The sequence below is a fragment of the Acartia tonsa genome, chromosome 4 (genome assembly GCF_053477335.1).
Source record: "Acartia tonsa isolate MP-2025a chromosome 4, ASM5347733v1, whole genome shotgun sequence".
Taxonomy (NCBI): domain Eukaryota; kingdom Metazoa; phylum Arthropoda; class Copepoda; order Calanoida; family Acartiidae; genus Acartia; species Acartia tonsa.
In genome coordinates, this window is record NC_137263.1 from 9,404,346 (window position 1) to 9,643,083 (window position 238,738).

The 238,738-nt window shown below is 32.7% G+C and overlaps 23 protein-coding genes across 35 annotated transcripts; 4 read left to right on the forward strand and 19 right to left on the reverse strand.

The window, feature by feature from the left end:
• Positions 1 to 21,657: 21,657 nt before the first annotated feature.
• Positions 21,658 to 29,282, forward strand: Ak1 (Adenylate kinase 1). Its single transcript, XM_080156199.1, has 6 exons — positions 21,658 to 21,794; positions 22,025 to 22,310; positions 23,834 to 24,061; positions 26,632 to 26,781; positions 28,132 to 28,284; positions 28,843 to 29,282. The coding sequence occupies exons 2-6, from the start codon at positions 22,308 to 22,310 to the stop codon at positions 28,906 to 28,908; spliced, it is 600 nt and encodes a 199-aa protein (XP_080012325.1). The 5' UTR covers positions 21,658 to 21,794; positions 22,025 to 22,307; the 3' UTR covers positions 28,909 to 29,282.
• A 960-nt stretch (positions 29,283 to 30,242) lies between these two features.
• Positions 30,243 to 37,323, reverse strand: cpb (F-actin-capping protein subunit beta). 4 transcript variants are annotated; one of them, XR_013878209.1, is made up of 10 exons: positions 37,100 to 37,323; positions 35,940 to 35,983; positions 35,454 to 35,626; positions 34,891 to 34,940; positions 34,274 to 34,381; positions 33,500 to 33,596; positions 32,630 to 32,766; positions 31,736 to 32,298; positions 31,445 to 31,499; positions 30,243 to 30,626 (listed from the first exon to the last, which is right to left on the reverse strand). XR_013878209.1 is itself a non-coding variant. In XM_080156219.1 (8 exons), the coding sequence occupies exons 1-8, from the start codon at positions 37,268 to 37,270 to the stop codon at positions 32,254 to 32,256; spliced, it is 825 nt and encodes a 274-aa protein (XP_080012345.1). In that variant the 5' UTR covers positions 37,271 to 37,323; the 3' UTR covers positions 30,243 to 32,253. The 4 variants fall into 4 exon arrangements, 1 of the variants encoding a protein (XP_080012345.1); XR_013878208.1 differs by having other exon boundaries at positions 31,441 to 31,499; XR_013878207.1 differs by having other exon boundaries at positions 30,243 to 30,695; positions 31,441 to 31,499.
• A 1,131-nt stretch (positions 37,324 to 38,454) lies between these two features.
• On the forward strand, positions 38,455 to 48,975 carry LOC145315978 (uncharacterized). Its single transcript, XM_080156223.1, has 4 exons — positions 38,455 to 39,715; positions 43,819 to 43,920; positions 46,642 to 46,714; positions 46,972 to 48,975. The coding sequence occupies exons 1-4, from the start codon at positions 38,669 to 38,671 to the stop codon at positions 48,507 to 48,509; spliced, it is 2,760 nt and encodes a 919-aa protein (XP_080012349.1). The 5' UTR covers positions 38,455 to 38,668; the 3' UTR covers positions 48,510 to 48,975.
• An 894-nt stretch (positions 48,976 to 49,869) lies between these two features.
• ida (anaphase promoting complex subunit 5 ida) lies at positions 49,870 to 58,920 on the reverse strand. The gene is made up of 15 exons (XM_080156224.1): positions 58,669 to 58,920; positions 57,920 to 58,174; positions 57,651 to 57,727; positions 57,444 to 57,520; positions 56,702 to 57,185; positions 55,921 to 56,065; positions 55,429 to 55,596; positions 54,485 to 54,605; positions 53,749 to 53,879; positions 53,208 to 53,414; positions 52,722 to 52,809; positions 51,770 to 51,890; positions 51,375 to 51,446; positions 50,481 to 50,646; positions 49,870 to 50,080 (listed from the first exon to the last, which is right to left on the reverse strand). The coding sequence occupies exons 1-15, from the start codon at positions 58,918 to 58,920 to the stop codon at positions 49,961 to 49,963; spliced, it is 2,484 nt and encodes an 827-aa protein (XP_080012350.1). The 3' UTR covers positions 49,870 to 49,960.
• Positions 58,921 to 58,950: 30 nt separating this feature from the next.
• Positions 58,951 to 64,136, reverse strand: LOC145315980 (mitochondrial inner membrane protease ATP23 homolog). The gene is made up of 8 exons (XM_080156225.1): positions 64,002 to 64,136; positions 63,046 to 63,111; positions 62,344 to 62,380; positions 61,913 to 62,003; positions 61,119 to 61,226; positions 60,027 to 60,091; positions 59,486 to 59,599; positions 58,951 to 59,080 (listed from the first exon to the last, which is right to left on the reverse strand). Exons 1-8 carry the CDS (start codon positions 64,015 to 64,017, stop codon positions 58,984 to 58,986), a joined length of 594 nt encoding a protein of 197 aa, XP_080012351.1. The 5' UTR covers positions 64,018 to 64,136; the 3' UTR covers positions 58,951 to 58,983.
• A 477-nt stretch (positions 64,137 to 64,613) lies between these two features.
• Positions 64,614 to 76,785, reverse strand: Msh6 (DNA mismatch repair protein Msh6). The gene is made up of 22 exons (XM_080156222.1): positions 76,610 to 76,785; positions 75,811 to 75,983; positions 75,152 to 75,208; positions 74,648 to 74,893; positions 74,224 to 74,298; positions 73,839 to 73,962; positions 73,300 to 73,496; positions 72,932 to 73,153; positions 72,027 to 72,526; positions 70,975 to 71,195; positions 70,482 to 70,567; positions 69,947 to 69,986; positions 69,374 to 69,542; positions 68,898 to 69,066; positions 68,512 to 68,601; positions 68,016 to 68,140; positions 67,458 to 67,829; positions 66,666 to 66,789; positions 66,200 to 66,478; positions 65,763 to 65,844; positions 65,192 to 65,358; positions 64,614 to 64,918 (listed from the first exon to the last, which is right to left on the reverse strand). The coding sequence occupies exons 1-22, from the start codon at positions 76,767 to 76,769 to the stop codon at positions 64,754 to 64,756; spliced, it is 3,843 nt and encodes a 1,280-aa protein (XP_080012348.1). The 5' UTR covers positions 76,770 to 76,785; the 3' UTR covers positions 64,614 to 64,753.
• Positions 76,786 to 77,547: 762 nt separating this feature from the next.
• On the reverse strand, positions 77,548 to 80,265 carry LOC145315981 (isobutyryl-CoA dehydrogenase, mitochondrial-like). Its single transcript, XM_080156226.1, has 5 exons — positions 80,028 to 80,265; positions 78,751 to 79,360; positions 78,442 to 78,554; positions 77,921 to 78,160; positions 77,548 to 77,753 (listed from the first exon to the last, which is right to left on the reverse strand). Exons 1-5 carry the CDS (start codon positions 80,235 to 80,237, stop codon positions 77,646 to 77,648), a joined length of 1,281 nt encoding a protein of 426 aa, XP_080012352.1. The 5' UTR covers positions 80,238 to 80,265; the 3' UTR covers positions 77,548 to 77,645.
• On the reverse strand, positions 80,265 to 84,410 carry LOC145315982 (DNA polymerase nu-like). Its single transcript, XM_080156227.1, has 6 exons — positions 84,135 to 84,410; positions 83,571 to 83,718; positions 82,970 to 83,126; positions 82,612 to 82,724; positions 81,182 to 81,262; positions 80,265 to 80,780 (listed from the first exon to the last, which is right to left on the reverse strand). The coding sequence occupies exons 2-6, from the start codon at positions 83,667 to 83,669 to the stop codon at positions 80,706 to 80,708; spliced, it is 525 nt and encodes a 174-aa protein (XP_080012353.1). The 5' UTR covers positions 83,670 to 83,718; positions 84,135 to 84,410; the 3' UTR covers positions 80,265 to 80,705.
• On the reverse strand, positions 84,113 to 97,872 carry LOC145318323 (uncharacterized). Its single transcript, XM_080159626.1, has 19 exons — positions 97,757 to 97,872; positions 96,724 to 96,961; positions 95,532 to 95,778; positions 94,211 to 95,019; positions 93,851 to 93,965; positions 93,373 to 93,475; positions 92,827 to 92,869; positions 92,330 to 92,533; positions 92,054 to 92,108; positions 91,780 to 91,947; positions 91,129 to 91,310; positions 89,462 to 89,532; positions 88,302 to 88,370; positions 87,267 to 87,401; positions 86,713 to 86,829; positions 85,695 to 85,827; positions 85,340 to 85,494; positions 84,900 to 85,021; positions 84,113 to 84,203 (listed from the first exon to the last, which is right to left on the reverse strand). The coding sequence occupies exons 2-19, from the start codon at positions 96,842 to 96,844 to the stop codon at positions 84,113 to 84,115; spliced, it is 2,940 nt and encodes a 979-aa protein (XP_080015752.1). The 5' UTR covers positions 96,845 to 96,961; positions 97,757 to 97,872.
• A 1,941-nt stretch (positions 97,873 to 99,813) lies between these two features.
• Positions 99,814 to 103,583, forward strand: LOC145315986 (transmembrane reductase CYB561D2). Its single transcript, XM_080156231.1, has 5 exons — positions 99,814 to 100,302; positions 100,565 to 100,638; positions 101,301 to 101,539; positions 101,871 to 102,001; positions 102,780 to 103,583. The coding sequence occupies exons 1-5, from the start codon at positions 100,177 to 100,179 to the stop codon at positions 102,909 to 102,911; spliced, it is 702 nt and encodes a 233-aa protein (XP_080012357.1). The 5' UTR covers positions 99,814 to 100,176; the 3' UTR covers positions 102,912 to 103,583.
• Positions 103,584 to 104,024: 441 nt separating this feature from the next.
• On the reverse strand, positions 104,025 to 116,192 carry Rim2 (replication in mitochondria 2). Of its 3 annotated transcripts, none has more exons than XR_013878211.1 (8): positions 115,535 to 116,192; positions 114,501 to 115,022; positions 113,902 to 114,089; positions 113,005 to 113,117; positions 109,581 to 109,794; positions 108,927 to 109,125; positions 105,649 to 106,059; positions 104,025 to 105,130 (listed from the first exon to the last, which is right to left on the reverse strand). XR_013878211.1 is itself a non-coding variant. In XM_080156230.1 (7 exons), exons 1-7 carry the CDS (start codon positions 115,573 to 115,575, stop codon positions 105,999 to 106,001), a joined length of 1,338 nt encoding a protein of 445 aa, XP_080012356.1. In that variant the 5' UTR covers positions 115,576 to 116,186; the 3' UTR covers positions 105,613 to 105,998. The 3 variants fall into 3 exon arrangements, 1 of the variants encoding a protein (XP_080012356.1); XR_013878210.1 differs by having other exon boundaries at positions 105,618 to 106,059; positions 115,535 to 116,186; XM_080156230.1 differs by lacking the exon at positions 104,025 to 105,130 and having other exon boundaries at positions 105,613 to 106,059; positions 115,535 to 116,186.
• Positions 116,193 to 116,849: 657 nt separating this feature from the next.
• Positions 116,850 to 126,910, reverse strand: LOC145315983 (transitional endoplasmic reticulum ATPase). Of its 2 annotated transcripts, XM_080156228.1 has the most exons (13): positions 126,771 to 126,910; positions 125,518 to 125,601; positions 125,251 to 125,320; positions 124,710 to 125,134; positions 124,449 to 124,536; positions 124,002 to 124,321; positions 123,524 to 123,868; positions 123,008 to 123,344; positions 122,571 to 122,779; positions 121,973 to 122,216; positions 121,645 to 121,680; positions 120,930 to 121,015; positions 116,850 to 117,201 (listed from the first exon to the last, which is right to left on the reverse strand). In XM_080156228.1, exons 1-13 carry the CDS (start codon positions 126,785 to 126,787, stop codon positions 117,030 to 117,032), a joined length of 2,433 nt encoding a protein of 810 aa, XP_080012354.1. In that variant the 5' UTR covers positions 126,788 to 126,910; the 3' UTR covers positions 116,850 to 117,029. The 2 variants fall into 2 exon arrangements, with proteins under 2 accessions (XP_080012354.1, XP_080012355.1); XM_080156229.1 differs by lacking the exon at positions 121,645 to 121,680 and having other exon boundaries at positions 126,771 to 126,909.
• Positions 126,911 to 127,622: 712 nt separating this feature from the next.
• LOC145315987 (leptin receptor gene-related protein) lies at positions 127,623 to 132,306 on the forward strand. Of its 6 annotated transcripts, none has more exons than XM_080156233.1 (6): positions 127,623 to 127,840; positions 128,373 to 128,448; positions 128,798 to 128,928; positions 129,290 to 129,399; positions 130,086 to 130,468; positions 131,858 to 132,306. In XM_080156233.1, exons 1-5 carry the CDS (start codon positions 127,825 to 127,827, stop codon positions 130,197 to 130,199), a joined length of 447 nt encoding a protein of 148 aa, XP_080012359.1. In that variant the 5' UTR covers positions 127,623 to 127,824; the 3' UTR covers positions 130,200 to 130,468; positions 131,858 to 132,306. The 6 variants fall into 6 exon arrangements, with proteins under 6 accessions (XP_080012359.1, XP_080012360.1, XP_080012361.1 ...); XM_080156234.1 differs by having other exon boundaries at positions 131,878 to 132,306; XM_080156235.1 differs by having other exon boundaries at positions 131,922 to 132,306.
• Positions 132,307 to 139,510: 7,204 nt separating this feature from the next.
• Positions 139,511 to 185,476, reverse strand: LOC145315990 (8-oxo-dGDP phosphatase NUDT18). Its single transcript, XM_080156242.1, has 9 exons — positions 185,361 to 185,476; positions 149,839 to 150,196; positions 145,721 to 145,907; positions 144,603 to 144,797; positions 142,015 to 142,168; positions 141,572 to 141,770; positions 141,090 to 141,327; positions 140,633 to 140,719; positions 139,511 to 139,678 (listed from the first exon to the last, which is right to left on the reverse strand). The coding sequence occupies exons 3-9, from the start codon at positions 145,733 to 145,735 to the stop codon at positions 139,553 to 139,555; spliced, it is 1,014 nt and encodes a 337-aa protein (XP_080012368.1). The 5' UTR covers positions 145,736 to 145,907; positions 149,839 to 150,196; positions 185,361 to 185,476; the 3' UTR covers positions 139,511 to 139,552.
• Positions 185,477 to 185,743: 267 nt separating this feature from the next.
• LOC145315988 (uncharacterized) lies at positions 185,744 to 194,816 on the reverse strand. Its single transcript, XM_080156239.1, has 12 exons — positions 194,667 to 194,816; positions 194,076 to 194,188; positions 193,703 to 193,818; positions 191,880 to 193,560; positions 191,127 to 191,195; positions 190,721 to 190,908; positions 190,122 to 190,270; positions 188,345 to 188,448; positions 187,866 to 187,980; positions 187,231 to 187,590; positions 186,732 to 186,853; positions 185,744 to 186,006 (listed from the first exon to the last, which is right to left on the reverse strand). Exons 1-12 carry the CDS (start codon positions 194,739 to 194,741, stop codon positions 185,748 to 185,750), a joined length of 3,351 nt encoding a protein of 1,116 aa, XP_080012365.1. The 5' UTR covers positions 194,742 to 194,816; the 3' UTR covers positions 185,744 to 185,747.
• A 28-nt stretch (positions 194,817 to 194,844) lies between these two features.
• LOC145315989 (kelch-like protein 28) lies at positions 194,845 to 198,988 on the reverse strand. 2 transcript variants are annotated; one of them, XM_080156240.1, is made up of 8 exons: positions 198,900 to 198,988; positions 198,613 to 198,700; positions 198,231 to 198,290; positions 197,715 to 197,859; positions 197,297 to 197,518; positions 196,527 to 196,961; positions 195,649 to 196,233; positions 194,845 to 195,490 (listed from the first exon to the last, which is right to left on the reverse strand). In XM_080156240.1, exons 1-8 carry the CDS (start codon positions 198,952 to 198,954, stop codon positions 195,248 to 195,250), a joined length of 1,833 nt encoding a protein of 610 aa, XP_080012366.1. In that variant the 5' UTR covers positions 198,955 to 198,988; the 3' UTR covers positions 194,845 to 195,247. The 2 variants fall into 2 exon arrangements, with proteins under 2 accessions (XP_080012366.1, XP_080012367.1); XM_080156241.1 differs by having other exon boundaries at positions 198,231 to 198,277; positions 198,900 to 198,969.
• On the reverse strand, positions 198,965 to 200,201 carry WDR79 (Telomerase Cajal body protein 1 homolog). The gene is made up of 2 exons (XM_080156243.1): positions 199,654 to 200,201; positions 198,965 to 199,485 (listed from the first exon to the last, which is right to left on the reverse strand). The coding sequence occupies exons 1-2, from the start codon at positions 200,095 to 200,097 to the stop codon at positions 199,075 to 199,077; spliced, it is 855 nt and encodes a 284-aa protein (XP_080012369.1). The 5' UTR covers positions 200,098 to 200,201; the 3' UTR covers positions 198,965 to 199,074.
• Positions 200,202 to 201,063: 862 nt separating this feature from the next.
• Positions 201,064 to 202,408, reverse strand: LOC145315994 (uncharacterized). Its single transcript, XM_080156247.1, has 2 exons — positions 202,307 to 202,408; positions 201,064 to 201,652 (listed from the first exon to the last, which is right to left on the reverse strand). The coding sequence occupies exons 1-2, from the start codon at positions 202,342 to 202,344 to the stop codon at positions 201,097 to 201,099; spliced, it is 594 nt and encodes a 197-aa protein (XP_080012373.1). The 5' UTR covers positions 202,345 to 202,408; the 3' UTR covers positions 201,064 to 201,096.
• mRpS28 (mitochondrial ribosomal protein S28) lies at positions 202,383 to 203,318 on the reverse strand. The gene is made up of 2 exons (XM_080156248.1): positions 202,952 to 203,318; positions 202,383 to 202,632 (listed from the first exon to the last, which is right to left on the reverse strand). The coding sequence occupies exons 1-2, from the start codon at positions 203,290 to 203,292 to the stop codon at positions 202,488 to 202,490; spliced, it is 486 nt and encodes a 161-aa protein (XP_080012374.1). The 5' UTR covers positions 203,293 to 203,318; the 3' UTR covers positions 202,383 to 202,487.
• A 585-nt stretch (positions 203,319 to 203,903) lies between these two features.
• Positions 203,904 to 206,200, reverse strand: LOC145315996 (mitochondrial fission 1 protein-like). The gene is made up of 5 exons (XM_080156249.1): positions 206,004 to 206,200; positions 205,488 to 205,563; positions 205,076 to 205,172; positions 204,545 to 204,605; positions 203,904 to 204,143 (listed from the first exon to the last, which is right to left on the reverse strand). The coding sequence occupies exons 1-5, from the start codon at positions 206,108 to 206,110 to the stop codon at positions 204,002 to 204,004; spliced, it is 483 nt and encodes a 160-aa protein (XP_080012375.1). The 5' UTR covers positions 206,111 to 206,200; the 3' UTR covers positions 203,904 to 204,001.
• Positions 206,201 to 206,746: 546 nt separating this feature from the next.
• EMC7 (ER membrane protein complex subunit 7) lies at positions 206,747 to 209,455 on the reverse strand. Its single transcript, XM_080156246.1, has 4 exons — positions 209,178 to 209,455; positions 208,250 to 208,378; positions 207,819 to 207,980; positions 206,747 to 207,377 (listed from the first exon to the last, which is right to left on the reverse strand). The coding sequence occupies exons 1-4, from the start codon at positions 209,415 to 209,417 to the stop codon at positions 207,219 to 207,221; spliced, it is 690 nt and encodes a 229-aa protein (XP_080012372.1). The 5' UTR covers positions 209,418 to 209,455; the 3' UTR covers positions 206,747 to 207,218.
• Positions 209,436 to 213,764, reverse strand: BHD (folliculin). Its single transcript, XM_080156244.1, has 6 exons — positions 213,630 to 213,764; positions 211,923 to 212,329; positions 211,519 to 211,691; positions 211,040 to 211,109; positions 210,715 to 210,775; positions 209,436 to 210,603 (listed from the first exon to the last, which is right to left on the reverse strand). The coding sequence occupies exons 2-6, from the start codon at positions 212,265 to 212,267 to the stop codon at positions 209,729 to 209,731; spliced, it is 1,524 nt and encodes a 507-aa protein (XP_080012370.1). The 5' UTR covers positions 212,268 to 212,329; positions 213,630 to 213,764; the 3' UTR covers positions 209,436 to 209,728.
• Positions 213,765 to 224,393: 10,629 nt separating this feature from the next.
• Positions 224,394 to 226,736, reverse strand: LOC145318216 (uncharacterized). The gene is made up of 4 exons (XM_080159553.1): positions 226,452 to 226,736; positions 225,696 to 226,238; positions 225,307 to 225,435; positions 224,394 to 225,102 (listed from the first exon to the last, which is right to left on the reverse strand). The coding sequence occupies exons 2-4, from the start codon at positions 225,875 to 225,877 to the stop codon at positions 224,697 to 224,699; spliced, it is 717 nt and encodes a 238-aa protein (XP_080015679.1). The 5' UTR covers positions 225,878 to 226,238; positions 226,452 to 226,736; the 3' UTR covers positions 224,394 to 224,696.
• Positions 226,737 to 238,738: the final 12,002 nt, after the last annotated feature.

The window sequence follows — 238,738 nt, forward strand, 5'->3', positions numbered from 1 at the left end:
CAGTGCTCCGCCTCCAGGTCATTTTTGGTTGTCCCCGTTTACGTTTACCAGTGGTGGGGTTCCATTTTAAGCACTTTTTTGGAAACCTATTTTGTTCCATTCTAAGCACATGTCCTAGCCACCTTAGTCTTTTAAATTTCACTTCTGCTTCAATACTATTGCACTTGGTCTTAGCATACAGCTCAATGTTTGATATTTTGTTTGGCCAGAATATTTTGCAAATTCTTCTTAGGCAGCTATTGTGAAATGCATTAAGTTGATTTGTTTCAGTTTTCACAGTTCTCCAGCATTCAGCTCCATAAAGAAGAACTGATTTCACATTACTGTTGTAAAGTCTGATTTTTGTTTTCAGAGCAAGTTTCTTTGAATTCCAAAAGTTGTGTAGACTGTTGAAAGCAACCCTAGCCTTATCAATCCTGGTTTTAATATCAGCTTTTGAGCCATTTTCACTGCTGATAACACTCCCCAAATAGGTGAATTTGTTGCTTTGTTTCAATTGTTCACCATTTATTGTTATAGTTTGATCAGGGTTTGTAGGTATATTCATAATTTCAGTCTTCTTGACATTAACAAAAAGCCCGACTTGTCCTGCGTATTTGACTAGTCTATCTGTCTTAGCTTGTAGATGTTTAATTGTTTCTGAAATCAGTGCCAGGTCATCAGCAAAGTCCAGATCTTCTAGGTGTCCTAGTATGCCCAGCTGGAGACCACGTTTTTTGTCCTCTGTGGTTTTCTTCATCACCCAGTCAATGACCAATATAAATAGAATAGGTGATAAAATGCATCCCTGTCTAACTCCAGTGCTTATTTTAAAGAAATCAGATGTCTTATTGTTTCCAACTGAAACACAGGCTTGGAAGTTGTCATAAAATTTAGTTATCATGATTATCATCTTTTCAGGTATACCATAACTTCTTAGTATTTTCCAGAGTGTTTGTCTGTGTATGGAGTCAAAGGCCTTAGAGAAATCAACAAAATTTACATGGAGTGGCTTGTTAAATTCAACACATTGTTCAATAACTGTCCTAAGGGTGAAAATTTGGTCAACACAGCCTCTTCCAGCACGGAATCCAGCTTGTTCTTCTCTTAGTTTATTGTCAATTTTCTCATCAATTCTGTTTAAAATAACTTTACATAGGACCTTGCTTGGGATAGAAAGCAGCATAATTCCTCTCCAATTATCACAGTTGTTCAAATCTCCCTTCTTAGGTAGTTTTATGATTATACCTTTAGACCAGTCAGTTGGTATCTTTTCTTGTCTCCAAATTTTATCAAAGAGATCAGTCAGAGTCCTAGCAGAAAGATCTATGTCTGCCTTAAGCATTTCGGCAGTTATCAAGTCAGGTCCAGGTGCTTTGTCATTCTTTAGACTATGTATAGCAGCTTTAACTTCTTGAATAGTTGGTGGTCTTGTGTCTATGTCTATGTCTATTTCATGTCCTGGTTCTGGTTCAGCAGTAATTTCAGGTTCAGGTCTGTTCAACACTTCTTCAAAATGCGATTTCCACCTTTCAGCAACTTCTTTTTCTGTAGTGAGTAATTTACCATCTTTAGCCTTGATAGTTTCACCACTCTTTTTGTTATATTTGCCACTTAATTGTTTGGTTATGTTGTATACTGTTTTCATGTTACCGAAGTCAGCTGCTCTCTGGGCCTTTTCAGCCATATTGTCAATGTAATCTCTCTTGTCTTTCCTTGTGCGCTTTTTGACTTCTTTGTCTTTAGCAGTATATTCAGCTCTTAAATTGCCCATGTCAGCCAAATGTTGAGCATTATGAATTTTGTTTTTAAGCTTCTTTCTCTCTTCTATTTTGTTCCATGTTTCTTCAGAGATCCAATCCTTTTTCTCTGGTTTCTTGTGTCCTAGGATTTCCTTAGCAGTAGATTGAAAGTTTTCTTTAATTGAAGTCCATGTGATCTCAGTCTTGTCATTTAGGTCCTCTAAGACTTGAAATATATTTCTGAGTTTTAAGACAAATTCATTCTTTATCACTGGGTCCTTTAATCTTGAAGAATCATATTGTCTACCAATCTCACTCTTTTTATCATGGCCAGTACGCTTCAGCTTTAATTTAATCTTACTGACAACTAGTTCATGGTCACTGAATATGTCGGCTCCTCTATAGCTCCTACAGTCTTGCATTGACTTGACCCATTTTCTATTGATCATAATATGGTCAATCATGTTTCTTGTTTGTCCATCAGGTGTTGTCCAGGTAAATTTGTGAATGTTTTTGTGTTGGAATAATGTACCTCCTACGACCATATCATTATTTAAACAGAATTCAAGTAAAAGTTCTCCATTTTCATTTCTTGTACCTATGCCAAAGTGTCCCATTGCATTTTCCACTCCAGTCCTGTCAGTTCCTACTTTAGCATTCATATCTCCAAGAACTAGACACATGTCATGTTTGGGTACTGAGTTTCTGATTGATTGCAGTTGATCATAAAACTCTTGTTTTACTTCTTCATCTTTGTCATTTGTTGGGGCATAGCATTGGATAATGGTCAACTTGCAGTGCCTTGATTGGAATCTAGCCTTAATTATTCTGTCTGATATAGGTTTCCAGTCTATTAGTGAATTGACATGTCGTTTTTGAACAATTATAGCAACACTATACATGTGTTGGCTTTCATGACCAGAATAAAGTATTAGGTGGCCATCTTTGGTTGTGGTTTGTCCTTGTCCTGTCCATCTACATTCTGCAATTCCAAGTATTCCGATATTGTAACTTAATATAATATAGTTTACTTTTAATTCGGATTTCTGATATAGCTGTTATACTATTTAATGTATTTGTCAATATAATGTATTGTACGGACAATCCTATCTGTGTAGAGAAGGTGCACTTCTTACAACAGAAAAGGAAGTTAAGAAATGAAATTGAGTTTGAGAAAAGTGTAACCCAAATTCTCATGGGATAGGAATTCAGTTTCCGTTCTTATCATAACAAATCCGCTGGATATACCACCTCAGCAAATCCTACTCTATAATCTAGAATATCCATACGTCTTTCTCATTTAACCTTACTTTAGTATAGAAGAAGTGCTGTAGAGACGTACACATTTTTGGCTGCTATTTTTAAAAGCGAAGCTTTTCTATAATTAGGGTAGGTCCGTCCGTCCGTACGTCCGTACGTCCGTCCGAGATAGATAGCTTTTATTCGTTAATTTAGGCATGTTAGAATTGTCCTATCGATTTCAAACTTTGCATGATGATTCCTGTAGTAGTTGGGTACGATTTAGAAAGCGTAGCAACTCTATAATCATTACCAGAATGTCCGTACGTCCATTTTAAACATGTTGATTTTTCTACTTTTTTAACAACAAATTTTCAAGTGTTCTAATTATCCGTTTGATCTGATTTTTGGTATATTGATTCCTGGGACAACAAAGAACAATATTATAAGCGAAGCAACTCTATAATCAAGTCCAAAAATTTAAGTATGTCCATAAACATTATCCTGCTTCAAGCAGTTTTTCAACAAATTTTCTTACAATTTTGCTTCGGCTCTTATACTTTTAAATTCTGATTATTCAGTTCAGATACTATACAAGTGTTAATGTCCGTTTGTCCTACCGTTACAGTGCTTCGCTTTTATGGATGTTGTCATCCTTGTTTTTTTAAAGATTATTTTAAACAAATATTATATATTAGTTGAACTAAGGATATGAGGGGACATTGGGCTGTTTAAAACACTAGTCCCCAAAGTTTTATAATAATCTGTTATTTTTCATTGGCTCAGCAACTTTGGGGACTATAATTGAATTTAATTGGTTAGTTCATTAAGTTGAGTGTCAAAACGTTTCAACCCCTAATTGTAATCTGCAGAAGGGATAAGTTTGTGTATTATAATTGGGGATTTATCAAATTATCGGCCATTGTCTTATCCCTTTAGATCCCTGAGTTGAACTAATTCTTGGCAAATTTTCATATTTCCAATTTCTAAATAATAATTTAATTTTTTTTTCGATTCACAGCTCCGCTACATTATGAAGATCTTGTCCTTGTTATTTTTTTTTCACATCAGGGTTAGAGGTGGTTTAATTGACTAAGAAACTTCACAAACAAAACCCGATATTTTTATAATAATTTAAAAATAAATAAAGAATAGGTATATTAAATGAGTTTTATTTAATTATATTTATTAAAAAAATTTAGTTTAGGCAATCCTTTGATAAAACATTGTAGATATGCCCCTATAGGGTATGAATAATACTAAAAGGCATTTTTATTCCTAGTTTTACACATAATTATAGTAACTGGCATTTTTACATTAACAGTTTCAAAAATATATTTTGTCGTTGGAATGATTTAGAAATTGTTAAACATTTGTGAGTTTGCTCAAAAACTATTTTTCCCAACAAGCTTTTAAAATTAGACAAATCTCGGAATTCTCACAGTCATTTCAACTATTCTACACACACACACACATACACACAAAAACACACACACACACATTTATACACAAAAACGCACAAAAACATTGATTTAGGAACCATTTTGCTAGATTTATCTAATTGATATTCTGTTTATGTGTGTGTGTGGTTGTGTGCTAAGTAAAATTTACAAACCTTTTTCAACTTTTTTGCTGGGTTAAACATTTTTACTCAATGAAAAAGATTTCTGGGTAAAAACAATTTTTTCTGGAAAAAAATTGATCATGAATTCTATTTGTATTCTGGATATTTAATATATTCCCTTTTTAGCTTTTTTTCTTTCCCCCCATTTATGTTTTTTTTTGGTTTACCTTCTCCATAGTGAGGCATTTTTGGGGTCTCATATTTCTCCAAAAATATTTGTTTCCCCCCTCCCCCACCCCCTTGATGTGTATATGAAAAGTAAACCCTAGGGTGAGAACGGCCGTTATAAGTCGTTCTTTTATAAACATTCTCCTTCTCTCTCTCTCTCTCCCTCTCTCACGGGTATGTTTTAACGGAACGAGACATACATCCTTTTAAAAATTGGTATAGGTCCCATATATAAACGCCAAATATTTTTTAAAGTAAATTATAGAGTTATTTCGCTACTCACTACAAAAAATGAAATTAAATTAAGGTAAAAAATCGCAACTTTAGGCTAATTTTCAGAAAGGATTTTTCATCAAAAGAAAAGCTATTTTACCTCAACTATTCCACCAGTCATAATTATCTTTAGAAACAAAATAATTTGCTGCCTATTAAAGTGCAGAAATTGTCATTAACATTATTTTAAAAGACATTAGAGGAAATCTCCGTCTCTGAATTGAAAGACTTGAAATAATATTTTAGTTTCCATGTCCCTATCCCTCTCGGGTGTTGTGCTGTGAACATATCAAGAAGGTTAGGTTAGGTTAAGGATCACATACATATCTATATCCTAATTTTCAAATTTCTGGGCTCATTGATTTGTTTATTATAAACTATGTACCTAATAATTTAATCAAAAAAATATTTTTTTTCTGGCTGTATATTTAGCAGAGTTTCGGATCCGGATCCGCAAGGATCCGCATATTTTTGAGTTCAAGGATCCGGATCCGGATCCTTGGACTCAAAAGAATGCGGGAAAAATGGAAAAATCTACCTAAATTTATATAAAATCTCAAACATTCTCTTGATGAGAGCCAATCTTTAAGGTTTAGGTTCAGACTTGAAAATTAAAAGTATTTATGACTTTGAATTAAAGAATAAATTTTTTTTGAAAAATTTGGTGATTTTATTTTTATTGTCAAGGATCCGGATCCGCACTGACCAAATTTTGAGGATCCGGATCCGCATACAATCAATGCGGATCCGAAACTCTGATATTTAGACACATTAGAATAGTCCTATCGATTTCAAACAAGGTAACAATTGCTGACATTTTGTAAAGCATAGAAAATTTGCGTACTGCCGGGCGTAAGGCAGGGCGATATCTGTCACTGAATAAATGTTTTTTTTCTGTGTTTTATGTTAGAAACTCGAACTAAAAGAAAATGTTGAACTTTGCATTTATGGATGTTGTCAACCTTGTTTTATCTAATATCTAGTTTAGTTTAAAATATCTCAAGACTGTCATGTTAAAAAATACCAAGAAATAAAACTAATGTTTCCCAAGCAAAGATAATCCTATTTGAAAGACAAACTGTTAGTTAAAAAGATTTTTAAACAATAACCTCTACCCAAACTAAATATTAAAACAAGAAAACTTTCAACAGCTAATCTCTTTTCTTTTGTGTTAAGCTGCAAGGACTATTTTTAAATCCTGAGGGGGTCTCCTCTCACAAATGAGATGAAAATATATGGTCTTTACCTTTCTTAAATATATAAGACGCTACACTTAAAAGCCCCCCCCCCACACCCCCCATGACCCCCATGTCCAATTATACCCTCAACCCCTGGCCTGTCCCTATCCACCCATTTTTAAAGGATTTTGTTATATGTAACCTATAACCATTATCTAAACCATGCAAAAAGAAAGCATTTTTTTTCTCAAACTATTTCAAGGCTAGTTTATTAGTATGAAAAAAATCTACTTTATAATTAGTTTTTAATTTTGTACCTTTTTTAGTAACTGTGGGATGGTTTTGAAGCAAAGATTTTTACATCCACTTTTTGTCCACTTCTTAGTCTTAGATTGAAGAGGCAAATTTTAAAAAGAAAAAAAATTGGGGGGGGGGAAGGAGGTTGAATGTTCCATCCCCCAAAAATAGTTATAAACCTTCTCTGGACCTATGAGAAGCTTCGCTTTAAAGGAGAGCCAGTGGTTACACCCCCAGAAGCCACTAGGGGCACTTGAGGTTTCAAATGGCGATATCTCTTGGTAGGCGGTTGGAACTCTCCCTAAAAATAGACATAAAACTTTTCAGATCAGTGGTTAGCTAGATCTTTTGGTACAAACAGAGAGACAGACATCCAGTTACTTTCATATAAGGATCTCTGCCATTTAGATTTTTATTACATCTTTTTTATCAATTTCAATTTTATGTTTTTAAGTTAGTTAAAGTATACTATAAGAAAATCGTTTAAATATAATCTAATGAACTCTGCCAACTATTCGTGTATTCCATTATTCTTAAGTTTGATGCTATAACCAGGGATATGGAGGCAGATTCTAATAAACATTTTAAACAGCGAATCTTTCAGAACTTTAAAATTCCTCTGCTAAACCTCGAATGATTAAGTTTACATACAATTTAAAAAAAACGTTATAAAAATGGTTGTCTATCTGTCTTTTTTTTACTTTTTTAAATTTAATTCGGTGGGGGTCAATCTAATCCCCCTCCTCCCTTTCTTAAAGTGCCCCTAGTGGCATCTAAGGACTCAAGATGATATAGACAAGATGAACTAAAAGTAAATATTCTGATATTTACGTTAATATTATGATTTACATTAGCATTACCTCTAAAGAAATTATGCAACCAAACTACTGTTAGATTAGGCGGCTCATCAATGTCCTGGGATCGTTGAGTTACTTGCAGCTGCGGTTAGCACGACTGAACGCGGGTACCGTGTCTTTCTTGAACGAGCTGACGAATAATTATTTCAAAGGCATAGTAAAATTGTTTTAAGAATAATGATCTAAGCCCCCTGAGAGGAGTAAGCGTGGATTCCAAATGTTCAGTCATCTTCAAACTTTATAAATTTATGTACATTCAACATACATAAAACAAGGATTAGAACATACTGAAAGCGTAGCTTTAGTATTGTAATATTATTCCATAACATCATGCATTGTAGATACAAGTGGGGAGGGGGACCAAATTTGTAGTGCCGTTTTTGGAAACATTTTAGATTTTGCCATCTCCCATAAAAAGTTTACCCCATAGTTGGGGGTGCCAGGAAAACCCAACAAAAAAAAAGTTTTTGCAGCTTCACGACAGTTGGTTTAAAGTCCTTGGTTCTGGTTTCTCTATACATAACCTAAATCAAAATCATTGTCCAATTCATGGTAACATAAAATACTATCCGTCGCGTCATTGACGGAATACAACGATTGTATAAATGCTTCTTTTTAAAGAAAATAAAGTTCAACAATAAGCCTTTTCTAAAGAAGTATAGAAGCCTAATCTTAAGGAATTTTACATAATTCTATAAATGTCATATTTTTAAAAGCAAAGCTTTTCCATAAACAGATACCTCTATACTTTGATTAATGTATTTTAGAATTGCCCTATTGATTACAAACTTCTCTTAGGAGGGTTGTGGTATCCTCCCCCAAAATGGTTATATAAACCTTCCAGGAACTTATGAGAAGCTACCTTGAAAAGGAGAACCATATCGGTTTAGTGGTTAGCGAGATCCTTCGGCACACACACACATACACACAGAGATAGAGATCCTTTCACTTTATAATAAGAATATAAGAGAGAGAAATTGAGCTCCATTAAAAACGCAAATACGCAGTGAGCACCAACTGAAGATTCTATGCAGCTATAATAAAGGCAGAAACTCTCATTCCCTACATCCTTACATACAAGTTTCAGGATCTGTGTCTGTCTATATATGTCTACCAAAGAATCTTGTTAACTGTTGAACTATGGTTCTTCCTTATAGTTTAGCTTCTTACAGGCCCTGGATAGGTTTATAGCCATTTTAGTACTCCAACCCTCCCAAGAGATAAAGAAAAAAATATCCCCCTTTATTTTTTTCAAAAGGAAATTCAAAATGGGCAGACATCCACACTTCAATTGCTATTGCTGCGCTACAAATATACAGAAAAAGCGTCGTTTCTTTCAAAAAGCTTAGCTTGTGATAATATAAAACGCAGGATACATTATTATAATTAGAAATATGTTTTATTTTACGTGACCATGTGTCCAGGTGCAACAGAAACAAGAATCATAACATCCATAGGAGAGGAACTCAACAAATCAGACAAATGGACAAACGAATATTAATTGTGTACTACATAAATTTTGCTTTGTGATATTGGTTATTAAGTTAATAAGCTCTAATATTATACCTCATTGTTACTGGAATCTTACTATCGGTTGTACATAAACATCCCAAATATAGAAAAGCTTCGCTCTTTAAAGGAAAACTCTAAGCAGCTTGCTAACACCTGGCTTATAGGAATTTTAACAATTTTATTATTTTTTGAAACAAAACCCTTTTCTACAAATTATTCCTATGTATATTATCAAACAATTAATGCGGGTGGAATTCAGGGATCTTAAGGGATAAGACAATGGCCGATAAACTGATGTACAGGCCCAATAACGATACACAAAATAACCACTTTGTAGATAACAATTAGTGGTTGAAACGTTTATACACTCAAATAAATGAACTAACCAATTAAAATTCATTAAGGGTCCCCTAGGTTGTTAAGCCAACGAATAACGAATAAGAAGACGTTATTATAAGACTTTGGGGATTAGTGTAATTAACAGCCCAATGTCCCCTCCCTCCTTGGGTAGAATTAATTGCTCTACTACAACAGAGATAAGACAATTGACAATAAACTATTTTGTATTCATAATACTGCCATTGATTATCCTCATATAAAAGTATCTATGTCTATCTGACTGTCTGTGTGCACCGAAGGATCTCGCTAACTGCTTAACCAACACGAATTTGCTTTACAATAAAGCTTCTCATAGTTTAGGGAAGGCTTATAACTACTTTGGAGGAGGGTACCACCACTTTCCAAGAAATATCATACCCACTGTAATGCCTACTATTAGTAGGAAACACAGTTTTTTTTTTAATTCAGTATTCCATACATTATCGTTTAGTACTAATTTCCTCTCAAGATTTTTTTAAAAATAATGTGAAAGGTTTGGTGATTTTATATATAGTTGAATAATATGTTTCAATTTGTTCTATTAACTGCGCTCACCAAAGAAATATTTTAAAATCCATTAAATTGCTGCATAGTTATAAGGTGCTGAACAACCACAAAATTAAAACTGATCATTGAAAACTTTACTAAGAGAAGGCTGTAAAGACTCAGTATAAAACTATATATAGTTTCACATCTTATAACTAGGTGCAAACCATTTCTTTTTCTGGGTGTCCTAATTGTGCAAGTCAATGATTTAAGCCTAGCTGTTATCGGCCAAGGTATTCCCATTACTCCTATCCTACTAACAAAGACGCGCATTCGACATAACAGCAGTTGGTACAAATTATGTTTTGATTCGGTTTTGGTCAAGTTACGCTACAATGGTGGCAAACAACACGAGAAAAATAAATACCTCATTTTTTTCTCTATTATTATTCCAAAATGAGTTATAGAGCAGCTACTCTGTGATAAAACAATACTCCGATATAACGCCCGGTACCAACTCTAGTTTCAACATTAAGATATATCAATACACTCTGGGATAGGAAACAAAATAAGTTCAGGGCACAAAAAGAAAAGCGCTGTCAATTCAAATATTTACTTCTAAAGAAAAATGAATTAATAGTTATTTCTCGTATCGTATTATAAACGGCTTTCCGCGGATATAGAATGTACAATTATAAGATTAAAACTAGTTTTTTTAGCCCCGAGGTGCCGGAGGCACCGGCTAAAAAGACTGGTTTTAATCTTATGGTTGTACATTTCTATATTCGTAGAAAACTGGATATAATACGATGCTAGACATAGTTTTTTCGTATGGATGAGAACCGGTTCCTATCCACCGGATTCGAATGAATACGAGAAAATAAATTAAACTTTTTAATTTGCTCTCTGTTTTTTTTTTTTTAAGTTATATGTTTTTTTAATAAATAACTCATTTTGTTTCGTGGTGATTTCTGTAACAAATAAGTACAATCAAGAAAGCATAACACGAAATACTGTATAATTATTACTAGAGTAATATTATAGTTTATTTTTAACTTTTTTATCACAATTTTTATACTATATATTAGTTCTTTAATTACAAAACGAATGATATAATAACAAGGATGACAACATCCATAAGTAGCGAAGCATAAACAATTAAATAAGAATTTAGATATTAGTTGACAAAAGCATGCATATTAAGAAAAAATCACGAAACCTTTTCAACATTTGTTAATTTCTTAATATTTATTTATATTTCAGTACTATGACTAACAGACTGACGGTCAAAGTAAATTACATACTGGATGCTCAAAACAACGGGAAATTTAATTTTGATATTTATAACTACAAAAATTTAAAAAAAAAGGACCATGAACACCAAAGATATGAAGAAAAATGTGAAAAATATAAAAATAGCCAAAAACCTTCAAAAAGGCAGTCTGACCGCCATTGATGTGTTCTTGAAACGAAAGGAAATTTAATCTTGATATCTATAACTGAAAAACTTTGGAAATTGGGCCATAAACACCAAAGGTATGGAGAAAAATGTGAAAAATAAAAAATAGCCTAAAACCTGCTTAAAGGCAGTCTGACCGTCATAGTTGTTTTCTTGAAACGACAGGAAATTTAATTTTGATTCTATAACTGAAAAAATTTTGGAAATCGGACCATAAACACCAAAGATATGGAGAAAAATGTGAAAAATACAAAAATAGCCTAAAACCTGCTAAAAAGCGGTCCTATCGACATTGATGTTTTATAGTTAATTGTGCTCCTTGATAATGGGAATGTTGTCAAAAAATTTCAGCCTTTTATCTTTTATAGGAGCCGAGAAAATCACGTTTCCCCCAAATTAAGACGGACATACGGACATACGGACAGACGGACATACGGACAGACGGACAGACGGACATTTCAAATTATAGAGTAGCTTCGCTACTAATAATATGTATACATTTTAAAAACCATAAGTTTTTTATAATTAGATTTATTCAATAAAGAAACACTTTAGGTTTTATTATCAGATAATTAATGATCTACATTAAAAAAATCTGTCTGGGCAGCATATACTTTTCAACTGGTATTTAAATCTCAACTTATTTTGATTCCTAGCACGCAGTGAATATCTGAGCAGAAAACTCTTGCTAAACTATTGTTGCCCAGTCTCTGGGAGCTCAACAAACTTTGTGGAGGATCCTCCGATGTAAGATGTGATTATGAAATTCATCCTTTCATAGTAGATCACAGGACAGGACCCGTGCCAGGTCTGCTGGAGAGTTGAGTTTCAGCTGTAACAAACAGGAGTTAATTCGAAATAGTTATTTATCGCATCATATTATAGACAGCTTTCCGTGGATATCAAAATGAAAAAATATAAGATTAAAACTGGTTTTCATTTTCGTGGGAAATTGTATATTATTTCGATACTATACATAACTTTTCAGTATAACTTAGAACCGGTTTTTATCCACCTGGTATCAATCGGTTTCGAAGCCATATTGGAAAAATATTTTGTTATATCAGCTGATTTTGGGGGACAGTCTAAGTAAATACATAAGTTACCTAGCCCCTATAAAACCAGCTGAAATCACGCAACATATTTTTCTCGAATTAATTCAGTTGTTGGATATTCCTGTACCTGCTTTAATTCAAACTCTATATTATTGTTGTCCTTGTCGTGAATTATTTTTATAGTATGAAATATATAATATATATTTATCTCGAACAAACGGCTGAATCGATCGGTCCACAACTTTCATGAAAGTTTTGAATTTGGCCAGGTTCGGTTTTACGCTATTTCACCACCCTGAGGAGTTATGGTCCCCAGGAAAAATGACATTTACTTTTTTTAATTAAAAAATAAAATAGGATTCCTCCACAAACTTCTTCTATAGGTGAAACAACTATAGTACAGTAAATATGAATATTGCACCACACTGCATTTATATAAAGACTAGTCACATATCATCTGGTGGCTCTGTATTCGAATGGATAGGGAAGGACAGAAAAATAGCCTTAACCATACTAAAACTTATACATAAAATGATTTGCCTAAAACCATCTAAAGACCAATGTATTGCTTCCCAAAAAGAGAGAACTATATCGGTTCTGTTAAAAACTAAAAGACACCGGAAACGATGATTATATATCAAATTAACTGATATAATAAATAGCAAACTAATTAAATTCAATTAGGGACGTGCGAGTGGTGGGGAGGTAGTGGCAGGGTTGACACCCCCTGGCAAAACGAAGGTGGTATACACCTGAAACAAAATTTTAAATTCCCTTAATTTTAATTTAAGGGGATAAGAGTTGCAAAAAAATTAATGGATTGTAAAAAAAATTAGTACAACTCCAAAAAAAGAATTCTGTTGACGCATAAGAAAATATTTCATCATTCTTATCAGCTTTACAAATTATTAAGTACATTTATAATTAAACTACTTGTAGTTTTTTTTAACAATTATCTTTTACTAAACAAACAATTAATATAATGTGTTTAATCTTAATGAATTTGTATTTGTGAAAAAGTGAAAATAAATGTTAAAATTGTATAAATAGTATAATTATATTTATGCCAAAAGTTTGTTTGAACATTTAAACTTAACTGAAATTATATAAAAATGAACATACTGATTGGCAGTGATTATACATTACTTATTGGCAATAAGCAGCAATCTAGAGGCAAAGGCCGAAAAATTGATGTACATTGTACATCCCTAATAATACACAAAATTAGCCCTTCTGTAGATTGCAATTAGTGGTTGAAGCGTTTGGAGATAATCAAATTAATGAACCAACCAATGAAAATTCAACAACATTCCACAAGGTTGTCGAGCCAACGAGTGAGAAAACGTAATCATAAACTTTAGAGACTAGTGTAATAAACAGCCCAATGACCCTTCCCTCCTTGGGTAATAAGCATAGACGTCCAAGGGGGGGGGGGGTAAAGGGGTCCCCCTCCAAATGAATTTGGGGGTGCCGTAGGCACCCTTAAAATTTTGAATTTTGAATTTTTACCCCCCCCCCCAAATAAAAAAAATGCCTCTATGAAAAAAAGATTACCCCCCCCCCCCAAATAAAAAAGCTTGGACGCCCCTGGTAATAAGTCTGTGTCTTCTCAAAATATGGCTTTCATTTTGATATACATAATTATAATTTATTACCTATAATTGCTGTACAGTTTTTTGTACGTTTTGATACATTTTGCTTCTATTTTAGATTAGAGCTACTTTATATGGTCTTTTTAATTCTCTTATCTTAATTTCCTTTGTTATTATGAATGCTGTCGTAATATAGTTACAAATTACTAAATAACCTGATGATTAAAAGTTCATAATTTGTAACTAATTTTATTAGCTTTTAAGTAGGAAGATAGATTTAATCTAAATAGAATGCTCTTAAAAATCCCTTATCTTTAGAAATCTAAGAACACAGTAATAGTGTCTGACTGATTGTGACGTAACAAAAAAATTAGCCAATGAGAGGCCACTATAAATTTTACCATTGGTCAATAACGGCCTCTCATTGGCTATTTTTTTTTGTTACGTCATAATCAGTCAGACACTATTACTGTGTTCGAAATCTAATTTTTTTAATGCTGTCTTTTGGTATTATCAAACTTGCAAAAAAAAGTTTCATGTTACACGAATTTTGTCAGAAATGTTAAAAAAAACTACAATTAAAATCAGAGATAGGGGATGATGGGCTGTTTATTACACTAGTACCTAAAGTTTTATAATAGCGTTTTCTTATTTGTTGGCTTAACAACTTTGGGGACTTTAGTGAATTTTTATCGGTTGATTCATTAAGCTGAATGTCCAATCGTTTTAACTACTATTGTACATAATGGGTAATTATTTGTATCATTATTTGGGATGTACATCAATTTATCGTCTATTGTCTTATACCTTTAGATCCCTAAATTAAAATACTGACATGGCATACTGACGCACAACCAATAGTAATAAAAATTAAATTATATTATTTAGTGTCAAATGTATATTTGAAAAAAATAATCATCAATGCCAAGTTATTTACATGTAAAGTTATTTAAGAAATGTAACCTAATCAGTCAAATATTTTTGTGTAGTAATGAACTTATTTCAAAGTAACTTCTTCGCCTTATAATTTTTATGGGAAGCTTTCTGACTTTTTACGTTACTTTAGACATGTCAGAATTGTACAATCAAATTCAAATCTTGCAATCTAAACCAATATAAGGAAAAAAGCATTGATTTTTACAAAAATTACCATATTTTATCTTAAAATGTGCCATTCTGTACAATTGTCGTGTTCGTTTGTCCTAATGTCAGATTTTTCAAAACTTTTTTGGATGCCATCAAGATTATATTCTTAAAATTTGTTTATATATAACATTAATTATAAACTAAACGTGAATTTCATGTAAGTACAATTATAAATAAAGCTAAAGCCATTTATTACCAAAGAAACTCTTTTTAATGACAATTTAAAGTATATTTGACGTCATCTTACATGTTTTTTAAAAGCGTAGAGTGTCCTTTTCTTGAGTAAGGTAAATTTTTTGAAGGTGATTGAACCTGTAATATTTTACTTGTTTGCAGCTATAATATTTGCTAGAATAGTTATTCCTTGCATCGTATTATAGATAGCTTTCCGCGGATATTAAAGTGTAAAATTATATGATTAAAACCAGTTTTGTTAGTCCCGAGGGGCCAAAGTCCCAGGCTAACTGGTATTAATTTCATTATTTATTTTTTAATATTTGTTAAAAATTGCATGTAATACGATGCTATACATAATTTTGTAGTATGGCTGAGAAATGGTTCTAATCCAGCGGATATAATCGGTTTCGATGTCATACTGGAAATAGCATTACAATTTTCATTTGATTAAACTACCTCATTTTGATATCTTTTATTTTAGTTTTTATTAAAGCTCATAGACGTTCAAGGGGGGGGGGGTTAAAGTGGCGACCCCCCCCCCCCCAAACGAATTTGGGGGTGCAAAATTTTTTTCATTTTACCCCCCCTCCCCCCAATCAAAATTTACCCCTACCCCCAACCATTTAGGAGGGGGTAATAACCCCCCCCAAAACAATTTTGGGGGGGTAAATACCCCCCCCAAAATAAAAAATCTCTAACAAAAAAAATTTTTGCGCGCTTCGCGCGCTTTTTTAATACTAAATATTTAATAAAATTTAAATTACCCCCCCCCCCCCAAACAAATTTTACCCCGGGGGTAAATTTTGGGGGGGGATAAACAAAATATACCCCTGCCAACAGATTTCAGGGGGGGTAATTACCCCCCCCCCAAGCAAATTTTACCCCCGAGGTAAAAATTTTGGGGGGGGTAAAAAAAATTTGCGGCATTTCCCCCCCCCCCCATTAAAAAAATTCTACCCCCCCCAAAAAAAAAAGCTTGGACGCCACTGTTAAAGCTTCTTATCAATTAATTTTGTGTTTAGGGATATCCTTCATATTCTACACTTTATAGTTCCTAGTGACTGGGCCCAAAGCATCTAGACCTCTGTATTCGAATATTGAAAAAAATATCATAAAACCATACCAATAGATGTGAATCTAAACTATTTATGCTTTATTCGTACTTGTTTAATTTCTTACAAAATCTAAAAAGCTTGTAATTCAATTAAATAGATTGCATACTAAAATGAATGGGATACTTGTTTGATCAATATTTTGTAAATAATCAGCATAATTTGTCTGTCTGGGTGTTGCGTATAGGAATACCCACGGACCTAAAGGGATAAGACAATGACCGATAAATTGATGTACATTACCAATATTGATGATACATAAAATTACCCATTCTGTATATAATAATTGATGGTTGAAACGATTAAACACTTGATTTAATGATCCAACCTTCAGAATTCACAAAAATTCCCTAATGTTTTTAAGCTAACGAATAAGAAAACCATTGTCCCCTCTCTCTCTCGAGAAATTTCAGTTTGCAATTCAACCAAAGAAAGTTTTTACAATTATATTTTATTCAAGCTCTTAGGAATAACCCTTCTAGGAGCCTGGTCTAAGATCGTTAGACTAGCCTTGTCTGACTTTGGAAAATCTTTACCAACCTAGCTTGAACATTTTATTTGGCCAGGTTTATCAAAAGTAAGATTGAAATAAAGATGATTTTTTTTAAATTTTACCATTAATATCTAATGGTAATGAAATAATTATTTTCTTGATGGTAAACTACAAAATCTATTTCCTGAAACTATAAGAAAAAGAATACATTTAGATAAGTTTGTAATAAAATTTGTATTAAATTCCAGACTTTCTCAAAATCTTGAGAGAGAGAGAGAGAATTACACAGAGAGAAAGAGAGATAGATAGATAGATAGATCGAGAGAGATAGATAGATAGATTGATAGATAGATAGATAGATAGATAGATCGAGAGATAGATATATAGATAGATAGATAGATAGATAGATAGATAGATAGATAGATCGAGAGATAGATAGATAGATAGTTAGATAGATAGATAGATAGATAGATAGATAGATAGATAGATAGATAGATAGATAGATAGATAGATAGATAGATAGATAGATAGATAGATAGATAGATAGATAGATAGATAGATAGATAGATAGATAGATAGATAGATAGATAGATAGATAGATAGATAGATAGATAGATAGATAGATAGATAGATCGAGAGATAGATAGATAGATAGTTAGATAGATAGATAGATAGATAGATAGATAGATAGATAGATAGATAGATAGATAGATAGATAGATAGATAGATAGATAGATAGATAGATAGATAGAGAGAAAGATAGATAGATAGATAGATAGTTAGATAGATAGATAGATAGATAGATAGATAGATAGATAGATAGATAGATAGATAGATAGATAGATAGATAGATAGAGAGAGAGAGAGAGAGAGAGAGAGAGAGAGAGAGAGAGAGAGAGAGAGAGAGAAAGAGAGAGAGAAAGAGAGAGAGAAAGAGAGAGAAAGAGAAAGAGAGAGAGAAAGAGAGATAGAGAGAGAGAGAGAGAGAGAGAGAGAGAGAGAGAGAGAGAGAGAGAGAGAGAGAGAGAGAAAGAGAAAGAGAGAGAGAGAAAGAGAGATAGAGAAAGATTTGTATAAACAAGGACAATTAGTACATTATGTATGTTTAAGTATGTTTAAAAAATAAATTGTTTGTTTGTGCATATGTTAAGTAAGATCTCATAAACATCATTATTCAAGAAAGCTTAGAAGTTAGTATGTTTCCAAGAGAATCATTAACCCTCTCCCTGAAAAAAATAGGCTTGGATTGGAAAAGCACCTTCTTGTACAGAAAAAATTATTCCCCCCCTTAAAAAACATTTTTATAAAAGCAGAAAATATTTATAGAGATATAACTCAATTTAAAGTGTCCGTGGTAAATATTTATCGAGGATAATTTTCCCATCTGACACAGCTACATCAAATTCAATAACTTTAAAGCTTAATTCAAGTAAATTTTGACATGAAATCGTTATGCTAAAATGATAAGTCTGTCATTTTAACAGTTTCATGAGTGGGTCATGTTAGGAAAAGCAAAATAATTTTTAAAAATATATCCAATTATAGAAAATTGTAAGGTTTTTTGTTTGTCCTTTAAGATCTCGCTTACCACTAGACCGATTGAATTGGTCCTTTTAGACAAAGCTTCACAGAAGTCCTGTTATGGATTTTGCCTATTTTGTGTAAAATTTCTCTAAAGTGTCCCAACTTATTGAGTTTAACTTTTATGGTGATTTGGTGGTTTTAGGCTATTTTTATTTTTTACAACACAAAATAAATGAATTGGGAGTTTAATATGTATAAAAAGATTAAGACTAAATTAAATTTCCCGAATAAAAGAAAAATTTTCTTAAAGGCTGTGCTTCAAAGATTAACGAACTACAGATTATTTTTAATATCAAACGCTTCGCTTTAAAGAACATATGACATTAAAGAAACAATGTCCATATGTACGATGAAAATAGCAGAAAGGCATAGCTTTTAAACAAGGACAATCAAATGTTTGTTAATCGCGTAGCAATAAAAACTAACGCTCCATATAATGCGAAAAAAGATTTAATGCTCTCTAATTCCTGCGTTGAGCAAAAAAATGTCAAAAAGACAGACATTGTACATGACATACTCATAGAGTAGCTGCGCTTTTAAAAATGTATTGAGTAAGAATCTCGTGACCTCGGCCCAGCTATCAAAGCATTCACGGTGAAGGTTAGAACAGTCACACACACAAACACACAAACACACGCATACACACACACATACGGATATTTACTTTCCCGGTTCATTTTATTGTAACGAAGGTGTTTAATCCCGTCCTGGGAAGTGTTTAAGCTTCAAATAAATTTTTTCCGAGTCCGCAAGCTTCACATTATGTTACATATGCGAAAGGCAATTTGATCGAAGAAATATACATGTATAAATTTGATAATGCAAAACTTACAAATCATTTTGTATATTGACAATTTCCTACAATGATATTTGTAAATCAAAGTTGTATCTAAAAGTAATGGAGGTTGGAATATATGTACGTAAAATAAAGGTACTAAGAAAGAGAGGAAATGTCTGATTGAGCCAATAGGAGAATCGCATCGGTACATACATTTAATTTCATTGGTTGAAATTTTGTACACATCTTGATACGAATGCATGTTTTTTTCATTTCATACATAGATAAAAGTCAGCTGTAAACAGTAAATTTTCTTAGTAGAAAGCTTTGTGGAATCAGAATTAATTGCCCAAAAATTTAGTTTAAATCTAAAAGCTTCGAAACGAGGTTGATTCTTTAAAAAAAGGTTAGGCTGGCTACTCGCTGGTGAGGCAAAATTATTTTTGTGAAAAATCCTCCAAAATCGAATAAAAAAATTTATTAAAAATTAAATTAAATCTTAAAAGGGTTATTAACATATAATTTTGTTTGAGTTTTGTAGATTTTTAATGTGCTTTTGGATGATTTTTCACAAAAATAATTTTGCCTCCCTATCGAGTCTATAATTTTTTAAGAATCCACATCAGCTTGAGTCGAAAGTAAACAATACTTTTGTCTGCTAGAAATGTTCCTTCTTAGATTTGACGAAAAAAGGGTTCAGAATATGCTTCTATTCTTATATTTCTATTGTACGTAAATATTATGAAAAGGGAAAATTGTCGTCAATTTAGGTTGCTAACATGGACATTATTTATTGGTCTGTTTGTTAATCCAGTGGAGGGGGAGGGGCTGAGGTAAAGGGGATAAATGGGTTGTTGCTGTTATTTTAGCCAGCTACAAGTTTCACTTTATTATACCACATGATAATCTGGTGTAAGATTCAAGTAATGATAAATCCATTCTAATAGTTTATATAAAATCTGTAAAATGCCGTTCATCCTCTTTAAAAAGGAAATCAAACCAATTTTATGATTCACAAGAAGCTTCCCTGTAAATGAGAGTTAAATCAGTCCAGTGGTTACCTAGAACCTTAGATACGGACATGGACAATCGAAAAAACGACAGATAACAATCTGTAACTTTTTTAACTCAGTAAAAGTTTCTTCTCCCTTAACCTCTAGGAGCTTCGCCTTAGGATAGGGGGTGAAGGGTTACATCTCTGGGGAAAGGTTTCGTACTCCAGCCATTTAAGAGATTTTAGCTTAAATACAGATTCTTTGGCATTTAGTATTAACTCTTTGTTACAGTTTGTTACTATGAGAAAATAAAGAAATTGCCCTTTAAAGTACATTTTTTATTAAACAAGCATGACAGCATCCATTTCTAATTTAGACCTTTTGCAACAAATCAAAGAATTTGTTCTAACATCTAAAAATCTTGGAAATTGCAATAAATTTTGAAATTTAGAATTTGTTGCGTTTTATCTAAAAAAGGAATTATGTAAAATCTCAGCTAAAAAGGCGTTACTGGTGATAAAATTTCTAAAACATTTGAAACTTTTTTACTTTTTTGAACAGACACACATAAGTTACTTGTAGAAGAGTTCTGCTTCAAAGGAAAATGTAAACGTAAATGCAATTATCTTATTTTTATATCTTGGTTTTTCTGCATATGGGAAGTCTTCCGTCCGTCCGTAGTAACAGTTAGCTCTCATTGTTAATATATGCTTGTTAGAATTGTCCTATCGATTACAAACTAGGCATGATGATTCTTGTAACAGTTAGGTAAGATTCAAAACATGTATTTTTTTGATTTTTTTTACTATAATTTTCGAAAAGATATTATTATTCTAATATTTCTTTAACAATCCTTTGACAAGGTACAATATTTTAAGCAAAGCATTTCTACAATCAATTCTTAAACAGAATATTGTATTTATTACATACAATATTATTTACACTTAAAAACTTATATTTTGTTTATTTTGTTCTGACTTTTTACCTTTCAAGTGTTTGTTCGTTTGTTCCAGATCTTCGCTTATATGGATATAGTCATCCTTGTAAGTAATATATTAAAAACTAGCTGCTTTGCCCCTAACATCTAGAGGCTCTGTTTTCAAAGGTGCATAGATGGGGCAGAAAAATAGCCCAAAAATTTCGTAAGGCTTAATTTTTAAATGAAATAGCTATAAACAATCTCGGAACCTATGCGAAGTTTCCCTTAAGTGGAGAACTTAATCAGTTTAGTAGTTATTGAGATCTTAAGTTTTAGACAGAAAAAACCTTACTACTTTACATTATAGGATTACTTTATACTAACGTTAGCTTTGGATTTTTTTTTACTTATATCATAAGAAATACACTTTCAGTTTGATTTTCTTCTTCTAGACCTTTAAAATTATTCTTTACAGTCCCCTAAACATGTTTAGATAGGCAAAAACAACATTACACCTGTAGGATAGTTCACTGGCTGTTTCTGTGAAATATTTCTTATATTCCACTATACCCATGGAATCAATTGTACTTGTTACTATAAATTTGATATTTTGTTACAGATTAGAAAAATGCAATTATGTGTAAGAAAATGATGATTTCTGAAGGTAAAATGGCAATAACCTTTGCCTTGAAATCACGTGAATGTTAGGCGTTCCGTATCAGTATTCAGTATATGCCTATTAAGATTCCAGGTGGCGACACACATCTTTTACTTTTATGTAAGTTCTACTGGATAAAAACAATGAAAACTCCTTAATACTCTTTTATTTTACACAAAAAGCAGTCTTATTATTTATTATTATTTACGAAATTTTACAAAAATAATTTTATTCTGTCAGAAGTAAATGCTTAAGATTTACATGAAAAGACTTTTCTAGCTTTCTTATGTAAATGACAACATTTAAGTAAAAGATGCGTGTAGTCTCCAGGTTCAATCCTGTTTCCAGTTGCCCCACCCCCCTACTTTCCAACCTCACTACTTTACAATCAAGCATCGGCCAAGCACAAAAAATTTGCGCGCTTTTTCTTGTGTTAAATCATCGGCACTGCTTGCAGCCCAGCCTTTAGCAACGCCACGTTCTTTCCGAATCCCCCCACCCCCTGACACCAGCCTCTCTGAATGCGAAGTTTAGAAATCTATTCGGATGAGAGAATCAGTCAGAGGACGGTCTAGCGAGCAGAACAGTCCAGCACCTAGATAGAAAATGGTTAGTTATTATCTTATTAAAGTGACTTTTATCAAAATTTAGTATTTTATGAATACTTTCAGGTCGTTTTTTATTTTATTTATAAAAAAATTTATAGGTATGAATATATAACTAATCTATGTAATGACATGGATAAAGCTAACTACATACTAGATAGATTTACAGTGGGTTAACCTATAACCTAAATTTATTACAAATATTCATGTCATCAAACGCTTTGTTAATGTTCAAACTACATTTAATTTCAAAATGTCTCATTCAATAACTGAATGTATTCTAATGTTATTAGGTATTAGTTTTTTTAAAAAGCTTAATTTAAGACAAAAAATAATTTTTAACATTGAAATTCTAACTGTAATCTTAAACTAAAACGACTCCAATTACTAAGTTAATAAAAATAAAGAAATGAAGTAAATTTAATGAACAGAAATGTGTCCATGTAGATTGTAGAATGTTAATAATCCAGAATTTCTTTGGACCTTTCTTAGTTAGCAACCAGGGATAAAGGGAGCTGACAACTTGGATTCTTAAAATGCCATGCCGTACACTTGAAAGAAGCGTTTGGCTGCCAAAGTTAGCTGCCAAAATTATTTTCTTGGTAGCAGGCGGCTGACAATCCTTGATGTAAGATATAAAGATGCAAACCTAAAGTTAAAAAAATTAAAGTTTCATCCCCCTTATCCCTGCTAGTCCTAAAGTACGCATACTGACCACACAACGACAACTTTACTTGCTATGTACAAATTTAATGCATTGTTGAAAATATCCTAGACAGACGTTATTTAACATTTTAAAGCCTTTGAAAATAGTTCTAAGTAAATAAAATGGAATCTAAAAATGTCTTTAAGCAGTTTCCCCATTTCCTACAAATTATTTTATTTTAAGAGTATAGATATAATAAGAAAACTCTTCTGACACATAAAAAACTTAATGCTTCCATAGGAATAAAAAAAATATCTTTTAAAGTTTAAAAAATAATTAGTACATAAATAAATCTATAATCTTTTCATTTAAATTGTTTACTTACTTTATTTATTAAAATAAAAAAAAAGATATTACTTGTAAATTAACTTTGCTTGGTATATATCCTATATGAGATGGGCTATGGCACCTTTAGGAAAAACTATTTTTTGTTATCTTACCCATCAATATAGGATCATTGAGAATTAATTACTCATTAATGACTTTATACAAAGAAGTACATTGTCCTATAAACTTACTCTCAGGGGCGTCCAAGCTTTTTATTTTTGGGGGGGGTAAAAGCGCGCCGCAAATTTTTTTACCCCCCCCCCCAAAATTTTTACCCCGTGGGTAAAATTTGTTTGGGGGGTTGGTAATTACCCCCCCCAAAATTTACCCCCGGGGTAAAATTTTTTGGGGGGGTAATCGCCCCATTACCCCCCCCCCCTTGGACGTCTATGCTTACTCTCATTGTTCTTAAAGTTTTATTTAGTTTTAAACTAAATTCTATAACGCTATTGCCCATCTATGCATTAAAAATTAAATAAATTGCTGTTTTCCAGGAGAGAGCCAACATTGACAAGACCCCCCTGCGTGAGGCCAAGCTGCCCATTGTCTGGGTCCTGGGCGGACCTGGCTGCGGCAAGGGCACCCAGTGCGACAAGATTGTGGCCAAGTATGGGTACACCCATCTCTCCTCAGGTGATCTGCTCCGCGAGGAAGTTCAGTCTGGCTCCGACAGAGGCAAGCAGCTGACCGCCATCATGGAGAAGGGTGATCTCGTTCCCCTGGTAAGATATAACAAGGAGCCTTTATTTATTCTTCGTTTAAGGAGGGGGGGGAGGTGAAAGTAAGGAAATAACCTAAAGTTCAAACTTTAGGTATATTATTTTTGGTTTACAGAAAGCTAATTACTCTTATCTGAACAATGAAACGTTGAATCATAAAGTTGCTGCGGTATTAACTAGAGCCTAATCGTCTAGGAAATCCTCTTTCACAGGGGGTTCAAACACGGCTCAAAACAAATAGGTAGATTTCCTAAAAAAAGGATAAGTTTTAGTTTTAGACAATTGACTTTAAAGGATATATTCTTATTTAACACAAAACTAATACATTTGCTTAGACATCATTTTACTTTCATCTTTTTTAAAGGTCAAAATGTTTTTGAAAACAAATATTTTCTGCTATATAGTCGGTTCATAGGTAAATATATAATCGTTAATCCTGGCATGTTGTTAGAATCGACCTATCGATTTATAACTAATTATAAGGATACCTCTAACAATCAATGGCAAACTTAATTTTTGGAATGGAAATTCCTTGATCAATTTCTATGATCTAAGCATTATTTTAAAAACAAATAGTGTAAAAATATAGATATGTTAATATTAAGTATCCTACACATACAATTTTAAGGCTGATTTATGTTGAATTTTTGTACATATACAAATATGCTGATTAACTTTTTAGCTTAGCTTAAAAGAATATTGTCATCCTTGTTATTTAAAGCAGCTACGCACTAATAACAAACAAAGAGCAAAGAAAAATAAAAAACTTAATTTTACCACTGATTTATTAATGAGCCTAGAGTCACCTAGGGGTTTGCCCAATTTTCACCGTGAAAAAAAATATTTAATTGGAAAAAATATTGATAGATCTCTTCTCAAATTCATCCAATTAAACATCAAAGAAAACATATTTTTACATATTTTCAAAGAACTAACAGTCTTTGTACTTGATACATTTATTCGATATCATATTTTCAATTTTAATTTTCTTATGTCGTGTTTTGAATAGGTATGCATTAGTTTTACTTAAATAAAAAAACTTAGTGTATTTTCATATAAGTATTTTTTACAAAAACTTGTACGTATAATTAGCGCAGCTATGCTATGGGTACGTGACGGTTAATGTAAGAAAGTTAAGGAATATCTTAGGACAGTAATAAAGCATGAAAAATCGAGTAGTGATTCGAAAATGTTAGACAGAGAAAAAGATGGGGAAATTATAAGTGTATAGTACAGAAACCTATAGAAAATAAGGAATATGGGAAAACATTTGAGAAATACAGACCAACAAACAATCATTGGTGATTTGTTTTATATTTAGTTTCACTACAGAATAACTTTTTTTTATCGTATTATTGACAGCTTTCCGAAATTATACAGTGAAAAATGATAATGATAATTTCAGTTTTGTTGGCTCAAAGGGGCTGATGGCCCGGGCGAACAACTGGATTGTAAAAGAAATAATTGCCAATGTGATATCCCTTTACTATTCTAAACTGACGGACAACAGAAATACATTTTTATGTTTTTTTTCAAGGACATCTTTACTTTCCTATATATTACACTGTAATAAAGGTGAAATCACAATAAAAGAAAATGTAAAAACATATATTCCTAGACAAATACAGAACTGTAGGAGTTAGGTTATGAAATATATTATTTTACCTGATATTTTTTCCAACTACGAATTGTAGTTTGTTTATATTTTACTTGTGGGATGCTACACCCTTAGAATTTAAGTGCTTCACTGGCCAAAATATTTTTTATTGTGTCTTTATCACCAAAGTTGGTGTGACTGCCCCTAACCCTACCTCCTAAAATAACTTTCAGAATCAATACCTTTTTGAAAATAGTGGAGTAATCAGAATAAAGAGAAAGTCTTCGTGTGTTTTTTCTATTTTTATTGCTAACTTATTTAAATTTAATTTTGCAATACTTAAAAAGAATGCTTGTCTATTATTGTCCAGAAGAAAACTTACTTCCCGATGCTTAACATCTCTGTGCATTCCCTTCTAGTTTTTTTTCTGGTCACTTTACAATTTTAGCATATATGTGTGTGTGTGTTTGTTTGACATTGTGTGTGTGTGTATGTGATTGAACTTGTAAACATGCAAAAAAACACATAATCGGACAAAATTATATAAAAGACCCATTAAGTATTCTCTTTCTTTCCTTGGATTTTCTCGACTGCTATTTAGGATAGACAACTGATTTTTCATGCGAAGTTACCCAGATTTGAATAAACATCTAGTTTATAATTTATTGGTCCGTTGGTCTATCAGTGTCATGCTATTAAATTATATTTGTCATTTTATAGGGCATATGGGAAAAGTGTCGTAATTTTTTTTATAGATTCTTGAAAATGAAATCTGCTCTTTAAAGCACTTTTCCGTCAATCTACAAATTTTGTTCTTTTCTTCTTATTGATATTGCCATCCTTGTTTAAATAAAAAGTTAATGGGGGGCCGGGGGGCATTGGTATTCAAAACTACCCGCTTAGGATATCATCCCAGAGGCCAAGTTGCTTGTAAGTTAAAATATAAATATAAAACTGTCTAATATTATTTTGCTAGGCTGTTGTGCTGGACCTGCTGGCCGAGGCTATGCTGAAGAAGCTGGGAGGCTCCAAGGGGTTCCTGATTGACGGATACCCCAGGGAGGTTGCCCAGGGCCAGGAGTTCGAGAAGGAGATTGCCCCCTGCGCTTGGATCCTCTACTTTGAGGTATATTATTCCAACTAGATATTGCCAAATCAAGAAACTAAATCCAATAAAATTTCCTTTGGTTATTTTCTGAATATAGTGTTGACATACATTTTATATTCGAAGAAAACTGGATATAATACGATACGATACATAATTTTCATTGTGGCTGAGAATCGGTTCTTATCCATCGGATATTAATCGGATTCCAAGCAAAATCGTATTATTATAAAAAGCTTTCCGCGGATATAAAAATGTAAAATTATAAAATAAAACCATTTTTCCAAGGCAAGAGATGCCGAAGGCATGGGCTAAAAATAATCTGGACATTATCAAACGTATTTAGCAAATCCTTTAAAAAGTCTTATCCTAAGGAAACTATATAACCCTAGCCTAGGAAACTTTATAGCAGTGTTTCGGAGCCGGAGCCTGAGCCGGGAGCCGCCATATTTTGCTGGAGCCGGAGCCGTAATTTTCGTTAAATAACGGCTCCGGGTCCGGACTAGATAAATAAGAGATTTTTTATAAATTATAATTTGGTAACTCTGTTTTGTCATGTGCAAAGCCCTTTCTAAGTTTTTTAAGTCCATTTTTATCAAAAATTTAACTTTTAAAACCTTCAAAAGTCAAAAATAAAAAATATTTTTTATGGGGTAAAAAAATATGTCGAGTTTTTCTTGATTTTAGGTCGTAGCTGGAGCCGTATTTCCAGATACGGCTCCGCGAAGTCGGAGCCGCACCAAAATCAAACGGCTCCGAAACACTGCTTTATAGGATTTGGCTTATTGACATTTAAAATGTACCTAATATCGGTTAAAGAATATGAAATTTTAATTATTTAGCTATAACAAACATTTGAAAATAATTTTTGATTGCATATTATTTACGAAATTAAAATAGTCTTCACAAAAGTTTGATAATATTATATTGTATGTGATTTAAAAATAATTTGCTATATTTATCTTTTTTTTTGACCTAGAAACCTAATTGACAAAAATGTGTTTTTGCTGACACAATTAACATTGATTTGGGAAACTTGAAAATGCGACATCTAATTCGAATCTTTTTAGCACTTTAGAGTTGTAGTTATAAAAAGATGACAACATCTATTAAAGCGAAGCTTTGAAATTACAGTTGAACAAACGAACATGAACACTTAAGTGACAAAAATAATAAGCTTTTTTACATATTTTTTTAGGGGTGATTTCTCTTGGAAGGGTTGTGGTTTCCTCCCCAAAAATAATTATTAACCTTCCCTGAACCTGATAAAAGCTTCATTGTAAAGGATGTTAGCGAAATCCTTCATTACAAAAAGAACACACACAAAGCCATCAAGTTACTTTCATTTAACTATGAAATATTATTTGCTAGGTGAGTGACGAGACCATGACCCAGAGACTGTTGAAGAGAGCCGAGACCTCCGGCAGAGCCGACGACAACGCTGAGACCATCAAGAAGCGTCTCGTCACATTCCACAAGCACTCTGAGCCCGTCATTGAGGCATACTCAGCAAAGTGCTCTAAGGTAAAAAGTCCGCAAGTTGAATTTAATATTAATGTAGAATATACGTGGATATTATAACTGAAGGAAAATTGTCGTCAATTTAGTTGCTAATATGGAACTCATTTATTGGTCAGTTCGTTCATTCAGTAGGCGGGGAGGGTATAAGGTTAAGGGAATGGATATGGGGTATCGTTATTTTAGCCCATTGCGAGTTTCACTTTCATAGGGAACATGGTTATCTGGTGTAAGATCCACGTAATAATATATTCAAAATTAAAGTATATTCAATATAATACGATCAAAATATAAATTCAATTTTGTCTTGATCTTGCAGCCACTCTGGACCGATTGGATTTTGCCCTACAGGGATATAAAAACAAATAATACCAAGGATTTAGGCTTTTTGGAGCCATGACACCCCCCCCCCCCCCCCTAAAAAAATCAGGAAAAATAAATCACTCCCTGAAATATACCAAACATAATTGCTGGGGGGGGGGGGGGGGTGTGTGGAACGACCCCCATCACCTTCATAAAAAGAAACTCAATTATTATTAGAAATAACTGTTGAATTATTTTCAGATTCCCGCTGAGCGTGGTATTGATGATATCTTTGCTGATGTCTGCGCTGCCCTCGACAAATTGTAAATAATTTTCTGGGACACCTGCCGTACTCAAATCTCGTAATATTTTCCATTTTTTTTTTTTTTTAGTAACACTGCTTAATGAAAAAGGTAGTCAACTAAACAGCTTTAAAGGTCAAACCTAAACGTCCACATAAAGCATACGTGTTTAGGGTTTGTTAAAATATATATTTTTTATAAAAAGGTGTTTAAAAAGCACCTTAAAGCTGCCCTGCACAGATCAATGATATTCTTGTCTTTTCTTTTAATGAAAAAAAGATAATTTACGTGTAAAATGTATTGTTATTTGTATATACAGATTGATGAAATGTATATTTATTTTTATTATTTAATGTTGACTGTTAAAAAGTAAAATTAATAAATTGCTTATGAATCAAATTTTGTTTTTTGTAAATATATGAAACACGTTTGGGATAAACATATGCTTTAAAACTTTTGGTACCTTTATTAAGTCTTGATTGCAATAGCTGGTTCAAAACTAGAAGTGTTAAAACGTAAAAATCGTCTACTTTAATATTTATTCCGCAAAGTGGCAGTTTAAAAGTTAACAGACGGCCCCGTATACCTACTTTATACCCGCGATCGTGGTTCAACATGTAGCGCACCCGCTAAGCGCGTCATCGGGGAGATTATAGATTCAAATTTCAGACTGACAACGCGTCATAGCGAAAGACGTTAAAAATTGTCAAGTGCGCGACATACATAGTTAGAGTAGGGGGAAATGCATTTGGCCCAAAACAGGTGCAACTCATTACTATGCAAAGTTAGGACTTCTCAGACAAAGTTCCTGCAATCAAAAAGTTGGTTGTTGGGTAGGTGTTACTTCACCTAATACCCCGGGTATTGGCTCCCAGTTATCCTGGGTTGTTGGACCTGACGTTAGTGTCATGGACAGAAGCCTGGCCCGTATGAGGTAATTGATAAGGTACATACTAAAATAGGTAGAGCAAATGTCCAAAAATATTTAATTTGGGTTCCGATTAAAGGCAGTAATCAAATGTTTCAGTTATTTTTCATCCGATTATATTATGTAGTGAGCTTTTTTTTAGTCTGTAGCGAAGGATCCCGTTGAACCAAAATGGTTCTTTTTTCATAGAAACTTCTTAAAGCTCCAGTGATTGTCAATAACTTTTTAGGGGGTTTATCTCTACCCTTTTGAGAAAAATTGCCCCTAGATAAATTATTCCCCCCCCCCCCCCCCAAAAAAAACCCCAAAACTTTTATTCTTTTTCCTTTCAAAAACTAAAATTGAAAGTGAAGCGACACTCCTCCCCCATTCCTCCAAATGTCCCTAAAGGCCTTTAAGGACTTAGCCGCTAGTTCATAAATAATTCAAAGTTTTAGAGAAAATCATTTATTAAGAATTTATCATTAAAATATTAAATAAATTATCAAGGTTTTCATATAAAAGTGTACGCAATCAGTAGCAAAATTTGTTAGGATAACATTTCTTGTAAAACACCAGTGGAAAAATCATCCTGGAAGCAATTACATAAAATTACAAAAAAAAACTCTTACAAAAAATGATATCATCTCCAAAACGTTAATTACATAGCTATAAAGTATAAATCATGCCAAAAATATATATAGAAACACATAAAAGCATTTAAAACTGAGAAAATATGAATTATAGCTCCTCTTGTAATAATTATAAATTGTAGGTATAGATTAAATTATACATAAAGGTAATTTATAACTTAAATGTGTGGATTGTCTGCTCCTCTGAAAAGTATAATAATATCAATATTGTGTGCCAAAATCATCTGCCACATTTTAGTCACATCCAAAAGTCTGTTTTTTTTATCATCATCAATCCTCCTTTTTTTTTGGTTTATCTGGACCTTTGCCCTTCAAACCCACAAAAAAGAAAAATTGAACCCATTCATTCTAGTATGTTCGGACCATAGACGTCCAAGGCACCCCCAAAATTCTGGATTTTCAATTTTACCCCCCCAAATAAAAAAAAATGCCTCTATAAAATAAAGATTACCCCCCCCCCCCCAAAATTTATATTTTCAATATTTTACCCCCCCCCCCCAATAAAAAAGCTTGGACGCCCCTGGTTCGAACAAATATGATAATGGATATAGAATACGTGGATATTGTGTCAGTGAGATTTTTGACGCCAATTTAATTTGCTGATATAGTTCTCCGATATTAGTCAATGCGTTCCTCTATGGTTTGGGTACTGGATTGGGTAGTCATTAAAATTAGCCAGCTGAGAGAAACATTTCATCCGGGTATGCGAGAATCTCTCACAATATCCACGTATTATATATCCATTAATATGACACACTTATTGAGATATGAATGAACCCCCCTAATTTTGAAAACAATTAAAAGTAAAAAAAAACATATTTGTTATTTAATGCATAAATTTTTACATATTTGTAAGCATTAATTGAACAGGATGCAACAGTTAGGATAAGTTTAGACAAATCCTTTTTATATAAAGCATAAAAATGTGTTATTGAAGACTTAGAACTAAATAATAACCATAGCACTGAGTTAATATAGTAAAAAGTTTATTACCTACCTACCTAATTTTTGTAATTTTTATTTTACAATACACATGTGTAAAAGGATTTTTTTTGCCTATAACCCAGTTTTTCACTGTAATATACAATGTCATATTTTTTAAGTACTAAAAAATTTAATTAATAAATATATTTTAATAGGACAGGAAAATTATTAAAAATGTCTGAAATACTGGAAATTAATATGAATTTGATTAAATTAAAATAAATTTTAATGTATTTTCATTTTTGGTTTAAATTGGAATGCTTTTGCTGCATTTTGAGTTAATTTGAAGAAAAAAACTGTTTTATAACTTATTTTCATGATAATTGTGGTATTTTTCAAAACATTATTCTATTAATAAAATAAGAGCACATTAACAATTAATGATAGGTATAAATATTAAATCACCGAGTAAAATAAAATGTTAAATCACATTAACTTCATCCTAATAAAATGAACTATAGAACCTGCACTGGTACAAAAATCAAAATCACTTCTGTCCCGACCAAGTTTTTATTTTATTTTACTAACAATTAATAGAATGTGTAACGTGTAAAGTGAGTTGACGGCCCCCAGAAGGGCAAGGCGTACCGAGAGTTCTAGTCGGCATAATACAATTGATAACAAACCACTCTGCCTTAGTAAAATTTTAAGTGGAGGAAAATTGAATACGGGATAAACACGACAGGTGGAGCTTGAATCACAGTCTTGACGGTGGAGAGGGTGTATATATATGGGTGTATGTGTGTGCGGCTGCAGCTGCGGTTTAACCGCGGCAGCGAGTAAAGGCTGCATTGGGCAGCAGCGAAACTACTCTTCACAGTCTGTCTCATTCTTTGGCAGGTCTGTCTTGCAAAGTTTTCCTCAGCTCATCCTAAAAGAAAAAAAAATAATCAGAATAAAAAATAATCAACTTATTATGTCAAAATTTAAATACTAACAACATAATTAAATTATTGGAGTTTTATTTGGTAAGAATATTGAATAAGACTGTCAGACAGGGGTGTATATTTTTCATATCCCATCCCCACTCCGAAAAATAGAGAACTTTTAACTAGATTGGAAACTACACAACACCCGTACTGTCAGAAGGTTTAAGTCCCCGCTGGGTCTATGAATTTAGGTGAAGTCTAATGTTTGCTTAATTCTAAAGGTACACAGTTAAAAAATTTCTGCAGCATAGCCAACTGATAAATAACCCTGACCTGCAGATCTTTTGTTTTCTTTGCTTCCGCCAGAGGTTGGACAGATCTCAAGCCATTCACAATATCGCGGGTTTTACCAAAATAAATCTCATTCAGAGTGCTGCGAATTTTGTTCTCCATATCTTCAACTAATCGTCCTGCAAATATTTGAATGTCAGAATTCTTAAATTGTTTAAGATTCATTCTAATGCATTCTGAAAGGTTTAATTCAAAGCCGACAATTTGTGAAAGATATTGCATTGTTTAAAGTTTTCTTTATTTTTTTAATTCTATAAATTTGGAGGGTGTCGTATCCCACCACCCATTCCTACAAATAGCCTTTAACATGTCTTGAATCAAAACTAAAACTTAATGAAATTGTGGTTCGACAGGTCAAATCGTTAGAGATATCTTACTTTACAAACAGACAGACATCTTGTCACTCACGTTTTTTCGATTTAATCCTTATTTTTTTTTTCAAACAGCGTTGCGGAGCCGTTTGATTTTGGTGCGGCTCCGGCTCCGACCTAAAATCAAGAAAAACTCGACATATTTTTTTTCCCAGGTCTATTTTTGACTTTTGAAGGTTTTAAAAGTTTAATTTTTGATAAAAATGGACTTGAAAAACTTAAAAGGGGCATTTGCACATGACAAAACAGATTTACCAAATTATAATTTATAAGAAATCTCTTTGTTTATCTAGTCCGGAGCCGTTTTTTAACGAAAATTACGGCTCCGGCTCCAGCAAAATATGGCGGCTCCACGGCTCCCGCTCCGCAACACTGTTAACAAATATTGTAGCAGACGCATGTCTCATTAAAAAAGATTTTCTTTTGATCACTATCATCCACAACAAAAAACTGGACAGAAAAATAGTTGGTAAATCCTCACCAATATTAGCAATATGAGGACTGGCCTCGCTGACGGCCGCATCCTGTTCTATTTGTCTGGTCAAAGATCCACCCAGGTTCATTGTTCCACTCTTGGTCTAAATATAAATATTTTGTGTAAATCAAAGTTTTTGGAATTCTTAACTCAACCGCATAATAACTAAAGACGTACCTACCTACTGCTACTATTTAAGACAAGTGGATTTTATGGTAATAGTAGGGGGAATGCAATGGCCTATAAAAATTATAACATGCAGTTGGAACTTCAAGAAAAGGATCGGAAAATTTAAACATTTTTCGTCTGACAAATACAGATAATCTGAAAAAAATTATTAGGGTAATGAAATATTTTGCAGCAAGGGAAAAAATAAATCTTGTGCAGAATACCCCTGGATTGTTCCATAGGTATCATCGTCAAAATGTTGTTCTGCTAGTACTCCTCATTAATCAGCTGAGGGACATTAATATAAAAATAGAACGGTTTTTTTTGGTACTTTCAAACAAAGTGCCGGTTGAGAACTGAAAATCAGGGGAGTTAAGGGTTAGTTTTTTCTTCTTCTTATGCCTAACAAATAATCCCTAAACTTGCGAGGCTACCCAGTATCCAATATAACCTAACCTAAAGCAATAAACCAACAAAAACTACCCCTACCCACTTATTTTCAATTCATTAAAAAATATGATGTGTGTGTGTGTGGGCGGGGGGTGTCAGTGCTCACAAGTGTACTTTGTGAGAAATCACAGTTTTATTACTGGCAAAGGTATTGATTGCTACCTTGTTTGTTTGTAGCCAGAGCATGCAGGTTGATGTGAGCTTGTAGTGGGCTGTTCTGCCACTTGATTTCTCCTGAACCTCTACCACGTGAATAGAGTCCCAACATCCCTGCAATAAAAAAGGAATAAATAATCTTTATTGATACTCATTATCGGCGAGGTAATAATGAAGTGCTCTCATGATAAAGCGTGTCGAGTCATAATGTACTTAAACGTGGAGCTTGAGAGGGCCCTGGTAGCTATACAAAAGTGTCTCGTCATACTCCAGGAGTTTTAGGTCCAAACTTAAAAAAAAACTATGGCTAATAAAACAAACAATTATCTTTACAGATTCTCAAAATCAGTGGTTTCAGTGCTAAAGTTCTAAAGATCATCATGAATGAGTAATACGAATCTAACTAAATGCCAAACAGATTTTTTAAAAAGAAAAGACGATTCCTAAGGAAATTTCAGTACGTCTGTTTCTTTTAGTTTTGCTCTTTATTAAACTTTTTAATAACAAGACATACACATTTCTAATTGAGCCCAGATTCGTTTCAAACATAAAATTGTTTAAATTCTTTAATCAAAGTACATCAATATTAATCATAAATCATTGCAGATCTAAATTTCCATTACCTTGATTTTTCTAGAGTCTCCATCACCGGCTTTCTTTATCAATATCACACCTACAAAAAAAAATATTAGGATTAGGTACATAATACAAAATTATAATTTCATGACCTATAAAAGAATCATGAAGATTTTAATTAGTTTGCAGTTTTCGTAGATTAAATTATTGTTATTTTAATTCATGAACACTGAGATGCTAAATTTATTCCATAGTGTGAAATTAAAAAGGTCACCTGCCATATTTAAGTTTTTTAACAAATTGAATTAGCCAGAGGCGTGCAGAGTGTTTCCACCATTATCTATTCCTATTGATTATGGTCTACGCACTCCGGGCATGCCTAAGTAAAAAAGCCAACAGGGGTGTCAATTAAAAAAAGTCACAATTTAGGGCGAGTGTAAAAAAAATGCGTGCTTCGCGCGTCAATTTACCAATCAAGTCACGAAACTGGAATTAACTACCTATTTGATCTTAAATACTTACCTAAATAAATTGCTTGCTTTCAATTGGTTGTATCTGATCCCTGTATGTAAGAATACTAACGTTAACGCGGTGTATGAAAGAAATTAACCTGCAAATCCATGTTCCAGGTCCCACATGTAAACTGAAGACACACCGCCCTCGAAGTACATTTCTCTGTACTGGTCAAACGCATTGTTGGCATCAATTTCTAGTTTGCGGACACGTTCAGAGGGCATGGCTCCGTCTTCTAATGGAGGCTCGTAACTATTGGACCATGGAGATCTGATAAAAAATTAAATAAGTTTTTTTAAAGTCAAATTAAGATTTAGCATACATAAAATTGTTTGTTGGTAACTGATGAACAGTAAAGAACCTTTATTAACTGTTTTTATTTAGGCATATTACCAATTAGAGTTTTTTTCTAAATATTTTTTTTATGAATTTATACATGTACTAGATTTGGTTTCATGTAATGCACATGAACTAGAATATATCCATAAAATGAAAAGGAAATTTATATTCTTCAAATGCTATTTATTAACTCAAATTATTTTTTTTAATATTTGTGTATTTGTAATGATTTTGTGTATCTAACCTGTAAGAATCTCCATCTCTATTGTAGTCACAAAGCAAGTAATCCTAAACAATGAAAAAGTTAGTAAAATAACACTTAAGCAGTTTCCCAACAAAAAGTAAAAACTAAAAAAAAACTTTACAACCGACCGCATTGTCGATGCTTATTCAAGGTTAAGTTAGTAAATATACCACACCGAGTTAAAGCTCCTCGCAGGGTTAAAGCTTTATCTTTTTAAAGTTAAAATAAGATTAAAGAGTGTCTAACATAGTCCCCGGCCTTATCATTACGAGAGATGATGCTAAATAGTAAATAATAAATAAATTTAACACCTACATCAGCAAAAAACGAAAAATCAACTTTTATTTCTATTTACACTTTAAATGTCATTTAATGAACAAAGAACCTAGGAATTTTATTTTGTTTAAATATGTCAAGGGAGGTATTTTCAACATTTATTCAAACACAAAGAAATGTCAATTAGGTACCTAACCTTTTTTATATCTAGTTATTCTTTTTTAGTTTTAGATATTTCATGCTGGTAAATAACATAAATGGCTTGACATAACAAAGAACAAATTTCTTAAAAATGGGTAGGTATATATTATATAAAATACAAGTTAATCAATAATACAAAGTAGTACGATGTCTGTCTGTCTGTCCGTCCGTCCGTCCGTCTGAAGCTTAAGATCTCGGTAACCACTGAACCGATCGGATTCTACTCTTGAGGGTATATACCTATTAGTCCTGTGGTGGTTTTAAGCTATTTTCTTGGGGGGTGGGACACCCCCAACCCCCCCAAAAACAAAAAAAATCCCCACCATTTTTTTTTGTAAGAAATATCCTTGGTCCTTTGTAGAAGATTTCCTTTGTGGAATATTTCCTTTGTAGAAGATTTCCTTGGTCCTTCTTATTATTTTTTTTTTACAAATTTCACCTTACACTTTTTTTACCATCTCTTGGGGCAAAGCCCCTAGAGGCTAGGGGCGAAGCCGCTAGTTAGATTATAAATTAATACATACAACTCTTTCTTTTATAATAAGGAAGTGGGACAATCCGTGAGAGAAATAAAAGATAACCCGCAAAATTTTAGATTTCCTTACGGGCACATAGACATATCAGATTTTTGGTGTTTTTAGAGGTCATTAGGACTTTTCGACTGATCTTTTAAGTTTCCTTACCTTTCCAACTTGTTTGTCCCTGGCAATTTTAAGAGGTTGATCCACAGAGGAGAGAAGATCTTCACAGAGATCTGGAACAAGATCAATCAGATCAGAAAGATTCTTCTCAATCTCTTGTGGTGGGAGGCGACGCATAAGGTCAAGCGCACAGTCCAACTGTTGCTCCGTCATTTTGTATTTAGACTAGGGAGGTATCTAACTTTCTGAAACATATAATGATTTTAAAATAACTGCATTTGGAAACTCTGCCACAGCTGTGTCACAATAAAAGATGAAAGTTTCTTCGAGTCTAAACACACTTCCAGGCCAAATATATCTACCCTAGCCTTCAAAGTCATTCTTTCTCCCGAAGTTAATTCATACATTCTGGTGATATGTTATATGCGCAATACTTAGAATGTTAAAAATGCCTTCGCCCTAAACAGATGAACCTCAATACCGCTTACAATTCGGACTTATAGATTGTGCAATCATAGAGTTAGTTATCGGAAATAATTCAAATATTATATTCTAAGAACCTACACTCCTAAAAGTATTGTATAATTTATGAATTTACAAAGTACTATAAATCAAAATAAAAAATCAAAATAATCAAGCCTATATTGGCCTAACCCAACTACTCGCAGTAATTATAAGATGAAAACAGATAGAATAGACACGTATATATTTTGTGCAAAAATTATGACATATAGGAAAGTACTAAATAAACGTCAAAACATAGAGAAAATATTACCAATAAACATTTAGGTACAATTAATATTCATGATTTGAATTTTATATGATTTAATTTAGATTTACATACTTCAGTGCAATTCTTAGTAAGTGAATGTCAAATAAACAAATATTCTCTGTTTATTTCAAATTGGCACTGGTACAAGTCAGTTTATTATAATGAAAATTGTATATTTTTACATAAATTTTAACATTTCTCAAGTTTAATAATCAATAAGCACTAACAAATCATATTAATAACTGATGAATTTATTTTTATAGCACTTTACTTTTTATAAATTTAACAAAGAAATACTAAAAAGTCGAAAGAACTGCCCTAAAAACTGATACATAGAGCAGAAGTGTACTCAGCTTTATCAGTAAAAGAAATGACTCCCTTCAGGTCGTCTTTGTTCAAAACAATTTATTTTTCAGCGTCAAAAATATAGTTATTATCAATAAAAAGTAAAATATTATCAAAAAGAATATTAAGATTATAATTTGAGGCAGCAAGAAAAATATAAAGCCAAATATAAAACCCAAAAAGTTTATTTATGTGTCCAAAAATAGTTTTTAGCGCATAAAAAAATAAAATGCCGGGTTTAATTATACAAGGTATATCTAGAGTGGGGCGTCTTTGCGCATTTATTGAAAGTTTGTTTACAATTTGCATCACATAATTATGGTTACAGTTTTCTTATGCTAGGATCCTAAATCAAGTATTTCAGTCTAGGCTAAGTAAAAATTTTTAAAAAGTCATGATTAAACTGTAATTATATTTTTTTTGCTATAAAACAATAACCACAAATAAATTTACAGATATTTAAAGCATGGAGTAAGAAAATAATTGTTATAAAAATGGGGGACGACGTTATACTAAAAGATGATAATATACCTCCTATGCAGGAGGAAATGTATAAGCTATACACCCAGGGTTATATGACAGACATAACTCTCTCCTGCGAGGATGGAAAGATATTTGAAGCCCACAAAGTTATTCTAGCATCAAGATCTAGCTATTTCTATAATCTTATCCCTAGACTTAAAGGGGATCCAGTTATATTTTTGAAGGGCATAAAAGGAGCATACTTAGAGAAAGTGTTAAAATATGTGTATAGTGGCACTGCTTCTGTGCCTAAAGTGATTTTAAGAGCTGTATTTGATGTGGCTCGTTCCCTACAAATCCGTGGGCTTGTTGAACTATCCCAAACCGAGATAGGGAGAGGTCTGCCTGGTCCTAGCGGGTCTAGAAATGTAAATTTATCCCCTGGTGGTAGCTACAAATCCGACACAGACAGCTATAGCAGATACACTAGTCCAACAACTAGAGAAGCAAGAGAGAATGCCCTGAAACAGCAGCAACAGCTCTATGAAAAATTTAGTTCTAATTCACAAAAAAGCAAGGCCAATGCTAAAGGGACCCATTCTTTGTCTCCTAGAGGTTCAAAGAAAACAAATAGAATAGTGAAAGATGACGGAGAGGAGGACACAGAAACATTTTCATTTAAATATCAGCATATTTCTGATGATAGTGATGATCAAGACCAACAGGATAGACAAAAAGATGGAAGGAAAAGGTCCAAGAATAGCTCTAAATTGGAGAAGAGACTTACGAGGAAAGAATCAAAATCTAGCAGTGAATCTGACAGTTCTTTAGATTCTAATAAAAAAGATTATTACAACAGCAGTGACTCAGATTCAAGTGATAATAGTGACCTGGACTCGGATGATAGCTATAATAGTGTTAATAAAGATAAAAATTCTAAAAAAGATGGTTCCAGGAAAAGAGAGCCTAGTCCAAGTTTAGATGATTACCTGGATGATTCTCCATCAAAAAGAAACAACAGAAGGCCTGCCAAAGGTCCAACTATAAATGGACAAAGCATTATTGCTGTGCAATGCAAGGTATTAATCATTTTAATTTTATCCTAAAAACATTAATAAATACCTAATTCAAATTCAAGTAAACGGTAAACCAGATTCCCAAAGTTTAAAGCCACATTATCTTGTTGATTGACGAAAAACTTTGGGTACTTTCAATTGATTTTGATTGATTGGATCTAAACTAGAAGTGCCCAAACTTTAAAACCAATAATTTTAATCCAAAGAAGGGTAGGGTAAAGCGGGGCGATCTCGGTTTTGAGGTGAAGTCGGTATTTTTTTGACCACCTTCATTAAATGACATTTTTCTCCATGTTCTAATCGACAGACAGAAAAAAACATAAAATCAAATTTGTTCCTTATTAAATTGCCTACAAAAAAGTATAAAATGAAATTTTTGTGAGATGAATTTTTAGGGTACTTATTGGGTCTTAAAGTCGGACGACAAAAATTTTTTTTTTCGATTTTTTTGCTTCGGTCGGAAAAACGGTAAGTTGGGCAAAAACTGGTAAGAGCTAGAGCTTAGACGTCTTCAGGGGACTTATTAAGAATCTAATAGGCTATCCATTTCCGTTTAAAACTTTAAAAAAGCTTGTATAGTTTTTTCTTAAATCGACTAAAAGTGAAGCGGGGCGAATTCGGTTTTTTCACTTTTTATACTAACTTTTTCAATTTTATATAAAAAAGTGAAATTTTTGAGAAAAAAAGTCAAATTTCTCGTACTTAGAAATTTTTTTTTTTTTTGTAGAAAAAATTTATTTTTTTTGTAGAAAAAATTGTCCGATCTTCATAATTTTTTTTGTGAATGCTCTTTATTACATTTAGCAACTTTAACCTTTAGGGCATGCTGTAATTAAATCAATATGTCATAGGTTTTTGAAGCTGGAAAATCAACCACAGATTTTGCCAAACTTTTCTCTTTTTTTCAATTTGATTTTTTTAGGAAATTTTGCTAATAGAACTAATTTTTTTTGGCCAAATCTATTCAAAATTGCCTGAATTTTAAGGATCAGGCCTTTAAAGTCATAAAAAGTTATTTTTTCTAGTAGTACTTTTATGTTTTTTATCAAAAAAATTTTCGGAAAAAAAAGTCAAATTTCGCGTACTTCGGAAAAATTATTGTTTTTGTAGAAAAAATTGACCTATCTTAATAAAATTTTTTGTGCATACTCTTTATTACATTTAGCAACTTTTACCTTTTGGGCATGCTGTAATAAAATCAATACGTCATCGATTTTTCGAAGCTTGAAAATGCCCTACCGACTTCGCCTCAAGGCGGGGCGAAGTCGGTGCCGTTTTAGAGATCAATTTTGACAAACTTCCCAAAGTCCTAGGTTTACATCCATTTAGGACCTGATCGACTTTTCCGAAATCTTTCTACTGGTCTTGGTCCCATTTAAAAAAAATAATTTTTACGATTTGCAGGTTCAAAAAACCGAAAAAAAGACCGAGTTCGCCCCGCTTTACCCTAATATTGTTAAATATCAAAAGGTTGGGGATGTATAATGTATATTAATTTATCACCCATTGTCTTATCCATCACGTCCCATGTAACTATACCAAGAAGAGATTATCTGTGTATGGGAGTTGCTTTATGTAGTACTAGCGGCTTCGCCCCTAGCCTCTAGGGGCTTTGCCCCAAGAGGTATAATTACATCTTCTATTACCTACCCAGCAAATGCAATAAATGCAAATGAATCGAAAATTTTCGCACCTACCCAGCAGAAAAAATAACGAATTCGTAAAATTCGCTCAATTCGTAAAAAAAAATTTATAGGGGGATTTTTTTTTTTTGGGGGGGGGGGGGGGGGTTGGAGGTTAAGAGATATAAGTTTTCCGGAATTTTAATGTAGGGAGTAGATTTGAAATCTGCATCAAATTTTAAGGATTTTTTATAAAATTCGTTTTTTGTAAAATTCTTTATCTAAAAGCAAAAATACATTTTAAGTTAATTAATTTTGACCAATAGGATAGGTGGATTTTAAACTACCTGCGCTCTTATTGGTTGAATGATGTACGACATCCAATCAGAGCGCAGATTTTTTAAATCCACCAATCACAGATGCCAAAATTAATTAACTTAATTTGTATTTCCGCTTTTAGATAAAGAATTATATAAAAAACGAATTGTATAAAAAATCCTTAAAATTTGATGCAGATTTCAAATCTACTCCCTACATTACAATTCCGGAAAACTTATATCTCTTATTGGAGGTGTCCCACGCCTCAAGAAAATAGCCTAAAACCACCACAGGACCAGTAGGTATATTCCCTGAAGAGTAGAATCCAATTGGTTCAGTGGTTACCGAGATTTTAAGGGACGGACGGACAGACAGACAGACATACGGACGGACGGACAGACATCAAGCTGCTTTGTATTATAGATATTGAGGACTCCCCAAAATTCGTTCCTGTATCTTTTTACTTACCATTTAAATTGTTAAAATAATTACAGCAGAAGTTTGCGGCTTAGGTGCTTCCGCCTCTGTTTCTTTACAATCAAAATTATACTACATTGAAGCAACTGGCACATTATTTACGAAAAAAACATTTTTCTTCATTTTTGTACAACTTTTCAAGGCACATAATTTGTTATTTATACATCAACCGCCTTCGGCGAACCGTTTTGCCGTTATTTTACCGTTTTCGAGGTTTTAACGGGCATTTTTGGTAAGAAGGCGTTGATTTATCAAAATCACTTTGAAATACTTTTATTTAGGCTATTTTATTTACTAAATTTCATGTGAAATAAAAATTTTTGTATATCCAACCCATTTTTGTCAAAAGGAATTTTGAATGGACGTGATTTAGGTTTCTTTTATTACTAATGTTATATCAATTATTAATATTATATTCACTTTATTCACTTGTTTTAACAATTGAAATCCATCTTGACAAAAAACAGTTAGATGCACAAAAATTTTTACTTCACATGAAATTTAGTAAATAAAATAGCCTAAATTAAAGTATTTCAGAGTGATTTTGATAAATCAACGCCTTCTTACCAAAAATGCCCGTTAAAACCTCGAGAACGGTAAAATAGGTCAAAATTCCGCCTTTGGCGGTGAATAACGGCAAAACGGTTCGCCGTGGCGGTTGATGTATAAATAACAAATTATGTGCCTTGAAAAGTTGTACAAAAATGAAGAAATAGTCTCTGGCCCTAAAACGACTCCTTCCCCCCAAAAAGGGGCAAAAACCACCATTTTTTAAAAACATGCACAGGGTGTCCCAAAAGTGTGTAAATTTGTAAAATAGGCCAATATTTTTGTTATTAGTCAAAATCTGTATCTATATGACAGTTATAGGTAACTTAAAAAAAGAAAAAAAAATTGAAAAAAACAAAAAAAAATTTCTCATTTTTTTGAAAATACAGGGTGTCCATAAAATATAAAAATTGTAATCTGGTCAGAAAACACTATGGCCTAACATACTTAGATACTTTGTTTGCTACTTTGAAAAAAATAATCAATTTGGACCAATTTTTAGCTCTACAGACGCAAAAATCACTTTTACAGGGTGTTTCAAAAATTTCTCAGGTGTCCAAATTTGGAGTTACCACGCCAAATTTACTTCATATGTGTTGTAAAATGGATGATATTCACTTTCAAGGCAAGAAATGGGCAAACTTCGTTTCCTGACAGTGTCAAAAGTTTAAAAAACCTGTTTTGACATTTTTCTTGGGACACCCTGTAATTCATGATTTTTGTGATTTTACAGACAAATTCTATATTGTACCTATCTGGGTGATTAATTTGATATATAAAACATGTCTGTAAGTTGAAAATTAATGTAAAAATTTTAAACTTGAAAATCATGAAGAAATGCCTTTTTTCATTGTGAAAACACCACAGTGAGAAAATGCGCGAAAAATCGGACTTTAAATGGATTAAAAAGGTTAAAAATCACCCAGCCCTTAGTTTTATGACCAAATGAAGGGGACTGGAAGTTTTTATCAAAATCTGAGACCTCATGCAGAAAAATGTTTTTTTCGTAAATAATGTGCCAACTGCATTGTCATAATCTTTTCCTAAACTTCGCAAAAACAAAAATCTAGAAAAATTAACCAATGACGCAAAAATTTCATGGATTACCTAGGTATTGATATAGCTTTTGATTTTTTTTAGGGTAAAACTGCTGAGCTTTACTTGAACAAATTCTGTAATGGCTCAAAAGGAAAGAGTATTATATTTAAAGGCCAGTGGATGACCCCAGACCAATATGAAAAGGTAAAATTTGAATCAAAATTTTAAGTGTTCATGTTTAAGAAACTATTCATCCAATGCGTTTAGTTGTAAACAACTGTAATTAAAGTAGTGTTGCGAAGCCGCCATAATTTGGTAGAGCCGGAATTTTCGTTAAATGCGGCTCCGGATTAGCTAAAATGATTTTTTTAATGGTCTATTTCTATTTAATAAATTGAAAAACTATTGTTACTTAACAAATAGACACACATCCTTCTACATTTATATAGCTTTAATCAAATCAAAGCAAAATATTTCATATTATTTATTTTAATTTCTCAATTCAATAACAAACAAAAATTGATATATAAAGGGGGGGGGGGTAGATATACCACACTTTTCTGGGATCTTGCTGAGTCAAGTATCAACTGTTGGGAATATCAAAGGATGACTCCATGCAAAATTTGAGCCGGATCCGGCCAAAACCGGCCGTGAATTTTATGAAAAACCGGTTTTTTCCGGTTTTTAGGGGGTATCTGTAAATCGATTCAGCTGGAGCAAAACCGGTTGGAGGTACAAAAAAATTTACTTCACATGAAATTTAGCCAATGCAATTGCCTACAAAAATGTACTTCATCATCAACTTGATTGGACAACTCTTTCCCCTCCTAAATGTCCATTAAAATCTCGGAAACGGCAAAAATCGCCAAAAATCAAGCATTCGGCGGCAAATAACGGCTAAACGGTCAGCCGGAGGCGAATGAAACATAAATAAAGAAATGTCTGCCTCAAAAAGTTGTTCAACATCAAAGAGATGCTTGAAGTCTCTAAAACGACTCCTTCCCCTCCTTTAAGGGGAAAAACTGAAAAAACGTGATTTTCAAAAGTATGCCCACTTCGTGGGTGTGGGGGGCACTGAACCCGTCACCCCAGGGTCACCAAATATAAAGTCTAGGCGGCCCACAATGCTGAATTTTCACCAAGTGAAAGTCTTGTGTCATTATCTCTTATGAGAAAAAAGTTATTAATAAATTAAAATTTCAAATTGTGATTTTTTGATGGATTTCTTTGATGAAATGACAGGCCGGTCAATTTTTAGGCCATTTTTTGCGGTTTTTGGGCCGTCACGCCCAAACGGTTTGAGATAATCTCACGGGACCTTTTGCCCGACCTAAGCCTGGTTATTAGTAAGGTCTAAGAAAAAAAAATCCCGGATTGGATGAAGCACGACGTCGCTGCGCGCCGTCAAAAATCGCTGGTCGGCTCATTTTGCCCCCTCAAACCCTCACCTCGTGCCATTTTTCTGTGTAAAGATTATAATTATAATCTTTTGCGTAAGTCTGTTTTTTTTTCCTAGACCTCACAAATAACCAGACTTAGGTTGGGCAAAAGGTCCCGTGAGATTATCTCAAACTGTTTGGGCGTGGCGGGCCGAAAACAGCAAAAATGGCCTAAAAATTGACCGGCCTGTCATTTCATCAAAGAAATCCATCAAAAAATCACAATTTGAAATTTTAATTTATTAATAACTTTTTTCTCATAAGAGATAATGACACAAGACTTTCACTTGGTGAAAATTCAGCATTGTGGGCCGTCTAGACTTTATATTTGGTGACCCTGGGGTGACGGGTTCAGTGCCCCCCACACCCACGAAGTGGGCATACTTTTGAAAATCACGTTTTTTCAGTTTTTCCCCTTAAAGGAGGGGAAGGAGTCGTTTTAGAGACTTCAAGCATCTCTTTGATGTTGAACAACTTTTTGAGGCAGACATTTCTTTATTTATGTTCCATTCGCCTCCGGCTGACCGTTTAGCCGTTATTTGCCGCCGAAGGCTTAATTTTTGGCGATTTTTGCCGTTTCCGAGGTTTTAATGGACATTTAGGAGGGGAAAGAGTTGTCCAATCAAGTTGATGATGAAGTACATTTTTGTAGGCAATTGCATTGGCTTAATTTCATGTGAAGTAAAATTTTTTGTAACTCCAACCGGTTTTGCTCCAGCTGAATCGATTTACAGATACCCCCTAAAAACCGGAAAAAAACGGTTTTTCATAAAATTCACGGCCGGTTTTTGCCGGATCCGGCTCATATTTTGCATGGAGTCATCCTTTGATATTCCCAACAGTTGATACTTGACTCAGCAAGATCCCAGAAAAGTGTGGTATATCTAGGGGGGGGGGGGGCGAAAGTGACACTTTTTGTAACCAAAACTAAAAGTCAACAAAGGAACTCAACTAAAAAAAGAGTTACAGGTCTGAGATTTTGCATGGCAGTTGCTTTATAGGGGTACAATATGGAACTGTGAAGAAACGGCTGCGCAACCGCCGTTTCCCGCCGATTTTTTTTTGCCTTTTCTCGGCGGTTTTCGGCGGTTGCGCCGCCGTTCTTTCACAGTTCCATATTGTACCCCTGTAAAGCAACTGCCATGCAAAATGTCAGACCTGTAACTCTTTTTTTAGTTGAGTTCCTTTGACTTTTAGTTTTGGTTTCAAAAAGTGTCACTTTCGCCCACCCCCCCTTTTAGGTAGGAGCCGAAGCCGTGAATTCCAGACCCGGCTCCGCGGAGCCGGATCAAAATTAAACGGCTCCGCAACACTGATTTAAAGTCCAAACAAAAGAATCTCTAAACTGTTATAATAATAAAAAAATTACAAACATACTAGTAACTAGTACGCTGCACGTTCTGTTCACACGACGCGACGAAATTAGTTGCACTGATCAAAAAGTATCTAAAATTGCTATTTATTGATTACCTTACATTTTTTTCAGGTATGCGGATCAAAGACAATGAAATATCTTGATGCAATCAAAACAGACTACGGGCCACTGAAAGCTCTAGTGGGTAAGAACATTTTTCATTGAATATAATTTGTTTTAAAAATTTTCTATCTTGGCATGAGCGGATAGGACAGGAAGGGGGGATGTCCACAAAAAAATTCATATACTACCAATTAATAAAACTTGAAATCATATATCAATAACAATAAACTCATAATCTCAAAGGATTATTAAAAAAAAACTTTCCCAATAAATGTCACAGAGGTATATTAGGTATAATGTATGAGAGCAATTAAACCTGATATAATATTATTGTTTCAGGAGCTATAAAACCACACAGTAAGAAGTGTAAATGTGTTGGATGTAGTGAAGAGGAAGATCAAACAGATGGATACATTAAAGATGGATCAAAGCCCAACAAATCTTCAGCAACTACAGAAGATGAAAAGCGTCACAAAACAAACAATACCTATGTGAATACAACAAAAGAAGATACTAGTGGGGTTAAACGTAAACCTGAGGAACAAGTTGACCAACAGAAAAGACCCAAGCATGAAAAGGAAGATTTGCTGCAGAGTTTACAACCAACCACATCTTCATCTAGTTCAAATATGCAATATCAAGTTAATAAATCTGAGATCCTAACAGACAAAGATCCTTCGAAAACAAAAGAATTGTCCGTTAAAGTAGGGTCTCCAACAAGTAAGGACCAATCTATGAAAGCATTTCCAGACTTCTTATCGCCGCCCATTTGCTGGCCAGCTAAAGCTTCGCCAGGTACAACTTCTACAATAACAACAATGTCAACATTCTCTACAGACAGCTTTAGCACAGGATTTTCATTATCCTCGCCTTCTCCGGCAAACCATAGAACAACATTAGGATCTTCAATTATTCCCAATCCTTCTCAGCTAAGTGGTATTCCCTCCCCTAGTACACAATCGGCCAAGGTCGTCAGTACGAGTAGTTTGACTCCTGTCAGCAGCACGATATTTAGTATATCCCCGACATCAGCAGCATCTAAAACAATAATAGTATCATCACCCTCAACCCAGACCCAACAACAGCAGGTTAAAAAGGAGATAAAGCCCGTCCAGACTCCAAATATTAAGCCACCTATTCCTATCCAAATGGGCCCGCCCAAGATTGAAACATCCCCAAAATTGGCAGCAGGTTTGTCGCCCCACGCTTATTCCTACCAAGTTCCGGGAGGACGGTCTAGGATAGGTCCAATTATGCAGGTCAAATGTAAAACAATGTCGGCATATTTGTACACGAGTAAATACGAGTCAGGGTCCAAAGGGAAGTGTATTCTTATGGGTGATGAATGGTTAACTCCAAATGAGTTTGAAGAAAAATCCGGCAGCAAAGCTAAAAAGTACCTGTCTAGCATCAAATGTCTGGGAAGGCCGCTTAGATCTTATGTTAATAGTGGTGAACTTCGTGGCTCCAGCACACCACAGCCTTCGCCGAAAATGCAGCGTCTTACGCCGAAACCGCCCGCACCAATTGCACCCGCACCGCCAGTTTCCCACGGTGGGGCGGGACAGATAAGCATGCAGCAGCTGGGTATGGCGGGTTCACCGCATCTGGGTCAATCATATGCACCAGTTGCAATGGCCATGACTGTGGCTGGCGGTGGACAGCCCATACTCATTAACCAGTCAAATTTTTCTGTGGCCAACACGCTGTCAGCAACGGGCATGCAGCAGGGACAAATTAGCGGAGCTTCAATTTTGACACCTATGACCTTCACCCTGGCTCCCATGGCAGGTATGGACAATAGACAAAATATTGGTGTTCAACAACAAATTCACCAGTCACAGCATATTCGCCAGGAGTATATTATACCAGAGTGAAGTAAAAAAGAAAAAGTATAGAAGTAAGGCAAAATATGTCACTTCCGTCCAAAAAAAAATGAGACTCAAGAATACAGTGAGGAACTTTAGTTGATTTTGGTATAACAAATATATTTCAAAGTTTTTAAAAATTAAGTTTCATTACATACTCGCAAATTACACTCATAAACCTAATACTTTGAAAAGTAGCCACTTTATTACACCGAAATCAACTTGATTCCATCACTGTAATAGATTAAATAAATTTCACATTGTGATACATTATACAATATACATACTTAATACTTATATCAATTTAAATATTTTTTATTTCATTTAGTACAAATATATTAGTGTAATAAGTTAATTCTTATATCATTATCATATGCAGAGGTTGTAGAAAAAATATTTAGAACTTTATTAATAATTATGAAATATGCATGCTATAGATATTATTTTCTTACATAAAATAAATACTGAAATAAAATGCATTTCTAATTTTGATATGAAATTGAATAAATTGCATTATAATTAAAACAAGGATGTCCATAAAAGCGAGGCTCAACAAAGCCGACAAACAAACATTAACAAATATTTTTTTCACAGAACCTAAAACCAAAATTTTCACGACTATTTCTTGTTATCAAAGAAGGGCCACCCAAAATGTAGAAAAGCCCCACTTTTAAAAATATTTATGGTTTTTTCTCGTATTCATTCGAATCCGGTGGATAGGAACCGGTTCTAATCCATACGAAAAAACTATGTCTAGCATCGAATTATATCCAGCTTTCTACGAATATAAAAATGTACAATCATAAGATTAAAACCAGTTTTTTCAGCCCCGAGGTTTTAATCTCATAATTGTACTTTCTATATCCGCGGAAAGCCTTTTATAATACGATGCGAGAAATAACTATTATATCACTGGTTAAACAATTTCGATTATTATGAAACAATTTTACGCAAAAACATTAGAAGTAAAAGAAAAGGCTTAGAATAGAATTGGTATCACAAATAAGATTGAATTTAAATAAAAAGTAACTATATTTAATGTATAATAATTGATATGCCAATTACAGTATGATTTTTTATACTGTAATATATACATTTTAGCTAATATTACAAAAAAGACGATAATAGTTATTTACCGCACCGTATTATATACAGCTTTTCTGCGGATGTAAAATGTACAATTATAAGATTAAAACCGGAGGCACGGGCTAAAAATCTGGTTTTAATCTTATGATTGTACATTTTAATATTAGTAGAAAACTGGATATTAATCGGTGTCAAATGAATACGAAAAATAACTATTAAAAAATTCTCCTTCATTTCCTTCTTTTAACAGGAAGGGACTGGACAGTAATACTTTTTTTATAACTTTGGAGATCATTATTATCTACAGCTAAATGTCCCCTCCCTCCTCTTGGTATATGGTCCACATCTGATTGAAGGGAAGTTGTTGAATATATTTATAGTAGAACAAGTTGTAGAACAGGACCAGTTGATGGATACAGTTCATCAAATTTCTTGTACTCCTTTGCCGCCATATTTCTTTCTAAAGTGAGGCTCAGGCTGTGATATATACGCGCCTTAAATAAAAATTTACAATATTTCATTTGAAATGAAAAAAAGATTACCTACCGTTCTTTCGTTTCAAGATATATATTTCAAATACATTGAAATTTCATTGTTTTCTGTGACTTACTAATTAAACAAGTTTTATTTCGATATATAGCATCCTTACCCTTTAAAATGACCTTAAAATAAACTGACCGAACGCTCTGACGGAAGTCTGTAGTGTCCTATATCAACTAGGTTTAATTAAAAGATTCCAAAACTGTGAGAACCCTAGTTTTGCCAAAGTTATAGTTTTGTTAATTTCCTCTATCGAAATAATAAAAAGGTATAATAAATCAAAATGACATCACAATAAAAGAACATAATTGCAGAGCTTTTAAGACAAATTGTATACAAATAAGATTCCGTTACCTGTAAATAAAGACAGTCCTTGACTCTGTCCCAGTCCTGGAGGCGTAGGAAGCCATCCCGGGCATGGCCCACTTGTGTGGCACCCTCCAGAAGATCACTACGTCTTTCCAGTTCACCAAGGTCGGCACTGGCAGATATGCGACATTTGGCACACAACAATAATCCTCTGAAAATTATCACATGCGTTATTTCGACGAACATTAAAAGGCCAATTATTTAGCTACAAAATTTTTGCTTTTTGTGAAGAATAGTTCCATTGTTTATACAAAAAAAAGAAAGATGTTTTTTTCCACAATTAGAACAGATTTAAAAAGGGGAAGGTAGGTTGTGCTAAAATTCTGTAAAGGTGTGAGTTTTAAGGCTTAAAAACAGTAGTAGAACGATAATATTCAATAAATATGTGTATTCCTTATTGAATAGAACCATAGACAAAATATTTTATATAATTATACAGAGTTGTAAATCCGGATCCGCATTTTTTTAGTCCAAGGATCTGGATCCAGAAGTATAAATTTATTTAATAATCTACCTAAATTTATATAAAATAGTCACTTACAAAGACATTCTCGTGATGAGAGCCAATCTTTAAGGTTTAGGTTCAGACTTAAAAATTAAAAGTATTTTTGACTTCGAGATTAAGGAATAAATATTTTTTGAAAAATTTAGTGATTTTATTTTTATTGTCAAGGATCCGGAGTCGGATCCGCATACAATCAATGCGGATCCTCAACACTGTATTTATATTTAGTGAATATTATCGTTCTACTACTGTTTTTAAGCCTTAAAACTCACACCTTTACAGAATTTTAGCACAACCTACCTCCCCCTTTTAAATCTTCCTCATGAAACTGCTGTTTTATCTACTGATTAAAGATTGAGATTGTTAACACTGACCTACTCCTGTCTCTAAGAGATCCATGTGAGAGAAGAAAAACAAGACAACGTCTCACTAGCAGCAGAGCTTTTCTAGAAAAAAATCTGCATCAGATGAAACCAAAGATAATGAAATAAATTTCTCTTTAGAGGTCAAGTGACAATCTAATTCGGATCTTATTGTCCAAATATTGGCGATTTCATTTGAAACTGATGAATCAATTTTTTTCGGTTCTAATTGAAAAACCCAATTCTAGTTTTTTTTAAAAATGGTTCAATTTGGCCTTTTTTTTGGGTTTGTTGTGGGAATTTAAGCGCAACAATCCTATTGAAACCCGCTAATAAGAGGGGTTTAAAAAAAAATCGCACAACCCTCCTTACTTTGGTATCTGATTTTTATAAATAAAAATTATTACTTTGATGATCCCAAGACAAGATGATTGTTGGCAATGTGTAGACAGACAATTGCGTGGAGCAACTCCATCCTGTACCTCTCACAGATCTCCTTCGCCTTCAACAAATACTGCAGGGCACCACCTACAAAAATAGGATGTCTTCACTTCCTCATGGGGAAAAGGCTGTATAAATGGATATAGAATAGACGTGGATATTATGACAAGGGAAAGAATGAGTTTTGATATTGATGGCCGACTTAGTAAGTATTGCGAACGTTGGCTCGCATCAATGAAGCAGGTGATATAATAAAGTTTTGCATATCATCACTGGTTTTATCCATTATATATTAGGATATATAAGTTGGAAGGAATTTTAATGTTAGGGGGAGATTTGAAATCTGCATCAAATTTTAAGGATTTTTTTTTATAAAATTCGTTTTTTGTATAATTCTTTATCTAAAAGCGGAAATACAATTTAAGTTAATTAATTTTGACCAATAGGATAGGTGGATTAGAAACTACCTGCTCTCTAATTGGGTGAATGATGTACGACACTTATGCTTCTCCAATCAGATCGCAGATAGTTTTCAATCCACCAATCACAGATGTCAAAATTAATTAACTTAAATTGTATTTCCGCTTTTAAATAAAGAATTATACAAAAAACGAATTTTATAAAAAAAATCGTTAAAATTTGATGCAGTTTTCAAATCTCCCCCTAACATTAAAATTCCTTCCAACTTATATATCCTATTATATATTTAAATATATATCCATAATATTTACTAAAACTGCCGCGCCGGCAGCCAGTAGCAAGTTTTAAATTCTACAGCAGAGTTATGAAATAGAAAAAATTTGAAGGACAAAATGAGAACGACAGTTAATATTTTGTTTACAAAAAAATGAGAGGGTACAAATTGCTTAGATATGAAAAGAATGTCTACCAAATTAATGAACATGAATAAAACTAAACCTGTATGATGACTGAAAACTTGGATCTCCGACATCAAAATAAACGCTCTCACCAAAATGTCTCGACTGGAGTTTTGTGGAACGTCTTTCTAGAATTTAAATACTTTATGATTGTGTAATTTTAATAAAAATGCAGATTGACAACAAATTACAGACAATTTAATAGTAAACTAGTTGCTTCGCCTATAGCTCCACCAAGGGAAAGGCGGGGAATGGCAGGAAAATAGCCTAAATCCATAACCAGACATTTATAAAGAATCCCTAAAGAGTACAACCATTCAGACCAACAATTTCCGAGATCTTTAGCTTCAGACAAAAAAAACCTACTAATTTATTTTTTAGGATGTACATAACTTAATCTATCCTACAGGACAAAGGATGTGTTTCTATTTTTATTTAGGTATCATTTTTGTAAAATGTAATAAAGATAAATAACTCCCCCCACCCCGCCTCGCATAAAAGTTATAAACAAGAAAATAGAACAAACCTTTTCAAATTGTTCAATGATGTCAGTGAGTATGGATCTCGTGAGCTCCATATCACCGAGGCGAAAGTTTAATTCTGCTTTCCACAGCTGTATCTCCAAGCTAGTTTGAAGAGCGGACAGATTGGCGAGGGCAGACTCTGCCTTAACCCAGTCACCACCAGCAAGATGGCGAGAATACAAGATTTTCTGCTTAGTTATTTTCCAGAACTATAAAAATTAATTAGAATTAGAACTTTAACACCTAACTTTAAAAGTAAATAGATAATTTTCAAAAGGTTAATTCCATTAAAAGTATTTTTAAATGAATACTAGTGTACACCGTATACCTTTCATGAAAAATACTATATGCATGCGGAAAAGATCGAGGTGACCAGAATTTTCAATCCATTTTCTTTTGACCAAATTAATTACAATTTATAATTTTATTTGTGTTGCTTCAAAATACACTATCGAATTAAATAACTACCTAATCTTTATAAAAAAAGTTTGAGAATAAAATGTGAATTTGCACAGGGTTTAACTATATAGAAAAATACCCAACCTTAGAGAATTGAGATAGGGAGGAAGGGAAGAGAGCCTGACAGTGAGCCAGAATTGAATCCACTATTTCTCTGTATCCCTCATTCTCAAGATTTAATGCCATGTTGCACAAACCAAGAACTATTGGTTCTCCTACAAATATTTAATCTGTCATATTTTTCGTAACAAAGTAAAATATGTAACATGTTACATCTAAAATACAAAGTAGAAAGATGTCTGTCCGTCTGAAGCTTAAGATCTCGGTAACCGCTGATCAGATTGAGGACACCCCCCCCACTCCCCCCCCCCCCCAAAAAAAAAAAATATGGTTCCAGGACAAACGCAGGAGTCCCAAACGTCGGAGTGGACAAACGCGGGAGTGCTAAAATATTAATTGAATCACGTTTTTCTATACAGGTTAGGTTAGGTTAAGATATGAACATACAAATAAGCCCCCCGCAGGGGGTTGGGAATTTAAAAAACCTAAAAAATGGTTTAAAATAGGTTAAGTTTCAACTCCGGCGTTTGTCCACTCCGACGTTTGGGACTACTGAGTTTGTCCTAGGACCAAAAATATTTCCCCCAAAAAGGGCTTTTTTTTCTTTTTATTGTAAGCAAAAAGTAATTGCTGAAAGACTTGGGATCAAATCTGGGAATATACCAACTTCCAATCGCGAAGCCACAAATAATTTATGACAAAGCCATAATGGACGTCTTGTATGTAAATTGCACTACACTAGAAATGAGTTAATTTTTACCTAGGTAGGGAACATTATCCTTGTTCAGGTTCATTCGTAGCAACAACTGTACCAAAGTTTGATTCATATTTTGTCTTCCCCAACATGACCAAACCTCACTTCGGATCAGATAACTATTTCCCTAAATTAAATGAGTCCACATCGAGTTCAGAACAGATTAATCCGAATATTAATGTATAAGTCGAAACTAAATTGCAAGTATTTTTTGCATAAATACTGTTTATAGACGTACTTGGATTATTAGGTTTTGATTACAGAGATGCTTCGATTATACCATTGAACCTTGTTGTGATAGGAATCAGTATTTGAAAAAACAGATAAATTTTTGTTAAAAAGGTTAAAAAATTAACATGTTTTAAATGGAATTTCTTGTAACGATTACAGAGTTGCTACGCTTTCTAAATCGTACCTAACGTTATAGGATCAACATGCAAAGTTTTAAATCGATAGGACAATTCTAACATGTCGAAATTAACGAAAAGAGCTAACTGTTACACGAAAGGAAACAACCGTTACGAACGTATGAACCAACCATAATTAAAGAAAAGCTGCGCTTTAAAAATGCATTAGCAACTAGATTTAAATAAAAAATCACCAGTTAAGCAGTTTTACAAGGATGTATATTCTACATGGGATCCCCTGCTCAGGGGGGGGGGGGGGGAATAAAAATAAGTGGTTGGAGGGGAAAAAAATGTAAAAATTAAGAAAACTGAAAACATTTTTTTTATTTCCCCCCCCCCCCTTCTTGGTGAAAAAAACTTTTAAAAAGGTGTGGTAGGAGGGATAAAAAAAATAAAATATAGAGTTCTTTAAATATTTTTCCATTTTCCCCCTACTTGGTGAGAAAAAACTAGGGGGGGAAGAAAAATAAAAAAATTTGTAGCAGGGGAAAAAAATAAATCTTGTGCAGAATATACACCCCTGCAGTTTTAAAAAAAACTTACTGGTAGGTCATGAAGATTAAACTTGCAATTTAGAACACTGCTTCTAGTCAAAAGGTCCAGAATATATTCAGGTTTGTCCGCCAGGTCCTCAGTTTTGGTTGCCAGGTGCAGCATACCCAGGCTGGCCAGGTACGGCAGATTCAACTCCTCGCACCGTGAAATGCTTCGCTAGAGTAAAACAATTTACTTATTATTTAACTTTTCAAAATGTAATTTTGTATTTGAATTTAAGGTGATTTGTTTTGGGCTTTTAGGTTTATGGGTTGGCAATAAAAAAGATTTAAGGATCTAGATTCTAGATACCTAGCATCTATACAGTATAAACTAGAAGGGAAACAAAGAAAGAACATACCCAAACGACACTTTCCATGTTGAATAATAGATTTATTTTGCAGTTAAAAAAAGATAATGACTAAATTCGTAACCAATTTCATCATAGATCAGAACCGTATTTTATCTGTACGGAACGTGATGGAAAATTAAAGCTGGAACCTGATGTAGAGCGACAGTGTCATCGTCTGATGTCTCCCTGATGAGCCAGGACAAGCAGTGCTGCAGACAGATATGATCCTTGTCCTTCTGTCCAATCTTAATGGCCTCCTTCACAGCGGATTTAGCCTCGGAGTCGTGGCCAAATCTAACGGTATAGAAATAGAATAGATTTAAAGGTAGATTGCGCGAATACTATTCATTTTTTTAATTAATCCAAATGGATGGAATATGAGTTTTAAAGTATCTAAGAGATACCTATACAATCCAATGAGTTTTTAGATGTGAGCAATAAAGTAACAAATTATTTGGATCTACTGCAGTTTACGGTAAAATATTGCTGGTAAGCAATATTTCCAAAAATCTATGAATTTTAAAGGCTGCTAGCTGCCAAACGGCTTAACGTACAGATCATGCCCGCACACTGTTTAAAGCGGCATAAGAAGGCCTACAAATAATCTGGAATAGCCATAAATCAGTAATGCATAATTATCTCGCAGTGCAGAGAAATGCGCGAAAAAGACCTATTTTACGCGTTTTTTCTTCAGTGAAGCTTTCCCTCTGCATATTTGGATCTAGGCTATTCCAGATTATTTGTAGGCCTTCTTATGCCGCTCAAAATGGTGTGCGGGTATGATCTGTACGTTCAGCCGTTTGGCAGCTAGCAGCCTTTAAAACTCATAGATTTTTTGTAAATATTGCTTACCAGCAATATTTTACCGTGAACTGCAGTTGATCCAATTATTCTATTCCAAGAATCAAATTGTACTCTTATCAAACTAACCTGGCATGTAATGAACCAAGATTAAGGACAGCATATCTAAAGCTTTGACTTCCTTCTTCCTCTGTCTGAGCAAATGCTGAGGCTGTGTGTAGGTTGTCAACAGCCTGACTGAACTCTCCCATCCGCAGGCTATTCAGGTACGACAAAAAGTATGCTTCGGACAGACCAGGATTAGACTTTAAAATGTTATTGATTTCTTTTTGTAACATTTTTGGGGATAGTGCATGTGTTTCTGCCGTTTGTATCAGGTTTGATTGTGTAGCAATGAAAAGATCTGCCTGCTTTCTAGACATACCTCTGTAGGTACCTTGTTGCTGGCTGGACATGTGGGTTGTGTCTATGCTGGCTGTTGACGCGTTTACAGGCGATGGACAGAATAAGGAGTTGGGTAGTTCCATAGTTTCATCGGGTTGAGGTGTTGCCTCTGTATCTGAGGATATATCCATCCCAGAGGTTTCGTTACCAGCATCTTCATCTTTGCGTTCTGTTCAGACGATATACATTTTATACAATACATATTTGTTCTAATGAATAGTGTTTGACTACTTAACGGGGGGGTTTGAGGCTATTTATTTTGTAGATTAAAGTCTTGGGATGTTTTTTTTTAATTACTGTTTTTACTTTCCCTCGAATACAGAACACCTAGATGCTAAGGGCGCAGCCGTTCGTAATGTAATATAGCATGAAAGTGTTTAATCTGCAAAAATATTGATAATTTTATATTTTTGTTATAAAATGTTTCCTGGTAGAATTTCTTTAAGTTGGTGGATGCCAGATTGTATGTATTTAGAGAGTTTCATTTCAAAACTAGAAACTTCACTGTACAAAAAGTTTTATTAATAACAATACAAATTACCATAAAAAATAATAAATATTTAATTAAAAGAAAAATACATTCCTATAAAAGTATTGTCCTAATACTTACAAAAATCCACGAAAATCTATTTACCTGAACGACATTCTATCAAAATTGAGAAATAATCTTCTTAGAAGCAATCCAGCCAGAGATTTTCGACTTATCAAATTCTAAAATTTTAAATATAGTTTGTGCTTCATTTAGTTTCTGATCTATTAAAAAAATCAAGAGAAATGTCAAATAAAGTTATATCTGCAACTGCATAACGCTTAATTTTGGTTTCCACGTTTTAAAACTAAGACAATGGAAGTTAATTTTTGGTCCATATTGGCGATTGACTAACCTCACAAAATATTATTAACCTGGTGTATATTTGGTTCCTCTAGAATGATCTTCTCCACCGACATAAAGAGATCATTGAGCCCCGCAATACCCTTTTTCTTGAGGCGTACCAACCCCTTGGCCCAGGAGGAAAGAATGGGCGCGGCATCCGCCTCTAACAAGTTCCTCATGGCCTGTATAGTTGATGGGAAACTTTGATCTGTCAACATCATCATGTTGAGAATGTGTAGAGCGATCTTTGTACGGACTGAAGGTGGATAAAGGTTCATACCATCCTGCAAAAGGAATTTTTAGCTTTCTTTATTTCATGTGTACTAGATAGTGATATAATGGAATATGGAGTTGAATCCTGTTCCCCTGAATAGTTTAAAAGAACCAAATAATTGATATTCTTTCTTCATAACTAACCATATCAATCTTAACTCTATTTAATACTAATAACTGTTAACAGTTATTTCTCGCATCGTATTATAAACAGCTTTTCGCGGATACAGAACGTACAATTATAAGATTAAAACCAGTTTTTTGATTGTACATTTTTATATTTGTAGAAAGCTGGATATAATACGATGCTAGACATAGTTTTTTCGTATGGATGAGAACCGGTTCCTATCCACCGGATTCGAATGAATGCGAGAAAATATTTTCTATGCATTTATATAATATTTTAGGTTTTTAAATAAGGCATTTAAATATTCTACTCGAGTCCTAAAAAATATCTAATACAGAAATTTTCTTATGCATAGAACAAAGCACTAAATGCACTGACCTGAGCTTTTTTATCAACATAATCAATAATAAATGAAATAGTGACAACTCTGTGGGGTGTTACTTCATTTGAGGGGGAGGACATTCTATTCATGGTATAGGAGGCGGCTAAACGGTCCGAGGTAGGTATTTGCGGCAGTTCACCAACAGCTGCAGGTGGAACACCTTCGTTAGTTGGCATCTTAGCTTCTTTTTTGGTTAAATGATTCAATACATATTTTAAATCTGTAAAATTAAATTTATCACAATTCATAAAAAAAAAACAATATCTAAAAAGTAAAATATTTCTAATACATAAGCCATAAACTTCACATCTTCATAAATTTTGCTTCTTGGAGTAATTATGAAAGGCTGCATATTGTTGTTGTTTGTCAAAGCATCTTCTCCCTACTGGCTCCAGATCAGAGTAACACCTAAATTCCGTCAATATGTAAACGTATTCTTTGTGGTTACAATAAGATAGTGCTAACAGATAATTAGTAGAAAATAATTTTAGCAGAAAATTTTAACTTTCTTAATTGTGTAGAAAATATATTTTGAATGGTAGGTTTAATCAGTCTTTCATTTATTTTAAGAAATCTACAAAAAAAATACTTCACATATTATCTCATTTCAATGTTATTATTAAAATTTGAATTAGTAACCTTAAAAGTTTTTTTTTAAAAAGGTTATTTAATAGTTATAAATATAGAAAAAATTAAATACTAATGAATAAAAAGATACTCGAATTAAAATATATTAAAACTTTTTAGAATTTTAGCTACAAACCATTATTTGCAGTGTAATATAAACTAGATATAGTAACTAATGACCAAAACCTTTCAAATACTTTGTTGACAGCCTCAGAAGCTACTGCAGTATTGACTCCATAAATGATCCTGACAGACCTATTAGCACGATCCTTTACACAATCCTCGTGACCTTTAATCAATCTTAAACAATACAAAATGTAAATATCATAAAACATTTCACGACAAAATTAAAATGGGAATTTATCAGTTTCCTTTCAGCAAAGAATAGAAAAACAAGGACGTCAATATTAACATGTAGCAAAGCTTAAAAATATTAACATAGACTATGAACGAGCAAGAACAAGCGACCTAAGAATCTTCCAGCAGGGATGTCAAGCTTTTTAGTTTGGTATAAGAATAAAATGTTGAGCAATTTTTAAAATACGATCAAATGTTTTGTTGAGTTCAAAGTGTAAAAACTAATCATGGAAAATAACACAATATCTTTAGATATGACCACCATTTTTATCTTATATTATATGGACGTTTTTTTTAATGAAAATTCAATGTATGATCTGTAAAATGTGCTTTAATATTCGAATCTCTTATTAAAAGTGAAATGTATTACCTAAAGTTTCCATCCAAGAATGAGGACAAAGGATTTTTACAGTCAGCTAAATTTGCAGCTCGCACCTATCAAAAAATTGTTTATTTATTACTTAATCTATAATGCAAAGTAGAACGATATCTGTCCGTCTGTAGCTTAAGATCTTGGTAACCACTGGACTAATTGGGTTCTGCTTTTCAAGGAACATACTGATAGAACCTGTGGTGTTTTTAAGCATTTTCCTTGGGGTGTGGATCAACCCAGGAATAAGGTATAACCAACAAGCGAAATAAATCTAAAATAATATTTGGGGGGCAAATGTATAGGTCGTCAATTTTACGATGTGTTGCCCCCCAACGACAGCTGATAAACACGTATAGGTTTCGTGATTTTTTCCCGAATTAATTTCGTTATTGGTAGAGGCTGGGATCAACCCTTTCCCCTTAAAATTCACCTTAATGATTTTAGGTGCCAGGAATGGGGAGAGAAAGGATGGAGTGAATATTTTTTATAAACTCTATGTCTAACGTGTGGTCATTCATAAGATACACTTCATTTTTATTAACTAAACAAAATTAAGGGGGGGGGGGGGAGTTTTGACACATTTGCGTAAACCTGGCACTTAGGCTTTATCTTTGGACTGAGAGGATAGGTTATTAATGATAAAAGCATTCTTATATGATGAATTTCACGAAGTTTTAATATTTTTTGGATAGGCCTCCAGGTTTCGGAGCCCCAGGCCTCCAGGTGCTCTCTGTACAGGTAAAAATGAAAATGAAAAAAATTTAAGTTACAAATCAACTTATAAAACAAAATATGCATCTTTTTTCTTCAAATATGTTAATAATATTAAAAAAGATGCATATTTTGTTTTATAAGTTGACCTGTAACTTTAAAAAAATTTTTTTTTTCATTTTTACCTGTACAGAGACCACCTGGAGGCCTGGAGCTCCGGAACCTGGAGGCCTATTCAAAAAATCTTAAAACTTTGTGAAATTCATCATATAAGAATGCTTTTATCATTAATAACCTATCCTCTCAGTCCAAAGATAAGGCCTAGGTGCCAGGTTTACGCAAATGTGTCAAAACTCCCCCCTCCCCCCCCCCCCTTACCTCCGTGCAAGCTAGATGATATATATTACTAAAATCTATAGTTGATGAACAATAATCATACATGTGAACTAACTCATGGACCAATGTCTTCTCTACGGTAGCTACATCCTACAGAATATAGAAAATCATGGTAAAGAAACTAGAGGGTTTCGTCGTATTTTCACAGTAGCTTTTGATAGGTTTTTTTTTGAGGTTAGGTAAATGGTAATGATTGCCCAAAGGGTTAGAAAATGACCCCGCTGGGTTAGAGCGCCACGCAGTGGCTAGAAATAGGAGAAAAGCTGCTGTGAAAATTCGACAAAACTTAGCTTTCTTTCCATAATCCATTATAGATGCATGAAACAATTTCTATATACACTACTAGCGGCTACGCCCTAGAGGCCTCTAGGGGCACTTAAGAAGGGGGGAGGTGAATTCGTTTGTAATTTTATTTAAAAATATTAAATAAAAAATTTTGGGGTTAGGGATTTTTTCTAGGGGCGATTTATCTTTGGAGGGTGGTGGTACCCTCCCCAAAAATGAGAAGGAGAAACATATCGGTTGAGAAGTAAGCAAGATCCTTCCTAACAGACATCAAAAACCGTACTACTTTATATAAAAGGATATAGGCATTGATTTATTAAAGACCGATTATGCTAATTCACACTCTTTATATAAAATGTATAGTTGCATGTCGAATTTATAAAATATTTATTAAACAAAAAGAAGTTCAAACACTACCTTCTTAGTGGTATACGTCGGATAGACAAAAATATTAAATATTTATAGGGCAGCTGCCCGCCCACTCAATTTACCTTGCAATAATTTTGACAAATAACAAGTTGATTAAGTTTTCTATCATAACCACCAGCCAATCCTTTCTTGCAGGGCTCACAACTTATATGCCTGACAAATTATTTTACATTATATAGCATTTTGTATCAAATATTTGTGCCAGGGGAGGCTGCGCCTCTAAAATCTAGAGGAATTGTATTGGAACGGTGAGGAACAGGTAAAAAACATACACGAAAACTATACATAAATATTAAAATAAAATAGTCTAAATAGACTGGATCAACGAAAACAAAATATTTCTTAATTTTTAAAATATAAAAATATAATTAGATTTTAAGAGCAGAATACTTGTTCAAAGCGAAGTAAAATAGTAAAAACTATAAAAAAAACCATTGCAAATTAAATGATTTATTAAGAAGCTCTTTTTACCATAACGTACATAAAAACTAACCTGTCATAAGAAAAAGGGCAGCCACTTTTGTCCAGTGCTAAGAAAATAACAACAAAATTATAGGGTATGCATTTTATTTCTTAAAGTCTTTGAAAACGTAGATCAATTACACGAAAGAAATTATTGAGAAGTTAATAAATAAATAAGTTTAGCATTCTTCAAAGAGGACTATGCACAATGCACATAGAGAGAAAGTGATTTTAAAATCACCTTCCAGCAGTGCGTTTCAGTATTTTTTGTGAATATACTAGGTTTCTGTTAATTGTTATGTCAACTGAAATAAATAAGTTTCACAATAGGTTAATATGAAAAATATTTTAAATATTCAGCGATTTTTGAAAAAAAATATAATAGAATGTTTTGTTGAGTTCAAAGTGAAAATGAAAAAAATGGCAAAATGTCATCAAATGCTGTAAAATGCAAGGGTACACTAATCATACTGTTTACATTGTTACAATACACCACCCTTCTTGCTAATGTGCTTTTTTTATCGAAAAAGTTTTCTTTTGTGTCAAAACCTTTGATGGCTTACAATCTCAACTCATTATACAATTTTAATTTTTTGTCAAGACCAAGGTAGACCTAAACTTGCTTCAATTATTTAGCCCTATATTATCAGAAACTAAACAGTGAACGAACATCACTTGCCCTCGTACGTACAGTCTTCTTAGAGGATATGATAAAAATGAACCTTGTACCTGCCTGAAATTAACAATCTTATTAAAGGAGACTTGTTGACAGCTTGTGCTACAAGCCGTTCACAAGAATCTTGTTCTGTAATTCAGGGTTGTCATTTTGGGCGGGCGCTTTTGGGCGGGCAGTTTTGGGCGGGCGGTTTTGGGCCGCCCAATATAAGGTCCTTTTGGGCAGTTTTGGGCACCCCCCTTTTAGGGGGGAGAGAAAAAGGGGAGGGGATTAAAAAAGAGGGGGAGGCGGGCCTATTTTTTGGGTGATATCCTTATACTAAAGTAACAGGATGTGTGTATGTTTGTTTGTGTGTCTGTGTGTTTGTACCGAAGGATCTCACTATCCGCTAAACCGATCAGGTTCTCCTAAATAGGGTAGCTTCTCATAGGTTATGGGAAGGTTTATAACTATTTTGGGGGAGGGTACCACCACCCTCCTAAGACAAATCGCCCCTAGAAAAAAATTACTCCCCCAAAAACTTTTAAAAAATTTTTTGTAAACTGAAAATAAACATGGGGGGAGGAAACCCACCCCCTCCAAAAAAAAGTTATTCCCCCCCTCAAAATTTTTTTTTACTTTTTCTTTTCAAATCTAATATAATAATTGGATTATCAAATTTTACTCTCCCCTCCTCAAGTGCCCCTAGAGGCCACTAGGGCCGTAGCCGCTGGTTAACTATATAAATTAGTAAGCTTTTTTTGTATCTAGAGAAGGATTTCGCTAAATGCTGAACCGATATGGTTCTCCTTTCAAGTGGAGTTTTTATAGGTTCTGAGATGGTTTTAGGCTATTTTATTACTAAGAATAAGTCTAGGTATGGTTTTAGGCTATTTTATATCCTTTTTAGATGCTTTTTACGACATTTGCCCAAAAAGAGTGCCCAAAACCACTTTTGGGCGCCCAAAACCCGCCCAGAACCCTTTTGGGCAATTGGGCCGCCCAATATCAAAAAAAGTGCCCAATTCGACAACCCTGTTCTGTATCCATCTTAAATCACATTATTAAAAAAATATTAACATCTGTAAAAAAAAAACATACTTTGATTTCCTTAATTTCTGGTATTACAGTATTACATAGGATTAAAATCACATAAAACATGAGTTAGGTATCACAAATAATTTTCATTTCACTGTTAGAGAATGTTTTTTTATGAGATAAAATTCATAAATATTCTTCAAATAATTTTATCCTGTTTAAATAAATATTTATGTTGTCTGTATTTTAGACTGCCATCTACAAGAAGATTCCTGGGTACGAGTTTGCCCCACCGAAACTCATATTATTGTATTTATTAACATGTCAGTAGACCATTTTATTATATGCCCTTATATGTAAATATAACCTGTGTGCATTATCATTCTTGTTTTAATTGCAGATTAATATTTGATCTTTATTATTAGTTAAGGCTTTGGTGTTTTATCTTTGATATTTCTATTTCATATAGCTTGGTGTTAAAAATGAGATGTGGGACAGCTGTCACACTGCATGTGTTATATTAAAGGTGCGTTCGGTATCTATTACTAAAGATACCAGTTTTATTGGCCCTAGGCCTATTTTATCATATCCTTGAAATTATTTAGGTATACATTTTATTTTATTCATTCTTTTAAAAATCATAAATATCAATTGAAGAATTGTTGAATAAAAATGCATGGTAGCTAAGCGTATGAAAAATGGCACATATTGCTTATGGCAATAACATTAATTTTTGGCGCCAAATATTCTAATCTCCTCTCTTCCTTCTCATTTCATTGTTTTCAAACTCCTTGGCCTTCTCATAGCCTCTTCTGATGATAGAATCAGGGAGTCCTGCCAGCTTGGCCGCGTTGAATCCGTGAGATTTGGGACAGGGTCCGTCCACCAGCTTGTACAGGAAGGTTATGGTCTCCTTTAACAAAATATTATAAATTTAATTTTAACAAGAACGAACAGGTATAATAGTAATTAAGATCTCTAAAGAAATATTGAATTTTCATATATACTTAAAGGATGACTGTAAAGGTATTCAGTGAAGTTTTTGTCCTCTCATCCACTAGTTGCGGTTACGCCCCTTGACGCCCTTAGGGGGGGACAGAGAAACATCATTCCTCTTTTGTATAATTCCATATATTTTAGAATCTGCGCGCGCATCTATAGGCACTCAGCGTCCCTGATGTCCTACCTGTGTTATATCCTCGTGTCCTTCATTCTCAACCATGCAAGCCATGTGAGCAGAGTGAACATTACTGCCCAGATCTTCAGACAGGGTGTGGTAGTGGGTGGCAAACAAGGTCCTTGCCTCTTTCTTGGCCAGGGCAGACACGACTGCTCCTGCTATGGCTGTACCGTCTGGAAGAAAAAGAGGTATGTATGTATGCTAATGGCAGTTAAAAAGTTTTTCAAAGGCAAATGAAAAAAAAATTCCAATACATAACCTAAAAGTGTGTTTCTTTACTTTTACATAATACAAAGGATAAAATATCTTAAAATACGCCATACACTAGTTACAAAATAATTGGACAGCAAACAGGTCATAATCCCCAGTTCCTGCATTTTAATTATGAATAGGCCTATTTGTGGCACAATCAGTATAAGAAGAGTTGCCAATTAATGACAACATCTAAAAGTAACCAGACAACATGTTTGATAATAAAAGATTTTTGGATTTTTCCAACCGTTCAAATCATAATCAAACTTTTGTCATACGATAAAGTTAACATTATACAAATCTATACAACAATAAAAATTCCTACCATAAGTAGCTGTGCCACGACCGAGTTCATCAATCAATACCAGAGAATGTTTGCTGGAATGTTGCAGGATTGTGCTTGTTTCCTGTAAATCAGACAAATATAAATATGAGATGGCTTTGAACGAAAATTACTATTTATCTTATTTTAGTAGGTATTTTTGTTTCAAGGTTAAGTTTTAGACTAGCGGCTCCGCCCCTAGAATCTAGGGACTTCAGATTTAAAAACGTAAACAAGGCCAGAAAAGTAGCTAAAAATCATTGCAAGACTTGACATTAAAAATAAAAAAAAGCCCAATACCATCAAAAGACATAAACGAAGCTTCCCTAAAATGGAGAACCCTATCGGTTCAGTAGCTGTTGAAATCTTAACCTTTAGACATAATAACTTTTTATAATAGGATATGACATGAAACTACTTGATTTGATTTAAAAGTTTACCTGTAATTCAACCAGGAACGTACTCTCACCCCCAATAATATTATCCTGGGCCCCTAGCCTCGTGAATATTCTATCCACGGGAGAGAGAGTCATCTCTGAGGCAGGAACAGCCGTGCCTATCTGTGCCAGCACCACCAGCAGGCCAGTCTGACGCATTAGGGTGGATTTACCGCCCATGTTAGGTCCTGTTAGAATGACCAGGTTCCTGCCAGGCTCCAGAAGTGTGTCATTTGGAATGAAAGCTTCGCCTTGCAGGTCTAGACAAGGATGGCTACCTTCCTAAAAAAAATATAAAAATATACATATGTAAAAAATGAATGACCACTTGTTGTTGAAAAGAAGGAAAAATCTTTAAACTTAACAGGCGTTATAACATAGCTACGAATTACTTGAAGACATTCTGATTGAGGGAGGCTAAGCATTATTGGACTGGACACAAATTGAGTGTTAACAACTAATATCAAACCTTGATATCGATGATGTTCTTGTTTGCAGAAACAAACGTTGGAAAGCATGAGTTTTCCAGACTGGCACTGTAAGATGTCAGAGATAGAAGACTGTCTATCAAACTGATACAACCAATTGCTTTCCTGAAAAAGAGAATAGATTAATTTTCCCTTTTACGGTTCTATGTAAGAAACCCAGATATTAACTCATTTAACTAAACTAAATTGAACTTTTCATCATATGTGAATTTCTTGTCCGTTTGTGAAGGTTTTATTTAGAAAAAAGATAACGGCATTTATGTATTCTCTCTATCCACAAAAAGCAAAACTTCTACTTAAAAAAAGAAAAAAAGGAATATACTTTCCTTTAATATCCAAGATAACTTTATAATAAAGGGGGGGGGGGGGGGGGGGCGAAAGTGACACTTTTTGAAACCAAAACTAAGAGTCAACAAAGGAACTCAACTAAAAAAAGGGTTACAGGTCTGAGATTTTGCATGGCAGTTGCTTTATAGGGGTACAATATGGAACTGTGAAGAAACGGCGGCGCAACCGCCGAAAACCGCCGTTTCCCGCCGTAATTTTTGTTGCCTTTTCTCGGCGGTTTTCGGCGGTTGCGCCGCCGTTTCTTCACAGTTCCATATTGTACCCCTATAAAGCAACTGCCATGCAAAATGTCAGACCTGTAACTCTTTTTTTAGTTGAGTTCCTTTGACTTTTAGTTTTGGTTTCAAAAAGTGTCACTTTCGCCCCCCCCCCCCCCCCCTTTATATCCTTATTATTTCCCTGGTAAAATCAAGAAAAAAACTTACATAAAAAGTTTGGCATGCTTTGAGTATTGATGAAACATCTTGCGCTGAATGTCAAGCAGCGCAGCATCCTTCGCGGCCTCTGCCTCCATCTGCTGAGCCAGCAAGTCCTCAGTTTCCTGGGTTGTATAGCGCTTCAGCTTCTTGGTACCACTGGCGAGGGTGTACTTGTTGCCAGCCCGACCTACACAGTCCACTGGAATCTCCAGCTGGAACCTGTTCTTGCCTGTGCCCCAGTACTTCACATCGCAACCGAAGTGCTTCTTCTGCTCTTTCAGGTAGGCGTCCAGATCACGCTTGATCTCACGCAGAGTTTCGTTAGCTTTGTCCAAATCAGAATCAACTCCTTCACTCGGAATTATCTTTCCCTCTTTCCTAAAGGCATCAGTCGTTTCAGTAGCAGAATTTTAAGTTATTTTTAATAATTCAATTGCGTTTTATTAAATCTATGCAGGGCTAGCGTATCATAACTTTCTAAAAAAATACATAAATCTTAAGAAAATAATTCAATCTTAGTTAGACATACATAAATATCTTAAAATATAAAAACAATAATAATACCTGGCACTAGAATGATCGAAAGCATTGTCAAAGAACTCCAAAACCTGACTGAGATCAGGAAAATCTCCGCCATCCTTCTCCAGATGTGTAATGTTTCTCAACATAGAACATTCAAACTCCGAGTTCTAGAAAATAAAACATTAGTTTTCATGCAAACTTATGCCTCATTGAAAAAACAAAACCTAGGTACAGAACGGTTAGAACTTGCTAACACTTAAAGCTAAATAAATTTAAATCCCAAGGAAAATGGCCTAGTTAATCAAAATTTCATGTATACAGACACACATACAACGTACTACTTTTGGCAGATAATCATCCAATTACTGCACACAATTAAGGAAAATTTTTATCTCTGTATATCTTTAAGGTAGGTATATAACTATGTTAAACGGAAAAGTTATTCTAATATTCCTGTGAATATATATCTATTATTATCTAAGTACTACCACAACCATTTAATTACTAGAGCAGCAGGCTCGAAAATAAATAGTGTTACCTTAAAAACTTTAACAAGCTCCATTGTTCTCTTGAACCCGTCCAAAGAAACTATCAGATCCATTATCTGTCTTTTGGAATAAATCTGACTCTACAATATAGAAAAAAAGTATATATTAACATGAAGGGATGGATATGACAATAACAGACTAATTCATATGTCCCCCAGATGATACTATCCACGGATAATAAAAATTTTTGCTTTCCAAAAATTAAAACTTATGTTTATATTCGTAAGATTAAAAAATTTAAGAATTAAATTGGTTCGTGCTTGGATTGTACAAAGTAACAATGTTCAAACTTTATAGAATCTACATTGGAGGTAATTTTGTTTAATAAGGAGGTACATTAATTTTTATTTTTTTTTCATTAAAACTGCTGAAATACCTCAAACATAACTGCTCTAGAATCTGGATGAGATTTACTTCTCTTGGCATCACCCGCTGTGTGTATCTTTGATATCAGCCTCTCAAGGTCTGGCATTTTCTTCAATATAGTTCTGGCCTCAGAACTTTTGTCGAAGGACATCAACTCTTTGATGGCATCTTGGCGTTGTCTATATGCAAATTTTTTTTGCGTTAAACGTATAAAGTAGTGAGGTTTTTGTCTAAAGCTAAAGAAAACAAGAATTGCTTGTTCAAATTGGACGTACTTTTCAGGGAAGCTTTATAGAAGTCTTTGGTTTTACGCAATTTTCTTTTCCCTCGCCCGCGCTTAGAGGCTAAGAACGAAGGAACTAGTTTATAATTTAAAGTACCTAATTATTTTAATTCATAAACACCGACAAAAAATATCTTTTACATCGTTTTCATAAGCAACTATTTGACATTATATTAAGCAAAGGTACTATAAGACTAAGCAACCTGATAGCTTTGGTCTGAAGTAGTGGAGTGACGACCCAGTGGCGCAGTGTTCGCTTGCCCATGGCGGTCAGACATGTATCCAGTCTGGTCAGCAGCGAGCCATCAACAGAGTCCGCCAGGCCAGAGGCGGGAGGCGGAACAAGCTCCAGGTTTCTTATGCTTATTCCATCTAAAAAATACAAGAAGTTGGAACACGACTCTCAAATTTATTTAATGCAAAAACTTAAGATTTTTTCAAACAAAAAATATCCAACTATTTGAATTTAAAGAAAAAGTCTGTTAAAAATGGTTTTGTCTCATCAAAATATATTAAATGATTTCTTGCATTTTTGTTTACAGTGGACGCAATGATCGTCTAACAATGATCATAAAACTAACACACTCCATAGAACATTCCTTATCGAATATCGATACAGGAATCTGAATATAAAATTTAAAATAGATTTGACGCTTCAAACATGCCGAAAAATCAACCATAACGTCAGGCGAACATTTATATGGATTCATGACATTCGCATAACCAATAGGTATATTAATAGTTTTCCTTTACAAATATTTGTAAAATATGTTTACCTAATACCATATGCTTGCCAGCCAACTCCTCAGTTTCACTCTAAAAAGGTTAAAAAATTTGAATATTTTTAAATCAGAAATTCCCTTTAATTCTCAGCTTTTTTGTGGGTCAGTAATGCATTATTCTCCCATCCAAAACTTTAAAAGGTGCAAAAAAGGTAAGTCTTTCTAAGATTATTATAAAAGTGAAATACTTCTTATATCTTTGTATGTGTTTATATTACAATTTTCCTTCTTGGTCCTTTTTCTGCAGTAGCCTCACTATTTTATATCCTCAATATTTTCAAAATGGTAGTTACTATTTTTATTAGTTTAATATGATTTCTTCTAAAAGCTTCGCTCTAATTGAATTTTAACGCCCATGTTTTGTTCAGAGGTGAATTCTTAAAAAACTTTTTTAGCTCACTGCCTCTCTAAAATAATGAGGCAAAATTATCCCCTCTACAATTTTAGCGAGCCTCAATAATATTAGTGAGGCAGTGAGCCAAAAAGTTTTTAAAGAATTCACCTCAGGTTATTTAATCTTCATGCTTACCTCATTTTTTCCCTTTTTCAGGAGATAATCAACTGGCAAGTATTCTTCAAATCTCTTTAAACTTAGCAATTCTTGATCCAAAAAACCTAGGTATGTAAATTATAATACATATCATACAAATATTTTCTGATAATTCTTGATATTTTCGTAAGAAGGAAAGTACAGAAATGAAAAATAATGTTATTAAAATATGAAAAAAAAGCCTTAGAGACGTATGACGAGCATAGTAAATGTTCATTGGTCAAAAAGTCTTCATATCTCACAGATCCTATTAATAGCGTAGAGTAGAGTTATATAGTAGATCTCATTGTTCAGAGAAATCTCCACAAAATTTTTTATTAACTTATTGAAACATCCCCAAACTAAATAATATTCATGCAAAAGGGTTACTGGTAGACTGAAAAGGCATTTAATGTAAATAGATTTACTCAAAGAAAAATTATTGTTTTAAGTTTGTTTACGATTTTCAAAGATTAAAGTTGATAAAACCCACCTTGTCTGAGGTACCATACAATGGCTCCAAGTGCCCTCAGAGCCATTTGTTTGTCAGGTTTAGCCTGTGTCACCCTTCCCTCGGGGGTTTCCAGTAAAGGTTGCAAGCCTTCAGGCCAACTAAACTCTTTATCGTCGCCGGCGAAATAATCCTCTTCGGCAAGAATGTTTAGGGTTTTATCAGTCTCCCAAAATTCTGTTCCTGTCTTCAAAGCCTCACGCCTAAGATAGGTATAATACTCATATGTAACTGAAATTTGAAAAAAATGACTTAACCAGTACACTTCAAATTCAATTATATAACGATTCTAAAATTCTATATTTAGCGTATCTCCAAAAAAAATAAAATCACTATACAATATTTTATGCTCATAAGCTAATTCTTTTATACCAACTAGCAGCAGCGCCCCTAATATTTAGGAGTTCTATACATGCGATGCAGGGATCGAAAGAAAAGAAAATAGCTTAAAACCGCATCCTGGACCAATGTTGAGATTCCTTAAAATGAATTGATTGATTGATTGATTAGCCATAGTCTCTTAGGGTTTGGACCTAAGTAGTCATGGATTAGGCTGAGACACTTTTGTATACTTATAGCCACTAGGGCTATCAAGCTCTACGTTCAAGAACATTATGACTTGACCCGCTATCTCATGAGAGCTACTCATTATTACCTCACCCTCGCCGAGTATGGCAGATGTCCCAAATTAAGTAACCGTAATGAATGACGCTCCCCGCAGAGGAGCTTGGGATAAGGGTAGTACTGTTATAATGTACTTGACTATTAAGTATCCAAACTTACTCAATAATCCCCTTCTTACACAACCAGGGGAAGTTGCGTGAATGTATTCAAATGAGAAATTCGAGTTGCCACATGGGGACTAGATCTCGAACTCTCACCACCGTAGCTCAGTGGGTTACCACTGAGCTACGACGCCCCTTTCCTTAAAATAAAGAACTCAATCGGTTCAGTAACTTTCAAAATTTTAAGCCTCAGACAACAAAAACCTTAGGTACTACTTTAATGTTAAAAGAGAAATCTGAACTGATTACCTGACAGATGACATACAGGCAGACAAATAGTTGTAGGTAATATTAGACAACCCATTCTTCTCATACAAAATCTCAGTTGGAGGATAATGAGCAGCCACTGTCCGCAGCCGAGACAAGTTTTTATCATCCTCAAATTGGCCAAGATGGAAGGTTCCGATTGTGGTGTCAATAAAGGCAATGCCATAGGTGAGTGAGGAGGTATTGTTGCCCAAAATCTCTCCAATGGCCCACAAATATCTGGGCTCCCCTTCAAATGTTTCGCTGTCCAAAAAGTTGTTGACGCGTGTGCCTCGAGTGGTAAGCTGACACACCTCACGTGCGACAACTTTATCAAACTTGGTTGCTTGCTTGCCTTTAGATTTCATCTCCTTGACACGTTCGTCCATATCAGCCGGTGTTTCTGTTTGCTCAATGCGAGCAACTTTGTATCCTCTCTCCACAAGAGTTGAGGCATATCTGGAGTAGGCAACTTCTGGAAACCCGGCATGGGCAACCTCTCCCTAAAAGAAAAGAACCTTAAGTGTCATTCATATATTAAACAATTAAAATTAAAATGTTTATTTCAATTTACTGTCATATCTTTTCCTGACAATTTAAGAGTGACAAAAATTGTAACAGGTTTTGAATAAAAAGAATTATACCTGTACTATTAAAATACTAGTAAATGTGTCCTTAGTATCTAGGTACTTTGAATTGAAATGGGTATTGAATGGGTAGAAAAATAGCCTAAAACCATTCAATTCCCAAGAATGAAATCTTGTAACAAAACAGCCTAAAATCATCCAGAAATCTCAGTAAACCTTCCCCCAAAAAGATAATTGAATCAGTCCAGTAGTTATTGAGATCTTAAGCTTCAGACAAGGAAATTCTACATAATAGGATAAAAAAATGCAGACGGGGCTTACCTTCATATAAACAAGGTTAAGCTCTTGAACCCCAAGATCTGCGTCCATGTGGAACAACTCGTAGAACTTGCCCATCTTGAAGAACAGGACAACATCGTAGTATTGGGACTTAAGCTCCCACCACTGCCTTTGCGCAGGTGTCTGCGAGTCGAGGAAGTTCTGTGGCACATGAAGTGTGTGCGGGTTGTAATCCTCATGTTCCGGGCGGTGACGTTCTCTGTCCTAAATAATAAATATTGTATTTGTGTTGATTATATTTGTAAGGTAAAGTTGCATCAATTCTAGGGCCCAAAGTCAAAGAAAACCAAGAAATTGAATTTAATATCTTTCCCATCCCTATAACCCTGGTATGAAGCTATAAGAATTACCATAATTTTGTCAGGCTGAAGGAAAGGATGATCCATATGCTTGTAGCGCCGGGTCTCCTCATTGTCTTCACCATTCTTTGATGGAGAAATATCTGCTCCAAACTGGGCAAGCTTCTTTTTAGTGCTATCGTGCACTTTTGGCAAGGGTGAAGCACTAGGAGTATTTTTGGCACCAAATGAGGCAAACGGGTTCGTTTCTGAAAGGAAAATAATCGATTATTTCTAGAATGAAAAGATAGGTGATTAAAATATCATGTAACAATGTATTGACTAATTTATATAGAAAATTAATATTGCATACATAGTCAGGGTTGTATATATTTTCAACCCATTTTATGTATTTATAACTTTCACAATCACAAATCTAAGACTTGATACCTATTGTATTATCATAATAGTAAAATTAGTTTCATTTCCTTTTCAAATAAATAACAAAACTAAACCTGATGTAAAAATACTATATACACAGAGAAGCTAACATTGATAAATGCCCGTTATTGAACTATCCCTTCCTTCTGACTAAGGAATCAAAATCTTACTTGGTGTAGACTGATTTCCAGCCCCAAATGACTTTAGTTTTGAAGCAGGTGTCGCTGTAGCACTTTTCTTTCCTCTAGGTTCCCCGCGTTTTCTTTTTAAACCAGTCTTGACCGGGCTATCATCCTAAACAAATAATAATATATTTCTAGAAACTAAACCGGCATCTAAATTTTTCTCATTTGAAAATCCATCCGTATTGCGTAATAACGTTTTGAATTTTTAGAACTAATTGGAGCACAAAGACTTTAATCAATCTTATATAGCACACCTGACAATAAAGCACGAAAGGCATGTTTCATACCTCGATGTAAGTATTGAGCTAAATCAAATTATACTTAGTTGTAGTTTTCCTTAAGGTATATTCTAGTCCCTGAATAAATGTACCTCCTCGTCAGATGAGGGTTCATGTTCACTGACACCACTCTCAATTTCATCATCTTCCTCTGTATTGTCCAAATCCTTAAAAGCAGGTTTGATAAAGAGCTATGTGTTAAAAAATGTTGATTCATTTTATTTGTGTTGCTGTATAGGTAGTTTTTACTACATTTACAATATTGATTTATAAAAGCTTTAGCTAACACTGCCTTCTATCTAATCTGACAAAATATGACCAAGAACATGAAAAATATTTGTTGGGATCGATTATCTTCCGAGAATAATTTGCCCAATTAAAAATAATACCAAACATCATAAACTCTAATATATCATACCTTTAGAAAGTCAAATACCTTATAATTTTTATCTTTCTATGATACTTTGATTATGAGATAAGTACAAAAATTATGTCCATATTTATTAAAGAACTTACAGCTTTTGATGGTTCAAAGGTAGCATCGTCTCCACTATCATCGTCTGAATCTAGAGTCAGGATGCGGCGTCGCTTCTTCGGCTGGCTGGCACTTGGACTCTTCGCGGCCTTCGGGTCATTCTCCTTGCTGCCAGGGCTGACCTCAGTAGACGCGTCTGCGTCGGCAATTGAGTCGAACTCGTCATCACTGGGCAGATGGTCAACAAGAAGCAGGTCGATACGCTCCTCATTGCTCATGTTCTCGACCTGTCAATAAATATTTGAATCGATCAAGTAAATTTTATCATAATTGTTTCATGGAATTGTTTTATAAAAACAAGTGATACATATTAAAAAATTAAAGAGTTGGAGGGGATATTTTTACCAAGTGTGCTAAAACTATCATTTTCAACAAACTCATTTTTTAACTCGATTTTAAGTGAAATATATGATTTGATCAAAAATAAGCAGATTTTTCAGCATTCATAATGTTATAATAATATGCCAGTTTTCTGATTTTAGTACCTTTTTAGCATCTGCTAATCCTTTCTTCCATACTGGGTCAGAGTCATTATGTTCAACCTAGTATAGGAAACAGATCAATCTTGAATATCATTAATTAGTTTAGGGGGGTTAGTTTTTATCTTTATGCCATATTACAGGGACCCTAACCCTGTAGGGCTACAATGTACCTAGTATAAACTAGGGTAATGATAATGACCAGAAGAAAAAAAACTAACCACCGTCCTTTTGTTTTGTTTTTTACAAGAGGGATGGGGGATGTGCCTTAATAGAAGAAATTGGCACATTATTCCCAAGAATCGTTGAGTGATACCAACCTTGACGAATTTGTGCTTGTTTACGTGGTTATTTTATTTTTTAATGTCAGATGAAAATGTGTGAAAATGTAAAACAGTTTAAAGAAAAACTAAAAACTCTTACAATTGATGCATGAATCTAGTGAAAATGTTACCTTTAAAAGTTAAAATTAAATAGACACTTGATTCCAGAGACAACAAGATATTCATTTAATGGACCTCAGGGCCCCCATGGAATTATAACAATCAAATTTAAAAACTTTTGGAATATTATCTGTCTTTACCTACTCAAGTTTTTAGTAAGACGTGGTCATGGCCCAGAATCGAGTCAGACGTCAATGCGTAGAATTATACATTATGTCTTACCTTCTCTGACCATGGTTTAATCAGATCCTTGTCAATCCAGGACCTGGTCACAGGATCATCAAAGAATTGAACATGAACTTCGCGTTTTCTCTCTGTTTTGCCAGTGGATGGATTATTACAGATCATGCTTGGCCACCAAGGATAACCAGCCAACTTGGCCCATACCAAACGTCCTTAAATAATATTATTTCATTAAATCTCATTAAGTAAAGTTGGACACCTGCCATATGAAGGTCAGGGTTGGGCAATAATGAGTAAACACTGGTTAGGAATGCAGGACTGACACTTGTGTACTGTGTAGCCATTGTTTCTTAGTGCTTAGAACTTGACAGTTATGTAGTAGGAAAGACACTGTGGTATAGAGTCTAGGGCCAACTAAAGCTCCATGTTTTCAAACACGTTATGACAAGACACACTGTCATATGGGAGCTGCTCATTATCACCTCACACTCGCCGAGCATGACAGGTGTCCCAAATGCAATTATGAATGACGCTCTCAACAGACGAGCTTTGGCTACGGGTTGTACTGATATTATGTACGGGATAATTTAGTATCCAAACTACTCAACAATTTAACTTCATACAAATTACACAACCAGAAGTGAAAATGTGAATGCATTGCGACTGATTATTTCAAGTCACAAACAAGTTAAATCCCTTTTTTGTTATTTTTTGGGACACCTGCATTTTAACTTAACTGCGCTTTTCTCATAAAGAAGTAAGTATAGGTATTTTAAGTTATCCTAATAAATCAAATTTGGATGTCAAAAATTTTATGCAGAGCATGTTCTATATGTACCTGCTTGAAATCTTCCAGTCTCTACAACATCCTTTTTAACTTTATTGTCCCCGTTGTTGCTTGGCCGCAGCGGTGACTTTGTATCTCCTGTTGTATTACCCTTTGGAGTTTGACCTTTCGGGGTCTTGTTAAAAAAATTCAACAAGGAAGTTTGGGGCATTGTTCATCTGAAATCAGTTTTATCGTAAATATAATAAAATATGTATTATTTGATAAATTATTAAATATATATGAACTACAAAAAAAAATTAAGACTAGTTATAATTTTAATTCATGTCATTAGCACCATTCTTTACAATTTTAAATCAAAGATTCAAATTTTAGGATGTAAATTCATTTATGATATGTAAACATTAAGAGAATTAGTTCCATGAGGAGCATTTTATGAAAAATTTGTAAATATTTTCATTACAACAAGAAATGAATCAATTTGTTTTAAACAATATTGAAAAAAGTAACAATTACCTAGTTATCAAAATAGTTTGAGTTTATGCAATGATGGCAAAAATGCGCTGCAGCAGTTCATTTTATTTATTAACCATCTATTCTAACAACCTTTAATTTACATAAAAAGGGGGGGGGCGAAAGTGACACTTTTTGAAACCAAAACTAAAAGTCAAAGGAACTTAACTAAAAAATAGTTACAGGTCTGAGATTTTGCATGGCAGTTGCTTTAAAGGGGTACAATATGGAACTGTGAAGAAACGGCGGCGCAACCGCCGAAAACTGCCGAGAAAAGGCAAAAAAAATTCGGCGGGAAACGGCGGTTTTCGGCGGTTACGCCGCCGTTTCTTCACAGTTCCATATTGTACCCCTATAAAGCAACTGCCATGCAAAATCTCAGACCTGTAACTCTTTTTTTAGTTGAGTTCCTTTGTTGACTTTTAGTTTTGGTTTCAAAAAGTGTCACTTTCGCCTCCCCCCCCCCCCCCCCTTTGCAAGATAACTATGGTAAGTAAATAGGTAAAATCTTTATAAAATGAATACCCATCATGAAACTATTCTTTACATAATGTGTTTTATTCAATATGTTAAATTATTGTGAAAGCATTGATCTTGAAATAATCATCTGCATCACTTGATTTGTTCCTTCTAGAATTTGGTTCACTCGGATGTCTCGTAGGAACTGTTCAACTGGGTAATCCTTAACAGAATGAAACTTGAATTAAACTCAATTAGTGAATACTGAATAAGATCATATGCAAATGACCTTTTATTGAAGGAAAGACGAACGTACAAATCTTAGTTAGATTAGATGCACTTAAATCATAATTAATATTTACCCAAGAAAAGTAAACGAGATAATATTACCTTCAAATATCCATATCCACCATGTAGCTGTAGAGCCGTGTTCACAACTTCAAAACAATTCTCAGTGGCGAAGAACTTTGCCATGCTGCAGAGAGACACGGTATCAGGATGCTTGGAGTCGAGAGCACGAGCTGCATTACGGACCATAGCCCTGGAGGCAACAAGTTTGGTTCCCATTTGTGCCAGTTGGAATTGATTGTACTGCATATCAGAAAGTGCCATGCCAAATTGTTTTCTAACCTATCAAAAAACGATATCATTTAAATTACAGAGTCTTAAAATGGTTAGGATGGGAGAGAAGATGGCGAAAAAACCATTTTAAAAAATATACTTCATAACACAGAAGAACAGAGCAAAAAAAGAAGATGAAGAAGTACTGGTATTTGCACAACATCTGAGTTAGGGAATGAGAATGTCTTTCCCCCTTCCCTGTTTACCAATTTAATTATTTTACGATTTATTACAATAACAACCTTTTACAATAATATCTTTAAACCTCATCAAGAAGCCAAAAAAATCACCTTGGTATGTTCTTTTGTAACTTCTAGGCATCTCTCAGCGGCTCCAAGAGAGGTGCTGGCAATGTTAATTCTGCCTCCATTCAAACCAGACATGGCAATTTTAAATCCTTCACCTAAATATTGATTGTAATGTCAAATGTCAAACAAAAATGTTTTATTTAATTAAAAATTTTGCCTTTGATGGCTCATATGCTGCACAATGTTAGATAGCTAAGTTATCAGTAAAGACTTAGTTAATTACCCCCCAAAAAAGTGTTAATTAGGCTAATGACTTGGTTGCAGTTAGAGGCTTAAATTTCAATTACATACCTTCGATACCAATAATATTTTCAGCTGGAACCTCACAATCCTCGAAAATAACTGCTCTGGTTGGCTGAGAATTCCATCCCATCTTGTTCTCCTTCTTACCAAAGCTGAGACCAGGCATACCTTTCTCAACCAGTAGGCAGGATATACCCTTGGGCCCTGCTCCTCCAGTTCTACACATAACAAGATAAACATCGGTGTCCCCTCCCCCGCTAATAAAAGCTTTGGATCCATTCAAGATAAATTTATTTCCTTCCCTCCTGGCAATAGTGGATAAAGACGCTGCGTCGGATCCAGATCCTGGCTCTGTGAGACAGTAACTTCCAAGTTTCTCCATGGTGGCCATGATAGGCACCCACTTTGAGCGCTGGGACTCGTTACCATAGGTATCAATCATCCAGGTCACCATGTTATGGATAGTCAAGTAGGCTGCGGTTGAAACACATCCTGTTGATAGGGCCTCAAAAATGATGGAAGCGTCCAACCTGGACAAACCTGTGCCTCCATATTCATCAGATGTGTAGACAGCACCAAAGCCAAGCTCAGCTGCTTTTCTCAGAGTGTCCACGGGGAAAATGCTTTCTTGGTCCCATTTAGCCATGTTGGGATACAACTAAATAATTAATTACATTTATAAATAAATTAATTTAAAAAGTACATGTACATATATTTAGCTAGTCTTATTTAGAGATTTTAAAAATAATTGAATAAGGGGGGGGGGGGGGAAGTTCTGACACATTTGCGTAAACGGTGAGTATAGGCTTTATCTTTGGACTGAGAGGATAGGTTATTAGGGATAAAATCATTCTTAAATGATAAATTTCCCCCAGATTTAAGATTTTTTGGATAGGCCTCCAGTTCCGGAGCTCCAGGCCTCCAGGTGGATTCTGTACAGGTAAAAATGAAAAAAAAAATTTTTTTTTTAAGTTAAAAATCAACTTATAAAACAAAATATGCATATTTTTTCTTCAAATATGTGAATAATATTAAAAAAGATGCATATTTTGTTTTATAAGTTGACCTGTAACTTTAAAATTTTTTTTTTTTTTTTTCAATTTTACCTGTACAGAGACCACCTGGAGGCCTGGAGCTCCGGAACCTGGAGGCCTATCCAAAAAATCTTAAATCTGGGGGAAATTCATCATATAAGAATGATTTTATCCCTAATAACCTATCCTCTCAGTCCAAAGATAAAGCCTATACTCACCGTTTACGCAAAAGTGTCAGAACTTCCCCCCCCCCCCCTTAAAATACAACTAACTTAAATAAAATCTACATACCTCATTATTGGCAAAATCAAGGGCAAGGGACTGAAATTCTTTTTGTTCGTCTGAAAGTCCAGCGCTGATATCCAGGCTAGTAACGACAGGGACCCCACCACTCGCCATCATTCCCTCCATCTCGGAGGGGATGGATTTAGTGGCAGCATTACGTACACACGACACACCAAGTCTATGTGCGTTCAAAAATAGCCTTGGTGCACTTGACATTTCTTTAAAACTAATATTATTAATCCCTCTGAAAATGAATTATAAAATGGCAATTTGTTAACAAATGTATTTACAAAATACGAAGAATTGCGCTCAAAGCGCGCATACCGCTGCATATTTTCAACTGTTGCCAGATGCATTTTGGCACTCGGCCAAAAACAAGGAATTTTGACGTAAGTAAGGAATATATAATGAAAAAAATTATTACACATACATCTTGAAATGAGACGTCTTAAATATATTTTATAATAATCACACATAATTTCAATTTGAGATAAAAAAATGTCTATTAATTCATACAAATAACAAGAAATTTACATTAATTTCATCGAAATAGTTACTAAAATGTTAATACACTAAGTTAGAATTTTATAATATATAAAAATCAATAAAATACTTAATTAAATTTAAATGATTAAATAATTCCACATAATATTTATTTGTATAAGTGAAATTATGTACTTATTTTCATGTTATATTCCACTTTTCCATTTGCTCAAGATTATTTCCATAGCTAAGTTTTATCTTCAAAGGCAGCTTAAACTAAAAAATAAAGCTTTTCAACAATGGAATATGAATTAATTTTTTAAGTTTACGTGGGTAATAAATTCTATATATAGATATTCTAGTCGCTTCACCTCTAGTATCTAGGTTTTTTTTTCATAAGGCATTTTCTCATAAAAGAATGGAGGGCTTAGTGAAGGAGGCTAAACTGTTCGCTACACGCAAACAGACAGACATCCTTTTACTTTTATACAAGGACAAGATAGAGGTATCCTCCCCCCTCCCCCCAAAAAACATCAGACCCTTTTGAATTTAACTTCACTGAAAAGGCAAGCCATATCGGTTCAGTGGTAGGCGATATCTTTCGGCAAAGACAAACATACATCCTGTTGTTATAGTAATATAGGTTGTATACTTTAAACATTGATGTATAATCGTACCTGAACATCAGATGGAAAAATAGATGGTTTATCTTGAAGAGTGAAGCGAACCTTTTCTATGAACTCCTCCAGTTTTGATGTCTGGAAAGATGTTTGGGATGATTAAATGAGCAGCAGTCTTTTGTGAAAAATATTTTTTTTAAGCGAAGCTTTTCTATAATTAGGGTGTGTCCGTCCGTCCGGAACGGGTAGCGTTTTTCGTTAATTTAGTCATGTTAGAATTGTCCTATCGATTTTAAACTTTGCATGATAATTCATGTAGTAGTTAAGAACAATTTAGAAAGCGTAGCAACTCTGTAAACGTTACCAGAATGTCCGAACGTCCATTTTAACAACAAATTTTTATGTGATACAATGTTATGGGCGAGGCATTTCTATAATTAAGTCTAAATATGTAAGTAGGTCTTTAAACATTATCCTGTATTTAATCAGTTTTCCATGAAATTTACTTACATATTTGTGGAGACTTTTACACATTTATATTCTGATTATTCAGTTCTGACACTCTACAAGTGTAAATGTTGGTTTGTCCTCCCATTTCAGAGCTTCTCTTTTATGGATGTTGTACTCCTTGTTTTAATCTTACAATATTAGGTACAAACATTCTCCAATTTATCATATGGATAATCTGGCATAATTTCTTGCTTTTTTTAGTTTTTAATTAAGATCTAGGAGAGCCTATAGTAGAGGCTATAGATAAAAGTTATTTTCTAAATGTTGGGACAATGGGGGGAAGTGTGCTGTATTTAACATGTTGGTTCGAGTTATTACAACAGTGACCTGAATATTCAGTTGTAAAAATCAAATCAAGTTTAAATGATAAATATTAATCTTTTCAAAAAGAAAGAGTTGTAAAAAATGATTAAGGGGGGGGGGGGGAAGTTCTGACACATTTGCGTAAACCTGGTGTATAGGCTTTATCTTTGGACTGAGAGGATAGGTTATTAGGGATAAAATCATTCTTATATGATAAATTTCCCCCAGATTTAAGCTTTTTTGGATAGGCCTCCAGTTTCCGGAGCTCCAGGCCTCCAGGTGGTCTCTGTACAGGTAAAAATTAAAAATAAGATTTTTTTTTTGAAGAGTTAGAGGTTAACTTATAAAACAAAATATGCTTCTTTTTGATTGTTATTCACATATTTGAAGAAAAAACATACATATTTTGTATCATAAGCTGACATCTAACTCTTAAAAAAAATTTTTTTTTCATTTTTACCTGTAGAGAGACCACCTGGAGGCCTGGAGCTCCGGAACCTGGAGGCCTATCCAAAAAATCTTAAATCTGGGGGAAATTCATCATATAAGAATGATTTTATCCCTAATAACCTATCCTCTCAGTCTAAAGATGAAGCCTATACACCAGGTTTACGCAAATGTGTCAGAACTTCCCCCCCCCCTTAGATTTCTTGATAACAACTTTGTGTGTATACCTTGACTTCCCAAACAATTTCATCATGAACAAGCAATAAAGGGTTTGCATCTATTCCCTCCAGATCTTCTTCAGATCTGATGAGTCCCCTCTTCATGATATCAGCTCCCGTGCCTGAAATATTGATAATGATCTTACAAACAAGATTAGTTTCCATCAAAACTTAAGCCTTTTGAAATAAACAAGGATGGCTAAAAACTTTTGGATAAAAGCTTACTATAACTTCATGTAAAATCTCCTTATACTTAATATTTTGGAGGATTTCAAATACAAATAATTCAAGGATTAACAATAATTTCCAATAAGAAAAAAAACAGAATTCTATTAAACCAACTTTCCATGAAATCCCACACTTATACCTTGTACAAGAAAATTGAAAGCTTGTCTCTGAGCCTGAATCTTGATGGCAATATTGTTAGAGTTGATGTGCGGGAAGCTTCTCTTGCGTCCGAACATGGTGATAAGGAAGCCTCGATTCTCGGCCCTCTGCACAACACTACGCTGGAAGGACCGAATCTAAAGTATTTCGATTTATTTATGTATATCTCTTTATATATTACTAGCGGTTTCGCTAGGGGCTTTGCCCCAAGAGGTAATAAAAAAAAAATATTTTTTTTTTAAATAAGTATTTCTGGTGCTGCCATTTTACGTGAAGTAACTGCCTTAAAAAAAATTTTGAGGGTGGGAAATTTTCATTTTGGGGTTGGGGGGGGTTGGGGTGTCCCCCAACCCCCAAGAAAATATCTTAAAACTACCACAGGACCAGTAGGTATATTCCCTGACGAGTAGAGCTTAATCGGTTCAGTGGTTACTGAGATCTTAAGCTTCAGACGGACAGACAGACGGATAGACAGACATCGTTCTACTTTGTATTATAGATTAGCTGAAATTATTTTCTAGGGGGGTTTAAATGGCATTGTGTTAGCTAACCATTATGAAAATTTTCAAAAACCATTTCACCTGCTTAAACTTTGAATAGAAACTGTTGATAATATGATGAGCCTGGTCCACATTAATGTCCAGAATTTCCGCCAGTTTCTGTTTGCCAGCCCCGTACATTAGGGCATACACAACATGCTTTGTTTTGGCTCTCTCAGCCTCACTGATACTAAAGCATTGAGCAATATTTGTAAGAATTATAATAAAGTTTCATGTTGGGAATAAATATAATCTTAACAATATACTCTAAATGAAGTACGTGTACAAGTTGTGCCCTCATGACATTACTAAACCAATATGGTACGCAACAAGTGCATGGTTGATTAGGAACAAAATTAAAGAGCCTTTATAACCCCTAACCCTCTAACCAAATAAATCATTAATAAGCGATCTATTTTATGCTAAATATCTAAGTTACAATTACTGGTGATTCGAATGCCACAAATGGTGCTACACAAATTATAGGCAAATACGCTCCAAACAATTTTTATCCTTAAAAACCTTAAACTAAGCGTTATGCATAAAGTGAGATGAATATTCATTACTGTCATTTTCGTTACACTTTAAAAATTCTTCAAATCATACCTGTCATATGGTTTGTCAATCCAGACAGCGGTCAGCTCTGTAAAAATATCTCTTTCTGTATTGATGGCTCTTAAAAGAATTGGATCTCCAGACAGGTGAGCCAGTATGCGCAATTCAATCTTTTAATTTTGTTGAATGTTTTATTCTTCTCTGTATGATGTATATCAGGGCTCGGCAACCCGCATATGCCAATAAAAACCCCTTTTGATGTTTGTCAGTTTAAGAAAGCTGTAAATGCAGCGGACAGACCTATATTTAAGAATGGCCGAGCTTCCTCTCCAAGCAATGTTGTTAACCATGATTTTAATTTTGTATAGCTATTGTGTTGGTGATTCCTTCCCCCAAAATACATAAAGGGACGGTATCCATTATTTCCCCACCCAAACTCTGTAAATATGGTAATTATTATGTTGCTGTTCCTTCCCCAATAATATATCAGGGGAGGGAACCTATTATCATCACATTTAACAAATCCTAATTCTGTAGATATTTAATTTAGTAATGTTAAACTTTTGTACCAATAATCTCTGAATATAACCTCTGTGTTACTAGGAATAGAAGCGAGGTTTTTCTACAGTTTAAACCAAGTAAAATCACGTCTGTACGTCGTTTCCGCAGCTTGGGACTATTACGCTAGATAAAGATGTCTACCTAAATAATATAAGAAGTTAAAAAAACGAACTAAATTTAATAAAATTAAAAGATAAGAAAAATCTCAAAAAATGTTGTATATTTTCAATATTCAAAATCGACAACGTTACTAACAAAACAAAACAAATTTCCTGTTCATAATCCGCAGCGACCAGAGAATAGCCAGGCCTGGCCACAAATGCTCGTCTTATATTTACACAGCCTTCAGTCAGATCGATGCCAGATTTTGGTATAGCCTACAAATTAAATGACATACTGTACATCCTAAAATCTAATTTGAACAGTTTTTTTCGGTCCACCCTGTATTTCCACAAAAACATAGATATCGTGTTATTTACAAACAAATGGACAAAATTGGTTTAAGTTTTAATTTATTGTTCAGAGAAACATTGGATAATTTTTTCTCTGTCAGTGGAATAGATCTACAATAGCTAAAATCATATACGCCTATGTAAGACCTTAAAATAAATAAAATCTCTGCAAAGGTGTACAAACATATGTAAGACAATCATAACTTTGTGTGATTCCACCTTTTTCTTATGAGAAAAAAATACCTGTAGGTTCGGTGATTCCGAGGTGATCCTGCCAGTAGCGGCACCCATCTGATCCCAGGTACAATGAACACTGCCTGTACTGCTGCAGTACTTCAACAGACCAGTTATGTAGGCTGTCTGACTTTTTATCAGCTGTCTGTGTTTCAAAATTAAACCTAGGCATTAAATTGTAAAAATAATATCACAAAGAAACATTGAACTATCTTAATAACGACAGTCATCAATGGAAAAGCATTAAATTAATAAGCTCTACCACATCCCTCCCTCTTATTCCTTATTATTAATTATACTATTACTATCTATATTACAGAGAGACTGACCGACCTTTTAAAGTAGCTCGGTTAATCAAAAAAACCTGGAATTTTGTGATGTGGAGCAAGTTTTTTAAGAACACTTTCACAGGTAGACTTTAATCCTCCTGCAGTGCTGCCAACAGTAATTCCATGCTTCACATCCAACTTCAAGCTGTCGTACAACAATTCTCTGACCTAGAAAAGTAAACACTGGTTTTAAATTTTTGTTTTGATCAGCATATTGAAACCACTTAAAAATGCAGGAGGAAACCCATTCTAAGTTTATTCAGTGTATAAACATATTGTTTAAATTAAAATTCTACGCCCTTCTACGAATCTACATGTACATGTTCAAGTTTGTCCCTTTTCTGTATTAAAGGGGGGGGGGGAAGTTTTGACACATTTGCGTAAACAGGGAGTATAGGCTTTATCTTTGGACTGAGAGTATAGGTTATTAGGGATAAAATCATTCTTATATGATGAATTTTCCCAAGTTTTAAGATTTTTTGGATAGGCCTCCAGGTTCCGGAGCTCCAGGCCTCCAGGTCCTCTCTGTACAGGTAAAAATAAAAAATAAATTTTTTTTTTTGAAGAGTTAGAAGTCAACTTAAGAAACAAAATATGCATTTTTTTCTTCAAATATGTGAATAACATTCAAAAATATGCATATTTTGTTTTATAGGTTGACTTCTAACTCTTCAAAAAAAAATTATTTTTTTAATTTTTACCTGTACAGAGAGGACCTGGAGGCCTGGAGCTCCGGAACCTGGAGGCCTATCCAAAAAATCTTAAAACTTGGGAAAATTCATCATATAAGAATGATTTTATCCCTAATAACCTATCCTCTCAGTCCAAAGATAAAGCCTATACTCCCTGTTTACGCAAATGTGTCAAAACTTCCCCCCCCCCCCCTTATTTGTGGGATAAAATAAATAATTTGTCTATTTGACCACAGAAAATAAAATCCAATTTAAGCAATTAATTAGGTAATATTATGCGATATGGTAGATTTTATGTTGTGCTGCATCTATTGTAAATAATATTCAACTCACATCTACAAATAATAAGAGCAAATTTTACCTGTTTTGAAGAGGATAGATTAAAGTTAGTACCAGCCAGGTCAATACATTCCTTTTCAACACTCTCAACCTCTTTGTTGATCATAGACCCAATTCTTTCCAGCTCGTATTTATCAACCTTCCAACAAATTAAACCTTGATTTCATGTCTTGTGGTATAATGATATATGCATAATCATATGCAAGAATAGAGAATTAAAAGGGAAAGAAGGATGACAACATCCATAAATAGTGAAGCACAAAAAATCATCATGGATGGACAAATGTACAAAGTAATTTAAAAGTATATGTTCAGTCGTCATTAACAGAAAGATAAGTCATAAATATCACGAAACCTTAATAAAAAAAATAGTATTTATATCTTTTGAAGCATGACCGACCGGTGAAGGACTAGGTAAAATTTAATACCAGATGCTCATTGATACAGCAAATCTTCATAAAACAATTCAGCTCCCTACCTTATATAGCATCCGAGAATTTTATATTTTCACAATAGCGTTACGGACGGACGGACAAAGTAAATTATAGAATAGACTCGCTCCTAAAAAAGCTTTACCTGAACACCATTTAGCTCCATATTAACCAGAACTGGCAGAATTTTACATTCAGTGTCCAGGAAGATTGATTTTAGTCCAGATGTTTCCAGCTTTTCTAACATCACCTTTCCACAAACAGACAAATCTTCAAGATCCTAAATGACATAAGGTAATTAACTTAGGGTTGGCAATCCGTATCCGAATCCGGGATCCGAAATCCGCCCAATTTTTGGTTCATTTTGGAATACGGATTCGAATCCGGAATCCGTTTTTTTTCGGATTCTTAATTGGTAGGCTAAAATTAGCGTCTTGAGTTTTTTCTTTTAATTCCCGCTTTTTGAAGGCAAAGATTATCATCATATAAAATTTTTTAAAATCTGATTCGATTCTCGCCTCTCGGAAGTGAATTATAGAGAACACCAAGAACATTAATTTTTAGGACCTATGTAGCACATAATTTTTAAATTTTTGTTCAAAAGCCTTTTAAAATATTGCTAGAATCCGGAATCCGAATCCGCCAAAATCCATTTTTTGGACGGATTCTTGTAAGAATCCGAATCCGGTCCAAAAATTTTATCATGTAAATCATGTATCGAGAACAACTCCAATGAATATCATACTACAGCAAGCTAAAAAATCACATAAGGTATAAAATGATTATGCAACCTCATAAAATGAAGCTCTTTATATTGCCTATAAAAATGATGCATATTAAATAGAATTATTCTAATATGACGTAATTCGGGATTTTTGGCCAAAAGTTTTTCGATTTTCCTCTTTTTTTTAGGCACTAATTTTAAAACTTTTGGCTGAAAAATCTAGAATTATTTCATATTAGAATAATGGACTGTTGTTATGAAACGTCATTTTTTTATAGGCACTATAAAGAGCTTCATGAAAAGTAGCTAAAATCATAGTATTATTATTAAAACTTTATTTCCTGAAAAAATGAGAACTAAAATAGCTGATAAGATAATATGCTTCATACAGATAAACAGACGGACGGACTTATATCGTTCTACTTTCTTATTATTGAAAAACAAAAAAAAATGTACCTGACAAATTTCTTGCTTAGTTCCAGAACCTTTTCTTTGCCTCTCTGGTGACAAGGCTCCAACACAATCCTTATAAGCAAAATAATAAAACATATTGTACAACATATGTAGTTTCAAAAAGCCAAAAAGAATAGTTATTTATCGCATCGTATTATAGACTTTCCGTAATCCGTATATATTAAAATGAAAAATAACAAAGATGACAACATCCATAAGTAGCGAAGCTCAAATATTATGATTGGATATTGGGGAAAAAATTATTATAGAGCAGTGTCATACAATAAGCATTAAACTTGATAAAATAGGGATATCATGACACCTTTAAAATCACGCAACCTTTAAAATCATAAAAACTTACAAATTTAGCATAAAAAATTATAGACAAAATAAAGTATAGATTAGATGGGCATATATCATAGAAATCTTCCCTAAAAATTTCAGCTGTCTATCTTGAAAAGGAGCCGAGAAAATCACGTTTACCCCACTTCGTGACTGACGGACAGACGGACGGACATTTCGAATTATAGAGTAGCTTCGCTACTAATAATACCTAATATTAAAACCAGTTTTGTTTAAATAATTTCAATATTTGTGTAAAATTGTCTGTAATTCGATGCTATAAATGAATTTTTAGTATGGTAAAGAACCGGTTCTAATCCAGTAATCGAGTAATATCAAGCATGTAAAACAATATACATGTAAGGGGGGGGGGGGGAGTTCTGACACATTTGCGTAAACCTGGTGTAAAGGCTTTATCTTTGGACTGAGAGAATAGGTTATTAGGGATAAAATCATTTTTATATGATGAATTTCCCCCAGATTTAAGATTTTTTGGATAGGCCTCCAGGTGGTCTCTCTAAAGGTAAAAATAAAAAAAAAAGAGTTTTTTAAGAGTTAGATGTCAGCTTATGAGACAAAATATGTATGTTTTTTCTTCAAATATGTGAATAACAATCAAAAGGACGCATACTTTGTTTTATAAGTTAACCTCTAACTCTTCAAAAAAAAAATCTTATTTTTAATTTTTACCTGTACAGAGACCACCTGGAGGCCTGGAGCTCCGGAACCTGGAGAATTTTCCAAAAAAGCTTAAATCTGGGGGAAATTTATCATATAAGAATGATTTTATCCCTAATAAAGAAATAAGGTTTTGCTTGTACCTGGAATGTTTTGTTTGTATTATCAGATTCAAGTAACCAACATCCAACTTGTAAATCCATTAGAAACAAATCTACAACAAGATTAGTTTTCATAAAAACTTATGTCTTTTATATAAAAAATATTTCAGTCCTACTTTTGTAAAGATAAACACTCCTACAGTACGCCAAAAAATTTTTTTTCAGAGGCTTAGTACATACAACAAAAAAATTTAAATCTGAAGAAAATGGCCAAAATTTGCAAAAATTTCAATGAGACTGACACAAATTTAGAAATAAATTACAAATAAAAGGGGAAGCAGGATTTTTCTCTTTGAACTTGCGGGTGCTACCCTTACTCATTATAACCTAACCTAACAAACTCACAAAAACTATCCTCCCCCTTTATTTTAAATTTATTTCAAACTACAGGGCATAGGCGTCCAAGGGGGGGGGGTAATGGGCCATTTGGCACCCCCAAACGATTTTGGGGGTGCCGTAGGCACCCCCAAAATTTTTTGAACAATACCCCCCCCAAAAAAAAAATTACCCCTACCTTGGGGGTGCCGTAGGCACCCCCAACGATTTTGGGGGGGGTATTTACCCCCCCCAAACCATTTTGGGGGGGGTAATTACCCCCCCAAAATAAATGTTCTTTAAAAAAAATTTTTTGAGGGGGGTATTTACCCCCCCCAAATTGAATGTTCTTAAAAAAAAAATTTAATAGTTTGATCATGTTTTATTTGCTTGGGCCTTTATAAGGGCTAAAACCATCCCGGGGATCTATGATGTAATTGTAAAGCACTGAAGATTCCATAAAATAGATACCTAACTAAATTAAATATTTCATTAAATAATGAAAAAGAATTTCTATAGGCGATTTCTTTTGGGAGGATGTCAGGGTGTCTCAAAACTAGTTATAAAACTTACCAGGACCTATAAGACGCTTCACTTTAAAGTATAATCATATTGGTTCATTGGTTAGTGAGTTAATTATTGTATTTTTATGTTCTAAAGAATGAGATACTACTATATATTTGAATAGTAGTGGCGCCCTTAGCATCTAAGAACTCGTGTTTTCTAAAGGGTAAAAAGGGAGGAGAAAAATAGCCTAAAACCACTCAAAGGATTGACCTATAATAGTGTGGAACCATCATGGGATCTATGTGAAGCTTTCCTAAAAAGGAGAACTCAGTATTAAAAGCAATGAAATCTGAAGCTATAGTCAAATAAACCTTACTTACTACTTTATGTTATAGGATATTAACTTAATAGATTAGGTAGGTGCTTTTTTTACATAATTAAATTACCCCCCCCAAAAATTTTACCCCCGGGGTAAATTAGTTTGGGGGGGGTAATTACCCCCCCCCCCAACAGATTTGGGGGGAGTATTTACCCCCCAACAGACTTTAGGGGGGGTAATTACCCCCCCCCAATCAAATTTTACCCCCGGGGTAAAAATTTTGGGGGAGGTAAAAAAAAATTTCAGCGCGCTTCGCGCGCCATTTTACCCCCCCCAAACACGAATTACCCCCCCCCGTAAAATTTTTTACCCCCCCCCCCCAAAAAAAGCTTGGACGCCCCTGCTACAGGGTAGAGTTTCTAGGCTCTTTGAGGGTAACCCGTAATAATTTAAAAATCCTATAACTTTGGTAGAAAAGTATCCAATTAAATGTAAATACAGTTATCACCTGGTGTTACAATAAAGTCAGAAATTGATTCTGTCAGAGATTTGAGCAAAGTTTTGGCATCATAGACAATCTTGCGAGGAACTGTTGCTGATAAAATCCGCCTGACAGCTTGAGATTTATCCAGAGGTATGTGCACAACTTGTACAGAACCATCTTCGTAAACAATTCTTGATATCAGTGACCTTATCACAAAAAGCATGAAATTCCTACGCTAATAAACAATTTATGTTCATGATTGATATTTCAAGATAGACATTACCAACTTATACTAAACTAACAATTGCTCCCTTTGCATCTGAGAGCTATAATTTTCTAAAACTTGAGACCATATAAAATAAAAAAAAATTGTTGGGTAGAAATAGAATCACTCAGTACACAGAAAGATTTGGGGCACAATCATTCATTATTTTCTCTGTTTCTCCTACAAACAAATGATTGTGCTCGTCCATTATGAAACTTCCTTGAGATTAAATAAATATTGATAAAACTTGGTAGACCAAAAGCCCACAGAAAAAGAAACTTTGTTTATGCTTTTCTTAGGTAAGGTTAAGCTTATGAGACTCTCAGGGCTAGTATCAAGCTTTTATATGGACCAACATGGTTAGGACTCCCTACAAATAATAGAAACACAATGAGAAAAAATAACATTACCTTGCCATCTTAGTCTCCATAGTGATGGCATTCTTGTCTCGAAAACTTGTAAAGTTTCCCTGGTAGGTCAAACAAAAACTAATTTCTTCACCACTTAAAATCTTTTCAAATTCTTCTTTCGTGACGTCATCAAAGCTTTTCATATTTTCCATTGATTTAGATTTTTTGCTAAAAATTAAACTTATTATTCATCTGATCAGCTTAGAAATAATATCATTAAAAAAAATATCAAATGTTTTGTTAATTTCAAACTTACAATAAAAGAATATAAAACCTTTTAATCCCTGCATTGTTTTCGTCTAAGTTTTGGTTGTTTTCCTTCATTTTACCTAAAATTACTTCATTTATTTCATGTTTTAGTAGAGTGCTATCCCGAACCTTGTTTTTAATGAAGCAAATAGATATCAGTTGCTTTTCCTCCAAGTGCCTTTCGATTACTGACCCCCCTCCCCTAACCCCTCCGCATAGTTTTGAAAAAAATTGCAACTAACTTCTGATTAGTTAGGTTAAAATTGTAGGTATTATCTTTAAACATTTGTAAAAATTCTACCTTTTTCCTGTTTTGATCCATTTTTCTTCATTTTTAATTTAATTTTTTCATACAAAGGAACTTTATGTTCATCTTTTATATGCGACAATTTTGTATTATCTAATTCATTAGATGAAGAATCAGATGTTGTATTATTGTTCCTTATTACAGTATTTTCTTTTAGTTCATCTTCTATGGCGTCTATTCTTGAACTTATGTATTCATCTAATATAAAAAGTTTAAATTTATACACAACCTTTTTAAAAGCGAAGCTTTTCTGTAATCAGGAGCTCTGTCTGTGCGTCCGTCCGTACGAAACGGTTAGCCTTTGTCATCCTTGTTGAATCTTAGAAAATTGGGGCGAAAAAAAAATTTGTGATAAACGTGCGAAATTATCTAAGAAATATACAGTTTTGAATACCTACACCAAAATTATATATTTTGTACTTTTGAATGTTGTTTGACGTATCTATTATAGTTTTTTTTTCCATTAACTAAAGATTGAAAAAAAAACTTGCCTATTGTATCGTTGAGACTATCTGCAAGTTGTTGATTCAAATCCTTCAATATTAAACATTTTTTAGATATAAATATTTGTAACGATTAAATTTGAAGACCACTGACTGACTTCTACAAAGTGTACAAAATGAAACGAATAAGATTATTTCTTATATACATGTAGTAGGGAATTCTGCTAGTTATGCGTATGTGGAGCGAGCAACGAATCGAACTAACCTCTGAACCGATATGATTCTCCTTTATAGTGCAGATTTACATAGATCCAGAGAAGGGTTGCAAGCTTTTAGATGAAGGGTACCACTATCCCCCAAAAGAGAAATTGACTCTTGAACATGAACACGGTAAACTTTTTAAAAAAATATTTTAAGACTAAAGTTTAAAATACGAGGTTGACTCACTACTCCCCCCCCCCCCCACACACACACACACTCCCACCTTCACTCGAGTTGGTTTGTAGAAGCTTTAAAAATAAAAAAAAAGTTTACAGTGTTATTTTTCCTATTGTAGAATTATAAGAATAAAATGAGTTATGGCAAAGATAATACCTCAATTGGAGAAGAGGATTTGAATGCCATTGGAGATTTAAATGCAATGGCTGTAGGTGAGTTTGGTGGAGAAGCTGACTGTATTGTTACTCTTGACTCATAGCTTAAGATAATACATATTTAAAGGATCCAATAAAATTTTATTTAAAAAAATAAGAACTTTAAAGGCTAATAGCGACCAAGCTGCTAAACTTACAAATTAATTTTGCACATAATTTTAACTAGCATAAGAAGGCCACCGAAAATTTGAAAAATTAAATACTCACTAATGCATAGTTATTTCGCCGCAAACATATACAACGCCTGTTTTCTATAGCCAGGCGTTTCATATGAATGGAAGAAATTCAAGGTCTTTGTTGAAAGATTCCAGAAACATTTTATTTCGGTTTGTACAAATAACATTTTTTCTTATATTATTTTATGGAGTTTGTAGGGTCAACGATAGAGGAATGTTACAAATGGAAATAGATTAAATTACCGTGATTTGTTTTCCAGATTATTTCCGGTATCAATTTTGTGCTTTTTTGAGGAAACTTGTTGAGTACACTGGAATTCACTTTCTTGTGAGAGGCTGCTCAGATCCATTTCAAAATCTAGATTAAAATTAACTTTAGTTATACCAGAAATGATATTTTTATGATTTCTAAAACCCAAGTTAAGCCTTCCAGAAAATGAGGGAACGATTGTTTTATATTTGCATGGAAGTTTGTACTGGTCCAGGGCAGGATTTAGGCTATTAGGTTGGGGAAAGGGGTATCGTACCTACCACATCGATAAAAAATCTAAGTACATAAAATGAGGCAATGCCATTATTTCCCTAAGAAGTAAACCAAAATACCTGGAGATTCTGGATTTAAGCAGGTCTGATCTTCATTATCCATCTTTCGTTTGCCTTGCTGCTGTAGCCCTGGCATGACTGGCGTTGCAGGAACAATCTTTCTAATCTGACTTTCCTCATAACCAATATCCTCCAAGATGGAGGACAGGGACAGACACTCAAATCCTTGACTGGAGGTTGGTCTGGGTGTCAGCTGACTCATGGACACTGACGCCACTGGAGTGGCTGTGCCAGTTTTGCTGTTGTGAAACTTTGGAACTGTAATGCTTGATTGCGTGGGCGTAGCAGACAATATTCTTCTGGAGGAGAAACTTGACCGTTTAACTGGAGTTATTGAAGAAGGGGCGAGGAAGCTTAATGCTTCAGTTACTCTGGGCTGTGTCAAGGTGTTCATTGGCTCTATGTTTTTATTATTCTGGGTTTCTCGTACACACTCAATTTTGGCATCAAGTTGGTTTTTTGTTTTCTTTATGTTTCCTTTTTTGCTTAGTGGCTGAGGTATCTTTTTAAAGGGATAATTTTGACTGTTAGATTTCTCTAGCAACGTTTTATTGCCATCTTTATCATTGATTTCAAGTATGTTATCATTAGCTGTTGGAGCTTCACTTGATTTATGATTATCCTGACTCATAAGACTACTTCCAGATGTTGTAGGTTTAAATTTAAATTTTTTGGCAGGTTTATCTTGTTCAGTTTTATCTGCAGGCATAACTTGTGAATCAAGATCATCCATATCTTGAGTGTTGAAATCAATATCAAATATTGAGGTAACTGGTCTTGTATTTTCTAATTTCAAGGGTTCCTTAACCCTGTCAAAATTTAAAACACATTTATTTTTTGTTTTATATGTCGTTAGAGTTAAAGAGTGTATAGTCATCCAGAGATGGACAAGGGACTATATAATAATATGACACAGTCAATACCTAAAAGTGTATACTTAAGGACAATAGGTTTATGGACTATTATCATAACCATTTATACCAGGTACACCATACACATATAAAATACACTCTATAAGAATCACAACTAATCAATCTAAAGCTATTTTTCAGTATTTTAAAGAAGAAAACATAATAATGAAATACGAAAAAAAAAATTAAAATCAGCTGTAAAATATTTAGTAAATGTACTATTTTCACGACATAACAATGTGTCAATTCAAAGCAAAATAGCACTTAATATATTTTTCTCTATGCAGTTGTTTTTGCGAGTGTTTGTGTAAACATTTTGGTCTGTTGAAAGACAGTTTTAAGGTATGACGGACGTGCAAATATCTAATAGTAGCTGCGCTACCAAAATAAATAAAATATTCAACGAATACCTGACTCTGTCTTGCTTTTTCAGCTGTTGAAAAATATTCTCAAATTCATCATCATTATCATCCTCAGTGGATACATTAACATTATTAATGAGATTTTCAGTATCATTTTCAAGCTTTTCTGAGGGCATAGACTCTTTACTAGCTTTAATTTTGGCGCAATCTTTTACAGCTGATTGTTGAATACGTTCATCATCTGGTTTTAATGAAATGCTGGATACTGATCCATTTTCATCCGAGCATCCATCCTCTACAAAATTTGATGGACAATTTATAAAACAATGACAATTGAATACGTAACATTGATAAATTATTTGAGAATTTAGGTTATTTATAGACATGTCGGTGGGTGCTAAGAATGGTTTTAGAATATATGAGGATATCATGACAGGGGACAACTTGTCGTCAATTTAGGATGCTAACATGGACACCATTTATTGGTCTGTTCGTTCATCCAGTAGAAGGGGAAGGAATGGGGTAAAGGGGGTTCGATATTTTAGCAAGCTACAAGTTAGATTTTATTAGAGTACATGATAATCTGGTGGCAATCCGTTTGTCATGGGAAACAAGCTAAAGGAAAACCGAGAGACAATTAAATTGATAAAAAGGGGGGGGGGGGGCGGGGGGAGTTCTGACACATTTGCGTAAACCTGGTGTATAGGCTTTATCTTTGGACTGAGAAGATAGGTTATTAGGGATAAAATCCTTCTTATATGATGAATTTCCCCCAGATTTAAGATTTTTTGGATAGGCCTCCAGGTTCCGGAGCTCCAGGCCTCCAGGTTGTCTCAGTATAGGTAAAAATTAAAAATAAGATTTTCTTTGAAGAGTTAGAGGTTAACTTATAAAACAAACTTTGCTTCTTTTTGATTGTTATTCACATATTTGAAGAGAAAATATACATATTTTGTCTCATAAGCTAACATCTAACTCTTTTAAAAAATTTTTTTTTCATTTTTACCTGTACAGAGACCACCTGGAGGCCTGGAGCTCCGGAACCTGGAGGCCTATCCAAAAAATCTTAAATCTGGGGGAAATTCATCATATAAGAATGATTTTATCCCTAATAACCTATCCTCTCAGTCCAAAGATAAAGCCTCTACACCAGGTTTACGCAAATGTGTCAGAACTCCCCCCCCCCCCCTTTAATTTAGGTGTTTTCTTATGTTTAAAATATTTTTAAAATTTCAATTACCTCTAAAAAGCAAATGGTCGTCCTGGGGAAAAGATTCATCCAAGCTTGTCATTGACATTGAGGTGTCTTCACTACTTTCATTTCCGTGCGTATTTCTAGGATTTCTTTGATCTGTTCTCATTCTTGTTTCAAATATGGCTTTTCTATTTTGTCTCAAAATAGAATTTTCAAAGTTTCTGAGTAAAGTTGCGCCATGATGGAAGTATTTGTAAAATTTCGCGCCCAAATCTGATACCTCCTAGTAAAACCAATTTATGTTCATGAATATCTTATTTGTTCTTTTTATTTAAATTTAAAAAATCAAAGCCGCGGCCACAAACAATCAGTATTAAAAAAGAAATAGGACAAAAAATCCTTTTGGATTCTTATCCTAAATGTGTGTCTGTTTGTCTTTGTATACTGAAAGATCTCGCTAACCGCTAAACTGATATAGTTCTCCTTTACAGTGTAGCTTTCCTTAGGTCCTTGGAAGGTTTATGACCATTTTTGGGGAGGGTACGAGTATGACCACCCTCCCAAGAGAAATCGCCCCTAAATAAATTCCCCTCCACCCCCAATTTTTCTACCTTTAATTGTTAAACTAAATTTGAAAGAGGGGGGGGGGGGGAGGGTCGACTTTACCCCCTACATACCAAAAGTGCAAAGATTAACCGCTTGTTTCAAATATTGCAAGAGCCACGCCTCAATTTTACTAATTAACTAGAGACATGTAGAGTGATAGGTCATCACAAAATTTAAAAATTAGGTAGTGAAAAATTAACTTCTTCTTGGCTGTTCAATTTCATGGGATTATATCAAAGCATTTATCACTTTTTGTTATTTTTACCCTGCAACTAACTTCCTGGCGACTTGGATACAGAATTGCAGTTAGTATGCATGAAAGTCAGAAGACTGAATGATGATAGCGAAGATTCTTTATTCGTCAGCTCTTATGTCTCTACCAACTGTTTTCTTTATATAATCTCCCCTCCCTTTCATTCTTCTCTTTATATTTGACATTTTCGATACAACCAATAAACATTAAGTATGGAACCTGTTTAGGGAGGCTATCAGTGTCAGTTGTATCCAGGTATTGTTCTGGAGAGGAACCAGACAGCAACTCAATTCCATTCTCATTTATTCTCACCAACAAATCATTTTCTTTCAATTTCATCTGTATTAAGAAAAATGGTAACATAAAATTCTGATATGTCATGTTTTTGCTCGATATTTTATGTACTTTATACAATTTAATCGTAAATCAAGGAAAGTAATTTTTTTGCCTCTAACAGGCCTAACAACCAAATACCAAGTGGAGCCAATTTCACTTTTTCTATCTGTAACACCCAACAGACAACCAACTCTTTGACTACACGACCCCTTGTATGTTAGTCCTAACTGTGCATGGTACTGAATTGCGCCTATTTTGGGCCAAGTCATTCGCCCTACTATTGTTGTCGCGCATCTGATATAACAGCAGTAGGGAACATCTTTAGTTATAACGATGCGGTGTTGAGCCGAGATTCGAACCAATCGCCTCCCAAACGACAAGCGGATGCACTACGTATTAATACACAGATAAAAAATAGAGTGAACTGGATAATTTCACAATAAAAGAACTTTTTAAATATTGATAATAGACGATTTCTAAATAATACTTTATTGTTACAGTTGAATAATGCCAAGTATGAAATCAACAGGACAATTTTAACATGCCTAAATTAATAATATTAGCTATTACGGACGGACAGACCGAACATGATTACGTAAATCCATCGCTTTAAAAATGTACGTTGTTTTTCATTCATCTACAATTAATTTCATCTGCATTATAATTTTTATAATTCCCCCAAAACATTTGTAAATAAGAGAAGGAAAGTATGAAAGTAAAGCCGGGGGAAAAAGAAAGCCTCTACAATAGGAAGAAAGTTTTATACTTATTTACATACAAAATATTGGTTATTATACTATTCCTAACTACAAAACTATATAAATAATATAATAATAGAGTGAAATCACATATGAATTAGGTTTACGTATATTAAAAAAGAAGTCATTTCAAGTGCGTTAAGTCTAATTTTATTATTTATACTTTTACATAAGAACTTAAATTTTACATTGCATTGGTAATGATTTCTAAAATATAAGAGGCAATTATAAAACATATATGCAATAACTCTAAGCGTCTATATTGAAGCAAAAGCTTTTTATTTAAAAATCCTACTCAGACTTTGTAAATAAATCTAATAATGTTTATTGCTGTTTATACATTAAGAGATATAAGTTTTCCGGAATTGTAATGTAGGGAGTAGATTTGAAATCTGCATCAAATTTTAAGGATTTTTTATAAAATTCGTTTTTTGTATAATTCTTTATCTAAAAGCGGAAATACAAATTAAGTTAATTAATTTTGGCATCTGTGATTGGTGGATTTGAAAAATCTGCGCTCTGATTGGATGTCGTACATCATTCAACCAATTAGAACGCAGGTAGTTTAAAATCCACCTATCCTATTGGTCAAAATTAATTAACTTAAAATGTATTTTCGCTTTTAGATAAAGAATTTTACAAAAAACGAATTTTATAAAAAATCCTTAAAATTTGATGCAGATTTCAAAATTCCGGAAAACTTATATCTCTTATTATACATCCTCCTCCCTGGAACTCAAGTTTGTTAACAATGGAAAAACCAAGTAAAGGCAGATGGTAATCTCATTTCAGAATATCCGCAGGGCAGCAACTTTTAATAGTTCAAAATTTTGAGTCAATTTTATAGTTTTGAAAGACTAGTTCCGTGGAGAAGTGTTGTATACGCTAGGTAAATATGACCAACAAAATTTCTCCAAAGATTTCACCACACCGCAACAGTTATTGTTTACACTTCAAAGAATACACAATATTACTTACGAGTTTTATTGAATAGTTTTATAATTATTTTATTTATTTATTAATTCTTTAAGCATGACTTTTAAATTGAATTCTAAGATATGATTATTGTTACAAGTTTTAAAAATATTAGTTGTTATTTTTTTTATTATGCAATTTCAGAGCACTGAAATATACTATTACGTTTGTTAGTAATGAGAAGTGTTAAAATTTATTGTATATAAAATAATTACATACTTGATTTCAGATATCAAAGAGCATAGCATATAATATCTTAAGAAGATAATACATAAATATTATAAAAAATGAAGTTTTAGTGGCACACTGTGTATAGTTTCCCGTTATCAGTGCAGCGCGTAGAGCATGAACAGTGAAACTAAAAACACTTGACTTCACATAGATTTCACCAGTTATTATGTTTCTTTTATAAGTGAATTTTTTATCATAATTTTCTCATGTTTCAACAAAATAATGAACAAAATGAAAATTTAACTCAAATATTTATGTGAATAAGCCTCAAGTGACAAATAAAAATACTATAATTTAGTTTAATAATAAAAGCTGCAATACACTTTTAAAACTTTGAGAATGGTGGTCCATATTCTTAGCCTGGGGTTGATGGGAGGCATAGCCTACCTGGCCAGGCCTGGCACTGACCTCTTCTCCTGGCATCCAACTCTGATGGCCGCAGGATTTGGACTTCTTATGGTCCAGGTAGGTGAAATTCAGTACAGGGAGAATAATGCGCACCTGGAACCTTTTTATAAGGGTAAAAAGGAGGGGGGGGGGGGGGGGGGTTGAAAAATATGTGACAGCGGAAAAAAGAAGTTTCAGTCTTCTATCTTGAATATCAGCTGGACTGACTTACGGACATAGTGAATTAGAGAGTAGCTACGCTACTAATATTGCATTTGAGTTACAAATAAATGAAATCACAAAGAATATTAGGTGCTAACATATTTTTAATTTTTTTCAGGCAATCGTAGTATTTTCTCCAGAAAGTTCACTAATACTGAATTCAGATAGAGCTAGTAAAATACAATTACACTGGTAGGTTAAAACATTTTGTTAAGTTTAAATATTTTAAATATATGTACATTGGTACAAAGACGCTTTATGATTTAACAAGGACAATTATGTCTATAAGTTGCGCAACATCAATAAACTAAAACTATATGAAACAAAAATATTAAAACTGTGATACATTAACGATTTATCCTATAATATAAAGTAATAATCTTTATTTGTCTGTAGCGAAGGATCTCGCTAACCGCTGAACTGATCGGGTTCTCCTTAACAGAGTAGCTTCTCATGGATCCGAGGAAGGTTTATAACTATTTTGGGAGAGGGTACAACCACCCTCCCAAGAGTAATCGCCCCTAGAAAAAAATCAACCCCCCCTTCCAAAAAAAATTAAATAAATTTTTTTAAAACTTTTTTTTTGTAAACTAAATTTTAAAAATAGTTTTTGGGATTCAACTACCCCCCCCCCCCCTAAGTGCCCCTAGAGGCCTCTAGAGGGCGTAGCCGCTAGTTGGTATATAATATAGAGTGTAAAATAGAATTTGAATGTGTCAAGTAACAGTCTTTTGATTAGAAACTATAATTTATTTTGTTGAAGAATTTATTTGCTTGTCTCGTATATCATAAGTGGAGTGGTGGTGCAACTGAAATACATAGATTTAATTACTAAAATCATTTTTGTAATTCAGGATTTTGAATCTGTTCTCCATTTTCGGTATAGCTGGAGGCTTTGGGTCCATCTACCTGAATAAGACCATAGCTGAGAAACCACATTTTACATCCTGGCACAGCAAGTTTGGTGTGGCCGCCATCATTACAGTATTATTATCCGCCGGGCTGGGAGTGGCCGCCAAGTATAGTTCAACGTTCAGGAACTGGGTGAAGCCCATCAATATGAAGCTATATCATGCAACTTTTGCTCTCATAGGTTAGTTCAATATTTTCATTTTAGTCTCAGATTTTTTTCTGGAAAAAAATATTTTAACAGCTTTTTTATTTGGTTGTATTAACTATGCCAATACAACTATTGGATGAATTATATTAATTACTTTGTAACGTGGATTGTATAACCAGGAAAGGAGGAACCAATTGTAAATGTTTTTCTTTCCTAAAAAGTGCATAAACTAGTACTGCTAATTAATCAAACCGTGACCTTTCTTGAAACCTAGTTTGTAGTATGCATAATGTTAAAATGAATATCAGAAGTACAGAAAAATTCTTTTTTAACCCATTTGAAATATTTGCTTTGTTTGTTTTAGCTTTCACCCTAGCAATTGTATCAATGTGCCTGGCCTGTTATTCTAACTGGTTTAAGAACAGAGTGGATGGATACCTCTGGAGGCTGGCATTCTATACACCCATAGTCCTGGCAGTCTGTATGGCTAGACAGGTATGATATTGACCATAGGGCGTTTAAAAGTTGATGTATCACACACCCCATAACAAAATTAAGGTGGTGGATACACCCCCCCCCCCCCCCCCTAGGTGTCCACCACTATACACCCTCTTGTAATAGGTCTACCCAACCCTAAAACAGCCAAGGGGGGTGTCAAGTTAAAAGTAAATGACAATAAAATAACAGCTTCTGTTTGTATGTATTTAAATTCACTAATGCTCACAACCCATAGAATTTCGATCAAGGGGAGTGTTGAAATTTTAGGAACTCCTCCGCTTGCACAACACTGATTGACAATATATGATTTTTTGTCGCAGGGTTTACTTTTAATGATTTAATCCAATTTAAAGTCCTCAAAGAACAAAAAGTTCATCAAATTACTTCTTTTTGGTTCCCCAGTATAATAATTAAGCTACTAATTAAAGTTCAACAACTTAAGTTATTATTTTAACAGGGGTGTATATTCTGCACAAGATTTTTTTTCCCCTGCTACAATTTTTTTTATTTTTTTTCCCCCCTAGATTTTTCTTAAAAAGTAGGGGGGAAAATAGAAAAATATTTAAAGAACTCTATATTTTATTTATTTTATCCCTCCTACCACACATTTTTTTAGTTTTTTTAACCAAGGAGGGGGGCTAAATGGAAAAAATGTTTTCAGTTTTCTTAATTTTTGCATTTTTTTTCCTCCAACTACTTATTTTTTATCCCCCCCCCCCCCTGAGCAGGGGATCCCGTGCAGAATATACACCCCTGTATTTTAATTTACTTGTAGATAACCCAAAGTTACCTACCTCGTGTGGCCACACCTTCTCAGAATATGGTTGTACAACCTCAAACCAAAGCAAGCCAAAAACAACCCAGCAATCCAACCAGTAATAAAAAGAGTGCAAAGCTGAAACGATAAATATTATATTTTTTCCTTAATTTCATGCATTTAGATTCGCATTTGTTTTGACTCAATTTGTACATTTTCTTACATTAAAAATATACGGAGATACTAATGTGTTTTTTTTACACCAACCTTTTACTGTATTACAAATGCTTGATGTTTTTTTTTCTGAAATTGTTTTTTAAATTATGGTTATTTTTGAACATTTTGTCTATGATTCTACATTCTCTTTTTAATATCTAAATACAAAAATATTTAAATTAAAAAGCAAAGATACAAAATTAGTTTAGCTTATTTATTTTCAATAATATATATAAATGAAAAACATAATTTTAAATATGGTCAATCATAGAATAAGTTTGTATATTAATATTTATTTATATAACACAGGTTTGGTACCTAAAAGGTTTAGTTTCTTAATATTATAAAATTTTAAAATAAACCTTTAGATTTTTTTACTTTTGTCTATTTATTAACTGACTAGCGACTTATTTAGTATTATAAACATGGCTTAGCTATAGTATTATTTGAAGATAAAAATCTCGAAGTTAAATGGAAGTTTAAGACAAACCGTAGAGAGAAATTAAAATTTTTGTAAATATTATGATATTTGTCTATTGTTGATTAATAATTATACCATGATTGATACAATTGTTTAGATTACAATAAATTACTGTATAATATTGATATCATTACTTTTGTATGGAACAAAGCACCAATTTCAGGTTTAATTGTACACATATTTGTTACCGGACTGGTCGGTTAATATTTATCATTAAAAAGGCGAACGAAACTGCTCTCAATTTAACTACACCCTATAAATATGAAAAGGACTAAACTTATTGAGAACAATACATGCTTAGCTATTAAAATTTTCAGGGAAAATAAATAACATTAAAGGTTTCATTCCGAAATGTTGTACAATGAGATAAAATCGTAGGCAATTTAGGAAGATTTCTAGAAAAAAAACTATTGTTTACTTTTTGTCTGACATCTAGATAAAATCCGAACCAGACGCCCATGGTTTTTAACTGAATTGAACAAAAACATACATAAATAAATACCATATAGAGCTTATCAAAATAGAGTAAAGTTTGATTGGAAGAAAGTAAGGGTAATTGTAACAAATGACAGTTCCATTGTTTTTATTATTCTTTTTATGAACAGTATTTTAGAACAATTTTTAATATTTTGATTATTAACAAATAAATATCAGATCATGTTTAGTATTGACTTGTATTTGGTTGATAAGTAACATATGAAAATAATAAGCAAATATATATCTTAAACCAAAATTATTTGAGCAACACGTGCATCCATTATCATATGCTTAGTTAATAAAAAAAATAGACATTTGTTAGAAAATGTAAAATCATATTTCTTAATGGCAAAACTAAGGATATGATTGACAAAATACAATAATTAAAATATATTTTGTATTTGTTTGTTGGCGAAACTCTAGAAGCTCAAAATATTTTTAATATGAAAGCGATTTCTGCATGAATATTCTAACTTTTTCATTACATTATGATTATATTTATACAGGACTATACGATAAATAATATGATAATAACTATAATATCTTATACAAAAATTTTTAGCTCGTAACAGTTAAAACTACTATAGGTAAAACAAAGAAGAAGAAAAACACATGTTTAGTCTAACTTATCACAATATGGTTGGCAAAGACGCACACGGGATATTATCAAGAAAACCCATTTATATAAATTTTCCCTAGGTACGTCCCTGGTTTTTACAAATTGAGTCAAAATTGGAAATTGAAGAAAAGTATAAGTTTGTAAGATTTTGATTAATAATAAAAAGAAAATCGCCGAACAAAAGATTTTTTATGACTTAACTATGCCAGTAGAAAAAAATGGCACACAAACAAGTTTGACTTTATAACAATACAGCAAAATGTTTTTACTATCAAAACTCTAAAAATCATTCTCATTTATCATTTTTAATCATTTCGTATTTCTAGATGTTATACCTATGATGTTTAACTTTCAGTATAATCAACTTAACACATTCGTTTAAGAAAATAAAAAGTTTCTTAAATGAGAAATAATTTTAGAGTTTATAGACTTCTGTACTACCTATCAACTTAAGTGATAGCAAATATAATAAAATTCTTATGATGCAGAAGAATTTTAAATGCATCTGACAACTATTTGCTGCGCTGAATACATAGTATTGATCAATGCAATGCTCACCTATTTAAATAATCATATCTGAACAAATAAAATATTTGGATCTACTGCAGTTCACGGTAAAATATTGCTGGTAACGCAATTTTCCAAAAATCTATGAATTTTAAAGGCTGCTAGCTGCCAAACGGCTGAACGTACAGATCATACCCGCACACCATTTTAAGCGGCATAAGAAGGCCTACAAATAATCTGGAATAGCCAAGATCCAATTATGCACAGGGAAAGCTTCACTGAAGAAAAAACGCGTAAAATAGGTCTTTTTCGCGCATTTCTCTGCACTGCGAGATAATTATGCATTATTGATTTATGGCTATTCCAGATTATTTGTAGGCCTTCTTATGCCGCTTAAAGCAGTGTGCGGGCATGATCTGTACGTTCAGATCAGCCGTTTGGCAGCTAGCAGCCTTTAAAACTCATAGATTTTTTGGAAAATTGCGTTACCAGCAATATTTTACCGTGAACTGCAGTAGATCCAAATATTTGTATCAATATATTTTAAAAACAAAACCGGCTTTATGAAGTTTTAGAAAAGTATCAACATTTTTTTCTTTGTTTAAATAAATACAATATTTTATATAAAAATTAGGTAGTTATAAAACCGTGTTTACTAAAAATTTTCTAAATGCTTAAAGGCTTTTTAAAATCTTGGAACAGAGATATTAACATGTGTATACTGTATAAATATATCTCCTGTGTGTTTTCTACAACCTTACGGAAACCGACGCTAAATTTACTTTTTAAAATTAAATTGAGTAGTTTGAGAAAGTTCTTGTCTGTTTATAATGTGTTGATATCTGCTTATTATATTCTGCAAGAGCTTGGAAGAATCATTATTTGTGGACAGGGTGTTGTCTTGTTCTGGTCTGGGGTTGTTCTTGTTAAATAATGTTTACTGGGAGCTTTTGTTAGAGATTGTGGAGTTCATCACAGCTGCTTCATTACGTCGTTCCCTAAAATTAAATAGTACATCAGAAATGTCTGTTTCGTGTGCTGAGCTGGCATAAAAGTGACTCTTGTTATCATAGGTTAAAGTACCCTCAACTTCTAATTTAATTGATCAAAAGCACGGCATATCTTCTCTTATTTGTTGAAATTCTTAAATTATTACTAATATTGGATGAAATTATTTAAATAAGCTTATAAATACCTAATCATTAATCAACTAATCTATTATAATCAAAATTGTCCAATTTTTTATATCAATTAAAAAACGAATGTGTATTAAAATAGATTATAACAAAAAAAATTTTTTGATTTAATATTTTGATTTTTAGAATATTGATATTAATCGCAGAATGTGACAGAAACACACATTCAAAAAAATAGATTAAGGAAAATAGGTGATTATAGCGTAATCAAACAAATAACAAGTTTACAAAACTGGATAATTCAAGACCAACTAGTATTTATGTCGCATTTACAATTTATTTAAAGAATTTGTAAATTTGACGTATGAGTATCTGAAGAACAAGTCATTTATATGTTTGATATTTATGCATGCTGAAGTAATATAACACCGAAAATATACCTATTATAGATAAAAAAAAATGATTGTTAAAATATTCTAATCAAAGGACTTTCCTTCTTATTTAAGGAAAATAATTCTTTTTTTTAATGGATTATTAAAAACTTTGCCTAAAAGATAATGTAGGTATTTTGAAAACTTATCATTTTTAAGATACATTTATAGTTCATACGTAAAGTCTTTAATCTGAATTTACATACACTACATATATACTATATATATTGACTCAAATGATTGCCTTTACTTTTTTACATACATACCTTAAAAAGTGCGCTTGCATAAAAAACTTTCAGTTTGGGGAAATAATTAAGAAAAGAGAAGTTGGCCAAACATTATTGACGTCACTAAGATGCTTAAAGAAAGGCAGGAGCCAGCTAGCCGCTAGGGTCAACATGTACAACTTTTTTTTACATTTTTAGTTCAACTTTATTCGTAGGTATGTCTTTATAATAGAAAATATTCTAGAAAACAAAGTAATTCAAAAAATTAACAAACTAATTTTAAAAGACTTTTTCAAATGATTTAAGTGACAAGTTAAAGCTGTAAAATACGCGTGGAAGGTTAATAACAAAATAGTTAGGGTATGTTCATTTTTTGGGGGGCCGGGCAGTCTTTTGCAGACTCCTCTCATTTCCCCAAAATTCTTGTCACTTACAAGCTAAGCGCGTTACTAGGTAAAAATAAATTAGTATGTGTATACAATTATAAGTATACAGTTTTGGAAATTTCCCTTGGGCATAACAGCTGGACAAAATCTAGGACCTAGGCGTGCATATATTATGCAATTGTTACACAGTGAAACATTTGAATCAACTATTGTTTACTTATTCGGTAAAAGTAGAAAGTTTTGTTCTCAAAAATATTATATTGTTGCATTGGCAAACAAAAGTATTGATACGTTGTCAGAGAAAACGGGTGAAGAGGGTGCATGGTTGACGTAGATATCTCGTAAATCAAGATATTATTTACTTATAACAACATTACTGCAAGCTAAGACTGCACTTATAGCTTCACGACCAAGACATTCGTCATCATAATGCCTTTACTATAATATGACTTTTTATCCTTCTAAGGTGTTTTTTAGGATCTTGGACAAAGTAGCTTCGGACAAAGTAGCTTCAGGACAAAGTAGCTTCATGACAAAGTAGCCTCCTAAGGAAAGTAGCCTCTACTGTTAATAAAGGTCATGGCCGCAGCGCTCGGCCCCCTGGCATGCCTAGCCTCGGGCGCTCGGCCCCCTAGCCTATAACCTAACCTAACCTAACTATACATCGATTACGAGAACTTCAAATAATCAACTCTCCTTGTAAGTAGACAAAAATGAAAACATTACAACAATGCAAATACTGGTATAATGGAAAACAGTGTCAGAGAAAACAAGGGGAGGGGTGCAGTGGTTAATGTAGATATCTCTTAGATAAAAATGATACCCAACTATCTCTATTGCAGGGATAAGGACATAAAAAATGAAAATTTTGCAACAATGCAAACTATTTTGGATCAAGGATATAAACGAGAGTTGCACATTTCAAGCAAACATAAATTTACAAGCACCTATTTAAGATATGAAACAAAATATCAAAATTGGGATATTAATAGGTATCAATCGACAGAACCATCGGCGATCGTGTTAAGTTCTAAAAAATGTCACAAACATATTATTTAAAGATAATTTGCCACCTTCTTGAAAAGTTGTTAGAATTAGATAAAAGTATAAAAAGCCTCTCTGGTAATTTGCTCTATATCAAATTCAACTTCCTTTCCATCAGTAAAAAAAGTATAAACATTATATTGTCCAACCTCAGTATGACGCTTTAATTCTTTTAAAGGATATCAATTGACCCTCAATTCCATTTGTTTTTTAAAATTCCTTAATAGCATACACCTAATGAATGTACGCCCGCCCATGAATTGTCCTCATGTTTTTTTTCAATGCCGTATATGTGCTTGTGATGTTAGATAAAGGTTTTTAAAACTTAACACAGGTGGCTTACATCCTTACTTTCAAACATTACATACCTATTTTTTTGTGCTATAAAATTTGTAGCTGATTAAATTAAAGGCAACTGACTAGAACTCTAAGAAAATAAGTCCACCATCTATTTGATTATACGCTTATTTAGGTGTTCTACAGTACATAATAAAGATTCATTTTATTGGTTAAGGTTTGAGTAGTGTTTTGTTTAAATTTGTCATAATACACACAATAGATGGGCTGGAGCCAGGTCAACTATCGAAAGCTGATGGTTCTCCATATCAGTTATTCTGATAGTACCAATAATATAAAATTACCTGAGATAGTTAGTGAGCATGTACACGGTAAGCTCGTATGTTGCCATCATGATGGCGGTGTTGGGTATCTGTCTGACCAGTTGTGTAGCCAGCCCTCTGTACAGGCCCCGGTGGCCCTCCTCCCGCCCAACCAGGAACAGGGTCTGCCAGAATGATCTGTACTTGGTACCAGCTTCACGCATTCGTGTTCGTGCAACCTCTGAAAAGAAATCACTTTTCAACATTATGTTTTCATATACTAAGATGGGTTAATTTGAAAAATTATTGTTGGGATTTTAACTATTCGCTTATTCAGACAAAAGAACAATGATATTAAGTTAAACTACATGATTATTTGAAACTTTTGAAAGTAACTTTAAATAATGCATAGCATGTAATTGTATTGTAGAACAGCGGTTAATTCTTCAAAGCTCACGTTCATATCCACAATATTAGAACGGGGTTGTAAAATTACATTTTCCAAAAGTAAAAAAAATTAAAAAGGGAATTATTCCATTTTTCAAAAATAAAATTGGGGAAAGATATTGAGATGGGCGGCGGGATGAAATTAAACTTTATATTCGAGTCGCCCCGAGTCTAAAAACTTCACGGCTGCTTGGCTGGTCCTTTACAATATAGGGTAATTTAAGGGTTATAATAGGATTTTTAATTTACCATGTGGATAAGCTACACACGTAGCACACGTTTTTGAAGTGGCTCCGCACAGCATGTACCCAGCAAAGTCAATGAACGTCCGGTCCTGGTCCTTTTTCTTCTGCTGGTACTCAAACAATGACTTCTTTAGATACTCGTAGATGACAAAGTGTATCATGGTCTCACTGATTCCCCACCAAGAAGCTGTTACACCCTTCCAGAAACCAGGAATACCCTGCAACAAAATTTTACTATTATTACTTGATTATAAAGCGTTATAAGCTGACCGATTGTAACACTAAGAAATATTTACACTTGTTCCAAGATTTTAAGATACAATAATAAACCCAATCAAAAATCCAATTTCGTTTTTAAACTTAACAAACTTAACATTGAGTATGGTATGCAAGAACGAGTCCAATGGAACTAAGCATCTTCCAGCTGTGATGATAGCATTTTTTTAAGGTTAATATACTCAATTCTTTTTTAAATTAACGAAAAAAGTTCTACCCAGGTTTTTAAAGAAATTTTGCCTTTTATAGCATTCCATGATATTTTGCCGTAAATTACACACATTGAACTCTACAAAACTCGCTTAAAGATTTTGATGCAATTCATATTCAGATAAATGAATGAAAATTTTAAAATTATTAAAAAATAAAAAGTCTGAATTATGGAAATAAAAGTAATTTTAGATGGAAAGTCAGCAAATACATGTGTGTCGAACTTGCGTCAGTAAAGCCTATATAAACTGCATTATAGCCGCTGGAAAATTTTTAGGTTACAAATGCGCAATAGAATTCAGTTTTTTTTCAGTCACAAACGCGCCCGCGCGCAAACACTCACTCACAGGTCAGCTATCGACTTTTAGTTGTGACGACTGGCTGGCTGGCTAACTGACCGCTGTTTAAACGTCAAGATATCAAGCAACTTACATAACATCCATAGTACATTTATATATGAACGTCATTTATCATATATAATAATTCGATTGTTTTTGTCTGAACCAAAATTCTATAAAAAGACTTGATTGGTTTTACTTTTAACGGAAGTTTTATACAGATCATAAAATATGTGTGTCTAGGGACAAACTTACTTAGCCCCTCTCTGTCTAAATTTGTTTATTTCAGTAATTCGGAAGAACTAAGTTTACTGAGGGTAAAGTTTGATCTTAAGTGATAACCATACACGATAAATTCATGTATGTACCCACTATACTAATACTATTACATTTACTATAGCTAGGAAAGGAGGGGGATTATTTGAGTTTATTTGCAGAATGTGCGATTCTGCCAAAGTATCTTACAAATTACTTGTGAAGTTATTGTGATTACATATCTAAAATTATAAAACAATTTTCCTCCATTGAAAACTGTACGCATATTGTTGTTTTCTTTTTCTAGGAACTAAATTAAAAGCAGAAACATTTCAACGGATTAGAGTAACTCCCTACCAACCTTCCCTTCCCCTATGTCTGCAGCTTAATCATATGGTCTAGTGATTGACATGAAAGTAAGCCAGGCGCCCCAAGCATCAATAAAATTTTGAATTTGTTTTGTTGCGCAATTTCTTTTCAGAAACAGAATTTTCAATATTAAATATGTATTCGCAATATATTATACAAAATAATTTTTGCTTTGAAATCTTAATTTATATTTTACAGTAAGTTTATTGGCTTCCTACAAGAGTTTCGCCCCATGGGTAGACGAGGGTAACCCCCCACACCTTTTTTAGGGGGAAGGGTACATTATCTCAATTAAAAAGAAGCATTTTTGCGCTCAAAACAGTTAAATAAAAAAATATAGAAAAACAATAAAATCAATCGTTGTTTGCATTGGACTTTAATCTAAAAAAATCCTCATTCTTTCTTCTATATAAATTGTGCTTTTTGAGCTTTAGACTTTGTTACTAGGTGATCATTACAAAAATAATTCTCTATTTTTATTTTAAAATATCACGAAATTTCAAAGCCACATACCTAGTATTTATTTTTGAAGAAACGCTGAATTATGATCCCTATTGCCAGGTGAAACAAATTTTTAGCTTTGAAAATATTTTATCTCGATATTTTACTTTATTTTATTCTTTAAATTTTATGAGACGTTCAGAAATAAAATGGACCAAATGTTTACTCATGGTAGCAAAGACAATTACCGATTCAAGAAAGGGATTTAGCTAATTAAATGGTGAAATAATTTCTTTTAACCCAAAATATTTTTTCGCCTTCGTACATATCTCCGCTTGAATAAAAATAAAAAGTCTATCCTAATAATATCCAATATAAAAGGGATAGTTTCACGAAGTGCATTTAAAAAAAAAATAGTGAACTGTAAGTTTTTTCTATTTTAGATAACGTAGTAGTGCATAATATAAAGTTATTGATTAAAATTAAAAGATTTTACCAGGGATTTTCCTTAAAAAATGAGTTTTTCATTTTTATTTTCAACTTCGTTGCATGTTATATATGGCAAAAACTTTTTTCTCATAAATACAACTTTAGATAGCATTTACTAGTTAATAGAACTTCAAACTTTTTATACAACAAAATACACATAACAACAAAGAATGACCGATAAAATATTCAGTATGGTACTTAGAGTAGTGATCTTTTTATATGTCTTAGTAGAATATATTAGACATTGGATAGATATGATTGTGATAAAGAATTTTAACATTGACCTGACCAAACTTTTTTTATTTGACAATATCTAAGAGTTAGTTATTTTCAACATAAATTACATGAGAATGGTCTTTATATATATATATATATGTTGTATGGTTAGTTGGTATTTCCGCGTGAGATAATGTGTATATTGTAAGTAAACCGGACGGTTTTCTTTATTTAAAAAAAAAGAATCTATAGAAAACCTGTCCTGTAATGAACCGGACGTTATTTTTTATGTTTTTTAAGTAACTTGTCCTAAGGGGAACCCCTGTTCAATTTTTTTATAACTCTTGTGAAATATGTGGAAAAAGATTCACTAAAATTGGTGTTTTGGCTATACATATTTGGAAAAAAATAGACCATTCTCATGTAATTTATGTGGCAAATCACTTTTACTTTTTTCGATATTGTCAAATAAAAAAAGTTTGGTCTGGTCAATGTTAAAAATTCTTTAACATATAATCATATCTATCCAATGCCTAATATATTCTACTAAGACATATAAAAGTTCACTACTCTAAGTACCTTAACTCTTTAAATACACTTCATAGAACTATCCCTTTGAATTGTTGAATCCTGACCACTGCTAGTAAAACTGTAAACGAAAAGTAACCTATTTTAATAAAAGTGGCAATTTAACTACAGTTAAAACGGAAACAATATTCTTCAAAAAATCAGGTAGTATGAAAAATCATGTAAAAGTCCAACAGACATAACCTAAATACCTTAATAGTTCTGCCAAAAACATTAGTAAAGAAAGAGAAAATATTATGTAATCACCTTTTCAGAATGAATTTTCTTTATCACAGAAATGAGTCCCCCTTCTGACCTGTCCAACTGTAGCCGGGTTTTTATCAACCAGATTGGATTGGTAACACAGGAGGATATAAAGCCTGAAAATGGTAATAATTAAATTATGAAAACAATAAAAAAGGATGAGGAATCTTTTTAAGACTTATCCGCCAATATTAACTTAAAAAATCACTATAGCAAAAAACGTCATTATTGGATACTATTTGACAAATGGGTATCATAAGTAACTATTGAAAAAGCAAAGGATATAGAATACATGTGGATATTATGACAGGGGAAAAATTGTCGTCGTTTAAGGTTGCTAACATGGACATCACTTATTTTGAGTTCGTTCATCTAATTGGAGGGGAGGGCATTGGGTAAAAGGGGGTTGCCAGCTACAAGTTTCACTTTATATGAGTTTATGAAAATCTGGTGTAAGATCCATTGAATAATAAATCCATTAAAAAAGCTGTCACAAATAGGATGAAAGTCTTCTGAAGATTTACAAACACTTCGTAATGAGCTTAAAGCGTTAACAAAAAAACGATATCAAAGTAATACTTCTTAAGGAAGTTTTTGAAACGCACAAACTACAATTTTTAGTAAATATTGTAACATAACTAGTAATGATTTAACTTAGGCCTTTCCATGTATTAGGTTCCTTTTATTAGAGAACCAGTTTAAAGTACGACACCTGTCATAAGAGGCCAGTAAATGAACTTAAAAAGCTCTAATTAGGTCTGACAGTGATCTTACTTATCCCTCAGATAACAGACCGAACATCTTTCATTCAAAAATATTCCTTGTCTTCTCAAGTTCTCATAGTTGTTTATGATTCCTATACATGAAAACATAATGGCCAACACATTTTCAAATGTCTACCTGCAGAAAAGGCAGACGTGACATGGACAAACGGAGTGTCCCTGTTGGCTGGAGGTAAACTTAGATTCAGTTTTTGTTTGGTTGTTGAATATGACCAGAAGTAAATGGCTCTGGACGGGGCAACACCAACAAGGTTGGGACCCAACCCTCGGAAGAGGCCTCTGGGTCCTTCATGAATCCATATATGCCTGAAACATAAAAATTATTTCAATATTTAATTTAAACCAATGAAATATGTTTAGGTAAATTACTTTTATCAGTTGTCTACCTAAATGTTGAAACTTTATAATTTTAACATATCTTTAGTTTACCTACAGCGTTAGATTGGTAATTTAAGATTAATGGCATCAAGGGGGTTCGTATACGAAGGGGTAGGGATCGTCAAAAATATAGCATAAAACCATACCAAGATTAAAATCTAAAATTCAAAATGTCCTAAAACTATCCCGGGACCAATGTAAAGCTTCCCTAAAATGGAGAACTCTATCGGTTCAGACAAAAAAACATCTAACTATTTTATATAATAGGATTACTATGATACTTGATTATAAAATAAATTCTAGTGTGCATTAATAAACAACAAATTAATTCTTTTCTACCTGAGACAAGTCCATACCCCTATCCTGATTGGTTTAGGTGGACCAGGTTCTGGCATAGAAATTGTGTGAACGCATCGTCGCATGGCAGCTGTAGGGATTGTGTGCACAGACCGTTTGGAAGCCGCCGACGTTGACACACTGCTGTGCAGAAGATGTTTTCCGCCTGCCCTGTCCGGGAACGACGACAGCTTGGTCTTTATAGGTCTGCATGGCTGTGACTGTGTCGAGTACAAAATCGGCGTCGCTGAACCAAAATTGTAACCGTTACCGCTTCGTAACAATAAATTAACACTGGAATATTGTGATCCGAAAACGGGTCGCAGGGTGACACGCTCCAAGCGATGCCAGTTTAGTTTTGTCTTTTTGCTTTTGTTTCCATTGTTATTTGTTGACTTAGAGCCGGTGCTGTTGACTGTTGTGGTGGCAGTGGCGGGCACGTCAAACCCGGAATTTGATGACTGAAGGCGGGTTTTAACAACCTCCAGAGGACATGTGAATATTGCACCAGCTGTTCCACCAACTCTGAAATTTTGAAAAAATCATTATTATCATAGAAAATAAACATATTTTCTATCTTAAAAAAGTAAATTACACATGTAGGCTTTCCATCTAGGGGCTTGATAAACTTTGATATATTAGAAAGTATGTTTATTGTAAAGGTACGTGTGTGAATCTTGTATACTCAAACTTACAGACACACATATAAAAACAGGATAACTTGCCCCCAAATCACTCAATGGGGGTGTGTCATTATTTTCCATATGTAAGAATCTGATAAACTGCAAACTTAGGGATGGCAATCCGTGGTACTTTTCACTTATGGGAATGGGATCAGATTATTAGGGGATTTAATTAAAACGCCTTCAGATAAATCCGAACCAAAAATCTGTATTTTCACGAAATGGATTTGAATTGCCTTCACTGTACAAAACGTTGAAAAATAACGTGATTTAGCAAATAAACGTTATTTAAAGCAATTTAATTATTAAAATGTTACGTAATCTAAAAAGTATAAATAAAAGACAAAAACTTACCCGCCACCAACTAAATGTATCAGCGTATCCTGATCACGCATAATAACCCTCTTCTCATAGATAATTCAACTTTTGGGGCACGTCGGCAAAAAAAAAAGAATAAAAATAAAGAGAAAATATGGTATTTTTTCTCCTTTAAAAACTTGTCTCTCCTCTCACATGAGATAAATCTCACGTCTCTCTCTCTATTCTCAAATGTTGTTTGAGAAACCTGTTCTAAAAATTTCCTTCACGCATACAAGTTTTTAAAATTGCTTATATTATGTATGAACGTCACATTTCATAAACATGTAATAATTCAAAGTTTCACCATAACTTAGTATCACTTTATTCTTATTTATATTTACCGTACGCAATGTACGACTATGGCCTAACAACAAGGCCTAATCAGCTGTTATACTGCGTATGTATAAAAATATACAAATAACGCACCACTGAATAGAGCCCTCGTGTGTGTGTGTGCGTATTAAATTGTCTGTGAACAGTTCTCTCTGCAGCGCACTACTAAAGCAGGCAGAAATGTAAAATTTTGTCTGCTGCGAGTGTGGAGTTGGTCCCCCTCTCTCTCTCTTTCTTCCTTTCCTAAAGCGCGGAGTGGACAAGTATTATGAACAGGGTGGCCAGCTATGAAAAAAATTACATTTTTAGAAAATAATCTGAAATAATTTTTTCTCTTTATTTATTTATGAAACGTTTTAATTTTTAATTTAAAAAAAAAAAATTTAATAATTCACCAAAGATTTAAATATGGTATCCTTGAGGTATATCTAAACCGGTCTAACTTCCCATTTATTCCACCCCTTTAACTTATTTATCCTCCCCTCCCATCCTTCAGTTCCCTAAAATTATCATAAATATATGTCTACTAATCAGGTACGCACGGAAATAGTCATTTAGACCCAAAATGAATTGAATAATGTATACTCGAACACACCTCCAATTTTATTAAGTTGCGCCTCCAAATATATTTTACAAAACCTAGGAAATGGGGAAGGTTTTAAAGGGATACAAAATAAATTTACAAGGCAGTCTAAATGCGTAGTAGAGTTATCTTATCACGCAGCAAAAGCATGATCAGTAAAAACAAATATATTTTTTTGTTCAGTTGAAAAGACATTGAAACAAGTCACTCACTTTCATAAATAAAATTATCCAAGCCTTCACTAACGTTATTTGTCATATTAGTTTATAACAATCAAAATATAGAATTCGCTTATTACAATTAAAATAACCTTAATGGACATATTAATTTAAAATTTAGAAAACTATAGGTACGTTAATTGTCAAATAAATTACTAAGAAAGAACACAAGATACCTGATACTAAAATTTTAATAATTAAGTAATCACATAATCATACAAAATTCACATAATTCTCGGACTGGTGGACAATTTTCAAATAAGTTAAAAAATAAATACAAGAACGAACTAATTGGTTGTGGGTGTTGTATACAAATATAAGACTGTGCTTCCACTGATTTGTCTGGGCTTCGCTCTTAGTTGTAAAGATCATCCTCGTCATCGTTGGTAAAGTTGTTAGAAGCAGGTTGACCGCCCTGGCCGCCGCCGGCCTGGTCAGGGAACCTGAAGTTCGTTCCAAATCCACGGGATTGCTGCAGAGTCTGGGAGAACATCTGGTACTTCTTGATGTCGTTGTCTGATACGGATCTGAAGTTAGAGAATAGTTATTTCTCGTATCGTACTATAAACAGCTTTCCGCGGATAAAAAATGTATAAATGTATCTAAGATTAAAACCAGTTTTATATTCTTAAAAAACGATGCTAAGACATAGTTTTTTTTTGTATAGATGGTGACCGGTTCTAATCCCCAAAGGATATTATTGGGTTTCAAATGAATACGAGAAAAGTTGTTTAGATTTTGGCGGTTCAGCGAGCGGAAATTTCCACCCACCATAAAAGGGTTGCAATTCAGGGAGATAGATTATAGTCACAATTAATGATACATTTATTTACACGCCAACTTCTTCAGACTATATTAGATACAATTAAAGAATAAGAGATAACTTTATCTTTTATTGTCCTATACCTGTACCCCTGAACAAAATCAATTTAAGAGTAAAGTTGATATAAGGCAATACACTACATAATATTAAGAGAAATGTAAATGTAGACCACAGAAAAAAAACTCTTGTTTTTTTTTATGGAATTTTCCGTAATTACATAACAGGTTTGTATGGTATGTGAATACAAATATTTACAGTATAGCTACTCTACATTTTACATTTGTCCGTGCGTCCGTTCAGGATATTAATAGTAAATAATTCACTTTTTAATAATCTAACTAGTTTTTTAGCTTTCCAAATATAAATAGAGAGTAGGAGACATTTATCACCAAATATAGAAAATAAAATAGGTTCTAAATAAAGGGCCATTTTCTCTTACAAGGTACACTATGTCCACAAGCAGCGGTGCTTCAAATCTTAAGAGACACAATTTTGATTCTTGTGGCTGAATGAATCAATACTTTTTTGTACACGTTATAAATTGTGGTTTATTATGTATCTAGCTTTTTTAGGGTAATATAATAAATTTACCCATTCCCCCCCTTAAAATTTTTTTTCCATGCCCTATCTCCCTCGCTAGCTGAGAGTCAAACAGACAAAATTTGTATACTGACAAACTCCATAAGAGAAAAGCATTAGGTATCAATGCGGGTGAGATGTAAAGTTTTTCAGCTACTAAAACTTGTAAAAACACATCCAAGCCTCAATAAGTGTAAAACATTTTAAAGGAACCCTTCAGGAAATACACCGCTATAACTACTGAAATACTGCCACACGAGTAGACCCAATACCCAGAATTTGAAGCCACCAGCTTCAATAACAAAAAAGTTACAGATATTTCAAAATTATTTTTTTTAGTACAATGAAAATTTAGAAAGATTTTCATTGCTCATGATATAAATTTCAATATTAAATTACGTCGTCTAGAAGCAAAATTAAAAGCTTATTTTTTCAGAAACTTAGGCTGCCAGTAACTTATAACATCTTTACAATAAAAACACTCCTTTTCATAGTCAAAATTTCTTTTAAAAATTCGGTTTAAATTACATTTGTATGTGTAAAATCATAGCCGTAAAAAATGAAACTAATGTAAGTTATACAGATGCTCAGCTGTGATTGGTTGTTCAGTGGACTTAGCGCAGATTCAGCCTTCTAATTGGCTGGAAATCCCAAAGGCTGGCATTCTCACACTACAGTACTCTCAGTACAACGTAAATTAAATTGAATTTTTTGGAATGATTTTGACAATAAAGAAGGGTGTTTTCATTGTAAAAAAATAATCAGTTACTGGCATCCTAAGTTTATGATAAAAATAAGCTTATAATTTTCTTTGTAGGCGACGTATTTTATTGAATTTTGTATTGTATTTTATTTTTATTATTAGCAATGAAAAACTTTCAAAATTTTTATTGTACTAAAAATATGATTTTGATATGTCTAACTTTTTTGTTATTGAAGCTAGAGGCTTTAAATTTTGGGTATTGGATCTACTCGTGGCAGTCTTTCAGTAGTAAAAGCGGTATATTTCTTGCAGGGTTCCTTTAATCTGTCTATATCGCCTATTAAGACCAAATTGGTGAGTTTTTTTTTTAACTTAAGTGTGTTCTACTTTAAATAAAATCTTTTAAATCTGCTAAAACAAATACTTAAAAAAGTTATTTCTCGCATCGTATTTTAAACAGCTTTCCGCGGATATGTAAAATTATAAGGTAAAACCGGTTTTTATCCCCGAGATGCCGAAGCTAAGGCATGGGCAAAAAACTGGTTTTAATCTTATACTTTTTTATGTTGGTAGAAAACTTTATATAATACGCTGCTAGACATAGTTTTTTCTTATGGACGAGCACCGGTTCTAATCCACCGGATTATAATCGGTTTTGAATGAAAACAGGGGTGTATATTCTGCAAATTTGACCCTGCTGAAGGGGGGGGGGGGGGAGGTAAAAAACATTAAAAAATGTGTCTGTGAGGAAAAACAATGTAAAAATTCAGAGAACTGAAAGTTCTTTTTCCATATTTATCCCCCCTTTGGAGAAAAGAATATGTGGGAGTGGGAATAATATGAATAAAACAAAAAGTTTTGAAAATATTTATTTTATCCAGGGATGGCAAAATAAAAACCACGTGGTTTTAATCAAGTGGTTTAAACCAAAAAAAAAAGCTAAAAAAACCAAGGTGGGATGGTTTAAATGGTTTTTTTTTAATACAAAGGCCTATCTTTCCAGTTATATCCATATAATAAAGTAACAGGATGTTTGTATGTTTGTACCAAAGGATCTCGCTAACCGCTGAACCGATTGGGTTCTCCTTAACAGGGTAGCTTCTCATAGGTCCCGGGAAGGTTTATAACTATTTTCTTTGGGGGTGGGACACCCCCAACCCCCCCTCCGAAAAATTTTTTTAAAAAACTTTTTAACTAAATTTAAAAGAGGGGGGGGGCGACCCCCCCCCCCCCAAAAAAAATGTTCGCCCCCCCCAAAAAAAAAATTTTTTTTTACTTTTTCTTACAAAATATAAAATAAAAAATTCAATTATTAAATTCGACTCTCTCCTCCTCAAGTGCCCCTAGAGGCCTCTAGGGGCCTAGCCGCTAGTCTTTTTATAATGTAAAAAATACAGTCAAAAACATAAATACCTAATTCAAAATTCTTTTAATAGTTTAAATCTTTATACTAAAGGGGTAGTTTCACGAAATGCATTTGAACTTAATTTAGTGAACCGCAATTTTTTTCTTAGTTAATGGGGTAAACTACATTTAAATAGCATATATTTGAAATAAATTCAATTTTCTACCACGTAGTTTTTAAAATATCAAGACCTGAAAATTGTCTTTTTGTGATATATGCAATTTAAAAAGACGATTTTCAAGTTTTGATATTTCAAAAACTATGTGGTAGAAAATTGAAATTTTTTTTAGATATATGCCATATAAATGTAGTTTAACCATTTAACCAGGATAAAATATGCGGTTCACTAAATTAAGTTCAAATGCATTTCGTGAAACTACCCCTTTATACTAAATTAGAATACTTTAATTTGGATATTATTAAAAAAAAACAAAAAAAATATTAAAAAAAAACAAAAAAAACCTGGTTTTTATTAATAAAAACCAATATAAACCGGTTTAAACCAAATAAACCACACTGGTTTGATCTTTTTTTAAAAAACCTTGTTTTTTCCCATCTCTGATTTTATCCCCTTCCTTGCTGGAGAAAAATAGGAGGGGAAAAAAATAAAAAAATTTGCAGCAGGGGAAAAAAATTAATCTTGTGCAGAATATACACCCCTGAAAGAATACGAGAAAAAATTTGTTTTGTCACACTGTCATTTTAAAATGTAATGATTGAGACATAAGTTAAAAGTAAACAATACCTCCTGGCAAACTTCATGGACTCCTCAAAGTGTGCCTTTGTAATCTCTGGGACAGGATCCTCTTCATCAACATCCATTGTGGCTCCCTTAATTAAGAATAGATAAGTACACAAATATTAAATAAAAAATAACAATTAAATCATAAAATTTTAGATCCCGCAATAATTTAGGAAAGATAATTTAATTAGATCTACATTCTACATGATATTTGAAATTTTAGTTTTTTTTAATTACAGATGATAGTCACGGAGGCCCTTGTTTGAATAAGAAAGGCTTATCAAGTATAGCTTCTAAACCGATTACTATCCGCTGGATTAGCACCCTTGGGGTTAAGAAAATAGTGTAATCTTATAAATATTTATTTTTATATCCGCGGAAAGCTGTCTATAACACAACGCGATAATAAATATTGGTTATATTACTAAACAAACAAAATCAACAAATTACTTAAAATATAAAGAATAACCCTTGTTTTAAAATCAGCAACAAACATCTTAAAATTTAAATAGTTAATCCGCCCATTTCTTCAGTTCTGGGGAAGAAGTGGAAGTAAAATTTTTTTAGTTTCTTTTAATTTTACACAGCACCAAATAAATTCGTTTCACTTAATCATTGTTATAAATGCTACAAGTCTCAACAAATAGCATAAATAATAAAATAGATGTACAACTTGGTAAATTGATGTTAGTAAAACAAAACTTATGGTACATGTCACCTTTGCAGACCACTTGGACGCGGGTGCTTTCTTTGCCTAATACATCAACGTATTTATTTTACAGTGCTATAAGTAGGAACAATAGACTCTTAATAGATCTTTAAACGTTTGAGTATAAAAATATTCTATACATTAATTCAAAAATACCTTTAGTAATTTTAATTTATGTTCGCTCTTTAAAAAAAGTGTAACATTGGTGCAAAATCTTTTTAAAATAGAATTATTATATCTTTATCTGATTATTTTTTTTTCCAATTATCAGAGATTGTATATTGATATTATTTATATCTTTGGAATCGTATTATGAACAGCATAAATAAATCATTACCGCTTTCTGCTTTTCCTTCTCTCTTTCAATATCTGCCTTAATACTGGCTCTGATGGCCAATTTACAGGCTCTCTGGCAAATCTCTGTCAGGTCAGCACCAGAGAATCCATTGGTCATCTTGGCCAGGAAGGGAACATCCACCTCCTTGGCCACAGGAGACTTTCTCAAGTTGGCCTTCAGGATGGACATTCTGGAGGCTTCGTCGGGCAGAGGAATGTAGATCAACTGATCCAAACGGCCAGGTCTAAAATTATGAATTTTAATGTGACGAGCAAATGTTGTCCATAAGAAGACATCAATAATCTAGAGGATAAGAACAAACTTTTTAAAAATAACAGATCTTAAATAGATGGAAAGTTTACCTAAGCAAAAAAAAGTAAATATTGTTGACAATAATATTATAATTTAAGTCTTTGTATTGATAATCTCAGCTGCAAGCACGGCGAATTAGCTTGGATATGTGGAAAACTACCTAGACTGCAAACCAAAAATATAGATTTTATTGGACACACATACCTTAATTGTACTTATTACCCAAGATATTTAATAGGTTAAACATATGATAAGTTATTTTAACAACAAAAGAAACTATTCATACCTAAGAATAGCAGGATCAATAATATCAGGCCTGTTGGTAGCACCAATGATGAAAACATTCTTCTTGCTGCCCATACCATCCATCTCTGTTAGGATCTGGTTGATGACTCTGTCACTGGCACCGCCGGCGTCTCCGGAGGTACCACCACGAGACTTGGCAATACTGTCCAATTCATCAAAGAAGAGTACACAAGGTGCGGCTGATCTCGCCTAAAATCAATCATATTTATAATTTCATGTTCAATGTTTAATCTTTGTTTGTTTACCAACTTGAATGCTACACCCCTAGAAGCAATTTAAAAGTTAGGATAAGGGGATCGAATTAGGATTAACCCACCACCTTAAACATTATTTGAAAACAGAAGAAAGGGGAGGGTATTTTACCAAAGAAATAGATAAAAAAAATGTCTAGTGCAAGTGGAATGATATTCTAATTACCTTATCAAAGACATCTCTGACATTAGCCTCGGACTCACCAAACCACATAGTCAACAACTCTGGGCCCTTGATGGAGATAAAGTTGGCCTGGCACTCGTTGGCAATAGCCTTGGCCAACAGAGTCTTACCACAACCAGGGGGACCATAGAAGAGAACACCCTTGGAAGGCATCATGCCAAACTTGAGGAACTTTTCTGGATGTTCCACCGGATACTGGACTAGCTCTTGTAGCTCCTTCTTGACATTCTCCAAGCCTCCAATATCCTGCCAGGTGACTGTGGGTACCTCCACAACTGTTTCTCTGATGGCGCTTGGTGTGCTCTTGCCCATTGCATACCTTTAAAAGGATTTTTTTATTCAACTAACCAAAACATAGATGTTCTGTGATAAAAATGCTATTGGTAATTAAGAATAAAAAATTTGATAAAAAATAAGATATGATCACAAAAATAATCTTAAAAGGCTGTTGTGCCTTTGATAAACTTTATCTAGACCTAAATAGTGATCCAGTATTACCTGAAGTTTTCCATTGTAACAGCCAAGCTGTCCAAAACTTCGGCATCAATGGTTTCATCCTCAAGATCAATGAGATCCATCTTCTCTCTGATTTGCTGCAAAGCAGCTTCACTGCACAAAGCAGCCAGATCAGCACCCACGTGACCATGGGTCTCAGCAGCCACCTGGTTCAGGTCAAGGTCCTCGGCCAGCTTCATGTTCTTGGTGTGGATTCTAAGAATCTCGAGTCTGCCAACTGCATCGGGAATACCAATATCAACTTCACGGTCAAATCTGCCAAATCTACGGAGGGCAGGGTCGATTGAGTTTGGTCTGTTTGTGGCAGCCATCACAATAACATGAGATCTTAAAATTAAACCAAGTATTAATTCCAAAGAAAAATAGAAAAATTTTAATTTTCAAAATAAAGATTTTTTACTAATTAAAGTTTCTATAACTATATCTCTAAAGAAATTAATAATAAATATAACATAACTACCTTTGCTTCAGACCATCCATAAGAGTCAAGAGCTGTGATACAATCCTTCTCTCTACTTCTCCCTGGGTCTTCTCTCTTTTCGGAGCAATAGAATCAATTTCATCAATGAAAATAATAGCTGGAGAATTCTTTTCAGCCTCTTCAAAAGCTTTGCGAAGATTGGACTCTGATTCACCAGCCAACTTGGACATGATTTCAGGACCATTAATCAAGAAAAAGAATGCACCGGTCTCATTTGCCACAGCTCTGGCCAGCAAGGTTTTACCAGTACCTGGAGGTCCGTATAATAGAATACCACGGGGAGGTTTCACTCCAATAGCCTAAAATTAATTATCTTTATTTTATACCAGCGCAGCATAACAGGGAACATTGTATAATACCTACCAATACTTAGTTTTTTGAAAATTGAAATAATATTTTTATTCAAATACAAATCTGATATTTTACCTTGAACAATGTAGGGTGTCTGAGGGGAAGTTCAACCATTTCTTTGATCTGAGCCAACTGTTTTCTGCACCCACCAATGTCATCATAACTAAAAATATATTGTTATAAAAAAATTTGTAGCAGGGAAAAAAATGAATCTTGTGTGGAATATACACCACTGTTATTTTTCTTGGACATTAATCAAATAATTTGTTTAAAAAATTTAAGAAGGTTCCACAAAAGAATTTTTGGTGCTTCAAGATAAAAATGTGTAAAACCTACCCAATAGCGTTCAGTGCATCTTCTTCGTCTTCTCTATTGACAGGTTCACCCTCACAATGGATAACAGTATCGGGTGCTACTATACAGTAAGGAGATGGGTCCGTCTCAATAACCTTGAATTCCACTGCTCTCATACCACCACGAACAATAAAAGTATCATCCTTGTGCACTGGTCTGTAGGCCTCCAAGAAGTAGGGCTTCAAGTAGATCTCGAACCAGTTGCCAGTCAGACCCTCGACAGAGTCATTGATGGGCAGAACCTGAACACGCTTGCCGTACTTAACGTCAGGGCAAGATTGAATAGCCACAATGTCGCCAAGTCTGACACGAAGGTTGTTTCTTACAACACGGTTCATGCGGATTTTTTCATCAGAAATAGTTTCATCTGATAGAACAATGCAAACACTTTCCTTCCTCTTTTTGCCCTAAAAATTTTAATTAATAATACAAAAAAAAATATTGTACTCGTAACTGAGTAAAAGTATGTCAATACCTAATATTTATTATTCATTTGATAAAATGTCTTTGTCCAAAAATATACCTTTAGAAGTACAGTGTCACCTCTAAACAGCTGGAGCTCGTCCATTTTCGCAACAGACAATGCAACCACGCTAAAACAATATTGGATTAAAAATCTGTAGCTTTTACTAAGTGTTACATGTTAAAATTAAACGTTAATATTTGTTGATAATTTAGGTTTGTTAGATATTAATTCAATTATTGAGTAGGAGAAAAGTCACTAAAATCTAGGTATAATAATCATTATTCTTAATTAAAGAATAATAAAAAGTTTAAACAATCAACAAACCTATTATCGTCATTGACAGCATCTTCCACCAAGAGTCTGTTGGGTCTAGCTTTACGGTTCAGGATAGCTGTAGCTAGTTCATCTCTAAACAAATAAGTAAATTTATATCAATATTAAATGAGAATTACCTATATACTAAAACCTGTTAAATGTATACAGCCTTTAAAAACAGAGTTTAAAATATTAAACTATCAAATGGGGTAGTCATAAATATTGAGATCCCATGCATAAAACACAATATCGACGTGTAGTAAGAAATATTATTTTATATATATATACAACTTCCTCAAAGCACAGGTGATACGAAGCTCTTTTGTATTGGAATATATCCTATAAAATATTATAAAGTAGTAAGCTTTTTAGTCTCTAGCGAAGGATCTCGCTAGCCGCTGAACCGAAATCTCCTTTACAGTGGGGCTTCTTATAGGCCCTGAGATGGTTTTAGGATACTTTTCTGCCTTCCATATCCCTTCAATTATAGAGCCCCTAGATGCTAGGGGCGCAGCCGCTAGTTTCAAAATATTACGTTAGAATAAAAGATCTACTAACTAATTTAATCAATATTATACAGTTAATATTTAACTCCAAGACATCGTGTTTTAAGACAATATGAAAGAACTACTAAAAAGACTTAAAATAACAATTGAACTTTACTTTTCCCCTATGGATATACAATAAAACAAGGATGACAACATCCATAAAAGCGAAGCACTAAAACGGTAGGACAAACGGACATAAACACTTGTATAGTATCTGAACTGAAAAATCGGAACATAAATGTATAAATCTCGAATCAAAATTGTAGGTAAATTTATTGAAAAACTGCTTAAAAACAGGATAATGTTTATGGACATACTTACATTTTTGGACTTGAATATAGAGTTGCTTCGCTTATAATATTGTTCTTTGTTGTCCCAGGAATCAATATACCAAAAATCAGATCAAACGGATAATTAAAACACTTTAAAATTTGTTGTTAAAAAAGTAGAAAAATCAACATGTTTAAAATGGACGTACGGACATTTTGGTAATGATTATAGAGTTGCTACGCTTTCTAAATCGTACCCAACTACTAAAGGAATCATCATGCAAAGTTTGAAATCGATAGGACAATTCTAACATGCCTAAATTAACGAAAAAAAGCTATCTATCTCGGACGGACGGACGGACGGACGGACGTACGGACGGACGGACGGACCGACCCTAATTATAGAAAAGCTTCGCTTTTAAAAATGCAAATAAAATAAATTTACCCCTTCTTGTCTCCCATGTTGAAAATAGTCTTTAAGTTTTATCTGAAATGAATATAATCACTCTGTTAATACAAATTGTTAAAAAATATACAAGTCATGATTTTCATTTCATCATAAAAACGAAATAGCTTATTACTAAAAATGTTGATTAAACATTATTTTCTTTTAAAAATATAGAAATAAAAATCTCGAAAATTCCTCAAAGCGGCCGGCTTTGAAAGGAAAGTTATTCGCCGTTGGTCGGTCAATTTTTGTGAGTCACGAAAAAATGCCGAATGAAAAACATAAATAAAAGTTGATTGATTGATTTTCTGCGGTAAATGCCGCTATTCTCTTACAAAAAGTATGACTCGATTTCTAGCTTTTTTTGTACACAAGTGTTAAAAATAATTTTTTATAAGTAAATAAAATTCTTTTGAGAACCTCACAGTCAAAAGTGGGACTCAAACCTTTATCATCTCATGATTTGGATACCCCTGGGATAGATTTGGATAACATTTTAATATACTTAAATTTTCAGACTTATTAAGAAGTGGCTAATTTGAGTCCAGGGGGACCAAATTTAATTAGGATTTTTCTAACAAAGTTGGGGGATTATAACAAAAAACTAAAGGAAAAATTCAAAATATTTTATTTAAAAGTAAATCCTTAATAAAAGACTTAAATAGTGATAACGTTTATTTTTAAATAAAATCTTAAAACGATGCACTCTATATTTAAATATCGAGAAACTTCTCGCAATTTGATTGGTCCATGGTTTCGTCATGATCAGCTGATGCGATATTTTCTCATTTTTGATTGGATAACTTTATTTTACACAATTTTTATTGGTCGAAAAAATAAGTAAGCTTTGCGATTGGTTTAACCAATCCTATCCGTTATATTATTTGTGTACAGGTTAACATAGAAAGGTTTCTATAGAGTGTTGAATCATAAACTGTTTTGTTTACAATTTTTTAGTATAAATGCTTTGTTATAAGAAGAACTGAATTGAAGCTGATGTTGGAGATTATTATGTAAATAAATGCCTAGATAACTTTCTACTGAAATCACTATGGCGTACGTAAAATGTAAGTATTAATAAATGCAAGCATGCAGCTAAACCTAAATATTAAATCTATAAAATAACTAAGAATAAGTTTTTTTTCCAACATATAAAAATCGCTTTATGGAATCTAAAAGAATTTTTAAACTACTTCCCCTCTGACATAATTAAAGCACTTACCCAGCGAAACTTTAGAATAAAGGTAGCATGCTACGTTGTTCGATATCTCAAATGGTAGCTTATGAATTACCACCTAATTTTTTGGCGATAAACGTTAGAAAATCGGCCTTTCAAGAAAAAGGTAGCATGCGAGTTCGCCATCGATATCGTATTAAGTAGCACAATAGTAGCATAAATTAAAAAAGCGAGAGAGAGAGAGAGAGAAAAATATATCTTACTCTTTATAATATTAAGCCTTCGGGAATGGTATGATCTCTCTCTCTCGCTCGCTCTTTTAATTTATGGTACTATTGTGCTACTATTTTCTCATATTTGTCATATATGACAAATCTATATATTTAATTTAAGATTAAAATAATTTTACCTTTTAATTCTAGCATTGGTTGCGTTGGCCTTTTCTGGTTCAATTGGGTTCCTGTTCTTGTTTCTAGCCTGTGCTCTCCCACAATACGAGTAAGTATCTTTCTTTCTTATGGACAATAGATTGATATACATACTCAATGATGATAAACAAAGTTATCCCTTTTGTGGATCAAATTTTTTGGTTGAAATTTTGGGACACTACTAGTTTAATTTAGAACCAATCCAATTACACTGTTACACCAGCCAACAAATAAGAAAAGTAGTTTTAAAATCTTTGGGTACTAGTGTAATTTACAATCCAAATGTGTCCCTCCTCTCCCTGTATTAACCTCGATTTTATTTATTCTTATTTACCTTATTACCACTTCAGATAAAGATTGTTTTATTAATAAATTCAGTTGTAATAAATGATTGAAGTTTCTGTATCGTCTGTATTTAGTAATTGGTATCCTCTGACTGTGATTATATTTTACCTGTTGTCCCCCATCCCCAACCTTATAGCCAAGCGCTACACAGATGTTTCTGGAGAAAGTGGCCAGTGCAAAGAATTGGCATGGTTTTTAACAACAGGTATACAATTCTTATTTCCATATATAAATTGAAATTAATTGTGTATTGTTATCTAAATTTATGATAATAATAACAAGTTTACATATAAAATGTTTTATTTTTGTCAATAACTCACAAGATGAAGTATGTTTATTAAGAGATATAGAATCTCCTTGCCCCGTTATTTACAGTAATTGAAAAGATCGCAAATGAGGACAGGACCATTGAACTTGAAGACTGTTTAATATCCCCCACAATTAGTATGCCTTTGGCTAGGTGCGCAAGGGTGAGATTAATCAAAGAGATAATATTCCTTCTGTCCCAGAAATAAAATAATATATCCATTTTATACATAATTTTAAAATTATTTTTTTTTGTGCAGGTATAGTTGTGTCAGCGTTTGCGCTGCCAGTTGTGTTGCATCGTGCTCCAGGGGTACCAAGTGCTGGGCCTAATAATTCAACTCAGCCTGATCTACCTGACGAGGGCATTGTAAGTATTATTTATTTTTCAAAAAATTGGAGGATGGCATTCCAAGAATTTTTGTATTTATTCGGATTCTTACTCTTTTTGTAATATTTGGTCCTAAAAGGGCGGATAAAGCTGATTGTATTGCAGATGAATTCGATCTTTAAGTAAGAAACTGGCTGATTAATCCATAATGGTTTTGGGTGTTGATATTGTATTTATTACATCCCTGAAAGTATCAAAATACTCAATTCATCTGTCATTTATATATAGACTTTTTTTATATTGGTTGAATCTCCTGTTTGTAAAAGGAGCAGGATGATTTGATATATGACTTTGATATATGTGATGAGCTATGAACATCCGTTGTATTTAAACTATTGACATTTGTCTCATTCAAACCTAATTCAAATATTGCTGAATAAACCAAACCAAATCCGAAAATTTATGTATCAAACCTAAGACATTTCCTAGAATAAGGGGCGTGTGTGCGGATGGGGGGATGTCAAAATTTTTATTTGGAAGGACTGTTTTCTATCTTCAAACCAGCTCCCGCGTCAAACCCTAGTGCACGCAACTTATAGAATTGTATGTTTCTTTGCTCATTCCAAAGTGATTTAAAATTTTCACTCTGGACTGGCATGAACAGAAAAGGAAATACTGTAGTTGATGATCTGTTTGGGCTAAATTAACAGTTTTCTTTGTTCCAGATCTCCGGTGGGGCCTGCGGATTGACGCTGACCGCAAACTTTGTCATGTTCCTCACAATTTTTGGCTTCTTTGTGGCCTTCGGGGACGATGATGTCGCATACTCAGTCTGGTAATTTATTAATAAAAATGTAAAACAATATTCTGTATATATAAAATACTATGTACTTTTCTCACACGGGGCTATTGGAGTGGTAAGTAAGTTATGATGTATCATTTCATTTGGTTTTGGTTTTGAGTAGTTTGTACTTAATACCCAACAACTTGTACAATGGACACTTATTTCTCTTTCAATAGCTCCTTCCTGCAGTTGTAGTCCCTTAATGTTTTGTCTTTCTCCCTTGATTGATTGATTGCCATATTATCACAAGCATTTGAACTGGAGGTAAATTAAAAATTTATTAGCGACCTTATTTATCTTTATATTTTTTATTTGTATCTAAATTATTTTATTTTTATTATTATAGATCTGGAATGGAGGAAACATAGTTGATGTTTGACCCTGCAGCCCTCTGACTTATTAGATTTTATTTCTTGCTTTTCCTGTCATATTCTAGCTTCTTCACTAACACTATCTTTTGTTATGTCTTAGGGATATATATTAAGATATATAAGTTTTCCGGAATTTTAAAGTTAGGGGGAGATTTGAAATCTGCATCAGATTTTGAGGATTTTATATTTCTTTATCTAAAAGCGGAAATGCAATTTAAGTTAATTAATTTTGGCATCTGTGATTGGTGGATTTAAAAAATCTGCGCTCTGATTGGATGGCGTACATCATTCAACCAATTAGAGTGCAGGTAGTTCAAAATCCACCTATCCTATTGGTCAAAATTAATTAACTTAAAATGCATTTCCACTTTTAGATAAAGAATTATACAAAAAAACGAATTTTATAAAAAATCCTTAAAATTTGATGCTGATTTCAAATCTCCCCCTAACATTAAAATTCCGGAAAACTTATATATCTTAATATATATATATATATATATTATGCCTTTCTTCTGTAATAAAATGGATGCTACCTAAAATGCATGAAGTGATAAAGCGTTGGGTTTTGGTTTCACCTACTTATGCTGATTTTAAATTAAGATTAGCAATGTGCACAATTGATGGAAGGGTTGAGTGTGGTCAAATATCATCAATGTTTCCTTTCTACCTATTAACAATCATACTATTCTTCTTAAGACAAGACCCTTAAAAATAATGTATTACATTCAATACAGATATTTTTAAAAGCGAAGCTTTTCTATAATTAGGGTCGGTCAGATCGTCCGTACGTCCGTCCGTAACGGATAGCTTTTTTCGTTAATTTAGGCATGTTAGAATTGTCCTATCGATTTCAAATTTTGCATGGTGATTCCTTTAGCAGTTAGGTACGATTTAGAAAGCGTAGCAACTCTATAATCATTACCAAAATGTCCGTACGTCCATTTTAAACATGATGATTTTTTACTTTTTTAACATCAAATTTTTATGTGATCTAATTATCCGATTGATCTGATTTTTGGTATATTGATTCCTGGGACAACAAAGTATAATGTAATAAACGAAGCAACTCTATAATCAAAAATGTAAGTATGTCCATAAACATTATCCTATATCAAGCAGTTTTTTAACAAATTTACTCACAATTTTGCTTTGACTCTTATACATTTATATTAGGATTATTGAGTTCTGAAACGATACAAGTGTTAACGTCCGTTTTTCCTACTGTTTCAGTGCTTCGCTTTTATGGATGTTGTCATCCTTGTTAATACGACGTTTCATTCAGTACTATTTAATTTTTTTAAGGTTCTTGCCTTTAACCTAATAGTTTTTTATATAAATATTTGTAGATATTTATTCTTCACAAAACTGTATACCTTGTGGATTCGGAAATCATTATTCCCTCTTGATCAGGGCTCGGTAGTCGCTGTTTTATTTTGCTGTCTTGCAGCTTCAATTGTAGAACGTTACATAAATATATGCATAACGTCGTGGCAAAGGTTGCCGAGCCCTGATCTTAGAAGTTTAAACACTTTAAACTCTCCAAAGAATATATTTACTTTAACCCATTTTCGTGAAAATTTAAAAAAAATGATAAAGCTTGTACATCTTTGTGATATTTTGTTAAATAAAAGTTTAAATTATAGTAATATTAAAACCTAATTTTAAACAAATGTAGGTAGGTATTGTATAACTAAACTTATCATTTTTATTGAAATACATGTTTCAGAAAAATTAGCTGGGCTTCTTTCTTCGCTAAAGTAACGTACTTTGGTTGAATGATTTACAGGGAAGAAAAAAAACTGGTCCCCAAAGTTCCATACTAAGGCCTAAATCTTATATTTGGTGCATTATTTGCCAAATGTACCACTTTTCTGCACTAACTCTCCGATTTTGTTAATACTCTATATTTTGGTCCGTTGGGTGATTCAAGGATGCTGGATGGCCAAAAAAAAGTTTCAGAGTCCCTGGATGTCTAGATATCTAGCTATCTATGAAGGTAGGTAACAAAAATTTAAAAAACACCCATTTTTTCACAATTTTAAAAATAAATTTTTTCATCAATCTTACATCCAACCTATACATTTTATACACCAAAATGATCGTTTATTCATGTAAAAAGCGCACATAATGCTATTTTGGCCAAAACTCTAATTTTACAGGGTGTCCAACAAAAAGTGTATTTTGGATATCTAGCGTAATACCCAAAATACCTGTCCGAAAAAAATCATTTTTTTGGCTTTAATCCTGTGTTTTATCTGTAGGCATATGTGGTATATAACGGTTTGGAGGACCCGGGACTATAAGGTTGTCAAATTTCATTTTGGGACACCCTGTAAATGTGATTTTTGTGTCTGTAGAGCTAAAACTTGGTCCAAATTGGCTATTTTTTTTCAAATTACTCTAATATGTGTCTTAGTATGTTTGGCCATAGTGTTTTCTGACCAGATCAATATTTTCCTATTTTTCAAAAAAAGAGAAAAAAAACTTGTTTTTTTTTAATTTTTTTTTCTATTTTTAAGTTACTTAAAACTGTCATATAGATACAGATTTTGACTACACTTTTGGGACACCCTGTGCATGTTTTTAAAAAATGATGGTTTTTGCCTATTTTTGGGAGGAAGGAGTCGTTTTAGGGCCATAGACTATTTCTTCATTTTAGTAGAACTTTTCAAGACACATCATTTGTTATTTATGCAAAAAGCGCAAAAACCGAACCGTTTTGCCGTTATTCACTGCCAAAGGCGGAATTTTTTACGTTTTTTGCCGTTCTCGAGGTTCTAATGGGCATTTGAGGTAGGAAGACGTTGATTTTTCAAGATAACTGTGAAATACTTTTATTTAGGCATTTTAATTTACTAAATTTCATGTGCAGTCAAATTTTTTGTGCAGCTAACCGTTTTTCGTCGAGATGGATTTCAATTGTTAAAACAAGAAAATGAAGTGAATATAATATGAATAATTGCTATAACATAAGTAATAAAAGAAACATAAACCATGTGCATTTGAAATTCCTTTTGACAAAAATCGGTTGGATATACAAAAATTTTTACTTCACATGAAATTTAGTAAATTAAAATGCCTAAATAAAAGTATTTCACAGTTATCTTGAAAAATCAACGTCTTCCTACCTCAAATGCCCATTAGAACCTCAGGAACGGCAAAAAACGTAAAAAATTCCGCCTTTGGCAGTGAATAACGGCAAAACGGTTCGGTTTTTGCGCTTTTTGCATAAATAACAAATGATGTATCTTGAAAAGTTCTACAAAAATAAAGAAATAGTCTATGGCCCTAAAACTACTCCTTCCTCCCAAAAATGGGCAAAAACCATCATTTTTTAAAAACATGCACAGGGTGTCCAAAAAGTGTAAAAATTTGTAAAATAGGCAAATATTATTGTTATTAGTCAAAATCTGTATCTATATGACAGTTTTAAGTAACTTAAAAATAGAAAAAAAATTTTTTAAAAAACAAAAAAATTTTTCTCTTTTTTTGAAAATACAGGGTGTCCAAAAAATAGGAAAATATTGATCTGGTCAGAAAACACTATGGCCAAACATACTAAGACACATATTAGAGTAATTTGAAAAAATAGCCAATTTGGACCAAGTTTTAGCTCTACAGACACAAAAATCACATTTACAGGGTGTCCCAAAATGAAATTTGACAACCTTATAGTCCCGGGTCCTCCAAACCGTTATATACCACATATGCCCACAGATAAAACACAGGATTAAAGCCAAAAAAAATGATTTTTTTCGGACAGGTATTTTGGGTATTACGCTAGATATCCAAAATACACTTTTTGTTGGACACCCTGTAAAATTAGAGTTTTGGCCAAAATAGCATTATGTGCGCTTTTTACATGAATAAACGACATTTTGGTGTATAAAATGTATAGGTTGGATGTAAGATTGATGAAAAAATTTATTTTTAAAATTGTGAAAAAATGGGTGTTTTTTAAATTTTTGTTACCTACCTTCATAGATAGCTAGATATCTAGACATCCAGGGACTCTGAAACTTTTTTTTGGCCATCCAGCATCCTTGAATCACCCAACGGACCAAAATATAGAGTATTAACAAAATCGGAGAGGTAGTGCAGAAAAGTGGTACATTCGGCAAATAATGCACCATTTGCATCATTTTCCAAACTTTTCCACCAACAATTTTAATCTACATAAGTGGCTTAATGTCACCATAATCCTAACCAGTATCTGCGCCTATAGAACTAAGAGAAAGTATTGCCCATCGTTTTATTCCTGACGCTTCCTTTTACTTTACGTCAAATGTTGGTCGAGATATTCGCTAGTGTAAAAATTAAGGTTCGTCGGGATAACCCGCAACCGTGGCTTTGCACTCAGCGCATCTGCTCGTCGATGGGGAGGTAATAAGCTCGAATATCTGCTCAACACTGCGACAACTAACTACGTTGCAAACGGTTCCTACTGCTGCTATGTCAGATTCTAAACAGACAGAGTAGAGGAAATGCCTTGGTTCAAAACAGGCGCCACACATTACCATGCTCAGTTAGGACTTCCTAACAAAGATCGTGCAATCAAAGAGTTGGGTGTTACCTAATACCCTGGGCGTTTGGACAGAAGAGAGGGATTTATATCCACTTTAAAACTATTTTGGTTGTACATCACGAACAGCAGCCGTCCGTATGAGGCAATTAACAGGTAAGCCTCAGGGAAAACAACTTTTAACACAATTTTTTTTCTAATTTAAAGATATCATTGCAATAAGAATAGTTACTTCTCGCATCGTATTATAAACAGCTTTCCGCGGATATAAAATGCACGTGCCTTCGGCATCTCGGGGCTAAAAAACTGGTTTTAATCTTATAATTGTACATTTTTATAAAATTATATTCGTAGAGATCTGGATAAAACGTCATTTTTTGTATGGGTGAGAACCGGTTCTTATCCACCGGATATTACCTAATCGGTTTCCAATGAAAACCTTTTATAGATATTTGTTAAAAATTAGGAAAAATACATAATTTAGGTAAAAACCTAACACTAATGACAACATCCATAAAAGCGAAGCTCTGACACGATAGGACAAACGAACATACACATTTGTAGAGTGTCACACTATGGGCAAATCAAAAACATTAACTTTTTTTCTCACATTTTCTCAAAAAAAATTTGACACCATTTTGTAGCTTAGATTATGAGGAATTAGCTTTACTTAAGGCATTTTTCTCGGTTTTGCCGACTAGCGGAGATATTAGTGCTTAAAAATACTCATTAAAATGATATATTTTGTAAGAAAAATAAAAGTAAGACGATGTATGTCGTAACATCTGCATATTGCATAAATGTATATGTAGATGACCGTCGTCACGTATAGGGGGATTTAAAACTTGATAACGTGGCTATCATACTGAGAGGAGAGGAGGGGCTTCTCACTTCTCTTCCATTTATATGTTTCTTAAAAAAGACAAATATTTTTACATTATATGATAAAGCAAGAAATAGACATTTTAGCGTTATACATGAATATTCTAATATGTACTTTGGTATGTATTTTTAAATTATCATTTAAAAGCAAATACAAATGTGAAATAGGTATGCATAATAATACTTAAATAAACTCTTATATTGACCAGAATTATAAGCAAATACTTCCTTTTTAACAGTAGAGCTCTTCTACTTTAATGGTCGATTAATATGTCCTTCAGTAATGGATTTATTTAATCATAAAATTGGAACGTTAGATATAAATCATTCTATTGATTTCAAACTTTGAAAGATGATTCATTTTTGCAGATTGGATTGAACACCACTTCCGTAATTCTACATCCTTTAATTCTTTTCCTTTCTTTATCTCCTGGATTGGTCATAAATTCCTTAATATCATTTTACACCACAGGGTAGGATATAAAGTCATAAATCTTTATTAAGTTTAATCCGTATTTCATTGTTTACACATTGACATTTACTAACTATTTGAAATCAAGGTGACAAAGTTTTATAAACAGCAATTGTTTAAATAAAATTCAAAGACTTAATTTAATGAATAAATAATATTAGAAACTTTTTTCTTTTTTATAGTATATATATAACATGAATATATAAAATGTAAAATGAGTTTGAAACCTGTGATTCATATTGTTTTTCCTTTTCTTTGTTAATTTGTGTGTGATTACTCAAGATTTCTACCCTATCTATGATAAATTACAAAATGCTGTTTTGCAAGAACACCGAAGTTTCCTAGATAATGTTAACCGTGTTATAAGAGGTTATTATAGGTCTAAACTTGAGTTTAAAACTTCTCAATTAAAGGATTAGTGCTAAGAAAGGGGAAGGGTTGAAAGGGTTAATATAGCCTATCTTTATTCATGGATTCAAATAATGTTTTTTTTTTATTTCAAAGTTTTTCTACATATAGGCTCCGTCCGTGTAAAATGGATAGCTCCTAAAATTAATTTAGGCCTTTAGAAATTAGAATTGTCCTATCAATTTAAAACTAAGCATGATGATTCCTGTAGCAAATACATAGCAATGCCATAACTATTTTGTAATGTCTATTTTTATGTTGATTTATTAAAGGCCCTTAAAAAAAAACTTTTTATTGATATGCTATTGAGTTTAATGAAAATGACTTATACCCTAATAAATTTAATCTGTAATTCTGATAGGTTTAATGCATCCTTTGTCCCTTCTGTCATTACTCATTACTGTTTAAATTGCCGCCTTTGATATTTTATTACACATCTTAATTAAAGAACCACCCCCCCCCCCCCCAATAAAACCCGCCCATTATTCAGTAATTAGCGGCTCAATTTATGAATTAACACCTTTTAAGTATGAATAAATAATCCAAACTAGTGAAACTTTAAGATTTTCTACTTATATAATCCCCTGAATCTTACTCTGTCTGCTACAAGTTGCTTTCTGTCTGCTATAAAATATTTAAAGCTCCATAGGCAAGTATGAAATTTAAAATATCGTCGTCAATGGTCCAAACTTAAAAATTAAATAAAATCGATTTTTTTATATAAATAGAAATATTTTTAAGTTTTTAAAAATGTTTGAATCATACTAGAAGAATTTTGCTAACCAATAGTGCATATTTCATCCATTTAAGTATAGCAGGAAAAAAATGACGAAAATCGCTATTTTTTGCCCATAGTGTGTCAGAACAGAATAATCAGAATATAAATGTATAAAAGTCGAAACAAAATTTAAGTAATTTGTTGTAAAATTGCGAAAATACAGGATAATGTTAAAGGACATACTCAAATTTTTAGTACTAGATTAGAGATGCTTCAGTTATAACATTTTACTTAGTTGTCCTAGGAATCAGTTAATCAAAAAATTATATCACATAGAATTTGCTATAAAAAAGTTAAAAATTAACATGATTAACATGGACGTACGGATAAGTTGCTACGCTTTCTTAAGCGTACCTAACTAATACAGGAATCAACATGCAAAGTTTGAAATCGATAGGACAATTTTATCATGTCTAACTTAACGAAAGAGCTAGCTTTTACGGACGGACCGACCCAAATGATCGAAAGGCTTTGCTTTCAAAAATAAATAACATTATTGTAAATAATATATATTTTAAAAATAAACTTAAAGTAATCAAATTTTTGTAACAATTGAAGCAGTTTTATAATTTTAAGAAATTTTTATAAATCCATAATAAATAACAAAATAAAACAGGTTGAAGTTGCATAACATATCAAAAGTAAAATATACATAATTAAAGATTATATTACAATTAGATCATTGCATAATATTCTTTTTAAATTTAAACAATTGTGGCTTTTTAAATATTTGGATTTAAATGGATTAGTTTATGCTTGCGTGGCAAACTAAACTCTGCTTTTTATAAGGCTTCAAATTAATATCTATTAATCAATCAATCAATTAATATCTAGGAAATGTAATTAAGCAGTAGATTTTTTTCCATTAAAATCTCACACCGTTTTATACATATACAGATTTTAAAAATAACAAATTTATATCAGGGATAAGGGATGGGAAACGTAGGAAAATATTATTTCAGGCCTATTTCAAGCCTAGGCCTATTTCCAGCCTAATAAACCAGTTTTGGGATAGCGCAGTGGTTCGTATAAAATGCTAATGAAAAAGCTGTGTGTGTGTGTGTAGATAAAGTATAGAATCAAATTCAGGTAGCTAGTTTAAAGTAAAAAACATAACTTTTTATAAACCTATATATTAATGGCTTTTGTTAAAATGAAGTTTTTTCTCTCCCAAAATTTTTTATCTTTTACTTTGGTAATTTGAACTGTCAGAAAGCTATCGTTGGGTTTCCCTCAGACAGATTTTAGTTTGTATTATTTGCATTTTTATTAATGAGTAAAAATTTTATTTGAAAATTTCATTGCTAATTAAAATTCAAAATAAATAAATAAATATGCACTTGGGTAACATTCTATCAAGTTCTTTGGATACTATACTGGATATAATGTAATGATATATCTGTACTGTGTTGTATTGTACAAAAATTAGGGTGAAGGTGTTGTATCAACTCCGTACTAAATTTTTAAAATTCAAAATACAACATCTAATTTATAAACTACCAAATGAAAATTCGTAGCTACCTTCTTTCCAAAAAAATAATCCCGTTATTTTTGTTTTTTCTATGTGGCCCTTTTTTAATGTTTAACTCTAAGCAGATTTAATAATTAAACTAATGTGATCTAACACCATTTATATTTATTTTTTCGTAGCAGACGAAATCATTATTTTTTCTAGAATTGTCTGCTTGTAAAATTTCCGCCAATTGGTGATTGGTTGATACAAAACAAGCCCAAATCACAGAACACTATTGGTTTAGAGCGGTAGCCAATATGAGCCGTCCGCCAGTAAGGTCATTAAATTAGGCAAATGGTAAAAGTTGCATGATCCCTTTCAAAACCAGGCCGAGACCTAATTTATGGCCAGGTTTCCTATCCCTTATCCCTGATTTATATAAAATATTGAAATGCATGATAATTATCTGATGACAATAAGAGGTACGGTCATATTTTTTGCCAGCCTGGAAATGAGATGATCTCCAAGTCCCCTCTCCACTTCTATCCAGGTATATTTGTCTATGAGACACACACTCTCCAGTGGAATCTAAAAAACAAAGAAGAAAATAATTTCAGGCCTAGGACAACAAAAGGGGGGGGGCGAAAGTGACACTTTTTGAAACCAAAACTAAGAGTCAACAAAGGAACTGAACTAAAAAAAGGGTTACAGGTCTGAGATTTTGCATGGCAGTTGCTTTATAGGGGTACAATATGGAACTGTGAAGAAACGGCGGCGCAACCGCCGAAAACCGCCGTTTCCCGCCGTAATTTTTGTTGCTGTTTCTCGGCGGTTTTCGGCGGTTGCGCCGCCGTTTCTTCACAGTTCCATATTGTACCCCTATAAAGCAACTGCCATGCAAAATGTCAGACCTGTAACACTTTTTTTAGTTGAGTTCCTTTGACTTTTAGTTTTGGTTTCAAAAAGTGTCACTTTCGCCCCCCCCCTTTATTATGGTATGCGAAATTAATAGTAACAGTATGCCTTTGCCCCAAAAAGGCGCAAATCGTAATCATGCACTGATAAGACTTCCAGACAAACGCCGTGCAATCAAAGTGTTTGTTACCCATTACTAAAGAAGCTAGATTCAAATATTGGCGTTAAGACCCAAAATATTGGAAAGAGTGAAAAAAACTGACTTTAAATTTTTTTTACTACTTTTTAATTGTTTGTAGTTAATAGTTATACTAGAGTTATTTTGGTCTGTTTTCCAAGGGGTAGGTAAAAGTAGAACAATAACTAAAAACTATCCCAAGGCTTCAATCTACAAATAAAATAGCCTAAAACTATCCCAAGGCTTCAATCTACAAATAAAATAGCCTAAAACCATCCTAAGGCTTAATTCTACAAATAAAATAGTCTAAAACCAACCCTGGGCATTTGTGAAGCTACCCTAAAAATAAGGAACTCAATCTGTTTAGTATAGTTATTGAAATCTTAAGATTCAGACAAATAAACCTTACTACTTTATATAAAAGGATGAAGAAAAAAAACTGTTCTAACCTTAACAGAAATGAGAAGTGTGACACAGGAGCCATCATTTGAATTTGCAGGTCTTCCACTATGCTCCCAGCTCATTATTCCATGCAACTAAATTATATTAACAATTAAGCTTCAATTAATAATAATGAAAATTATGCAATAATTTACGTGGTATGAGGAGAGAGAAGGGGGGGGCGGGGGTATTACCAACCTATATAAAATCCCAATAAAATGTGTAGCGGGGCGCCGCTGTAATTATATCCCCTAAAATGATTGAATTCCCTCGAAAAAGCTTCTATTCGCTTCTTACATTTTTACAAAAAAAGATTTAAAAGGATCCAAAATATTTAAAATGTAGTTAGCAATTCGCCTTAAATGATTAGAGTTAACTATTTTTAGAGTTGTTTTCGACAAACTAATCTGGTAGACTTCAGACTTATGGCAGGGACTTTTATAGATATTTTTAACAGTAAACTACCTTATGTTGAGGTATTTCAGCGCCAAATATTTCCGTCAGATATTTTTTAAGTGTTGAGTGGACAGATCTGGCTGGGTTGATATCACAAATGGGGAGGTGGGCCCCAACCTTCTCTGACACGAGCACATGTACACGGTTGTTGGATTTCTTTCTGATGAGTATGACCGCCCGCAACAGAAGCCGTTTGTGTGGTCTCAGGGCTGGCAGGATGGGTGGGTGCCACGGCTCAGGACGAGTCCTGAAGATAAAAATTTTTAAGTACGGGTAAAAACTAAAAACAGTTTTATCAGCTGCGTAAAACTAGGGCTCGGAGGTCAATAAAGAAAACGGCTGCGTAGTCGAACTAAGCTACACCTTTATATCCGTCAAGAAACCTTGAAAAAAATATTTTAGATTGCAAAATTAAGTATGATGATATCTGGTGTTAGAAAAATTGTTTATTATAATGTAATTACGCTACTTACTATAAACAAAAATCTTACCCTGTGGTTGACAGAAAGTTTAATTTTCCACGCTCAATATGGGGCAGGATGTCGTTGGCGCGCAAAGACATCTTGGAGATGTCCTCCACCCACTTGGCCTGCAGGGACTCGGAATCAGCATCAGCTGGGGTCTTCAACCTGCCCCCAATAACGTGGCCGGTCACCAGAAATCTGAACCAACAACCCCCAGCAGATTCAACTGAATAAATTATATTAATTTGATTAATTCTATCATATAGAAGTGTCAAATCATATCATCTTGGTTTTGATATATGTACTTCTTGCTCGATAAACTTTAAAAAGTTAGGATCCTTTTTAAAAGCTGTGGGTCTCCGATCCCGCCCCCCCCCCTCCCCCTCATCATTATGTTAAGAACTATATCGGTTTGTAAAATTGGAAATAAAAGACCACAACGATATGAAAGTAGTGATGTCTCTTCTTACCTAACAGAAGGCTGGTGACTTCAAACTCTAGACCAGTTTCTTCCCTAACCTCTCTGACTGCAGCCTCTACAATATCCTCTCCAGGTTCCATCTTTCCAGCTGGCAGGTACCATTGTCCCGCACACGAGGACTTTGCTTCTTGCATCATTAAAACCTAAATATGTCAGTTGTTAGAACAGAAAATTATAACAGTATCTTTGGTGGCGGTGCTATTGTATAATTCACTTAGTAAGTCCATCCGTAAAGCTATGAGGTAAATGTAATTTATTTAAGGTAGACTGCTGATTTACATGTGAAGATAACCCTAACAAAAACAACTAAGGAAACATTATTCAAAATTTGTAGCATATGAAGTTCATACCTATAGTTTCAATGAAAAAAGGTTTTTACATAATCCACATTTAAACCAGCAATTGGTATTTTAAACCATTTAGTTAGCCAAAATCAATACTAAAAAACGACTTTTTAGGGCATATATACCGTGATTTCATTTGATGTTATTGGGGAATGGGGGGTTAAAATCAGGGTTCAACAATAACTAAAAAGGATAAACCCATTTTCAAATTTGAACAGGAAGTTTTTCAATACTAATTATCAATTCTACGAAGGAAATAAACAAAAAGACACTCAATACTTATAGGCAAGAAATAAGGATGTACATGAAGGGGTTGGGGTGGGATAAAGGGGTGATTAACTATTCTAAAAAGACTAACTTAACAATTACTTTAAGTTATTTTATGTCATTTATGCATTCTAATAAATGAATGTTTTATATTGGTTATAATATCTCTAATTTGTAAATATAACACAGACAGGGTTACCAACTTTTTAAAAATCTATTCTCAATACATTAATACATGTATTTAAGTTTTTATTTGGCTCTTTTTTCAAGTCCATGACAACTGACCGTAGAGGTAATAAAAGAAAAATGACCTTTCTAGTTTGACTTTAACTTTTAACTTATACTTTTAATAATTTGACTCATTATAGGTTGTATATTAATAAAGAAACTCATAGAAAAGGCATGGACTTGACTAGACATCGTGCCTAAACATTTTAATTGAACATATTTTCATACTTTTAACCCAGCTACGAAACTTATAGACAAAAATGTACTTGTTATACTTTAAAATGCTCTTCAAAAGTATATAGTTACAATCTTTGCATTTTGACTATGAAAACAATTTTATAATAGAATTTCGGCCACCATAACCAAGCGCATTACATATGTGAGAACATTATTACAGATTTTCCCACATTTGGCCTTCACAAAATCAAAATATACGGAAAAAGAGAAAATCAATTGAATGATTGGATGACGGATGTTTGAAAAAATAACAGTTGGAAAATATAAATATTTAATTTCAATTAATTATGTGTTTTGTATTTATTTGAAAATCAGTTTTAATACTAATCAATGACAGATCATTGTCTTGGTTTTGTGAAAAAAAATTACTTTTCATTTTCTAAATTTGTATAATTTAAAACAATTTTTATTTTCATTGTTTGTTAGATTTGATTATTTTTTTCAATTTTTATCTATCATACAAAAAAAAATACCTAATGGCATAAGGCAGGGATCTAAAGAGATAAGACAATTGATGTACAGTACATCCCCAATGATGATACACAAAATCAATTGAGACTTTTGAACACCAAACTCAATGAGATAACCAAACAAATTCAACAAAAGTCCCTAAAGTTGTTAAGCCAACGCATTAGAAAACGTGATCATAAAACTTTGAGGACTAGTGTAATAAACAGCTAAATGTCCCACTCCCTCCCTGGGCATAAGGACCTATGAGCTTAAATGTAATTATCAAATGGCAGAATAAGACAAAGTGTTTGTCAATAAATCAAACATCCTTGGACAACAAATTTTCGTACGGAAAGATAAGTGAAGACAATTAAGTATATGACAATTAGAACATTTAGTAGCGAAGTTTTAAAAAGATATTTTAAAATTAAATTAGTGACAAATGAATTATTTTAACACATATTTTCATTCGCTTTTACAACCAATTTTGTAAGTTTCTACTTCTTTGCCATTACACATTTTTGTAGACTGCAACGCGTCACATTGACAGTGAAGATTATTCATAAATGGTAACGTCACAAGTGAATTACTAATCAACTAACAGACACGAAGAATCACAAATACCATTTTAAATGCCCATTTTTAAGAATACATGACAGTTAAAGATAAATATTTGCAATTTTTACTGGTGTTTATATTTGGGCAAATAAAATATTTCAATTTTGACAAGTTACCAAAAAATTCAAAGACAATATTTGCACTTAAGGAATAGGTTAAATTGCAAATAAAATAAATCTCATGTGTTTTGATTTATGGTAAAAGATTTAGGTCAAAAGAATGGATCATGGAAAGAAAACGAAGTTGGTTGTTTCGTCGTATTTTCACAGTAGCTTTGAATAGGTTATTTTAGGTTAGATAAATGTTAATGATTGCCCCCACAGGGTTAGAGCCACACGCAGGGACTAAAATAGAAGAAAAAGCTACTGTGAAGATACGACTAAACCCGCTACTTCGTTTTCTTTCCATAATTTAAAATATTTACTAAACTTACCTCTCCCCTGTCATTGAATATTATAGCTCCAACTATGTAGACAACACTCTTCTTCACCACAGGGGTGAAGTCCGTGGGAGTATTGGGCTGCACGCCCTTGGCTGCGGCCGCCTCGTACTGGTCTGACAGGCTAAAGTCACAGAATTCGTGCAGCTCTTCGAACGGTCTGCCTTCCAACAACAACCGAAGTTGTTCCTGTAAATATAAAAAAATTGAACGATGCGCAATTAATATATACACAAATAAATCTGGTTTGTTTACACAAAATGATAAACTGGAATATATATATTTTTATACAATTACAGAATATTCCTATTTTTATTTACACTTTATTATTATTTCTAGTTCCTATGGATTCGAAACCGATGAAATATTTCATAATATTTTCCACGCTATCTTATCAGTTTATCACTTCAGGCCTTCAGCCACTATAAGTACCGACAACTTTTTTCCACGCATATTAAAAGAAAATTATGAAATTCTACCTATAAGTTCTTAAGTGCTAACAAACTGCTTTAAATCTTATTCATTCTAATATCCGCGGAAAGCTGTCTATAATACGATGCGATAAAAAAAACTTTTGTTAAACAAAACGGTTCTTCGAAGAAATCTTTGTTTAAATTTCTCTCAATGTATATTATCTATATAAATATTTTCTTTCTAGAAAACAAAATCTTTGGGAACTATCAATTTAGGATTCCAGCAACAATCAATTAAAATTCATTATTTTACAGTTTTTTTTGTGAAAATTAAATTCACATTTCAAATAAATATCTATATCTTTTTATCGTCAGCTACTCGACAAAATTGTTAGTTTTTACTTGTAAGATAACGTTTAAAAGGTGAATCACAAATAAATATAAATACCTACGTACAAACCAACAATGCAAAGAACAAGCAAAAAAATAACTAAAACATAAGCGATGCTTTGCAAAGATTGGTTCAGAAATAATTGTAAAACATTAGAGTAGGAAGGGGTTAAATAACTGTATGCTACAAAAACAAAAGAGAAGAAAGCAACTTGCTAACATAAAAAAAAGGATACAATCACTGGATCACTGGCAAGAATCGAAGGAAAATTATTATAACGCCCTTCGATTTAAATATTGATTACATACCTGAACAGTCTCCATTTTGCTTGGGTTGTGGTGGGAGGAAGTGGAGGGCGAGGGTGTGGAGCAGGTTGTTGTGAGGGTGGCTGGAGACCCTTCACACTCACTGGACACCGTGTTCAAGTTCTCATCAAGGTGGAGTAAATGGTGTGATTCCAGCTTAGACAGGGCTCCGTACCCAGCTACTGTGGGCCTGAAAAAAGGACAATTTTATAAAGATACATGGCATCATTGGTTAGATAAGATGTCTTAAGATATTACAATCTGTACTTTTTTTGCGACAAGTCAAATGAAATGAATAAATAGTTTATATTCAATTAGGGATCTAAAGGGATAAGACGATGGAGATTATTTGATGTACATTCCTAATGATGATACACAAAAATTACCCCTTTTGTAGATTACAATTTGTGGTTGAAACGTTTGGACACTCAACTTAAATAACCAACCAATAGAAATTCAACAAAAGCCCCCAAATTTGATAAGCCTACGAATAAGAAAACGTTATTATAAAACTTTGGGGACATTCCCTTTCTGATATTCAATAGATTTTAACACGTTAAAGGAAAACATAGTATTTTTTTCATAGCCGCTGAATTTTGTTTTTATGTTATTTTAATATCATGATGTTGATAAACTTCTCCAATTAGCTCATAAAATATATGTGAAAAGTTTTTTTTAAAGTAGGACTTTTATAAGACAAGTGCTTAGGTATGCATCTTTTATTTTATGCATATTTTATAATTAGAAAAATAATCTACCCTCTTGTTAAAATACATTATTCAAGTAGAAAATTGGCTAATGGTTTCAACTTATTTATCTTTTATTTGAAAGACCTTATTAAGTTATTACTTTATGTTTATTCGTCAATTGTCATGTGAGTAAAATGATGGCATGTTTAATAAAATCTATTTTGATGGCTCGTGTCTATAGACTTGAGTATTTCTTGCCAACTTTCTGAGCACGATTACGTGTCATGCACGCATATTCGCATGCATACAATAATAGACACACACTATTAAGTGCTCTCATACACTTATTGGTTTCACATATTTTGTCTTTTGAAGAAGAAAAAAATTATTATTCATTATAATAAAGCTAGTTCCATGCATAGATAGGTAATTACCACATAATATGATCATCCAATTAACTTGAGGATATTTCTATAACGATTAGGCACAGTAAATTTGAATGTAAATGTGCCTACATAAGGCATCCTGTATTTTGGAAAACTTTATATTAGGATTGGGCCGGATACTTTTTTGGCCGGATACCGGATATGCGGCTGATTTATAATGCCGGATATCCGGTTCCGGCCAGATATCTGGCCAACGTTCGATATCCGGCCGGATAACCGGATATCCGGCGTCAAAAATCAGCCGGATATCATGTAACCGGATAGTTTTAATATCCGGTATCCGGCCGGGTATTGAAAATGAACGGCTTTCCGGCCGGATAACCGGCCAGACCGGATATCCGGCCCAACCCTACTTTAGAAATACTCTGATTATTTGTTCCAACTCCTAACATACCCTGGCACCACAATATCCAGATTCAGTTTTATTTTAAAGGACGCCTGCAAGAAATATCACGCGTTAACTGCTGAAAGACTGCCACAAGAAGACCCAATACCCCAAATTTAAAGCCTTCAGCTTCAATAACAAAAAAGTTCTAGGCATTTCAAAATAGCATTTTATGTACAATGGAATTTTTGAAAGATTTCCAATGCTCATAAAAGAAAAAACAATATTAAATTACGTCGCCTAGACACAAAATTATAACCTTATCTTTGTCAGAAACTTAGATTGCCTGTAACTGATTACATTTTTACAATAAAAACACCACATTTAAAGTCAAAATCTATGAAAAAAATTCGATTTAAATTGCATTTTTAAACGAAAATCATAGCGGAAACAAAGGGGTAAACTAATACAAGCTTAGCTGTGATTGGTTGTTAAGCTGATTCAGCCTTCTGATTGGCTACAGTACATTCGGTACAACGCAAGTAAAACTTAATTTTTTTTAATGATTTTGACTATAAAAATGGGTATTTTTATTGTAAAAATATAATTAGTTGCTGGAAACCTAAATTTATGACAAAAATAAGCTTAGAATTTTGTTTTTAGGCCACGTAGTTTAATTTCAAAGTTTTTAACATGAGCATTGCAATTCTTTCAAAATTTTCATTGTACATAAAATGTAATTTTAAAATGCCTAGAACTTTTTTGTTATAGAAGCTTAAGGCTTCAAATTTGGGGTATTTGGTCTACTTGTGGCAGTCTTTCAGCAGTTAAAGCGTGGTATTTCTTGCAGGCTTCCTTTAAGAAGTTTGCTTACGTGCAGCGCACGCAGAAATATTGTTTTAAACTTAATTCAAAGAGTGCTAAATGACATTCTGTATTATACTATGTTGAAACAAGTTTTAGGATAGGCATTTAATAAACAGTTTTTCTGTTTTGTGTTTAAACAAAAACAATTCTTATATAAAAAGGCAGTTTGTGTGTCTATTTTGTCTTTGAGTTTGTACTTAAATATTTCACTAGAACAATATGTTTCTCCATGTTATGGAATGTTTTTTTCTAGTATCAAATTGTTAAATCTCCTCTAGGTAAAAAGTTTCTGATTTGTTTACATGAAGTTTCAAGTTTTTTTTAATATCGTCAATTATCAAATTGAATTTACTTACTCTGTTTTGAAGCAATGGCATACAGACAAATTCTAATTAAAGACTAGCTGCGCTATTATACAGCTTCATGAGTAGTATGTACAAGAACTCCATAAAGGCAATGTAAAAATATCTGAATTCCTACTTGCAAAAAAATACTCGTATAACTTGAATTATGCATTACATTTGAGCTCAGCCCTTTCATTTCAATTTAAATAACAGCTTTTAAAAAAGAAGAGAGAAGAAACTGCACAAGAAAGTTGAGTGTTCACACAAATGTGACTTGTTTTTAAATTCTGATTTTAGTATAGTATTAATCAATACACCTTTTTATCTATCTAATATTTCTAATTATAAAGAAATAACCAAAAAACTTAAAGATGCCAAATAATAGAAATAAAACATTTCTACTTTACAAAATAATTATAAATGATTGTAAGGAACTTTTTTGGTGAATTTTTTAGCAATTTGAGTTGATAAATAAAATTTTGACAGAAAGTGGAAACACCAAAATATAGGGGTAAGAAAGAAGGGGAAATTATGAGAGGGTGGTTGAGTGAGTGAATAATCCGGGAATGCAAATCTAAGTCTCTAGATCTGCAGATTACCAAAATTACATTCATTCAAAATAACTGAAGATTAATTAACTTATGGGTGAGGCTGAATTTTAATTAAAAAGTATTCATTTCGCTAACTTGGTAGTATTCAATATCTATATAAAAATTAAGGTAAATTCAACCCTAAAAACAGTACAATTCTCATGTTCTTGTTCATCAGTATAGATAAGTATACAAGCTTCCAAAGGCAGCTTTAATCATGCATTAACTTTAAGGGGAGATTAACATTATGTTGTAGTCCCAGTCCCTCATTGCATGATAAAAATCAACCTGTTAAAGAGGAAAAATAAAAGATCTTTTGAAGATTTAGGTAAAAAGTATTTTGTGAAATTTAAGATCACTCTAAAAAAATCTAAAATGCATAAAAAAAACTGGTTTTGCCCCCAAGATAGCAATCGATTTTCGTATTCATGTGGACTCAAACTGGCCATCTAATCTAATTCTATGTTAAATTGCTTGCTGCGTTGGGTGACCTGCACTTGAATTACCAAAATAAATAGTTCAAAGTTGTCAATTATGTAAAAAAATACACAAAAGGATCAAAGAGCTTTAAAACATTTCAGAATTAAGGACAGACATATTTTTTATGTTATTGCAGGAAATCAAACAAAACTTGTCAAAATTATTTCTGGTTTTGGGTTAAATAAATATTTAATTTTAAAAATAATGTTTTACCATTTACAAAATAATGACACAATAACTGCCCTAAAATACCTACACAACAAATTAATAGTCCAACATACCAATACAAGAATGGGGGGATAGAAATGGGTATATCAAAGGGAAGGGGGTGAGGGGTTGAAGGAATGAATTTATAAAAACAAGTAATAATACTTAAATACCTGATATATTCGAGTTTCTCTCCTCCCCTCGCCCTCTGTGAGTCTGTATACTTAAACTTGAGAATTTTATAATAAAATCACAACAAGCATTAAAAGCTTTGGTTTCTTTTTTTGTTAACAATTTCACTGATTTCTTTTTATAACAGATTTGTTGATTAAATTAACTGTTGTTGTTGTGATGTGGTGGTATGTGCAGGTTGGTTAGAGTGGTACTGTGGGCTATCTCTGGAACCACCTGTTGCCTCTGGCTATCCCCCCCTTCCCACTTCTCCTCCTCCTCCTGGGTGGGTGGGACGGGTGTGAGTGGTGTGTCCCCCCCCCTACCCCTCACTATTACTACTGGTCAACTTTCAACACTCTGAAATACAGGAATTTAATGCAAACTGGGAGAGATGAGAACACACGCACACAAACATGAGTATTACAAACACACACACACAAACAAATATGTCAAGCAAACATGAAAATAATTTCTAGAGCGCTTGTAAATATTTTAGTTTTGAAAAGGATAATTACAGTTGTAAACTGTTTAAAAGTTATTGATGCCCTGTAAAAGTAGTTGTAATTGTAGTTTATAAAATAACTAGCGGCTTCGCCCCTAGCCTCTAGGGGCTTTGCCCCAAGAGGTTTGATCAGCTTAATTTTTCGTATTTTAGATTTAAAAAGAAAAAGTAAAAAAAAAAATTTTTTGTGGGGGTATTTTCATTTTTTGGGGGGTTGGGGGTGTCCCACCCCCCAAGAAAATAGCTTAAAACCATCACAGGACCAGTAGGTATATTCCCTGAAGAGTAGAGCCCAATCGGTTCAGTGGTTACTGAGATCTTAAGCTTCAGACGGACAGACAGACGGACAGACGGACAGACAGACAGACAGACGGACAGACATCGTTCTACTTTGTATTATAGATATACCTAATAATCATGCATTTATAGCCGGACTAAAAGAGAAAACAAATTAATATAATGCCCTTCTTTCCCCCGGTATTTAAAACTATACACTTAACATCCTTGGATTTATAAATTGTCAGGATATAAAAAAGGCTTTTACGAAATTATCTAAAGTTTATTTTTATTAAATAACAATAGTAAAATTAAATTAAATTTGTTTCAATTCAAAGTAACAAAAAAGTATTCTCTTTTATTTAAAGTAAGAATAAGTAAGAATAAGCTACAAATCTGTACTAAATGCTATTCATTTTAAGAATTCTATTACCAGCCACCACAGAAATTCAAAGATAGATCCATGAAGATTATCCAATTGACCTTTCAATAACTTTCAAGTCGATAGACTTTTCTAAAGGGATAGTTGCATGAAGGGCATTTCAGAAAACTGATTTTAAGCAGAAGTTACAATTATACCATCAAACATATCCAATTTGTATTACATTATATAACAAACAATCAGACATCATTATATTAGTCTTCAGGCTGTTTTTGTGAAAATTAACTAGCTATATAAAGGTTTTTTTTTTAATGCAACCATCTCGTTATCAGTGATTAAATGGCACTTAGAATTCGAATTTCGATCTGAAATTTTGCATGAATAATCCTTGGTAGGTCTATTTTCCCTAAATCTAACAAAAAGTTGGAAAAGTAACGGTTAACGGCTGGCGGCTCAGCCGTTTTGCCAATTTTTGCCAATCTTAAGAGCATATTAGTCACGAAACCTATCTCCACAAAATACTTTTTGTCGCTCAAAAACCTTATCAAACGGTTCTAGCCTGTAGCTGTTGGTACTAGAAATTTAAAAAATGGTTATTGCTATCATTTAACATGAATTAAACCAAAAATATGCTTTAAAAAGTTGATTCCTACGTAATAAATGTTAAATTTGCCCTGAAAATAGGCAAAAAACGGCTAAACGGCTGAGCCACCAGCCGTTACTTTTCCAACTTTTTGTTCAATTTAAGGAAAATAGACCTACCAAGGATTACTCATAAAAAATTTCAGATCGAAATTCGAATTCTAAGTGCCATTTAATCATTGATTACGAGATGGTTGCATTAACCCCCCCCCCCCTTTCATATATCCCCAAAATGCGATTTTCAAGTCTTGATATTTTTGAAACTACATGGTATTATAAATGTAGTTTAAAGCATACAACAGGAAAAAATATGCAGTTAACTAAATTCAAGTTTAGAAGCATTTCGTGCAACTACCCCTTTATCAATTATTTTTTTTTATTGTTAGCTAAATTTCATAGAAGCTACTCATTATTTATAAAACAATAGGCAGCGTTTTAAAGAAGTCATATATATGTTGTTTACATATCAGGGAGCAAGAAAACCATGAGAAAAAGAATATTTATTTTAATATTCGTAGAAAATTGTTGATAATACGATGCTTTACATGATTTTTAGTAAAGCTGTTCTAGTCCACCGGATATTAATCGGTTTCGAAGCCATACTGGAATAACTTATAACCTTTACTTCCCCTTCTTCACCACAGTCATTTATTTCCAGCTACTAACGACTTCACGAATAAGATTAAACATTGAGATTTAACATTTTGCCATTGTCTTGCTACACTTTAATGTCATCCTTGTTCTTGGAGAAACTTAAATTTAAATTCCTCAAATAACGCAGTAGACTTTGATGGAAAGATTATTATTTAGGCCATTGGTAAACAGAGAAGGGAAAAATATGTAAACGGGTATTTCCCCCACAAACGAATTTAGGGGTTCCGTAAGTACCCCCTGAAATAAGAACATTTTTTGATGCTGTGAGTATTGGTGCAAAAAATATGACGTAACAAAAAAAATTAGCCAATGAGAGGCCGTTATTGACCAATGGTAAAATTTATAGTGGCCTCTCATTGGCTAGTTTTTTTTGTTACGTCATATTTTTTGCACCAATACTCACAGCATCACATTTTTTTTGGAATGAGATTTTACCTTCCCCCCACCCCCTAAAGGTTTTACTCTCAGGGTGCTACAGACATCACCAAAAGTTTTTTTTTGGGACGTCCTTGTTGGCATATTCCTTAATCCCTGGCATGGACATAACCTGCAAAAAAATTCAACGGATTTTTTACATCTTTTGTTAATCTTTGTACTCAAAACTTAAGAAAGAAAAGTTGCTGAAGAAACAAACATAGTATTTTATTATTTAAATTTAAAATCACGAATGACTTATAAAAAATGTTATTATCATTAGGTGACCCCTAGTTAAAATTTGTTATCATAGTTAAAATATGTTAGTGGGGAGAGGTTCTATTTCATCTACCCAAAAAAAATTAGTCAATGCAAAAACATTAAGAAACAACACCAAAAAGTTTCCCAGACATAACAATTTGTTTATAAGGATTGTATGTACATAAACAAATGTACAATTCATGTGACGTGACTAATGAACTAACTGAAAGACATTTTATAGTAAAGGTTTGCTCTGAATTATGTTGCATGATGTAAAAGATGAAAGTAATGCATAAAAATTGAATATGAAAATGCAAATATGTCCATAATTTATATTTCCTTCCTCACAAATCCTTAAAAAGGAATATTGAAGGTGTTTATTCATGTCCACGAAAAAGTCGAAAATGACTTATTACGCATATACCACACTATTAAAAGGTACGTTCGTAACGGAAACCTCTAATCGTTAATTTAGATAGGTTAGAATTATCCTATTGATTTCTTACTTTACAAAATGATTCCTATCACATTTCAGAAATCGTAGCAACTCTATAATCGTTACCAGAAAGCCCAGATGTTTATTCAAAACATGTTGATTTTTTTTTCTGACAAAATTATTATTATCCTTTTCATCTGATAGTGATTCCAAAGACAAACGGGTCATTGTTATAAGCAAAGCATTTCTATAATTAGGTCCTAAAATTGAAAATGTGCCCTATATCTAAGCAATTTTGCAACGAATTTATATAAAATTTTGTTCGCCTGATAGAGCTCTTTTGTAATAACGTTTTGTTATTGGTTAGCCTAACAACTTTGAGGACTTTTATTGAATTTTGATTGGTTGGTTCATTAATTTGAGTGTCCAATCGCTTCAACCACTAATTTTTGTCTATGGAGTGGGTAATTTTGGGTATTATTGGGGATGTACATCAATCTATCTGCCATTGTCTTATCCCTTTAGATCCCTGATTGTATGTCCTAATCACTTATGATAGTGATCAAACCAATTTTTCGTATTTTAGATTTAAAGGAAAATTTAAAAAAAAAATTGGGGGGGAGAACTTTTTTTTGTTTGGGGGGGGGGGGAATAGTCGGCTTCACTATTTTAATTTTAGTTTTAAAAAGAAAAATATATATTTTTTATTTTTTTTTTGGGGGGGGTATTTTTATTTTAGGGGGGGGGGGGTTGGGGTGTCCTACCCCCCAAGAAAATAGTTATAAACCTTCCCGGGACCTATGAGAAGCTACCCTGTAAAGGAGAACCCGATCGGTTCAGCGGTTAGCGAGATCCTTCGCTACAAACAAACAGACAAACACACAAACACACAGACAGACATCGTTCTACTTTGTATTATAGATATAATAATGATTGTTGTTTCCTATGCTTCTTAACACTTGTTCGTCAAGATGTTCTATGAAGGCATCTCCATAATTTTATGCCTATTTATCATTGACGTGCAAGAAACATGTTAGTCTCAACTCTAAAACAAATTTAATCGCGCAACCTTTCAATTTATTTAATCGTATCATTTTCATATCCTTATCATAAGTTTAAAAGGAACTCTGTCTGTGTGTACCGAAGGATCTCGGTAACCACTTAACCGATATGGTTCTCATTTACAGGGTAACTTTTCATATGTCCTGTGAAAGTCTCCAAAATTGTCATCACTAAATTAGATAAGTTTTGTTTTGGTCCTATGCATAATTATGTGAAAAGATAATATAAACAAGGATGACAACATCCATAAGTAGCGAAGCACAAAAAATCGTAGATGGGAATACGTACAAGTAGATTTAAAAGGTTTTTACTAAAATCAAGAATAGATTTATTGTATAAAATCAACATGAAACCTTGTTTTATTTTGTATGATGACGATGGTCAAAGTAAATTATATTAAAGATGCTCATAACAATGAGAAAAATCATTTTGATACTGATATCCCATAAAAGTTTGAAAATTGGATCAAAATAAACAAAGATATGGGAAAATATGTAAAACATATAAAAATAGCCAAAAACCTGATAAAAGGCAGTCTGGCCGCCATGGTTGTTTTCTTAAAACGACAAAAAAATTATTTTTAAATCCTTAACTTAAAAAATTTAGAAAATCAGACCATATACACTGAAGATATGGAAAAAAGTGTTAAATATATAAAAATAGCCTAAAACCTGCCAAAAAGGCAGTCTGGCCATCATGGTTATTTTCTTTAAAAGACGGGAAATTTAATTTTGATATCTATAACTGAAAAAAAATTGAAAATCGGACTATAAACACTGAAGATATGGAGAAAAATGTTAAGAATATAAAAAAACAGCCTAAAACCTGCTAAAAGGCAGTCTGGTCGTCATGGTTGTTTTCTTTAAAAGACGGGAATTAAATTTTTATATCTATAACTGAAAAAATTTTGAAAATCGGACCATAAACACTGAAGATATGGAGGAAAATGTGAAAAATATAAAAATAGCCTAAAACCTGCTAAAATGGCAGTCTGCCCTTCATGGTTGTTTCTTTAAACGACGGGAAATTTAATTTTGATGTCTGTAACTGAAAAAATTTTGAAAATCGGACCATAAACACTGAAGATATGGAGAAAAATGTGAAAAATAGAAAAATAGCCTAAAACCTGCTAAAAATCGGTCCGACCGCCAATGATGTTTTATAGTCAATTGTGCTCCTTAATGATGGGAATGTTGTCAAAAAATTTCAGAATTCTATCTTTTATAGGAGCTGAGTAAATCTTATTTCCCCCATAGCGTTACGGACTGACGGACTGACTGACGGACTGACTGACTGACTGACGGACGGACGGACAAAGTGAATTATAGAGTAGCTTCGCTACTAAAAATATTGATGCTATCACTGCCTAATCCTATTTCTTGGCCACCCCTCACTTCTTATTTTAAATTTTTTATAAACACTTATTTCTTCCTACGTGAAGTAAGCTCTAACCCTGAGGAGCCCTATCTCTGTGGGACATTATCCTAGCGGGGCTCTTCCAACCTTAATAAACTTAACCCAAAATAAGCATCAAATATAAGGTTTTTTTTCTTTTGTGATCCAAATGCAGCATGCATGAGGGAAATATATAGATGTTAGCAATAATTTTCAATTCAGTTTGTCTCTTGCAAAAGTGAATCAAGCAATATTAGCTTGGCCATTTTATTACAAATTTCGCCCCTCTTGACTGCATGAGACATGAGCGGATACTAATACACAAACAAAGCACAAACTTTAATACTTAATTCTACACTTAACCTTTTTATTTCTAAAGCATATTTTATTATCTTGGTTCCATTCTGACTAAAGTTTTAGTAATTTCTTTAATTGGCTTCGCTACTGTTGATTGTAATCGTCCTTATTAATACAAATGTTTTAACTCTTGTACGAAGCAAAGAAATAAAAATTCGTAACGCACGAGAAGGACTCGGCGCTAGGATTCAAATTAGAATATCATACAAAGAAACTAAATCATATCTTTCACTTTAAAAATTTTTTTCATATTAATTTAGTTCAAGATTAAAGTAGATGAATGTTTGTAAGATATTAGGTACATAAATACTTTCTGCAGTTTCTACTCAATAAAAACTTATAAAGAACCATGGAGTTTAATTCAGCCACCAATTAAGATATTTATTTTAGAAACGATTATATTCACAGCAGCGAAACAAAACTAGACAAAAAAATTATTTTAAGCCACCTTGTGACAACTTCATCTTATTTTTTATCTATTTAAAACTCAAAATTCATACTAAACAATTCTTTATTTTTTTTCTCTATTTAGTTAGTACATGAATCAAATACTTGGTAGACAAACAGACTAACTAAAAAATAAAACTTGTAGGATAGATTTGCTCCATAAAGTAGATGATATTTTTCAACATATTTTGCATGTGAATATGATATGTAGTCATCGTCTCGCCCCAATACAAAACACAAGTACTTATTTGGCCTGACAATGGATGTAGAATATACGTGGATATTTTGACAGGGGGAAAATTGTTGTCAATTTAGGTAGCAATTTCCCCTCGCATTTATCGGTCGGGCCGTTTATCAAGTGGGAAAGGAGGGCATTGGATAAAGAGGGGGGATGGGGGATATAGCCCGCTACAGAGTTGTTATAACTTTTTTTAGAGAACATGAAAATCTGTAGTAAAATCTAAGTAATAATAAATCCATTGGCCTGACCCAGCTCTTATCAATACGGCACACAACTATTCATTTAGGCTCAAATGGATTTTGCAAAATTGAGGATAGAATTCTACGAATATGGAATACACATTACACGCGAATATTATTTATATTTAAATATTCAAGATAGAAGAAATATTATTATTACGAAACAACAGTGTGACCATATAGTTCAATGAAAAAGGCTTAAAAAAAATTATTTTTCTATAAGAAGACAAGTAAATAAATGTTTTTAAATGAAATGACCCAAAAATCATCAAAATGAAATTTGGAGACACGTCTACTTAAAGTACTTTAAAGTGGCTTGGCTATATCTGAACAAAAAATAAAGATATTTTAACTAAAATACATAATTAGTTTAGTATGTAACGTGCAAGAATTAAATAAAATGTAACATTTTCTATTCAAGATTACTCAAGTCACTGTGCAATCTAATCTGCATCTCTACCAAGTAATCATGCATAAGAATGATGCAAACAGGCGTGGGGTGTAAGGCGAGGGGCGTGGTTACTATTCATAAAGTAAAACATTTAAAGAGAGACAAATTCGGAAGTAATCTAAACCTCAGTTATTGCATACATGGCCTTAAGTAGATTCTGAATGGTAAAGGCGCAAAAAGGGTTATTTACATATAAAATGTTCGAATAAAATTTTTTTTTTCAATTGCTGAGGTTCAATATAAACAGAACCTGTCCGTACATCCATCAATACATAATGGTCACTTTAAGTAATTCCCTTGCTTTATGAGATAGAAAATATTTGGATCTACTGCAGTTCACGGTAAAATATTGGTGGTAACGAATATTGCCAAAAATCTATGAATTTTAAAGGCTGCTAGCTGCCAAACGGCTGAACGTACAGTTCATGCCCGCCCAATGTTTTAAGAAGCATAAGAAGGCCTACAAATAATCTGGAATAGCCATAAATCAATAATGCATAATTATCTCGCAGTGCAGAGAAATGCGCGAAAAAGGCCTATTTTACGCGTTTTTTCTTCAGTGAAGCTTTCCCTGTGCATCATTGGATCTTGGCTATTCCAGATTATTTGTAGGCTTTTTTATACCGCTTTAAATGGTGTGCGGGTATGATCTGTACGTTATGCCGTTTGGCAGCTAGCCACCTTTAAAATTCATAGATTTTTGACAATATTCGTTACCGGCAATATTTTACCGTGAACTGCAGTAGATCCAAATATTTTTTTTCTCGTGTAGAACTACTAAGAGGCAAGCTTAAACAACAACATTTCGAATTCTCTATGGCTATTTTTTTAAAAAATTGTCCTTTCTTGCCAAATGACAATTGTCCTATTTACTTTAATTAAAACTGTAAAATATTATATTTTACAGTTGAAAATTTGCCGTATTTTACAAACACTAGGTACCCACCCTGAAAACTGTTCAGAATACGCCTGTAGACTATTAACATTATTCATGCTGAATAATCCTACACCAAATAATCTTTCCCTTTTTCGGAATCAAACCCTTTGTAATGTTTTTCAAGTTTTAGGATCATATCCATTGCTAAGCAGTATTATTTTCATGTAAATGTATCATACACTTCTTTATTTTTTAGTTTAGAAGTTACTCTATAACATTCTTAGTCCATCTGTCAATAATAAATGTAATTTATTTGGCTGTTTCTATAGATGGACGTCTATTTTTTATATTTTCCATGGATAAATACAAATACTCTATGCGCCCCTAAGGGATCTTTATTGGTTGTGAAAGGAAAGGGCAGAAAAATAGCCTAAAACCATCCTGGGACCCATATGAAGCATTTCTAAGATTTTAAACTCAATCGGTTCAGTAGTTATTGAAATCTTAAGCTTCAGACAAAACAACATAATTAATACTTTATATAATAGGATTGTCCGTTGGCCTGTCCATGATTCTGTGAGGAACATCGTATATCTATATCAGATTCCGGATTTTTTAAAGTGGTAAAGAAAAGCGTCTCGTTAGGATTCCTATGACCTATGGGTAAGTACTAAAGACTAACTTTGAGGTAGGGTTGGGCCGGATACTTTTTTGGCCGGATACCGGATACCGGATACCCGGCTGATTTCAAATGCCGGATATCCGGTAACTGGCCGGATATCCGGCCAACGCCGGATATCCAGCAAATATCCGGTTATCCGGCCAAATTACCGGATATCCGGCCGGATAACCGGCCAAATTACCAGATATTAAAGTAGTAAAAAAAAATTTCTTCAGAAATCTTATATAAATTTACATAATGTTAAACTTATTCAGAAAAAATGTTCTTCTAGCTTCAATAATAAGAAAATTATAGCCATTTAAGATTTTAAAAAGCAGAGATTTTAGGTGTAAAGTATAAAAAATTATAGAGCCGGATATCCGGCCGGATAGTTTCAATATCCGGTATCCGGCCGGATATTGAAAATGGCCGGATATCCGGCCACACCGGATATCCGGCCCAACCCTACTTTGAGCTAGGATTTTTATGAAGAAAAAATAAATTGTCTTAGATGCTACTCTTAAACTCACTTTGTACGATAATACATTTGTTTATATTTTTCAAATGATGCATGGAAAACATTACAAAACAGAAAAAATGGTAAAACTTCAAATAGCATCCAAAATATTTTATCTTAAGGAAAACAATTGAAACAAATAACCAATGAATGGTCTATTCATGTTCTTTATTTTTTCATTGGTACCTCTCAATCATATTTGCAAAACTTGGTGCAATATTTTGCATTATTCGTTAAATCCCTTTTATTCACATTAGACTACCAATTGAACCCCCCTTTCTCCGAAAATATAAGAGTCATTCAATGGATATTTGGAGGCACATCCAGCTGGACCATTCGCGTGATAATTTCCTAGAAAGCTTATTTATATATGTTTAATCAGGGTAGTAATTTGGATGGGGGGGAGGGTTGGCCACCATCCGCCCCTTATTGAGGCGAAGTCGATCAAAGTAAGGGAAAAACTAACTAGCTTTTAAAAATGGTGCTTATCTTTTCAGGTTTTTATGTTACTGAACTTCACTGGGTTTTGGGTTCCCAGCAGGGACTTGCAGAACCAGTTTTGAATATTAATGAGGGGTTTGGGTGGACCACTTTATTTGATGAGGGTTCTACCCATAAATCTATTTTCCATACAAACATATTTTTGTATTTTAAATTGGTGTATGTTTTATATTCAAAATATCATATAATCTAAAATGAATTTTGTTCAAAGCAAAATATCTCTGAAATGATATGGAATATGTGCTTTTTTTCAGGAAAGTTTTATATGCTTTGTTAAAGGACAGTTATTTTTTATATTAAAGAAGGTGTATCAACTATTTTTTTTATAGCTAGCCGGTTCTTTTAGTAAGTAGTAGATGTGAAATTTTTCATAGAATTCAGATATGCAATCGGTTTTTTTGTAGACCTCTTATTTTTTAAGTAATTTAAGTTTAAAAAAAAAAAATTAAGTCGATTTAAGGTACTAAAATGCAACAAAAAAAAGAAAGAAAATGGTCATTATGAACAAAAATAGTAAGATCTTTAATTTGACACCTTACTTTTTCAATTCTGTCAGGTAATTATTGAAAAAATCGATTTTTTTAAACCCACGAGAATAAAAACTTTGAACTTACTTTTATTATTTCACAGGTAAAAAAATATGGGTTCATATATACCTTTAGAATCAGAAAAATATTACGAATCCATTGTAAGCAAAATTGAAAAAAAAAGTTTACAATATAGTATATAAACTACAATAAAAGGAATTATATGAAAATATCATATTATATTGTACAGGCAACGTCTTAATTCTTCAATTGAGTATAAAAATGGGAAGGGGGTAAAGAGGGGGTAAAGAGGGGGTAAAAAAGGGAAGACGATAGTGTTGCCTGAACAAAAAATATAATTGGCCAATTGTTTATTTTTTTATTTTTTTACTTTTTTTCAATTTTGCTTACAATGGATTCGTAATATTTTTCTGATTCTAAAGGTATATATGAACCCATGTTTTTTATGTCTGTTTGAGAAATTATTTAGGTCTAAAGTTTTTATTAAACCGAGGTTAAAAAAATAGATTTATTCAATAATTACTCAGCAGAATTTTAAAAGTAAGGTGTCAAATTAAAGATCTTACTATTTTTGTTCTTACTGGCCATTTTCTTCTTTTATTTTGTTGCGTTTTAGTACCTTAAAACCGACTTAATTAATTTTTTAAAAAACTTAAATTACTTAAAAAATAAGAGGTCTACAAAAAAACCGATTGCATATCTGAATTCTATGAAAAATTTTACATCTACTACTTACTAAAAGAACCGGCTAGCTATAAAAAAAAAAGTTGATACACCTTCTTTCCTTAAAATCATTATCTTCAGAAAAAAGTAACTGGTTGTATTTTGTTGTGTAACGAAGGATCTTGCTTTGGTTCTCCTTTACAATGAAGCTTCGTATAGGGAAGGTTAAAAAGAAATTACCTCCACACTCCAACGTAAATTATCCCCTTGAAGAAATAGGGGCAAAGCGCAAGTTCTTAAGCACTTTATTTTGTTTTGTTTAAATTTTAACACTACCTCGCTAATTAATTAGGTTTACTAAAGGATGTAATAAAAGGATAAAAATACTTGGGAGGGGTGGGATTATCTTTAATTATAGACTTTTTTGCACAAAGGACAAGCCTAGAAAATACATTAAAAAAATTAAATAAGCTTAGAACTTTATTTTTCGTAACAGTGAATCTACTCTACTCATGTTGTTTTCAGTTCGTCCATAAGATAAAATGCATTCTCTCGGCTGCTAAAATGATAAAAGAGCATAACAGTCAAAACTTAAAATGTACATCAGTAGATTTGTAGATATTGAACTTCTCTGACAATTTAATGTCTACACTATACTCCACTCTTTACGTCTTCTTCTAAAAATCAAAAGACGAGATTTTATTTTTGTGAGTTATGAAGAATGTTTTTAGCGGTTATATAAAACAGGCTTCAAAACTCTCTTAATTAAGAGTGTTATGATTAATAAGTATCCTTTATTATGTCTTTACAGTCTTTTACAGTATATATAAAACGATGCGAGAAATATACAGTTTACTTTTTTGCCTCGCAAATTTTCTATGCTTTCATCTCTGTTTATAAAATGATCTGACTATAAGCATAACTCCATATTAGTTGTGCTCCATACTTCACTCCAGAGATATGAGAATAAGTTTATATTGTTTTAGTAAGATCAACTGTGATTGTAATAGTACTTTGTGACTAATTCAAAAATATTAGGATTGGATTTTAAATTTGTATTATACTTCATTCCCCTATTCTAAGATGTGAAATGCTGCATTTGGAAAGAAAGTATTCTTAAATTTACCTATGTATATATTCCTGAGTATGAGCGTATGCCAATATTCTCAACAAATATCCATATTTTACTTATTTCCCAACCAAAATTGAGTATTGCTAACAAATACAGGGTTAGAGAGAAAAGTTTTTTTCAAAATCTTTATAATAGAAATCTAAACACATGATATTATACTATTTTTATGAAAATTAGAAATATCTTTTAAGAAAAATAATATTGAGGATCAAGGACGTCCAAAGGGGTGGTAAAGTGGGGATTATTCCCCCTCCCCCCCCCAAACGAATTTGGGGGTGCCTACGGCAATCCCAAACTTTTTTTCATTATACCCGCCCCATTTAAAATTTTGGGGGTGTAAATCCCCCCCCCCCAAAAAAAAAATCCCTAACAAGAAAATTTTTGCGCGCTTCGCGCGCATTTTTAATACTAAGTATTTAATCAAATTTTTACGTCCCTGTTGAGGATTATTTATTATAAATGAAATTGTAAAGATTTAAGTATATTTTCAGTTTATTATTAAATGTGTAAAAAAAATCTTTTTAATTTTACATGATGGCTGCCTAAAAAATGTAAAATAAATTTTTGGCAATTAATTTCGATTATAATTGCAAATTGTTTAAAATTTTTGTCCTTAAGTTTTTAAAATTAATTAATGAAAAGGAAACCTATAGAGCTGAGAAAAGATAAAGCTAATAAAAAAAGTTAGAGGTTATATATTCATACCTACATCCTATTTATTGGTTAGTTGAAATGAAAGAAAGATAAGAATATAATATTATGATGATCACTACCTTCCTACTATCTGGTGCTTAGTTTATAGCAGGGATCTAAAGGGATAAGACAATAGCTGATAAATAAACTTGCATCCCCAATTATGATACACAAAACTATCCCTTCTGTAGATTACAATTGGTGGTTGAAACGTTTATATAACTTAATGAACCAACCAATCAAAATTCAATTAAAGTCCCCAAAGTTGTTATGTCAACAAATAAGAAAATCATGAAACTTTGTGGACTAGTGTAATGTCCAATGTCCCCTCCCTCCCTGGGTTTATAGGCTTCCATCCATTTTAATATGGATCATCTATCAAACACTAAGATATGATTTGAGGCATTTTGGCATGACTGTAGAAATTGCTAATCACTTATGATACAAGAATTAGGGAAAAGGTAAGAACTCTTTAAATTAGGACAGACAGGTAGCAAAAAGTATATGTACAGTAGATATCAGTAAGAAGGTAAAGCCAACAAGCGAAATAAATCTAAAATAATATTTTGGGGGCAGATAAAAAGGTCGCCTATTCTAATATGTGTTGCCCAACCAACGACAGCTGAAAATCACGTATAGGTTTCGTGATTTATTGAAATTAATTTTGTTGTTGGTTTAAGCTGAGCAGGTAAAGAAATATTTTTGGTAAATAATTTTTTTCAAGACGAATCTTCATTACGACTACCCTACTTTAGTCAATTTACAATTCGTGTAAATAATTCAGTGGTATGTAAATTGCTCTATAGTTATGCTTATTATTTCTTAAAATTTCGTCAATATTGTTAGTTTTCTTAACGTATTCAGGCTGACCATGATGATAATGTAGCTAAGCTAAGTAACAATAATGAAAAGCAAGGATGACTAATTAAGTATTTATTGTAGGTATATTTGTCTCTTTATTTCTGTATAAAACTTTTTTTTGAATATTCGTGCATCAATCTTAACATTAGAAGCACCATAAAATAAAATTTATTTTAAACATTTAATTTGATAAACTATTTCATAATTTGTGTTCATATTTTAATAACATTTAGCAATATCCCAAATATCTGAATAATTTGAAAACAAGAACAATTACGACCACCACTAGCTAGCAACAGGTATTACAGTAGATAGTTTGTCAAATTTAGAGATAACTCTGTTCAAAATAATTCTAATGTTTTGATGAGCATTGCATTTTTTTTACTTACTCAAACATATTAAAGTGTGCAAGCATCCTTGATTAATAGTAGCTGCGCTACTTATAGTGAAGGGGGGGGGAAGTTTTGACACATTTGCGTAAACAGGGAGTATAGGCTTTATCTTTGGACTGAGAGTATAGGTTATTAGGGATAAAATCATTCTTATATGATGAATTTTCCCAAGTTTTAAGATTTTTTGGATAGGCCTCCAGGTTCCAGAGCTCCAGGCCTCCAGGTCCTCTCTGTACTTTTGAAGAGTTAGAAGTAAACTTATGAAACAAAATATGCATTTTTTTCTTCAAATATGTGAATAACATTCAAAAATATGCATATTTTGTTTTAAAGGTTGACTTCTAACTCTTTAAAAAAAAATTATTTTTTTAATTTTTACCTGTACAGAGAGGACCTGGAGGCCTGGAGCTCCGGAACCTGGAGGCCTATCCAAAAAATCTTAAAACTTGGGAAAATTCATCATATAAGAATGATTTTATCCCTAATAACCTATCCTCTCAGTCCAAAGATAAAGCCTACACTCCCTGTTTACGCAAATGTGTCAAAACTTCCCCCCCCCCCTTTAATGAAGAGCCTAAAAGCTTCTTTAATTTTTGTCGCTAAAAATATGTCAAAAGTGAAAGAAAAAATAATAATGGGCTTTTAAAAGCTCATGAGTTCTAATTTTTCATCATGGCGATAAAGTAGAAGAATTTAGAGGGAAGGTAAGACGAAATACTAAAACAATTTTAAACGGATAAGAAAATAAAATATTTTTCTTTGGTTTAAGCAAACATCTCATAAAGAAATCTTATTAATACATCTAAAATTTAACTGGCTTGACAAAATTCAATTCCCTACATTCTATTACAACCATTTTATACCAACAACGAAGTTAATCCGTAAAAACGAAACCTACACGTGATTTCCAGCTGTCGTCGTGGGACAATACTGAGTTAAATTGACGACCTTTATATCTGCCCCCCCAAATATTATTTTAGATTTATTTCGCTTGTTGGCTATCACTTTTTCCTGTTTTGCAGTTTGTTAACTAAGTCTAAAATGAAGCAAAAGTAATCACAAGTACAAAATTTTGAAACCACCCAAAAAATGCGGAAGATGCTCCCTGATAAAAATGAAAGTGGTATAGAACACAAACATAAACTGTTGTACAACACAGGCATATTTCTCATCTTCAATACAGATGCCATATGCTCCCTTCTTCTGTTGAAACGACGAACAAACAAAAAGGGCTTTTGAGTATTTTACGAAAGCCTTTAAGCCATTTTAAAATTAGCAAAAGGAAGCAAAAAAAAGTTTGAGGGATTTTTAAACGTGTTGGTATGGAATCTGTAAAAAAAAAAACAAGCATGACAACATCCATAAAAGCGAAATTCTGGAACGGCAGGACGAACAAACATCAAAACTTGTTCAATGTTATTAAACAAAATTGTATGTCAATTTGTTGCAAAATGGCTTAAACCCTGTTTAAGGACATTCTTACATTTTTGCGGACAAATCTATCACAAATATAGAAAAGATTCGCTTTTTAAAAAAGTTTATAAAGTTTTTTAGAGATTTCATAAAATTCATATAATATAAAAAATAAATATAGAAACTTTCTATGATTTAAAAAATCAAATTAAACGTAGAAATATATATAAATATATTGCCGCAAGAAATTTTATTTGAATGTATGCCATACCGTGGAAAGTAGAAAATATAGGTTGATTAGGCTCCATGATTAATTGTTTTATTTCATGTGCCTACCAGGGCATTTTATCATTAAAAAACAATCTTTATTTTGCAAAAAAATATACATCAGAGGAAATATTTTACTTCTGAACTTAATAACAGAACATGTTTATTTTTACTTTAAGGTAATCTTTATGTTGGTCATACTTAAAGTTTTGAATTCATTTATGATGTTTACAATTCTTTCTTTTGTTAATTCGAAAATTGAATCTACAGAATTTAATAGATTGAGAAATCTAAAGTGAAAGTAGTACAAATTAACAGTATCACAAAATCTATCCAAATATTTAAAGATTTATTGTTTTCAGAAAATGTATCCCTGTTACATCTTTTAAAAAATCTATTTTGATTATATTAAAATGATTAAATATGAGAAAGTTTGAATTAAAGAACCTTGTTACTTAAATAAAAATATGAAAATTGAATTTCGTATAAAGTGCACTACTGCTAATAATTGGTATATGCACAAAAGAGGTCAAGTCATGGAGTTGGGATGGGGGATTAATAAGGAAGTGGGGGGGGGGGGGGATTGTATATGCAAAATTTACTGTCTAAGGGAAAAGGCATAAAGTATATCAAGATTAGGAACAGTGAAATGTAATCTTAATAAGTTAAGTACCAAGCAAAGGAAAGAAAAAACGATAAAAGCGAATAAAAATAAAATAATTTTTTTAGTTTTTTACATTTTTAAGAAAGTGGTTTATATGAGGGGTAAGCTTTAAAGAGTTTTTAGCTTCATGTCTTAAGCCAAGTCTTGGTGATCTTGGTAGTGAAAAAAAATTATGATATTAAAAATTAAGCAGGAAAAGCAGTAACCAAAGACCACTAGTCGCCATAAATTCGGATGTATTAATTTCAGTATTTATGTGATTAATTTAAACCATTTTCTGGATAACCTATCTATCTATCACCTCAATCCAATATTTATAAGGCATTAAAATGGCGTTGCTACAAAAGACCTACTCTACAAAAGACCTACCCCTACAAAAGGTCTACTCTACAAAAGACCTACTCTACAAAAGACCTACCCCTACATAAGACCTACTCTACAAAAGACCTACGAATATATATTGTTATATAAACATCAAATTTATTAATAAAGTAATACATAATCAATACATAGCCGCGGGCGCTCGGCCCCCTTGCCTATAACCTAACCTAACCTTACCTAAGTATTGTAAAAAAAAAAAATATTAAAATTTGAAAAAAAATCTACCAACCACTTTTTGTAAATCAACGAAATTCTAAAATATAATTAAGTTAATGTACGATAAACATTCATACATTATTACATATAAGTTAGGTTATAGGCAAGGGGGCCGAGCGCCCGCGGCTAGGCAGGCCAGGGGGCCGAGCTCTGCGGCCATGACCTTCTAGCATTACGATTTTTTGTAGAGTAGGTCTTTTGTAGCAACGCCATTTAAATAGCAAGAAATATGCGGATTTTTATACATTAATCTGATACTTTAATGGAAATTAACAAGGATTAATGTATATTGTTTATATTTACCAGAATACACGTCCCTATCCATGATAAAGATAACATTTTACTGGAAAACTGCTCAGCAATTAACCCTGGAACTATTCAAAATTACTGTGAACCTTTACGCACTAGTAATCCTTTATGCAAAACCAGAACTTAAAAGATATTTTTTTACATTTTTTTCATATGAAAAGTAAACTTTCTATTTGTACATATTTTATGTTATTTATCCTTTCTTAGGTATAAAAAAACAGAAATGAAAAGTTCAATTTTTCTTTCTATAAATTCTACATGCTATAGCAAAATATGCGGCCGAGTGTTCTGTAAGAGCTCTTAAACAGCAATATCAATATTTTTATATTAATTTATTTGGAAACTTATTAAAGAATTGAAAAAAACAGACATTTGAGTGATAAAATAAAGCAGCCACGCTACAAAAAGATTTAAAAACATATAAAAAATGTTAATCACTGAACCATGCTTGTTCACTCAAACATTAATACGGTTCACTAAATAGTCCGTGACAAGAATTCGCGGTCACAGTGTTTACTACGCTGGACATTGTCGCAAGGTCACAAGCTCCTCCTTCAACCCCCCCCCCTCATCTCTTTCCATTCCAGCTCCGCCCACATTTATCAGTGTGAAAATTAAGTGGATTTTAGTGTTCTTGTTCTTCTCTATAAATCTGTTACTTCTAAGCCTTGAAAAACGGAGAACTAATTAACAACAAGGTTGATAAAACCCATTGGTTGTTGGTCTTAAAAAATATGGATAGACAAAAGGATAATGAGAGTCATAGAGCATATGTTTAGTTGTAATAAAAAGAAAGAGAGAGAGAGAATATGCAAAAAAAAAACCTGACAAAACCTCAGAATGACTGAGTTACTGAATGAATGACGAACGGACAAAGTAAACTATAGAGAAGCTTCGTACTAGTAAGTATTTTTCTAAATATTTTCTTATCAATCGACTTTCAATTGACAATTAAAGTACATAATATATGTATTGTACTAGTTGAAGACTTACTTGAAGTATTAATCATTATTCCTTAATTTATAAGATTTCCATCAGTTTAGTAAATTTTATACCTATTTAAAACAACAAAAAGACCTAAGAATACCCGAACAAATTCACAGTAATCTTTTCAACTTCCTTGATATTATAAAATCTGTCTGCCATCTATGGTGGCGAGAATAACCATCATAATTCTGTCCGTATGAATTTTGTCATTTTTAATATTTTCCCCGAGGGTGATGTGGTCGATTCATGCCTCGGGTAGAGAGGGAGGAAAACCACTAATTTTATACATTTTAAGTTTATTCATCATAATTAATTTTTAACAATGAATCTTAGAGCCTTATTTTATCATTGAAAATATAATAGTTATTTCTCGCATCGTATTATAAACAGCTTTCCGCGGATATAGAATGTACAATTATAATATTAAAACCAGTTTTTCTAGCCCCGAGGTGCCGGAGGCACGGGCTAAAAGAAATGGTTTTAATCTTATAATTGTACATTTTTATATTCGTAGAAAACTGGATATAATACGATGCTAGACATAGTTTTTTCGTATAGATGAGAACCAGTTCTTATCCACCGGGTTCGAATCAATACGTGAAAAATTTTTATGCTAATCCTTTTTTCTAAAGAAGTTGTATATATATAAGTGTCCGTTTGTGTTACCTAAATCTATATTTGCAGCCCTACGGCTGTTTATAAGGTTGCCCTTTAATCAGTTGGCGCAGGAGACACAAACATTTCTTTGCATTACAAAGTAAAATACATAGGTAGGGAAAGATCATTGGCAAATTTACTCTTTTTCCATTGAAAAAAAACAGTCTTTTGTAACATGAAAGTTTTTTAGAAAAATGGTATTAAATCCTAGAAGTTTAAAAAAAAATTAAGCTTAAAAGTATCTATTTAGATGCATACCAATAAATTATTTTTCTTGTTGTTAACCATAAAATCCATTATCTCCTTTTGAAAACTATCCTTAATGCCCTCTCACCCCCCCCCCTTCACCCCACGAAGACCACAACAGAATTAAAGAAGGAAATCGTGTGTTGAAATAGTTCACTTTTATGATTCCTCATATCCTAAACCAATTGTATTCAACATGAAGCATCTCTTTAGATCTCATAAAATAACAATCTTTAAAGAGATTAGAGAGCTGGGCTGCTCGGAATGCTACTTTAAAAATTTTGATTCGTGTTTCATTAAATAAAATGGCATTAGGTACATCATTCTAAATAACATTTCTATACTAGATGGTTTGCTTTAAGCCTCTAGGGACTTAAGAAACGAAACCCTAAAACACCCAAAAACAACCCTAGAATCACTAGAAGCTTTGCTAAAATAACAACCCTATCAGATTAGTAATTTGAAAACATCACTACCTCATAACAAAGATGAGGAAAAAACTTTTTAACCCTTTGTGACTGATTCGAGTCTTTTTATTGTCCCAATTATCTGTCATCTGACATGTTTTGATGTATTGCCAAGTGTAGATGAGAATGAGTGCACAGAAATAATTTTAGATAAAAATTATGCCAAAACCTTAATCAATGCTATCACGACCTGATCTTGTACCTCATGAATAATAATAATAATAATATACCAACAAGGATGACAACATCCATAAGTAGCGAAGCTCAAAAATTATTAAGGGATAGCAGGGAAAAATTTACTATCTAGCACCCTAATTAATAGACAAATCTCAATAAAACTTAGCTATAATATGTAGAATGTAGAATTAATTAATCCATGAAAATTTCAGCCCTATATCTTGAGAAGAAGTTGAGAAAATCAGGAAAACTTGAAAATCTGGGAATCGATCTAACACCCCAAATAATAGACAGATGGACAAAACAATATATAGATTAGATGGGCATATGTAATGGGAATCTTCGCTAAAAATTTTTAGAAGTCTATCTTGAATAACAGCCGAGAAAATCACGTTTCCCCCATAGCGTTACGGACGGACGACTGCCGGACAAAGTGAATTCTAGAGTAGCTTCGCTACTAAAAATAAGGTTTTACAATATGGTGCGACCAGTTTTAAAATTATTAGTTGAAGTCGACGACAAAAAGTAATAAGTAGTACGACATACTATTCGTAAAACAAACATATAAATACTTCATTGTAAAAAAAGAGGTTTTTTTTATAAAATATACTGAACTATGAAACTGATCTGAATTTTGTTCAAGCCGCCAATATTTTGTAAATATCTGACTATTTTAAGCAGGTTATTTGGTGTTTTTATATTACAAAAATCTTGAATCACCCTTATAACCAAACTTAAAAATATAATCAGTTTAGGGTTAAACACTAGAGTAGATATCAATATATCTAGGAATAGTTGATAATTAAGATAGATAAAATCAACTTAAAACCTAGCTGACTGAGGGACATTTAAAGGGGGGGGGGGCGAAAGTGACACTTTTTGAAACCAAAACTAAAAGTCAAAGGTACTCAACTAAAAAAAGAGTTACAGGTCTGAGATTTTGCATGGCAGTTGCTTTATAGGAGTACAATATGGAACTGTGAAAAAACGGCGGCGCAACCGCCTAAAACCGCCGAGAAAAGGCAAAAAAAAATTCGGCGGGAAACGGCGGTTTTCGGCGGTTGCGCCGCCGTTTCTTCACAGTTCCATATTGTACTCCTATAAAGCAACTGCCATGCAAAATCTCAGACCTGTAACTCTTTTTTTAGTTGAGTTCCTTTGTTGACTTTTAGTTTTGGTTACAAAAAGTGTCACTTTCGCCCCCCACCCTTTAAAAAGTAGCTTTGCTACTAATAATAGCTATTATAAGCAATGTGTGTAAAGTATTCATATCTGTGAAGCACACTGTTACTTTATAGAATCAAGATATTGCCAATAGATAAAAACATAGAAAATTGAGTTAAAGCGCATCCCTCTGAATATACTGAAAAAAAAATTCGAATTTATCTTAACTTTTTATTAACTTAATATATGCAATTTTTCTTTTAAAATTTCAAATTTCAGAGAAACATATTTTTTTGAAAATAAAGTTAATTAATTAGAATTTTTTCAATTCAAATAACTTAAAAAGACATGTAAAAATTATATTTTAAGGATAAAGTCTAGCATGTTTTTAGTGTTTTGTCAAAATGTTCTGATTGGTTTAAGAGAGAGTGTGAAAGAGAATCATGATACTTTAAATCAATTATAGTTTATGCTCACTGATCAATCAATTTATTCTGCTAAGGTTCACAAGCGACACTCAATTATTTTTGAATGTATTCAAATAGGAAGGACAACAAACTTTAATTTATGATTAAATAATTATAAACCCTTCTTTATAGTTAACTAGCGGCTACGCCCTTGAGGCCTCTAGTGGCACTTTAAAAGTTTTTTTAGTTTTTTTATGTTGCGTTCAAGTCTCTACGTAAAAAAAAATTTTCTCGATTTTTTTGTGATATCTCTTGGGAGGGTGGTGGTACCCTCCCCCAAAATAGTTATAAACCTTCTCGGTACCAATGAGAAGCTACCCTGTTAAGAAGAACCCTATCGGGTCAGCGGTTAGCAAGATCCTTCAGTACAAACATACACAAACACACAGATAGACATCCTGTTACTTTATTATAAGGATTACATGATTTAGAACCTTCTTGCTAAGTATTCTACTCATTAGCACAATAATGTTACACAGAATGTTACACAGAATATAAATGTATATTTCTTAACAAAATTGTAGGTAAAATTGCAAAACTGCTCCAAAAAAATTGTGTTAAGAAGGTTAAAAAACCAACATGTTTTTAATGGACGTAAGGACTTTCTGGTAAAGATTATAGAGTTGCTACGCTTCCTAAATCATTCCTAACTATTATAGGAATCAACATGCAAAGTTTGAAATCGATAGGACAATTTTAACGTGTCTAAATTAACGAAAAGAGCTAACCGTTCCAGACTGACGGAGCTATCATAAATTTAATTATAGAAAAAGCTTCGCTTCTTTTAAAAAGTATGCTTAAAAGCAATATGTTAATGTGTATATAGTTAACATCTATAACTAAACCGAACATATGTTCATGAATGAAAGCAATAACAAAATGAGAACATTATGAATATGGTTAAAGGAAGCCTTTTCATTGCAATTTCAGCCTTGAAACATTTTTATGTAGTAGCGTGTTACAATCAAACACATTTTAAATGCGAATACGGAGCTATACACAGAGAGAGCTAGGTTGAAAAGTGTAGGGTATTCAAATTGAGATTTAATTGTATTTGAAAATGACTGGAAGGAATAAATAAGGAACAGGCTGCATTTATGTTCTTTTAAAACAGCTTATCATACGTAGAATAAAATAGTTAGATTTATTGTCTGTTCGTTAAGATCTTAATAACCACTGAAGAATTTATCAGGGAGGGAGAGGACATTTATTACACTAGTCCCCAAAGTTTTCTTATTCGTTTTCCTAACAAATTTGGGGAATTTTATAGAATATTAATTGAAAGGTTCATTCAGTTAGTGTCCAAACGTATCAACAACTATTTGTAATCTTAAGAAGGGGTAATTTTGTGTACCATCCTTGGGGGATTTACATCAATTCATCGGCCATTGTCTTATCCCTTTAGATCCTTGACTATTTATGTTCTCAATTTCAGGAAAGTCAAAATTTTTATTAATGTAGAATATCCCTAGATGCTAGGGTGCAGTATAAGCTAAAGTAGAAATATGTCACTGTGTTTCTTTTTAATGAGTAATGGTATTAAAACCACTAGGGCTATTGGTGATATTCATATTGGTTCTAGGAAAGGTTTTACGCTATTGTGAGGATTTACGTTCAAATCACATATATACGCAGGAAAAAAGGTTACCCAATCATAAGATATCTCCCCTATGGCCCCAACTTGTTTGGCAAATATTGTCTATCGAGCACTAAGACCCCTTATTTTTAAATAAACTGAAAATAAGGAGATGGTAGTTTTTCCTCTATTACTAAACCCTGTGGTACCCTAACCCGATATAAAAAAAAACCTAACCTAACCTGACCTAAAGTAATAAACAAAAACAAAAAAATGCCCCTTCTCCCCCCTCCCCCCCACTATTTACAATTTATTCCAAAATGATTTCATAACAAAGTTATTAATTTGTCATTAGCAAACCCTATTCAGAGAGTTATATTTGTTTTAACGAGATAGTCATGTTTTATTCTCTTTGCAACTTGTTAAACAGCTAATGTAAATGTTAGTAGTTGCATGTCAGCTATCAATTTAAACATTAATTTTTACATTTTTCTTTCCATATGATAAAGTGTGTTGACTGTGTGTGTGCGCATGATGCCACGTATCATGCAATTCAATTTCCTAGCACCCTTCACATAGGGGTGTTAAGATAATCACTTTATTCCCCTAAAATTTCTAAGTAGCCCTATCTTTAACCCTGCCCTTTCACTAAAAAAAATCAAATCAATCTATATGTGTATATATCTTATATGGTGAATTTTTAGTCATTGTGCACTACTAGTTTTAATGATTGCTTGGATTTATTACTGCACTGATCCAGATTTTTGTTTTTCTTGGTGTATTTTTCGGTCAACATTGCTCATAACTATAGAAAAATTGATTAGGTCTTAATTTTAAAATAACAATTTTAAAAGTCTGTATCAAATTGATTCAGTTGAAATAAATCTTATTTGTGTTCTTTTGATATGAGAAAAAGTCTTAAATGTAGGGTCGTATAGAAGATCAGTCTAGATTCTAACATCCTTACTTGACAAAGATTAATAAATCATCTAAAATTCACATTTGGTATAATTGAATTATGCACCACACCACTATTTGCAATTTAAATCTGGCCAGTAATACAGTTATCATAATTGAATAATATCCACCTATATGAATAATGTTTCCCAGTACAAAATAAAATAACTTAACAGCTTCAGCAGTTTTTAGCAGTTTTTTTTTTCTGTGTGCGTTGAGGAACTTTAAAAAACTAAACTTAATTCCTAAATCTTTAAATGCTTATTCCCATTTGACAAATCAAGTCTTTACTGTATCAAAATTCAAACTATGCATACATATTGCTTAGTTGCAATTTGATTAAACAATATGCCCGACTTTAGTACTTAGTGGTCAAAGTACATAACTTTTTTATTTGGATATAAAATAGTCTTAGAATTCCTTAGTTATAAGGAAGTACATATATCATAAATTCTTCATTTTTGGCTCTAATGTCTTTATTTTTATTTCTTTATCAGTATTTTTCCTTTTCAATATGTAAACTTATTGTCTTATTAATAACAAAATTAATAACTTCACATCAAACATAAGATTTTAACTATATTTAAACCTCTCATAAAATTTTTAGAATTTAGGGGAAAAATCCACAAATTTAGTTCTAAATTGCATTGCTAAGCTTACAAAATTAGACCAAACCTTTATTGCACAGTAACAATATATTATACTTTTTGTGTACATGTCTATGGCCTGGTAAAGTATATGGAATGTTTGAAATAAATTGTTCTGTTAATAAGACTAATTATTACAATTTGAAAAGTAATCATTAATCTCAGCTAGACTCTCAGGTTATTATTATTTGCGAAGCTACTCAACAATTCTAAAATGTTGGCCTCTTGTTGCATATTTTATCTGAATCTTGCAAACCTTTTAACTTTAGCTGCCGTGTGTAATAGTGTATCCTCATTTTTAAAAGAATCGCAGTACAAAACACGCTAGATTAAATCACCAAGCCTTACAATTATCCACAGCTTAGCAAATGCTTGTTTTATGAAGAAAAAAAAACAATTATGTCGTATTTATCTTCTTTGTACCCAAAAAAGCTTTGGTATGGTTTGGATATAATCGACATTGTTAATATTGTACTATGTTATATTGACATCGTAATTGCATATTTTTTACTCAACTCAATTATAAAAAATATAATTAGGTAGGACTATCATCATCTAAAATTACAACAAAATTCTTTTTTACTCATAAAGCTTACAATCAATTTCTAAGTTTTAAAAGAAAATTTAAGTTTATTACTTTTTATAACTATGTTAAACGCTGGTGTACAATATGAAAAGTTAGTTTCAAATGATGTCCTACATTCGAATTTTCAACTCATGACGTTGTCGTGAAATTTAGATGAGTAGCAATTTCATAAAAACAAGTGTCAAAATAAGTAATTTTTTCGCAAATTATATCGTGAGATTAAAAAAACAAACAATTTATCCTTTATTCGTGCTTGATACAGTCTCTATTTAAACTAAAACAATACATTAAAATTACATAAAATTGAATGAATATCGTATTGTTTTTTAGTTGCTTGAAATAGCCAGTAGCTAATTGTGGCATTTTTTTCAACAAAGAAACTAAAAAAAAAGATTTATGAAATTGTTTGTATTTAATATAAATTGGTATTTTTGGATTATGATATTTTAACGTTTAACAATTAAACCTTAGAATTTTGTTGAAGAATATAAATTCTTGTATACATTTAGGTATTACAATGTAAATTCCTAAAATTTTAAAACTTAAAATATTCGGCACAATCACCTGTATGAACTCCAATAAGCAATACTAAGCCCCCCTCCGCCTCACCCACAATCCTTTATTTAGAATTTTTCTCTTTCTAAAATTATTGATATTTCTATCTTGGGATCTATTAACAGTGGGACTTACAAAGCAAAAGATTCACCCCCATACTTTTATTTTAACTAACTAAAATATCAAAGAAGGTGAACATTGGAAGACCAACATTCAATTCAAGGGATTTTCTAAGTATCTAGAGGGATAAGACGTCTTAAGACAATGGCCGATAAATTGATGTATATTGTATATCCCCAATAATGATACACAAAATTACCCCTTCTGAAGATTACAATAAGTGGTTGAAACATTTGGACAAACAATTAAATGATTTAACCAATCAAAATTCAATAAAAGTACCCAAGGTTATTAAGCCAACAAATAAGAAAACATCATTATGTGACTTTGGGGACTTGTGTAATAAACAGCCCAATGTCCCCTCCCTCCCTTGGATTTTTCCCAAATTCTTGTATGCAGTGTGTTGAAGGATCTGGCTGGAAGGATAAAAGTGTCTTTTTACAATTTTCATAGCTACAATTATTATAATATGTATCTTTTAGAAGGCTTTCTTTGACAAATATAAATGTATTTTTTAAAACGGAAGATTTTCTTTTATCAAATGTTTTTTTATTTCAAATGAAAAATCATTTCAATTTAGGATAACTTATTAAAACCATAAATAACAAGTAAATCCTACAACATCTGTATTTAATTAAAAGAAAAAAGAACACAAATGGTATTTCCCAAACCATCAAAATTATTAGACACATCTCAAAAATTTATTTCATGAAAATAACTTTTCTTGCAAAATTCAAATCAAAGTTAGCTGCGCTAACAAAGTGCATGACTGTGTATGATGTTTGTTCTTGTTTTCATGCACTTTTAACATTGCACAGGCCCAAATATTGTTAAATAACTTTCTCCATTGAAAACATTGAAAAAAAAAGAGTTCATATTTGTTGATTTTATGAGAACTTTTTCATATTCTTCAAATAAAAATTACCAATGCCATAAAGTACACAAAAAATGAGTGAACTAAAGTTTTGGATATATTATTTTAGATTGTATATTATATTCTTTTCTTAAAATAGTATACATGAAAATACAAAAAAAGTAATTCACTCGCTAAGTTGTCCATTATCGGAAGTTCGCACCTAGACAGGTCCGACATCCGGGGTGGTTTTAGGCTATTTAATTTTACAATTTGAGTCATGGGATAGTTTTTAGTCTGTTTTCTCTGTTCGTGTATTGTCTATTCCCAACCCTACGGGGCCGGGAGCTAACCTAAACTTGTAGAAATAATAAACATTTTATTCACTCCTAAAATGTTATTGTTCCTTATTTAAGAACTGACCCTCAAAATCTTAAATGTATGGATTATGCATGAATTGGAGAATGCCAACATATATTTATTTCGTAATATTTAATCGCATGATTAAGCTAAAACCTTATTTGTTTATATGGAAAATAAAATCTAAATATTTAAAGTTTTTCAACGTCTGGTTGCGCAACGACATACGGAAAATACTTTGGTTTAATTTGAAAATAATGACATATCATGGGATCCAGAACAAAATAGAGTAAATTGTATGTTATTATTTATAGACGGTGTTAAATTGTTAATAACTGCAATTTTTAACGTAGAATTCTTTGATTTAACTAGGTAATAAAAAAATTATTCTAAACAATTCACATTTTTGAATCAGAATAAGACTATAATGTGGAAAGAAAACGAAGTAGTGGGTTTTGTCGTATTTCCACAGTAGCTTTTCTCATATTTCTATCCCCTGCGGGGCCAATTTCTTAACCCTGCGGTAAAATCGTTAACATTTACCTAACCTAACCCCAAAAAAATATCCAAAGCTACTGTGAACAAACGACGTAACCCCAAACATAGTTTTCTATGATCAATTTTTTTTATGTTTTTGGCTGGCCTAAAATTGTCACATAATTACCTATCATACCCTTTTTTCACTAAAAAAAACTTTGTAACTAATTTAAAAATAAAGTTGCATTAAAAAAAGTTTCATGTGAGGTCAACTTTTGAATGTTATCTACAATAAATATTTCTTAAAGCATGTATATTATATTTAAAGGCAAATATTATCTAAGAACTCCTTAAATATCCTTTAACTTAAAATTAAGCCCAATACTTAATAACAAATTTAATATGTATAACATATCGATATCACATAGGGATGAGGTGCACTACATAACTAACATATTGTGAGTATACGCACGCGTTTTCTCATCTTACGTACATAATATAACACAACCACTATACGTACATATATACGTACACACACACACATCAATATTCTAAAGGGGCGGAGGGTGCGAGCATTTTTGTGGTTAAAGGGGGTAACCCGAAGACGCCCCCCCCCCCCTTTCTTAAAGACCACCACCCCCAGGCAATCTTCCGTAGAACTCCGGATGAAATAATGTTGGTTTCTCAACTATAATAAGAATTACTATTACCCTGTTTTTAAGTTACACCACGATTATAGCAAAGCTTCTCTATGGTTTAGGTATGTACGTACGTATTAACGTAAATACTATTTTCTTTTAATGAAACTGAGCGTTTGAAGCGTATTTCGCCACATTAAATGGAGCATAGAAGTTTCTTTAGAATCAAAATCGCAGATTTTTGTGTGAATACCTTTTAAGTTATTAAAAAATGTTATACACGTTCCAGCGAAACTACTCCACAACAATATATCAAAGTACAGAATGTCTCAACTTCTTATTGTCTTTTTTATCTGATTCATAATCACGTTTCTAAAGAATTTCAATCTATTGTGTACATATATCTCAATTCTTCAAATAGACACTTTCTTAACCCTTAACGGTCGGGGGGGGGGGCGTTGAACGCCCCCCCCTCCGGTTTTTTCTATCTCATTTTCTGTGTGTGAAAGATAAAGAGCCCAAACTGCTTGACTTTTTAAGTATGGGTATGACACATAACTGAGAGTTGGAATTTTTTGAATATCTCCATCCTGGCGGGCACAGGATGCCAGCAAACCTGGCAGGGTCATCCAGGTAAAGAGCAAAAATATGTTTTTGACTAAAACAAAGCATTTTACCATACCAAAATACTAAAAAATCCTCTAGTAGTACATCCTTATATAAAATACAGGTGTTCAAGTCACTTTCAGGTTCCAGGTATGATCCTGCAGGTCCTGATCCTCCAGGTCTCCAGAAATCTTTAAATGGCTCCTGTGGCCACAATTTTTGACTTAGAGACTTCAAATTTTAAACTTAAGCTTTTCTTACATGTCTACATAACGTAGTAAAATTTCATGAAGATCCGCCGCCGTTTTCCCGCCGACCGCCGACTGCGTCGGCTGGCAGCTGCCAAGTACAGCTGCGGCCGCTGAAATTTATATTTTGATATTTCTAATGTAAAATTTACATAAAGATAAACATTTTCTGGGAAAAAATTTTTCTTCTAGCTTCAAAAATAAGAAAATTACAGCTGTTTGAAATTTTTAAGTAAAAAAAGACCTAAAAACAAAGGTTGTTAAATAAAAGGGTGAAGGAAGCGAAAATTGACTTAGACTTATAAAAGGTCGGAAATTCATTATCAAACAGGGGACTTGCACAAAAAAATTTAGCCCTCTAGCTCTAATAGGAACTGAGATAATTAGGGGGGGCGTTGAACGCCCCCCCCCCGACCGATTAAGGTGCGGCAAGGGGCCCGACTGTAAAGGGTTAAGGGGTTCGCGTTTATTGAAGTTTTCATCCTTGTTATGCTATAATTATCCTTACCCCCCCTCTCCTATTCATCTGCGCTAAAATATAATAATGACTTGAAATGAGAATAAACATGATTTTTAAAAGCGAAGCTTTTTCTATAAGGGGGGGGTTTTTAATGCAACCATCTCGTAATCAATGTATAGATGGCACTTAGAATTCGAATTTTGATCTCAAATTTGGCATGAGTAATCCTTGGTAGGTCTATTTTCCCTAAATCGAACAAAAAGTTGGAAAAGTAACGGCTGGCAGCTGGCGGCTCAGCCGTTTAGCTGTTTTTTGCCTATTTTCAGGGCAAATTCATCATTAATTACGTAGGAATCAACTTTTTATAACATTTTTTTGGTTTATTTCATGTTAAATGATAGCAATAACCATTTTTTAAATTTCTTGTACCAGCTGCTAAACGGCTAGAACCGGCTGAAAACGGATGGGAGCTGCCAAGAGTATGAATTGTTGATAGGGCATGTGACATGTCTAGGGGTAGGTTTTTATGGTTACTGAGCTCAAAAATGCTACCAAAAATAGTGGCAGCCCATCCATATGGCAGCTGGGTAACAGCTGCAGCTCAGCTGGTAGCGGCCAAGAGTAGAATGGGTAGATAGGGCTTGTGACATGTCTAGGGGTAGGTTTTTATGGGTGCTGAGCTCAAAAATGCTATCAAAAATAGTGGCAGCTCAATCATATGGCAGCTGGGTAACGGCCGCTGCTCAGCTGGGAGCAGCCAAAAGTTGAATGAGTAGATAGGGCTTCTGATGTGTCGAGGGGTAGGTTTTTAGGGGTGCTGAGCTCATAAATACTATTAGAAATAGTGGCGGCCCATCCACATGGCAACTGGGTAAAAGCTACAGCTCAGCTAGAACAGCTAGAACCGGCTGAAAACGGCTGGGAGCTGCCAAGAGTATGAATAGTTGATAGGGCATGTGACATGTCTATGGGTAGGTTTTTATGGTTACTGAGCTCAAAAATGCTACCAAAAATAGTGGCAGCCCATCCATATGGCAGCTGGGTAACAGCTGCAGCTCAGCTGGTAGCGGCCAAGAGTAGAATGAGTAGATGGGGCTTCTAATGTGTCAAAAGGTAGGTTTTTAGGGGTGCTGAGCTCATAAATACTATTAGAAATAATGGCGGCCCATCCACATGGCAGCTGGGTAAAAGCTACAGCTCAGCTGGGAGCGGCCAAGAGTAGAATGAGTACATAGCGCTTGTAAGGTGTCTAGGGATAGGTTTTATTGGGTGCTGAGCTCAAAAATACTACCAAAAATAGTGGCCGCCTATCAATATGGCAGCTGGGTAACAGCTGCATCTAAGCTGGGAGCGCCAAGAGTAGAATGAGTTCATAGGGCTTGTGACGTGTTTAGGGGTAGGTTTTCATGGGTGCTGAGCTCAAAAATACTACTAAAAAAAGTGGCCGCCCATCCATATTGCAGCTGGGTAACAGCTAAGCTTAGCAGTAAGCCGTTATTTAAGACTTATTGACTATTGAAGGATAACCAAATATTGGATATTTCAGTATAAATACACTATTGTCATTTTATATTATTAATAACAACACCTTATCAATGTATTGATTTAGTTGTTAAACGGCTGAAATTGGCTGAGAACAGTTACCAACAGATAAAAGTAAACGTTTAAGACATAGCTTGTGATGTGTCAAAGAGGTGTAAGTTTTTATAGGTGCCAAGCTCATTAATACTCCCAAAAATAGAAAAGCCCATCCACATGGCAGCATGGTAAGGGCTGCTGCTCAGCTGTAGCTGTTACCCAGCTGCCATATAGACAGGCCCAAACTTTTATTGGTAGTATTTTAGCTCAACATCCATAAAAACCTACCCCTAGACACGTCACATGCTATATACTTTTGGCTATTGATAGCTGTTCTCAGCCGTTTTTTGGTAGTTTTCAACTCTTGAAACAGTGAAATCTAGTAATTAAAAAGAGTTATTAGTAATATATCCATGAAAAAAAGGTAAAATGTTAATTGGGAGAAGTTTAATTCCACTGAAATAATCAATTTTTTAAGCCTCAAAAACAGCTGAGCTGTGGCCATTACCCAGCTGCCATATAGAAGGGACGGCACTAATTTTTGTAGTATTTTTGTGCTCAGCGCCCATTAAAACCTACCCCTAGACACATCAGAAGCCCTATCTACTCATCTACTTTTGGCCACTCCCAGCTGAGCTTCAGCTGTTACCCAGCTGCCATATGGATGGGCGGCCACTATTTTTGGTAGTATTTTTTGAGCTAAGCAACCATAAAAGCCTACCCCTAGTCACGTCACAAGCCCCATCTACTCATTCTTCTATTGGCCCCTCCATGTGGATGGGCCGCCACTATTTTTGGTAGTATTTTTGAGCTCAGCACTCCGAAAACCTACCCCTAGACACGTCACAAGTCCTATCTACTTATTCTACTCTTAGCTGCTCCAAGGTGAGCTGCGGCCGTTACCCAGCTGCCATATGGATGGGAGGCCACTAATTTTGGTAGTATTTTTGATCTTAGCACCCCCAAAAACCTATCCCTAGACACGTCAAAAGCCCTATCTACTCATTCTACTCTTGGCCGCTCCCAGCTGAGCTGCGGCCATTACCCAGCTGCCATATGGTTGGGCGGCTACTATTTTTTGTAATAGTATTGAGCTCAGCACCCATTAAAACCTACCCCTAGACACGTCACAAGCCCTATCTACTCATTCTACTCTTGTCCGCTCCCAGCTGAGCTGCAGCTGTTACCCAGCTGCCATATGGATGGGCTGCCACTATTTTTGGTAGCATTTTTGAGTTCAGCACCCCTAAAAACCTACCCCTAGACATGTCACAAGCCCTATCTACTCATTCTACTCTTGGCCGCTCCAAGGTGAGCTGCAGCTGTTACCCAGCTGCTATATGGATGGGCGGCCACTATTTTTGGTAGTATTTTTGAGCTTAGCACCCCTAAAAACCTACCCCTAGACACGTCACAAGCCCTATCTACACATTCTACTCTTGGCCGCTCCCAGCTCAGCAGCGGTCGTTACCCAGCTGCCATATGATTGAGCTGCCTCTATTTTTGGTAGTATTTTTGAGCTCAGCACCCATAAAAACCTACCATTAGACACGTTACAAGCCCTATCTACTCATTCTACTCTTGGCCGCTACCAGCTGAGCTGCAGCTGTTACCCAGCTGCCATATGGATGGGCTGCCACTATTTTTGGTAGCATTTTTGAGCTCAGCAACCATAAAAACCTACCCCTAGACATGTCACATGCCCTATCAACTCTTCATACTCTTGGCAGCTCCCAGCCGTTTTCAGCCGGTTCTAGCCGTTTAGCAGCTGGTACTAGAAATTTAAAAAATGGTTATTGCTATCATTTAACATGAATTAAACCAAAAATCTGTTTTTAAAAGTTGATTCCTACATAATTAATGATGAATTTGCCCTGAAAATAGGCAAAAACGGCTAAACGGCTGAGCCGCCAGCTGCCAGCCGTTACTTTTCCAACTTTTTGTTCGATTTAGGGAAAATAGACCTACCAAGGATTACTCATGCAAAATTTGAGATCGAAATTCGAATTCTAAGTGCCATTTATACATTGATTACGAGATGGTTGCATTAAAAAACCCCCCCTTAAAGTCGGTCCGTACGTCCGTTCGAGATAGATAGCTTTAATTCGTTAATTTAGGCATGTTAGAATTGTCCTAGCGATTTCTAACTTTGCATGATGATTCCTGTAGGAGTTAGGTACGATTTAGAAAGCGTAGCAACTCTATAATCATTACCAGAATGTCCGTAAGTCCATTTCAACATGTTGATTTTTTTACTTTTTTAACAACAAATTTTTATGTGATCTAATTATCTGGTTGATCAGATTTTTGGTATATTGATTCCTGGGAAAACAAGGAAATATTATAAGCGAAGCAACTCTATATTCAAGTCCTAAAAATGTAAGTGTGTCCATAAACATTATCCTGTATCAAGCAGTTTTTCAACAAATTTACTTACAATTTTGCTTCGACTCTTATACTTCTATATTCATTATTCTGATTATTCAGTTCAGACACTTTACAGTCCGTTTGTCCTACCGTTTCAGTGCTTCGCTTTTATGGATGTTTTCATCCTTGTTTTATTTAATGATGTATGTATAATATATATCTATGATATTTCTGAATTTAAAATAAATACTTTATGTTAAACTTTGTATTATAAGCATTAAATAAAAACAGTCGCACCAAGAGAATCATCACAAATAATCCGTGGTGTACCTATAGTAGCTAAATAATTAAATTTTAAGTCGTAAGGAGCATTACAGGCAGGCTGACGACGACTATATAATATGTCGGCAAAATCTTCACACAAAAAACTAAGCATCTATCTTTAAGAGCAGTTGGGCAAAACACATTTTCCTCACAGAAATTTTAAGTCGTATAGAGACAGACGGACCATGTGAGTTACAGAGCAGATGATTATTGACCAACGATATCTTTGTATATGCAATGTAATGCTAAAAGATTTGTGCAACCTGAAATATCTTTCAAGAATGCTTTTGCAGAAATTCAATTAAATTTTAGTAGATAGAAAGATAACAATTATTCTAGGAATTTATGGCAGCATAGCAAAGTATTTGAGCTTTAGGAAAGAGGACCTCGTAGGAATTTTAATTTTAGATTCCATAAAAAACCTTCCATAGTTTTCCTTCTAGTTAAGATAATATTATAACTGATTATAAAAATTTTTTTTTGGCGAAGCTGCTCTATAATTCATTTTGTCTGTCCGTCAGTCCTTAACGCTATGGGGGAAATTAAATAAGAATTTCTCGGTTGCAATTGAAGATAGACAGCTGAAGTTTTCAGTAGAGATTCCTATGACATATGCATCTAGTATATACAACGTTTTGTCCGTCTGTCATGCTTTAAAAGACATTAACCTTATTTTTAAAAGGTTTCGTGATTTTTTTGAGTTTTTGCATATTATCTCTCTTTCTTTTCTTTGTTATGACAACTGAACATCTGCTCTATAACTCACTTTGTCCATTTTATATTTATTTCGCTAATTGTAGATGGTGTCATCCTTGTACATATATCAGAATATATAATTAAAAATTAAAAATATTAATCATAGCATCAAGTTTTCAAACATCAATTTTTGAGACATGCTATTTACTTATCACTTGAGTGCAAAAATTTTTGGGATCATTTTAATATTATTCTGGAAAAATATAAGGATTGTACTGCTCCCAAGCCAAGAACCTTATAAACCCGAGTACTTACACATCTTTTAATTATATAAACTATTGGCCAGCAGAAGGTGAATTATCTATCTACATGTTCAACGTATTTTAATAAATGTTAGACGTACAAAATTAAATGGTATTAATGACAAAATCTACAAAATCTAAACTAAAATTACCTGGTTTTCTCTTATTTCAGGAAATCCAGCTGCATGCATCATAAAACATTATTGAAAATATTTGTTTATAAACTAATTTTTAGATTAATCACGTCGGAATGAAAATTTATTATCTGAAATAAATAGAATCTTTAATAAACTATCAAATTATACAAAAATTTTAAATGGCAGAATAGGTATTGTTTTCACATCAAAGTATCACAGAATTTTTAATGGCAAATAGTTTGAGAATGTAAAATATATAATATAACAAAAAATTTGCAATAAGTAGGTATACCTTTAAATTAAATACATGCTTAGATACACACAAATTTCTAATGTCGCCAAAAAATATTTGGTTGGTTGAGATAAACTTTGAGAGTATTCTATATTATAAATCATACATTTTTAACTTGGAACCTGTAACCATATTTTACTATGATTCATCTTAAAAACCAGAATATCGACAGTTTTGCCCAGAACCATGCCAGGCTGCAGGGAGGAGTCATACAACTTGAGCCGGGCCTCGTGCTCTTCTTCCCCAGGGTTGTCAGTCATATCATGGAGCTGTATACTGGTTGTTTCAGGAGAGAACAGTTTGTAGGCTGTTGACTGAAGGAGTTCAACTTTTATACCACAAATCATCACAACAAGCTTGATGTTATTTCTAAACAAATTAAAGATTAATTGTACTTTAATTGTACATGTGTGTATTATGATTCCAGGACAAACGCAGGAGTGACAAACGTCAGAGTGGACAAACGCAGGAGTGTCTAAAATATTAAGATGATTCAGTATTTCTATACAGGTTAGGTTAGTTTAAGATATGAATAATGATTTACAAATAAGCTCCCCCCCGCCCCAAGGGTTAGGCATTTAAAAAACCCATAAGATGGTTTAAAATACGTTAGGGCAAGTGTCCACTCCTGGGTTTGTCATATGACCTGTAATATATAACACTACATCATTTATAATTTAACAACATTACACTTGGTTGGTTTATTATTTACGCACTAAAACAAAATATATCTAAAATAACCAATTAGAATTTAACAATGTAATAAAATATACCTACTTAAATATGTTTAAAATGCCTTTTAAAAATTATTGTTTTAATTGCACGATGGCATAAAATGCATAAGTATATAATTTTCAGATAAACATTAGGACTTTATTTCTTCTAATATTCTTTAGTACCAGTTTTTGTCCCAATTTTTAAGTGAAGCTTTTCTACAATTTGGGTCTGCCAGTACGTCCGTCAAAATACACGCCTAAAATAAACTGGACAGTAGAGAAACTTTTACTCCAGTAAAAATAATTTTCAACCCATTTCATTAAAATCTTTAATGGTCAAAATTGCTATTGCATCCATATATGTATAGAAATCCTGACCTGATAAAGGATGCCTGACACCTATTACAAAGTCTTTCATCTGGCAGCTCCAGAATTTCTTTACAGGTACACTCACCACAGTCCAGCCACTGAATACAGTCCTCATAACAGACACTTGAAATCTAGAAAAATTTGTAGAAAAATGTAAAAATTATCAAAAAATTGTAAGTATACCTAAAACTAAAAATTTGAAAAACTAGATGATGCCCTTCTAGTTCCCACGGGCTCTGTATTTGAAGGGAGAGGACAGAAATATAGCCCAAACTATATAAAGACTTGAACCATGCCAGGACCTATTTAAAGCCTTCCTTAAATGGAGAACTTAATCGGTTCAGAGGTTGAACTGTTTGAACAGGCATAACAAAATTACAACTTTAAGAATTACGATAAAAATAGCATTGTATTACTGAAAGTCAACTTGAGAATTCGCGCTTAAAATGAGCAGTTTGAGAGATTTTGCATTAAACAATTTTAGTTTACTAGAAAAATAAATACTGACCTCTCCTTTTATCCGCAATAATTGGAAGTTTGGAATCTCTGGCTTTATTTCAACTGGTTCTTTTCTAGATTTATCCAACAACCTTGCCAGTTCCTCTTTCAGTTTCATCATTTTTGTTGCCTCATCATCTGAAGAATCACCTTCATTTGTCTTTTCATCTGTTACCTCATCGTTTAACTTATCTAACGAATTAGGATCAGGTGTCCATATTTGTAGAGTATTACTGTAAGGGAAGGAGATATTTCTCTGTGTAACAACACAGGCAGAATATCCATCCAGGATGAATTTGTTTCCATGCAGGTATACTCCATACAGGCTCAGCAGGGCTGGACACTCTTCTAACTTTGGCACCTTTGTTTCCTGATATTATATAAAAGTTAATGTGATTAACAAATCTTAACAAATAATGAAATTTAAGAGTTTAAGTTGATGAACCATAAATTAAAAAACCTTAAAAAGGGAAATGACGGCTCTAAGATTTAAATGTAGTTCTGGTAACAAGTAAAAGAGATGTTTAGTTCAGGTTTTAAAAAAATACACTGACTTGTTTTAATTTATCAGAGAATTATGAGAAAAGGGGATATAAATATAAATGGCCTAAATTAAATTAGCTGAATTTATATTGTATTGCTTACCCTGGCATACATGATCTTTGTAAATACAGGAGTGATATGTTTCTGTGTATGAACAAGAAGAAATCTTCCTGACTCCTCCTCGTGGTGGTGCACTACTATACATCTCAATTGGATCCTATATCATTGGACTAGAAGGGTGGGGTCCAAAATGATAAGTATTCATTTAAGTATGTGTTCTTAGACTTAAAAACAGGATTAGAACGCTATAATTAGCCATGAAAGTTGCTAAATGTGGAAATGTGACGAACCGGCAGCGGAACCGACGCTGCCAAAATAAACTGCCTACTTTTTATTTGCTTTTTTCTCAGAATTGGAAAAAGAATTGGAAGAGAGAGAGGGGGGGGGAGAACTTCAACTTGGTTGGAAACTATAAAGAATACCCTACTAAAATAGCAGGATGTAATATGAACGACTTTACGAAGTACGAAGAAAATATAATAAATAGGTACATCGAAAAAAAAAGTAATTTAAAAATAAACCTGAAGTTCATAGGCCTAGGAATGTCTAAAATATCCAGCAACAGTGTATCCTGCAGGTTTGTCAGGTTCCTTCCAATTATTTTGTGATATGAAGAAGGATAAACCTAGATAAAATTAAAAACTAAATCCGATATGTCAACCTGATAATGAATAGATATTTTTAAAAGCGAAGCTTTTCTATAATTAGGGTCGGCCCGTCCGTCACTCTGTAACGGATAGCTTTTTTCTTTAATTTAGGCATGTTAAATTGTCCTATCGATTTCAATCTTTGCATGGTGGTTCCTGTAGTAAATAGGTACGATTTAGAAAGCGTAGCAACTCTATAATAGTTATCAGAATGTCCGTACGTCCATTTTAAACATGTTGATTTTTAACTTATAATTATCCAATTGATCTGATTTTTGCAATACTGATTCCCAGGACAACAAAGTACAATGTTATAAGCGAAGCATCTCTACAGCATGACCCTAGAAAAAGTATTTTTAAGCATCTGCAGCCCTTATTTCTCAATGAATTATTAAAAAATGCATATGTCCTTGTTCTCTATAGTATTCCACGTAAGTAGATATAAAAATATTTTTTTTACCTCCATTAATACCGGAGATTTTTAGAGCTAAAGTTTTGAAAAAGTGACTGAGAAAAAGAATTTTTTTTTGTTTCTCTTATTTTTTGGACGGTTATATTATGTTTTTCTGGCAACTGAATAATGAGACACAAAGAAAAACAAGTTAACTAAATATTTCTTTTTTATTCTACCAAAAATATAAATTTTTGATGGCAAAAAATACTACTGAATGAATTGATTATTTGCAAATTTTAGGTTATTTATTAACCCTTATTTATAGAAAAGGATTAATTATGACAGTTGCTCCGCCTACTTTTCTGACATCTCAATTATTTAATAAGGGGTAAATTAAGCTTTTTAGACTAAAAAATCATTATGTTTTATTTTTATTTTCTTTATAACTTTTTTGTTATTAAAGTTAGGATTGTGAAACAAAAACAATTTTCCTGCTATATTCATAGAGATTTATTTGGTTTTTTAATCTTAAACAATTTTGCCTAATAAGTAAGTTTTTCAAAATATCATTAAACTAAAAAGACTCAAAAAATATGTGTAAAAAAATGCTTTTTACTCAAAAACTAAATTTTTTATTTCATTTTTGTATAAAGTTTCTGCTAGTAACAAAAATAAAAGGATTTCTAGCTTAATTTTGCTAAAAAAGTCGTATCATGTTAAAAGTTACTTTTTCCTCAGTCACTTTTGCAAAACTTTAGCACTAAAAATCTCCGGTGTTAATGGAGGTAAAAAAAATATTTTTATATCTACTTACTTGGAATACTATAGAGAACAAGGACATATGCATTTTTTAATAATTCATTGAGAAATAAGGGCTGCAGATGCTTAAAAATACCGTTTCGAGGGTCATGCTGTATAATCAAGTACTAAACATGTAAGTATATCCTTAAACATTATCCTGTGTTTAAAGATTTTTTCAACAGATTTACTTACAATTTTGTGACGACTTTTTTACATTTATATACTGATTATTTAGTTCTGACACTTTACAAGTGTTAATGTTCGTTAGTCCTAACGTTTAAGAGCTTCGCTTTTATGGATGTTGTCGTCCTTGTTATCACAATTTTTACTTCTTATATAACATCTTTTGTGAAAAAATATATAATAATCTGACCATTAAAGTTATTTTGATTTACTTCAAAATTTACTAAATAACTTTACTACCTGCTAAAAAATACCAAATATTGAATTGATTACCTTGAGAGAATAAACATAAGTCTGGTCAGTCCTGTGAAACATGGACAGAAAGCGGGAAAACGTGGTGGACCTTGTGGTTAGCACGCGGTTCAGTGGATAAATTCCACATATTCGGATAATACTTCCTACTAACTCATCCCAGCAGCCGTCTTAATATAAGAAATTGTAGATTAAGGTGATAGTCTCGATTATATTTAAACTAGGTACATAGGTCGAAAGTTTGTATATAAAATATGAAAAAACTTTAAAATGGGAAGAGAAGCTTGTTTTAATGTATTATTGTACTGTTCTAATGATTTATAATACTTAAGTTAATACTTTCGGGGAATTAGACAAATCTTAATTTGATAAAGGTAATATATGTAAGGGAAAGACGAAAGATGTGCCCTGTGTTCATCCAGCATCGATGATCCTTTAGGAGCAACATCAATTAAACCCAACTACATAAGAATGATTCTAGGTAGATATTAAATAGAGTTCTGGTTTCTTTCCCCTTAAATCAGCGGGTTGGGTGGAGCTAATTATCCTGATAATGTTCAATCCACAGAGAAATCACCAATTTATTTAATGGTTCTGGAAACATATATCCACACGCTTACCTACAAACTGTTTCCATTCTCCAGGCTTTAGAGTCAAATCTGCATCTAACTTGACAATAACAAAATGTCCAATCTTGTCCTCTGCGATGAATCCAATATCAATGTCCTTGTTGTAGCCAAAATTCTTAAGGTGAACAAGTGGCTGCAGGATCCGAAGCTGCAAGATTCCAGGAGGGTTGTAGGACAGGCTAAAAAATAAATATTCTTATAAGATAAGGGCCAATTCTCTGAGCATAATTGCTTCGGTTGGGAGTCAAGGGATTAAGTGTTACCTTACAATTTATATAATCATTTCTTTATTTTTAACAAATGAGGTATTTTCAATTAGTTTCAAATTAATCAATGAAATTTTTAAAAAATTCGACATAAAATGTTTTCGCATTTGTCCACCCCCCAAAAAATCTACCTTTGACTCTCCGGGGTGACAAACATGCCTCCATATCTTCTCACTAACTCAGAAGCAGAATCGGCTTCTCTGTAACAAATAAGAATAGAAATGTTCATAACATGACATAGAAATGGTATATTAAAAATGATTGCAAAAGTATAAGTTTCGAGTTTATACCTATTTACTTTGCATTTAGTTTGGATAAGTTATAAATCTGATCAACTAAAAATTAATTTTCGCCATGTAGATATTAATTTTCCAAGGAAAATATTAAATATTAAATGCATTTTTTAAAAAATTGAGCACCTGAGCATTTAAATAAATTAAATATGTTTCTTTTTTTATTACAAATTAAGTACTGGGATCAATAACTTTTACTTGAATTCGCTAAATGAGCTACTTATTTACTATATTTGTAACTAGCGGGCACGCCCCTAGAGGCCTCTAGCGGCATGTGAAATGTTTTCTTTTCGATCTATGTTAAGATCAGTTGTTTTCCAAAAAAAAAATATTTTGTCGTTAGGTGGGGTTAGTAATTTTTTTGGCATTTTCTCTTGGGAGGGTTTTGGTACCCTCCCCCAAAATAGCTATAAATCTTCCCAGGACCTATGAAAATCTGTAAAGGAGTACCAATAGGTTCAGCGGTTAACGAAACCTTCAGTACAGACAGACAGGGATCCTGTTACTTTTATATGAGGATTGTAAAATATGATCCATAAATTTCTTAGTTTCTTTAACAACTTACCAGATGTAAACTGCTTAACATCTTACCTTCTATGAATAGATGCCATCCTGTGAATAATTGCTGGACGCCGCGATTTTGACGGTCGGAGCTTGTATCGGTTTTTCAGCGTGGCTTTTCTTTTTCTGTCCAGGGCTTTAAATTTGATTAGACTATGACAAGGAGCTCCGTCATATTTACAACAAATATTGCCAACTCCCTTTACAATACATTCACATCTCATATCAATAGTTTTATCAATCTTCTTCACCACAGACGTTTTAGTATCTTTATCAGGAGAATCCTTAACGCTAAGACTATCAATATCATTCTGTTCAATTTCAAAGTTATCTCCAAGTAACTCCTTCAATTCCCTTTTTGTGAGAATATCAAACCTCAGAACTCCAATGATCATATTCTTGTCTTGCTTTTCAACAATTGACCAGGGCCGTAAAATACGAATTGTATCGTTGAGCTTTAAAGTTTTGGAACAAATATCTATGTTTACAAAGAGAAAATAATTCTTATTTGTAAAAATATCATGACCGGTTATCTTGCAGACAGAAACAGGAGATATTTCAATATGTGTGACCCGAAGAATAATGGCATTTTTTGGTTTTGTTTTCAGTGCTGATATTTTATCAGAGTTCATGGAACGCAATGACTTGCTCAGGGAAACCGTCTTTTCTAACCGTGTACGCAACCCTCCTTTGATGGGCTTCTTCTTCTTTGCTGACTTGAGCAATCTTTCCATCATAACCTGTTCGTAGGCTGATAGAGGAGGAGATAGTAAGCTGGAAGTGGAAGGTTGTGAAGCAAATGCACTGCCCGCACTTGATATGCTCACCTTGCTTTCAGATCTAATAAGAGCAGCCACACTGGTAGGATCCACAGCATTTTCTGCTTCCTCGTCAAATGCATACCTTGTTATTCTTCTACATTTTCCTGGAGTCGGTACTGGTTTCACTTCAGTTGAAAATTCCTCATCAGAAAGAATAATTTGTGAGGCTGGAATTTCAGGGGTTGCTGGAGTTGCTGGGGAATCTGGAACTAAAATATTTGTAGAATCAGCAGAATCATTCCCTTCAGATTCAGTATCCTCTATAATTTTGACATCTAAATCCTTCTTTAGGCTTGAAAACAACTTTCTTTTGGGTAATTTTTCCTCGGTGTCACTTGCCTCAATTATATCACAATCACTGGAAGAATCTGACAATATTGAATTTAAATTCGAAACATTTTCTTTGTTTTCTCTAATGTGTATACCGTCGCCATTATTATGCAATTCAATCTCTTCTCTAGCATCAACGGATTCAATAAGCTTGCGTCTAACATTTCTAGTTTGATTGGAATAATCTTCGGGGAGTTTTCTTTTTCTGGAAAAAACAGGGGACATAAGTTCATCTTCTGAATTGTCTGAATCTGATAGAATTGGAATAACTGGTAGCTGGAGCTTGGAAGGACCTTTGGATCTGATTCTGGAGGTTAATATTGGAGAGCTGGGCTCCTCCGCGCCAGCAGCAACATTGTTGCTGGTGACAGGAGTGGTCAGGTTGCTTGCCACAACACTATTAGTTCCTGCCTTTTCAGAACTTGTATTCTTTGGCGTTTCTGAAGATCTTAGATGTTTATTTTTTTCTGACAATGGCTGTTTTGGATTAGTTTGATGATTTTTAAATGTGGTTTCTTTTCTTGGCTTTTGCAAACTTCTTGATAAGCTTCTAGGTGCTCCTAGAAAACAAAAATATCTAGAAGGTATTAAAATCAACATGTTATGTTTTTGAAAATGTAAAGAATAAATCATTTTCAGTGCCTAGTTTCTTAAGTATATGTATATTATGTTAGTTTCATATGAAATATAATTAAAAATTACCATTATGATTTTTTGCTTTTATACTAGAACTAGCCTTGGCGTTGAGTCTTTCAAGATCTTTATCAAGGAGAGCACTAATGTCTGTTCTTCCTAAATTCTCCCATTCCAGAGTTTTTCTGTATACATAATAAATTTGACATTGAGAAATAATAGGGCTAAGCAGATAGATTTCAATATGAAGGCGATTAAAATAAAAAAATTAACACTTAGTTAAGTAAAGCAAATTGTGTTACTTTAGAAGATTATAATTAAATTTTTCAACTAAAAACAACTTTGGTTTTTATGCATAAACTGTACAACTACAAGCCAACTAAAAAAAGACCTTTTTAAGCAATAAAAAAACGTTATTCCTAATTTATATGAAACGCTATACCTAGTTTTACCAAGTATGGGTGAGGTGTCTGTTCTAGGAGTCACCTTGCGGATAATCCTCTTGGGTTGTCTACGAGCAAGCTTCGCAGCAAAGTCGTCATCAGATTCTTCTCCCTAATTCACATGAAAAATTATTATGGAAACTGAAATTAAAAAATAAAAACAATTCATACCTAAATGTGACAGATTTTTTAGAAATAATTTTAGACAATATTATTGATTCCATTCTATCAAACCTATTTTTAAATCCTATATTTTGCTGTTTGTTGCTTGATTAAAGAAGACATTTAATATGATCAGAGTTTTATTATTTCTATTTGGCTTTAAGATTAATTCTAAAAGGTATACATTTGCTTTAATGTATTTTAAAATATGTCACAAGGATGAGAACATACTTAAAAGCGAAGCTCAATGAATCAAACACAAAAAATCAAAAAAAGTAGCAACAAAAAAAAGATGGATGATTCTTACTTTTCAGTATTTCCAATTAAAGCTTTCCACTACAGACATACCGACCAATACTAAACGTAAGAAAGCTTTTTATTCGCCTTTTTGACTTATGAGCCGTCACACTTAATTTAAATGCATATACCTCGTCAATAATTTGGCTGGCAGGAAGATTATCTTCATTATCTGCGAAGATTCTGCTATATATTGGTTTTGGCATTTTAGCTGTGTATTAGTATTTTACTTACATTTTGTCTAAAATTGAAAATATGAAAACTAAGTGTTGATTGTTTGAAGTTTATTTGACAAATTAGGTTATTAATCATAGAAACAATTGTTATCACAGAGAGTTAATAAAAATAAAATTTTTACTAAACATATAAATTTATTAAGAGTATTTTAATATTATAATCTTAAAACAACATTTCCCAATCAACTACTAAGTAGTGCTTCCTCTAATAAAATCTAAAATCTACAAAAACCCTTGATTAGAATTTTTTAATACACACCTACATATATAAATATTGTTAAAATCGATTTTCAACTAATAAGAAAATTAGGTCGCGGAAAAATTATAAATGAAATAAAGTGGCATTTTTAAAATTTGAAATACTCAAACAAAATATGGAAATCAATCATAGATTACGACAATAGGACACTAGAAAAAGTTTTTAGAACCATTTTTTTTTGATAAATTAAAGGATTAGTTTCTTGCTATAACTAATCTTAAAACAAACTAGATACATCGTTTGGATGTAAAATAATTCCAGTGGACATTACACCTTCGACACCAGAGCCAAGCTCCTCTACAGCTCCCGTATCAGGCTGCACTGTCATTACAAAATTATTCTTGGCAGGACACCAACCAGACAGAAACAGCTGACCAGAATGAAGAGCAAATGAAGAAGGTGTAAATCTTAATCCTGTGTTGCAAATTAGCCTCCAGCGGTTTATGTCAACATCAAAGGCCTAAATTATTAACAATTTACATTATAATTTGCAATAGGTAGGTAGTAAAGTTCAAGGATAATTTGAATTTAGAAATGAGCGAACGTTTTTTAGGGCATTTTTTGTCATAGGCTGTTTTCTATAAACGAACAAAATACAAGAAAATGAAATAATTTTACCTGTATAGTGTTAGTCAAACTTGGACTTCCGGACTGTGGCTTGCCAGTCAATAAGTAAATACGACCAGGCACACCACACAACCATACTCTACTATCACCAAGATCCCCTATAGGAGGGGGAAGTTTATCCCATGATACTGTCTCCAACTCTAAACGCCCAAACATAGTTGGGCTGCACACATATAGGTGATTCCTACTGTCATATTGAACAGCACAGGCTCCACAGAACCAGTCAGGCACATTAGAAATAAAGTTTACTCTTGCCTCAGATTTTGAAATATCTTCATTTAAATTAACTGAGTCAATAAAGTAGGAAGCGTCGTCATTATCACTATTTTGTCCTCGAAATATCACAAATGCTTTGCTAAGTACTGCAGTCATGGTTTCTAATGAAATTCGTTTGTAATGCTTGGATGGTACAAAACTTTTCTTGATGGGCGGCAGCCATGATTTCACTCTTAGATCATATTCTAAAATGTCTCTACGGATTTTTCTGTGACGATTTGTTGTGCTGCTATCTTTCAGTGAGTCTTCTACTCCGCCAAGAATGATTAGTTTGTCTTTATAAAAGTGAACATAACTTCCCTAAATATTTTGAAAAAATTAATAGAAAATTATTTATTTTTATTCAGGTATCATAAGCTCCTTGACCCACAAGACCCACAAGTACACTATATAGGTGATGTAACTCACTTACACACAGGGAGAAACTAACACGCCAAACTTCCTAAATAATATTCAAATTTTCAGCAATTTAAACTAATTTGCTTAATCACGGCCCATGACTTTACAAGTAGAAACGGACGGCAAACCCCTAGTTACAAAGTGAAAGAGTGTTTTTGCGAATGACATTATTTATTTGAAATTATAACAGTCACCTGAGTGATTGGTCTAAAATAGTTTGCATTACAAGTTCCTGCCAGGGACGCAGTGGACGTCAGACCAGAAATTCTATTGAAATTACCGTCAGGTAATGTAAAACAGTAAAAATTTGATTTTTCTCCTCCGTCAACAAATTCTTCAATATTTCTAACTTGAGATTTGTTGAGTTTAAATTCTACCAAATAACAATATTTAGGACAGCCTCGTTGAAGATTATGTTTAAATGCAATTTTGGAGGCTAAATTGTTCCAGGTATTTAGTTTCTCTGTTTGCTTTTGAATGAATTTTCTGTCCAGCTGAAGGTATTCTAATAAATTAATTACGTTCTCTTCCTTGCAAAGTTTTCTTTTTGCCCATTCTATGATCCAGTCCAGAAGCAAGCTGTGGCATGGAACACAAAGACTAGGCCGTGATATTATTGATTGAATATCCTGAAAAAAAATATCTTCTATCAAGTTTAGGTATTATTTTGTCACATAGAAAATTCTGTAAAGATAATTACGTTAGAATTTAAATACTAAGGTAAGAACAATTATTAATTTTTTAATATTAAAATATTCATCATTTTTACTTGTTTATCCAATGTACCAATCTAATCTTCTTAGCTGAAATTTTTATAATCCTACTCATCTATGAAAAAAGTAGCTTGAGTTTTTATCTAAAGCAAAATATCTCGGACTTGTTAGGTTATGCTGAACATTAGTATCTTAAGGGGTTTTAGGCTATTATGTCTAGATTAAACGAATGTCAAATATAAAAAGGCAACCTGAGCTTCAAGTGAATACAGAACCTCCAGACACTGTGAATCCTGCAGAAAATAGGCAAGCTGGACATCCAGGATCTTGTAAACCTGTTCCTGGAGATTTATCAGCTGGAAAATGCTGGCGTACTGTCCCATCCTGAGGACAGTGCGAGGACAATTGTGTGATCTGTTCAAGCTCAATAATAAATGACGCTCAAGCTCTTTTCGTAACTCATCATCGTTCAACTAAATGTTAAAATATTCCATCAAAAATGTTAAAATATGAAAAAGGAATTTTTATTTAAAAGTAACAGGATGTCTATCTATGTGTTTGTCTTTCGTTCTGTACCAAATAATCACATTAACTTCTGAACCGATAAGGTTATTCTTTACATTTAACATTTGTAGCTGAATTTAATAAATGCTTTAAATGTAAACAAACCTGAAGGAATGTTTCAGCCTGTAATAGGGCGAGGATAATATCTTCTGTTTCCAAGTCTGACAGGTCCATACTAAGGTCTGGATCCAGGTAGAGTTTACCAGTATAAATATATTCTATCATACAAAGCAGGATGCTATGCTCCAAACTAAAAATATGTATTACTAAAAATTACAGACCTTGAGGCCTTCATCAACTTGTAATGAGACCAAATTCCTTTATTTTTTAAAATATGGTTACATCTTTGTGAAGATCTCTACTTCTTTAGTAACATAGAATTTAACCCTTCCAAGACAAACACAAAAAGCTTTCTTAATATTTGTGTATCAAGCACTAATAAACCACAATGACATCCTAAGGCTTATTAAAAATAAAGTTTTAACACCCAGTTAAACTACAAGAATGAAGAGGGTGCAATGTCCACCGAAATATATTTCAATAAATAACTAAGAAGTATCAAAGACTTTTTCACTCAGTGAATTTATCATAACGTTATAAAATAACTTTTAAAAACAATACCTTGACATATTAATTCTATCACATTCCGACTCAGAAAATCCACAGGACTGAAATAATGTTCTAGGAAAAAAACTAAAGTTTAATCAAATAATAAAATTATAGCAATTTATCGCATTGTATTCGTTTTCGCGGATATTAAAATGAATACCTACATAAATTTCATAAAAAAAATTTAAAAAAATTTCATTAGCCCCGAAGGGCCGAATTTTATGAACTTAATTTATCATTCGTGGATAACTTTATGCTATAGAATTATTAAAGGGTAGAACACTCAAATATTGTTAAGAACAAAGTAACTAAACTTTTACTAGTTGTAAAATTAGCAGCAATCCCCAAATAAGATTAAGATCATATATTTTCTACATACATTACTATAGCTAACCTGAAGTAGAAAGAGTGTAAAGATAATATAAGCTTATGAGCATGAATTTCCTCGCCTTCAGAAACTAACACAACATCAGTTAGCAAACCTATATAGTATATAATAACTATTTAACAATGAATTACATTTCCAAGCATTTAGTTCCTTAAAAATGGCATAAGACAAACACCAGACAAAGTTAAAGCCATCTAAAAAAGCATAGATCCTATTGAGCCGTGTCCTTTTACAAAGCATTAAAATAAGATTTCCTTACGATTTAATTTAGGAAAATAATAATCAATCAATACCTTCTTTTCTAAGCTGGCCCAAGCTTATACCACGGTCCATGGAATAAAATAACATTTTAAAATAGTTTCTGAAATAATCATAAAAATGTCTTATAATTTGTCTTTTTACTTATAAAATAACAATATAACAACAATTTTAAATGCAATGATTTCTGTTAAAAATTGTAAAAAAAAATCAATACAATCTCTTTGCAAAATCCCAAACTTTTAAGGAATTTTCAGTGATGATCTCTTCTTCATCCATAGAAATTACTTGATCTGGATGTCTTTGTCCTGAGGTTGTTGCCAGGAGAGGCCTGCTTGGATGGAGACTACATCCAGGTATAGAATCAGGGTGAAGCATATAGCCACCAACAATATCTCCTATAAGGGTGTCCCAGACTCTAATGACGCCATCAGTGCCGCCAGAGAACAGTAACTGCTGATGTTCCTCGACTATCAGATCAAACTCAATGCGTTGATTCGTAGCAACCTCTCTGTGAAAGGTAAAAAGATGTGTGTTCATGTTGCGAGTGTCCCATGCAAACAGCTGATTGTCTTTTCTGGCGCCAGTGTATAGTCTATAGCCGTCAGAACTGAATTTCACCTGAAAATAATGATATACCTAATAGAAATTTTGTTCCTTTTCAGTGAATTACTCAAAACAATATTACATTTATCTCAAACTTTCAACGAAATTTTTATAGAAATATAATAATAATAAAATATTTTTTTTCATTGCTTTTATTTAAAATCAAAAATAAAATGAATTTACCTGTGTCACACCACCCGAGTGGCCAGTCAAACTGTACACAAGATATTTTCCATCAAGATTAAATATATTAACAGTTTTATTATAACTTCCAGCTGCAAGTAATCCTGATTCTGGAGAATAGTCCAAACACGAGACAATACCGATCTTTCCCAATTCATTTCTGTTGCTCTTCGCTATACACTGATTTTCCCGTCCTGGTCGGTCATACCGGAACATTGTTATCTCATTCTTGAGTCCAACTAGAAATGATTGATTATCGACTTGTGTTATAGAATAGGCACTTGTTACTTCATCCACCTGGTCATAACACTTGTATGAATCAATAACTGTGCCAGTGTTGGTGTCCCAGAGATGTATAGGCTGGTACCTGCCTGTACTCAGCAGTCTCTCCTTATCTCCAGGTATCCACGTCCAGCTGTACAACATTTCTGTCTCTTTTAACATAACAATGGGTTCCAGTTCTTCAATATTATCTTTGTCTGAAAGACTTGGAGTTGAGAAAATTCTAAATCTGTTTCAAAAATTTTAGTTGGACTTTGGTGTAAAAAAATCAAATTTTCAATTACATTATAGGGCCAGGCCTTGACACTAGCTATAAGGGGGGGGGGGGGTTTAATGCAATCATCTCGTAATCAATGTATAAATGGCACTTAAAATTCGAATTTTGATCTGAAATTTTGCATGAGTAATCCTTGGTAGGTCTATTCTCCCTAAATCGAAAAAAAAGTTGAAAAAGTAACTGCTAACGGCTCAGCCGTTTAGCCGTTTTTTGGCTATTTTTAGGGCAAATCTGTCATAAATTACGTAGAAATAAACTTTTTGAAACATATTTTTGCTTTAAATCATGTGAAATGATACAAAAAAAACATTTTTTAGATTTCTAGTACCAGCAACTACCGGCTAGAACAGTTTGAAAACGTTTTGGATCGGAAAAGAGCATTATGTAGAGAGAGGTTTCGTGATGGATTTCGCTTGAAAATACCCAACAAATGGCTAAACAGATGAGCCGCCAGCCGTTAGCCGCTACTTTTCCAACTTTTTGTTCGATTTAGGGAAAATAGACCTACCAAGGATTACTCATGCAAAATTTCAGATCAAAATTCGAATTCTAAGTGCCATTTATACATTGATTACGAGATGGTTGCATTAAACCCCCCCCCCCCCCCCTTATTTAGCTGAAAGTTATTTCATACACTAGAAGAAAGAGTAGGTATATTTTAATTTTATGTGTAAATAATATTTTAAAATGGAGGGTTGCATTTAGTAGAAAATCAATTTAAATACAGAACTATCACACGAAAACTTATATCAACATAATAGCAGCACAAAGAGAAGAAATTAAAGTGTCTTGCTAAATTGGTTTTTATTTCTTGGCTTATATTACAGAAATACTTTTACAAAGTTTGCCTTTTAAATGGTAAACAAATAGGTACAAAAAAATTACTAAATTTCAAGTCTAACTAAAATATCTTTCCTTGCATCTTCAGCTGCAACCAAAAGCTTTTCTCCACTTGGCGACCAATCACAACCCTTTGTACAAATATCATTAAAACTACTCAAATTATAACCAACAAGAGACGGTAACCTTTCACTTACAACAAATCTTATATCACTTTTACTGTCTGTTTCATTGTTTATCATTTCCATTTCTTCTTTAGTATCAGTGATGGGTTCATTAGTGATCATTTCATTTGTATGTAAAGTTTCCTTTATATCTTGAAATCTATTCAATTCTTTTTCAGGGATTTCAGTAGATTTTTCATTTTCAGGTACATTTTTATTTTCACTTTCAGGCAATGAAAGATTATAATCTAACTTAATTCTGTTTTCAGTTATATCATTTACATTTGATATTTTAGGTTTATCTTCATCTAAATCTCCTTTATCACTGCTTTCGTCATTTTGGCTTTGTTCAGTTTTTAATTTTGAAAAGGAGTTGATAATCTTGTAGTTGGCGAAATTAACGGTTTGGCTATTTGTATGAAACTTCTGGTTACCGCTGAAATTAAACATTGTGATTACCCCTCCAGGTGATATTATAAAAATTTCCTGTAGTTCAACATCAATTACATTTTTTAAAGCTATTTGAATAATATTAAACATTTTTTTGTAAAAATGAAAAGCTATCTTTTTCTGTGGTCCGATATCTATGACTGGTAAATGAATAAAGTTCGAATAGTCCTAATAGATTTATTTTCTAAAAATGAAAACCTACTATGGCCGATAAAGAATAATGTCGCAAAATTGACATTTTCATAGTTACAACACAAACTGTAAGTAATAAGTATGTCCTTATTGAATCTTGCATTTTAATCAATTTTTTGTTTACTGCTAACCCCTGAGAAGCTTTGGATGTTATACTTTATTTAAAGCAAAAGATCACTGACATGATTAAAACAACTACGCTGGGTATTTTAATGAAGTCTTTAAAACAAAACTGGCGGATACGACCCTAGCATTTAGGGGTTCTATATTTAAAGGAGCAGAAAGCGGTTAGAAAATATCTCAAAGCAACCCAAAGACTTAAATCTGAAGAAAAAAACCTAAAACCATCACTGGAACTATGTGAAGCTTGCCTAAAAAAAAGAGAACCACATCGGTTCAGTAGTTATTGGAATCTCAAGTTTCAGACAAAAAAAAACCTAATACAAACCTGTTTAGTGCAACAATGACCTCTTCTGCAAGATTCATTTTGGTTCTGAAATTAAACAAAAACTAGGTAATAAAAAAAAGTTTTTAAACATTTATTTTGAACAAACACATTTTTATCTAAATAAATGGAAACAGATGCATTTTTAATGAAATATTGATTTAATTAGGTATTAGATTTAGTTTTATTGTTGATAAAGCCCCAAAAGTTGGCAGTCAGCTTCTAGTAGAGTCAGCTCCTTGTCGTGGCCAAGAAATTTTTGTGATAATTCCAGACTTTTAATCTTTAATTTAACATCTGTTCCACGTACATATTTGTCTCTGCCATCCCTAAAATATAAAAATTGATTAAAAATTAGAATTACTTACTATTGGTTGAAAATAATGGACACATTTACAAAAAAAATATATTTTTTGAAAACTTTGTAATTAAAAAAAATTTGCTCAAAATCTCAATTGCATTATATTTCCTAAGGGGCATGTTTGACGTGTTCCTCCTACAAAATAGCTTAGAACCTACACAGGACTACAGCGAAGCCTTACCACGAATTGGACTTATCGGTTCAGCAATTCAAGGTATTATCTAGAATACAAACAGGCATAATCATATAAATACTACAGTTTATTGAATAAATATGTATTACCATACCTAGGACGTTGGCAGACACAGGGGAACTTGTGTCCAAAATCTATATAAAGATCATCCTCCACCACGTGATAAATTCTGCCCACAACAACACGTCCCACTGGATCGCCCATCTGGGTAAACTTGCAATTTCTCATTAGTGACGAAAACGTTTCTTCTGGTTGAAAATTTTGCACGGCATTTTCAACAGCTGATGTACTACACTCATAAACTTGCTGCTTTACAATTAAAAGTGGACTGGGGCGCAATAAATTTTGTTGATTTATCAAAATTGTTCTCCATGATGATAAAGGTATCTTGGTTTGTATTCTACTTATACTTGTACATAATGTTGATGCTAGCATTTTTTCTGAAATAATGAATAACAAAGTCAAGGAATGATCGTTTGTATAAGTTTATAACAATAGGTTTGATTTACTGAATGAATTAAGATAAAAATTACAATCAAAGATATATTATAACCAAAACGGATATTTCAATGAAGGGTATTATTATTTGAAATCCCAGATTTTGAATGTTCATGAATAGGTAATAACAACTTTATGATCTAGTTTTCCAAGTATTATATTGTTTTACTCAATAACTATGTTAAATCTACTGAATCTTCTGAGTGACCTGTATTTTACTAAACTAAGCTAATATCCTTCATTGAACCATTGAACACAGAACAAGAAAATAATACATTAAATATGAGTAGGTATTACTTAAGAATGACAACAAAGCTCATAATGACTAGACTAGATAGCATGAATTAGGATTCAATACAAATTAATTTGTACTTTTGTATTTAATTGGTTTTGTGCTTAGAAATAATTTTGTAGGTATCAATTTTTATTTGTTTTTATGTCTTTTGATTTTCATTTACATAATTGCCAATTAAAAAAATATTTTTTGGTTTAAAGGTTAATAAAAGATACAATATTGTAAAGCATTATTAATATAAGAATTTAAAAAAAAAATTAGGTAATTCATTCTTTTACTATAAGTACAAAAGAAGCACAGATGTATAGGATTGCAAAAGTTATTTTTAACAATAATGATTTTTCATTGATTCTACTTTTTACATTTCTTAACAATGAGTGCAATAAGAAGAGCAGTAGCTATAGAGGCTCCTGCAACAATACCAACTCCTATCCATCCATTTCTCTGCAGGCAGCTACTCAGCTCATTTTCAAGCTCTTCTCGACCAACACAGCTAAAAAAAGAACCTTATTATTAACATCAACATTGTTGTGTTACCTAAGAAACATTGATAAAAAGATAATTTTGGGGGGAATTATTTCAAGAAGAAGTTAAACAATTATCAGGGATATATAGGGATAAGATAATGGCCGATAAATAGATGTACATTACATCCCCAATAGAGGAGAGTTGAAGAATTTCATTAAGAAACAATCCATCCTAAATAAGAAAATTGGAAGAATAACAGTCTATATTTAACTAGGGTTCGCTTTTTTACACACATGGGTTGGTGTTTTTATGAATACCCCCCCCCCCCCCCTCCAATCATTCTTTGTGCAAAGCTACTAAAAAATCTAAAAATGCATTGCCAGAGTATAAAAATAATCTATAATCCTACAATAAAAAAATAATGACCTGTTTGAACTGAGCCGGATATAGAAGAGTCCATTCTTATAATCTCCTAATCGTCCATAACCTACAGCATTTAAAAGTGACTTAAGAATCAGCTGACTGGCATTTGTAATCGTAGTTGAATCATTCCTAACCCAACCCGAACTCTTTTGAGCGAGAAAAAAAACAGCCAATGGAAACTTTATTGCACGGCAATTGTCTGTAAGTCCTATCAAATTCTTGTTCATGTTAATAGGTTTATACATTTTGACAAAAATAAACATTCAGCTGTATTTCTGCTATAAGATATAAAAACTAATGCCAGCATCTCTTAAGGGAATTAAAAAGTTAATGGGATAAAAAAATCCTTATTCTCTTTCACTATCACGTGTTTGTTATAGCAGCAGCAATATTCATTAACATTAATCCTGAACTATCCCAAGAAATTAAGAATAGAATCCAAACTTTTTGCCTGATTGTAAATATCCGAATCCATGAAAAATACTTTTTGGTATTATTGGTCCTTTAAAAATAGAAAGTTATACAAAATCTTACCCAAGGCAAGAGAATGATAAACTTCGTCTACTTCCACTTCAATTGTATCTTTACCAAGTATATCTTCAAGTATTTTTATTCCTTTCAATATATCAGCCTAAAAATGATTTTTTTATTTTGATAGGTAGGTATTAAATTTTATATATGTGAAAATATTCATTTAAGAATTTAAATAAATTGTAGAAATGAAGTCTAAGACCAATTATCTTAATTTGTAATAGTGACTCTCTGTTTAGATTATAAACAAACATCAAGAGATAGGTACCTAATTTAACAAATAAAACATTGCTGTTATTGGCAAATAAATATAGATATATTTATCATTTTTGTAAAAGCTTTTATAGGATACATATTTTAAGTAAAATAACTTGATAATTGCACTTCATAGAACTATCCCTTTATTTACACAAACCTGATATTGAGATTTGACTAGTTTTTGAGCATATTGGAATCTTGTGAATGTTTGTAAATTTCCTTCACCTATTTCTCTAAAACAATTATTTCTGTTTGTTTTTTTCATTTGTATTTCACATTAGGCATAGCAAATTCTCTCTAATTCAAACTTTAATAATCAAATTTGAATTTATGGTTTATAATTGCCAGAAATGAAGACCTAATTGCCCCCCCCCCCCCCCTAAAAACACTGAATATAGAAGTTAGATCATGGATCATGCAAAATCCTTGGTAATTCCAAAATATTAATAATTATAAAACCAAATGCTATTAAGATTACGAATTGTCTTCGTATTAAGCCAAATTACGCATTAAACACTTACAGGGTGTACTAGTACTTTTGAATTAAACAATTAAACATAGCCTTTATGATCTTAAGAATAAAGGGTTTTAGGTAAAACTCAGGTTGAAAGTTGTCTTATTTCGTCTGCAAAATTTGTTACTATACGACAAAATTGTTTTTGTTTGTACGCACTTGTGATATTGTTTCTCAACTTGTGACAATTCTTGCCAGCTGATAGTCTCCTCCAGGATTCCACCCACAGGACCCACCCCCAGCATTGTCTCAATAGAATCCTCCATTATGGTTTGTCAAATATTTTAGTCACAATAAAAAGTTAAACTTAAGAAAGTCATAACTAATAGTTTTTACCGCATTTTTTCTGAAATAGTTGATAGGTTCTAATACAACACAAATTACACATTACAATAATATTTTATTAAGTTCGGAGCAAAATTATATAAATAATATAATCATTGAGGAGTTATATTAAAAAACAGTTATTTTTTTTCTTTATCATTTAAACTTAAAACTAAACCAAGGTTAAAAAGGCAAGTTTTTAGTACATATCAAAATTATTCCTGCGGCCCAGAATTCCTTCTATTCCATCGAATTCAAACCAGATATAAATCGTGCAGTAAATCAGAATTTTCCGTGGTTTTATAAATATTATCCACATAAAACTAAATAAAAGTCATGACTTTTATTGTAATTGTATGACCTTTTATTTACGTGTTTGGGGACAACAGTCTTTAAACAATATACGAGTATAAAAAAAAATCATAAAGGAGTAAAAAAAAATATAAAAAGAAAGTTTTAAGTTTCAATTATAATTCTATATTATTTTCTAAAAACTTAACATTTTAAAAACTTAGCGACTAGCATTTAATCAAATTTAGAATTCTATTGAACTATTTTAAACCATTATTGCACCACTATTTTTAAAGAGTGAATTTCATTTTGATAAATCAGGAAACTAAAATTTGAAAAAGGAAAATTTAACAATTGATTAAATAGTAATAGATATATGTACAATTTTGAAATAACAATAAACAAGAAACTAATGCCAATATTAAATGATAGAATGAGATAATAACTTGATTAGGTAGAAAAAGAATGAATAATAAATCAAAGTACATAACAACACAAAATAATCTAACCCTATTAACCTGTTAAGATTTTCCACAAATAACATTTTAAACAAAAAATATCCTTCTTTTTAATTCAACATTTTATGGCCGAATGCCGATATTGAAAATTTTAATCATACATTAAATCTAAAACAAGGATAGCAATATGCTAAGTTGACAAGCATTACAAAATTTGAAAATTCTAATCTGAATGTGTATGTAGTATGTGTTTACTGTAAAAGCAGAATGTTCTACAATACCCAACCCGGTCCAAATGCTCTCATTGTCGTTTCCTCTGGGCCGTCGTAGGTTTCCGCTGTTTCTGGGAAGGTGTCTGGCCGCCAAACATGTTGGCAAATAATTCTGAAACTTCAGGTAGCTGGTTCTGGACCGACATCTTGGATTGCAGCTCTTCCATCTCTTTCTTTGTCTCTGGATCCTAATAATAACAACATAGGTACAGTACATTAGTAAAAAATTCCAATTTTATGTTTATTTTGTTGTTTAATAATGAGAAATTAATGATTTTTGGTAGCTTTCGAATTATTCATTACTAGCAACTACGCCCATATGAAGGAAGAGGGGTGGGCGGCCATCTTTTAATTCAAACTTTAAAAGTAAAAAAAAAAATCTGGGGGGAGGGGAGGCAAGGTTTTCTAAGGGCGATTTATCTAGGGAGGAATGTGGTACCCTTCCCTAAAACGGTCATAACCTTCCCTTTACTTATGAGAATCTTTACTGTAAAATAGAACCATGCCAATTCACACATCGCGCTCGATTCATCCTAATATCTATTATAAGTATTTAAGAACATTACTAAAATCATTTTTAAAAAACTGACCAAAAAGTTATAAAAAAAATTTAACAGTTTGTAACAAACCTGCATCATTTTTGGTAGAATTGTGACTAGGAGCAGGGGGAGCAACATCATCATTACCATGGGGTTAAACAACACATCCGTCACCTTCCACTCTTCTCTCTTCTGGAAGTAACGAAACTTGCCCATGGGCTTCAACCTCAAGGGATAGGGCATCTGGGACACCTGGCATAAATTATACATTGTTTTCTTATTGTTTCTTATTAGGTTTACTCTACATGCAATGCAAGAAATAATGAGAGATGATTTAGGCCATATATTTGACGGCAACTATACACTATACAGCCTATGCTTCATTTCATTTTGTAACATTTGATTAAATATTCTGGGATAATGGTAGAATATCAGAAATAATTCATAGTCAACAATCGAAATAAATCTTGTTAATATTTTTTTACAACTCTTAAACGCTATAATGCATTGAACAATATTACCTGGCTTGGCTGAACAAGATTATTTTTTCTAGCTCTGTGTTTTCCCTTTGAGTTGATGTCTACTCTGACAGGTTCATACATATAATCAGGATTTACAACCTCAACCAGGTAACTACCAGAGTTCAATCCCTGTAAAAAATGAAGAGAATTATTTATAAACACGTTATCAAGATAAATATGAAATCAAGATGACACCGATGTGTTAAAGCTCCCCTTTAATCTGAATAGAAAGCTAAAATTCTTTTTAGTTAGCTTTAATAACTAAATTATTAAGAACAATTCATCCTATCAGCATATTAAAAAAATAAATAAAATATAACCATCGAGGTATGTATTTTACAACAAAAAATCAAAAATAAAGAGGAAGAAAACAAAATTTTTGGATAGGTATTAGTTTATGAAAGGGGGGGGGGGCGAAAGTGACACTTTTTGGAACCAAAACTAAAAGTCAACAAAGGAACTCAACTAAAAAAAAAGAGTTACAGGTCTGAGATTTTGCATGGCAGTTGCTTTATATGGGTAAAATATGGAACTATGAAAAAACGGCGGCGCAACAGCCGAAAACCGCATTTTCTCGGCGGTTTTCGGCAGTTGCCACGCCGTTTCTTCACAGTTCCATATTGTACCCCTATAAAGCAACTGCCATGCAAAATATCAGACCTGTAACTCTTTTTTTAGTTGAGTTCCTTTGACTTTTAGTTATGGTTTCAAAAAGTGTCACTTTCGCCCCCCCCCCCCCCCTTTATTGCAAACTTTTAAACATTATCATCGATTTGAATATAAAAAACAATTTAGAAAAAAGATAAAACTTTTCCACCCCTTTTCCTTTCCAAAAATTGTTTAATGTAAAAATATCCGACAACACAATAACGGATGAAAATGACGTATACTGTACAAAATCCTGTAACTGTGCAACTTTAGTTTATACCTGTATCACAAAACTGTTATCCTCCCTGAGAAAGACCCTTCTCTTTCCCCCATCAACTATCACAGTTGTATCAGATAGCCAGGTCAATGATTTTATGTCTGGTGGGGTCAACTTGCCCTGTATGACATACGTTCCCTCTCCACCACCTCCCCCGCCACCATCTCCACCTTCTTCAACCTGTGTGGAAGCTGTAACCGCCGCCAACATACTAAAGCCTAACAGTTGTTGGCTGAGCAACATTTTTTTTCTACTACAAAATCTGTAAAGTTTATAAATATAGTAATTATAATACTTCATTTATTTACAATAGTGACTAGATTTGGTTTACTTATAATTAAATAAATAAATTAAACATTTTTATACTGTTTTGTTTGTGTGTTATGTTTATGTGTTTTGTGTCAATTAAAAGAACATTATAAATCAACGTACATGAAAGGGGTCAATTGCACACAATGATTAAATACAACAAAAACGGTATTATACAATAACAATCTTTTAAAAATTTGAACTTTATAATTACTTTGGCACACTAAACACTTTTAACTAGAAACTTATCTTATAAATAATTTAAAGAAAGAAAGAATAGATGCATCGCTGGCATCTAAACCAAACTGATTTAAACATTTCCTTTCTTCATAGGCAGACTTCAGCTTAGCCCATATTTTGGCTTTGTTCAGAATTGCTTCGACAATAGTTAATATCTTGGTATGTAGTATCGTTGTACTCAAATCTGTCCTGTATAGTAAGTGTATAAATTTGCTAACTAATCTACTTGAGGTAGCTGTGTCACAAGAGCTGCACGTACAACACGAATGTTGTTCAGGACGCTCAGCAGCTTCATGCGTTCCTGATTGTAAATTTTCTGATGCAAGGCACAAACACTGTTTGTCATCATAAAATGAAAATGAAGACATATTAAGATCGTTTATTACAAGAGAATGGGGAGTAAGTCTTTCACAATTTTGTGACTTTTCGCTTGTTTCCTTTTTTATAGTTTCTGTCATAATCACAACATTAGCAAAGTAAACAGAATCATTCTTTTTATTATTTGGCAGAATAACGGCTAAAGCATCGGCCACTTTTCTACCAGTCTCGCGGTCAGGCGACCTAATCTCAAGTCCGGAGCCGGAGAGCAAATTATAAAAGAGACTTCCACATCGGCATCTGCACAATCCAGATATTATCTTCGCCAACAGCTCTATCCGTGGCTCGTCCAGAGAAAGGGTGCATTGTACAGGAGTGCCAATAACTGCAGCCTCTGTCTTCCCAGTAGCTATGGAGGTCAAGATGCTACAGAATTTCTGGTGCAAGCGTAAAAAAATGGAGAGATCGGAAGTCAGCTGCTTTAGGTTGTTAAATGGTTGGCTGTTTGGGTTGGATCGTTGCGGGCCGATGGTCTCATTTGATTTTGCGAGCTCCATCATATCTTATGAAGAAATGGATTTGGTTAATTTGTGTATTACATTTATTATCAAAATATTTATTAATAATTCATTTAGAGTAAACATTAAATTTTTGTTGTGTGAAAAAAGTTCACCTTTTTGTGTTAATGGAGGTCCGCATTTTGTCTCAAGCAAAGTCACAATGTCCTCAATTTTCTGAAAGAAAAAGACTTTAGGTATAAGATTGAATACATTTATAAAATTTATGTATTTCATAATGTTACATTTGGCCAGTATCAAATCTGTCCCCCACCCACCCTTATTTTTAAACTTAATGGAGGAGGGGGGGGGGGGTGGGAGGCTGTTGTCGCTAAGAGCTTTTAGAGATGCCACAAATTATTATTTTTTAATAAAAAATTGTAATCTTTTAATTGTAATAGATTACTAGTATTTGTAGCACTTCAGTAATAACTTTTTTACCTGTGAAAGAAATGGCCAGGATCTAACCATGTGTCCACGCATCTTTGAACCAACAACAATGCTAAAATATCTAAACAGAAAAGAGAGTTTAATTCTAACATTATAACATATAAAATGTGAAGAAAATAAAACGTACTTATTCACTGTCTGTTCGATGCAAAGAAATTAGTAACATAAGATGCTTTGATCTCTTTATGTGCGTCAGTACAATAAAATGTTGACGTCACAGAGTTGCAAACTTAAATTTAAAGAATTTTTGGTATGCACTTAACCTAAGGGTGAGATTTGTTGAAATGTTCTTTAATTTAGACAAAAACAGGAAAAATATACTAAAACTCTTAAAAGTTTCTGATTATCATTTATAGATTCTAATTCAACAAAAATGCCTATAAACTTTAATTTTTTAGGCCTGTCAAATCATAATTCCGACTTTGAAAGAAAGCACAAAGAGATTCATTAAATCTAATATTAATAGGTACCTATGAAATCCTCTCGCATTTTTGTCAGGTAGTCTAAATGTTTGTGTCAAAACTGTCGCAGCTGAAGGTCCATTGGTGAACAATATTCTGCCATGTCTATTTTCTACAACTTCGCAGCTGATAGACTTGACAGCCGCGTCTTTGGCCAGGCCATACACCTCTCCAAGACCATGCTAAAAAAAAGCAAATTGTTATCAATAGCTTGGAGGATACAGATATTTTTTAAATATGAAATGACCGATATTCTTATGGCGCATTGGGCTTGAATTGATGTTATAGGAAATGGGAACGGAAGAAATTCTTCAACCCGTTTAAATAGCTGAAAACCATCCCTTGTCCCTAAGTGGTCCTTAATAGGTAAAATAAAAACAAATTCACGTAATGCAAAGAAAAAATTTCAATACCTGGGTACTAACATAGCTAGCTTGAGCTCCGTGAGACACAAGAGCTTGTAAACCAGCCTCCAGAGAGGAACAATAACTACACCCAGATCTCACACTACTCTGCCCATCCTGCAAGCTAAACTTTCTCGATAACTTTGATGTTCTATCAATCTTGATCTTGTCTGCATCACAATGTTCTTCGATAATTTGATATCTTTTTAACTGACTAATACAATCATAAACAGGTGCGGAGTTCTCAGCCACCACTATTTCATCTGTAGTTGGAGCATCCAGAGTCTGAGTAGAGATGACGACACTAGGTCCGTGGTATTCACAGAAGGTGCAGAGAGCTATGAAGCTGGCCATACCATCCAGGCCCTGCCTTCTTGTCTTGGCAGGGCTCCTCCCCACACATCAACATTATCAATCTGAAATTAAAACGCTAATCAACTCTAATATTTTAATCTTAAAGGATATAATATTATATGAATTTATAAGTATGTTATATTATTATACTTTTATTAGTGATAGAGGATTCCTTGCGGATTCCGGATTCTTAATTTTAGCGGTTTCCGGATTTGGATTCTAGCAGTATTTAAAAGGATTTTTAAAAATATTTAAAAAATTAAGTGCTACATATGTCCTACAAATTAATGTTCTTGGTGTTCTCTATAATTCACTTTCGATAATCGAACCAGGTTTTAACAGATTTTATATGTAATGATGAATATTTGCTTTCAAAAAGAGGCAGTTGAAAGAAAAAACTCAAGGCGTTAATTTTTGCCTACCAATTAAGAATCCGGAATCCGTTATTAAAAAACGGATTTCGGATCCGGATTCCAAAATTGGCCCAAAAATTGGTCGGATTCGGATTGCCAACCCTAATTTTTATATTAACAAAATATAAACATACAAATGTATATGCAACAAATTTGAGTGTTTGTACGTGATATTCTGAATTTTATGTATTATATAGTTATATTTGTGTCTTTTTATCACTATATATAGGTTTCTTCATGAATTTGATTCAAATGATGAAATACCAAACCTTAACTAAGAAAATGCACAAAAACAATATAATTTGAGAGTAGAAAACAAAGAATTTATCACTAAACCCTTATTCCAATAGCCTGTGTTTTTTATGTTTTTATTAACGACGTCTTAAATTATCAATATAATACACGTTAAAAACTATCTTTATATTTTGTTAAAAATTATTTTCATCATATATAAAGTTAGAAATATAATAGGTAATAACTTAACTAAAAAATAAATAAAGTAATGAACTTATCAATCTTCAGATACAACTTTCATTAGTTTTGACCGAAAAAGCCATATAAATGCATCTTTTATATAATATATTCATCAAATGTTTATATTGATATAAAATGAGACAGCTCATTTAATAATTTATCAGCGGCATACGCGCCAGATAAAAATACAAATGTCGTCATCATTTTAATTATCAATTTTTACACAATTAATTAAAAATTTTCATTGCAAAACATTAAATTTTGACAAACAATACTCATTTAAATATATTCTTTCTAAAATAGCTTAACTTGAATGAGAATTAAAGATTTAAATAATATAAAGATTTTTTACAATTAATTATAACTTAAAATATAAATTATAATGTAACTTATCAGTCACATTTTAATAAATATTATGATTTATTAAAAATCACACCTTTATAATATTAAAGCCCCCATAAGAGATGAAATTTACCTTTTCTTGTGTTTCCAGTGTGTATCTTGTGATTTAAATGTTTGTTTAGAATCCTGTATGAAGTACTATATATCCTACTATTTGAATGTTTCAATGTTGCTGTTTTGCACACAACTCACGTGAGACAAATTTCTTTCAGCCGCGTCGTTTGTCGAAATTGTGTCGTCATTGACAGCCTAAATATTTTGGCTCCTATTCAAGAGGATAAAAGTACGCTAAAAAACGCAGAACTATATGTAATATATTCTTTATACATAAACGTACACTGTTTATATGCAGTGTTCTTTTTACATTGTGAGTAGGGAATTGTTTACTTTTTGTGAAATGAATTGTGCTAGAAAAAAAATAAGGAAAAATCTCAGTGTATATAGAAAATACATTTAAAACTTTAAACTTTCAAAAAACAAATTAAAACACAATCATGACAAAAAGATATAAACTAGGACAGACAATTAGTGAATAAGAAGGGAAATAAAAACTCATCAACTTTATAGATTAACAAGGATGACAACATCTATTAAAGCGAAGCTCTGAAACTCTTGTACAGTGTCAGAACTGAATTAGCAGAATATGATGTGTAAGCATAAGCAAATTTGTAAGTATTTATTTTGCAATACTGCTTAAAACAGTCGGACATACTTATATTTTAGGAGATGATTATAGAGTTGCTTTGCTTATTACATTGTACTTTGTTGTCCTAGGCAACAATATTCCAAAAATCATTGGATAATTATATCACATAAAATATTAATTAACGTCAAAAATAGTTAAAAAATCAACATGTTATAAATGGACTTACGGACACTTATGGTAACGATTGTAGAGTTGCTACGCTTCCTAAATCGTGCCTAACTGTTATAGGAATCATCATGGAAAGTTTGAAATCGATAGGACAATCATACTACTGTTACATATACCAGCCACCAGAGCAGTTGTAGATAGTACATTTTAAGTTACTTTTTAAAAGCGAAGCTTTTCTATAATTAGGGCCGGTCACTCCGTACGTCCGTCCGTACGACCGTAACGGATAGCTTTTTTTATTAATTTAGGCATGTTAGAATTGTCCTATCGATTTCAAATTTTGCATGGTGATTCCTTCAGTAGTTAGGTACGAATTAGAAAGCGTAGCAACTCTATAATCATTACCAAAATGTCCGTACGTCTATTTTAAACATGTTGATTTTTTTACTTTTTTAACAACAAATTTTTATGTGAACTAATCGTCTGATTGATCTGAAGCAACTCTGAAATCAAGTCCTAAAAATGTCCATAAACATTATCCTGAATCAAGCAGTTTTTTTCAACAAATTTACTTACAATTTTTGTTTGACCCTTATACATTTATATCATGATTATTCAGTTCTGACACTATACAAGTGTTAATGTCCGTTTGTCCTACCGTTTCAGTGCTTCGCTTTTATGGATTTTGTCATCCTTTTTAATGAAAGGCCGGCCCTTTGGATTACATTACCATAAGGCGCTATACTATACATCGTTACTACACATCGCTATACACCAGGGATGGATGGGACATTGGGATGTGTATTACACTAGTCCTTAAAGTTTTAAAACAACGATTTCTTATTCTTTGGCTTAACAACTTTGGAGACTTTCATTAAATTTGATTGGTTGGTTCATTAAGTTGAGTGTCCAAACGTTTAACCATATATTATAATCTACAGAAGGGGCAATTTGTGTATCATTATTTGGACTGTGCATGGTCTTATCCCTTTAGATCCCAGGCTGTACATTCTTCCAATAAATATCTTGCCAACCCTAATTATAACAAGGATAACAACATCCATAAGTAGCGAAGCTCTTGAATTTAAAAATAAGAACAGTAAAGCAAATAAAAAGAAATAAGGTGCATAACATAGAGACGGACATTGTAAATAATAATGCTTTGTAGTCATACAAGAAGTTATGAAAACAGTAAAAGTGTCTGACTATGACGTCAGAAAAAATTAACATTTCATAGTCAGACACTTTTACTGTTTTCGAAGTTATCTTTAAAAAATGTAGGGCTTTTCCGATAGACCGACGGACAATGTGATTTATAAACATGCATTGGTAAGTAAAATTTTCTTAAATAGAAAAAAAAATATTTCCTCTAAAGAAATTCCATGTACCCTAAAGTATTACTGACAGACTACATACCAAGTGAGAAAATAGTAGAAACTAATCAATCAGAAAAAATCAGTCGTCTATCTAGACCAGCAGCCAAGTAAATAATTTTTTTTTCTATATAATTGTGAATATAGACTAGATCGACAATAAAGATGCTAATACATTTTGCGTAGTCGAAATGATGACAAAAGAATTTCTTTGTTTATCTAAAATAAATAAAAATAGTATTTAATTTATGAGGTTCTTTTTACCACAGAGTGTCCTTTTAAGGGTGTGTATAGTTATTTCTTTCATCGTATTATAAACCTCTTTCCGCGGATATAGAATGTACAATTATTCGGCACCTCGGGGCTAAAAAACTGGTTTTAATCTAATAATTGTACATTTCTATATTCGTAGAAAGCGGTTTAAAATACGATGCTAGACATAGTTTTTTCGTATTAATGAGAACCGGTTCCTGTCCACCGGATTCGAATAAATACGAGAAATATTATTATTACTATCGCCTTCTTTCAATTTTAGTTTTAAAAAGAAAAAGTAAAAAGATATTTTTCTTATGCTTGACATAATGCGGTTATAAACCTGCATGGGGCTGCCATGTACCCAATATAACCTAACCTAAACAAACAAACGAAAAACTGACCCTTTTTGTTTTCAATTCATTTTATAATTAGGAGGGGTTTGGGATGGGAAAACCCTTCTGTGCTTGACTAGACACTTTGAGGGATATTAAAGTTCAAATTTGTGCAGTTTGTTTAAAACAAGGCGCCTTGAAAGGTGCCAGATAGTCCAAAAAGAATTTAATAACAAATGTATTCTTACAGCTTATACCAACAACGACATTATTTTTTTAAAATCACGAAACCTATACGCGATTTTAAGCTGTTGTTGTTAGAATTTATGACCTTTTAATCTGCCCCCCAATTATCGTTTTAGATTTATTTTGCTTGTTGGCTATACCTTATTCCTATAATATTTTCATATATTGCGAAGTTACTCTATAACTCACTATGTCTGTCACTAAGGCTGCCAGTAGAGATATAAATCTAAATCATGTCGAATTAACTCAAGTTAAAAGATACAAAAGAATCTAACTCAAAGAATGGGGGTTAGGCATTACCCCTCACTTCTTGGACTGACACCCCTTGGACTGACACCCCCTTTTGGTCTAGAGGTGAAGCAACCAGAATGACAAAAAGAATAAGCATTTTTTTATTGTCATCAATAAAAAGGTAGTTTTACAAATAAGACAATTAGACAAATGAACACGGCATGCGCGATGCTGATAAAAAAGAATATCTTTAGAAGTCTGAACAGAACAAGGATGACAACAAGCCTAAAAGCGAAGCTCTACAATCAAGACAGTTGTACAAACGAGGCCAGGATGACAACAACCCTAAAAAATTACTCTACAAATAAGATAGTCGTACAAACGAACGTTAATAATTACTGAGTACCATCACTTGAAGAAGCAGAATATTGATTAAGTCTATAAAATTTTTTTTTTTAAAAATAAGTTACAAAATTTACTTATTACAGAATGTTTGTAATGGCACAATTACATAAATTAATTATAGAGATGCTTCGCGTATAATCTTGTATTTGTCCGCCTAAGAATCAACCTTAAATAAATAAAAATAATGGATAATTATATCAAATAAAACGAACCTTCTAGTAATTATGAAAGAGTTGCTACGCTTTTTTAATTGTACCTCATTGCTCCAAGAATCACACTGTAAAGTTTTACATTGATAGAAAGTTTCTAACATACCAAATTAAATTAAAAGATCTATCTGTTATGTTCGAGTGGACGACCCTAAATATAGAAAAGATTATTTTTCAAAACTGGCCAAAAATCTGAGAGGTATTTGCATGATGGAAACTATGTATAAGATTTCTTCTAAATCATTAAATTGTAAAGTTAAACCTTATTTAGACCAAATAGTACATCCTGATCAACATGGTTTTATACCAGGAAGACATATGCACACAGCAAGCGTTTCAATGACTGCTACTATGAACTACATCAAAAAACATGAAATAAATGCACAATTAGTTTCATTTGACATTCAACGTGCTTTTGACCGTGTTTTACCAGAAGTGCTTCATAGAATACTTAAGCATATCTTTCCTAGTGGAAACTTTGCTGATTCATGGATCAATTTAATTTCTAAGGGTAGATTTAGAGCAATTGCTAACAAACGTGTGTCTGAGTTTATTGATATCATTTTAGGGACCCCTCAAGGTGGTCCCTCAGCTGCAACTTTGTATGATATTGTTCATCATATTTTTATATCATGCCTTGACAGTAAATTATTTAAAGCCATTTCTTTGCATGTAAATTCAAAAATTATACCTGCAGCAGCTTTTGCAGATGATTCTTGGAAATTTTATTGCTTCAAAAATAACACAGATGTTGAAAAAGTTTTTAACTTGCTTTCAAAATTAGAAGAAACAACTGGATTAAAAGTAAACTTCACCAAAACTAAGATATTAATTAATGGTATTGAACCTGCTAACCTAGATATAATTGGAAAAGTTCAACCTTATTTTAAACACCTTGGTATAATTATTTCTTTTGATATGACACAAGGAGCAAAACTAACTTATGATGAACTTATCCAAAAACTAGATAGGAAGGCAAAACAGTATCCACTATTTAGTAACTATAGTATAATAAAACGTAGAAACCTTTGCATGTCACTTTTAAATTCCATGTGTTTTCATATTTTTCGTGTCTACTCACCTAATAGTACTCAAACTAAAAAACTATGGAAAGTTATGTCTAAATTCTTGTGGTCATCTAAATCGAATGAAGGAATAAGTTACAGATACAAGGTTGCATCTAAACAAATTGAGCTTAATCTTTGGCAGGGTGGTTTAAAGATCTTAAAACCCGAAAGTCAAAGCATCTCAATTTTTATGCCAAGCCTACTACATCTCCTAAACCATGCCCGTCTATATCCCTCTTCTTCCCTGGGTATACTACTCAAATTCTACAAAGTTGACATCAATTTTTTACTAAACAATTTTGGTGTAAAGTCACTACAAAAAAATCGCAAATTTTTAAAACTCCTATACCCAGGATCAACCAAAATATACTTTGACAAAACAGTACAATTTTTGAAAAATCTAGAATTAAACAAAAACACAATGCTTAAAACATTAATTGTTTCTTCTTTTTGGGCAAAGAGGTTTACAAAAAATCAGATACAAATTTTAGCAGATAACTCACTTGTAACTTTGTTAGATTTACTTGAACACAGAATAATAGGAGATAGAATTATGCTTTTACCGACTATTCGTTCTGACATTCATACTTTAATACAAGATAGTAGATTAGTTAAAAAACTTCAATCTTATGTAGAAGTAATAAGTAGTAAACAAAATATATTATGCCTAGATACAATTGACCAAAAGAAATTAAGTAAGATAAGATTACCTCTTATAAATGTTAATGATTTTAAGCCTTCCATTTTATCATTGCATTTTAAATGGTTGCAGAGAGAAAAGTACGATCAACATGCCCCAAGTATTAAAACAAGGAAAAGAGATGGTCTTTATTTTCCAGATATTGAAAGTTTTGAAAACAGTTTTAAAAAAGTAATGTCATTACCTTTAATTTTGCATTATAAATCTTTCTTAGTAGAACAGCTTAATAGAACTCTTGTAAGCAGAAAAAAGTTAATGCATTTTGGCTTACTTGACAATGCAATTTGTCCTAAATGCAATGTAGATTCAACAACCGAACATGGGATTTTTTATTGCTATTTTGCTAAGTACTTTATTCATGCATTGGCACTATTTCTAGACCAAAAATATAATGATGGGAATCCAGAATTCATTTTTTTAAAAGAAAACTTTTTCCTTTTTAACATCATTTATCCTCAATTCAATGATAAAGATTTTCTTCAAATTTCAACAATCATTTTAGTAGCCAAAGACAGAGCATTGAAATCTAGCAAGGACGAAGCTATAAAAAAATGGACTGTTAATAATTGCTACTCTCAAACTCTTTTTGTTGCCCAATTTTCCATAAAAATTTTAGAAAAAACTTCTTCATATAGCAACATTGCATCTGAATTTTTGAATTTTCTTTTACAATATAAAGATAATATTACTTACTTTCAAACCTAAAAATGTTTTTTTTTCCAATGAAATAAAATTTGAACTATTAATACAAACAAAATATTATACATATTGTTTCATTAATGCGAAATATTTTACTGTATTTTATTATAAAAAAAAAATCCATAAATATTATAGTTTATTTCATGTTATTTGTAATTATATTGAAATAAATTAATTTATTTAAAAATAACCAATCATGACATTATTACCTCTAAATTAGTACGATAATGCGCCTATAATTATGTGCCAAGTCGTCCTAAGAATCATTTTTTCAAAATAAATATATGCCATGTCAAATTTGATCCAAAACAGATAAGAATAATCAACATTTAGAAAATGTAAATCAAACTGTCTGCTGAGCTTTTTATACAAAGTTTAACATCGATAGGAAGGTTCCAACATGTCCAAATTGACGAGTAGAGATATTTTTCACAAACGACGTACTAATACGTCCTTATTATATAAAATCAGAAAATCTCTGGTTTTTGGTTGCCATAGAATTAATAGTATGTTGTTATAATTGTTATTACATTTAATGAAGGCTAGGCCAGCCAAGTTTCTTGGCATTCACAAAAATGGCCCTTAATCATCTTTGTCTAATTTAAAATTTCATGTTGGTAAGCAAATAACAGGGGAGGGTGATTTGTAAGGCAGGGGTGGGGTGGGGGGTAGAAACTAGAAACTTGTTGCTCGCTTTCTTTATTGTGTAATATCAGGAGCGCAGCAACTGTATGATGAGGGTCTGTTAGTGCGTCACATATAGGAAGTTACTATCTTACTCCAGATAATCAACACATTTATTGATAATGAAACACACACACACACAAGTTTCTACGTTTCAAACACACTCAAAAATAAGCAAACTATCCCATACTTTACACACTAGCAAGTTTTTAGTAGCGAAGCTAATCTATAGTTCAAAATGTTCGCCTGTCCGTAAGAGAAACATTGGGGGAAACATGATTTTCTCGGCACCTTTTCAAGATCTGAAATGTTTAGTTAAGATTGCTATGACATATGCCCATCTAATCTATACATTGTTTTGTCCATATGTCTGTTATTTAATCAAGTTTCATTAAGATTTGTCTATTGCGGTGCTAGATCGATTCCTAGATTTTTGGTTTTCGTGATTTTAAAGGTTTCGTGATTTCCCTATTTTATAAGTTTGATTTTTATTGTATGACACTGCTCTATTTAATTTTTTTCCGATATCCATTCATAATTTTTTAGCTTCGCTACTTATGGATGTTGTAATCCTTGTTTTGTTATTGTTTACATCTTTTATTCTTTTTAAAAATGTTGTTAACATTCATTGCTACATATTGATAAAATGCTCCTTGTTTTAATTTATTTTACTTGAAAACCAGAAATATCAGCAAAAAGTAAGTGAGCATATTTTTGTGTATGGGAGGCATGACTTTACATGTGTGAGCGATGCTTTCTTTCAAGGGAGGCTATTTATTTTAGATATGTTGAGCAATTCTAACATTTCAGTATAGAATTAAGACATATTTTTCAGTAAGAACTAATTTAAACAGCTTAAAAACTGAAAAGGTTTTTGTTTTCTCAAAAGTATGTATTATTAAAGATTGAAACCATTGAATGTTACATGTTTTTTTAAGTTTTAAAATCAAGACGATTATTTTAATAACTTTTAAGCTTTTAGAGATATTTATCTGTCTCTGTAGCCAATGATCTCACTATGGTATGGTTCTACTTTGCTCTGAAGCTTATTATTGGTCCCTGCAAAGTATACTATTATTTTTTGGGCAGGATCAACTTATTTCTATGTTATTTTTCGTGGAAAATTCTGTATACGATAAGAACCAGTTTTAATCCAGCAAAATGTATCAAATTCGGAGCCATACTAAGGTGTAATAGCTTTAAACTGTAGTGTAGCTTCGCTCCTAAGAGATAAAAATTTTAGCAAAGAGTTTCTCTTTTATTTGAGAAATGCGTCAGTGTATGTTTTGACATTGTTTGTGCGTAATGGTTTGTGTGTATCTGGGCGCGCGCGTCTGTGTGTGTGTGTGTGCATGGCAGGGGATAGATTATTAAATGCGAATCTTTTCTATACGGTTAGCTTTCTTCGTGGAACGGTTAGCTTATTTGTGGAACGGTTAGCTCTTTTCGTTAATTCAGATTTGCTAAAATTTTCCTATCGATTTCAAACTTTGCATGGTGATTTTTGTAGTATTTAGGTACGATTTAGAAAGCGTAGCAACTCTTAAATCGTTACCAGAATGTCCGTACGTCCATTTTAAACATGTTAATTTTTAACTTTTTTTAACAACAAATTTTTATGTGATATAATTATCAGATTGATCTGGTTTTTTTGGAATACTGATTCCTAAGACAACAAAGGACAATGCTATCAGCGAAGCATCTCTATAACAAGTAAAAAATGTAAGTATGTCATTAAACATTATGCTGTATTTTTTTTACAGTTTACTTTTTTGTTTCTACTTTTATACATTTATATTTCAATTATTCAGTTCTGACAATCTACAAGTGTTAATGTTCGTTTGTCCTACGGTTTTAGAGCTTCGCTAATATGGATGTTGTCATCCTTGTTCCATAATAACCAAACTCTAAAATTTCCTGCAGGCCATTTTCATAGAGAACAAATTCTTATCTTTATTTTTAAATTTAAACGTTTAAATTACTTCCATCTCTAGAAATAACAAGAAATTATAAACATTAAGATTTCTATTTTAAACGAAGAATTTTTATGTTTTTGTTCGTCTTTACACGAAGGATAATCTTATCTTATCGCATAGCTTACATCCGACGCGACGCACCACAAGCTGATTAATTTGATTCCAATAAATAAGCCTAGCTACTCGATATAAAACTTCGACGATTTCTCTCATATGCAATTTTTTCGATAATTATTTTAAATTAGTTTAGAAGAAACCTGAAGTTTAGTTCTTATTAAGGATCTAAAACTCCGCAGGTTTAGAAAATTTATATATGTGTGAGTGGAATTCCCAATTAAATGGTCCAATGATAGGTATAAAGGAAAGCATTGAAACTCCTTTTTTATTTATTTATTTTATGTATGTTATGTTAAGTTATAAATAAAAAATATAAAATTTAGAAAAAGGAGTATTCGAATCATTATTTTAAGTAACGAAGTTATTCTACAATTAACCCTTGTTAGTGCAAAAGAATTTTTATATGTATATACTGTTTTGGTTATGCATTCTGTAGATATTTAACAAGGATGACAACATCCATAAAAGCGAAGCACTGAAACGGTAGGACAAACGGACACTAACATTTGTATAGTGTCAGAACTGAATAATCAGAATATAAATGTATAAATGTCGAAGCAAAATTGTAAGTAAAATTGTTGAAAAACTGCTTGATACAGAATAATGTTTATGGACATACTTACATTTTTAGGACTTGATTATAGAGTTGCTTCGCTTATAATATTGTACTTTGTTGTCCCAGAAATCAGTATACCAAAAATCAGATCAATCGGATTATTAGATCACATAAAAATTTGTTGTTAAAAAAGTAAAAAAAATCAACATGTTTAAAATGGACGTACGGACATTCTGGTAATGATTATAGAGTTGCTACGCTTTCTAAATCGTACCTAACTACTACAGGAATCACCATGCAAAGTTTGAAATCAATAGGACAATTCTAACATGCCTAAATTTGCTAAAAAAGCTATCCGTTACGGACGTACGGACGGACGGACCGATCCTAATTATAGAAAAGCTTCGCTTTTAAAAACATTGAATAATATGACAACAAAAAGAACCAAAAATAAAAAGCAAACAATTTTAAAAATCAAGAACAGCGTTTACAGAAATAAGGGTGGCTTCCCTCAAAGGACCTAGTGGAGCACAGAACCTCTTCCTTACCATTATTTTAAAATGAATTAAAAATAAAGGGGAAGGGGATAATTTTTCGTGTATTTGTTCTTTACCTTAGGCTGGGTTATTTTAGGTACATGGATGCCACACTGGGTTAGCCCCCCTTTCCCAGTGCATGTTTATACATAAGTAAAGATATAAAGAAGACAATCATATATATAGAGTATAAACGTAATTGACAAGAAACCAACAAGATTTATCAAGATCTTGAATTGCTATTCAAGACAAGAACCATTACGGCTATTGATTTCAAAAGTTCCTTACTCCACTTTGAGATACTGAGGTAGTTTCGTAAGGAACTATTATCCTGCTCCAAATGCGAAATTTCTCGGAACAAGATGCTATCTTATATAATTCAAATTACTATACTATACTATACGTCGAATCATAGATATATTGCCCGGAAGTTAACAGAGTCGCATTATTCGAACTAAATTCGCAACCTCGAGAAATGCTAGAATGCGTGAATCGTGTGTGTAAGAATCGCACAGAATTTGTTGTAAGTGACATAAAATATTGAATTCTGTCAATAATAAACCATTTTAAACATTTTTTATCTGAAAAAATTTTTCTAAAATAACTAACAAGTGTTTGAAAAAAATAGAAAGTTTATTGAAAAATTACAAAAATAATATTTGAACATATAGGTGCATATTTAAAGTTCACTTCTCCACAGGTTTGTAAGTTTTATGAAATTCAAAATGCCCAACATTTCATTATAAGAGAGAGAGGTTTAATTCCATTTAAGGCACCAACTAGATTCGATTTTAAAACATTCATTCACAAAGGCTATAATTGGATAAAATTAGATAAAATTACATTCGATTTTGTGTGATAATGAAATAAATTACGCTTATATTCAATATAATAAAATTCGAGATATACTTTTGTAGGCTAATTTACCGATTCAAATCCATTAAATTTCGAACTGCTCTGGCGAAATGAGCGGCACACGTTTCGCTAATCTTAGTCTAAATTCTGTGGTTTGCCTGAGATAAAATAACGGCGTATGCAAATTGCGCCAACGCCCATGAATCATTGTAGATTCGAGCGTTGCGCCTGCTTCTAGGTAGGCCGTTACTCCACCGCACTTAAAAGACGTTTCGGAATATGGCTTCTGGATGCCATATTTCTTCAGTATTTCACGGACCTGGGCCATACTCGAGCTGTACTGTAGAGCTTGGGTCAACTTAGGAAACGTCATTCCATTCTGTGTGTAGACTACAAAGTTCAAATGATGGCGGGGATTTCCAGACTCCCCGTATTCTAGACCATAGTATCTAGCGTAGAGCCTGTAGAGCATCACTGGACAGTACTTTCCCCTAAAACATATATATTTTATTTCATGATTGTAAGCTTATTAACTCTTTCTTTCCTATTTATAGGCGTCCGATAAACGATCAAAGATCAATTAATTATAGCAATTAAAGAGGATGGTGTAAAAATAATAACCCTATTAAATATTTTATTGCCCCTCCTCAATATTTCCCTTTTTGTCGGAGTTTTTATCTACTCAATTTACTTACTTTGTTTCAGGGATAAAGGCATAAGTGCCTTCGAATAGCTGGTCTTGTTTTGTTTTGGGCAACCTCAACCTCACAAAGTGTCCTTTGTCCTCTACATCTCTCTCCGTGATCTGTACGTAGTCGCTGAATCTAAATATATATATATATTTATTATATATACTTTAATTCTTTATAAAGCTAAATGACAGTCATGTAAAAAATTTTAAATCTAGTAAACTTTCCTCCTAAATTTTCCGCCATTTTTAATCTCTTTTATTCATTTTATTGTTAATTAAATAATTAAGATTGAATTTTGCTTTTAAATTCTTTCAGCTAAAATAAATCCCTTTCCCCTTTTCATTTTAACTCGATATTTATCGCGCCGAATAGAAGTAAATAAATATATTCACCTCAGCCAAGTGTGGAAATATGTGACCACTCTCAACAAAGCTCGGAACTCCACTATATCCGGTCGCTGTCCTTCTTCATATTTCTTCCATATTATTGAGTCAATCAGAATCTTGAGTTCCTCCTGTCCAAATGGAGTTGCCTTTCTCGGAGCAGGCTTCGTTGCCGCTAGACGCCTCATCATGCACAACCAGTTGCTACGGCCGCCGGGATCTCGGAGGTTTCGCGCGCTAAACTAGTTTCAAGACTTACTAATGATGGGCGGTATTTTTTGAACCAGGAATAAGTTTTATTTCTAGAAACCCCGTATGCCAAAAATTGTAAAGTTGATTTCTTATTAAAATGGGGGTATGGATAATCATTTGCTTCACAAAATATTTTGAATTCTTGGAGAATCCAATCGTAAGAGCTATGGGTACTAGAGGCTAAATGCCCCGAAAAAAGAGTTTTAAAGGAATCATAAAGATCAGGGTGGGATTCAATTATTTCCCCAATACCGCCCACATCTGTAATACTCAAACCATGCGGTTGAAACCCCCTCTGTCCTAAATATATTTATGTTTAGATCAATTATACTAGAAGAATTTTGAATACAAGTATTTTAGGTTGCAATTGTCCCTCTCAATTATTATAAAGTCCCATTTAGATATTAATTCTCTATTCTAGTAATAATTTTCTACTCAATCAATTTATCTATCCAAGTAAAATTTCTATTTTAACTATTCTATATCTATTCTATTTTATATCTATCTTATTACCTGTCATATCGCCGACGCCATTTTGTTGAGAAACCACAAAGGGATGAACAGGTTCAGGCTGGATATCAATAATCTCCTCCACTATAGCTATGTCGTCGAAATTAGGTATTATCTCCTCCACTTCATTTTCCGCCATTTTACTTTGAAAATAAACAAAATTACATGTATTACAAAAAATCCCTTAATCTAATGAGTCTATTAATTTTGAGGCTGGTTTAATGGACTCCCTTACATTCTAGACATTGTTACTAAATTCTATATTTTTGACCATTGTGACTTCATACTTTTGTGCATAAAATTGATAATGATATATAAATATAATTGCAGACTATAAACTGTGTGTATTTTTTTTCCATTATATATATTACTTATATTCTAAATAATCTTAAGAATAATCCTTATAAACTAAAATGATCATAAAACAGTTGGAAATCTTTACTTATTTTTTAAATAGTAAAGCAATGAACTTCATGCTATGATTGAAGATTGAATCCAATTTCAACTCATGGAATAACATAGGGCGGGATTCAAAGATGTATACTGCTTTGACCATGGGATGATAGTGTTGGCCATTATGGAGTAGAGTCCACCATGGAGAACTTGTCCACATAGGACAAAGTAAAATACATGTTGCATCATTATTCTGAATTCTCCTAATCGTAGGTCCCACTAAACTTACTGGTGGGCACATGAAATAAATCTTGTCAGAAAGTAGAGATTGTGCAAAAAAATTTATGCCGGCGTTTGATTTGTCCAATGAATCACTAAAATAAGTAGAGCATATTTTACTCTCCTCTGATGCAAATGCATCAATATCAGGTTTGACTTGAAAGTATTTAAAAATTGTAGATCAAAAGATCCTAGGTACTCCCCAACGGTCTGAATTGAAAGAGGTTCTTGATCCCGCATCCGCCAACTGTATTCGGAGGTGTGATCTGGCTGTCCAGATTGGTACTGTTGTTATTCCAAGTTTCTTCTCGAGGCTCTTAACCTTAACAACATCTCTTTGTATATAAGATTTCCTAGAACCATGTGTGAGAAAATAATAGCATGCTGAACTATCCGTTTCCCAATATAAAAGTTTATAAGGGAATTCGCGTTTCATCTTTACACAATTTTCTAAAAATTTTATGAGTCCTAACAATTCACGCCTTCCAGAACTATATTCTCTCTCCTCAGTATTAAACTCATAGTCCAGTAGCTCAATGATGTTTCCATGATAAAGCGTAAACACTTTTGATTCAGAGGCATCTGAAATCAAAATGTTTTCTGTCGGTAGGTCAGTGTCAGTAATCTGTTTGATAATCTCTTGTACTTCTTTTTGATATACTGTTTGACTTCCCTCTTTACATCCCGTTATTGCTTTCTTATTATAGTATGGTAAATGTTTAGCTAAAAATTCTAATTCTTTTATTCCATCACAAAATGTCACTCTACAATTCCAATTGCCATCATTTTTAATGACTGTTTTCCCAAGTTCATTATAGGAATTTCTAGGTAAGATAATAACAATATTCCCATGAGATATTCTGAGGGATTGTAACTTGCCAAGCACACTAGCTGCTTGCTTGGCAGGCACAGATCCCTCAGACTTATGCATGGCTAATAACTGTTTAATACTGTTTATATATTTGGTTTCCTTATCAGCACTACAATAATAAATCATACGTTGGGAACATGCCCAGAATCCTTGGTATAATACTTTCTGACTAGGTTCTAATTGACTTTTCTTAAAGTTGATGTTCCAACCAGCGGTTTGGAACAGGCGAATGACAATTTGAATCTTGTATTTACATTCCTCATACGTTGCGGCTATAATCCTGCCGTCATCTAATATTAAGATATCATTTTAATTTTCTATATTTAGTCAAAGTTAAATTTAAATTGCTCTAGAATTTATTTAAATGCATATGCTAATCCTCAATTTGTATTAAAATTTTTAGCAATAATTCAAGATTTAATTGATTCCTTATATGTTAAGTATATTTCTTATTTAGATTCATAATTTCAAAATTTCCAAAGGACTTACTTTGTTACTTTAAAATTCATGATAAATTTATAAATGAGCTCAGGTTTTCCAAGGAATAATCATTTAATAATTAATTCTATTTGAATTATCAAGATCTTATACTACAAACAAATGTCTTACCATTATGCTACGATTTAGATAGAAAATTAAAACAATACACCTATATAAATGCAAAAAGTGATTCCTAGCCGATGAATAAGACTTTTTAAGGGCCGAGTCAATCTTGAAATTACTTCACTAGCTGCCGAGTACCCATAACACATCACAAGAAATATGAAATATCTTTCGAGGTCGTCTTCCGTTGTGATTTTAAAACCAAAATACTTTCTATGTTTTGGATTTAATCTCACGTGGAAGTAGCAATTACTAATGTCGAAGGTTGCAAAAAAGCAACCTTCGACAATTTGATGCTCGACCGCTTTAAGATTTTCCATTTTCGTCTTATGTTGTGTTATATGGGGATTCAGACCTCTGTAAGTAATTAAATAAATAGTTTTTAGTTTCAAAATTTCTATACTATTAAAGATATTTTGAATTCATAAATTAAAAAACTCTTACAATTAATGAATGAACATATGCTATATGCTGTTTTTTAAAAAATATAATGTACTAATTGAAATTGAAAAAATGATAAATTTCTTAAGTAAACTATTTATTTCCTACTAAGATCGATACAGGGCCGTTTTTTCCTTATGGCACCTGTATCGTCATATTCAATTGAGACACTCATAGGACTGACCCATAGAGGCTTGCTTTCTACGGAAACGCAGGCCTGTTCTAACTGCCATTTTTCTACTGTCTTAATTAAATCCTCCATATTATCTCGTGCTGATTTATTATTATTTTCCTCATAACATTCAGGAGGATTAGAAGCAAAATCCAAACTAAGACCGTTTTCCATAGTATCCAAAACCCACTCCTCTTAAATATTATATAATCTTAATAGTCATATAAATTCTTTATTTCTTATCAATCCTAATTATATTTCTTATTATAATGATTTTTGAAGTTACTTTAAAATTATATAATAAACCTGGCTGAACTACATTTAACATAAATTGCCGGCTAAGTTCCGAATGAATACTAAGGGTTGACTGAGGAAGAGCATATCCATTTTCATCAAGCCATTTTGTTAAGGCCTCTGCCGTAGCTTTAGGATCATCCCATCCTTTTTCTTCTATTATGGCAACAAGTTCATCTAAATTTGAACTTAATGTTATAAATTTATACTAAATATTGATTATTATGTACAATCTAATTTAATAGATTTATCAATATTGTCTACTATTTTATTTTAAATGAGCCTTACTTTCCTAAATGATAATATGCTATTATAATTCTTATTTGCTATTATGATGAAATTTAATTCATCATTGCCCTATCCCTTAAAATTTAAAATTTTCCTGACCTATTTTATCAAATTCATTAATAATTGTTGAATCTACAATTTCTCTAATATTTCATGTAATGAATTCAATATATTTAATTCAATAAATTCATTTCTCATAATTTATGTTGAGATCTTAATTTACAAAAAACAAGGCATTCTATAAGATCCTATTTTAATTAATATAATTTATACATTATATCAATTTGTTTATAGGAATCTATTATAATATATTTGATTTAATTTCATTATAATCATTTCCTTTACAGAGATCTTAATTCCAGACCCTTCCTAGCTTTATCAATTCTACAATTTATTTCCCATTTTCGAGATCTTAATTTCAGAAACATCCTGAATTTCATTCCCTTAATCCATTTCTTTTGAGATCTTAATTCTAGAAACATCCTTATCTATCTATTGTTCTAATTACTATTCATTTACTCACTTCTTTTAGGTGTATTTGTTCCCGGTACTAGGCTTAGAGCAGCAACACGTCCTGATTCCGCACGTCTCTGCTCATGTGCCGCGATGTCCTCCGGCCTACACGCGTTGTCCTTGTACCAATGACCAATCTGCCCACAACGACTACAACGTGAAGTACGTTTTTGGGCTAGAATGTTCAATTGGTTCAAGGACGAACGCGTGCCGCCAGAGGGTCCGGCTTGTGGCTGCAGGATATTCTGCAGTAGAGTCATAACATCCTGACTCTGGCTCTGGTTCTGGTTCTGTGGTCTCTGATATCCAGGTGAATATCTCCCTCTTCCACGATTAAAGGTTCCTCGTGTTCTCATCTTTAACTTCTGGGTCTCCAACTGTCTAAAATATTGTTCATTTTATTATATTTAATAGTTTACTATTGTTTTTCTATATCAATTCTTAAGGTGTTTATTCCCTTTTAATAAGATATCTTAATTGTGAAACCGATGTGGTTCTTTTAAATTTCATAAATTTCCTAAACTTCTAACTATCTTATTAGGATATAATTTATCCTTTGTGAAATTAACATTAATTAACCACTTTTGAAATATAAGACTTTCATTTAATATGATCTTATATATTATTTCCAATAAATTACTTCAAATTTCATTGTAGATTCCAAGTACGTTATTTATAACTTTTAATTTTCCAAGTGTGAATTAATTCACATCTATCATATTTTATCTATCCCTATCTATCAATTTAATTTAATCATAATTATACCTTGACAATTTCGATCCCAACATACTGAACTCACAGTGTTCCGTATTTACGAGATGAATGAGCTCCGCTCCATACATGAATTCCACGAGCGATCGTTTATAACGATCGCGCGTTTGGAGAACCAATTTCCTCGCTTGTTGCCTCTGGCTCTCTTTCTGCGCCTTTACTTCTGGAGCATCTAGATAAATAAATTAACATTTATTTTTATTCAATTTCTATAAATTCTTTCATCTCTATAAGGATTTCAATTCAAAGATTAATGTGGAACCATTGCACATGGCCTATATTTAGGACAAATTTAAACGCTATTTACTTTTATAATTTTTTAAATATTTAACTTTATTTCTAATTCAATATGTATTCCACTATAGGATTTATAGTTTAACACTATAATAAAGATCTATTGTGTGTGGTCCTATCTGGAACAATTCTTAATTGTTATTTATTTATAACATTTGAAATATATATTAGTCGAAACCTGGTTTAATATCTACTTTACTATTACAATTATATTGCAAACATTACTCAAAAAATTATCATAAATCTGATAAAATATCTATTTTTTTCTATAAATTCAAATAAATTAATCCTTTAATTATCATAAATTGCCTTTAGGAACGTTGTCGCTAATTAATATATTCTTCTTTGCTATCATATCATCTTATAAAGGACTATATATCTCATGTTTATGGTTATTAATCTTACTACTACATTTACTGTTTTCTATCTATTTTATTCTTACCATCATCCAAAGTCTTGGGCTGAAAAACCAAGTTGTTCTCAGTTGTTACGAGGAATTGGGCGTCCGCCACTATCCGCTGTCTGTCAGCGTTGAACACACTAAAAATTTATATTTTAATTTATAACTTATAATCAATCTATTTGTATTCTCTTTTTCTATTGATATCATGCTCCAGTAATAATTAAGTTTCAATCAGTATTTTCGTCAATTTCCTACTTTTGTTTAGGCATAAATCTATTCTATTATTTTTCTATTTTCATCTATTCATTCTATCTATTTTATACTTACTGAGGTGTGCATATCTGTGCTTCTGACAAAATCTGAGTTCTTCTCGCATCAAATTCCTCCTTACTCATCCGCTCAATCTTAAAAACCTCCGTGATAGTATCTGAAACATAGAAAAAGTTTTTAATCATGTGATTTTTAATAATTTCATTTACTATTTCTTTATTCTTATTAGATTTCTCTGCTAATATATATTTCTATCAAATTTCAAATCAAATCCTTAAAAGTACAACAAATTGTACTCATTTTTAATCATTTTGATTAATATCTAATTTAATTAGAATTTGTTCAAGTACTCTAAGCATTCTAATCTGTTTTCAAATCAAATATTCTTATTAATTTTAAGAATTTAATATATTCTTTGTGTATATATTTTTGAGGACTTTATACCTCTTTAACAACAACAATAACGTAAGGACTCTATACCCTTCCATGCTTTATATCCTAGGGACTTTATACCCTTACAATTCTACTATTAGGGACTCGATACCCTGCCAGGGTTTACACCCTTATCAATTCAAATTTAGGGATTTCTTTCCCTCTCTTAGAATCTTTATTCATTTTAATATTACTGAAATTCTTTTTCAACAATCACTATTTAATTTGAACTTAGTTTTCCATATTTAAATTAAAAAACACATAGAGAAATAATAACTATTCGTTAATTAAATATTCAAATGATGTTAAAATTAATTTCTAATTTCATTGAAACTATCATGATATTTCTCTATTCGTTTGTTAATTCAAAACATCAAATACTCTTCACATATTAATTAATTTCTATACTGATAATGAATCACTTTAAAGATAACTATTTCATGTATAATAATGTATATAATATTTCATTTGTTCTATTATAATCCTTTATCTTGTTTAAAACATCTTCCATATTATATAAATTATAATACATGAATTTATTTATGAAAACTCTTATGTTATTAACGATTTCAAATAAATTTTTTATTGCGTCAATGTTATTTATGATTTCGGGTGGGGGGGTGGGTTAATTGCGTGTCTACGCGGCGGAATGTCTGATTCAACTAGTCCTTTATATCTATAAAGGATAGAAAGAAAGCCGCCATCTTGAAATTCACATGAGCATGGTTGCCAACTTTCCTATTAAAAAGTAATATTAAATTTTATTTAATAGCATGATTATTGACTTAAAATTTAGCAATTTCCTCAGGAAAATAAGTTCCTTACTCCACTTTGAGATACTGAGGTAGTTTCGTAAGGAACTATTATCCTGCTCCAAATGCGAAATTTCTCGGAACAAGATGCTATCTTATATAATTCAAATTACTATACTATACTATACGTCGAATCATAGATATATTGCCCGGAAGTTAACAGAGTCGCATTATTCGAACTAAATTTCGCATTTCTTTGCAAATGCCTTGCTATGCCAATACTAAAAACTATGTGACGCCGTTAATTCCGGACAATTATATCAATATTAAAATTGAATTTGAATACCTTTATCATGATCCTCATTAGTTTTTACATTATCACTATTTGCTTCGGCGGCCATCTTGTAGAATACCTTCTTTATTGAAAGTAAGTTGGTTACTGTGGGTTAATTGCGTGTCTACGCGGCGGAATGTCTGATTCAACTAGTCCTTTATATCTATAAAGGATAGAAAGAAAGCCGCCATCTTGAAATTCACATGAGCATGGTTGCCAACTTTCCTATTAAAAAGTAATATTAAATTTTATTTAATAGCATGATTATTGACTTAAAATTTAGCAATTTCCTCAGGAAAATAAGAACGTGTCCTAACTTTAGTGATTTTGTTTTAACCCATTCGTGACGAGCTAACAAAGTTCAAAGTTTTGATTTAACGGGGTTTAACAAAATAGATTTTTTTCAATAATTACTCAACAGAATTGAAAAAGTAAGGTGTCACATTAAAGATCTTACAATTTTTTGTTCATAATGGCAATTTTCTTTTTTTTTTGTTGCGTTTTAGTATATTAAATTAAAACCAACTATTTTTTTTGAAAAATAAGAGGTCTATAAAAAAAACGATTGCATATCTGAATTCTATGGACCATTTTACATCTACTACTTACTAAAAACACCTACTAGCTATTTTTAAAAAAAAATACAAGAGTTAGGACACATTCTTTAGAAAAAAATAAAGTAAATAAGAACATTGGCACAAGTCAACGTCGATCTTATAACTTTACGTCAAACTACACAACTTATTTTTAAAAATTATGAGTCTATTAGAGCTTTACTCATCAATAACAAAAAGAAATGAAACTTTAGATTGAACTCTTTGTATAATTTCGTTAAATCAAACAATTTATAATTTTCCAGTGCGATAAAGGTCGATAAATCATTGATAATTCACAACTTTTTTTTATGAAACAAACACTTTTTTATAAAACAATTATTTTTTATAATAACAATTTTTTAATTTACCAAAAATCCTCAATCAGCTGTTTAACCTGTACAATAGAGATTTTCTGAAGACATACTCTCTAAATCAGCCAATAGGAGAATGGATAGGAAGGGGCATATTTTTTTCATTTCGTTCGCCAATTGAGTTGCATTTCTCAAGATCAAGCTTTTTTGGGTTAATTAAATCGCGTAAAAATTATTTCCTAGTGAAGCACATGACAAAACCTAAATTAAGTTAGCTTAGAATAAAGTTAGATTTCAAGTAATTATATCTTTTTAAAAAATCATCCCTTGTATAACCTGAATACAAAAAAATAAACAAAGGTGTTTGTCTGCTATGAAGTACCTTTTTTAAGTTTGACGAATTTTGGGGACATATGGACCATCTATCTAGATATATTATATCAGTACATAAAACATAAAAAGTGTACATTTCTTGTTTTGATGTAAACAATAACATTTATAAGGAAAAAGTTATATTAAGTGAAAAGTGAAAAGTTAAAATTGCCATTTCTTTTAATCCATATTGTATTAATAATAATATAGTTAATTGTTTTTACAATTTTAATTAAATATTTTAGTTAAATAGACGATTTTTAAAGCAGAAATTATTTGTATTATCTATTTTATTGTTTTAAGAAACCCTTTTAGAGGTAGATGTAGGTTGAAGGTTTTTAGTCGGTCCTCACGTTTATTTCCTAAAAAATACTTAATAATAATGTCCAAGCTTATTATTTTGAGAACAAATTTTCTCGTATTCATTCGAATCCAGTGGACAGGAACCGGTTCTCATCAATACGAAAAAACTATGTCTAGCATCGTATTATAAACCGCTTTCTACGAATATAGAAATGTACAATCATAAGATTAAAACCAGTTTTTTTTAGCCCTGAGGTGCCGAAGGCACGGGCTAAAAAATGGTTCATAATACGATGAAAGAAATAACTATTCCAGTATTGCTTCGAAACCGATTAATAATCAGCTGGATTAGAACCGGTTCTATGCCAAACTGAAAAATTATGTAGCGTATTGTATTATAGACAATTTTCTACGAATAATGAAATAAAAATGATAATATTATTTTATAATACCAGTTTTGTTAGACTAGGCAAAACTGAAATATAACCAATTGCTTAACTGATTAAATTGTGCTTTTCCCGTATATAGCTATTGGTCCTCTCGTGGATGTAAGCTATTTCCCTGGGTGATGAAAACATTTCCTTCTGAAAAAATTGGAAATTATTTAGCAGCACATGTTGAATTACATGAAGTAAATGCTTTCTAAAAATTTATTGATTATGGAGGTTTAACTTAACTCCCTCTTGGGGCGAAGCAACTTGTAGTTTAAATAGAAATACTTGACTTAGCATCAGGGGCGTCCAAGCTTTTTTATTTGGGGGAGGGGGGTAAAATTTTGAAAATAATATTTTTGGGGGTGCCTACGGCCCCCCCAAGCTCATTTTTTTTTGTGTGTGGGGGGGGGGTTAATCACCCCTTTACTCCCCCCCCCACTTGGACGTCTATGCATATCCCCTTTACACTTGAAACTTGATGGTGTCATTCTTGATGATGTAACTAATGATCTCTGTAACTGCAATCAGGGATTCTATCTCAGATTTATATTCAAATAACTGGTTACCTTTGACGAAATAACCTATACAGTTACTAGATTAAGTTATAGAGGGAAAGTTTTGTTAAGTTTAAAAGTTTTTCATTATTTCATTTTTTTAGGCATTTTAAAAAATATCAATGAATGACAAAAATCTTTATTCGCCATAGGAACAACCCCTCCCCTCGATCCTCAAGTTTCAAAAGTAATTTTAGATCTTATAAAAGACTTGTTCATTCTTATCATTTTAGGAATCCTCATACATGATTTTAAAGAACACTTCTAAATAAGCCTAAATTGACGATCTGTTATGTAGTTGGATTGGACGTTTAAAAACTAAATGGGGGAGGCGAATAAGACACTTTTTGGAACTAAGTAAAGATATGGTGAAGATTTTTAAAGGTCCAGGGAAGGTTTCTGACTTTTAGGGGTAGGATACCATCACCCTAAAAAGATATATCGACCCTGGAAAAAAATCTATCCTAATTTTTTTTTAATTTTCGTTTTATAACTAAAAATGAAAGAAGAGGTTCGACTTATCTCCCCCCCCCCCCCCGTGCCCATAGAAGTTTTTTGAGACGTAGCTGCTAGAAGAATTATTTTTAAATTTTGTATAAAATTTTCTGATGATGTTAAAGAAAATTATTAAATCTTAAATCAATTCTTTACGTTTTAAGTTTTAAATAACTTTTGAAATGATTGTTAATCCAAGTTTTGTGTTCACGCTAATGAGAAAATAAACATTTTGTTATGATGGTTCTCTTCACTTAGTATGTAATGTATAAAAACATTCTGGTTTAATCAAGTAAAATCTGAAATATTCCATAAGTAACCAAGGATTTATTTATCATTGCTTATTGCTTTGAAAGAAAGATATTGCATTTTTAAAGCTTTTATAATTTTATTGTGTGTCTATCCGTATAAATCCATCCATCCGTCTGTCAATAATAGATAGCTTTATTCGTAAATTTAGACATGTTAGTATTGTCCAATCAATTTAAAACTATGCAAAAGGATTTCTGCAAGAATGAGAATTAATCCTAAGCGTAGCAACCCAAAGTCCGTACGCCTTGGCAATTTAAAGCTACTCTATAATTCGAAATAACCGTTTATCCTTAAGAAACGGCACAGGGGAAACATAGTTTTCTCCGCTTATATTCAAAATAATCATAAAAGTTTAATTTGGAAAATGTTTTCAGCTTGTATAGAAAAGATAGTCCACTGATTTAAGATAAAATTCCACCATATTACTTTCTTAGTCCGGCAGTCTGGCTGCAAATTTTCTACACAAATTAACTATAGATCATGATTTTCGCTATTTCCCGATGTTGTGTTGCATTGGTTTTAGTAGCGAAGCTACTCTATAATTTGAAAGGTCCGTCCGTCCGTCTGTATGGGACAAAGTGAGGGAAACGTGCTTTTCTCGGCTCCTTTGACAGATAGATGGCTGAAACTTTTTGACAACATTCCCATTACTAAGGAGTATAGTTAACTCTAACACATCCATGAGGGTCGGACTGCTTTTTAGCAGGTTTAAGGCTATTTTTGTATTTTTCACAATAACTTTGGTATTTATAGTCCGATTTTCAAAAAATTTTTAGTTATGGATATCTAAATTAAATTTCCCTCTGTTTTTTGAAACATCCATCGAGGTTGAACTGCTTTTAGCAGGTTTTTGGCTATTTTTATATTTTTACATATTTTCCCATATCTTTGGTGTTTATGGACCGATTTTCAAAATTTTTGTAGTTAAGAATATCATAATTCATTTTTCAGATGTTTAAAAAAAACATTCATGGTGATCGGACTGCCTTTTAGCAGGTTTTTAGCTATTTTTATTTATATTTCTACATAATTTCTATAATATCTTTGGTGTTTTTGGTCCGATTTTCAAACTTTTTTGAGATGATAGTATCATAAAATTTTTACTGTTGTTCTGAGCATCCAGTATGTAATTTAGTTTGAACGTTGGTATGTCATCATATTAAATAAAATAAGGTTTTGTGTTTATTTTCTCCAATAAATCTATTCTTGATTTTAAAGAATACTCTTTCTTTCTACTTGTATGTACGTATTCGCATCCACACTTTTTGTGCTTCGCTACTTATGGATGTTGTCATCCTTGTTTTTAACATAAAGATTGTATGACTCAATTGTTATCTTAATTTAATATTTTTAGAAAATGATTCATATGAAGTTTTTTTTAAAGAGTTACTTGTTTATATGATTTTGTGAGAATTAAGGTCAAATGATACATTCTGTTGTTTTTGGCTATTTTATGACGAGACTTAAATTAAATTTTTGTCCAGACTCCAGTGTTGTTTTATTTATTGTCTGATTTGTTCACATATGCTTCTGAAAAAATTTGGTCTTATACCTCCATTCCTTATTATTAATTATAATATAAACTTATGCTATCCTTATCATTTGCTGACTAAACTCTGGTTTTAATAACTGGCTTTATTCTACACAGAAAATTACACTTTTAAAAATATTTTTAAAACATTTTAAAAAATCTAAAATAATTGAGAAAACTATTGTGTTAAAATTCTTTTCCTGAGCTCTGAAAGGGTTTTTAAAACTTTTTAAATAAAGAAAAAAGATATTTACTAAACTACACTAAAATAT

Coding starts and splice junctions, on each gene's coding strand:
- Ak1 (XM_080156199.1), top strand. Junction 26,782..28,131: donor CTTGGATCCTCTACTTTGAG/GTATATTATTCC, acceptor ATTATTTGCTAG/GTGAGTGACGAGACCATGAC. Junction 28,285..28,842: donor ACTCAGCAAAGTGCTCTAAG/GTAAAAAGTCCG, acceptor AATTATTTTCAG/ATTCCCGCTGAGCGTGGTAT.
- cpb (XM_080156219.1), bottom strand. CDS start 37,270: ATGACGGAGCAACAGTTGGACTGTGCGCTTGACCTTATGCGTCGCCTC. Junction 35,627..35,939: donor AGAGATGGAGATTCTTACAG/GTTAGATACACA, acceptor ATTTTTTATCAG/ATCTCCATGGTCCAATAGTT. Junction 34,382..34,890: donor GAGACTCTAGAAAAATCAAG/GTAATGGAAATT, acceptor TTTTTATTGCAG/GGATGTTGGGACTCTATTCA.
- LOC145315978 (XM_080156223.1), top strand. CDS start 38,669: ATGGGGGACGACGTTATACTAAAAGATGATAATATACCTCCTATGCAG. Junction 39,716..43,818: donor TTATTGCTGTGCAATGCAAG/GTATTAATCATT, acceptor GATTTTTTTTAG/GGTAAAACTGCTGAGCTTTA. Junction 46,715..46,971: donor GCCACTGAAAGCTCTAGTGG/GTAAGAACATTT, acceptor TTATTGTTTCAG/GAGCTATAAAACCACACAGT.
- ida (XM_080156224.1), bottom strand. CDS start 58,920: ATGAATTGTGATAAATTTAATTTTACAGATTTAAAATATGTATTGAAT. Junction 57,186..57,443: donor ACTTAAAGAAATTCTACCAG/GAAACATTTTAT, acceptor TCGTCTGAACAG/AACGCAAAGATGAAGATGCT. Junction 53,415..53,748: donor CCCTATCTCAATTCTCTAAG/GTTGGGTATTTT, acceptor TAATTTTTATAG/TTCTGGAAAATAACTAAGCA.
- LOC145315980 (XM_080156225.1), bottom strand. Junction 62,381..63,045: donor AATAAGATTGTTAATTTCAG/GCAGGTACAAGG, acceptor TTATTTTCTTAG/CACTGGACAAAAGTGGCTGC. Junction 59,081..59,485: donor GTCAACAAAGTATTTGAAAG/GTTTTGGTCATT, acceptor GACGGAATTTAG/GTGTTACTCTGATCTGGAGC.
- Msh6 (XM_080156222.1), bottom strand. CDS start 76,769: ATGCCCCAAACTTCCTTGTTGAATTTTTTTAACAAGACCCCGAAAGGT. Junction 70,568..70,974: donor TGTATGGTACCTCAGACAAG/GTGGGTTTTATC, acceptor TTACATACCTAG/GTTTTTTGGATCAAGAATTG. Junction 64,919..65,191: donor GACACGAGGATATAACACAG/GTAGGACATCAG, acceptor ATTTTGTTAAAG/GAGACCATAACCTTCCTGTA.
- LOC145315981 (XM_080156226.1), bottom strand. CDS start 80,237: ATGTCAAGTGCACCAAGGCTATTTTTGAACGCACATAGACTTGGTGTG. Junction 78,161..78,441: donor TTACAAAAGAACATACCAAG/GTGATTTTTTTG, acceptor GTTTTTTGATAG/GTTAGAAAACAATTTGGCAT. Junction 77,754..77,920: donor GTGGATATGGATATTTGAAG/GTAATATTATCT, acceptor CATTCTGTTAAG/GATTACCCAGTTGAACAGTT.
- LOC145315982 (XM_080156227.1), bottom strand. CDS start 83,669: ATGTACGGGGCTGGCAAACAGAAACTGGCGGAAATTCTGGACATTAAT. Junction 83,127..83,570: donor TCTATTCAAAGTTTAAGCAG/GTGAAATGGTTT, acceptor GAAATACTTTAG/ATTCGGTCCTTCCAGCGTAG. Junction 82,725..82,969: donor TTTCAATTTTCTTGTACAAG/GTATAAGTGTGG, acceptor TCAATATTTCAG/GCACGGGAGCTGATATCATG.
- LOC145318323 (XM_080159626.1), bottom strand. CDS start 96,844: ATGAGAACAGATCAAAGAAATCCTAGAAATACGCACGGAAATGAAAGT. Junction 87,402..88,301: donor CTAAGCAAGAAATTTGTCAG/GTACATTTTTTT, acceptor TATGTCATTTAG/GATCTTGAAGATTTGTCTGT. Junction 85,828..86,712: donor ATCTATCCTCTTCAAAACAG/GTAAAATTTGCT, acceptor TTACTTTTCTAG/GTCAGAGAATTGTTGTACGA.
- LOC145315986 (XM_080156231.1), top strand. CDS start 100,177: ATGGTGGTCCATATTCTTAGCCTGGGGTTGATGGGAGGCATAGCCTAC. Junction 100,303..100,564: donor TTGGACTTCTTATGGTCCAG/GTAGGTGAAATT, acceptor AATTTTTTTCAG/GCAATCGTAGTATTTTCTCC. Junction 101,540..101,870: donor TGCAACTTTTGCTCTCATAG/GTTAGTTCAATA, acceptor TGTTTGTTTTAG/CTTTCACCCTAGCAATTGTA.
- Rim2 (XM_080156230.1), bottom strand. CDS start 115,575: ATGCGTGATCAGGATACGCTGATACATTTAGTTGGTGGCGG. Junction 115,023..115,534: donor ATACATTTAGTTGGTGGCGG/GTAAGTTTTTGT, acceptor TCAAAATTTCAG/AGTTGGTGGAACAGCTGGTG. Junction 114,090..114,500: donor GGGGTATGGACTTGTCTCAG/GTAGAAAAGAAT, acceptor TTTATGTTTCAG/GCATATATGGATTCATGAAG.
- LOC145315983 (XM_080156228.1), bottom strand. Junction 124,322..124,448: donor GACACCCTACATTGTTCAAG/GTAAAATATCAG, acceptor AATTAATTTTAG/GCTATTGGAGTGAAACCTCC. Junction 121,016..121,644: donor CGTCCAAGTGGTCTGCAAAG/GTGACATGTACC, acceptor TTCTTAATTAAG/GGAGCCACAATGGATGTTGA.
- LOC145315987 (XM_080156233.1), top strand. Junction 128,449..128,797: donor TGTGCTCTCCCACAATACGA/GTAAGTATCTTT, acceptor GTCTGTATTTAG/TAATTGGTATCCTCTGACTG. Junction 128,929..129,289: donor GGCATGGTTTTTAACAACAG/GTATACAATTCT, acceptor TTTTTTGTGCAG/GTATAGTTGTGTCAGCGTTT.
- LOC145315990 (XM_080156242.1), bottom strand. Junction 141,771..142,014: donor AGTCACCAGCCTTCTGTTAG/GTAAGAAGAGAC, acceptor TAATTTATTCAG/TTGAATCTGCTGGGGGTTGT. Junction 141,328..141,571: donor AACTTTCTGTCAACCACAGG/GTAAGATTTTTG, acceptor TTTTATCTTCAG/GACTCGTCCTGAGCCGTGGC.
- LOC145315988 (XM_080156239.1), bottom strand. CDS start 194,741: ATGCCAAAACCAATATATAGCAGAATCTTCGCAGATAATGAAGATAAT. Junction 188,449..190,121: donor CTTATGTTTATTCTCTCAAG/GTAATCAATTCA, acceptor AATTTTATCTAG/GTTTATCCTTCTTCATATCA. Junction 187,591..187,865: donor CAAAGATCATGTATGCCAGG/GTAAGCAATACA, acceptor ATATAATATCAG/GAAACAAAGGTGCCAAAGTT.
- LOC145315989 (XM_080156240.1), bottom strand. CDS start 198,954: ATGTTATTTTATTCCATGGACCGTGGTATAAGCTTGGGCCAGCTTAGA. Junction 198,701..198,899: donor GGGCCAGCTTAGAAAAGAAG/GTATTGATTGAT, acceptor TATACTATATAG/GTTTGCTAACTGATGTTGTG. Junction 197,519..197,714: donor AGGCTGAAACATTCCTTCAG/GTTTGTTTACAT, acceptor TTTAACATTTAG/TTGAACGATGATGAGTTACG.
- WDR79 (XM_080156243.1), bottom strand. CDS start 200,097: ATGTTAAAAGAGACAGAAATGTTGTACAGCTGGACGTGGATACCTGGA. Junction 199,486..199,653: donor ACTCGGGTGGTGTGACACAG/GTAAATTCATTT, acceptor CATTATTTTCAG/GTGAAATTCAGTTCTGACGG.
- LOC145315994 (XM_080156247.1), bottom strand. CDS start 202,344: ATGAATCTTGCAGAAGAGGTCATTGTTGCACTAAACAG. Junction 201,653..202,306: donor GTCATTGTTGCACTAAACAG/GTTTGTATTAGG, acceptor GTTTAATTTCAG/CGGTAACCAGAAGTTTCATA.
- mRpS28 (XM_080156248.1), bottom strand. CDS start 203,292: ATGCTAGCATCAACATTATGTACAAGTATAAGTAGAATACAAACCAAG. Junction 202,633..202,951: donor TGTGTCTGCCAACGTCCTAG/GTATGGTAATAC, acceptor TTTATATTTTAG/GGATGGCAGAGACAAATATG.
- LOC145315996 (XM_080156249.1), bottom strand. CDS start 206,110: ATGGAGGATTCTATTGAGACAATGCTGGGGGTGGGTCCTGTGGGTGGA. Junction 205,173..205,487: donor TAGTCAAATCTCAATATCAG/GTTTGTGTAAAT, acceptor AATCATTTTTAG/GCTGATATATTGAAAGGAAT. Junction 204,144..204,544: donor ATCCGGCTCAGTTCAAACAG/GTCATTATTTTT, acceptor TTCTTTTTTTAG/CTGTGTTGGTCGAGAAGAGC.
- EMC7 (XM_080156246.1), bottom strand. CDS start 209,417: ATGTTGCTCAGCCAACAACTGTTAGGCTTTAGTATGTTGGCGGCGGTT. Junction 208,379..209,177: donor ATAACAGTTTTGTGATACAG/GTATAAACTAAA, acceptor CATTTTTTACAG/GGATTGAACTCTGGTAGTTA. Junction 207,378..207,818: donor TTCTACCAAAAATGATGCAG/GTTTGTTACAAA, acceptor TGTTATTATTAG/GATCCAGAGACAAAGAAAGA.
- BHD (XM_080156244.1), bottom strand. CDS start 212,267: ATGGCCAGCTTCATAGCTCTCTGCACCTTCTGTGAATACCACGGACCT. Junction 211,692..211,922: donor CTAGCTATGTTAGTACCCAG/GTATTGAAATTT, acceptor GCTTTTTTTTAG/CATGGTCTTGGAGAGGTGTA. Junction 210,604..210,714: donor ACCTCCATTAACACAAAAAG/GTGAACTTTTTT, acceptor TTTCTTCATAAG/ATATGATGGAGCTCGCAAAA.
- LOC145318216 (XM_080159553.1), bottom strand. CDS start 225,877: ATGATGAGGCGTCTAGCGGCAACGAAGCCTGCTCCGAGAAAGGCAACT. Junction 225,436..225,695: donor TATTTCCACACTTGGCTGAG/GTGAATATATTT, acceptor ATATATATTTAG/ATTCAGCGACTACGTACAGA. Junction 225,103..225,306: donor GCCTTTATCCCTGAAACAAA/GTAAGTAAATTG, acceptor TATATGTTTTAG/GGGAAAGTACTGTCCAGTGA.